This window comes from Excalfactoria chinensis, chromosome 18 (genome assembly GCF_039878825.1).
Source record: "Excalfactoria chinensis isolate bCotChi1 chromosome 18, bCotChi1.hap2, whole genome shotgun sequence".
Taxonomy (NCBI): Eukaryota; Metazoa; Chordata; class Aves; order Galliformes; family Phasianidae; genus Excalfactoria; species Excalfactoria chinensis.
This window is the reverse complement of record NC_092842.1, coordinates 4,607,867-4,850,857: the sequence shown is the minus strand read 5'-3', so window position 1 is coordinate 4,850,857 and position 242,991 is coordinate 4,607,867. Positions and strand designations below refer to the sequence as shown.

General features: G+C 50.1%; 11 protein-coding genes across 22 annotated transcripts; 3 read left to right on the top strand and 8 right to left on the bottom strand.

Moving 5' to 3' along the window:
* Window positions 1-9,795: 9,795 nt before the first annotated feature.
* Window positions 9,796-19,257, bottom strand: PLPP7 (phospholipid phosphatase 7 (inactive)). Its single transcript, XM_072352826.1, has 2 exons — window positions 18,604-19,257; window positions 9,796-10,646 (listed from the first exon to the last, which is right to left on the bottom strand). Exons 1-2 carry the CDS (start codon window positions 19,052-19,054, stop codon window positions 10,282-10,284), a joined length of 816 nt encoding a protein of 271 aa, XP_072208927.1. The 5' UTR covers window positions 19,055-19,257; the 3' UTR covers window positions 9,796-10,281.
* A 3,531-nt stretch (window positions 19,258-22,788) lies between these two features.
* On the top strand, window positions 22,789-31,969 carry FAM78A (family with sequence similarity 78 member A). 2 transcript variants are annotated; one of them, XM_072353026.1, is made up of 3 exons: window positions 22,789-22,925; window positions 23,335-24,136; window positions 28,284-31,969. In XM_072353026.1, exons 2-3 carry the CDS (start codon window positions 23,874-23,876, stop codon window positions 28,810-28,812), a joined length of 792 nt encoding a protein of 263 aa, XP_072209127.1. In that variant the 5' UTR covers window positions 22,789-22,925; window positions 23,335-23,873; the 3' UTR covers window positions 28,813-31,969. The 2 variants fall into 2 exon arrangements, with proteins under 2 accessions (XP_072209127.1, XP_072209126.1); XM_072353025.1 differs by having other exon boundaries at window positions 22,789-24,136.
* Window positions 31,970-34,373: 2,404 nt separating this feature from the next.
* On the bottom strand, window positions 34,374-70,754 carry NUP214 (nucleoporin 214). 2 transcript variants are annotated; one of them, XM_072352801.1, is made up of 37 exons: window positions 70,576-70,754; window positions 69,135-69,330; window positions 68,410-68,561; window positions 67,734-67,938; window positions 67,054-67,124; window positions 66,664-66,727; window positions 66,270-66,373; window positions 65,968-66,074; window positions 65,496-65,562; window positions 64,761-64,884; window positions 63,213-63,374; window positions 62,143-62,279; window positions 61,832-62,019; window positions 60,269-60,444; window positions 59,491-59,582; window positions 58,845-58,934; window positions 58,357-58,506; window positions 57,979-58,137; window positions 57,722-57,825; window positions 56,978-57,160; window positions 56,405-56,490; window positions 56,232-56,315; window positions 55,648-55,893; window positions 54,788-54,949; window positions 54,520-54,628; window positions 51,867-51,942; window positions 51,295-51,403; window positions 50,648-50,750; window positions 48,930-49,003; window positions 45,693-47,429; window positions 44,218-44,288; window positions 43,554-43,707; window positions 41,824-41,973; window positions 40,141-40,312; window positions 36,977-37,119; window positions 36,383-36,407; window positions 34,374-35,676 (listed from the first exon to the last, which is right to left on the bottom strand). In XM_072352801.1, exons 1-37 carry the CDS (start codon window positions 70,615-70,617, stop codon window positions 35,643-35,645), a joined length of 6,108 nt encoding a protein of 2,035 aa, XP_072208902.1. In that variant the 5' UTR covers window positions 70,618-70,754; the 3' UTR covers window positions 34,374-35,642. The 2 variants fall into 2 exon arrangements, with proteins under 2 accessions (XP_072208902.1, XP_072208901.1); XM_072352800.1 differs by having other exon boundaries at window positions 61,832-62,279.
* Window positions 70,755-71,542: 788 nt separating this feature from the next.
* On the bottom strand, window positions 71,543-83,382 carry AIF1L (allograft inflammatory factor 1 like). Of its 2 annotated transcripts, XM_072352950.1 has the most exons (5): window positions 83,171-83,382; window positions 79,189-79,255; window positions 76,010-76,051; window positions 74,905-75,067; window positions 71,543-73,524 (listed from the first exon to the last, which is right to left on the bottom strand). In XM_072352950.1, exons 1-5 carry the CDS (start codon window positions 83,246-83,248, stop codon window positions 73,437-73,439), a joined length of 438 nt encoding a protein of 145 aa, XP_072209051.1. In that variant the 5' UTR covers window positions 83,249-83,382; the 3' UTR covers window positions 71,543-73,436. The 2 variants fall into 2 exon arrangements, with proteins under 2 accessions (XP_072209051.1, XP_072209050.1); XM_072352949.1 differs by lacking the exon at window positions 79,189-79,255 and having other exon boundaries at window positions 83,171-83,280.
* A 521-nt stretch (window positions 83,383-83,903) lies between these two features.
* On the bottom strand, window positions 83,904-98,721 carry LAMC3 (laminin subunit gamma 3). Of its 3 annotated transcripts, none has more exons than XM_072352391.1 (29): window positions 98,222-98,721; window positions 95,605-95,738; window positions 95,174-95,344; window positions 94,662-94,792; window positions 94,009-94,175; window positions 93,662-93,850; window positions 93,311-93,428; window positions 93,135-93,233; window positions 92,868-93,004; window positions 91,626-91,739; window positions 91,302-91,500; window positions 91,031-91,143; window positions 90,667-90,885; window positions 89,497-89,685; window positions 89,183-89,428; window positions 88,835-88,988; window positions 88,614-88,756; window positions 88,363-88,541; window positions 88,145-88,283; window positions 87,628-87,833; window positions 87,460-87,536; window positions 87,168-87,302; window positions 86,815-86,959; window positions 86,544-86,705; window positions 86,274-86,376; window positions 85,994-86,193; window positions 85,763-85,909; window positions 85,503-85,602; window positions 83,904-85,022 (listed from the first exon to the last, which is right to left on the bottom strand). In XM_072352391.1, exons 1-29 carry the CDS (start codon window positions 98,583-98,585, stop codon window positions 84,778-84,780), a joined length of 4,725 nt encoding a protein of 1,574 aa, XP_072208492.1. In that variant the 5' UTR covers window positions 98,586-98,721; the 3' UTR covers window positions 83,904-84,777. The 3 variants fall into 3 exon arrangements, with proteins under 3 accessions (XP_072208492.1, XP_072208493.1, XP_072208494.1); XM_072352392.1 differs by having other exon boundaries at window positions 83,909-85,022; window positions 86,544-86,702; XM_072352393.1 differs by having other exon boundaries at window positions 83,909-85,022; window positions 87,460-87,533.
* An 8,405-nt stretch (window positions 98,722-107,126) lies between these two features.
* FIBCD1 (fibrinogen C domain containing 1) lies at window positions 107,127-119,756 on the top strand. Its single transcript, XM_072352914.1, has 7 exons — window positions 107,127-107,344; window positions 111,334-111,810; window positions 112,574-112,733; window positions 113,409-113,545; window positions 116,651-116,747; window positions 117,183-117,362; window positions 117,547-119,756. The coding sequence occupies exons 1-7, from the start codon at window positions 107,273-107,275 to the stop codon at window positions 117,804-117,806; spliced, it is 1,383 nt and encodes a 460-aa protein (XP_072209015.1). The 5' UTR covers window positions 107,127-107,272; the 3' UTR covers window positions 117,807-119,756.
* A 1,561-nt stretch (window positions 119,757-121,317) lies between these two features.
* Window positions 121,318-121,680, top strand: QRFP (pyroglutamylated RFamide peptide). Its single transcript, XM_072353154.1, has one exon. It carries the CDS (start codon window positions 121,318-121,320, stop codon window positions 121,678-121,680), a length of 363 nt encoding a protein of 120 aa, XP_072209255.1.
* A 2,605-nt stretch (window positions 121,681-124,285) lies between these two features.
* On the bottom strand, window positions 124,286-184,810 carry ABL1 (ABL proto-oncogene 1, non-receptor tyrosine kinase). 2 transcript variants are annotated; one of them, XM_072352394.1, is made up of 11 exons: window positions 183,735-184,810; window positions 146,437-146,610; window positions 145,437-145,732; window positions 140,659-140,931; window positions 136,809-136,893; window positions 136,267-136,444; window positions 133,760-133,944; window positions 131,584-131,736; window positions 130,907-130,996; window positions 130,503-130,667; window positions 124,286-127,983 (listed from the first exon to the last, which is right to left on the bottom strand). In XM_072352394.1, exons 1-11 carry the CDS (start codon window positions 183,868-183,870, stop codon window positions 126,284-126,286), a joined length of 3,435 nt encoding a protein of 1,144 aa, XP_072208495.1. In that variant the 5' UTR covers window positions 183,871-184,810; the 3' UTR covers window positions 124,286-126,283. The 2 variants fall into 2 exon arrangements, with proteins under 2 accessions (XP_072208495.1, XP_072208497.1); XM_072352396.1 differs by lacking the exon at window positions 183,735-184,810 and adding an exon at window positions 152,826-153,180.
* A 2,516-nt stretch (window positions 184,811-187,326) lies between these two features.
* Window positions 187,327-191,456, bottom strand: EXOSC2 (exosome component 2). Its single transcript, XM_072352984.1, has 9 exons — window positions 191,215-191,456; window positions 191,038-191,139; window positions 190,842-190,887; window positions 190,440-190,529; window positions 190,159-190,224; window positions 189,944-190,012; window positions 188,810-188,986; window positions 188,494-188,622; window positions 187,327-188,102 (listed from the first exon to the last, which is right to left on the bottom strand). Exons 1-9 carry the CDS (start codon window positions 191,337-191,339, stop codon window positions 188,022-188,024), a joined length of 885 nt encoding a protein of 294 aa, XP_072209085.1. The 5' UTR covers window positions 191,340-191,456; the 3' UTR covers window positions 187,327-188,021.
* A 134-nt stretch (window positions 191,457-191,590) lies between these two features.
* On the bottom strand, window positions 191,591-197,593 carry PRDM12 (PR/SET domain 12). Its single transcript, XM_072352983.1, has 5 exons — window positions 197,222-197,593; window positions 196,339-196,529; window positions 195,650-195,805; window positions 193,473-193,584; window positions 191,591-192,952 (listed from the first exon to the last, which is right to left on the bottom strand). The coding sequence occupies exons 1-5, from the start codon at window positions 197,433-197,435 to the stop codon at window positions 192,570-192,572; spliced, it is 1,056 nt and encodes a 351-aa protein (XP_072209084.1). The 5' UTR covers window positions 197,436-197,593; the 3' UTR covers window positions 191,591-192,569.
* Window positions 197,594-204,943: 7,350 nt separating this feature from the next.
* FUBP3 (far upstream element binding protein 3) lies at window positions 204,944-241,091 on the bottom strand. 6 transcript variants are annotated; one of them, XM_072352741.1, is made up of 19 exons: window positions 240,921-241,091; window positions 234,644-234,749; window positions 229,071-229,121; window positions 228,547-228,580; window positions 227,247-227,296; window positions 225,448-225,519; window positions 224,572-224,629; window positions 221,888-222,050; window positions 220,922-221,020; window positions 218,857-218,961; window positions 218,369-218,471; window positions 217,618-217,718; window positions 216,244-216,385; window positions 212,153-212,313; window positions 211,534-211,607; window positions 211,020-211,096; window positions 207,439-207,510; window positions 206,829-206,956; window positions 204,944-206,426 (listed from the first exon to the last, which is right to left on the bottom strand). In XM_072352741.1, exons 1-19 carry the CDS (start codon window positions 241,005-241,007, stop codon window positions 206,418-206,420), a joined length of 1,692 nt encoding a protein of 563 aa, XP_072208842.1. In that variant the 5' UTR covers window positions 241,008-241,091; the 3' UTR covers window positions 204,944-206,417. The 6 variants fall into 6 exon arrangements, with proteins under 6 accessions (XP_072208842.1, XP_072208843.1, XP_072208846.1 ...); XM_072352742.1 differs by having other exon boundaries at window positions 228,547-228,577; XM_072352745.1 differs by lacking the exon at window positions 207,439-207,510.
* Between the last annotated feature and the right edge of the window lie 1,900 nt (window positions 241,092-242,991).

Below are 242,991 nucleotides of genomic sequence, written 5' to 3'. Positions count from 1 at the left end.
TCTGGTATAGGGTTTGTATCTGCAGAAATGTCTTGTGCTCTAAGGCTTCCTAGAGTTAATTGAATTACTATTATATTATGCTTTTTCTTCAGACGTTTGCTCTACGTCTATAAATCCTCAGCCATGGCTTGCATCATTCAGGCTGGTTTACAGCAAAGCAGACCAAAGGCTAAATGCTCTCATGCCATTCTGCTGTCACTTTGCTCAGCTGTAAATGGCAGCTTGCAGCACAAAACAGGCCTTTACTCTCCTCACGGTCTGTATGGGAAACTGGTAATCACAGCCTGAACCTCTGATTAATCAGCTGAGTCAAGTGTCGGATCAGCTCGCTGCCAGAGAAGGATGGACTCACCGACTCCTGTCCCAGTGAGGCCGAGGCTCTCAGCCCATCTGATCTGCTGTTTTATTTCCTAGCTCTCCCAGGCAGGAGCAGATCCAAGCAGCTGTTGCTCCTCCTAGCTGCTGGATCCGATAAGGCTGTTCCTTTTCTTTATTCCTTTGTGGCCCCTGGGAATGGCAGGTTCTGTATACAAACAAGATGCCATTAAAATGTTTCCATTTGCCAGACTGTTGCTTGTCTTTTTAAAGTCTGCAGACTTACACCATCCTTACTGAGCAAATGCTGGCTGCCCAAAGGACAAACCCAAATGACCACTGAAGGCACTAAAAAAGGAAATCATTTAAAACAAGGCTGATTAAAAGGAAGAAACCATTTTTCCAAGGAGAAGTGGATTGCTTTCAGCTGCCTTTAGTGCTGAGCATTGCCTGCAATGAGCACCAAACACCAGTTGCCTGATACTGCACATATTTTGGAGGCTCTTCATCAGCCATCACTTCAGCTTCTCCCTGGATGTGACTGCAAAACAAAGCTAGGGCTTCTACTGCTCCTGGCTGGGTGATTTTTCCCTTCAGCTGTGCTGTTCAAGTGAATAAGGCTGTTCTTCATCCAGACCTAAAAGCTGAAACTCCTTTTTACTACATCCATTGGGAAGCCTTTCCACAGCTGTGGCTGCATAAACAATATCTGCCAAATCTCCCTTTGTTAAAGGGTCTGGAGAAAGGAGGAGATATCAGAACCCAATTATTTGGCATAGGATCCTAGTGAGCACATCTCAAAGTGCAGAAATATTTCTGAGACACTGTGTGACTGTTAAACCAACTTGTCGGACTTCCATAGCAATCCATAAGCAGGCCTCTGGATTAGGTAAACATATGGGCTTTATTTTGCTCTAAATTGAAGATTAGCAATTGTTCCAGGCAACTCAAGAGCCAGACCTCTGGAGAACCAATGCGGATGCTTTGACAACAAAACCCTTCTCTTTAGAAAATGCTGTTTCATTCACTTCAGTCATGAAAACCACAACCAACTTCAGGGACAAACAACCCAATATTTCAGGCTGGAAATATGAGTCACCAGATCTACGTGGACATGTTCAAACCTCCCAGAAACTGAGTACATGGACATGAAAATCCAGTTACCCCAAATTTATCATAGGTATTTGGAGGAGTTGGATTTGACAACCCATATGGTTCCCTTCCAACTTGGGATATTCTACTTTTTGCAATGCCTGATACTCAATTGAGACTTAGACTCGCACATAATCTTGTTACCTACCTTCAAACCCTACAAATGACTACAGATGTGTCAGGGATGCAAGTTCAGGGAGGTGTTTGGGTTCACAGCTCCAACTTTCTATCACAGCCATCCAATCCCCCCCCCCCCCCCCCCCGCTCCATGTGCTGCAAGACAGCTGTTCTTTCACAGCTCAAAAATATCTCGCTTCCCGCTGCCAAAGGGAACTAGCAGCTGCCTCTGAACGTGATGAAGCTAATGAGAATGAGTGATTTTGTTAGAAATGCTGTAAGCAAGCAGGCTCTGAAAGCACAGCTCTGATCTGCGATGGGATCAGCGCAGCCTGGCCAGTGCGTGCATCCGGCACAAGCAGAGGCTGAAGTGATAACCTGTGATTAACAGAGGCTGAAATGAGAACTTGTGATTAACAGAGGCTGTGGGATTCACCTCCAGAGCCCCCAGGAAAAGGTCATCGTTTGGAACACCACCAGAGCTGCACCATTCCTTTTTTTTCCATGGAGGATTTATGAAATGCCACTATACCTTAGCGAACCATTTTCCTCCTGACTACATTTGCCCCTTCTGCCTCATGAGAGCTCACAAAGTCCCCTGAGAGTTCACTCTGTCCTTTAATTATTAACGTGCTTCCTAAATATTTCAGCGGGAGCTGAGCATCTCTGCCAGGGAAGAGGCAACTCAACCTGAGAAGATCTAACCCGGAGAGACTGCGACCTCTCGATGGGGAATCCTTTGGGATTCCTGCATGGAACGTGGGGTGTTACGCCTGTGGGGGCACAACCGAGCGTGGGGTTGACCCACCCGCGGGGCCTTTCCCCCGTCCCCGCAGCCCGGCGACATCCTGCCGCGTCCCCACTAGGGGGAGCGACAAACCCGTCCCCTGTGAGCCCACGGCTCGTACTTGGGGAGAGGGGATACGGGGCTGAGGAAGCTGGAAGGGATGGGGAAGGAGAGGGAGAGACCCGGGAGGGCGGAAATCATACAACGGCTCGGGTTGGATGGGATCTTAAAGATCAAATGAAATGAGGGAGGGATGAAGGAACAGCAGGGAAAGGTCTGGTGGGGAAATTTGTGCTGTCCCCTTCTCCAGTTCTGGTCCACATCAAGGACAGGGACTAGTTTGTACTCTGGACTTAGGGGAGCAAAGGAGAAGGGTCAGGGATAGGGGGGAGAGATGAGGCCAGGAGGAGGATAAGCCACGGATGGAGCTTCTCCTCCCAGTGGGGCTGAGAGCTCCTCTAGGGCTCAACAAAGATTCCAGCTCTACCACGAGCCATTGGACCAGGAAGGACACAGCCAGAGCAGGGGGAGAGATCAGAGCAGTTTGGGATGCTGTTCCTAGTACCTGGAATAGTATCCCGCAAAAACCTGAGGGATTCCATCGGAGCGTTACGGAGCAAAATCCCAGCAGCTGCAATGGTTCAGGAGCAGAGCAGAAGAGAAAAAAGAAAGGAAGTGATGCTCCAGCTGCATCCAGGGCTGCTCCGTGCCTGAAGACAGCAATTGGCTAATTAAAACCTGCCCAGGGAGTGCTAATTAATCTGGCTAATGAGCACCTGGCATGGGAATCACTGCCTGGCTCACTTTCCAGCTGAAATAGCCCAAACTCAGGCTGTATCATCACTGGGGTATTGCTGTGCCATTCTTTCCTCTGGGGTCTCATATCTACCTGTAGGGCCCCTAAGGGCCCCTGTGCTTCTTATGCTTCATTCTCACAGCCCTGCCAAGTGTGGGCAAAGGAAGACCAAAGCAGTCCAGCAGAGGTGCAGACTGCAGTGCACCCAATTGGCCATAGGGGTCAAGTGCAACTGGAATCTGCAGTAGCGTGGGAACCCCAGTGTACCCCAGCCCTGGATGGGCAAGCAGGATGATCTGGTCCAAGAAACCCAATTCACCTCCCCCACAGCCTGCACTGGACTGGTTTAGGTAAAAGGAAACAGAGGTCCTGGGGCAGAGGTGCAATGAGGTTCATTTCAGCAGCACCAGGATCTTCTCCTGTACTAGCAGGAGGCGTGAGTGGCCTCAGGGGCTGCCCAGAGCCCTCACATGCCTTCTGCCCAGCCCTGTGGGTGGGGATGGGGTGGGAAGGAGCCCCCTGACCTTGCCCAGGGCACACATCTTGCCTGGCCAAGGAGCAGATGGGCAGTGCCAGGACTGGCAGACACTGCAGCAGGAGCGTGGCCAGGGGGTTATTAATAACCTGCTGAGTCAGGGGGGGCTCTTGGGTTTCAGGATCACAAGATACAGGCACCAAGCGGCTCAGATGCATTCCCCCCCAATTCCTACTTTCTACATTGACAGGGACAACTGGGAAGCCAGGTGGGGGCTGATGTCGGAGCTGGGTGCCCTCAGGCATCGTGCTGCCTGCAGGGCTGCCCAGTCCAATCCTGGTGGTCCAAGACACTCCAATAGAGAGACACAGCTGCTGGGATGTGTTTGGATCACCAGCTCATTCATTGCTCAGCCCCATGAACTACAGCAGGAAGTGGCAACTGGAGCCCTACTGCCTATCAACATAACTGAATCACACTGCAGGGAGACAAATGAGTACCATGGCCCTTGCCTGTAGCCCTGCTTCCCTGTAGGGTCCTCTCTTCAGCCCCCAAATAGACTGTGATGGGGTTGCTGTCTTGCTTCCATCCAAAGGGATGGAGCCAGGGACATTACTAAGCACAAGGAGAACATGGAAGATCTTGCAGACACACACATTGTTCTAATTGCAAGAGTTTTGTGGGTGTTAAAAGCTGCAGGTTAGGGGTCAGACATCCCAGAAAGCACCTTGTCTCATCCTGGCTGCCACAATGTCACCTGTGCTTCTGCTGAAGCCCTCAGCCCTGCAGTGTGGGCAGGCTGAGCTCTGCTCTGGGATAGCAATTCCTTCTGCTTCACAGTGGAAAAGCAGTCAGTGATGTGGAACTGATTAACTTTCTGATGCAGCAGCCTGTGGCAGCTATGTGCATTGCCAAGGTGCAGTTTCTCTAGAGGCTGCTGTGTGCCTGGAGCAGCAGGAGAGACCTGAGCCCAAGACCTGCCCCAGCAGTGCTCCTGGCACCCAGCATCACCGTCTCTATTTCTACTCAGGACAGGACCAAAATACCCCATCACACCCCTCCGCAGCAGCTGTTGGGGACATCACACTGACAGCATGGGCTTTCCCTGTCCCCTCTGCTGTCACAGTGCTCAGCCCCTGGCGCCTGCAATTGCTATTGCTGTCACTGCCACTTGCAGTGGCTGAAAGAAGTGAAGTGCTGAGGCTCTGCTGCGTTCTGCACCCCCAGAGAGCTCTCATTCCATCGTATTGGGCTGTTTGAGCAGCTAAGCCCAGCTCATTCCAATTAGCCCGATAGCTCTCCAGTCTATCTACCTTTATGGACATGTTAGCATCTTACAGCTTCCCGTGCTGAGCCTGGATGGAGGGGCAAGCAGGAGCGGTGTGGTGCTATGCAGATATGGCATTAACCCTCACCATGCCCCTCGCTCAGTGCTGAGCAGACAAACACAGATAATCCATATCGGAGGGACAATGCAACCACATGCAGCTGGGAGCAGCCCACTGTGTCACACTTTGCCACAGGCTGGCAAGGAGCTCATAGCTTTGGTTTTAAACAAATGTTTTGCACTTTAGGAGATGTCTTTAGATAGTTTAAAAATGGAAAAGCCCTGAAATCTTGTAGCCTTGTGGGTCTCCTTCCTAAATGGGTGCTGCGTCCCAGCAGGGCCTGACTGTAGGTCCATGTACCTCACTTGGATTGTAACAATCATTTACCATTGCGACGCATTCCAGCACTTAAGTAAGCTCCTTGAGAGGGAGAGATAAGGTATCAGCTTTCCTGTTCATCTTGCCAGTCTGTCTGCAGCAGATAAGCAGGTTGGGCAGCAGGAAAAAGGTTATCTAGAAAGGAAACGGAGCAACGGCCACTGTTATTACAGGAGGCTTTGAATAAAGGAATGCCACCAGGAATCCTGCAGCCCAACAAGCCCTTCCCGGCGGGATGTGATTGATGGTCGGAGCCCAGCTGCCTTCCTTCCAGCTACAGGCATCCTCCCATCGACCCTGTGCTCCCATGGGCAGAGTGCCCCAAACCTGCTGTTTTCTTTTGTTCCCTCCTGTCCTGCACCTGCTACAAAGCTTGGGGTTGCTGTAGCATCCCTCATGTCCTTGGGAACCTCTCTTCCACCTCACAGAGCGGTAGGAGAGAGAAGGGATTCTGGACAGCCCCCATCCTTTCTGAACCTGTGTATCTGTTTGGGACAGGGCAGCTAAGCTACACTGGGGGGTTTCATTTAATTTTGCCAGCTCCCTCTTGTCTGCCTCCCAAGTCATTCCCTCCACTTGCTCCCCTATTTCACCTACTCCCATGAATCTGTTTTCTACTTAACCCCTGGAGTGTGCTGACCACAAAGGCTATGCATTGCCGTGCTACTAATACACATCTTTAGGTTTAGGTTTTAAAGCAAATCAAACCATCTTGCAGCCCAGGGAAGCAAACCGTGACAAACCAGCACTGGCAGCTTGGAGGTGCAAATCCCAACGGGGACAGAGCATCCTCACAGGGCACCTGCACCCAGATGGCAGCAGCAGGTTCCTTTACACCATGCGTGTAACTATTGCACAGCTCTTCAGCTGGAGAAAAACACCACCGAATGCCTGGAGGGTGTTGATCTTTGGGCAAGTGTTTCACTAGCATCCATCACTGCAGCTCTCAGCTCCAACTTCATTGCTCTTATTTTAATTAATCTCTGCAGGTCTGGCTTTTCAGCTCTGCAGAAGCCTGCTGGTCCTGTGAGGAGCTGAGAAAGCAGACAGGGCCCTGGAGATGATACTGGGGAGAAGGGGATTCAACGAGGACAAAGTGGTTTTAGGGGAGAGAAATCCAGAAATTTGGCTAGAAATAAAAGCTAGAAATGTGACTGTTAGAAATACTTAAACCAGTTGAGATCCCAGTGCCCAGATCTCCAGATCCATTCCTATCCACCCAGCAGCTCAGAGTAACCGCAGTGCAGGACACAACTACACCCCCAGCACTGAGGTGCGATCTCACTCACCCAGTGCCCACTGAGCCAATTTGTTTCTCTGCTGCAATTAGCACTTCATCACGGCCAAGCTCTAATTCCTCCCAGCCAGAGATGCTTCCCCTGCTCAGCACCAGGGCTGTCCCTTGCTTTGGAGGAGCATCTCCTCTCATGGCTGCTCAGGCTACAAGAGGTTAAGGATTTTATACAACTCCTACGATTAACTTTCCCTAAATCTGCAATTCTTCCCTGCCATCTATTTTTATAAAAAGAAAAGGGGGAATAAGGGAGGGAGGGGGGTATTTACAAGGGATTTCACTCAAATAATGAAATAAATGTGATCAGCTGAGGGATTCTTAATCCGCTTTGACTCTTGCATCCATGAGGAATGACCGCGGGGGGGATCTTTGCTGACATGGATCCCAGCGAGGCAGGGAGCAAAGCACCCTTTGTGCCTGCCCAGCCCTGGATGGAGCATGAGGTTGGGAAGCACTGAGTTCTCCCTTACCTGGAGGACATTGCCTTGGGTTGATGCTGGAGAAAAACAAACCCTCTGGTCATCAGCTCACCCACAGCCTCTGGCCGTGTCTCTGTTTCAGGTTCCCTGGCTCTGTAGTATGTACCTGTGGGAAAGGAAGGAGCCCTCCCGTGCCTTTAGGCTTTGCCCAGTATATTCCATTTGTAACCTGGGAATGACACAGTTATCACTTCAATGTAAAAAGCTGACAGTCAGTCATGCTGCTGATCTCCCTGACTGGGGGGAGAGGTCTCCGAGCAGGAGATTCTTCAGAGTCTGCAGCTGCTGGGGCTGTGCTGGAGGAGCTGGTTAAGCCTGTGGGTCCCTTTGTCACCCCAGAGAGAATAAAAGGGATGAACTAGAGCCAGAACTCCGCTATCACAGGAGATCTTGTGCAATAGCCTTCCTAATGCTCCTGAGCCCTCAAATCCACAAACCCTCTCCCAGCTCCCAGCTCCCTCTGCCAACCATTGCCTGCACTTCCCTGCCTATCACAGCCTTGCCCAAGGGGCTGTCACTCTGGGGCTGCACAGAGGAGCCCCCAGCAGCACTGGGCAGCCCTGCTGTGGGAAGGATGTGTGCCACCACAATCCCACTGATCACAGAGGTCACCAATGCACAAAGTGTTCAAATAAATCTCATGCTTCAGCTGGGGAGCGGGAGCTGGGCAACCCAGCTGTGATTCCCACATATGCCCACAGATATAATCCAGATTTGCTACTTTCCCAGGCACCTCGTACATCTTTTTTTTTCCTAATTGTAATCCCTTTTTGCTGCTGAGCACCATCAGCATTAGGGTGTGGGGAGGAGCTGCCCATGAATGCAATTGCTGCAGCTCTCCGCTGCCTGAGTGCACGCTATGCTGGCAGCAGCCCCCCCCGAGCCCCTGTTTCCCCACATGAGGCTTTTTCCTTATTCATCTATTAAGTGAACTGAAAGCAGAAGATGCCCAGAGCCACCTGGCTGCCCCCCAGGAAGAATCGCTCCTTCCCAAATCTCTTATGGCTGAATTTGGGGGCATGAGGGCTCAGGGAAAGCACTCAGATTCCTGAAGATGCTGCAATCATTGGATGCATCTCCTTCCCTAACACCTCCAAGGAGGGAGAAGCAGTCCTGGGGCTGGAGCCTGGCTTAAGGGACAGCTGCATTGCTCTCCTTGGGACAGGCAGGAGCCCAGGGCTGGGAGGCAGAAATGACATCTACAAAGCTCAAAACAGGGAGTTTTCCCTTCTTTTTCTGCTGTCATACCCTCCATGCTGCCAAACACTCAGGATCCATCCCTGTGGGTGCAGCACAGGGCACTGGATCCCTCCCAGCTCCCAGCACAGCCCACAGCAGGGTGGATGAGCGGTATTCCCAGCCTGAAAGCCACTCTGCCTGAGCTCTGGGGACACATAAGGACACGGCGGGGGGGGGGGCAGCCCCATGGCAGTTCCCCGCCATCCCTCACCGTTGCCATAGTGACAGAAGCTGGATTTCACTGCAGCAATGCTGGTACCCTGAACACAGCAGGGAGAAGCACACCAGGCAGGCTCAGCATCAGCCATGCCTGTGCCTCCCCAGCACCTCCATGCTGTGAGCATCAGGGTCTTAGGGCACTTTGAACTGGACCCTTCCTCTGGATCAGCAGGATGCCAAACCTTAAAGGACGTGGAGCAATTCCCACTCATGGGCTCCAGCCCCAGTGCAGGGCTCTGTACTGATCTCCCAGCTGGAGACACCTACCAGGGATAGATTTTTCCATTTATCATCTCTTTGTATTAATTATCAAAGAGCAACAAATGTTAGCAACATACAACAGTCATTATCTGCATGCTGCCTCCTTCTCATCAGCCTGCCCTGGAGCAATAAGGCTCCACAGGGTGCTGGGATTGGTGGGAGCTCAGGATGGGATTGCTGCCTGGCATTGCAAGCCAGGGGGTTCCTGTTCAGCTGGGACAGCCAGGAGGACAGGCACATTTGCACAAACATCCAGCCAGGAAAATGCTGTGTCCAGCAGTGCCTTCTGACACCTACCTAACAACAAACTCTCCTCTAAAGGGAGGGAAACTACCAACAGTGGGAAGATTATGTGCAAAACAGGTTTTCTTAGCCATGGGCTGTGACCTGGGAAGGGAACAGCTGGTTTTCAAGGAGGAAAGCAGCAGCAATAATAGAAAGCAACAGCACCGTGTTGGTGCATCACACTCCACGTTCAGCCCATCAGAATGCTTCACAGATATCAATTGGCTCCACCTTGCAGTTGAGGAAGGTCAGGAGTGCCCTCCTTGTTTCACATCAGGTGAGAGACAGGTGCATTCAGGATTTTCCTCTGCAAGCAGGTTAGGGCTGAGCCAGCAGCCTGGTCCTGGCCTCCTGCCACCCTGTTGGGTGCACCAGAAAGCATCCAGGGCTGCAGGGGACTTACCTTGGGCTATAGCATTGTTTGGCATGAGTATAAGCTCATAGCTGCAAAGAGGTAAAAAAAATAACAATAAAGCAGTGCATCTAGAAGTGCTTTGTGAGCTCAGCATGATCCAACGCAATGCCCCCTGCCGGGGTGAAAATGGGCAGCAGTATTTGCCACTTAGCTGGTAAAAAAACTCCAACCTACACACCCCATGGTGAGCACAAACCTCAGAGCCACCCCGAGCTGCCCTCTGTCCCTTCCCGCAGTGGAAGAACCAAGCTGGGCAGGATTTTCACCATTCTTTATTATCTGTGAAATGCCAGCAGGGTCCTGACTGTGCACGAGACGCAGCCGCTTGGCTTGCGAAAAGAAAAAGCACTATGGCCAAAATCCTTTAGCCTCCAGAAAGGTAACAGATGAGCCCTCAGGATGCTCTTAGGCGCTGCCCATGCTGAGGATAAACCCAGGTGAAAGGTGAACCATCCCAACGAGGCAGACGGAGCTCATTTCTCTCACCTGTGAAGCTTAATTTGTTTGCTGTCCAAATACAGTTTGAGAACGTGGCCAACAACGTGGATATGGCCATTGGGTGCTAAAACTCAATCCATTGCAAGAAACTTTCTTTTCCAGGCAAGGAAGCAACATTAAAAAACGCCACTACTCATGGAAGTTACAACTGTTTCCAACAAACAATAGGTAAAAAAAAATACCAGGAGGGGGGACTCAAAGTATCTGCTGGTTTTGGGTGGAAAGGCACCGAGTCCCCCGCGTTCACCAGATGGATATCAACATCTGACACGTGTTGGAAGACATCCATATCAACTCCACCAGCCTGAACTGCAGGTAGCCGAACACAAACCCGGAGAGCACATCCGTGATGTGGTGCCGACCGATCATGACACGGGAAAAGCCAACGCAGAAGGCCCAAATGACCAGCAGGATGCGGAGTGGGATGGCCAGGACCAGGTGGTTGAGTAGGAACTTGGACAGCATGGCAGCACGGCTGGCGTGCCCGGCTGGGAACGCGTAGGTGTCCATGGTCAGGTAGTCCAAGAGCCCAGGGCTGATGTCGTACGGACCCTTGCGCTTGGCCAACTTCTGCAGCCCAGCCACGATCATGATGTCCAACAGCAGGGCTGCAAAATGAGACAGAGGCAGAAGTCAAGGGCGGTTTGCAATGCTGAGCACACAAAGGTCATCATTGCCCTTAAAGCAAGGCTCAGGTTCAGTTCTAGCCCATCAGCTGCAGGTCACCCAGCTGGCAGCTGACCTCTCAGCTGAGCACCGTTAGCACCACCGCTCAGTGTAGAAACCCAAACCACAGAGCGCTCAGCACCAAATGACTTTCAAACTGCTCCGGAGCAAAACCCATCTGTACTTCATCCTCTTTCCCTTCATCCCACTGCTCCTGGCATTTCCACTTCCCAACCAAACTCCTGCTTTTTCTTCCTAGACAAAAGTGATAGAAGGGCAGCCCAGGAAGGCAGATGTGCACACAGAGGTGGTCGGAGCAGAGATGCTTCAATAATCCTTTCATTCAAGGGATGAATAAAATGGACCTTCAGGACTTCTAGGTTAGACATTCATCAGTGACCAGAAAGCAGAAAGCCTCATTCACTTGTGTTTCTTGAACTAAAGGCATGCTAGCATCAGAACTGGGGGGTTAATTTGCTGTTACAAGTAAAAGAAGAAGAAAAAGAACCAAACCCAAGTGTGCTCCATTGGGTGTTTTTCTGTACTTCCCCCTACACTTTCTGTTCCTTCATGATGAGGAAGCAGACTCAGCAGCCTGCCCAGCCCCAGCTGGGAGTGCAACCAGCACCCATCCATCTGCAACACACACACACACTGGTTGAGCAGACAGACAGACACTTGGGGCTGTTGGTTGTGCAGTAAAGAGGGCAGAGAGGTTAGATTAAAGGAGCAAACACCATAGTTTTAAGCCTCTTCCATCATGCATGTACAGGCAGCATTGAGCTGAAAGCAGCAAAGACACCAAAGGAAGGGTTTGATCTTGCCCATTACTTCTTCCATGCTTCCCCCCTCCACCCCTAAGATCCAGAATTTTCCCTTTAGCCTGTTTTAAGAGAAGAACTTCAAGCCCATCCGATCACAGAAAGCACTGTTAGCATCCAAAACTTCCTTACAGCACTGTATGGGAGATTGGTAATCACAGCCTGAACCTCTGATTAATCAGCTGAGGCAAGTGTGGGAGCACAGGTGAGAGTGATGGAGCTGTGCTCCCGGGAGGGGTGGAGCTCGACTCCATCCCCTCTGAGACCTCATTTAAGGGCTGACTCCCACTGAAGCAGCATCTCTTGGAGATCCCTCAGCAGTGAGGACTGCCCCAGCTTCTTCAGCCAAGGCACCACCACCGGTGAGTTTTTCTTTACTTATACTTTATGTACATTTGCTACTGTCTGTATATTAATAACTAATACACAGCACAAACCCAACAAGCGAGCCCTGCCCATCTGTGACAATTCCAGCATCAGAGATCACCTTGGTAAAGTAAATAGCCAACATCTGGCATCAGATGCACAGTAATGAGCTAAAAGGAAGCCCCCTGGGCAGACATTTTATATCTATTAATAAGAGAAGGAAAACAATTATCTGCCTCACTCCTACCACCGCACGTTAGGAGCCCATTAGGAGCAGAGAGGCAAAACCTGAGCAGGAAGAGCACAAGGAGAAACCCACAGCACTGCCTTAGCAAAACCAAGTCAACCTCAGCCCTCTCCCCAGAGGGAAGCTGAGGCAGCTGATGTCCTGGCTCTGCCAGATCCTCTGTCCCAGCCCAAGCTGCGATGACAGCAGGGTGAAGGGCTGTTCTTGCTGCCCATGGGCATCACCTGCCCATGCTGGAGCCAGGCAGCATCTCCTGGGGACCGAGAGGGCTCCAGCTGAGATGTTTACAGAGATGTTTACATAAATATCAAAACCACAGCTGAAAACTAGCCTGGGTGCAGTGCTGGGGGGTAGAAAAACAGGAGGAAACAGAAAAAGCCTTTGGCTTCATCTGTTCCCACAGCCCTGATCCACATGACATGGTGCACGTGCAGCTGATTGCTGTGCCCAGGCACGTGGCAGAGGAAAAAGGGGGTTCAGTGGGAGCGGTGTGCCCATCCCTGCCCATTTCAAGGCAAGCCAGGCAGCAGCTCAGTGCCCAGAGCTCCTTAAGCCAGCAGAACTTTGACCCCTGCCTCACTGTGCCAGAAGCCACATGTAGGGCCCAGGCTGGCTCTGCTGGTGCTTTGTTCCCCAGATGAGCCAACTTCAGGCACACGGGATCATAGAATTGCTCGGGTTGGAAAAGACCTTCAAGATCACCAAGTCCAACCCCAGCCTAACCATGCTCCCCTAACTCTCACAGCCCACACATCACCCTCACTAGGAAACAGTTCCTTTTGATCCACAATTAGAATTCCCCCAACATTTGCTTTGAACTGGAGCTGTTCAGTTATTACATACAAGCCTTATCCTACTGCTTCTGCAAGGAGCTTCCCAAACCTCCTGCAGGCATGAGGCTCCCTGACCTGGAAAATGAGTCATTTGCAGCCTTGGCGAGTTGACACTAATGAAAGATGCAGGTTTCAGAGCATTGTCACCCTCACTCCAGAGGAGCCAGATGAGCTCCTCTCCTCTGGAAGTGAACTCCTCTCCTTCATTTTCTTCCCCAAACGTGGCACCATTAGGTGCAGGGACTGACAAAAGGCACAGATGGCACAACACAGCCACTGAATCAGACACTGGGGTGTTTTGGGGAAGGTTATGTTTTGGCTGAACAAGCAGCAGAGGGTTCTGGCCTTGTGGTGAAAGGCACGCTGGGCTAAGTGGCCACGGGGAAGCGAAAGAATGGCAGAAATCAGCATTGTGCAATTAATTAAAAAATCCAGTGACTGCTGCCATCCCCATTCTGCACCCAGGCTGGCCTGGGCCCTGCTGCCCATCCAGCTTCCCTGCTCCTGCTGCTCACCCGCTGCACCTCCACTGCTTCTTCTCCTTCTAAGGAGCTGGGGACAAAGCTTCTCACCCATCCTAAGGATGCCTCATGGGGCAGAGCCCTGCTCAGCCCTCTGCAGCAGCCAGCAGCTCGTGTCCCTGCCCAGCGGGGCAATGGGAAGCTGCTTGGGAGTGACAGACACGAGCATGACTCATTTCCCTTGTTTATTCCTCCTCTTCCCATTCAGCAACCCTCGCACTTCTTTTCTCTTTCAATCTGCATTCAGACTGGGGAATATTTTGCCTGCTTGGTTTTAAGCTTCCTGCAATTCCCCGAAGGCTTCACACAGAGATTCAGGGCTTGCACCATCTCCAGCACCAAACAGCCAGGACCTGAGCTCAGTGCTGACCACAGGGGCTGCTCAGCCCTGGATCTCAATGAGACCTTGCACTGATCCATGGAAATATCCCCCGTGTCTGCTGCAGCCACAGCAAGATGGGCCCCAGCCTGTCACCAACTGTCCTCTACAAGCAGGGACACTGCAGGCTGCACGTCTGCCCTGCAGTGAACAGAATGCACTTGTCATAAAGCACGCAGGAGAGGAAGGGAAGGGGGAAGGGAGCTGGGCACTGTTTGCTGTCCGAAGCTGCCTGAGCTCACCCAGGGATATGGGGTAAGGATGGCACCTACCAAAGGACCAAGGGCAGGAAAGTGATGGGCAGATTAGCAGCCAGACGTGACAAGAGGAGCATTTAATATCAGGCTGGACCCGTGTCTAGATGGAAGCAGGGAGTGGACGGGGGCTGGGAACGCTCCTGAGCAGGGAACACACACAGGGTGCCAGCCCTTGGGCTGCTCTCTCATCTGCTGAAATGCTATCTGCCCTGTCTAGCTCAGAAAATCCCCAGCCTCACAGCGGGAAAATGAAAGGGAAAAAATAGACACATCTGGCCCCAAACCATCTCTGGGGCTCTCAGCTTAGCAAGCTCTGCTGCGTCCGGACTGATCCATCTGCCAGCGCAGCTCCCTGTCCTCTCTGCTGGGTCTGGGCTGCTGAGCCCTGAGGCTCAGCGGGATGAGTTTGTCTGTACTGCCTGGGCATTTAATCTGCTCGGTGACCTTTAGCAGCAGCGGGCTGTACGCTCTGAATTTTCACTGCACAGATTCCAAAGGAAAGCAACTCCATGCACAAAGTCCCTCTTACAGCTAGAGTAGGGTCAGCAGGGTCTTGAGGGACCCAGGGAAGGCATTTCTTTCTCCATTTCCCCCCTAACTTACCACTTTCCTGTCAGTTTGCTCTTGTGTGGAGGCTGCATGACAGACTTCAGAGTTCTCTCTGTCTATATTTATCAATTCATATATATAGGGCTCATGATAAAGTCGCCGTTCTGCAGGGCACTGTGCCTCAGAGTGTTATGGCTTCATTCCCAATTGGACTAATGCTAGGTCTGCATCCATGGGGAGAGCATGGACTGAATTCTTGCTGACCTCTAGGCCTGGAGAAATGGCTCTGGTCTCCTCTCCTTTCCTCCCTCTGAGGCAAGCAATCCATGCTCAGCCCGCTGTGCTGCTTCCCACAGTGTGCTCACAGCACCGCTTTCCCTGATGGTAATAAATGCTTGCTGACAGCACCAAAGAGCAGCAGGATGAGGAGCCAGCTGGTGATGGGTGAGGGCTATGGCCTGTGTCACTGTGACCAGAGTAAACACCAGGCTCGGCTCTTCCTCTTTCCAGCACGCCAAGACATTCAAACCCCTATTTCACAAAGCTACGACCAGAGCAGAACCAGGTATTTCAAATCAAGCACTATCTTATGCAAGCGTTCACCAACCAGATCTCCTCCTGCAGCCAGGGCACGCAGCTGGACCACAGCTAACCACACAACATGCCACTTCTGCTCTAAACACAAGAGGTGGACCTCACCAAAAGCACCACTTTGGGTAGATCACCGTATTCCATCCCCCCTTTGCTCTAAGATGGTGCCCAGATCTGGAAAGACCATCAGTCTAACGAGATCGGTCTGTTTAGCTTAATGAATAGGAGGTGAAGAGGTGACTTGAGCACTATCCAAAATATTGAAAGGCAGAAGGGATGTTGGATAAAAGAGCTATTCAGCTGAAGAGACAATGGTGTGCAGAGGCAACGGAGGGCAGGGAACAGTCAAACTAAGAGCAGTGCACTTGTGAGAACACCTACTCCTGCAGTGATACAGAAATGGTTCTGACACGCTCAGCGCCACTCCAAACCTTACCTCTGATGGAGTGTTTGGGTTTTTTCCCTTAGCAAATTGAACAGGAATAAATTAAGGGATGTGCTACCGCCTGTATTTTGCCGTGGGTTAGATCAATGATCCAAATGTTCTTTGCTGGCTTCGCAGCCAATGAATCACTACATCCGGATCCACACTCTCACCAGATGGATCAGAACCAGAAACCAAGGCATTGCTTTCCCTCAAGAGCTTAACAGAGCTTCAACCTGGTTCTAGGGGAGCTGCAGTGATTTCAGTGGGAGCCTCATATCTGTTTTCCCTCTGAAACCCCACTAGCGAGGTTCAAATGGTTTTCTAAGCATTTCAGTTTCCATGAGATCCTTGTGGCTGCAGAGAACAGCCTGACTGGCCCTGAAATTCCAACAGAGGCACACAAATAAAGCGAGCTTTAACTGGGAGCTTTCCCAAGCTCTGGTTTTTCTGATGTGGCAGAGGGGGAGCAGACTTTCCTCCTGACTCTTTCACAGCCAGGGCTGGCAGTACCAAGGCAGCCTTCCTGAAAGCACATTCTGGCAGAGGGATTTTGACAGTGGGCACAGACAGCTGATTTCTTCCATCTTTTCAGTAACAGGCTGAGATCGTGCTTCTCTGTTTGGCATTTGCTGGGAGAAAAAAAAAAGATTACGATGAGGAGGAGAATCAATAAATTCCATCACAGATGACAACCGTGGAGGGAAAACATCGCTGGGGGTTGCTAATCAACATCAGCAGCCGGGATGGATGGTGTGTCCCAGGGAGAGAGGTCAGAACCCCTCACCCTAAATGCTCCCACACTTCTTGGCACAGATCCTACCAAGATCCTCCAGTGCAGTTCCCCCCCTCCTTCCATCTGCAGTGGTGCTCCTGCCAGGTTCCCGGTCCCATTTCAGCAGTCTCCTGTCTCCTCGCCTTGAAAGCCTGATTGCAAATCCTAAACAAGTGCTCTATGATGGGCTGGCTCCCTGCCCAGAGACTGCATCAGAAATTCTGCTTGATGTATCAAACCCTGAGCAAGCCAGGGGGAAGGGTGGAGAGCCAAGGGAGGTAAAGGCAGGGTGCTGCAGACAACCCCAGCCTCCCTGCTTCCAGGAGCCCAGGAAAGCACCAGCAAGTTTTCCTTCTCCCTTTGACCCGTCCCCACTGACCTGCTGGATTTCAACCCTAGGAAAACAACAGCAAGAGAGAGCCAGGATGCCAGATGCAGCAACACCATCGCACCCCTCCTGTTCCTCCTGTCCTCTGGGTGGTGTGGGTCTGAGCCACAAGCTCCCCTGCTGAACTCCTTCATCCACCAGCAATGCAGGTTATTACAGCAGTAGCTGCTGTGCTATTAGGAGCTCCTGACTGCAATCTCAGATATCAATCCAAGGCCACGCTCGCAGAGATCCTGTTCTGCACAGCAACACGAGTCCTGCTGGGAGAGCTCTGCTGAGAGGCTGCAGGCACCTTGGTCAGCGCTCCAAGCCTCAGAGCAGCCTGAAACTGCCTTTGCATTTGGCCTCCAAGTGGAAGAGCAAGAAGGTTTTCCTTGGTTTTAAGCCAAAATCGGCGTTAACTCTTCTTAAAGATCTCAGATGCTTTGGACACAAAGAGGTGGGTTTTCAGGCTTCAGAACTGTCTGAGCCTCTCAGGTCAAGAGACCTCTGGAAACTGTGCCGGCTGATGTTGGCTGCCTCCTATTTCATCCTCGTGCCCTTTCAGACGGAGCTTCTTTTCTCAGCGAGGGTTTGACCCGGAGCACTGAGCAGCCTGGGGAAGAAGTGCTGACGTTGGCAGGCCCTGCATCACGCCGATGCTATTCTGGCTTCCTCCTCGCCATGGCGTCCCTTCATTGGATGTCACAGCACGAGGACAGCCTCTTCAAAGGCAGAGGGGAGAACAGGGAAACTACAGCTGTGCTTTTCAAACTGGTTCAGCACAAGCTTTGCCCTCCTTGAAGGATGAACTTATGGAAAAAGAGCTTGAGCTGTGCTGCAGCACCCATACAGCATCCGCTACTGAGATAAAGCCTTGCTATGACCCCTCATAGTGCTCCCTGAGAAACAAAGGCCTAAATCTAACGCCTTCAACCCCTGTGCTGACCGAAAGCAGGAGCTCTGCATGACTCTTTTTGGAGAGGGTGAAGAGCTTGGGGTGAGCACAGCCACTGTCACAGGGCTGCAGGCCAAAGGCAGCAGGGAGGAAAGAGGAGGAACTTGGGGGAGATAGGAAGGGTGGGCTGGGGTCTGGATGTGGGGCCTGGTGATGGCTGGGACGTTGGCTGCTCTAACATGAGTGATCACAAGTAAAGGACCAGCAGGAGAGCCAGAGAGATCAGGGCTGTCCAGGTGAAATGAGCGCACAGAAAAGGGGACAGCAGCAAGAAAGGCCCTCCTGGGATGAAGGATGTGAGATCAAATCACATTAAGGAAGGAGACAGGATTCCATCAGGCAGCTGCCGAGCTGTGGAGCCAGGGTCTGCTCAAGAAGGAGCAGAGGGGATGGAAATGTTTGTTGTTGTTTTTCCCAAGGCTCTGATCCACATATCAAATTTACAATATTCATGTTTTCCCCAACCCAACAAACAACCAGGGCTGATGGCCATAAATCAACACCGTGACCTCTGGCATCCACCTGCACTCACAGACACTTTCTTGGCCCAGCTGGACCAACCCAAGCCTCGTGCAGGGCTGCTCTATGGCTATGGCCGGCCACCAGGATCCCTGCACCCCTACTGACAACATCCATCACCCCCAGAACCCAGGACCAGCACGAAGCTGCCAAGGCAGCCGATAAGCACAGCGTTCCCCCAAAAGGTCACCGAGCACATCACGGTGGGAGCAGCCAGAGGAGGAGCCCCAGTGCCACTATCCCTTGTGACTGGGGCTGGGCAGTCCCGTTGGGATGGAGCTTTGCCACTCACCAAGCAGTAGGTTCATGAGGACCTCCTGGCCTGCCAGAGTGCTGCTCTTCACCAGGCAGATGAGGGTGCCTGCGATCCAGGGGATGCCGTGCCCTGTTATCCCCAGCAGGTTGATCATGGAGCGGGCACCCCCCCAGGACGAGGCTCTGTTGGCGCACACCCCCAGCCTCTTGGACATGCAGATATCGATGGCCAGCAGGGAATTGAAGGCGATTCCCTTGAAGGAGGGGTTGAGCTGCATGCAGTCCTCTTCAGGCAGCTGCTGCGATTGCCTCCGCTCCTTGGGGTTGCTGTTCTGGGTGCCGGCCGCCGCTGTTTGGCCGCTCTGCTTCCTGCCCGAGCTCCTGCTCTCCTGGGTCCCTTTTGGGGGCTGGTTCAAGGAGAGGAACTCAGCCCTGTTGAGGACATTGTTCCTGTCTCGCGCTCTGGACCGCGTCTGGGATGCTGGCATTGCAGTCTCTCTCTAATTGAACTGCTTTGCAAATACCGGGAAGGAGAGAAATCCCTCTTCTCCCTGCAGAAATCTTCCCCACGCCCACCCTCACAAAGCTGTGAATTTGGGAAGCTACGAAGGTTCCCCTCTGTTGCAGTTGCCCCCAGCACAGTCTGCAGCTGTTAAATATAGAGTAAGGAATGCACATGGCTGTTTACTTCATGGGCCTAGCAAGCTTGGAAGGAAAATTAATGCCAGGCTTGGCAGCCACTCCAGTGCCAGGGAAAAAGGTTAAACAGCCAATAGATTGGAAGCAGAGGAGGGAAATGCTTCGTGCCAAAGGTTGGTTGCTTCTGGCCTGGTCTATTTAAATCTTCCAATAGTTTATTTCCCAGAGCTGCAAAGGAAACTGGGAAATGTAGTTTGGGGTGGTTTTTTTTCTTTTTTTTTTTCTTGGTAGTGTAATTCACGTTTTCATATCAGAGCATCATCACTGGAAGAGAGCATCGGTGCTGGGGGTGCTCACAGTGCTCCTGCGGCAGTCAGTGCAGCCTCCAAACTGGGCATCACTCGGGGACTTCCCTGCAAAGGGCACAACCTGGATCCCTCCTGACCTTCTCTGTTCAGCCTCCTCCCCACTGGGGCACCCTCAACAACGTTTCCCCCTCCCTGATGTGAAAACCTTACAAACCAGCCCCATCCCATCCCCCGGCTCAGCACACATCCCTGCATGGCATCCATTGCTGCCCTGCCTCCGGCCGCAGCCGAGCAGCACCTGCCTTCTGATTAAAAGAGACACTGCGCCGTTAATGAATTCCCATCCCCCTGCCCCCGGCGCTCAGCCTGCCCTAAATACCGCATGTGTTTCTGCCATGTCATCCCGCATCGCAGACCCCGCAATGAGAGCAGGTGACAGCAGTGCCCATCCCTGAGCCGCACGCTGCAGTGGTGGCATCAGCACCAGCATGGCAGCACTGCAGCCCTGGGGGTCCCATAGAGGGAGGTGGGGAAGGTGAGCGTGGCACCAAGCGGCACAGCGGGAGCATCTCTTGGATCCGGTGCTACTTACCCATAGGAAGGAGAAGTTATAAAGGTCAACGTTAGCACAGGTAACACTATGAAACAGCACCCATGTCTCTTTAAAAGCCTTATCCAAAATGCATGGGAGAGCCTGAGTGCTTAATGAAAGGTGGTCCTTGGCTTTCTGAGGCAGCAAGCAGAACTTGGTGTTGTTGCCTGCGGTTCTCTGAGCTGCACACCCGGTCTGTGCCCATCTGACACCCACATTGCTGTGCTGGGCCAGCAAATCCGTGCTGCAGTCCTCATGCTCTCTTGGGTTTTGCTTATGAATCAAAGGAAAATAACACACATCAACTTATTTCTGAACCACATCCTCCAGGAGCCTGTCTCGAGCATGTGACAGTGCCCGTGGGCTGCAGGAAGAACTCTTCCCCTCCTTCCCAACCCATCAGTGCAGCTCCTTCCAGATCACGGAGTGAATTTCTATTGGGGGCTGAGGCAGCCCATGAGCACGCCCTGACGCCACCCGCTCACTGCAGGGCTGCTGTGGTTCAAGGCTCCTTGCAAGCATCTGTGCATAAAGAGTTAATGTGATGGTGGCCAGGAACCTGAAGAAATAGAGCAGCTTGGCTCATCACCTCTTGTCCCCTCCCCTGCTGGGGATGCTGAGCTGTTACTGAGCACGTTCCTCGGGAGATGTCACTGGGAACAAATACCCTGCAAGCAACGGGAGCTGTTTTCATCTGCTGCCTGTCTGTCCTCTGACACGTTTGTGGACGTGGGGGTTTGCTCTGCATGGCACAGCCCATGGCCAGCAGTGTGGCAGGGATGAAGGAAGCACACACTGCTCATGTGATGAGAGCAGAGCAGGAGGAGAGCAGCGCTGTCCCACTGGTGGGGCTGCTCTGTTTCATGGGGAAGAGGAGACTCTGCTCTATGGGAAAGTACATAGTCGACCAGAACACTGGAGAATGCCAAGTTGAAGCAAAGCATGGGTGAAACTTGAGAGGAGCTGGGATCTCAGAATGTGCAGCTTCACCAAATCTATAATGCTCTGTGAAACTGTGACAAGCTTGTTTGAAAGGTGTGAAAGAGTCTTGGAAAATGGCAAAGTATTTCAGCACCTTCTGGAGGTTGCTGAAGAAACTGGAGTTTTCATTGGGAGATGCTCATTTCATTCTTTCCTGTACCTCTGGGGCTCATTCTTAGTTTTCCCCTCAGCTTTCAGGGCTGGTAACAGCGCCCTTCATTGAGATCTTGAGATGTTTCAAGCAGGTAAATATTTAGCCAACGTTTTGAGAAACGTAGGAAGCAAACCATAAGGATACACTGCAGAGCTCCCACTCCCTGCCACGCCATTGGCACAAAGGTCTCTGCTGCACACCCTACCCACACCCTGCTGGGAAGGGCAGCACCCGGCTGCAAGGTGCATGGGGATGGAATGGAGCTCCCAGGACTTCAGAGCCAGCAGGAGCAACGAGAAGGAAGGAACTTATACCATTCCCTCTTCAGGTGCACCCCATGGCTCCCATCTTTGCTGAAGGGCAGACAAGAAGTGCATGGATGTTGGAAAATGCTGTTTGCTGTTGCAACATGCTGAGTTTGCAGTGAGTGTGGGGGCACAAAGGACTAACAGAAGTTTCCTCAGCTCCCAGCAGCTGTGCTGCACTGCGAGTGGCACCACCAAAATAGTTCCTACCTCTCAGTGCAAAATAGTTCCTACCTCTCACCTTAAGGAGAGCATCAAGGTGGGTGTGCAATGATCAGCACGCAGCAGCTATAGCCCCAACACACACTTGGTGCTGGGTGGCACTGACCCCTCAAGTTATCAATACCCAGCACACTGCAGCCTCTGAGTCTCCCCACTGCTTGTTCCAGCTGCTGCTCAGAGAGCTTTGTGTTTCCATTGCTTGAACCAGGGCTGCGGGTTTGACAAGTGAGAGCATCCCTTTGGTGAATGGACCAACGGAGAGAAAAACCTTCACCTGCAAGACTGAGAGAAAATAGACTGCATCTAAGTTGAGGGGGAAAAAGGAAGGAAGAGAGGGAGGATGGAAGGTAGGAGGGAAGGAAGGAGGGTGGAAGGTAGGAGGGAAGGCAGATGAAAAAGGGGGGGGGGGGGGAGAAGGAAAAAGCCCCTACCCTTAATTGCTAAAAACCAAACTACATTACCCACAATTCACGGCCACGTGGGAGGAAATGCTGTTTCTGCAAAGGAGGTTTAGCTTCAACAGCTGCAGTTTAAAAGCGAAATGCAGGGGGAGGGATGGGGCTGAGCGCTGCAGGGCGGGCGGTGCGGGGCAGGGAGAGGCGCTGCGCTGAGCTCCGGAGCGCGATGGCTGCGGTGGGAGCCGTGCGGGGACGCGGAAGGTGGCGGCGCTCGGGCCACTTTGCCGCAAAGTTTGACCCGGCCGCACCGCTGCGGCTGCTGCAGGTGCCCCCCCCCGAGCTGAAAGGCTGAAACCCAGCGCGAAAGAGGAGGGGGGGGGGACGGAGGGGTGGAACAAGCGGCGTCCCCGTATGCATGAATTGCGAGAGAGGAAGCTTGCGGCAGCCGAGAGGCGGAGGCACCGATTCTGCTTCTCTCACCTCCCCGGGCGCACAGCGGGGAAGAAGCGAAGGAATCAAATAAATAAATAAAAATCTCACACCGAGCGCACGGCAGCGCGCAGGAGCCTCCATCCCCCACCAGCCCCCCCCCCAACAACCCCCCCTCTCCGCCGCCGCCGCCGCCACCGCCGCTCTGCGCCCCCGCGCAGCGCTCGGCGCACGGCCGCGGCCCGGAGCTGCTCCCCGCGGCACACACGCGTGTGCGGGGCGGCCCCATGAGCGCCGCCGGCTGAGAGCGAGAAGGAGGAGCGGGAGGAAGGTCGGACGGCTGCGGACAGCGCTCGCTCCGAGGAGGAGGAGGAGGAGGAGGAGGAAGGGGGACCGCGGGGTTCCCCCCAACCCGCCCCGCCGCCGCCGCCGGGGATGTGACGGGCGGCGATTGTGCGGTGCTGAGCGGCCCCGGGGGGGGGGGTGGGGGGGGTGTTGAGTTGTGCCGCTGCCCTCCGCGCAGCCCCCCGGCACGGAGCGCTCCGGCTATTTCTAACGGGGGAAAAAAAGAACCAGCCAACCAGACGGCGAAGGAAGCTCCAAAACGCACTTTGTAGCTTTTCTCCACTCGTCGGGTTTGGGGTTTGGTGCCGGGTTATTTATTTATTTTTATTATTATTATTATTATTTTCTTTCTGTTATTATTGTAAATTTTTATTATTTTTTTTTTTGTGCGAAAGGAAGTTGTGAACAACTGCGAGTCAGGAAGTGGAAATCCACACCGGTTGTGACAAGCTGGGGCTCCAAACTCTTTCATTATTTATATAGATGTGTCTATCAACATTCTGCTTTTCATCCAAAGAATAAAGGGAAATGCCGGCCGGCCCCACGCTTGACGGGGAATGACGGACCTCATCTGAGCAAAGGAAGGACTAAATATATCAGCTAACAGCAGCACCGGCATTTATTGAACTCCACAGGCTTTTTCCCCCCCCCCCCTTAACCTAAAGACCGAGGGAGAGATTTAAAGGGTCGTTAAAAGGGGAACAATTTGAAAGGCCCCTTTTGGCTTCTGGAGCTCAGCGAACCTCCGGGCAGGAGCGACGTTTGTAGGACGGGCGGCACATCAAGGCTCTGCGCGATGAATCTTCTATCCTATGGATACCACTTATGGGCTTAAGCACCGAGAAGATCCGTAATCGATCATTTCAATGCCTAATATTGCCCAGGATTGCTGGAGTACCCCAAGAGCTGCGTCGGACTGTATTCGGGTTATGCCATGGGCTGTATTCAGAGCATTAGCTGCAAATCCAAAGTTTTCCGGGAAAGTATTTCGGTGATTGAAGTCAAAGCTTCCATCGATCCCATCCCCACCAGCATCGACGAGTCCTCCAGCGTGGTCCTACGTTACCGCACCCCTCACTTCCGCGCCTCCGCTCAGGTGTTGGTGCCCCCCATCCCCAAGAAGGAGACGTGGATCGTGGGCTGGATCCAGGCGTGCAGCCACATGGAATTCTACAATCACTACGGGGACCAGGGAATGTAAGTGGTTCCAGAGCGCGTGCGTGTGTGTTTGTGTGGGCATCGGTGAGGTGGGAAGGAAGAGCAGGGAGCGACGGCCTGGCTGGGATGAGCCAACAGCGCGGTTGGGTTGATGCTAGAAGCTGGTTTCTGTGAAACTTAGCAGGACTTTCTCCTGTGCTTTGCGAGCTGTGCCTGCGCCTTTTAAAGCAGCGGGTGTCCTTGTCCTTCTGATGGGAACGTGCTGCTGGCAAACCAGGAGCAGCACCAGAGAGCCAAGCCCCAAAGCCAGCCCTCCTGCAAAGGGCACCCCTCTGCATCCCCCCCCCCATCACACACTGCGCATTGAGGGCACCCCGGGGCAACCCCAATGCTGACACTTGTGGCTGCTCCCAGCCCCTGTTGTGCTGCATTGTGCCACCAGTGCAGCGGGGACATGGGGATGGCAGGGGGGGGGAACCTGCTCCCAGCTGCAGGCAGCCCTGAGGTGGGATTAGCCAGGGGTAACGCTGTGCATCATCTTGGGGCAGGATGGAAAACAAACAGACATTGGCTTCATTTGGGATATCTATAAGAGTGGGAATAGGCATAGATATATATATGTGAGGTAGGAGGAATGTAGGGGCTGTTTGCTCTCCAAAAGCCCCGTGTTCCCGGTCAGACAGTCATAGTGAGACAAGAATGAGTCAAATGGAAATGTCACCTCCCCGCTGAGCAGCCAGCCTCCCCCCGCAGCCCTCCGCCGGCGCTCTGCTCGCCCAGCACTGTTGCAGGCTTTGGCCCACAGTGCAGTCAGCAGCAGCGCTGCGTGTCTGCATGGAGCTGCAATTCTGCAACTCATGGTGCCGGCAGCGCAACCCTGCAGTGCCTGAGCTCAGAGAGCATAGCTGGATGCAGTGGGGGCTGTGGGCGCTGCTCGGCTCTGGGGGCACAGAGGGAGGATGGAGGGGTGGGAGCTGCTGCCCCTCTGCTCATCCTCGGGGGTTGGGGGGGATGCTGGCTCAGCCCCGTGTGGATTAAAGCGTGAGTGGATGGGGAGGGCTGAGGGAGAGGATGGGGAGGTAGGGCTGGAGAGGAGAAATTCGGACAGAGCGCAGTGCCCTCCTGGAGGCCTGAGCATCCTCTGTGCGTGCGCAGCTCTCCATCCCTGCCCAGCTGCAGGCACAGGTTGGGTAGCTCAGACATGAGCAAATACATGCAGGGAGATGCAGAGCACGGGGAAGGGCGCCCCAAGGAGCAGCCCTAAGGGACAAGCTGCTGTCCTCACGTCCTCTCTGCTCACACAGAAAGCACCTGGAGGTGCAAACTGCAGCACCTGGCCAACACCAGCAGCAGGAAGGGAGCAGCTGAGCTTATCTTGATTGTAGAAGTACTTACAGCAGGCCTGAAAGCTGTGGGCTTTTTGGCTCCAAACCCATCGAGCAAGGACAAATTTGTTGCTCAGACATCCCCAGTTCCAGGCTGTGGGGATTCACAGGTGTAACTCACACATAGGAACACATAGCTGCGGGGGGACATGGGGATGTCCCCAGATGTCAGTACAGCTCACATCCACCACAGCAGGAGGAGCAGGCAGGGAACCAGCACGCCTCTGCTGCTGTGGGCTCACCCCACACCCCACCTGTGCTGTTTGCTTTCTCTGCCCCCGAGTTCCCCCACTTGTAAAGCAGGATGTGGTGCAGCCTCCCCGTACCGTGTTGCTTTGAGAGCTGCAGGCAAAAGTTTGCTGTGAGCTCTGTGAGCAGGCAGGCAGAATGAAGCGCTGCAGGTGTGTGGGAGAGTCATTATCCAGAAAGCCAGGGAAGCAGAGGGATGTTTCCCTGGGAGGCTCATTGGGCTGATACAGATGAGCCATACAGATGGAACCAGGATGGCGTGCCACCATCTGACAGCCCTAAATAAGGGCTGCAAGGCTGCTTCATGCCATTGGAATGCACTCTGGAAGACCTCTGTGCAGGTGGTGCCCACCCTGTGGCTGTCAGCCGTCGTAACGCCTCAACCTGCATTGTTTTGTGCAACAGAAGACTCCAAATGAACGCCATGGGTTGAGCCATGCAGTGCTTCCAGCAGCCCCCAGTGCTGGGACGGAGCAGTGAGGAGCAGCCGAGCAGATGGAGCTGTGCAGCAGGCTCACGCATGGAGGTTAGATGCAGAGTTGCATCAGTTTGGACACGTGCATTTAAAGTGGAAACGGTGATTTTTTGACCAGATAGAGCCCTCTTAGGCGTATGGAGAGAGGAAAAACTAAAGCTCCAACCACGTGTAAATGCTGGGGTTACTTTGCTTGTGGCTCAACACCCCGGGCAGGAGGAAATGGAAGCACTCTGTCACCTCTTTGCATGCAGAACTGGGGAAAACCCCCTTCATCCCAGTGCTGCTGTCAGCAGGGCTCACCCCAAGCACCAGGGCAGGATGCTGCTGTGCCACGTGGCATCGTCACTGCTGGGCTGTGGGGTTCTGACCTGCAGGACCCAGCTCCAGTGGGACCAGCATCACCCAGTCCTGCTTCTTCATCTCCATGGAGACGTGCAAGGAGCAGCGCAGATGGTGCTATGCAAAACAGAGCGAGAAATAATGCAGCTTGAATGGGATCAGATGCAAATCTCAAAGAGCTGCAGGTAGATTTCCTGCCCTGAGAGTCACTTGGACAGCTGGGCAGTGCTGTGCCATCACTGCATGTTAGTGGGCACCTCTCTCTTGCTGAGCTATCACAGCTGCCTCTGCAGGGCTGGAGGAAAAGCCTTTGGTGCTCTTACAGAACACCATGGCTGATTTATAAGGGTTATCCCAGGGCTGCCGCTGGGCAGAGTGCCTGCTCCTGGTAGCACGAGGATGTTTGTTATGAGGGGTTTGGTCTCTGGTGATGCTCATTCTGATTGAAGGTTCGGGAGCAGCGGGAGCGGCAGAATTACAGCCCAGAACCTCCTGGTGTTGGAGCTGATCAGCCACATCAGGCCTGTGTAACCAGAGAGGATGATGGTGCCTTTCCTGCTGTTGTCAGCAAAGTGTTTACTGGGCACTTTCTGGCCTTCCCTTGGCTCCACACCGTCACAGAAAGGTGCTGATGCAGCTGAAGATCGTTCCATTGCATTCTTTCCAGCACCACTGCCGCATTACTGAGCGCAGATACAAGGTGTGCTGGCAGCAGGGCAGCCACCCCCAGCAGCCACCAGCAGCAGCCACTGCAGCTTCTGATCTTCACAGCCCAGCATGGCACCTTCCCACCCACGCAGCCTCCACCTCTGCACCTTCATGTCACATCTCAGCCCTGAGCTGCAGTCACGCTGAGAACCAGGAATGTGGACAAGAACCTTAAAACAACTGCTGAAAGGGAGAGCCTGAATTCAGCCTCCTGCATGGCTGCATGGAGCAGCCTGTCCTCCGGTGTGCATCCCTTGGGATGGCTCTGGGTTGGAGAGAAAACGAGTGAGCATCCCTGGCTGTAGCAGGGCTGCTGGGGGACTCCTGGCTGCTGCAGGTTCACGTTGTCTTCCAGGGAAAGGACTCCCTCTGCCTGCTGGCTGCAGGGAGCAGAAGGCTGCAGTAGCCGATGCCGCATCCCATATCCGCACATCCATAGCCACGCACCCCAGCGCTGTGGTGCTGATCCCAGATCCTGCCCTGCACCTGCAGATTAGTGCAGGTAGCCATGAAAACGATCGATTAATTGATCCCTCGCTCCCCAAGTACCCCAGGAGCTCCTCTGTGCCGGCGCTGTGGGATGGCAGAGGGCTGCTCTCCCTTCTTGGCTGACCTTTCCATCAGGCTGGCTCACGGTGCGTGGTGTCACCGGTGCTGGGATGGGGCAGCGTTACCACCTCGTTGACCTCTGTTTCTCTGATTACTGTAACATCATCCCAGCCTTTGAACCGGGTCCTTCCTGGGCTGCAGAGGGATGGGTTACACTTCCAGCGCCGCGCAGCCAGCAAGGAGGGACCGCAGGTTGGCCAGAAAGAAAGGGCACATCTGCGAGTGTGGGCACAGCATCAGAGCAGCGAGGGGAAATGGGAGCCTGGGGGGCAGTATGATGATTCTTGCATGAGAGGGATAAGGCCCAATAAAATACAAACAGGAGCGCGTTCCCAGCTCATTCCTCTCCTTCCCTGAAGTCCTGCATGTTTCTAAAGGAATTAATTAATGTGTTACCTGTCATTCGTTGGTTTTGCAGGTCGAGTTGGGAGCTCCCAGATCTACTGGAGGGTAAAATCCAGGCCATCAGCGATTCAGATGGAGTGAACTATCCCTGGTACGGAAACACGACAGAAACCTGCACCATCGTGGGTCCCACAAAGAAGGAGTCCAAGTTCAACATCAGCATGAACGACAACTTCTACCCGAGCGTGACGTGGGCAGTGCCCGTCAGTGAGAGCAACGTGGCCAAGCTGACGAGCATCCACCGGGATCAGAGCTTCACCACCTGGCTGGTGGCCACCAACATGGCCACCAACGAGATGGTGACCTTGCAGACTATCAAGTGGCGGATGAGGCTGGGCATAGAGGTGAACCCCAGCAGACCCCTGGGGCAGCGTGCCAAGCTGCAGGAGCCCTCGGCTCAGGAGCAGCCCCAGGTCCTCAGTAAGAATGAGCCAATACCACCCAGTGCCCTTGTCAAACCCAATGCCAACGATGCTCAGGTACTCATGTGGAGGCCAAAGGATGGACCACCGCTCGTGGTGATACCTCCCAAGCACCGATAGTAAAACACCTGGCGTCCCGGCACCGAAAGGGAGAAAACAAAACTGGAAACGAGGCAAAACAATCTCTTAGGTATTAGAATAAACACGTGTAATCTGAGCGAAAGCGAAATGCACTTTTTTAGTCATTCAACAAATGCAACCATTCTACCTTCTCCCATTGGGACGGATTTCACTGTGCTAAAGCTAAAAGAGGAGACCTCAGGGCGGGGTCTGTCTCACCACTGGATTCCTAAGGGAAGAAACGAACACTGATGTCTACCAGTATTGCTTTTTTTGTTCTCTTCCCTCTTTCGGTTCCTGTTTGAACTTCAGTCTCATTAGCTTGCCCAGACTGCCCACAACGATAAGAGCATTTGATTTGGGATTTTAAGAGTCTTTTCTTTCCCCCCCCCCCCCACTTTCTTTTTTGGTTGAGGACAGAAGTTCCTGGGGCAGCAAGTCAACTCTTTAAGATATGGACTTTGTTTTTTTTTAAGCTGTAAGGTTCTGAGTTGCAAATCCAAGTCATGCGGCCTTATGTAGACTTTGCTTTGCATTGCCAAACTTTTGCCTTAAAGCTACGTCTGAAAACAACAACAACAACAAAAAATACCACCGGGCAGAATGTCCTTTCTACAGAGCTTGTGGGAAAAGAGCTTCGGAGCGAGGAGAGGATCATCAGTGTGTCACAGGCAATGAAAAGGGCATGAAAATGGAACAAGCGCCATCAAAAGACAAACCTTCCTGGTTTTAAAACGAGGGAAGCTCGGAAAATCATCTCAGTTTCAAAGCAATGCAAATAAACTGCTGTAGGATGGAGCTCCGCGGCCATGCATCTCCCTACTCGGCAGGACGAATTGAGCTCAGCCCATTTGCACTTCTCAGCGTTGTAACACGGGATGATCTGACGTGCAGAGCCAGCAGCTGCAGCCACAGCTCCGGGGTCACCACACCTGTGCTGTGTGCGGAGGCATTGAGACACGTGGGTGTAAGCGAGGGCAGATCCATCCGCCACATCTACCCAGCAATATCCACAATTCAGGAACGGCCGAGAGCAGCGGGCGCCATTCCTAGCAAACACTAGAAACAAAAGCTACGAAAGAACTCTTCTTCCTACAGTAACGAATCACGTTGGGGTTCATAGGTAGTTTTCTTCCCAATGACCTCATGATCTACACAACTTCCAGGACCGGGGTGCAGACAGGACCCCAGGTGAGACCGTACCCATTTGGTTATGTAGCCAAGGATCCTGCACGGGGTGGTAAGCAGGGAAGGCCCACATCTTGTGTGTAGATCCTCCAGTCAAGAAAGAGCATTTGGAGCAGGAGCCTGAACCCGAGTTTCAGCAAGGGCCTCATCCAGATGGCTTCAGAGATAGCAGATGCGTTTCTGCAGAGGAAGGAGGTGCAGGAAGGTTGCTCAAAAGGAGGGGGGTGTCTGTGGCAGTGCTTTCCATGAGATAACGTTTCTTCCTCTTATTCACAACACGCCTCCAGAGCTGGGGCTGAGCAGAGCCCAGCTGTAGATGCTCCCAGCTGGTCCGAGCAGGTCTCGGTCCCGCGCTGGCTGCTCAGAAGGCTCTCCCATGGGGGAGCACCATTCGCTGCTATTGCCGCCTCCTCCTCCCACACAACAAGGATTTCTCCTTCCTCGCCTCTCCAAAGCCACGCCAACTATTATGGCAACAGGTTCAGCATCTCCCCTGGGTGGGGAAAGCACGCCCAGAAGATACATCCCCCCCGAACCGCCTCAAACCAGCAAACATGGACGTGGGGTCCCTGCAGCGTGCCTCCCCAGGCAGGGTGCCCTCCTACCTGCGCTGCAGAGCTGCTCTCCCCCTCCAATGGGAGACCCTACAGGTAGGCAGTCTGGCATCACAAGCAGCTTGCAAACAACTGGACCGGATCAACCCCAAATCCATCAGCCAAAGGTTGCCTACATCCAGGCTTTGGGATGATAAAGGACGAAGCTGGGGAGGCTTTGACTTGCACAGTCACTCTACTGAACTTCATTTTCTTACATGGATTCAGATCCCAACTACAGCTCTACTGGCACAGCCCTCAGGACTTGGCTGTATTTTCTCCTAGGCAATACATGCAGAAGAGGACAAAATGGGAGCTGTGGGTGATTGCTGGTAACACTTACACGCACCTTTACTGCTGCTCCGGGCAGGCAGGCGGGTGGGAGTAGAAGGGGTATTTATGTCTGGTATTCACTTTGTCTCCAGGTGCTGAGTACTTACAGTTCTCACTGATGTCAGCATGGGTCGAACAAACGGGGCCCAGTTGTCTTAATTAGCTGCACAAAGGAATTCCAAGGAAAAGATTTATTCTCAGTCACCAAAAAATCACATTCAGGGAACACCCATGTCCTTTTCCACTTCGCTTCGTGTTGGACTCGGTCTCTCCCAGCACATCAAGTACATCCATTTCCTTCTCCCTGTAGCTGGTGGACTGGATGCATCCATGCAATTCCATACCGACCTCCTGGCTAAGTTGTCCCATTGCACTGAACAGACCCAGCCGAGCAGTAAATAAATCCAACCTTCACTTTGGGTCAGCTTTGCATGGACCTTCCCCTCCCCAAAGAATGCCTTTATCCCGTGCCTAGTTTCAGACCACTTCCCCCCTTCCTCCACCTCCATCCACACCACCACACCCAGCATAGAAAGTGCTGCTGCCTCTGGTGAGATCCCATGCTTCATGGTTACAAGTGATGTTTTTCCAATGCTGCTTCATTGCAAAACTGTATCTGAAAGGAAAGGTGGCTGGAAGGGGTGGGTGCTGCCGGCACCGCTGGGTGACAGCTGGGATGGGGGTGACCCAGGGCATCCAGGAGAGCAAAACAAGGATGTGCTGGGAAGGGGATGAAGCACCGAGCTGCCCCACCACTCTGCCAGCAGCACTGGGGTCAGGAGCCCAGCAGGGCAGACCCAAACCCTGAGCAGTGTTGGGGGGGGGTTGGCCTATTCATTCTGCACAGCCCTGGGAAGGTGAGGGGTGAGGAGGTGGGGGCAGCCCCAGCCCCGCTTCTCGGCACAGCAATAAGACTCGTCCTTGGTCTTGCAGAGATACTGTGAAAACAAACCCACGATGTACCAAGTCTGGACACTCATGGCGATGTGAAAAACAAAACCCTGCTTTTATAACAGACGGGAAAAATAAAGTGAAGTTTTCAAACCCGCCTGCCTGGAGTGGTTCAGGTGTTAGCTGGTTGCAATAGAGCACTTCCCAACCTCGGCTGCAACGCGCTTCATGGTGAGCAAAGGGAGCTTTTTCTCCCCATTGCAGCTCTGACGCCGCAGCAGACAGAGCGGGGAGGTTTCTGGTTAAAAATACCAGCCAGCATCCTGCATTTTTCATTAGCAGGCCGTGTGATGGGAGGACAGAGCAGCGATGGGAGCACGCAGGCAGCCCAACTGCTGCAGCTCTGCTCCCTGATGCTGTTTGCTTGGTTAGCAAAAGGCTGCGAGCATAAATACTGCAAGCATAAATACTGCAGCTGGGGGGAACCTTCCTAAAGCAGTAGGCAACCTTTGCACAGCCTTTTCCATGCTGTTGTTGGGTCCCTGCTCCCACCGCCCCAAACTGTGTGCAGGCATGCAATGCAAACAGCATCGTGCTCTGCTCAGGGAGATGCAGCAGCGCACAGCAGTGCAGCGGGTGGGAACACGGCAGGGGAGGGAGAGCACGGAGTGCACGGGGGAAGGAATTCGCATGGATGGGGAGGACAGGTTCAGAATGGGATTCATTTCCACAGTGGAAACACTCCAGCCTCATCTGTTGATAGCAGGCTAAATTTAGACACCCTAGTCTGGGAGGGAGGAGGGGGAGAGGGGACAGCAGGCAGTGCTGGGCTATGGGGGGGGTGACAGCCTGGGAGCACCAGGTCACACTAACAGTGCATAATGGCAGCACCTCGTCTGGGCTGAGCCCACAGACCAGGCTTTGCCTTGCCCAGGTTCTCCCACTCGGCTTCAAGATGTTCTGCCCTCACTTTGAAGCAGAAGGCAGCAGCAGCTCCTCGCTTTGTAGCAATATCCTGCTCACCTTAACCCTGCTTGGGGCCTTTGCAGGGGATTTCCCTTTGCTGATACAAATCAGGTCTCCTTTCCTCTCTCTCTTCTATCTCACACCTCTGTAAGCTGCTCAGATGCACAGATTCGGGGCTGTGAGGCTTCCAAGGGCTGCAGAGGACTCCTGAATACAGCCCGTACCCTGCAGCAAAGTACAGGAGAGAACTGAGCATGGGGGAACACGGCACAAACCAGTGGCACCTGTGTTGAAGGATTGCATCCCTGCAGGAGCCCAGCCCATTTTGCTCCTGGAAGAAAGAAACAAATAAGGGCTCCAGGCCCACATTTGGTCCTTGGTTTCCTCACCAGCCCTGCCAAGCTGGGAGCTGATTTGTCATGGCTTTGTTCTTTGGTGGACATCTGTCCACATGCTGGACAGAGGCCACACGCTCCCAGGGCACCCAGCACAGCTGACAGCCTGCAGCAGCTCCTGGCAGCCACCAGCCGAGCAGGGCGCAGCTCACCAAACTCTCGAGTCATCTGGTAAAAATGCAGGCTTGGAGAAGTTGACTTTGCTACGTTTTGTGCATGTTCCTGTAGGCTCACGGTCACGATCAGCCTCCCAGCACCGCTCAGCTCCTCCAGCAGCTGCTATGGAAACCAGGAGCAGCACCCATTCCCCAAGGGCAGGAGGTTCAGGGGTTGGTTTGTTTCAGCTACGATTTTGGAAGCGTTGCAAGAGAGCAACTCAATGCTCAAGCAGCATCTGCAGTCATTAGCAGAGCCTCTCTCACATAAAGGGAAGAAGAGTTTAACAGTCAGCAAGCAGCACAGCAGGGACAACCTCCAACTGGTCCCATCATTCCAAAAACGAAGCTTGCAATGGCTCACTGTGCCAACATCACATTCTTACCCAGCCGGTCTTCTCCATTGCCAGCAGACCTCTTGCTATCTGGGGGAGCACAGCTGATAGGGCCCTGTGAGGAGGTGTTGCATGCCACAGCCGTGCGAGATTAACGCCAAGAATTTAAGGTCAGTCATTTGGGCCAGCTGCTATTTATAAAGAGGAAGGAAAACAGAAGAGCACTATCACCTCCAGGCCTTAGGAAACGTGCGGTCGAGGAGGACACATGGGAAGGGCACACTTGGAGCTCTCCTGCTTTTCCTTCCATTCTCCAAACCAGCACCTTTCAGAAAACGTTCTCAGTTCTGGCTCTGTGACCCCAGGGCTGCTGATGCCCACATTAGTAGCAAGGGTTACAAACAAAACCATCCCAGCAGCACTGCCTCTCATACAACACACAGCATGCCCATGTTCAGAAATCCAGGCTACTCATGAAAGCCTGACAGCCTACAGGCTTGCAGAGCCTCTCCTCATCTAAAGATAAGCCCTCCCTGTGCACGATATTCACCATGTTTCAGTAGTCTCCCTTTTAAAGGGAACCCAACTCCTGTCATCCCCGGCTGCAGACGAAGGACACTTTGCACAGCCAGGACAGGAATCAGGCTGAACGTGAATGTTTTAAGGCGACTTGAGAAAGAATGACTTCTTCAGGAGCTGCTGACAGGTGTAAGCATTTGGTTTATAATATTGGATGTGAAAACAAGCAATTACCAACTATTTACAAGCACAAAAAAAGCACCGCGTGCCCTCTTGCCAACCAGACCCCAAAGTGACACCCGCCATCATACTGTGCTATTCAGAAAATGAAAGCTCAGAACGTTTCTGCTGAAAACAGAAAGAGCAGAAGTACCCCAAAACGTCCTATTAGGACCAACGAGATCAACCCATCCCACCTGCATGTATCTCCCTCTCATACATAAGCCATTCTTTCAAACGTGTTTTTCACAGTGCAACAAAAACCCATTCCATCATTGAGAGGTTTTGTGGAGGTCAGATGCATCAAATAGAAAAAGCATTTGTCCAGAGTGCCTGCAGGGCATTCTTTGTAGCATTTGCTCGTTGTGTCAGAGTACAAACATATGAGAATCTCACAAACGTTACAGACTGAATCCGAGAGTTACAGGGGGAGCAGCACAAACTCACAGGTTAGAAAACAACAACACGGAGCTGAAGGTGGAAACCAGCAGTCAAAGCCACGAGCTGCAGCATCACCGACGCCTCTGGATGGAGGTCATGCTTCTCCTTCAAGGTCTGCAAGTGTTCCCTATAAACCCGAGTTCCTGAGCTCTGTCAAATTTAGAGGGAGGTAAAAATAAGAAAGCTTTTACTTCCCACCTCTTTGCTGAACGTTACTGCCATGGGAACGTGCTCTGCACGCTGCCAGTTTCTTCCCAGATAATTTCCTATTTCTCTGCTAAGCCTCTGGCTCACACATGACTCAGATTTAGCACTTTGGTGAGATAAGCATGCGCCCCATCCTATACTTAAAATTAGCAGGGCAAGCTTCGGCTCCTTCTTAAGAACCAAGGAGAATCAATCATTTACTTCAATGAAAAACGCGCTGGTTTGTATCAGAAACCAACTTGAGCTGCTTACTGCCTTGTCTGTGCATAGGGAAGGACAATGAAAAGCAAAGCTAACAGTAAGCTATGAGCACAGGGCTGGCAATCACACCTTACGTGTGCTTGTTTCTTCACGATCCAGGGAGATAAGCCCTTCCAACACAAGTAGTATAAAGACAGATAAAATTGTTTAATATAGAACAAGGACAGTTGCTGCATAAAAATAAGGATATTTAAGGAGGGGTGGGGAGGGAAAAAAAAAAGTCTGACATTTTGTATTTAAACGAGAAGCTGTTTGGATATTGATCACACAGGTGACTCATGAACGTAGGAGCTACAGCACAGTTCTCCAGGAGAGCTCAGGATGTTCTTAACTTCTCCAGCCGCTAAACCCAGAGGAAGATCTGTGGTGCAGAAAGAGAAAACAAAGCAGAACACAGCAGTGAGTGCTGGAATTTCCCTCAGGCAGAATTAATTTAGCAGATCTGATCTCAAAGAGACTTCCAGAATCCTGAGCATCAGAAGCTTATTATGGGAATGCACTGATATTTCCAGCATCTTTTACTTGACACTGCATCAGTATGTAAAGCTAGATGTGATTGTGCTCACTTGAAAGCTTACTATCTGGAGAGAGAAATGTTCTACTTGGTAATGAAACAAAGTTTAAGGGTCTTGCTAAAAGTAATCCATCAAATCAATGGCAGAGTGGATCCCAGTGTTAAACCTCCGTTCTCAGTTCAGTTCTGCAGCTGTAAATCACCATCTCAATTCAGCCAGAAAGGAACTGATTTATTTCACACCCTCTTTCAACCTGACAAACGGAGGAGATGCCAGATTCACACGCACAGCTTGAGCGCACACATCGTGCACTCGAGAGGCGGGGGATGAGTGTGACCTAACTGAAAACCCTCCCCTCTACGAACCATTTCCCTCAGTGGAAAGCACACACTCAGAGCACAGACTATTAGCCCTGCACAGTGACATTCAAAAGGAAATCGGAACTTGTAGGTTACTGCTGCTTTCAAGACTTGTTCTCATACACCACTCAACTGTTTCACTCTGGTTCTGTTTGCACTCTTAATGAAGAATTAGACATGAGACGGTACTTACGTGTTAGTTGATCCAAAACCAAACCCTGAAAGAAATGCAAAAGTAGAAAAAAATCATGGTTAGAGGTGAATGTTGAAGATACACAGCGACGTGCTCCCTCCCACACGCCAATACAGAAACATTTCTTTCCTGCCTTAGGCCAGGGAAAGTGATGCCCAAACAATGGAAGTCAAATCTCCATCTAGAAGAAAAGTGACTTGGCTTGGCTCCTGGGAGGGCTGTGCTTTCACTGCTAATCCGTTAGCTTCATTCATTAGCAACAACTGCATACAATGAGCCTGCTTCGTTCACCTCCCCACAAAAATAAGAGGGCTGCTTTCCGAGGATGGAGCCTGTGCTTAATGCAAGCCAGTGGCAGCAGGACACCAATGAATGTATGAGTGTTCTCTCAAAGGCTCTGTTCTCTGCCCTGTGTGAACTGCTGCAGCTTTACCAGGTAAAAAACCTGGCTGTTGGTGCTCTAGCTTAATTAAACTCCACAAAAAGGGGTGAAAAGCAATAACCAGGGGGAGCATAAAGAAGAGCAGCAATTTATTCACATGCAAAGCAGGAAGTGATGGAATCATGAGATTAAGTCAGATTAATCTCTCCTACCTCCTCCGCTTGTCCCAAAAGCAGAGAATCCACTGCTCTGTGTGCCAAAACCAGTCCCCTGCTGTGACAGCGATCCAAACGTTGGGGTATTCTGATTTGCTAGCGTGCCAAATGATGCTGTGTTGTTACTGGTACCACCAAACCTGCAGTTAAAAAAGAGACAATTTGTGGTTGCAAGCTCATTCTCATTCATAGCAAAAGTTTGTCCCCAAACAAAAACAGTGCATTCCTTAAACAAGGACACATCAGTAGAGCGAGACCACTGGGTACAAATAATTGCTCATTCTGGAAATGGATTGCCTTGATTTGGGAAGGACTGCTGCGTGTAGGAATGTCTGCTCAGCCCCCATCCCTAACGTCCACCTGGCAGAGGGGCAAATATCTTCATACTTACACAAAGAACATTTTCAAGTGCTTGGCAATGCCAACAGCAGGCACTGAGCGGAAGACCTTAACTCACACTCTGAGTAACATTCACCCTTAAAGCTCAAAAAGTACAGCCCTGTTGTATTTCACCAGCAGGGCAGCAAACAGCTATTTACTATGGAATGCTCATGGCCAAGGCATAAAGCAAAGCCCAAGTGCACAACTCAGACTCCCAGCTTTCAGACAGTTCCTTCCCCACTGCCACGCAAACACCCTGCAGACTTCCCAGATCCTTTCTCTCCCCAGCCCATTTGGAAGCTCTTCTGCTACCCTGAGGATCTGCACCTACCTGACACTTCCCCACCACACCTTTGGATTATTTCCCTAACTGCTTTTGGAAACTGAAATAAGAAATACATTTTTATATATGGAAATTGATCTCCTTTCTCCACCCACTCCATCCAACCAAGTATTGTAGAGCTATCATCGTGACACGCTAACGAGACCATGATATGCATTATGGTTCTCTACCCCCCCACATAGACTTCTCCCAAACCTGAATGCTAGAGGAGTGCTCAAAGAGAAGCTTCGGGCGTTTCTCTCTTAAAGCAGGCAAAACACAGACACAAAATACTCAGATGACAAGCGCTGCTACGAATCTGCAAGCACAGAGTGCTGCTAACACCAACCCAGCACCAGCCCTCCCCTGAGCAGGCTGCCAGCCACGTTGAGTAACGTTCCAGCTTTGCAAGGCTGTGCTTCAAATGCACTCTTGTCATTTCTGACTTAGAATACGAAGCGACAGCGCATTAACCCACCTCTCCATCCATCCAGATCTAGCAGAGAATTAAAAAAAAAAAAGAAAAGCAACAGAAATATCAAAACATATCTCTCCAGATAAAGGACAGCCCTTGCAGCAGCGTGACAAGCAATTCACCTGCTAAAGGACAACACCTCTCCCAGCCTACACAGTCGACTGTGCACACTGCCCCACACGCTGCATTACAACAGGGCAGTTCAATGACTTTGCAGCTTTGGCCTCATTTACCAGTCCTGGGCTGGCTCCTGGCTCACCTAACATGCAGGCAGCATCAGTTCAGAACCAGAGATGTGGATTTCCCAGCAAAGACAGAACAGGTTTTGTTGTTCTTTTAGAAGAGGAGCGAGGTGAGGACATGCAATGCAGAACAAGAGGTATTTACAGTGCTCTGTCTCCTCAGGACTATGCCATTAAACACACAAATCATGTCTGACAGGAAGCGGTGGTGAAAACAGCGACAAGGAAGCGTGGTTCAAAGTGCTTCTTCCAGCTGCAACCACAAGAGCAAGCCTGTTGAAAAAGGCTGAGCACCGTGCAAGGAGGAAAACAGCTTAAGCTGTGGAGAGATTGTGTTTGTTTATTTAGAAGACATGAGATCCAGTCACTGCCTTGGGAACAACTGAAGCAGACCCATCTCGCCCAGATGTTCAGGTCTTTTGTGAAGCTCTGACATAAAACAGGATTGAGAGGCACTTGAGGTTGGTTTATGAAAGCAAAACCTTATTTGCTCACAAACAGTCGGAATTTCAGACTGTTTAAAGAAGTGTAGTGGTTTCTATTTTTGATAACCAAGTCATTCACCAAGTGATGCAGATCCTTCAGAATTGGAGGAACAATGAGTCATGTAGTTAAGTTAGAAGGCAGCGGCAAGTAACTGCACTGGAATTGATTTTTAAACTCTCTCCTAAAGAGGAAGGAGGAAAGGAAGTCCTGCACAGGACTAAATCAGCACTCTGAGCTATCACTTTGTGGCAGGACTTGTAAAGTTGCCTGGGGATTTTGAGTGCATTCAGTTTGAGCAGCATAGCACAGAGAGATGCAAGTGAAGAAGGTATCACTTGATTTAAGTGCTGACATCTCTACAAGCACATCCTTCTTTGTGGGGATCTAATCGAGCTGTTTTTACCCTTTCCAAAGGGACTCTCTAGCTGAGGCCTCCCACAGCTCAAGGGTGCCCTGGCAGATGGGTATCTAACCAACCTGATGGGGGAATTCACAAGTACACTGCAGGATGTTCTACATAAAGGCAGCTCATCCTGAAACCAAAGACAAACACTTGTGAAATGTGTAAGCACTAAGACTGGGAAGATGACCAGTTTGCTTCTTTCACTGCAAGTTTCTCTAATTGGGTCAAATAAATCTGGATATAACTACAGGGCATGCAGGTGAGTTGCTTGCAGGTGGCACTGTGCTGAAGAGGTGGATTTGCTGCCTATCGCAGAAATAACTTTGCAAGGTTTGAACTTCTTTATTTGCTGAGCTAAAGAAGGAACCAAGTGCTACCTGCTCTGGTGCCAAGCACAAGCTTAAGAGGGAAAGAAACACACAAAAAAAACCCCACTCAGTGTGAGATAAACACAACTCACCCTGAGAGCACAGGCTGTTACAGGTATCTTCTCCCACCCTCCAAAGGTGAGAGGAGGGACTGAATTCTCATGAGTATCTCTAGTCCAAATCTCACAGGTGGATAAAGTGGCTCAACAGCGTCACAGACAGTATTTGTTACTTTCCTTGCTTGGCATAAGCCGTAGGTCTCCAACTGAACACATTAAGTGTGCACACAGAAAATACTCCTGTCTTCACTTACACACACATGCAAGAGCACTCACATTCCCCATCATACCTTATTTCCTCTGGGGCAAAGGCTTTTGCTTTATGCCAATTAGATCCTTTAACCCTCTGGAGAGGTAACTAAGCACAGGAGGAGCTGTAATACAAGGATATTACTTTCCCAAACCCTGGCCCCACGTTGGCTTACCCAAATCCTCCGGCGCTGGCTGCTGCTGTACCCTCGCCGAACACTTTGCCTCCCGTCGAGCCCAGAGGGCTTGAAAAGGTTGGGGCTGAACCGAATGCTGGCACCCCTCCAAACCCAGGGGATCCCCCAAAAGTGGGAGGGCTGCCAAACACTGGAGCAGCACCGAAGCCACCTGAGCAAAACAGAGGCAAAAAAAAAAGAGGGACAAGAATATCAAGTAAACAACAGTGAAGAAAGAAATAAAGAAGAAAACTACATTTCTAAGTAGACAGTCTCTACAATGGAGCGTTCATCTTGTTCATCATCTAAATAAACAAAACGCACTGCTCCAGAGCTTCCAGACTGCAAGATAATTTGTTACAAAAGAAGTGGATATGAAAAGTGTCTGAATACATGTAAAAACCACAACACAAATTAAGAGACTACCCATATTCTGGGCCACTTGAACATGCAAACATGAAATCAACCTCCAGGGCTGGCAATATATCCAGGGTGGTAATATATCATTCATGCTCGCATAGTGAGGCAGGATCTCTACCTGCTTTATGTATAAAGACCAGAATCTTAATTGAGAGAGCAAGCATGCACAGTAACTAAGTTTCAGTAATCATACATACAACAGGGAACAGAGATGCTTTCATTGTTATTAAAAAGATACTGCCTTCTAGAGCTCTGAACAGACTTCTCCACTACTCTATGTTCATCTACTGATATTCTTGGCCTGTTTCTAATTGAGACTGTGGAATGCAAAGGACACCTGCTCTTTTGTTTGAGTAGGGCCGAGGACTGGGATAGCACCACACACTTTAATACCCTGGGTGAAATTCTAGTCCACGTTGAGGTAATGGATACTGTTTGGCTGTAAACACAAAAGGTCTGGAAAAAATAAACGCTAGCTGATCTATGTTTAAATAATTCAGGCCTATCTTATTACCCCCCTAGCTCTAGGAAGTTAAAGAGTTTTTGCTGGAGGGGCTGAAGCTTTGCTAGGGATACACTTTCTTATGCAATTCATGTTAATAAATAGTGGAGAAAGAAAAGTGAAACATGCAGGTATTGAGTGCAGAACAAGATCTGAGGGGGGAATCAGATCATTAATCAAATATAGGGAATTTCACTAAGTTAATTCAATCAATAGAACCAACAGCTCATTTCCCAAGAGAGGGAGCTGAAGCATGTCTGATATCCTGATATGGAGGAAGCTATCCCACAGTAGAAACCTGTGCATTCACTCAGATGAAGAAATGGGAACAAAAAGGGTTACAAAACCCAGACTGGAGTTTGGAATATAATTTTCCAAGGAAGCATCTGCAAGAGGAAAAATCTGTTCAGTTCTACAGCTTGTGTTTTTCACTGTGTGCTGAATAAGACCAGCACCAATTCACACAGCTCTCTGCCTTTAAACCACAATGGGAATTTCTGGAATGAACCACTGAAAATGCAGTTTACTTGATGTTTTTCTGCGCAGTAGATTGTAGATCTGCCTTGGATCCACCAGCTAAAATACACTACGTTGTTACTGCTTAAAAAGAAATGCCAGTAACATGTACTGATTAAATGTCCACAGACATTTCCTGCACACATAGCAAGCACGGATTTGGTATAGACATACAAACAGCAGAATGCTCCACCAAACAGCTCACACAAACACGAGTGTTCATAGAGAGTGGGTTAACAAAGTACCTGCTTTGGTTGGACTAGAGAACCCAAAGCCTTGAGATGCCACGCTGCCACCGCCAGAGCTGAAAGTGCCTGTAGGTTTCTGGTCTCCAAAAGATGAGTTGCCAAATCCAAAGGCCTTGGCTCCACTGTTCCCAAACAAGCTAGAAGAATCTGGAGAGATGAAGGTTACTTGTGAAGCTCACAACACACAACATGACAGACGATTTGTTTTGTTGCAGCCCACACTGCAGTCAGTAGAAGTCAGTCACTCCAGTGAGAAATCAGAGCAGCCCCATCAGCCTTTTCTTGATAACACAAATATCCATCCACCACAACTACAGACTCTCTTCTTATGGCAGTGGCCAGTATTTCTTAACATGATTATCTGACAGAATCACAGGGCCTTAGAGCATGAGCCACACTTTGCCAGCCTCACAGAGGTGACCCAAGTTTTTGTCTTTCCACGAGGCTACAGAGAAATCTTGTGGGCCAATGGAGAACAGCTGAAACCTTTTCCCTGGTGAACCATGCATTTTATTTCATCACAAAACCCAATACCGCAATAAACGAGGACTAAGTTAACAAGGACTGACCTCAACCATTAATCTCAGTGGCTCATTAGAGAGGCAATAAAAGAAATAGATCTGCTCTCACAATGCTTTAAATGCTACTTTTAGCCACACAGAACGAAGCTTTCCTTTGTTCCTCTACTTTTATGCCTTAGCCACTGCTTCCCCACTTCATGCTTTCTAGCTGCTGAGCTCCACCCCTTCTGCTTTTCCCCCCTTCTGTCAAATCCAATTCGCAAGTGATGAAACAAAAAAGCTGGGCAGTCTCTATGAAACAAAAGCCACAGCTAAGAAACAGTTATAAGCAGCTTCTGTGGCATACAGATAGAGATAAGGGAAGTAGATCTGCAAAAGCTGTGCACAGAAGGTTTGAGTGAGCCTCAAACTAATTGCACGGAATAGCATATATGCACCTCAGCACAAATCTTAGGGTATTACCAAGACCTATCAGCCTGGTAATCTAATGTGTTTTTAATCCAAGTCCAGCAATAAAAATAAATCTCTACACAAGCGGGCAGTGATCGATCCTTGCATTAACAGCTAATTGTTTAGAGCTTCTAAGAAAGGATTCCTAATAGACCTTTTACAGTCCTTCTTGCAAAGGAGCCTGGGGTTACCTTGTTGTCTTCTTAATACTTCCCCTGCTTCCTTTTGTGAGGTTGCTTGGCTGGGCAAGAAGCAACATGTGGGAGGGTTGGTTTGGCACCTCAGTTTAACTACAACACCCACATGAAGTGATGCCTGCTAGCTGGCAGCAAGGGCAAAAGCAAGGCCAAGTGCTGAGCTCCTTCTCTTAAAGGAAACTTTGAGACAATTTCTCTATGAGCATCACAAAATCTGGGCAGCCACCCACCTGGATGGGAGAAACCCACCCTGCTTACCAAATCTGGATAAGAACTGATACAAGAATCTACAGCTCTACTTCCTTAGCAAAAGGGACTACATCCCCAAAACAATTACTGAGAGTATTTCATTGCAATTGCTGCCCTACTTATTTTCCATAAACCTAGAAGGAAAGCTACAGAAGAGCACATCATGCATATTGTCTGCCTCTGTTATCCCTACAAACCTTTCATGTCAATGCAGAATTTACTCAAAGACAAAGAGCAGCAGAAAAGCAGATGGGATCGCAAAGCAGATGGGAATCAGAGCACATTTTGTATTCTTGTTTTCTTCACTTACTCTGGGAAGCTGCCGATCCAAAACCTCCACTGGAGGAACCAAAAGGATTCTTATTGGCTGCATCCTGACTTGGCTTTCCTCCCAAACCAGTGAAGAAGCCTCCACTTCTCCCACCACTTCCAGATCCAAACAGGCCTCCAGTGGAAGACGACGACTGCAAGGACACAAGAAGGGCAAGAATGGGGATTTAAACAAAGTCAAAGCATGACTTGCCCCCAGGGATGATTTTCCCAACCCTCTGAGCATACCAAGAGCTGAAGAACCAGTGAGCAGACTCACCAAACACACAACACAATGAAACCTGACTTAAATCTCACATCTCATCTACTGAACAAAGTATGCCTTTGAAAAATGCTCTATATTGTCCAAGTGAGTAAAAAAAGAATACTCCCCTTTCCACTTAGCAGGGAATAAAGGCAGGTTTATACTCCATCCCTACCTTAGTTTCCCCATGATTAGAGATGCTTGTCTCTGCACACCCCTTGGAAAACATGCAGGTGCAGTTTTGGTGCCTCCTAGATTAGCTCTAACTTCACTAGAGCCTGGAACAACTTCAGCTGACCACATCAAATTCCACCTTTGCTACTAGAAGCAGGTAGAGCACCCTGAACAAATCCGCTGTATGTAACAGTCCCTTATTTCTGCAAACGCAATAAATACTTGCCTGCCCAAAGACAAAGCCTCCTGTATTTGCTGCTTGCCCAAACACAGAACCAGTGTTGCTAGAACCAAATCCTGCCAAGAAAAGAAAGGAAAATAAATCACCAGAACTATTGCTGGGATAGAAGACAAATCAGGGAGGCAACACTAGTCCAGAACACGGAAGGACAGATCTCCTATGCCAAAACACCAGGATACAAATGATATTCCCAAAAGTATCTAGGTTGGTAAAATGTAAAATGTGCCAACAGATAATAAATTCAATTGACAATGTAGTTGAAAGCCAGTTCAAAAATAAACACAAGGCCTTTTGACTTGCGAGATGGTTGCTACCAATATGAGAGAACTGAATTTCTCTTAACGTTGCTATAATAATGCTGCAAGTCGTGAACAAGCACTGTAGCATTTTGATTTCCCCTGTGTAGAGAGGATCTGTGCTTCGCTACCTAAAGATTCCTTTTATAGATAATGAAATGTTTTGATTAAAAGAAGAACTCCCCATTCCATTTCCCAGTTCACTTAAATGTGCATTTTGTAATAAAACTTGCAGCTTCTATAATTAGGAATACCTTTCTCAAGTTCATTTCCCCCAGTCTAACTGTTCTCTGTTACTGTAGTTAAAATGAACAAGCAGTTTTGCCTACAGTGCCATCATTTTTAATTAAATGAGCCTAATTAGGTTTTCTTCCTTGGAAATACATGCTCTCTAATATTACTACGTATGTTTCACTTCACCCTGGAAGCTCTCTGAAGACTGGACAGAAAAAGCTGTGGAAAAACAACACCCTGATATATTACAGCAACGTGAACAACCACAGGAGACTGACAAAGAGGGTTTGGACTGGGCAAGTGTCCAATTTAATTGTACAGACCAGGTAGCTGATGGTCATGTTACTGCTATATTTAATTTGAGATGCTCCTAAACACAAAAGTGGATTTAACAGATTAGTTCCTCACTAACCCATAATTTTGAGGGCTTAACACATTTTTTGCCATGACAGATCATGGTATAATAATAGACCCAGCTATACAGTCGCTGTGGCACGGATACATTGCAGAACCAAGCACTGCATCTGCATTCAATCCCCTGATTATAGCCTCAGAGCTACCTTGGTGCTTCAGTGTAACAATTTACAACATAATAGTTTGAGATCTTACAGGCTGTGCTGAATCCCACCCAATTCTTTTGCAACAGACAGCACACCATGCAGTTCAAAATAAAGGCAATGTAGACTTGGAAGTTGAGATGAAAGCAAGATTGCAAAGCCTATATTCAGTGACATTTAAAGGAGATCAAGGCTGAGCAAAAGCTTCTTTGGTCTCCAACATTAACTTCCCATCCACATGCACTGCAGCTCCTGTTCTTACTAATTGAAAAAAAATGAGGTGCTAGAGGGGAAAAAAGCATTCAAAGAAGCCTGACTTTTCCCAGTGATAGACGCTGCCAGAATGCTGCACAACTCCACAGTTTGCTCTTACCTGAGGCTTGGCAGAAGCTGAACCCAGCAGATGATGTAGTGGTAGTAACAGCAGCGGTGTTACCAAAGACAGATCCCCCTTGCCCAAAGCTGCTGCTTTGCCCGAACCCCAGAGTGCTGCTTTGTCCAAACATCCCACTCCCAGTGCTGGCAGATGGCTGGCCAAAGGAGAAGGAGCTTGCACTGTTGGTGCTAGAAGATGCTCCAAATACATTGCCGCTGCTTGAGGCTGCGGTGGAAGCCGCTGGCTGCCCAAAGGCAGGCACTGTCCCAAATCCAGACTGGTTGAAGGTAAAACCACTTGAAGAACTGCTCGCTGGCTGCCCAAAGGTCGGTGCTTGGCCAAAGGCTGGCTGCCCAAAGCCCCCAGTTGTGGTGGTGCCAAATGCAGAAGTACCAAACCCTGCGCCAGCTGCTGGTGTGGTCACGGTGGCAGTGCTGGGTTGTCCAAATGGAGCTGATGCTGTGGTACCTGCCGGCAGCTGGCCAAAAACAGACGGTGTGGAAGGAGCGGCAGTCGTATCAACAGCAGGCTGGCTAAATGCTGAGCCAGAAGAGCTGGAACTTGGAGGCTGAGAGAACCCTGAGGAGCCTGCAGTGGTGGGGGCAAACACCAAGGCACCAACAGCTGGACTCTGAACACATGTAGGAACATCAGCAGCAGTCAGTGAGCTCGCTGCTTCTGCAGGAGAGGCAATGGTTGTTGCAGAGGCTGTCACTGAGATGCTCTGATCCTGTGGGACAGTAGCTGAGGCAGGCACTGGTGCCTTCAGCTCACTTGTGGAGGCAGGAGTAGCAATGGCATCAGGAGGAGATGCTACTGATGCAGTACTGGAGCCCATGGTGCTGGTGTCCCCAGCTGCTGTCTGGGACACAGGAGGTTCTTTAACAGGCTCTGAAAGCTGTATCTGAGGCTGTGGAACCTGCGTTGTTGGAGGTGAAGACTCAGATGCTTCACTTTCAGATGTTTTTTCTGAAGCAGGCAGCAGTTTGGCATCTCCTCCACCCTTGTTAGAAGTTGCAGCTGGGGCAGCAGTTTGTGACGGACTCAAGAAATTCCCAAACGAAAGAGATGTTGAAGTAGGGAGAGTAGAAGGGACAGAAGTGGATGTGCTCATGCTGCTCGCTTGCTGAATACCAAAAGAAAAGTTGAGTTTGTTTCCGCTAGAGCCTCCAAGATTAAATGCCCCAGAAGACCCTGCGTTGGTTATCTGAACATTGCCAAAGAGACTGCCTGTGGTACTGGTGCTGACAGAGGTGGGTGCTGTGCCAGCTGATGTGACTGACGTTGAAGTAGCTTCTCCAGCTTTTCCTAATGCCATGGGGGCACCAAATACAAACCCAGAAGGTGATGTAGATGCTTTAGTTGATTGTGCTCCTGCGGCACTGGTAGATGGTGTTTTAGAGGTGGCTTTGGCATTATCATCTGCTTGACCAACACGCAGACCTGAGAAGCTCCCCAGAGTTTCCCCAGATAGATTGTTCAGAAACAAGGCTTCCCCTGGCTTAGTTGGAGGGGTATCTAATTTGCCAGAGGCTGCGGAGGGTGCAGAAGACGTTGTTGCAGCAGGTTTGTTTGACTGAGTGCCATCTGCTGAAGAGCTGCTTGCTACTGCTGCTCCTGGAGCACTTGCTGGCTTGAGGGAGCCAAAAGCAAAGGAGCTCTCAGGGACTGCTCCAAATTTGGAACCCCCAGCAAGTGAAAATGAATCAGGTTGAGTGGACTCCTTAGCAGGGGCTGTAAATAGAAGACAGAAGTTACAAACTGAGTTATAATGTACTAAGCTCTATTTATTTTTTCTTTTTAAAGCAACAGTGGCGTGATTTAGTGCTGTGCCGATTGCAAGAGAGTGCATTTGCCTAAAATCTGTACAGCCTAACTATTACAAAACTGGTGCTCCCATGTACATTTAGGGCACTATAAAGTGACACTTCCTGAAGCCTTTATGGACAGGTCTACAGTGACAAACGCTGTCACATATATACGCCTATATACCTATACGTATATCTTTCTTTACAGATTAAATCATTTATAGAACACTGAATATTGGTTTTATGCAGAAGTTTTCAGCTTTGAAAGACTGGAGAAAAGCTCTTAAGCAATTGCAAAGCAGCTCCAACAGTGTGAAACCGCTGAAGTTTTAAGGGGAGACTGAGCCAACTCTGATGAGCTGCCAGTTCATTTCAGAGCACCACTGAAATTCTGACTAGATGACACTGGGTTGTTTGGACTGTTAATCAATTCGGACAAAGTATGGGAATCTACATGAGGATCAAGTAACTAAGCAAAAGATTCTCAGCACAACTAAGGCGTTATCCTTGTTTTTTACCCAGTACTAATAGCTGACAATGAAAAATGCATCTTTCGTTTTCTCCAGGAACACTAAAATTCCTTCTGTTCTTTTTCCATTATCATCTAACAAGCAAAAGTGCTGCCATTCCATGGAGCAATGCAAGGTAACTGCCCTTGCTAAGGCTGTGCCTTACAATTCTGTTTCCAGCACCTCTCACTCCTGCTTTAATCTGTGTTATTTACCTAAACTTTTACATTAACTGCATCTTCAAGTTTTAAGGTAAGTTAGTTGTTTCTGGTTAAGGTCAACAGAACACTGGCAGTATTTCTGTGGCAGTAATAAATAAGCTAAGAGGTGTTATCCTGTATCAGAACAACTGATAATGCTGGAAGGGAGAGAGGAGGACGGAGACTTCTGAGCATGCAATCTGTTTTTCAAGGCTAGAACTAGAGTCAGTTCAGTTCTAGACAATTATAAAGCTTCAGGCCCCTCTTCCCACACCAAGTGAATATGATCTACCTACAAAATGGAAAGGCAGCCTATATATTGATACTGTCAAGTTTTATAAGCAACACAAAGCTGCTCCAGTCATTAAACGTTCACTCCACATAACGCCAGCTTACCATGCCAGGCTACTTTGGCAACTTAAAAATCTACTGATTAACAACAAAGGAAATGACTGCAGATATATTACCCTTCTCATAAATTAGAACCCCTTGAACATCCATAGCAGCAAATATTTTGTTTCCTCTTAATTGAAAGGCAGGTGGCCTACATTCTCCTACACTATAGGACACAATCCAGCATACGTATACAATGTTATTGCAGCTACTGCAATTTTAATTATAGAAGTGCAACTTAAAACAAAGAACCACATGAATTAGGAAGAGTAAGCATTCTCTTAGCAGAGGACAGATGCGGTTTGTACAATCTACCAAGCTAACCTTGCGAGGCAGCGAGGCTGGGCAGAGTCGGTGATGAAGCAGCTGATGTGACGACACCAAAATTAAACCCAGGCCTAGGAGGAAAGAAGAGAAAGGGAAAGAATGACTTTGAGCTCAGAGCGCTGAAATTTCCAACCCCATGATCAACACAACCTTGAGACTCAGATTTCCTGTGCAAGTCTCTATTAGGCCAGACACACAGGCATACACACACAAGAAGTTTCTCCAACTAGACATTTGTTTTGGCCCTGACAAATTTCCTACGAGGGCTGAAGAAATTCAAACCCCTTTCAAGTGTCCCTCATCCTCCCATATTCTTTTGTTCCTGCTGTATGTTCCTTCCCCACTCAGCTCAGCAGCTAAACACCATGCACCAAACCATTACACCTCCTGGGAGACCAGCAACATTGGGGGCTATGGCAACGACCAGAGCTTATTGAAAATTAAAAGATCAGAATGGCAAGAGAGTGCATGTACAGAAGGGAGTAACTGGACACTGCCATCCCTTGAAAAGCAGATCACTCACAGCAAGACAGAAATTAAAGCTTCCATGATTGCTGAACACTAAAAAATTGTGTCTTGCAAAAACGCTGTGATCTTTCAAAATGAGCAATGGGGTGCTCCAGAGACCTGCATCCCCTGAGGCTTTTTAAGCTTTCTCACTGCCTTGTCCTCTGATTCTCAAGGACCAGCTGCTGATCTAGTAGTCAGACATCACAGACAACAGCGCTGTATTTAGCACATGGTTTATAGACAAGCACTGCAGCTTGGGACAAAGGCAGGGTTTGTCTGCTTTTTGAATCTGAATTTCAGTGTTTCAAGAAGACCATTTTAGCCTTTTGAAGAGTGCTGCAAGGCATTTAGACAACATCCACTTGACAACCAACAAAGAAATGTTTAAGACTGAATGAAAACAGTTGTTTGAAAGTATGAGTGTGTTCTTAAATTGTTACCTGCTTCATAAAGAGAAACTCACTTCAGTATTAGATACTTAAATACGGAGGAATTCAAACAACTATTTGTGAGGAGCCATTCTTCTTCCTTAAAAAACACAATATGACCAAAGAAATACTTTTTTCCATCCCTGAAAAACACTCCATCAGGGAGGTTTTAGAATAACTATGTGTTCATACCATGTGCCTTGCTTTGCACTACTGCTACATGACAGAAACCACCAGATGGCATGGTGACTCTTTAGTCACTTTCACGAACAGAGTACTTTTCAAGCCACAGCATAGAATTTGTTCTGTTGTTTCAAACTAAAGTAATCCAGCAAGTTTGACCATCAGCACAGATGTCAAGCCCTAATTGGAAACTCCAGCACTTCTTTATCTCAGACTCCTACTGGCACTGGAAACCTGCATGGGTATGTCCAGGCTAGAAAGGCACTACATTATTCTCTTTGAAATCAATCCTCAGAAGGATTATTAGAATGATCATTATTCAGATTCTTCCCCATCTTTCCCTGGAATTGGAAGCTTCCAAAGTTCAGCCTCTCCACTTGCCATCGTAAAGTCAAAATTTACTCTCACATGTCCCTGTGCAACTTACTAGGGATGATCTTCTGTGATTTCTCTTTTTCCCCCTAAATAACAAACGGAGTTTAAAACTATCTGTGGTGTCATTTCACAGTACTCTGCAGCTTGTAGGTAACGTCTGCTGTAACAAATGATATATTCACACAAACATCAAAGAAATGATAAACTGATAAAACATACCCCACAGAAGAAAATGAGAAAGCCTTGTTAGGCTGTGCAGACGTTGCTGGTACTGATGTCACTGTAGAGGTCACAGCTGTAACAGTTTTTGCTGCCCCTTGTCCTGTAAGTCATACAAAGAAGCATTACAAAAAAAGAAGACCGTTCACATCATCCAACTACCAAAAAACAACAGAAGAGTTTGTGGGCACAGCCTACAGTTTTTCTCAGTTGGAAACAAAGGATTTCTTGCCAGTTAAATTAGTCTGATATTTGTACATAGAAACATTCCTGCTGTTGTTACATCATCACAAAGTATGTGAATTAAAGATGGAAGGCAACAACATATCTGATTAGAGGAAAAACAGGTGTCTCCATCTTCAGATGCTTTTTCAATGCTTGCTGTTACAGGTTACACATTCTGAGTCCACTCTGAAAGAGGAATCACTAAATCCTAGATGGAGGCACACAGGCAGAATAGAGGGTTGTACACAACACTGCACTCCTGTTCCTCTGCACTTTTATCTGTTCAAATTCCTGCCTTGAGACAAACACAGCAGCCTCCCAGGGAGGCAGATCTCTTTTCCTCAGGTTCTTCATTCTCTAAACTGTCACCCTGACAGGTGACATCCAAGGCTTTATTTCTGTCTCCACCACAGACTTCTTACCTGAAATTTTGTTGCCAGATGATGCAGGGCCAGGTGTAGATGCAACAGGACAAGGTGTAGATACAGAAGAAGGTGAAGCCTGTCCCTTAAGTGAGCTTGTCTGAGGAGTCTAAAAAACACAAATTATGCTTTAAGCCAACACAATCTGCACACTGACAAAGATTCTTCTGATCTTGGTCTGATATTACGAGAGTCAAGCATAACAAATTAGAGGAAGATGGTCAAAGTACTTGGCAGCACCCTTCAATTTCAGGCCCTCTTGACATTTAAATGCTGCTTAGTTCAAGTTCTTCATCAAGTCTGTTACAGAGGCCAGCAAACCTCCATGTGCAACAGTTCAGTGACTCCAGGGGAAAGAGACCATTGGATGGCCTCTTTGTAGACCATTGCTGCATAAAACACAGCAAGACAAAAATAAACCTAGGTCACAGATAAATAAACGGTCTGCCAAGAGCACAGGGCAGAATGTGAAAAGAGACTGTTAGATGACCTGTTCTCCAACAACTAAACCCTGAACTGTATTTAACGTGTCTGGGCATGGTACACCATAGGGAAGTTCTGTATCAAGATACCTGCTTAGCCTGATTTGTAGCAACAGTTGCCAGAACTTGGTGGACTGCCTGGGCTGCAGAGTGAGGAACTGATGACCTGAAGAAGAAACATTAAAACATTAAATTAGTAAGTCTAAAAGTAGATTTGCTTGTCCCTCAGAATGCACAGCTCCCAGAAGACTTGAATAACTTCCATTATTAAAGATTCCAAGCACAACTCCAAACGGACAAATCTGATTAGGGAATAAACCTCTTAAATGAATCATCCACACTTAACAAAGGAAGTCTGCAAATGCGTTTAAAGCTCTAGACTTAAATGATCAAGTCTTCTTCACACACTCTTGTCTCCAAACAGAGTCCAGCTTTTCTACTTTACAAGGAGCTGGTAAAAAAAATCAGCAGGTAAGGGGATTACAATTTTATGCCTAGTGGATAACAAAAGTAAGAAGCTTCCTATATAGTGCAGAGCCCAGACAAGTACTTGTAAGTACATGCAGCCCTTAGAAATGCTGAGTAAGGAGTCAAAGCTATGGAAAGAGAAAAAAAATAATAATAAAAAATAAGGTGCTCCATGTCTTTGAAGTGTAGTATAAGAATTAATGTAGTCATGACAAGAAGCAAGATAAGGCTAATCTGTATTCTCCAAAATAGGTTTGGAATTTTGACCATGAAATCAACTGCACATAGAGCCTACAGACAACTACTTCCAAGGTGAAGCATCCTATGTGCTGTAAGCCATAAATACACCTAATCACTATAGCTTGAGAACAGACATCTAGTTTTAGCATCTCAAGTAAGTGGCTCACCAGCTTTAACAGTTAGTACCAGAAGCCTTCAGCAGCATAACAAATTCAACACTTAATTGCATCTTCTTAAGTCTCACCCTAGTGGAGTCTTCCCATCTCAACACAGGCCAGGTATTCCCTAACACAATAAGCCATCTTCATAGTACAGAAAGGGCCAATGCTGCAAACTCCAGTCAGCAAGAGAATCTGAGCATCAGATGCTAAGTTTCCTACTAGACATGGCAAAGGCAGAGGGCACACTCATGCAACATCGTATTTCAAGTTCACACAAACCCTGGACAAAGAAGGAAATGCAAAGTCTGTGATATTCAAGATCTGGTGAGCTCTTTTTCCAAGAAAGGTCTCTATCTATCCTGCCAATCTAAAACTATTTCAATGTAAAATGTGTCTTTAGCTACAGTCCATGTGAACATCAGTCTCAGATATGTATCGCTCACTTGTGTCTTGGTCTACATACTGCCACTACTCTTTGCTGTTTTCATTACTGACTTGATGCAGATGGGAAATCTCCTTAAACCAATTTTACAGACAGCACACTTATAGCAGGTGAGGAACTCCATCCTGACAACACTGCTTTTAGCAGCATTTCCCAAGCAGAGTTGTTGGTTTTAACACACTTAGAAGAAAACACATTAGCAAAAAGCTCCCAAACTCTTTCCTAATTAAAATGCTGAAGAATTCCTGGGTTAGCTTTCAGTGATGCTGAGCTCCATCAGCATAAGACTGCTCCCTTTTTGATAAGCTACACCGAAGGAATTTTACTTTCTTCTTTGACAATGAAGAGCATACACACAAGTATGAAAATCAGAAATAATGTAACAAAAATTGTCCCAAGAGCTGCACATGTAGTCCACGCTTATCTGGATAAAGAACATGCAGCTCCACGAGGACTTCTAATCAGACGTACATGGTGATTTATCGTGTTTTTAATGCCTTGGCACCATGACAAATGCAGTAGCCTCAACTTTGCTCAGACTTTTCAGTAATGCCCTTGCCTCCCCACCCCAGAAACGGCCATACATTATCTTGGTCTTATGCATTCATAGGAACATCAAGCAAATATAGTTTCAAGGTCGTTACCAGCAGAGGGAAAGGGACAAGTTCTGCAGCTGGTGACAGAGCCTGGTGATAAGACAGAAATCTCTGGAATGAGCTGAGCTGGCTGTTGTCTCCAAGCAGCAGAGAGTTACAGCTAACTCAGAAGAAATTTTCAATTCAAGGTTAAATACCAGAAGCCAGCCTTCGTAGTTTCCTTATGCGGATGACAGCTTTACAGCTCTGTATTCTTCCAAAGTGATCAACACTCAGCCCTTCAGTCAAAAGTCTGATGTCAAGAAATTTAAGACAAGTTTTCAGAGAACCAAGAGTGCTGTTCGACCTCTCCCAGAGGGTGAGTCAGGGAACAGATGGGAGAGGCATGACCCCAGAGTACATAATGTCTGTAATTGACAAGGAAGTAGAAAGAACAGCATCTAGACAGCTTGAGTCCACAGACCACAAGCAGCAACAGAGGTGCACTTCCATTGCAGAAGGAGACCTAACAGTATCAGTGACTGGAAATCTCAGATCCAGAGTGTGCGTTCACAATAAAACCCCACTAGATTTCTGCAGGAGAGAATGAATTAAAGCGCATTTCACAAACAAATGAAGAATGATAATATTGGTGTTGTTTGTTCATTCAAGGATTTACTAACAGCTTATCCTGATCTGGAAAGAAAATATTTTCTCTATTCATCTCACAAACTCAAGACTCATTTCTAAACACACTCACCACTTCACACTAAGTCAGACTACTGCTCTACACTGGTAGATGTGCTCTATTGCAAGCACTAGTGAAGGCTACCATAAAAAAAGGTGATCCCACTCACCCTATTACTGTAGAGACAGCTGGAGTCAAAGCACCAGTCTTGAGTTCTCGTACATTCACCACCTGGGGAACATTCTTCAGAGTTGATTCAGTCAAGGAGGTGCTCACAGCTTTCAGAAAATAAATAAATAAAAGAAATGTGGTAAATGCCTTCCCCATATTAAACACTGCAATCAATATGGTGTCTCTGAGTAACTCCAGAAGAAATACATGTATAAGTTTCTATCTGCCCAGTCAAGGGTGACTTGAGCAATCAGCCATCCTTTTACCTGGGGACTGGGTAGCCATCTGCCTCCTCAGAGCTGCTGCAGCAGCTGCCTGTGGTGCTGGAACAGTGACGGTGGGAGCAGGGGCCCCATGTTTCACAGTCTTTGTTGCAAGCATTGTGCTGTCTGCCCCTTGTGGGATGATTCTGTTTGAAGATGTAGGCACTAAACAGGAAGCAAAAAAAATATTACAGTTCACTGTATCTGTTCAAATCAGGAAAACTTGAAAGCCTTTGCAAACTACAGTTTCTGTGATTTCACAGCTTCCATCTGATAAGAGAGCTGACACTTTTCTAGCACAGGCAATATGAATAACTCAATGAATTCAGCACGTACACTGCAGTAGTTGTCATTTCAGTGCACCAGATGACTTCCAGTTTGTTGCTGTAGTCACTTCTACTGACAGCTTATTTTTCATTTTAGGGTTCAAGTTCTGACTGCAGACAAGGAAATCTGAGTATATGCACATTTAGATCTTATTGTTTTGGAGCTCAGGAGTCCTAATCTTGTGCACACTCACCAAATGCAGAAGTAATTCAGCCTTCTGTTTTGGGGGGCAGCATTTTAAGAAATAAGGCAAATTACTAAAGGAAGACAGTGCCATCTATGGTCAGTATGATCTATAAGTCACAAGCAGTCAAAATGCAGACAGTGAGTCAAGGTTCTTTAGTGCATTTAGGTACTTTAGTATGTTCCCAAGCTTACAGTGCCACTCTGCTAACTGCTTCTGGGAATCTGGCAGTGTAAATCTCCCTGCTGCAAACTCATTTCTCTAGGATTTGAAGCACTGGCAACTGATATAGTGGTTAAAGACAATGACAGGAACACATGCAGAACAACAGAAACACTGCAAAATAACTCACATAGAGTACCCAAGGAGGGGTGTTGTTTCCCAAAGGATGGAGGCTGAGCCACCAAACCAGGCTGGATAGATGGAGTGCGGACCACAGGGGCATGACGAGGAACTTGGACAGGAGCAGCCTCCTCTTCCTGGTCTGCTGCCTGCAGATCCTCATTCTCCAGGGACTGGGAAACTGAGGATGTTGAACTAACTTCATCCAAGTCTTCATAGTATCTTGTGGACAAGAAGGCAGATCGGGACAAATTTGCTACAACAACAGAAACAAAAGACATGTGTATACTAAGGTGAGAGAGCCATCCATCCTAACAGCTAAGACATACATCCTATTTTAGGATGCTCTTCTAACTGGCTTGCTTTAATCCAACATTGCTGGGATACAACTTCTTAAATGCAAGCAAAAGCAACTTTTGCTAAGATTGTAACTGAAGTAAATTCTTACTGAGGGCAGATGAGAGAGCAGCAAGAGTGAAGTAAGGGCAGAGGCTACGAGAAGCTGCCCTAAGCTAATTTCAGCATTGGTTCCCACAGGAGGTAACTCACCCTCCTACAAAGCATTCTGGACTTTTAACATAGCTAAAGGTTTACCTGGAGCCATAGACCTAACTGGTGGAGTCTTCCTCTTGGATAGAAAATTCCTCAACTGTGTCAGCTTCACAGGGGACAATTTAGCTGGAAAACAGAAGAGAGTTATTAAGTCTATACCAACATTAACAACGTTAACGTTTATATGTGAACACCAGGAAGAAAGAATACATTACCAGGTGCTTTAGGTGGGGGTTTGACACGTGATTCCAAGGTAGTTTTCATCAAGGCATTGCGCAGGCTTTCAAGGTCACTGTCAAAACTGTGACACAGCAAAACAATTAAACAGGATCAGCAAAAAGAAATCAATCAAATTAAGAACAAAAAGAGGCCAAAATGAATCACTAGAACTACTAACTTATCTAGAGGAGCCAGCTGTTCTTCCAGATACCATGCTATTTATATGTACGTATCTTGATTTACTTTGGAAATCACTAAGTTATTCACTCCTTCCCCTGAATTCAGACAGAAACAGCAGTACCTCTGTCCAGAGGTTCAATTATCCTGATTATGCTATTATAAAAATATAACATTCAAGGGAGAATTTGTGATGAGTGTCAAACAGTGTGTCACACAAATACAAGTGAGCTTCTGCATTACATGGGCATGGTTTTATATCATTTCTAAGATGTACTGTTCTCACACACCACATCCTCAAAACATCATTCCTCGGAGGACACACACCTGAATACTGCTCAGGGCAAAAAAAAGCAGTGGCAACACCACTCAGGAACTTGCATTTCACATACCTTTGAGCATTGCTAAGGGAGGATGTATCACTGGGAACACTCCACTGAGATGTCTGATTATACAGTCGGAGCTGCTGTAGGCTATTCACCAACTGATGCAGTCTCTTCTTCTGCTGAATGATTATTTCCCGGTTATTAGCAAGGGTGTTAAACAAAGTCTCTCGTTCAGGAACAATCAGACGCCTTGAGACATAAGACCAAGAAAACACAGATCAAAACAGTTCTATGTATCTGTCTACAAGCAGGCATGCATATACAAAGTGGTTTGGTGGATCCCGCCAGTTCTACCCCATGATGTCAAACACAGATTGGTTTAAACACAAAAGGCAACTCTGCTTGTCTCAAATGCACGTTTCTCCTTTGGGCATGCTATAAATTTGTTTAGCTCACTTACTGGAAGACCTTTTATTTATTAGGAAGGTTTCATTGACTCCCACCAATGGATGCATTTAGTCCCTACACACCTTCTTTTACAAGTTCTTCTATCACAAGCAGTATTTTACCAGGCAAGGAGATGTAGCTAGATGTAACAAACTTCCATAGCCGAGTAATCTGAACCTACAGCTCTCTTCTTACATGTCTTAGTTAAACTTTATTCATAAACCCCACCAAAAAAAACAAAAACAAACAAACAAACAAAAACGTACTGTTAAACAGCAAAGGGGCTTTGTCTATTGATGAGAGGCAGTGACTGATTCGTTGATAAGATCCTCACAGTTTTGTATTCCACTTTCAGTTACTTACTTCTGCTTTCTCTCCTGTTCCAGGTGCCGATCCCATTCCAAATCCAGAACGTCATTCACATCCTGAACAGCAAATTTTACATACTGGTGCAAGCGTCGAATCTCCTGCCATGCAAAAAAAATCAAATTCTAATTCACTTCAGAACCCACCATTTCAGTAGAAGATGATGAAGACCCTTTGGGTTCAAGCAGTCCAAGCCACATGACACTTATTGTATTTAAAGCTCTAGATTTTAAGCTGGTTACCATGCTTCATACCTGAAGTTGTGCTTCACTCTTGGGATCCAAAGGTTTCTTATAAAGTAAGTGCAAATATCCCAAGCTATGGTTCCGCTCATTCTGCTCTCTAGCCTCTTCTACCCCTGCAAATCCTTCCAGCAAGGTTGTCTTCAGACTACTAATATCTCCATGCAGCGACTGCAAATAGAACAGAGAGGATAAGGGTCAAAGCAATACTTTTCCACTGCCATCTCTTAACAGAAAAGGCTTCTGCAAATGTTCACCTGAAAGAGCAAATGCAAACGTTGCATACTTAAGAGGTTCAATCTACATTTGTTCAACATTAGCAGGTTAAGTGGAAACATCAGGTGACATGAGGAGTTACACAGTTTGAAGATACTGGGTCACACTCCTCACCTCGGTTGTTTCTTTAATTTCCAAGAGGAAGGTGTGGAGATCATCTGACTCAGTTCGCAACATTTTCATTTCCTCTGGAGTACCCACTTGGAAACAGGCTTTGGAAGTCTTGGCCTTCAACTCTTCCATTTCCTTTTGAAAATGTGCAATCTGCAAATAAAGAAGTAAATGCAGCCACTAACACATAGCACGGTCTGGAACAAAACTCACAGATGTTTCTACGGAACCACCAACATGTGTCACTTTATAATGAAAGCAAGAAATTCTTCTTGCAAAGTAATAGGAAAGAATACCCAACTTTTCCAGCACAGGGACTGAAATTAAAGATGACTGAACAGGACATACAAATAGCATTATCACTTTCTGAAAATCTTCCATTCTGGTTCCTGAACTACTGGAAGACATCATCAAAATGCTCTCAAATTGAAAATAAATGCCTTCAGCTTCTAAAATGAAGAAAATTGCTTGGAAAAGAAAGATAATCTCACCTCCTCTCTGATTCCTGCTATGACAGGGTCTGAATCCTTCCACTGGTGGGCAGGTTTGTCTAAAGCAGTGCTGGAGAGGGCTGATTTGCCCTGGAGGAATAAACAAACAACCCCACACACAATATTAAGTATGTAATACTAGCACAAAGGAGCTTGAATACTAGGAAGTCTGCTGTTAGAACTCCAGACGCTGGTCACCAGGAAGACAGCTGCCATGTAAACATTTGTTCCATACTAATATAAAGGCACGTACGTGTTCAAAGTAGTACTTCAGACACGTGGCTAAAGCTTTGTGAAAGCAAAGGAAATCTTTATGTGCTGCTTTGTATCACATTTTGATTTTGTTATCTAGAATTGGTGTCTCAAGATATCATCAGAGCAACTCTTTGGCTGCTGATCAGCTGGGAAAGCTGTTAAATGCTCATTTCTGTAACAAGCGAAAGAATTAGTTTCCACAATTCTGATCATGGCAATATACTACAAAGCTTTGTTTTTCAAAGTCATGCAAGGAACACAGCTGTGGTCACGTCTAAAGCAGGCCAGTTCTTCGACCTAAGATTATTCCATTAGTCCAAGGAATTCAAAGCAATTCAAGGGCTATGAAAGCATTCACCCACTAGGAAAAATCCACTCAAGTTCTCATTACCGGAGTAGGGCCTGGTTTTGCTGCAGAAGGGGTGATTTTGGCTGTCTTCTGTAGTAAAGAAGCTGCAGGCATGTTTTGAGCAGGACGTGCCACTGGAATTTAAGAACAGAGGAACAATAATTTATACTGAGCACGAGAAAACAGGTTGTGATTAGACAACTAGAATCACCAACATCAAATCCAACAGCAGTGGTGTTATGGGCCCCTCTCAAAAAAAACAAAAACCAACCATCTTCAGGTGCAATTTTACTGCCATTCAATTTCTCTGTTAATGGCAACAGCTCTACTCTCCATTATCTGGCTGTTTCATCCCTGGAGGATCCCAAGACCCCCAGTCACACAGTCATTCCAGAGGTGGATTATTATTCTGTTAACAAATGAACATCATCTAATTTAAATTCACTTCTGAGCATCTTGAACTCTGGACACTCCATTCACAAGACAGAGTAAAGATCTGCATGACTGCCCAGAAATACTTTGTAATCATAGCAGTATCACAGAGTTCTGAAAGCATCAGAACTTCTGTATGAGCTTAAAAAAAACCTGAATATGTTATTTCAGTGTGGAGAGCTGTCTCTGTGAGGAACAAACTACACAAATGGAAAAACTTCACAGCTTCAGTATTAAATCCATGACAGCATTACAGCGTGCAGATCACAACGACTGCTGCATTAGTCAAAGCAACAGGAAAAATAAAAATGGACGGATGTAGTGATCTGGTTTCTAACATTTTTAGAACGTGGTTTGTAATGCGTTATGCATCAGTGGTGCAACCTACTTGCAGCAGGTGCAGGAGTTGAAGTCTTCAGTGGTGTGGTAGGAGGGGCTGAGAGAGTCATGGGCTGACCCAGAGGACCTCCAGAAACAGTTTTTGAAGTGGTTGAGAATGAAAACATAGTGGAACTGGTAGGACCACTACTGGTAGTCGGAGACGAGGTGTCTACAGCAGTGAACCTGCAGAAGAAAGCAAAGCAATTTTCAGCTCTGAACTGGTCCAAGCTGCTTCACTCCATCTAAAACAAACCATTAAGCTCTAACAAATGAGCAAACTCTGGTATCAGCAATGACTTTAGCTCCAGACCCAACATTTCAAGTGTAGTCTTTGGAAATGGTGGAGAGGCACTATCAGGGATATTTTGGACTGTCTGGAATGGTAAATTCTGCTACCATAGACCATCAGAGCTGGTCTATGATGAAAAACCAAATACCAGCAAGAAGTCCTTCCCTGTTTCAAAACAGACCCTCTTCATTTTGCACAAAAGCACCAACTGTAGCAAATCTGAGCCACCCTTCAGTACCAGCCTTACAACAAAGCTCAAAGAGAAACTGCAAGAAAATATGAACTTCCATTCATCTTCAAACTTGGGCCCTCAAGGCAACATAGTTGAATATTCAGCCAATTCACAAGCGTATCATTTGCTTTATACACAAAATATGAAATTTAAAAAGCCTTAAGAGCTACCATCAGATCTCAGTGTAGCAAAGATTATTCTAATTAAAAAATAATCATTCGAATGATCAGAAATCTCTTAAAAAACATTGACACAAAAATTGCTCTCTGTGGAAAGCAACTCCAATTAACATAGCTCTGTTTCAAACTGCTCTTTCTGAAAATGGGAGCAAGTCTCAGGAGTTGGAGGGCAGAACAAGCACATGAAATCCAAGAACATGCATCACTCAAATCTATTTTGCCAATTTTATACGCAGTATCAGCTCTCCTTCAGTTGCCTTTAATGGCTCAGCATGAACAAGCTTTAAAGATTTCAGGTCCTACATCCACTGAGCAAGCATCCAGTTAAGAACCATGTTAGATGGCATCCCCTCTGTCCAACACAGTGGAAAAGAAGTCTGTCACCTATGGATAGCAGCTTCCTCCAGCTCTGCAAATTACTCTCCAGGTTGGAGATAAGGGACCTTCACAGTGAAAGAAATTTGTGCTACCACCACTACACTAAAACAGCTACAAGAGTTTTCAAGTCCCACTGTTTCCCAAGAGTCTTTAATTATGACTTATCTCAAACCAAAACATGGAATTATTATTTCCTATCACGCCTATGAAGTAAAGACCCAAAGAAAGTAGGACTCCAGCATCTTCCCCAACTAATAATCTGCCCATGAACACCATCTCTAGCATGAGAAGCGCTGAGGGTTTTCAAAGCCAAGACAGATGTGTCTTAGATAAGGAGGAGCTTCCTCAGAGCTTTTTTGGGAGTATGGAGAGCAGTTGTCAGGGCAAGAGGCCAAAAAACATTGTGTGATGTTCAGAACTACCACACATTGTCCACACCTAGACTGATTTAACAACTATCCAGCCACTGCACTACAGCATATTTATACTTACTTCTCATTGAGATTCACTTTAACTGAAGAAGCCGAAGGGGCAAAAGATGACTTCTGTGCAGCAGGAGCTGTGGAGTGTGGCAGCCCAGGCGAACTTTCTGCAGGTGGTTTCAAATTCATGGATCCAAAGGAGAAGGAGGTGGCTGTGGCTGCAGTGGTGCCCGCAGAAGGAGCAGGTGTTATGGATGCCTTAGGAGAAGCAGAGGAGAAAGAGAATGTTGACGCTCCTGTAAGACTTGGAGCCAAGACTTGCTTGGAGGTATCAGTGGCAAAGGGGTAAGGTGGAAGTTCACTGCCTGTAGAGCCAGGCACCTTTGCAGTTGAAGGTGTAAAGGAAAAAGCAGCTGCTCCATCTCCTGCAGAAGGCTGACTTGGGGCAGAAGCAGCAGCTGGTACCGCATCAGGCTTTAAGGAAGTTGGCGGAGTGGTTGGAGCTGCGACAGTACTTCCTGCAGAAACACAAATAGGTAAAGACTCATTTGGTTGCACTGACTAATGGAAGAAGGTACTGCGATGCCAAATACCATTTGATGGGACAGTTAGGTACAACCCCACTCACTAGGCAGACTATACAGTGAAGGAAAGTAAGGAGGGAAGAGGGCTTCCAGTCCTCACATCTGGCAAATGAGTGCACAAAGTCCATGCTGTGATCAATACTGCAGTTTACTTGCGTCTAAATACATTAACATTGCCTGGAATTCACAGTGAAAAGGTTTCACATTTCTCCACTGCTTTTGATGAGGTTCCTGCCATCTCACATAAAAAAGACTGTCAGCACACAAGTCAGCCAGCACTGCAGAGAGGCAGGCTGCCAAACAGATGCATTCTGTTTGGAGAAACAAATGCAGGCTCAGGGAAGAAAATGGTGGGCTTGCAATTATTACTGCATGCATGCAGAGAAGCAGAACAACCAACTGACCTGTCTATCCGAGAATAAGAAACTGTCTACTTTACATTGTATATGGTACCGAACATACAGTCAGATAAAACTATTGCTTTTCACCTCCTGACACTGTTTTCATGGTGATGAAGAAAGCTGTAACTTAAGTAAGCTCTTTCTGCAGTCAAACACATTACTTTTGCCACGGGAGGCCATGATAAGAACAGAGAAGGAAACCATCACACAGAGGGGTTTAAACACACTCTGAAAACTGCCTGAGATCCCCTAGGATGAACAAGACTATATTATTTCATCTAGATGTACAAGAGATGGAGAACTGACTGGTGAGCACAAAACATCCAAGAGCCGCTCCCATTACCATTATAAGTAAAAACAAACAACCTTTTCTGTGACTGCATGTCTATCTGAATATCAAGCTCACAGATGAAGATGACAAAGATCCACAAATGCAGGTCTTTCCTTAACCCACTGCAGCACTCACCTGGTGATTTTGGTGCTCTCTCCCCTGCTGCTGGCAATGGCTCTGGGGTCACAAGAAGTGATCTGACCCCTGGATTTTGATTGATCATGTAAAATGGGCAGAGCACACCATCCGTAGACAGCAAGATGAGTACTGGTGCTGGAGGAAGGGTCTTCTCATCACCTGCCAGAAATCATATGCATAAGCTCAGTCACCAAGGTTACCAGTCCTGATCTTACTCTCATCGACACCATCTTGAGCTACATCTGCTTCAGTTCAAGTGTTCTCAACACAGTTAAAGGCCCCAAACTAGTCCAGATATTCCTAAAGCATCTTCTATAAAGATTAAACTCTACTTAATATAAGAAAAAGACCAAATCTAGAATGAAGAAAAATTCTGCTATTATCATTTAAATATTAGCATTTCTTTCATTAGTTGGTGCAATGAAGGGCCACATTGCTCTAATACTGGCTCCTGTTGGGGAAGGGAAAACTCCACATGGAAGTGTGCTCCAGCACAAATATAGTTTCTTTTCAGTCCAAACTTGTTGCAAACTGTAAAGTTAAATAACGTGTGCTCAAAAAGGAACTGACTACACTCAGTTGGAACACAGTTATCAAAAAGCTTCTCCAAAAACCTTTCTAAAAACTCCGAGGCAGCACAATCTGGGCTTAATGAGGCTGCTCGGACAGCTTCCTCAAGCCAATAAATGTATAGGTTAACAGAGAAAATTCTTCAAATTCAATTTTGCATTAAAGTTTGACCTCAATTCCCAACTGAAGGTTGTCACTCAGGTAAAGGCTGCTGCAGTTCCCAGTTAATCGGCACCCTCCTGTGCTCTTCAGGAACACAACTGCACTACCTTTCACTCTGCCTGAAGGCATCTCTATCTTAATGTCTCCTGGTTGCAAGAGAGAGCTTTCAGAATTCACTGAGGTACAGCACAATAGCTCAGATGTATCTTCCGCTTCAGCCTTTGACAATGTGCTTTGAACAGCCTTCAGGCAGCACAGGAGGTACACCAGTAACGTAACCAGGTAGATACAAAGCACAGCAGGGTTCAGTCAGTACAAGCCCTGTGCTATAAAGCAGAATTGAAACCTACACATTCACCTCAACGATCCTTGTTCTTCCTGGCTTTGTAACCAACCCTTTATTTCCCCTTTAGACCACTGCAAACACACTTAATAAAAAGTTCTGCAAAATGACAGAAGCTACAAGCAGCATGAAAACCACACAGGCAGAGTGAAATCCCTAATAGAATATTGCTCTTTTAAACTCATAATTACCCCAGTTCTGTGAAACACAAACCTGAGGTGCCTTCCACTCTACGTCTGTTACTGCAGCATCCTAATCTGCTGCAAACTTTCAGAAACAAAGAACTGTATCTAATATCTGAATCCTTACAGAGATGTAGTTGTGCATGTGCTGCAGGCTGCCTATAGAAATGCAGGACTGATAATGTGTCAGTCCCACTTTCAGAATAATCCTAAAGCACTGGACTGCTTCTCAAGAATATCTCATATATTGCTACTATGGGGCTATTTCACAAGACTGACACGACTTACTGATCGGGATAGGCATGTTATTGGTGTAGTCTACAGCAACACCAACAGGCAAAGTATCATCACTTTTATCTGTCACAGGAAGTTCTGCCCTGCTGGAGTCCTCCAAAATCCATGATTCCCAGTTCTGCAAAATAATAATAATTATAATAGATATTACTCTGATTACTGTTTTCCTGTGCTGAACCTTCTTCAATACATTAGTCTACTACGACTGAAGAATGAGACGGCAAGAAGTCTGGAGAGCATCCACCTAAACTAGACAGATAAATAAACAACAGAAGTACCAGAGTCTCACAGAATTGGCTGTCGCTTCTTCCACAGCACTGCATGCCAGATTTGAAGTCAGACTCAAGAACAGGTATTCTTCATGTTCTACTTCAACTGACAACCTCGTATGAGTCACTTTTTACTACAGTGAATACCACATTTTTTAGACTTCTAAGTAAATAATGAAAAGCAGACTTGTGGAACTCGGTTCACAACATATAGTCTTTCTGTTTATCCTTTGTGTAACTCAGATCTTATGTTCTTCTAAGGTTTACATTTACCTTAATATTCTGCACAACCTGAATGTTTTGGATTTTACACACTTGGTTTTGGTGTTTATCTTTTTGCTTTGCTTTTTAAAAGCTTACCATGTTGTCATGTTGCAGGTCTTACAAAAGTTTTACTTGCTTAGGCTTTCAAGAAAAAGGAGGTATGTATATATAAATGCAGCAGGTAGAAAAGCATTACCTGATCACCTTGCCTGGCAAGAATGCTGACTTCTGTGGAAGCGGCTGAAGCTGCCAGAATTAGATCCCTGTAAAGATGGACACCGGTAGGTTACAAGATGCATAACAATCCAGGCAAGGTCTCTAGCTCTGCAAATCATTATCACTTATCCAAATTCATAAATAACAAAAGAGATACAACAGTATGAAGCAGACTATTCCTCCCAGGATGAAGGAAACACAATTGGCTCTGCCTCTGTAGAATGCTTGCCTTTTTTTTTTCCTTTAAAATTAGTCATCGGAGCGTATGTTGTCATGAAAATAAAGGAGAAATTACACATACTTTCATAAAACGTTTTCAAAGTGGCAATTACATTTGGCTCACATTCAGGTCTTACATAGCTTACAGAAGGGAGAAACACAACAAGGAGAAACACAGACTATTCAGACGTGCACAACAAGGGAAAAGCTTTGTCATGATTCTCACAACCCACCATTCCTCAACATAGTTGAGGTAGTAATGATGTTGTCTTTCAGCACAGCTTCCATAACAAGGCTCCATGAAATTCACAAACTTCTCCGGTCGTTTCTCTTCCTTTTTCTGAAAGACCAGCATTAATAATTTACCACCCAATGTAGAAATTAAGTAACATCCCATAAATATGACTTCACCAAGGTACAGTAAACTCAAATTCCAAATGATGCCAATATATATAATAAAAGCAGGCTGCCATTGTCACAAACAGAAAGAACAAGCAAGAAACTTCTCTGTAGCTGTGACCTGTTAGAAACTTACAGGCAATACTGCTACGACCACCTCAGGAGGTGTTTCCAGCGTCCCATCAGCAGCAGCATATACAATAGCAAAGACATAAGTGCCAATCCACAGCACATCCAAAACTGAAAGAGAAGGAACCAAACACCTCAGTCAGATACACACCAAAACACTTCCTTGTAGAGTGATTTTAACTGTGAACAGAATGCAAAAGTACAACAACATTGCTAGCAGATAAGGAATCACTAACTGCTAAACTACAAAGATGAAGAATCATTCAACTAGCATCAGTCATACTAGGAGGAATTATGTAACCAGGGTACTATGAATGTGATCTAACAAACAATAACAGTGGATGAATGAGTAAAAGTATTTTAAAGGAGGAAACAAGTTAAAAATAAACAAAAAGATGTACCTTTAACAGGATTGTCTGCCTGATAAAAGGGAGGATAAGGGATTACTTTCTTCTCTTGCAGATTCTGCAAATAAAAACACTCTTAAGTACTAAGAAAAAAGCCCCCAAACCAACTAAACTGTAAGTTTCAGAGGAATTCCAAAGAATTGTTTCATAGTGACTCACTCCTTCATTAACACTCATCATGTGCCATGGTGAACTCACTACATTTAAGTGGCAGGTGCACACCTTAAACTAAACCAAGCACTGGTCTAAAACACTTTAATATTACTGAAGTGCTTGCGCATGGCTCACAAGACACTCCACCCAACTCAAATTCTCTACACCGAGATGCAAAAAAATTAAAGCATATTGCAAACTAGTGAGTGCCTTAGTGACAACAACACTTACAGGCAGATACTGTACCACAGTGCCATTTTGCCTCCCTACAGCCAGCTGTTTTCCCTTCGGGCTCCAACACACTAAAGAAAAAAAGAGAACTTCATCAGCATTAAGGAAATGTAGAGTTACGAGGTCCCTTAAAGCAGGGCCCATAAATTAAAGCTGCATTTTTTTCCTCTGCAAAACCCTATGGATAGGAATACAATTCCCGTGAATATTATGGTCTTGCCTTTTAGATTACAAAGTGAAAGAAGAGCTAAAATTCTTAAACCTCATACTAATTAAGCTGCAAACAAGTTTCAACTTCACTCCCGTGTGCCTCTGTACAGCTTTATATTGCCCTATAGTGGAATATATCCAGTCACATTTCAAGCATACACTTCAGTTGACAAAAGTATATCTGGACGAGTTAAAACTATAGACAGAGGCCTAAGAATTATATTAGAGTTGTCACAAAGATGCACCAATTGTGTTAAATGTGGGAGACAGGAATACAGTCAGTGGCAACTATCAGTGTGACCGTATTAGCAGTTTCTTTCAGTCTTAAGGAGTATAAATCCTGATCATGATCTATTTCAATTTTTAAGAAACTTCTTCCTGCGACAAAAAGCTTGTCTTCTTACAACTGCCTTTCCACTTTTATTCTTAAGCATCCAACATCCTGTATCTTACCCAAGGCTCAAACTCACCAGAGGTAACAGCTACCGAGGGAGGCAATGTGGCATACACTTTCACAGAGTCTGTGACCTGCAGGACAGAGATGCTGCCATCGGACAGACAAACAGCCACCATGGTAGGACTAGCAGGGTTCCACTTCAGGTCATTGACCATTGCTGTACTTCCCGAGTCCTTGGCCAGCTTGTGATAAGCAAACATACGCTTCTGCTGTTTCGACTTTTAGGAAAGAAAAATGTTTGAGCTCAAAAAACATTTATCATAAAGTCATAATCCAAAACAGCTTTGGCCTACCTATATATTAACAGCTAACAGAAATAAGTGAGATAATGACTTTAAACCAAAGAGGGTAGATTTGGATCAGATATTAAGAGGAAATGATTTACCTAAAGGGTGGCAAGGTACTGGAACAGGCTGACAAGAGAAGTGTTGGACACACCTTGAAGTATTCAAGGCCAAATTGGATGGGGCCCTGAGAAGCCTGGTCTAATATAAGGTTGGAGCTAGATAATTTTTAAGATCTCCTCCAACCCAAACCATTCTACGATGCTAAGAAGCAGATTTTGAGTTTAATAACCAACTTCTTTACAAGATACCTCCCCACAGGGGCAGAAAACGCCTCTCAAGGCATGACAATGCCCCAGATGTAGTCAGGGGGAAGTAAAACAAAAGACAGTGTGTACGGTTTACCTGATTAAAGAACGTGCGGACATCAAAAAAGCCAATGAAGGAACCAATGTCACTGGACATCATACAGACAGACAGTGTGAGATTATCACAGCTTAGTGCCAAGTGCTGCACTGGAAACTTCACAGGAACTGAGGTACCCTGGACGTTCTCCACTTAAAAAGATGAGGAGGAGGAGAATGAAGTGAATGGATTTAAACAGCAAGAATTTTTAAAACAATAGTTAAAAACTTATGCAAAAGTCACTAAACATACAGTATTATAAACAGTAGCTGTCAGAATTGATGCAGAAAAATTCACTGAGCGAAAGCAAACCCCTTCATTTCTAGCAATACAGTCTTAGAAGTCTCAAATTCCTTAGAAAAGGAAATGACACTTTCATTCCTCAGTAACCTGGAGGATAATGAAGTGGACGCTTTCCAGGTTTTACTCGTGGTACATACACAGGGATACTTCAACTAGTACAGTCACCAATGACAATGTGAGAATGAAAACCAAGCTGTTCTTACTGCCACTGAGCTTTTATAGCATTAAATGCACTTAGGTAGTGAGGTGGCAGAACAGCCATCGCCTCCTCTCTTGTAGGATAGTCCAAGTACAAGCTTATTTGGGGTTAGAACCCTGCCCTCTCTTCTATCACAAACATCTCTGATATACACATACATTTGTGGTTAGAGACTGGTTACTAACAGCATGTGCAAAGAGCATGACACATAAACGCATCATACCAATGTTATTGGGATCTTCTCCAAGCTGATTCTGCATGAGAAGATCTCTAGTGTGAAAGATCTGCAGGCTGGTTCCTCCACCAGCAAAGACCAGGCCGTATTTGTTAGACACCACAAGGAGACTGGACCGCTCTTTGGGAAGATCATCAGGAGGATCAAAGATGCGGACCTTCTTCAGAGCCCTGAACTGAAAGTCCTGTTGGAAGAGAGTTCAAACGTAGCTTTATGTATGTTGGTGAACATAAATGGTTTTTACTTCACTTTCTCTTGAGATCAAGCTGAAAAGCCTCTCCATGAGAGCTGCAGAGCACCCACACTCATGCTATCACAGGACAACCTATCACATCTTGTTTTGCCTAGAAAAGACTGAGATCACAGTTCTGCTGTTATTGGAAGCACTGATTGAAGCTCTCTTGTCTACAGCAGCCTGCTTTCATGAACCTTGTAGGAGCTGAATCGTCTCAGACGTTTAACTCCTCCCAGAAACACACCTGAAACTGAAACTAGCCAATGGATAGGGGAGAAGAAAGAGAAAGAAAAAGCTCATTGCCTAAAAGCTACAAGGCACACAACTACTCAGCTGTATCTTCGCTGGTTACTGCGGCCTATCATACACAAAACAGATACAGTTATTCCTCCCACCCACCATCAGCAATTGCTCAGTGCAGACTTACTTTGTGCATTCACTTATCTTGTAACTTACACCGCTGTTATGTAAAAGGAGAAAAAGAAAAGCGAGGCGAGAGATACAACTGCAAAAACCAATTAAGAAACAGCAGCTGCACTATTACTATGCCAAACTGTGTTCACATCAGGAACGAGCATCTCTTCCCCAACCACTGACCACAGCACCATATTTAACAGCACTCACTCAAACCAAGCAGCTGATTCTTAGTGCAGGGCTTCCCCCCGACTCCCCCAACGCCACGATCCACACACATACGCACACATACATATATATACACACACATACACACACATACACACACATACACACACATACACACACATACACACACATATACACACACATACATATATATACACACACATGCATATACACACACACACATGCATATACACACACACACATGCATATACACACACACACATGCATATACACACACACATGCATATACACACACACACATGCATATACACACACACACATGCATATACACACACACACATGCATATACACACACACACATGCATATACACACACACACATGCATATACACACACACACACACACACACCCCTCCCCAACCCGTTAGGCCCCAGACATCAAAGCCTCACCCACCCCATCTTACCACACCAAACCGCCAGCACCCCTAAGGGCCCTCACAGCGCTCCGTAACCCTCCTCACGTCCGGAGCCCGAGCCCACCGACCCACCACCCCCCTTAAGCCCCCCCAGCCCCTCTCAGAGCCGAACCCACCTTCATCTCCCGCTCGGGGACCAGGTCCCCATCCTCCCCCATGGCGGCGGGAGCCCCGGGCCCACCCTCACAACAGCGCACAATCACGGAACTCCGCGCACAACCGCGAAGCTCCGCGCGACACCGCGCTCACTTCTACTTCCGCTTCCGCCGGGGCCGCTCTAGGCACCGCCTCTCTATGGTCGGTGGTGGCCGGAAGTACCGGCAGTCCTCCGGCGTTATATTAGAGCTGAGCCCACCCTCGCTGTTTAATAAAGCCTTGATTCCTTGCATTACGCAGCTGCGGAGCGCTGCAGCTGCTTCTCTTGGCATTACCGAGGTCCCAGTGCAACCACTCAGGGTGGGCACAATCCAGGCTCTGCCATCAGGTGGTTGGAAGCACGTGGGTTTCCACGGATGCAAAAGCAACAACCTGAACACAGCCAAAAACACCCCCCCTCCCTCCCTGTTTTACGCTTAGGACCAAACAACAGTGCTCATTCCTAGCCCTGTAAAGCAGGTGCATTCCCAGAGGCAGCAGACAGTGCTGTGATCTAATGGCAGCTGTTCCTTTTGCATGCATACATCACAGCCGGCTGTTCCCCAGCAAAGAACCGGTCCCCGTTTTGATGACACAACAGGTGACCTCAGGCTTCAAGAGCAGAGAGGATGAAAATGGGATCAGGAAAGAGCTGCACGCGTCTGCTCTCCATAAACACCCATTAGAACAAGCACCGCCACCTGTTTGCTTTATAGAAAGTCAGGCTGGCTTTCAGGAGGCACCCTCTGTATTTCATAGCATGAACTCGGAGGCACCGGGTCAGTTCTGACTGATAACAATCAGATCAAGGCAGTCCAAACCTATCTCCAGGATCTGATGGAAGGGGTTTATATTAACCAACTTGGAAAACAGCTCAGCTAATCTGCAACCGATCTTCTGGACCAAACTTCAGAGAAACAGAACTAAACACACGGACACAGCCTGGCTTCAGGAGGTTTATTTTCAGTCTTTAAAGCAGGCTGGTGCTGCTCTTACAGTTTGTCTCTCCGTTACAGTTTTGGTTTTCACGCGGACAGCAGTGAGAATGTTTTTCTTCTTTAAAAGTGCAGCCTTTGGCAGGAACAATAAGCCTAGTCAAGTTAATCATCTGCGTTTTCCTTTAAAAAACCTATTAAACTGATTTTAAGAAGTTGAAAGCTGCCAAGAACGTTTAAGAATAACGGGGAAAGGGCAAAGAGCAAACATCTGGATTCCAGAAGTTGTGCATAGATTCACTGCAGTAACCGGAGGGTGGGCAGCACAGCCCCTGTGCTTAGTCCACACTCACAGCCATCCTTCGTTGGTAAGCTTTAGGGTTTATACAACAGGGAAGTATTTCTGGTAGTCCCCACAGGATCAAGCTGAAACACATGCAGAGAGGTCTGCAAAGTCAAAGAGAGCAGCTGCGTGAAGGAAGATCCTCATCCACAACTGGTTTGGAAAAGCTCACAGGGCTCAGTTTGGTCACCTTGCTTCCTTCTAACTGAAGCTCCAACCTCCCCCTCAAAGCCTTCCTGAGGGGCTGCAAAGGCATAACAACAGTGGGCTTGTTTCTACACTTGGACAGACAGACAACCTGTTCAGCAATGATGCTCCTGGTCTGATCCAAGTCGTTTTATCAGAAAGGGGATCCCACAGTAGCTTTAATCATCCCCACTTGCTGGTGTAGCTTGCCCCTTTACAGATCAACTCTCACTTTCTACTTGCCTCTTTTGCTATGGCTGATGAACAAGTCTCATAGGCCAAGAAAAGCAGAACGAACCCAAACCAGGAAGAGGTAGAGGGAAGGGCCTAAAGCTAAAAACAGCAATGTGCCAGTGGCTTTTCCTTAGATGGAAACAGACTTTGCAGAACTTATTCCTGTAGTCGCGGCTCAGTTGGATTTATGCATCAGGGCTGCAGAGTCACCCCTGAGTTTGTCTGCATTTGGGTCACAGCATCCCATGGAGGGTTCTTGTCTTTGCCTTGTAGCCAGCAATTAATACAATGGACACAATTTCTAATCTTATTTCTAGTAGGAGCTAGCAGGACGCTGTCTGCATGGTTACTTACAGAGCATGTTCCTGCTGACAGGTTAGCTCTGATCCTGTCCTAAGGCAAACTACAAAGGAAGGGCACAGAAAACTGGCCTGAGAACAGAAGAGCACAGTGGCTCTACTGCCTTTCAGGGAGGTGGGGACTTCAGGCAGTGACTTTTGCGAATCTAAACACCTTTGATAAGCACTTGGTTCAAGGTGAAGCCCAATGAATGTCCTTTAGCTGCTAAATTCAGTGAGAAGTGTTCCCTTACGACATCCCAACCTCAGCAGCTGACAAAGGTCTTCCAGAAGTAGAGGACCCAGGCACATCAGAGACATCCCATGCTGATTGTGTAGAACTTGCTCCTGGGGCTGATGAGGACACGGATCCAGGACTAGGATCTAGACTCCAGTCAGGAAGCATAGGACAGAACAGAAGGCACTTATTTGCACCCATGAAGCCGCTATCTGATAGCAAGGCTCTTCAGGAACCTGTTATGACAAGCACAGCTCTGAATCCATCAGCTGGGTGGAAAGCTCCTTCTTAGCTGAGAAATGTAAGAAGGGCACAGGAAAGAGTTAAGATCACTGGATTTCTTTTTTTTTTTTTGTCTCACATTATACTACAGCTTCTGTCTAGAAAATCAAGTTAGCTAAGGGATGCTGCAGAAAGATGCAAGCTGGGGTTACCAGCTTCCCTTGCTGTTCCTCTAAGGCAGGTTAGTTGAAAACTAGGACTGTTCACAGTGGAGAGTAACAAAGCACAGGTAACCTCTGTTACAGACCAGCAAAGCAAACAGTGCCAATTTTCCAGCCTGTCTTCTTCAAGGGAGGCTGGCTATATCTCTCTCCGGAGGTGGACCGGAAGGTTTTGGGTTGCTTTCATTGGCTTTTCCTTCAAACATCATGACCCTGCAAAACAATAGATAACACATATTAAAAAAGCAGGTGCATCTTTACTCATCACTGAGAGTGGGATTATCATACCTTCAATGCTATGGCCATCTGATAATTACAGAGGACAGAAGCCAACAGAGGGCAGTACTGCCAGCTCAGCTTTGCTTTTCCAGTAGCTTCAGGGAGCGCGTTCCCAAAGCCTCTGCTGGTTTTCCTCTCAGAGCCCAGAGGATTAGCATGTTTTATTTAGACAGCCACTTCCGAAATCCCCCAGGTGCACACTGCGTGCTCCTGATGGATAACAAGAACCATTCCTGGCCCACCTTGTGCATCCAGCAGAACGTTCAAAAGCTAAATGAAGCAACAGCAATTACAGCCAGGAAAGAGGGCCCGATACAAGGAGCAAGGCAGTAGCTAGAAGAATCCCAAGCATTTTGCAACAGCCAGTGCTGTCTTCCTCCCAAAGGACTGCAGCTACGCTGGGAATGCCAGCTGCCAAACTGGATCAAAGGAGTGCACTGCTCTTGGGACGAGTTTTACATTTCTGCTCCTGCTCTAAACACTGCTCAGCACACAATGGGGCATCTGTTTGTTAGCAAAAGAAGGGACCCATCTGTGAAAGCTGCTGCAGTTGGGAGAAAGAATAGACGATGTGGGGCCGGCTGCAGGCTCAGCCTGCTTCAATACAGAGAGGAGCAAAGTTGTCAGAAGAGTGCACGCTTGGAAAAGGGGCATCCCAACATGCAGACACACACAGGGTACTGAGTGGGAGGGAAGAGATTGCCAAAAGAACGTAGCAGCTCAGAGAGAACACGCTCCAACATCTTCCTCCCAACCTGCCCAGAAAGCTGGCTGCCTTTTTAAAGCTGCTTTCAGAAAGGGGCAAGGGGACATGGAGAGAAGCGGCTCCTATTCATGGTGCTTGTAGACAAAAGCAGGATCAGCCTCTGTGGCTGAGAAAGGAAGAGGCAGGCTTCAATGGGGCAGAGATGGAGCCAAGAGAACCCACTCTGCTACCAGAAGGAGCCAAGTAAGCAGTGGGAAGCCATTTGTTACAGCAAGACTTTGAGAGCCCTGTTGAGAGGGCAGAGGAGGCCGTGGGAGGCGAGTGCTGACAGCTGGTAGCAGAGCAAACCTCCCCCAGCACAAGCCAGCTGTCCCAAGCTGGTGTCTTCTATCCACCTACAGCCCAAGTTGCAAAAAAATCAGGCAGGGAGGGACCATCCTGTGGGTTATAGGAGTCACATAGACCATCTTTTACTGCTCATGGCCTCCCTCCTCATGCACAAGGTCCTCCTCTCCCACTGCACCCACCCAATAGGCGCAGCTCCAGCTCTGCCAGACAGCAGAGATGCTGCTTTCCATCTCCCCCATCTCCTCCTGGATGGCACTCACAGTTTAAGTACAGCAGAGCGTTTGCCAAGCATCACATTAACGAAGTCCTGGTAGGAGATGGTCTCGCTAACCCCTCCGGTCACCTCAGAGATCATCTTCTTCAGCTCTAGGTGGGTCTTCGGAACACCCATCTTCTCCATCATCCTTTTGACAGACATCAGATCTGCAAAAGTGAGGCATCAGTGCTATTGAAAGATAAGGACATTGCACCCGGACCAACCTGGAGCTCCCAGCTCACCTCCTTGCTAGGGCTGATGGCATGAAGTTATCAGCTGAAGCAGAGGGAAGCCCTCAGTGCAGCCCCATTGCTGTATGGGCAGCAAGGAACAGCACGTCCTATTCATGCAGCTCGAGAATAAAAGAAAAACATACTGTTGCAGAAGAACAGTGCTCAAGAGGCATGTAGGGACACCACTACTGAGCTCAGAAAGCAGTGCCAAGAATCACAAGGATACAGAGGGGAGAAAGCAACACTGAGGTTAAAGCTGGAGACAGAGAGGCTCTGGGAACAAGTGCTCCTGCCCAGCACTGCAGGTCGTTTCCTTCCATTGCTCTCACCAGACCAGAGACTTGCAGCCCCTTCCCTGCCGGAAGGGTAGCACAGCAGGGCCAAGCTCCTCCAGCTCCCCAGGGTGATTTCAAGGCTTGGTGGAGGAAGGGAGCCAGGCAGGAGCCTCCTGCAAGGGCTAAATGCAAGCGCTTGCCTTCAGGTGCCTGCTCCAGGCCTGGAGATACCTGCATCTTTACTTCTGCTTTCCAGCTCTAAAACAGGGTCCTCCCTGCCAAGCCACACATCCACTTCCCTTTCTTCCCTCCACTTCCCTTTCTTCCCTCCACTTCCCTCCCAGCAAACAAGTGCTTCTCCACACCACAAATGCTCGTGGTTTGACACAGCTTCCTCCTCCAGCCAGGCAAAGCCCAGGAGAACCCACACCCTGCATCTTCCTTACTCTGGAGATGGCTGAGTATTGCTCCTCCCAAGAGCAGCCCATGATTTTCCTCCCCAGTATCACAATTACAAAGGGGAGCAGCAGCCAGCAGCAGACAACCCTCTCAGTGGGCTGCTGCTCTTCCAGCCCCGTAACAATGTCCTTGTGTCACTCACCAATCTCGCCTTGGTTGTTCAGGTCAAACTCCATGTACTTCTCTGGAAGAGATACAAAAGCAAGTTAATGGGTCAGAGTTGCTCTGGCAGGGAGACCTAGAGCAGGGGACAACAAGGCTTTGGAGCACTGCCTGTTTAGAGCAGTAAAACAGGAGGTTTGGGCACAGACTGATGCAGTTCAGAGAGGGAGATGATCTCAAGACCTGGTTTTAGCACCCTTATCTCAAGTCCAGAGACTCGTTAAGCATTCTTTAATTGTGGCTGCTTTTGTTTGAGCTGGAAGAAAACACTGGCATGAGAACAAGGTATCAGCTAGCCATGGGTAGCCTTAAAAGGCTTCCAGCCAGAAAAAACAAAGCTCCAGGACAACCTCCCAGAGGAGCTGCAAGAAAAGCAAAACCCTGAGCACACCCAAGACAAATCTTGATCGGATTAGGAGGGGATTAAGTGACGTGTTTCCTGCAACAGCAAGGGACAAACTGCACGGCCCTCCCAATCATGCTGTGCTCCTGAGCAGCACCTGCCAGCAGAGATGCTCAAGGACCACATGAAGAGGGCAACTGCTGCTTGCCCTCCCAGCCTGGTATCAAACCTCTCCACACCAGGCAGCTCCAGCATCCTCAGAGAAACGCGGAGCCTGCAGACAGCAGCCTAGACAGCTCTGCAGGAGGAAAGCTGGCATGCCACCATGATAGAGCACTCAACTAAGCCAGTAAAGCAGGATTTCAGTCCTGTGCTGCTTCTGATCTTTGCAGAGGCACACCTACATTTCCCACCCTCCCCTTTCCCTTGCTAGCTGTTCCCCATTTAGACTGCAAGCTTTTCAGGCAAGGATTTGTCTATCTTTCAGACCTTACGGCTCCTTGCACCGCAGGGCTCCTTGCCTCCATCACCTCAATTCTGCTAAATAAAAAAGCAAGATGCCTGCTGCCATCATCCATCCACGCACAGCTGGAGAGATCTCCACTTGCCCTGCAGTAAGCTAAGCACTCAGCCCCCAGAAGAGCCTCTAAGGACTCAAATTAGTTGAGAGCTCCCAGGCTGCTCCACTCCCCAAAGGGGAGAATCCTTTTGCCTCGGTTCCAGGGACACCAGCAAGCAGAATAGCGTGAACTGAGAAGTGGCAGGCTAATTTAAGGAGCTGAAGGCAAGCAGGGATATTTCACACATTGGAGCTCACCCCAGGACTTGTGCTGGGTGAACCAGGCTGGTGTGCAGCCCCAGGCAGGAGGCAGAGGAGCTGCTTGGCATAGCTTCACGTGGTGGACTGCTGTCCTGGGCTCAACAGAACGGGCTATAGGAATGGCACTAAGCAAAGCAGCGTGTGCTTCAGACAGGGACAAGCGCCTCTCTCAAAGTACTAAGCAACTCATTCCAGATGAAACTGGGGCTGTCACACACGTGCTCAGGGGCCAAAGCAATGCTTGATATCCTCCCTGCACTGCAATGACCTTGTGCAAATGAACTGCCACCTCTCCAGGCAGGGGTCAGTGCTTGGGTACACAACCCCAGCTCTGCCGTTTCTGTGCCCAGCACATGCTTTCCTTTCTCCTCAGCTGACACCGAGCCAAAGGCATGGAGAACAGAGGAGCTTTACATCACCACGTGTTAAGCCTCAGCTCACACATTTGTTTTTCCCTCCCATCCCAGCTGCAAGGATTTGGTGGGGCAAAGCTGTGCTGCAGTCCCTCCCCCTCGACTGCATTCACACAAACACCAAGTGCAACTACACTTACAGAGTGCAGAGGGGCTACCAGGAGGGAGGGGAGCAGAAGGACTGGCAGAGAAATGCTCTCCCCTCACACAATGAGCCATTGTTGGACAGGATGGAGGCGGTGTTGCAGAGCAGGACAGCCACAGAGGAAAACTCAGGAGGCAGCACAAAGAGATGCCAAGGGTTCTTGTTACAGGGAATTCTGTGCTCATGACCTATGGCTGTAATGCCTGAAGAGCCCCAGTTGTGCAGGACTGCAGAGCTGGGTTGGGTTTGCATGGCAAGGCTTTGGTAGCAGAGGGGCCACATCCACCTGAGGATGTACCAGCTCCATAAAGGACACATTGCTGGGCCAGAGCTAAGCCACAAGTAATGCTGGTTGCACTCCAAGAATATTTAAGAAAGAGAAAAAGCTCTGCAACAGCAGCTGGGAGAGCCCACAATGGAGCAGGCAGCCCCCCCTGCATCCCACATAGAGCAGATCTCTGTGTGCAGCCCACAGAGGACCCCACAGTACAGCAGGTGAATGTGTTCTGAAGCCATCTCAGAGCAAAGAGTGAAAGCCAGAGGGCAACAGAAAGGATGGAGAGTGCAGAAGGCTCCAGCAGGGCAAAACCCCAGCCAGTTTTCTCCACACTAGAATTTCTAGCCAAAATTCACAAGGAAACAGCAGACAACGCCTGAAATGGAAGCAAGGTCAGGTTTGGTTTGGCTGGAACCAGGCTGAGGACAAACCTGCAGGACATTGACATAGAAGGCATGTTTTCCCAGAGGCCATGGGGGAAACAACTACATTCAACCACTGCTTGGGAATAAACCGGCTGCACTCAGAACAGCCAGATTTTGTCCTTGAAGTATTCTGGGGGACAAACTCCAGAGGATACTCTGCAGAACCAGGCTTTGGAGCTGTTCTTCCAGCCCCCAGCCCAGCAGATACCCAAACCTAAGCCACACACTTGCTGAAGGCAGAGCTGGACACGCTTTGGGCAGGACTGGAGACATTGGTGCTGTTGATTCCGATACCGAAGCCTTGGAAAGAACTAAAGCAGGTTGAAGAAACTTTGAGGGAGAAAAACGCTCATTCAGGATGCAGGGAAGAAGTCCTCCCACCAGCTACTGCCTCGTCCATGACAGCAACCAGCTTGACTCAATATTGAGACAGCAGCTTTCCTCTGGGGGCTCTCCCACGCCGCAGGTTCTGCAGCAGCCGCCGCCTGCAGGCAGGATGTCTGCATGGTGACATGTCCCTGCCCTGAGAGAGCAAGTGGGGGAAGCACAAGGACTCGGGTGGGAACAGCACCTCCAAGGAGCTTCATTGCATCCCAGTGATAAGGGGGAGGTTTCCATCTCAGCTCAGTCCCTTCTGTTATTCAATTCAGCAGAGAAATCTCCGGCTGGTAAGAGAGGAGTGCTGAGGAAATGAATCTGTAGAGAGCAAATGGGAGACAAGACGACCAGTTCTCACCTTTGAACACTGCCAGCTTCTCCTCCAGATCTTCCTCATCACTGAACTTTGGGTCACAGAGAAACTCCTGAAACAGTTAATTAAGTATCCCTAAGGTTAGTGAAAGGAAAATAGCCTTGAGGGTGTGCATGCACACAGCACTGCCCAGGAGACCTACACAGCTCCCAGACAGCCACATCTGAGCAACAGTGCCAAGAGGGTTAAAAAATGAGTCCAACCCATCCATACCTTGCCATTAACTGCCTCCAGTGCACAACATCCCTCATAATGCTTCATCCGAGGTTTCAGCTCCCGGCATCTCTGCTCAAAGCACGCACAGCACATTCTATTCTGAACAAGGACTCCTGTTCCTGGCTAAGAGCACTCATCTCAGGTTTTAAACTCCTGGGTCAACACTGAGGGCTAGCAGATGGTACATGCAAAGTCTGCAGACTACCATGCACTTGAGAGGGCAGGAACAGGGCTCCATTTATCTGTCTACTCATTTTTCCCTGTTATGTTGCTCAGAATTGGAGAGCAAATCCCAGGTCAGCTCTGGTTGCTTGTCCCAACCCAGTCTCTGAAAGCTCCAGGTGCATGAGAGCACAGAGCAGAGCATGCCCTGCCAGCCTCACCGCTGTGCCCCATCAGCATCGTGGTCCTGCTCCTGCCCTCCCACACCACCCCACTCCAGCAACTTAATGACTCGATCTGTGTTCAGAAACAACACTGCATTCTTCAGAGCAGAAGTCATTAACATCTGCACAGCTCATGCACTGCTCGTCCAGCATAGAGCTCCTCCAGAGGCCCGAGTGGAGAGAGCTGAGGCTGTTCCCTGCTCTGTGCATGTTGCTCACCAGTTAGTTATCCATGCTCATGAAGGCAGGATGGGGTCCCTATGAGACAACAGGTAGCACAGTACTGGCACAGCATCACTTGTGATTAATGTCACCATCCCAACCCCTTCCTTCAGACACGTTTTTATGTGCAGCCAAAGGTTTCCCAGGAAGCCCACCCGGACCAATGTGTCTGCTACCTTACAGACTCCCATAGGCACACCAGCAACCCTGGTAACTAAAGCCGTGAGACACAGGCTCTCTCCCACACCATGGGCATCAGCTCAAGCTGAATGCTGTGGGGAATAGCAGTGTTCCCAGTTCCTTCTTTCATTCTCTTCAGCCAACTTGCTTTTATTGATTTCAGCTATTTCTACCCAGGGATATCATGTGCCAGCCCAGCACAAAGGGACAATTGGGCTCTGAGACCTGAGTTCAGCCCAATGAAGTCACCGGAGAGCAGAGTCGTGTTACTCACTGAACAGCCTCTGTAAGAGAGGATTGCCAAACCTCCCTGAGAACCAAAATCAAGCCAGAGCATCACCAGGTCACAGCTCCCTCCCACCCTATTGGAGCTGTGCACATGGATAGGACAGGGGATAAGAGAGGAGAGCAGGGGATAGCAGAAGGACAGCTGCATCTCCATGGGGTGGCTGAAGGAAGAGTGCCCAGGGTTTCACAGCAGGGTACAAAGCAGGCTGGGGGTCAGCAGGTACACCTGGCACTCAGACTCCATGCATTTCACTCACAGGGGAGCTTCAGCTGTTCCAGACTGAAGGGAGCAGTATAGTTCAAAGGCATTCTAGCCAGCACATTGTATGCAAGCTGCCCCACGACAGTGATAAGGCCAGAGCTCACAATAGTGCACAGGAATTCAGTCCCCAGGGCTAGTGACTCAATCACAGCCCAAGAGGCCGAAGTTCCTCCCAGAGCCCTTTGCTAACATTCCCATTTTAAGGGGCTTGTTCTATTAATAAGAACTGCTTAAAAATAAGCCCAGCCACTCCCCAGCTCCTGCTCTTTCATGGAGAAAGAGACATATCCAGGCAAGGAAATCCAGCCACACAAACCTCAGCTACTTGCCAAAAAGAAAACAACACCTGAGCAATGCCAGATCCTTCCTCACTCCCCAGAAAGGCTCCAACCAGGAAGCCAGACTCCCCTATGGCTGTATCCCTGCCTGCAGAAGCTGGGAAGAGGCCAAGGGATGCTCATGCTTGTCCTGGACATGAGCAGCAAGCACCTGTTCCCCACCAGGCTGAGCTCCCCGCAGCCTGGCGCATTAGGAGGTGAAACCAGGTTGACACTAATCTGTGCTGGATTAGGCTTGCCACCTTCATGCACGAGGCAGAATAATGTGATTGCCATTCCCAGAAAGATGGGAACAGCCAGGAGGAGATCCCAGAGGAGCTCTTGAGGCTGGAAGGAAGAGTCCAACGCCAGGCTCAGCTGGCTTTCAGCAGCATGTCTGCACTCCAGACCCTTAACCGAGTGAGAGCTCTGGGGCAGAAATCAGCCAGGAAAACAGGGCTGGGCAAAAGCTATCTGTTGTGATGAGACAATTAGATGACGCCCGATAGGAACGTGGAAGTCATTCTTATGAGGAGCAGCTCTCTTGGTCTGCAGCCCTGGGATGGGTCAAAGCTTGGGAAGCCCCCTCCCTGACTCCAGATACAGTCAGCCAACTATAGCTGGGTGGGAGAAAGGAGCTGCTCCCCCTGCATGGCTTCTCACAGCAGCACCCACCACCAGCATGCAGAACGAGCACAGTGCATCACCATGGGGTTCATCACCCAGAGCTGCTATGCTGCAATGACTGCTTGGGGTCTGAGGGCAGCTGCTCTGAAGCTCTAACTGCTCCAACCCCCTTTCCCAGCACCAAGAAAACACACAGGACAGCAAGGACACAAATAAGTAGCTCCCATCTAAAAGAGCAGGGAAGTTATGTAGCTTGCTTCATTTTTTTGTCATCCAGACCTTTCCCAGAGGAAAAGCCTGCCAGAACCAATGGCTGCTTTGAGAGAACTAGAAGCTTATGCCCTACATGAGAGGAAGAGGAGACTCAAGGCACAGCACTGGGCATTATTCTGCAGTGTACACAGCACTGCAGCTCAGCCCCACAGCAGGGTCTCATACCCAGCCCACGCCAGGCTGCAGAACAGCCCTGAAGCAACAGAACTGCAGTGATGGGTGCAGCAGCCTTCTTCCCAATCCAAGTGAACAGCATTCTCTGTGGGAATGCTTGAAGACCACCAGCCCCCTTGGAAAAACACCTCACCTACTTCAGCCTGTTTCAAAGGCTCTATTTTAGCCAAGTGTTCCTATTACCCTGCAGCACCTCCTGGGTTGTAATCACCTAATTCCCTCCCCAGTGACCTACATAACCTCCACTTCAGCTCTCAGCCCTGCCGGGAGGAACACACTGGCACTTCTCCTTGCCCAGTTAATACAAGGACAAAGGAAAGCAAGCCCACTGCCTCCTCTGGGCTCCCAGCTGGTGTAGCTCCAGTTTCCCCACCACCAATACAAAGAGGCCACTGCCTGCATCAGCAAGGCATTGACAGCCTCACTTAAAAGTGACCCAAAAGTGACCCTAAGTGATCTTGTTTCAAGGTTAAAACCTTCTTTTCACCCTCAGAATGGCTCTCAACCAAGAAGGACACCATAAGCCAGGCCAAGGCTGGAATGGGGCAAATCCCAAACACAGGGAAGGGACCCCACCAGAGCCCACTACCCAGAGCATGCAGCTCAGCACACTTTGCTCCAATCCAGGAGCTGTGCTCCCACCGCCCACAGCTTGCAGGTCACCCAGCAACTCCACGTTCCCCTCGTTGTGATTAAAGAGTTAAGAGCCGAGAAGCAAAAGCCAAGAGAGGAACTAAAAGCACTTTACACAGAGAGGGGAGATTGAGGAACAACAGCTCCTATGGCTGCTCAGGTGCTTTTCCAAAGGGAACTCCACAGCACGAAGCGCAGAGCACCCATGGGATGGGGAAGAGCCGGCTCGGAGGACAACCCCATAGACAGAGGGGATGGAGAACCACCGCACGCAGCGCTCCCACCCCGCTCCGTCCATCTCCTCCGAGGAGACACCTGCCGCAAGTTCAGGGTAGCTCTGGCAGCTCCATCCACCTACTCCCGACCCTCCCGCAGCCCCCCGCCCGCACCTTATTGATCTCCTCCAGCCGCCCGTCCTGCGGGGCTCTCCGCAGTCCCCCTCCGCTCGGCCGTCGCGGAGCCGCCATCGCGCGAAGCCGCCCCGTTCCCCTCCGCCGCCTTAAGTAGGGGCGGGCCGGGCCGGGCTGTAGGGCCCCCGCCCCCGCTGTTAACCCCTTCCCCGCTCCGAGGAGAACGCGAGCCCGGTGTCCGCGGGATGGAAATCCGCTGGGAAGTACAGATTTCAGGAAGGAAAAAGTGAAAAAACAGCAGAGCGGCACCCACTCTGCTCACGGTATTCCCCGACGGGGGGGACGTGGCCGAAGAGGGTCGAGAAGAGGACGGGGGGGGGGGGAGGACGGCATGGGAACGAGAAGGGGACGGTCTCCCCCTAGCGCACAGCCCGGGGGTGCCGGGGGCCGCAGCGCTCCCAGTTGCTATCTGGGATCAGCTGGTGCAAAGCACGTCGGTGCGTGTTGCACCTCGCACGGGAGCGCATCCATGTGCGTCCCGGCCGGGATCTAAGGCAGGAGGCGGCCTTCAGCCCCTCGCATCCCCGGCATTCTCAGTGAGACATCATTTTTCCAACAGCTGTATTAAAGCGTTCTTATAAGTAGGGGGTGGCAAGCAGTGCCCCGCACCGCCCCACAGCTGCGTTAAACCCCAGGGTACCCCTGCAAAAAGCAGAAGCATGTGCTGTGTGTGCCCGTCCTGCTGCCTTGCAACCGGGGTGGACGGGCAGCTCCGTGTGATGTGAAGAACTTTTAATGGATACAGCTGTAGGCAAGTGTCACCGGCTGAAAAACAGAGTGCCAGGGAGAGCAGGAGGGAGGGTGAGCCACATCTCCAGCCATGCACACGAGGCAGGAGCTCGATTATTCTGTCTCAACAGCAAGCTGGTGGGCTGAGCAGAGGCATGTAATTGTCTTCTCAGGGAGACAGAAGTGCCTGTGACTTCCTGCCTCTCAGCCCAGTCACGTCACACTGTGCTTTTGCTGCTGCATGGCTTTGCTTTTGCTCAGCGTGGAGCACTTACCATTATGCTGCTTGGGCAGAGGGGGGAGATGGGTTTGCTCAGGGCTGCGCCCTTTGCAGACCTTTGGACCAGCAGAAGATGAAGCTGGGGGAATCTAAGGTCTGTGGCAACAGTTTTACAAATAGCAACACATTAGACTTCAGCAAAGCTGAGTTCCAGCATTGTGAGAAGAGGAGCGCAGGTAAAGCAGGTTAATGAGCGGACTGGGCTCCAGCCTGTAGAAGACCTCTGTGCTGCAGTGGGGAAGGAGGGATGGAGGGCTGTGTCTAGTGTGGAGGAGACTGGTGACAGTTCTTTGTTCTCTGCCTGGTGAAAGCAATGCCGTGACAGCTCTGTCCACACCTCATCCATCCCTTGTGGCTGCTTCGTCTCCTGGCCTGAGGGATGGAGCTGGTGGCTGAAGCTACGCACGGGGCACTTGGGATGCTAAGTCAGAACCAGTGTGGGTAAGAACCTGAGTGCAATACTGTATGTAAAGAGCAGCAGGAGGGGTGATGCTGATGGAGTGGGTGTCCTTCACTCTGCTGGTCACTGTTGAGGGTGATGGGAGGTGTCGGGGCAGCAGCCAGGGACCCATTGCTGTCACTTGGAGCAGCCTTCAGGGAGGCTCCGCAAAATGTCCTCCAGGTTCTGCTTGTCGGCCCGGATCTCCACCAAGTCACTCTCAAATGCCCGGATCCTATCCTGCTGCAGCTCTGCCTCCTGCTGCAGCTGCCCGAGCTGCGTGTCCAGGGCTCCTGGAGCACCGAGCCGCAATCGCAGCCGCTCCAGCTGCAGCTGCCCGGCCCCCAGCACCACCTCCGCCTGCATGCCCGGCTCCAAGCCGCCTGGGTGAGATGAGAGAGTGAAAGTGAGAGACAGGAGCAGGGCAGGATGCTGAGAGGGAGAGAGTGGGTGCAGCGGGGCACAGAGGCAGAGCAGCGATCACAGATAAGCAAATGGAACTGTGGCTCCAGGCATGGCCTGGGCACATCTTTCTCTTACGTATGGATGATGATTTCTAGCCCTTACCTTAGTCTGTTCCTCTTGGAGGTGACAAGGAAAAGCACTGTCCACACACCAGGCATGAGCACATGCTCTGCACACCCCAATTCATTCTACACAACAGCTTTCCCTGACAGCCCCACTAGAAGCTTTGCTGGGACTCAGAGCCACCTCTGGTGCAGGGCATCCAGCTGAGCCTGGACAGGTGGGACCTCCCATCCCCAACCCCATAACCCACTGGCACACCCCTGACCCCACACCCCCCAGCATACCCAAAGCCCCATAACCAGGGTCACAGCCCTGGCCTTGCTCCCAGCCCTCACCCAGACTGTGCAGCAGATCATTCAGGGTCTCGATGTCTGCCATCAGTGAGCCCCGGGCTTCCCGCAGGCTTTTTGCCATCTCGCTCACCTCCGTCCCCACCTTGCAACACAGACAGACACCTGGATCAGGGATACCGGTGACCCTTGGCTGGATCAGGCAAGGAACAGCCCCAAGGCATTCCCTGTTCTGTGCTGCTCCTGATGCTTGGTGCTGCAAAGCTCCTGGACAGGATACAGCCACATGAGGGGACCTGACTCACCTGCTCTGCCTCCTCCAGGCTCTCCCTGAGCTCCTCAGCCATGTGCTGCTGTTGGGACAGTTCCTGCTGGGTCTTGTTGACAGCCGTGGTGAGCATCCTGGTGTGCTTGCGAGCCTGCTTGCTGCCCTGCAGTATAGCCTGGACCCTCTGCCAATGACAGAGGTGGGGACAGTCACCCCAGGGGACAACAGTGAGGGTCCTCCTCCCTCACCCCCATCCCTCTGTTCAGACCTTACTGCTCTCCTCAGCAGCATGCTTAGCCTCCCCTGCCTTCCTCCTGGCTGCACTGGAGACAGACAAGGAGTTTCCTAGCATTTTCTCTGCCTGTTTAACCTTCTTCTGGGCCTCCACCATCGTTCTGTCCCGCACTTGAGCCATTCTCCTTCTTAGGGCAGCACGACCCTTCCGATGACCCAAAGCCTTCCTCATGCCTGCAGGGACACCCAACCTTTGGGCACCCACTGTGGGCACCCAGGCTGTGAGCAGAAATGTTCTCCCCAGAGCCTTTTACCTTCCAAGCTGCCCAGGAGGGATCCTGCACTGGAGAGCACTGCTTTCCCCTGCGAGACTGCTGAGGTGGACAGATCATGAGCAGAGCCAGCCCGGTCCCGGAGCTGGGGATGGGAAGGCAGGAGTGAGGCTGGGGAGAGGGCAAAGAGCTGCTAGAGCTCCAGCCCTGTGCCTTAGTTGGGATGCAAGAGGAAGATGCACCCAATATACCCACAGCTCCAGCTGGCACAGGGCTTCCCCATCATTTATTTCATGGCTGAGCAGTGATTACCTGTACAAAGCTTTGAGTGCCCTGCAGGTCCTGGTGCAGCCCAGCTGCCATGCTGAGGGATGCTGAGATGCTCTGCCAAGCTGCTGGCTCCTGTGCCTGTACTGTCTGCTCCAGTGCTGCCACCTCCTGTGCTAGGGCCCCAGCTTGCACCAGCAGCACCTGCTGTGGGTATAGAGCTACCAACAACTCCAGGAGGGCATCTCCCAGCACAAGAGGGAGCAACACTGATGGGTACAGAATGGGATGCAAACAGGAGCTGGATGTTGCTCACCTGCCCTGGAGCAGCCACCTGCTGAAGCTTCTCAGCCATACCCATGTTTGCCTCCTGGATGGCTGTGAGAGCTCTCCTGGCTTCCACTGCCACCTCTTCTATGCCAGCACTCAGCTCCTTCCATGCCCGCTGGATTTCCTCATACCTATACAGACAGGGCCAAGCAGTGCTTCAAAGCACAAGTGGCAGCTTGGGACACGGGGAAGGAGTCTGAAACACCCCCAGCATGGAGCACCCTGGCTCTCCACTTTGCAATGCTGCGGTGCAATGAGTTTGCTGGGACTCGGTGATATCCCCAGGCCAAGGGGGAGGGAATCTATTGCCCTGCCCCTCCACCACTGCCAGCTCCTCACCCAGCCTCCAGCTCCCGCTCTGCCTCCTGTGCCTCTCTCCCCTCCAGCAGTGTCCTCAGGAGCTCATGGCTGGCATTGGAAGCACCCAGCGCCCTCCTCACTGCTGCCTCCACCTGTGCTGCAGTATCTCCATGCCTGCAGGGACAAGGGGACATGGGGAGGTGTCACGGTCTCTGTATGCTGACAACAGACAGGGTCAGGCTCTGGGCTTCCCTGTTTCCACCACCACCAACCATGAGTGTGTGCCAGGAAGGTCCCAGCACAACAGCTGTCACTGTGGTGCCCAACATACCTCTCTGCCAGCTCCCATGCCTCCATTGCCCGGTGACTCCAGTTGGCGGGCAGCAGGGGGATCTCCTGAGGAATCTCCTTGCAATACAAACAACACCAGTGAGACCCCAGTGCCTTACCCACATGGATCTGCTGCCCCAAGACAGCCGCTGCCATCAGGAGCCCGCACCGTGGCAACCAGAGTGTCGGCAGCGCGCAGGATCTCCCCCTGCGCTGACTGCAGCACGGCCCTGATCTCTGACAGCAGCGTGCAGGTCTTGGAGGGTCCATGGCTGGAGCAGCCAGTAGCCCCGATAGCATTGCTGAGATGGCCCTGTGCAGTGCTCAGCATCCCTGACAGCCTTCCCGCCTGTGCCGAGAGCATGGCTTGGGCACCTGTGGACATATAAACAGCTGCTTAGTGCAACTCCTGGCTGTGCTGCCCCCATGTGTGCTTGGGGCTGCCCCAAAACAGCTGTGGGGTTCATCCCTGCCCACCAAAAGGCACCAATCTGCACCTGGCATTGGCTTGCAGCACCCTGCAGTGCTCTGTGCCATTGCCCTCCAGGGCTGTCCTCCCCATCTTAGTCATCCCATTGCTAACACAGGACCCCCTTGCACCCATCCATCATGTCACAGCACCCAGCATCCCTGCAGGGGTGACACGAGGCTTTCCTCTCCCCAGCCCAAGTGGGGCTGCCTCATACCTTGCAGGAGGTGTTGTGTGCTCAGCCCATCTCCCCGGCTTGCATCTCCCATCGCAGGGGGCTGCCCCAGGCGGAGCTCACAGCCCGGGTCCTGCAGCCAATGCTCCGCCTCCTGCAGCTTCACCCTGAGCCGCTCCACCTGCAGGTGAGACATGGGGGCATGGCAGTGCAGCATAGGGCTGGAGCTTCACACCACCTCGGCAGGGCATGGGGCATACCTCATCCTTCACCAGCCCATAGCAGGTTGGACACGGCCGACAGCTGGAGCTCAGTGGGTCAGGGAAGAAGTTGGCCTGGCAGCGGTCACACTTGTAGCCCACAAAGCCGGGGTGGCAGAGGCAGGTGCTGTTCTCATGGCACTGCGCACTGGTGGAGCCCAGTGGGGAGCAATTGCATGCTACAACAGTGGCAAGATGTCACACCACAGCTGCCAGCCCCACGCTTAGGGCTGAGCTGCCCTCCCCAGTACCTCGGCAGCCCCTGGCTGAGAAGCCAAAGAAGCCGTGCTCGCATCTGTCGCAGCGCAGCCCTGTGACACCCGGCTGGCAGGAGCACTGCCCCGTCACTGCATGGCACCCACTGTCCTGGGAACCCACTGGGTGGCACTCACAGCTGTGCACCAAGGAGCAGAGAGAGCAATGAGCAGACACTAAGGAGCAAGGCACAGGGTGCCCATTGTGCCCCACTCACCTCTTGCAGCCCACGGCAGGCTGCAGCCCATAGTAGCCATGCTGGCACTGCCCACAGGTTCTGCCCAACACGTGTGGGAGGCAGAGGCACTGCCCCGTGCCTGGATCGCAGCCCTCCAGCCCCAGGGCTGAGCCATCAGGGTTGCAGTTGCACGCTATGGAGACAAAATGCTGCTTGCATCCCAACATGGAGCAGTGCAGAAAGGGGACAGAAGCCCACTGCTGAGCTTTCATGGCTAACACAGCCCATTGCCCAAACCCTAAACCCAGTGGGTATCCCTTCTGCCCACCCCATTGGGAGGGTCTGGGCTGGGGTGGAGGCAGCAGGGCCAGCCCCAGCCATACGTACGTGCACACTTCCCAGCAGGGCTGGGGGCCAATGCATCCCCATAGAACCCTGGCCGACACTGCTGGCACTGCTCTCCTGTTGTGTTGTGCAGGCAGCGCAGGCAGCGCCCGGACACGGAGTCACAGTTCCCCACGGCACTGAGGTCCACATTCCCATGACACTGGCAGGGGATGCAGGGACGCACGGGACCCCTCTGCCCCAAGGGGTCCCCAAAAAATCCATCATCACACAGCTCACAGCGCTTCCCTGCAAAGCAAAAAGTGTGCCAGGGGATCCAGCTGCACCGTAGCCCCCTCCTTATACCCCATCCTTACCTCTCTGCCCCGGAGGGCAGTGGGTGCACACCACCTCCCCACTGCTGGGCAGCTGGATGCAGGGTGAGTGGCCTGGACACGGGCACGGCTTGCAGTCATCGGGGTGTCCATTGAAGGGGTTGCCATAAAACCCGGGGCTGCAGCGCTCACAGGAGGAACCCTCCGTGTTGTGCAAGCAGTGGCAGTGCCCTGTGAGATGAGAAATGGAGATGTGGTGCCAGGAGGGACATGCAGCTCCAACCAAGGAGCCACCCTGTTTGTGTGCAGTCACACTTCTCCCCCCTCCTCCCCGCCCCTTCCTTGCCCAGCTCTTCTTTGAAGGAGGAGGACGTTGTGCAGGCGTGAGGTGGGTGCTGGCAGCCCCAGCATCGCGCCCCAAGTCTGCCGGCGCCTGCAGTAATGGACAACACATTTCCCAGCGCCGGGCTGCCGTGCTCTCAGCCTGGGATGGAAAACAAGCGGGCGGCCGTGACCCAGCGGGGAGCGAGCGTCTCCTCGAGCCGAACTGGTGAGTCACAACCGTCCGCAGGGAGCTGGAGGAGGACGAGGAAGGATGCTCAAGGACCCCCGCCTCCACACAGATGCTTTGCTGAATGGAGGGGGAGGAGGAGGGGGCCAGGTGATAGCAGGCAGGTTTTGCAGGAGGGAATGGGCGTGTTTCCATTTTCCCCACGTTTAGGCAGAGATGGGCAATGGCAAGCAAAGGAAAAGCAGGTGGCAGAAAGGAGGGGAAAAAACAGCACAAGGAATGAGCGTATGGGCCAGGACATCTAAGCTCCGTCCCAGATCCCAAGGCTCGGCAGTGAGATGCAGGCTGTCTGCAGCCTGGTGTCGTGTGTTGCTGGCAGAGCAGGGGCACACACTGAACAAACTGTTTCTTCCAGCCCTTCCCATCCTGCCCACAAAGTTCTGTTGCTCCTCTCCATGTGCCCGGGCCAGTGTCTCCATCTGGGTACTGCACGCATCACCTCATCTCCATCTCTTCCCAGCACTGGTCTGTGCTGTTGCTTGCTGTAGGGACGCACAGGGAGCCAGGCAGCATCTCTGAGCCTCTGCTCTGTGTTTCCCTGACCTTCAGGATGGCTTCCAGCATTCCTCAGAACAAGCAAAGACACAGATGTGCTCCCCATGCACACTGTGATCCAGCAAGCAGAGGGACCGGGTGCGCACCTGAGAGCGGCTCGCAGTCCCCATGCTGGTTGCAGGTGCAGGGCACACAGGTGACAAAGGGGCCACCAAAGGGGATGTCCCGCTTGAAGCCAGGTGCACAGGATTCACAGAAGGACCCAATGTAGCCGAGGGGACACGTGCACTCCTCCACCCATCCTGCCCGTGTGCCTGCACCGTGACGAGCTGACGTGAGCTGCACCTGGCTCAGCCACAGCCTTCCTGCAATGGGGGAGAGCAGCATGGGGATGGGGCATGGACAATGCTCCCAGCTCCCCATCCTGCCTGGAAATGCTCCATAAAGCCACAGGTTTAACTGCTGCTCCCCTGTTCCCAGCTCTATGGGACACTGCCCACAGCCACCCACCTGGCCAGGGGCCATGGCTCACACGGAGGCGAAGGGCGGTGAGGTTGGAGAGCAGGCGCTGGAAGCTGAAGGCTGACAACAAAGGCTCTGTGTCCTCCTCTGCCTCATGCAGCCTGTTGGAGGAGGAGCGTGGGAAGAAGGCTTCAGCTCAGCTACCCAACAGTTCAGCTCTCAAACAGCAACCCGGGCACACAGAGCAACCCACGGTATCTCAACCCCCACCACAGAGCTTCAGTGTCCCAAAGTCACCCCAAAGAGCACCACGGCACACCTGAAGGTGACAGCTTGCTTTCCATCCTGTGCCCGGCTTTCACTGCTGGACATGGTGACCTCCAGCCCTTCACCCTCCAGCACCAGCTGGACCCCATGCAAGAACACCCCGCTCTCTGCCCTGGTTCCATTCCTCTCTGCTCTCAGCAGCAGGGTCAGGGGCTGCCCGTAGCTCAGACGCTGGTTCTGCAGGAACTTCTCTGTGGGAAGAAAGGGGAAGAAAATCTGAAGGATGTGGATGTATCTCTCTTTTGGGACCTCTGGTCCCAGTTTGGCAATGGGATGACACAGAAAGCAGAGCAGACCCCAGGAGTCCAGCACATACCTGGTGCACGGAGGTCCAGCGGCTCCTCCTCAACCCACTCAGCACCAATCTCCCCATCAGCCCAGTGCAGAGGCACTGCCACAGCCCCCGCAGCTGCAGCCCAGCCTTCTGGCCCTATGGGACAGCACAAAGGAGAGCAGAGAGTCCCCCCTCCCCATATACCCCCAGAACCCCCAGTGCTGCTTTTGGGGCTCCATCCCTTCCCATGAACCAGCACTTTGCAGCACCCTGCTTCACCCAGGCTCTGTGCTCTCACAGTGGCCTTGGCTGCCCCCATCCCCCCATCCTCCTCTGTTTATTTGCTTAGAGTTGGAGGAAATTGTTATCTTTAAACTTTTGCCCCCCTGCCTGTGCTGCGGCACCGTGGGCTGGAATGTGCAGGAAGCACAGCGAGGGACGGGGTGTAATTGCATTATGGTGGTTTCCTTTGGAAATCAGTGAAACTCTCCCCCGCTCTCAACAGTTATTTATTTCTTCCAGCCCTGCCGTGCCCTCCCTAAAGGAGAAGTCCCAGATTGGCGAGACCACAGGAAGGAAGGGGGAAAGACACCGCATGAAGCCTGGTTTCCTTTCCAGGCTGCACAAGACAGGACAGCAATTGGCAGAGGGGTTTAAATGCCAGCAGGATAAATGCTGGCTGTGTGCATTCAGCTCTGTCTGCACTTCAGGGTGCAGGCAATACAGAGCTGGACATGGGTACCCCACATGGGTACGTGTGTCTGTACCCACAGTGAGTGCCCGTACTGTGCCCCTGCTGCACGGCAGATGGCATGCTTTCCCTGAGCATCTCACATCCACACACATCCCTGGATGCCAATGGGGAGATCCCTTAGCCCACCTCCTGCCCTGCCCTAGCCTGGCCACAGGTGGGGAGAGGAGGGAACAAGGGGGAGAATTTCCCTCCATCCCTTTTGTTTGTGACATTCTGACCCTTTTTTAGTGCTCTGGCAGTCCTTGGTGTGCCCAGCCCTGCAGTGCTCCCCTAAGCCACGGACAGAATATGGAGGGATGCCCTGAGGGAGAGTCTGCCCCTTGTAGAGCTGGGGGCAAAAACAGAGATTTGACAGCAAAATAGAGAAAAGGCAGATAAATTTTCCTCCCAACCATCAACACCAGTGACTTCCAGAGCAGGGTACCCAGCCCCAAAGAGGAAGGATGCTCAGCCCCAGCCTTTCCTAACACCCCAGGTTTCCTGGCCCAAGCCCATATCTTCCACCTCACCCATGTCCAGGAATTCCATACCTTCCCTGAAGTCAGAGTGGATGTGGGTCACCTCGTAGCCATCTGCTGCCACACAGACGGCGGAGTGGCCATAGCAAAAACAGCTGGTGCAGCCAGTGGGGTTGTAGGGCTGTAAGTTGAACCATCCGGGCTGGCATCTGGTATGGGCATGAACCAAGAGCACATGGCACGGGGCAGGTAGAGCCACAGGGAACCACAGTGGCATCCCAGGGGTTGATCCCAGGCCAGAAAGGAGCCACGGCCCCATCCTCATCCCACAGTGCTTACCTGTTGCACAGGTGCCCCTCAACCCTCTCCTTGCAGGTGCAGTGCCCAGTGTTGGGGTCACAGACGCCCACGCTGCCCGCAGGGTCACAGGCACAAGGTCTGGCCAGGCCAAGATGTGGGGATAGGATGAGCCCTGGTCCCATCCCATATCCCACCACGGCCAGGCCACCCCTCACCTGCAGCCACCCTCACTCAGGCTGTGGTAGCCATCCTTGCAGCGCTCACACTTCCAGCCTGTTACATTGGCTTTGCAGGTGCAGGTCCCTGAGCTGTCACACTGGAGCTGCAGCGAACCTGCAGGGACACAGCCAACCTGAGCTGCCCACAGGCGGGCAGGCGACAGGGTGACCCTGTGCCACGGCAAGGAGCCCACCCCAAGCAGGGCAAACCCAACCCCTTGTGTGAGCCTCTTCCCAAATCCCAACAGTTGAGCTTGCCAAAACGCAGCGGTGCAGCAGCCCAATGGCACAACCCAAGGTTGGAGAGCATGGGAGCGTGCCCTCCCTTCCCATCCACACCCCACACACCTGCGGGGTGGCAGTGGCAGGGCTGGCAGGCGGCCTGCTGCTCCCAGCGGTAGTGGTTCTGCCGGCACCGCTCGCAGTGGGGCCCGGCCGTGTTGTCGCGGCAGTTGCGGCAGTGCCCCCCGTGCCCGGTGCGGCGGAACAGCTCCGCGTCGTAGAAGCATTCCTCCGAGCGACCGCTGCAGTTGCAAGCTAGGAGAAGCCAGGAGGGCTGGTTGGGGCCGTGGGGCTCGCATGAGGGTCCTTGGGGTGATGCTGTGGATGGGGACCCTGTGGTTCTCCCCAACCAGAGCAGCCTTGCTGGATGCGCTCCTCACCACCACCACGTGCCCAACGCGGGTGCTACTCACGGAGGCATTCATTGGCAGCCTCAGCCGTGCCGCGAGCCCAGGGCCGGTCCTGGTAGAAGGGCTGGCAGCTCTGGCAGTCGGTGCCGGCCGTGTTGTGCTGACACACACACACCAGCCGTCCCTCCTCATCCGGTGCGCACTCGCTGGCGTGACCATTGCATTTACACCTGCAGGAAACCCGAGTTGCTCTGAGCGCTGCTGAATGGGGATTGTGCTCGCTCTGCTATGCTGGGGTGGCCGTGTCCCCGAGGCAATCCCAGCTGGGAGGTCACACGCTGAGGGTGGCCCATGCAAGAGTCTAAGCAGCTCCAGCTGCTCCAGCCCAGGGGGCTCAGACAACAAATGGGGCTCCCAGAGCCCACCCAGCCCTTGTGCCCAGAGGCAGGCAGCTCTCAGTGGGGTGGAGTGTGATGTCTTGTGGCTGGTTTCCCACCTCCTTGCTTGGAGAAGGGCACAGCACAACCCCAGAGCAGCACTGCTGATATCTTTACCCCACAGTGGCTCCCAACCCCACTGTAGGCTGCAGCTGTGTCAACCCCTCCAGCAGCATTTGTGTCCCATCTGAGTGGTTTGCCCCTCAAAATGCATTTCAAGCCCTTGAGCTGCCCCAAGCAGTCTCAGGATCCACCCTACAGCCCCATCCCAGCCCTCACCTGCCACCAACAGAGAAGTCGGAGATGGCATAGTAGTATGACTGCAGCACCTTGGGGTCCTTGAAGATGTCATCCCCAAAGGTATTGAGGCGGTTCAGAGAGATGAGCAGGTCGGTGACAGTCACCCACTCCTGCAGGGGACATGGGGAAGGTGATGTGAGAAGGGCCTGGGCCACCAGTACCAACCCCAACCAGGGCACTTCCCACTCCCTTCCTGTCTGCAGGGCAGCATGGGGGCCTTTCATAGGATCCTAGAGTCATTAAGGTCAGAAAAGACCTCTCAGATCCCCAAGCCCAAGCCCAACCCACCCCAACGTGCCCACTGATGCATCCCTCAGTGCCACATCTCCATGGTTCTGGAACACCTCCAGGGATGGTGACTCCACCATTCCCTGGGCAGCTGTGCCAGTTCCTGACCACTCTTTTGGAGATGATTTTTTTCCTAATATCCCAACTATTTCACCCCGGTACCAGGTCTCCATGTTGTCACCCTTCTCCCACCCCGCTGGCACCTGTAGTGTGGGGCTCCCATCAAAATTGTAGGCACTGGGACGGCCCTCAAGGGTGGAGAAAGCCACGTTGCCACCACTCAGTGGGGAGATGTCACTGAACTCGTCGGTGCAGAAGGCCACGTGCTCGTTCTCACCCGGCCGCAGGTACTGCCTCTGCTGCTTCCCGTAGGTCTTAGAATCATAGAGTCATAGAATCACTGAGGTTGGAGAAGACCTCTGAGCTCCTCAAGCCCAACCCCAACCCATCCCACCGTGCCCACCTGGCACATCCCTGTGCCACATCGCCAACGCTCTGGAACAGCCCCATGGGAGGTGAGTCCACCACTCCCCGGGCAGCCCATACCAATACCTGACCAGCCCATACCAATACCTGACCAGCCCATACCAATACCTGACCTCTCCTTCAAAGAAGGAATTTCCTAATATCCAACCTTCTCACAGGACGCGCTGTAGAACTGGAAGGGCACCCAGGGGCCGTCGGCGTGGCTGCGCTTGTAAATGGCAAAGCTCTCGGGACGGCTGGTGTGGAACTTCAGGCGCACATAGGTGATCTCGTAGGACTTTCCTGGGGACACAGCCACCATCATGGTCTTCCTTTCCCATCTCAGTTGGGATGGTGGCCAACAATAGCAGGGCCGAAGTCATCCCAGGGCTACATCCCATGTGGCTGCTGGCATTTTCCCCAGGGTGGGCAGAATTTGCCATCTATATATCTGGATGCCCCCTAACCCTGCCCAGCCCCAAATCAGTTCTTGACTCCACTGCGACCTTTGGGTCATTGCATGAAGGCAACAAGTGGGTGGTGTGGGCCAGGAGCTGGTGCAAAGCCAGGGGCTGAGCAGCAGCTGGGAACAATCAGGTCTTGGTGCTCATCAGCATCCCCCATGCAACGGGGAGAGGGTCAAGAGCAGTCCATTTCCAGGGAGCCACATGCCAAGACCCGGCCTTGCTGCTGCCTTTGTTGGGCTGAAGACAAGCAGAGGACATCGATCCCTGGGGTGGCCAACACAGCTCTGAAATATCTTGAAAGAACTGCTAAAAAAAATAGGGAGGGAAACTACACCAAAGTGAACATCAGAACCACCTAATTGCCACAGATGAAGGACCAGCTCAAAGAGCGGATTGCTCCATCACAGCCCCGCTCCTGACTGAGCAAAACAATTAGCTGCGAGGTTTTGGCTTTATTTGAAAAGATAATGAGTTGGGAATGTTTGAGGGGTTATTCCGGGACTAGGAAAACAAGCCTTTAATTGGGCCCATATGAATACTGTCGCATATGTGCCGCGACTTTGCTGCAGGGGAGCTGAGCCCAGCCTGGCTACCGGTACTGGGGAAAGCATCTGGGACATGGAACATGGGCCACCCGCCCTGAGGTGAGCATGGATGGGAAGATGCAGTGACAGCATGGCTGGGCTGCTCCAGGATTACCTCTCCCCAAAGCCCACGGGACTTGGCTGCACCAATGCTGGTGGGATGTCCTTGTCCCAGACCTGCAGGCTCCCATTCCCAGACAACACAGCCCCACGGGACCCTTGGCCAAGCAGAGGGGTCGGAAGAGGGCTGGAGCTGGGAGCTGTATCAATAAACAGCCCCTGCCCCAAGGGACTCTGCTGCAAGGAGGAGGTCAGGGGGCCCACGTGGGGGCTGCAGCTCAGGCAGAGAAAGCGCACTGTGGTTATCCCAAATGATGAATGCTTTTTCCAGACAGTCCCTTTTGTCAGCCAAATTGAGTCCACTTCCTCCAAAGAAACACAGAGTGCAGCCCATGATGTCTCCCTGGCAGGGTGCAGGGCTGGCACACTGTGGGGTGGGGACACCACAGGACAGGGGTGTGGGTGGCAATGGGAAGGGATGGTGACCAAATACATATGTTGGGTTCCTCCCTGATGCCAAGGCAAACCCAACAGTGCTCAGGGTTAGTGATCCAGTCTGAGTCCCACAGACTGTAGTGCACAGCTGAAGACTTGTTGAGAAGTGAGATTCAAGGGAGGATAATCTAATTAATGCCAGTCAACAGCATACAGGTAAACACAGGGCTTGTCCAGCTCACCCTACACCCTATTCAATAAGCTCCCCATCACTACAGGCATGGGTGCAAGGACTCATTTGGGGCCGTGTCCTGGGGGAGCAGGGTTGGATTCAGCACCAACATTTGAATTTTTCCTCTGTAACCCACATGTAAGCATTAAAACATTAAAAATTGCCTGCAATTAGGGCCCAGAGGCGATGGAAAAGGTCAGGCAGCGATGTGCTAGGCACTATTTAGTGTAGCAAGATATATGGGGCACATAGGAACCAGGAGCCCAAGTACACATGAAAAGGGAAATGTTGGCTCAGAAAGAGATGCAGAGAGCTCTGTGCCATATCACAGCCTTGAATGGGACTGCTCCAGCATCACCTCTCATGTGCAGGGGAGCCCAGAGCAGACATCTGCCTGCTTGCAGGGGGCTGGGAACGCAGTGACCCCACAGGGCACACACCGACCCGCTGCCTGTCTGTACCACAGCCCTTCACTGCAGCACACCAATGGCAGAAGAACCAAGGTTTTATAGTGCTGGCCAATAGCCAAGATAGTTTAGATGGCAGCAAAATGCAGGAAAAAAGATCCTTTTTAACATGCTAGACACGATCCCATAGGCTGTACACACCCTGCAAGCACAGTATTTAAAACAGAGGGTCAGCTCTCAGCTGGGGAACCCTGCCAGAGCTGCATGGCATTTACAAGGCTATGGTCCCCTAAAATATACATGGCATCCCCGGTGCTGTGTGGGGATGAATGGGCACGGGGCTTCTGCTACCACTGCCTGCAGGGCTCCTGCTCGCCTCCCTCTCTATGAACCCACACCAGCCTTGCAAAGAGGAACTGGGGAGCACACAGCACACATGCATGGGCACTGCTGTCCTCTCCTTGCAGCAGACCAGGAGATGCACTTAGCAATGAGCTCTCAGCAAAGAGCACCTCCCCCCTTGCACCCCACAACCTGCACTGGAGCATGGGGCACCCCCACTTTGAACCCAGCGCCCCTCGCTCCCCTCACCCGCACCTACCCAGGTGGAGCGTGATGTTGACAGAGTTGGGATGCTGGATGCCAAAGGCCATGGACTGGCTCTGCCACCAGGTGCTCTCCTCCTGGCTGTGGAAGTCGGTGAGGAAAGAGGCGTTGTGGTGCAGCAGGGGGTCGGCGGCATCGCAGCGCTGGCACAGCTGGCTGGCATCGCGCGCTCCCATCTGCAGGCAGTAATCCTCGGGCGGTGAGCCGCACGTGTTGGTAACCAGCGGGACGCGGCCGAAAGCGGCGTTCTCGAAGACGGGCATACAGCGGCGGGGCTGCCCCCGGGGGTCGTAGCAGGGGGACGAGCCCGCAGTGGCCAGCGCTATAACCAGCAGGGCCAGCGCCCTGAGCCGGGCCATGGCGGGGCTCGTCTCGCTGCGCACTGAGCTTCCTCCGGCTGGCACGACACGGTGGGATGGGTTGGGATGCGATGCGATGGGATGGGACAGGCCCCCAGCCCGGCACCTCCTCTCGCTCCGAGGTCCATCTACTGGATGCTGCTGGGAACGTCAAATGCTCCGTGCGCGGTGCCCGTAGTGGGGCTGGAGCTCCCCCCGAGGCCACTCTGAGCCCCACAGGTGGGGCTGAGCAGGCTGCAACCTTCCCAGCTGGTCCATCACTTTAGAGATGGGCGGGTTTGAGTCCTTGGTCTCTGAGTATCTCCATTGCTCAGCCCATAGCAATTCCCTCACCTGTACATTTTCCCCTCAGATTCATAGGGGTTGCCAATTCTTCTCCCATCCTGAGAAGTGAGGGGAAAGTGTGAAGGGCTCTGAAGCATCACTCCAGTGCCCTTTTCTCCTCCCACCTCACTGACCCTACTGCTCTCCACTCATCAACCTGCCTGGGACACGGTTCTATGAACCTCCACACCAGCACCCACGTGGGGGGGGGGGGGGGTCCCAACCCAATGTCTGCCATGGTGACAGCCCAGTCCCCTAAGCAAAATATATCCCCATGGGTGGGGAAATCAGACACCCATAAGGCCCTCAGTGCCCTTCAGAAGGGGATGCTTATTACACACAGTCTATGCCAGCACTGTGGCACCCTCCAAACTGTGCGTGTTGGACCCATGCAGATAGGAGAGCAACTGCAAAGGGACCCATGCAGGCAGGGATGGTGCCATGCCTCACCCCTCCCACCAGCCCCACTCTGTAGTGTTGGTTTTGTAGTATTTGGTTGCATGGAGGAGTCCCACTTCTCCCCACGCTCTGCTAAACTACGGTGCCTCAGAAACCCAGGAAACTTAGCCCTCATCTATAATTTAAGCTCCCTTCCTTTCCCTTCCCCTCTTATTTATTTTATTCTCCTCTGTGCACAGTGCAGGGAGAAAGCACCGGAGGGAAGCTGTGAATCAGAGGTCCTCAGCAGCAGCTCCCGCAGCAGCGCCGCTTCAAAGCCCCATTACCATATATTGACCCAGTGCTGACAGCCTGATCAGCTCCACTGGGAACGGCCAATTTCCCACTGCCGAGAGCTGAGCTCCATCTGCCTGAGAGCCAACAGCCGGTGGCAAAGGTTTGGGGTTTCCAGCTCAATATTCACCCCTAGGGTCCCCTAGGGACAGTTTCAAGGTGGGATCTACATCTTGTGTGTATGAGGCTTGTTGAGTGTTTTGCTGCCTTGCTCAAACAGTTTGGCCACCTCCAAGGGGACCCTCAGGCACTGAATGCACCCAGGAGATGATTTTCCCACCCATTCATCCCCTCCTGTGGGGGGGGGTTGGGATGGAGTGGTGATGCTGTGCAGCCAAGGCTGGGGGCAGCTCCAGGGATGTGTGAATTCGAGCAGTGTGCAGGAGCATGCAGACCCATGGCAGTCTGTAAGGCTGTCACCCAGATATCGCTTTCCTGAGTCCATGTATGTCCAAATATATCCAAGTATTTCCTGCATCCAGCCTCAAATCACTCCCTTTTCTTTGAGAATGAGATGCTGGAGGCATCTTCCCTTCCAGCTCCGGGCAGTAACTTCACATGAGGGCTCTCATGTCACCTTGCCATGGGCAAGCAAACCTTGCCAAGAAGAATAGCTAAAATTCATTATGGGAATCCCTCATTCTTCAGGCCATGGAAGAGCTGGAACAAGGGAATCCAAGGGAGCCATCAGAGCTTGGGTTTGTCCCAGTCTTCCCAGTGCAGCAGGACCCAATCTCTGCACACAGAGCTGTGGTTTGGGCATGGTGGGGACATGGGGACCATGTACTTGCCCCAGTGCCACTGCCCCAACATCACTGCCCCACAGCAACCTGGCACCTTGCAAGGGTTAAGAGCGGTGGAGGCGGTGAGGAGCCAACGTTCTTCTGATTTGCTTAATGAACGTTAATTAAGAAGACAGAAGATAGCAGATTCCTTCAGGGGAGAGATGAAAGGCCCCGTTAATTAAATCCAGAGAGTGCGCACAGGGCCGAGTGATCCAGCTTCTGATCAGAGCTGACAACACAGCACCGGGGCAGCAGAGAGGTGTGTGAGAGCCAGGGGTCCAACCCTCCCACGGCCCCACACAAAGGCAGGGATACAGGGACACAGCAGTGGGAGCACAGCGTGGGGACCTGGGCACAGGGATGGTTCAGTGTCCCCATCCCACAAGGCTGGGATCCCATCCTCAGTGAAGACATTGCCAGCAGCACAGCTTAAATAGCTATGGAGCGTTTATTCACTGTGCCAGCTTATTTTGTAAACCTGAACTTTGCAAAATGTCACAAAAACAGAGAAATGGGAGGCCTGGGATGAGTAAATCGCTGTTAGGAGTTCCCCAGGATGGTGGAAGTCGTGTTCCTGCTCAGTGATGGCACACAGCGGCCCCAACTCAGAGAGTCTCAGAGAGTGGGGTCACGCATGGCACTGATTGCAGAGAGTATTTAATTAGCGTGGCCGTAAATACAGCCCGAGCGATGCCAACCAGGATGCTGCAGTGTCACAGGCAGCTTTGCCAAGGCAGCAGATGAGGGAGGACAGAGGCAAAGCACAGCACTCAGTTCTGCTTTGCTTCCACCTCGCCATGCGTTTGGCTGTGGAACAGCCTGGAAGTACCTTTCTGGAGGTAACCGTGCCCAAATTCTCTCCCTGCTCATTACACAGCAAGCAGGAACATCCCAGCTCCCTCACACATAAGCTCACCACATCTTGCATATGTTGAGGGACACCTGACCTGGGGACATGGGGTGACACCAAGCTGTGGCTGCCCCAGGACACACCTCACCCATCTCACAGCCCCAGATGAGCCCAGCAAATACAGGACCAGCCCCTTCCAGGCACAGCCAAAAAAGCCCTTTCCCTGCCTGAGCTCATCAGTATCTTAATGACACCAGTAGAGAAGCTTCAGAGTCCCTAATCGCTCATCACATTACGGCTGCTCACAAGTGAGGCCAACCGCTACAAACCTCCTCTCAGCCTTTCTAATTAACGAGCAGGAGCTTAGGCTCTCCCAGCCCAAAAGCAGCATCTCAGATAAAGTCAGCAGCCTCCCTTGATAAACCCCATTAATGGGCTTGTTAGCATCACCTGAAACCGCCTCATTTGCCAGAGAGGCTCAGCTGTCTGTCCTGCCCTGCCTCCTTTTCCTAGCCATCCATCTGTCTGTCCATTCATCCATCTGTCCATTCATTCACTCACCGGTACAGGAGGTTGGGAAGTCCCCATCCCCAGAGGTGTTCCAGAGCCATGGAGATGAGGCACTGAGGATGTGTCCATGGGCATGGTGGGATGGGTGGAGGTTGGGCCTGGGGATCTGAGAGGACTTTTCCAGCCTTAATGACTCTATGATTCCATGATCCATCTGTCTGTCCACCCATCTATATATCCATCCATACATACAACCCCGCACCCATTCATCTGTCTGTTCACCCATCCTGCTATGGCAGGAGCCATGGATGTGCCCAGCACAGCTGCCCCTATCCCTGTGCCTTGGTACCCTGTCCTGTGTGTCCCCTCTTGGGGGGACCAGTGACAGCTGAGTAGCAGCAGATGCCACCAGATGGTCTCCCCAACCAGAGACCCTGCTAAACCGATAACCAGGGCAAGGCACCAAAGCCCCTTCATTTGCTAATTGAACCCCCAGACACCATGCTGGTCCCATGAGGGGGCAGGAGTGTGCTGGGGTCAGTAAAGCCCCCTGTGTGCCATTGCTGTGATGAGCTGCATGATCTCAGTGCTTGGCTGGTGATGCCCCCCCCCCCCCCCCCCAAGCTTGCCATCAACAGGAGCTGGACCACGGTGCTCTGTGACAAATCAGGAGCTGCTGTGATACCTCTGACTTTAAAGCAGGAGAAATAACCCCCATAATGCGATTCACCGTGTCTTTATATCCCAAACTGTGCCACCCAGGCTGGGGCAGGGGCTCCCGTTTAATATTCTGATGGAAAACAGTGCCCTGATCCAATTACCACAGGGATTTGGGATCACTCGGCAGCTGAGATGCTGCAGCCCCGGTGCGGAGCAGAAACAAACCCAGGGCTCAGGCTGGGGCTGTTCTGATGGCGATTCACCCCAACAGCAGCTGGGCTGTACTGGGAAGCACTGGTAGGAACTGGGAGCTCCGGGCAGACAGAGCATCGCTCCGAGCTGAGCTCTATGCCAACATCCCTACAGCTTCCCCGTGAGGGCAGGGATCCCACACCAGCCCTGCGGTGCTCGCTGTAATCCCACATCACCCATTCCCATCGGCGGCCACAAGAAAGCGCCCTCAGACGGCAACGTCAGCGTGGCCGGTGGATGAGATGCTGCTTTCATTTACCCATCGCTGTGCGCTGAGCAAACAGGAGCAGCGCAAACCCTCCACCCCCCACCCGCCTTCCCCTTTTATAATTGCAGTACGGTCATTTTTACCACCGTATTTTAGATCAAGCACAACAAAGCCCATTCCAGTGCCAGGAGTGATTTATCCCTTTCAGCTCTCCAGGACCTGTGGACATATTTCCCAGCCTGCAAAACAAGTCAGGCATTCCTTAACCACCAAAACAAAGCAAAACAAAACCCTGTTGTATGATTTTCTCCTGATCAGATGTTATTTTTCAGCCAACAAGAATGTTGTTTTCCCACCTTTGCTTCCAGGCTGAGCTCCCAGGGGGTGGAATCCCATCCCCAGTGGCACATCCCATTGCTAACAGCTGGGGTTTGCCTGGAGGTTTTCCTGCATTCCCCAAGCGCCGGCTGCCGGGAGGACAAAACGCTCCCAAACCCATTCAGGAACCAAAGCTCTGCCCTTCAAATCCTGAACGCAGGGAATCACAGAGAGGCAGTGCGGGGAAGTTGCTAGGAGATGGGGGGTTTGGGATGCTGGATGCCATGAGCACGCAGCCCTGAGCACCCCAAGTGGGACCCGTGCCGGATCTATCCCCCCCCCCCCAGGGGCTTCAGCTTCCCACAGAAAGGGCGGATTATGGAGACTCAGCTGTGATCGATCCTCTGCGGCGGCGGAGAAAAAAGAAAGGAACAAAAAGAGATTTCTCACTTGTGGAGGATTTGGGAGTTTTTTTTCTTGTGTTTGGAGGGGGGAAGGAAGGCTGAGGGAGGGCTGTGCACAATGGGATGGCACCGGGAGCACATCCGGTGATGCTGCACACTGTGGGGTGTATGAGCACAGCCCAGTGGGATCCAAAGTGTGTGCAGGGGGTATGGGGTGGGTATAGAGTGGGTATGATATGGGTATGGGTGGGCAGGGGGTGGGTATGGGGTGGGCATGGGGTATGAGGCGGGTATGAGGTGGGTATGGGGTGAGTGTGGACTGGGTATGATATGGGTAGGGGTAGACATGGGATGAGTGTGGAGTGGGTATGGGTGATTATGGGGTGGGTATGGAGTGGGTATAGAGTGGGTATGCTGTGGGTATAGGTGGCTATGCAGTGGGCATGAGGTGGGCATGGAGTGAGCATGAGGTGAGCATGGGTTGAGTATGGAGTGGGTATGGGTGGCTATGGTTTGGGCATGGGGTGGGCATGGGATAAGCACGCTCTGCACCCAGCACAGAGGTTTGGCTTCTTCCTTCTGAGGTCATGGCTCCTGGTACAGAGCAGAGGGGCAGAGATGCACAGCCCATGGTCCAGTGGTGCCAAGACCCCCACAAAGCACCCAGATTCAGGAGCAAACATGGGGCATTAGAAAAAAGGATGTTTGAAGCCCAGAAGTCTTGCAGGGCACTGAGCTATGGGGACAGACTGGGATGCTGTAGGGTCAACCCATGGCCCCATAGGCCGTCTCAATCCCCATTTGCAGCACAGCTCAGCTCACCTCTCTGCCCTCTGAGAGATGCTCAGTTTGCCCATTCCTTAATGTGCCCACATTCAGAGTGAGCAGTGTGCCCTGTGCCCTGCCAAAGAGGAGAACCACAGAATCATCCAGCCACCAGACAGGGGATGTGAGATGGGGACCCCACAGCCAAACGTGTGGAGCACCCTGGGGCTCCCTGGGTGTTTTTGTGTCCCAGATTGGCATCACCCCATGGCTGCTTAGGATGAGGCTCACGCAGCTCCTTTGCATTCCGCGCTCACCAGCCGCGCAGCGCAGGGGCGAAGATCTTTGAAGGCTCTGCCCTTTCATTATTAATATTATGATGATGTCTGACGCCGCCTGTGTGCAGCGATGGCTCCTGATGGCACACATCCAAGCACAGCACTTGGCTCCTGGCAGCCAACCCCGGCCCCCAGCCCAGCTCAGCAATGGGGGAATCACTGCAAGATGGGGATTTCTGCCCCTCCAGCCCTGATCCAATGGCTGGAAACGTGTGGGCTCTGAGCCCACAAGCACCCATCCCCTGTTCTGTGGTGTTCTGGGGGTGCAGACCCCAGCCCCAACCCCAGCCCCATCTGAGGGTGTCCCGCTGCCTGCAGGTCTGTCCCCATTTGCAAAGCATGGGGCTGACAGGAGCCCAGCTGTAATGCATTCAGCTCTTCTTGCTGCCTCCAATCGCAGCACAGAAGACAGCATCCAAACACAACACTGAAATGCCATATTTCAGCACACAGCTCTAATCCCAAGTTGCTTTAGTCATTTTTTGCCCCAGGCCCAGCCCGGCACCCTCAAGCAATGAGGGCAGAGCTTGTTCAGGGCAGGCAGAGCTGCAGCTCCCAACAGGATCCGCAGCCTCACATCAAACATTTCTCCAGTTTTTGCCCTCAGGCCACAGCCTGAGACATGAATCATGCCATACTTGTGGGATCGATTTGTGTTGGGCTGCTGGGAGGATCCCCCTCCCCATCCCACTACCCTCCCAGCCCTGGGGTGCTCCCTGGGTACCTGATCCCACCTGGTACAGCTCTGGGCTCATGGGCCAGTGTCACCACACCCTGCACAAGCCAAGCGTGGGAGTGATGTTGCCAGCAGGGTTCAGCCACCTGGGGGTGCCCCCTCCTGTGTCTTCATGGTGGGTGACATGAGGCAACACAGCATGGCGTGAGTCAGCAATGAGCCCAAGCAATGTGCATGGGGAGGGTTTGCCCTGAGCATCACTCAGGACCTCCAAAGCATGGAGAGCCACCGGTCCTGCACCCACACCACAAAGGACACCCTATTGGGGTGCACCCTGCGCACAGTGGGGGCTGCATGGCATCGTCCCAGTGTGGTCTCATCCCATTCTACGGCAGCACCCGTGATGATGCTGAGGGTTATGTCAAGGTATGTTGGATTGCAAATTAAACCGCGCGGTCCTGGCTCCATCTGCAGAAAATGAGTTGCTGGACTTGGAGAGTGTCCAGTTGCTCAGCTCGGCGTGCCTAACACCGAGGGCTGACAAGCCACTGAATCACTCCTCCCTGTGCTGCCAGGCCGTGTGAAGCCAAGATACATTTCTTTTTAATGATAAGTTTTTATTGTTTGGAGTTCAGCTCAAGCAGCCCCCTGGCGCCTGGGGCCTCGTGCTGCCAGAACGGCACAGACTGCCACGTGTGCAGCGAGTTGGATGGTCTCATCCATGGGGAAGGAGCTGGGCTGCTGGCCATCAGCATCACCCCGTACATCCACATGGCATCACCAGAGCCAAAGCTGGGAGGTGCACCTGGCCAGCAGACAGCCAGTGTTTGGTACCATGCACACACTGTGAGCTGCTCACAGAGCTCCGCTCCCCCATAACGTTATCCTCCTGGAGGGTTCTCCAGGGGTTTCTTGGCAGAGGGAGAGCTGCCATCCTCCCCCCACTGCTGCTCTCAGGATGCTCTCTGAACCTCTCAGCAGATCCTGCCTGCAGGTCAGACATGCGGCGGATGAAAGATTGAAGGGACGTGCCACAAAGGGATGGGAAAAAAACCCACATCCCCACTCAGAGCAGTGGTGGTAAATCAGGCGGGCGCTGCTCCTTTGGGCTGGAAATGGTGGGATTTGGGCAAAATGCTTCACTCGGTGCCAATGGTGGCAGACCCACATGGTGGATGTCCTGATGGTGCCCCCCGGGGACAGCGCTATGGGTTTTACTACCAATTGCTTTGGCTAACCCTTAGCACTGAGGCCTGGGGTGATGATCCCATATATTTTCCATTTGGGGGGGTGATCCCAGTGTCCCCTGGCCCTGCCCAGACCCCTCCTCCCACTAAGGGCAAACCCACCCGTGGGGCACAGTGGTGCTGAGCCCCATGAACACGGAATGTGGCCCCCAGGATTGTGGCCATGGAGAGGGGGTGAGCAGCCACGACATACCCCCAGAACAGCCCCATCACACGCTCCAAACCACCTTACCTGCTGCGGCTCCTCCAGCTGTGCCGGCACATCTGGATCTGGAGTGGATCCGGAGTGAAACCTGAGCAAAACCGGAATGATTCCGGAGTGAATCCGGAGCGGATGGAGCTGCCGACGGGGGGGAGCCGACGAGGGTTTCGGGGGGAGTTTGGGGGCGATACTCCGCTCTCCCCCTGCCCGCGGCCGGAGGGGGGGGAGCGGGGCGGGCGGGGCTGCCGGGGAGGGAGGGCCCACCCCCGCGTCCGTGCCCGTGTCCTCCTCCTCCTCCTCTCCCTCCTTTCCCTCCGCCGCCGCAGCCGCCCGTTCCTCCCTCCCGGCGAGGAGTGCGGGGCGCGGGACGCGTCGGGGCGGGGGCTCGGGGACTTCGGGCCGAAGTTGGCGGCGTGATGGGGAACGAGCGCTGGAAAACCATGGGAGGAGCCTCGCAACTTGAGGACGGGCAGCAGGAGAAACCGCAGGTACGGGCCGGGGGGCGAGCCGGGCCGGGGGTCCCACGCGTGTCCCCCCCCCACCCCACGGTAACTTCCACCCGGGTGCGAGCGGCTCCCCCGGCACCGGCAGCATCCCTCGGGCACCGCTCCGAGCCCCCCACCCGCTGCCTCCCGCATCCCCCGGCTCCGTGTTGCTTCCCGCATCCCCCTCCGGCTCAGGGGCTGAGCGCTGGGCAGGCAGCGGGCGAACGCTCACACCCTGCTCGGATTGACTGCCGCACATTTTAACTGCTTAAATCACCTCTTAGAGGGGATTGCGAGTCCTGGCCGCGAGCTGCAGCCTCAGCCAGCTGCCTTCCTTATCTCCTCTGCTACCCAACCTGCCCACCCCCTGCCACAGCCAAACGCCGGCTGGGTTTTGGCCAGAGGCCGGCGTCGCGGTGGGGCAGCGGTGCGTGTGCCGGAGGCTATTTGCAGGGCGGCTGCACGTGTGCCATCTCCTCCAGCCGGAGCCATTGGGGTGCGGGCGGCATCCGAACGTGGATCCGCAGCGCGCAGGCGGCAGGTAGGGGAGCGTGGCTGGGGCGTGGGGCTGCCTCGCACCTGGTGAGGGGGACAGGCATGGAGAGGGGGTGAGAGACGTGGGAACAGTGGAAGAAAGAGAAGGAGCTGGTCCAGAGCAAGCCTGAGAGCTGAGGGATAGGATCTCCCTTCTCTCAGCTCCGTCTTCTGGCTTCCATCTGCACCCCGCTGCTAGGGGCGGGGGATCCCCAGCAGGGACACGCTCATTCCTGCGTCCATCGTTTCGTTTTCCCTCTTCCCCTTGATGAAGGAGGTGCATTCGGGGCTGAGCGTCGCAGCACGGAGCTGCTTGTTCCTGCACGTTGCAGAGGGAGCAGAGTTTGCTTCCAGCTCCCGGAGGCTCCAGTGGAAGCCTGTCCCCGTGTGCGCTCAGCGCCGCACCTCGCTGTGCTGTGCTGCGCTGTAGGAGCACGGGGGAGAGCAGGCAGAGGGATGCAGCTCGGCTGTACCGCGTCCGTGCCTGGAAACGAGCAGAGAGGCTGGGATGGTCGGGGTGCAGAGCTGGGCAAGAGAGCAGGTGGAGAGGGGCTGGAGCAGAGCTGCATCAGCCCAGTGGAGAAGGGGCAGAGCAGTTGGGATGCACAGTGAGATGCTTAAGCAAGACGTGAGATGAACTGGCCCTTGCAGTCTTCCGGCCGGGCTCCTCCGGAGCCAGATGAACCTGGTAGGAGGGGGGGATGGCTGCTCTGCAGGGAGCACAACCGAGGTCCTGCTTCATCCCTGGCTGGAACACAGCTCATGGGGAGAGCCCTGGGGCTGCCCCATCCCGTGGCACGGATCTGTCCCAGTGGCCCTGCTGGGTTACAGAGAGAAGCGCCTTTGGCTGGAATAAAGGGGCACCTCCTCCTTGAAGAGCATTCCCTCCGCACAGCACAGCCTCTCCCACCACCACTCTCCATTCTTGGCTCCAGCTTTGCTCCACCTGCCCAGGGACAAGCAGCCTTCCTTCCTCTGGCTCTGCTCTGGCTCTCCATGCTGGAGTTGCTGCTTCTGCACCTACATGGCTGCTCACGTGTCTGGGGGCCAAGGAGGAGGGGATGTATAGTGGGGTGATGATGGCACCCCAGCCCCAGGATGCACACAGCCTGTGGGCAGCTCACACACCACACAGCTCAGGTCCCCTGTGTGTAGGGACAGCGAGTAGGAGCAGTACCCTTGGTTCTAGCTCTGTCTCTGTGCTCTATGTACACACAGAGAGCTGGGCTTGGCCTCAGCAATAGGCAGCAGTTCTGCTCCCCAACCTGGCACTGCTGCCAGCAGATGTCAGATTGGAGGCCACCAGAATTCCTGGCATCCTGCACCCAGTCAGGACCTGTGCTAGGTTTTGCACTGCCGCATCCCTCCCAGCCCCAACACCCTGAGCAGCTTTGCAGGGAAAGCTCTGCTCACCACTTGGGAAGAAGCAATGTGGGGACACTGGCCTGCTGGCAAGAACAGCAGGGCCTGTCAGCAGAGGGATGACCTATGGCTGCTCAAGAGCAAGAAGATCAGTGAGCTCAAGGCTGTGCAATGGGCAGCAGAAAGCCCCAGAGCTCCGAGGAACGCAGTGCTGGCAGGGCTCCATGCTGGGTGCTGGGCACAGTGCTGCTGAGCAGGGGGCACTGAGAGACCCCAACCCCAGCTCAGAGTGCTCCAGGTGCTGCCGGAGGAGTTTCCCTCCTCTCCCACCGCAGGTTGCCAGGTAACACAACCTGCCAGCACAGCGCTGGGGGACGGGGAAGGCTGTCACCACTCAGCATCTCACGGCTGCAGGCAGAGGTACATGTTGGGAGGGGGGTTGTCCCCTCACTCCTGCACCCGGTGATGGCAGGAAGGTGACAGTGTTGGGGCTGGAAGGCTGGAAACCAGCAGTGTTCCCTTCTTGGATCCCCAATAACTCAACCTTCCCCTCTTCCCAGCAGCCGTCCTGTCCTTCTTCTGCGCTCACGGGGTCCCAATTGTCCCCATAGGGCTGTCAGTGATGTGCATCCCTGCTTCCTTCTCCCACTGCCCCATTCTATGGGGAGAACTGCCCTGGGGCTGAGCCCAGCATGAAAACACCCAGAGCAGCCCTGTGGCTGTGTGGGGCAGCTGTGCCCCCCCCACCTCCCTGGCTGCCGCAGCCGTGGTCACCTTAATGCAAATGGTTGCAGGAGCGTGAATGAAGGGTGCTTGAAGGAAGGTGTCACTCCAGATAGATGTGCACGGGAGGGGACAGGGCTTGGGAAATCTTTGCAGATGCAGCAATTTTCTCCTCATTCCTGGAGAAAGTAGTCTTTGTCTCTCCAAATAGGCAGCTTTCTGGCAGCACTGCAATTCCCTGTGACAGCTGCACTGGGGTCAGGGGAAAATGACCACCCGTGTCCTGCAGGTGTAATGAAAAGGGGCTGGAGCTGACGGTTGGGTGGCAGCTCACACCCTTCGTGCTGATGGCTTTGCAAGAATGGGCTCTCAATGCACCCTGAGCAGCTCCTGCAGGCTGAGCCCAGGAGCAGTCGCTCTTCCATTGGGTCACAATGGGATAGGATCACTCCAGAGCAGGGAGAACCTCCATTTGAGCAATCCCCATTGCTGCTCAGTGAGGCTCCAGCCTCCCCACACCACCAGGAACACCCCATGTTCCCCTCTCTCCCTTTGCTTTCCCCACTATCCCCACTGCAGGGCACAGTGCAGCGGTTCTCCCTTTCCCTCTCTGCTTTCCCACACTCTCAGGGCAGTGGGGAGCCCACGTGCACCTCCTGGGGCTGGGGCTGCTTCCACTGAGCTTTATGCCTTCAATAAAACATACACACGGCCGCACACTGCTCTGCTCACCCTCTTTATTATTTCATACCCATGGCTCCCAGGTGGCTTCAGCAGCTTTGCTGGCCGAGCTCACCCATACCCTGCTGGAACTGCAGGGTTCCCTGCTGTCCCCATGTCCCCTCCTGCAGCACTACGCCAGGGTGCAGTGTGACCTCCCTCATAGCCAGAGCAGAGGAGTAGATCTAACCCATGCATAATGTTACCCCCAAAGCCTCACATCCTGACCTCTCCAATGTCCCTGGGGCACAAGGTTTGTTTTATGGAGTTGGTTTTTGGATCCACCCCAAATGAGGGCATGAAGACAAAACCACCCTCCAGGCTCTACACAGGGACTAAAGCACTTTGCTTTTGTGATGGGCATCTCTGCTTCCTCCTCCCATTGCTCCATCCTGTGGGCAGAAGTCCTGGGGGGATGGGGTTCATTTCTCTGTCCCATCACCATCACTGATCCCAGTCCTCATGAGGGTCCGAACCCATCTCGTGGTGGAAGGGCACTGGGATGGGTCTGTCTGGATGCATCCTAATGACCCCTCATGGTGATGGGTCCATCTAGATAAGTCCCAACAGCACCTTGAATGGGTTCTGATGTCCCCCTGTGGTGATGGGTCTGTTTGGATAGGTCCCGACGTCCCCTCTCTCTGTATCCCCAGAGGATGAGCTGTGGCTACGTGCTGTGCACCGTCCTGCTCTCGGTGGCCGTCCTCTTGGCAGTGACAGTGACAGGAGCCATCCTCTTCATGAACCACTACCACACACCCGTCACCGAGCCGCCCCCCGTCATCAGCACCAACCCAGAGGAGGCCAATGCGTTGGTGACCATCGAGAAAGCCGACAGCTCCCGCATCAACATCTTCATTGACCCCAACTGTCCCGACCCAGCAGGCAGCGTCGGGCGCCTGGAGGGGTTGCAGGGCTCCCTGCTGCGTGCCCTTGCTGAGCACGATGCTGAGGCCAAGGCCACCAAGGGCCAGCAGAAGTCCCTGCTTGTTGGTGTGGCCGATGAGGTGGCCAAGTTGGTGACGCACGCCACACAACTGCGAGCTGACTGCGATGGCCTCAAGAAGGGGCACAGTGCTATAGGGCAGGAGCTCAGCGCCCTGCAGAGCGAGCAGGGCAGGCTCATCCAGGTGGGTGTCCCCAAGGCATGAATCCTGCTCTTTATGCAGGGAAAAGCTGTGGTTGGGGGTTGGTGGGGTTTGGAGCTAGCACAAGTTCAGCTCCATGCCCAAGAGCTGTGGGGTTTGTAGCCATTTGGGGTCTCCACGCTCTGGACCGCCTTTGGGGGTTGTCCCCTCCCTGATCACTCTGGAATCCTGCTCACAAATAACCCCTCTGCCTCATTCACCACGCCAAACCCACCAAAAGCCTTACCAGGGTAAGCTGGGGGGGTTCTGTTGGGCATCAGTGAGGTCCAGAGAATGGCTGGTTGCTGAACTCCGCGCCGTCCCTTCTTCACTCCTCTCCCAGCACCGCTGCTCTGCACCCGCCTGCCCTCACCTCACAGAGCTCTCCCAGCCAGGTCACCTCAGGGGAAGGCAGAGCCTCAGGACACAGCTCCTCCCAAAGTCCCTGTGTCCCAGCTGCTCCTTGTCCCCAGCTGCCCGCAGGCTGAGCTCAGGAGCTCTCACTTCCAATGCACTGATGCATTGGACATCATCTGGGAGCAGACCTGGGGGGAAAACATCACCCAAAATATCATGTGGGATCTACCGTGGTTCTGTGTCCCCACCTTGTAGCCTGGCTGGGAATGTTGCTCCTACAGATGTTAGATAATTGTGGGAGCAGGCAGAGCATGCATTGGGATGGATTTGCCACTGCCTTGGAGGCAGAAGGGTCTGAAGTTCCATTTAATCCCAACCCATGACCCCATCACATGTCCCCCACCTGCAGCTCCTCTCTGAGAGCCAAACCAACATGGCCCGGCTGGTGAGCTCAGTCAGTGATGTGCTGGACACGCTGCAGAAGGAGCGAGGCAGCGTCCGGCCCCGGCTCAAGGCTGACCTGCAGCGAGCTCCGGCACGGGGAGCACGGCCCCGGGGCTGCTCCAATGGTGAGAGGTGAACCCCCAACCCTGGGGAGGGATGCACCATGGGGAGGGATGCGCCATGGGGCATCTCCCAGCTCTCTACCTGCCAAGAGTGGAGGGAGAAGGCAGTTGGGATGGGGAAAACAGCCTGGAAAGACAACAGATATGGTGGTGGGAGAAGAGGCAGGAGGGAGACGTGCCCACAAAGGAGCTCTCTCACCACTCAGCCCTCAGCCCTCCTTAAAACTGACCATGCAGCCACCACAAAATCCACTTTACTTCTGCCTGCTCCTCACATCCATGAAGGAGGAGCAAAGCCAGAACTGACCCTTCTCCTCTATTTGGGTGCAAGCACTGCAGGCACACTGCACAGCCCTGGGAACAGTCACATTCATCATTGCTGCACTGAGATGGGGCTGAGTAAGCTGCCCTGGAGCTGCCAGCACTGTGCCCATGGCCACCCCCAGCCAGCAGCCCCCTGCCCCCTGCTGGGGACCATCCTGCCCCAACCACCCCATGGGAACATGGGGACGGTCCCTGCATCCCTCCCAGCACCACTCAACTCAATCCCTGGAAGGAAAGGGAGAGAAAGAGCAAAGAAGCGAGGTTGGGAGCCTGAAGAAATGGCAAGCCTTGAAATTAGATCATTAATTAACCAGCCTTCCCCTCTTCCCACCCCATCCCTGTGTCATGCTGCAGGCTCCCGGCCCCGGGACTGCTTTGACATCTATGTGAGCGGACAGCAAGAGGATGGGATTTACTCCATCTTCCCCACACATTACCCCTCAGGCTTCCAGGTCTACTGCGACATGACGACCGATGGGGGCGGCTGGACGGTGAGTGATGCCCCCAGGCCTGGATATGGGGGCTGTGGGTGGGAGATGTCACTCGGATATGTCATAGGGATGGGGCTTGGCTGCAAGCAGGGACCTGGCGAGGGTTCAGCAAGCTGGAGCTTGGGGTTGGGCTGTTGGGTGCTGCTGGGATTGGGCTGTTGGGTGGTGCCACAGTTGGAGCTCGTATTTCATGGCAATGGGGACATAGGGATCCCTAAACCACAGGGCCAGGTGCTGGTCTGGGGACAACTGACACCCCCTGCCCTCCATCACATCCAGCATGGCCCAGCCCCAACACAGAGGGCACCATTGGGCAGTGACCATCTCTTTCCTAAGCCCCGTGCCCTCACCCCCTCCCTCCCTCCCCCCCTCATAGCATCACCCACTCCCGCTCATTTGTGCACCACTAACAAAGGGGTGCCTGGGGGCACCTCTGCTGCAGTGCTGATTAACTCGCCCTGTCCGATTCGCTTTGTGCCACGGCTGCGACAGCCCCATAATCACAGTAATGCAGCAGTGGGCGACAGGGAGACGTGGCCAACCCCACCCCCCGTGTTCCATTGGGTGCCCCCAGCCCGGGGGATGTTGAGCACAAAGCAGAGACCCCAGGGTGGTGAGCAGGGGTGACAGGCGGCCTCTCCATGAGGACATGGCCCAGCACCCTTCCAGCTGGGCGCTCTAGGAAATAAATCCCCACGATCTGCTTCCCTTAAGCAGCTTTGAGTGGTGCCAGGAGGCAGCTTAGCCCCCCCATATTGCCTTCCAGGGGTTGATGAGCCTTCAGTCTCCCTCCACTCAGAGCCCACCCAAGCAGACCCGTACACTGGGCTCATATTGGGGAAACTGAGGTACAGCACAGCGAGCCCACATCCTGGGGTTCAGAGAGGGCACAGCAGAGGGAGCACTACAGTCCCCAGGGCATAGAGGGTCCATGCAAATCCCATGCACAGCCTCCCCCAGCCACACACTCAAGAGCTGCCTGAAGAGCAGCCCAAGGTGATTAGCCAGACACTCAGAGGTTTATTTAAAGCTGCTGCAGCTGGGAAGGCTCCAGCGGGGCCAGGAGGGTGCAAAGGAAGTGATTGCACATCATGAGCCCCAGCCTTGATGGGGGACAAAGGGCCAAAGCCTGTGCTGCATCCCAGCACTGTGGGTCAGAGCATCTGGAGCTCTCCCATCCCCCCGCCCCATGGCACAGCCCAGCCCTGCTCCCAGATGTCCCCATGGGCTATGGGGGGCTCACCCATCCGTGGTGCTGGGTCACATCGGGGCTCCAGGTAAGGATGCTGTTGTACAGAGCCTGGTAAATTTCCCTCCCCTCCTCCTCTGGAGCTCTACTCCTGACATTTGGGCTTATTTGCATGTGGGTGGGTGGGTGGAAGCAGCTGAATCCATTTGGGTTCGGGAGCTGCTGAGCTAAGCCTTCAGCTGCAAGAGCTGTGGCAGAGGAAGATGGGGTGCCCGGCACATCCCCAGCTGCAGGGACACCCATTCTCAGCCACGTGCCCAGCTCTGCTCCCAGCACACGGGAGCATCTGCACTGCCTCTGCGCTGCCGTTAATTGCAGCTCGCCCTGGGCTGACCACCTCGCAGCACGGGGCAGCACGCTGATATTTCCCCCTCGACCCTCCGCTCCTGGCTCTTTATTAAAGCAATAACGGTGTGACTGAGGGCGGCAGCACGGCCTTCCCATCGCCTGAGGACTCTGCTTCGTGTGCCGGGCTCTTTGCAAACGCTTTGCAGTCTCATCATTGCCGGGCTGCACCTCAGCATCTCCGCCCCGCGAGCAGCGGTGCTCTCCTGGCGGTGCCCGTGGGGACGCTGACCGCAAAGGAAGGTGGCATTCCTCCTTTCCTTCTTGATTTTGCCCACTTTCCCGGCTCTCTGCCTTCCCAGAGCCTGCCCCGCTCTGCTGAGCAGCCAGGCAGCGAGCCGGGACGATGAATATTTCAACCTAAGCTTTAAAGCGGGGAAGGAAATCCTTTTTGCTTAAGAGGGGGCGATGCATATTTCATGAGGAGGGAAGGAACAGGCAGCCCGTGCTGCGAGCACAGCCGGCCCCGCTCCCCAGCTCCCCTCACCTGCAGCCCTGGCCCCACGTCTCCTTGTGCGCCCCTCTGCAGACCCCCAGAGCCCACCAAGCCCCATCACTTCCCTTCTCCGTCCCCTATGGGATGCACGAGGAGGGACCTCACACCAACTCGGGTTGCGCCTTTCCGAGTGCTGTGTGAGGTGTTATGGGACTCCTGCAGCCAAATATGGGGACCGTGGGGCTCTCGGGGTCCCTGCGGTGCCGGTCCCAGCCCTGAGCTGCCGACAGCTCGGTAATCACCGCGCCGCGCCGGGGCTCAGCTAATGAAGATGTGTCCCGTGCGCTTTCCAGAGCAATTGGCCTATTTACAACCTCGGGTCAAAGCCGATTAAATGAGAGCATCAGCATCACCGCCGCTGCCTTCCCTGCTCGGCACGGCGTGGGGAGATCAGCTCGGGGCTCCCAGCCAGCCCCGCCGCCCCCTCACCCACCGAAAGCCCCTTTAAATGGGTTTAGCAGCAGCTTCTCAAGCGCTCAGTGCAGGGATTAAAATTAAGGCTCTAATTCTAGAAGGTAAGTACAGCAGGATCGGCGCTGGATCCGCGCCCAGCCCCATCACACCCGGCCCCAAAGCAGCCGGGCGCTGGGTGTCCCATGGGTGGGCAATGGGTGCTAAGGGGGAAAAGACAGATCTGGGCTGTTCCAAGGGCAGGGGCAGCCCGGGGAGGTGGCACAGCGCACAGCGCTGCCTCTGCCGGCTCTGAGCATCGCGGCCGTGGGAGCGCAGAGCTCCGGGGCCATCTCGCCGGCTCCGTTCCCCTGCAGGCAGGGCTGGAGCGGCCAAGTTTAATGCAATTAATCCAGGGCTGGAGGCTTAATTACGTTCGAATGGTCAGGCGGGGAGCAGCGTTTTCTGGATCGTTGTCAATAAATCAAACTCGAAACTAAAGATAAAAGAGGACAAAACACACGCAAGGCATGAGATGCTGACGAACAGAGACGGGGGGGAAAGGGGAGGAGAGAACAGCTGGGCTGAGCCCGGAGCTGCCCTGCCTTCCCCTGTGTCTCCCCAGGTATTTCAGCGACGGGAGGACGGCTCTGTGAACTTCTTCCGTGGCTGGGAAGCGTACCGGGATGGCTTTGGGAAGCTGACAGGAGAGCACTGGTTAGGTGCGTGGGGTGTCCTTTGCAAACAACTGAACCCATGCACTCCGGTGGCCAAACCAATGCACCCAATGGCTGAGCCAGCACGCCCAGATAGCTAAATCAATGCACCCTGATGGCCAAGCCAATGCACACAATGGCCAAAACAGTGCACCCAATGGCTGAGCCAGCATACCCAAATAGTTAAATCAATGCACCCAGTGGCCTAAACAGTGACTGACACAATGCACCCCAATGGCTGAGCTAGTACATGTGTCCTGCATGCCATGGCCAGGCAGCCACAAGGAGTGCAGGGCAATGGTCAGCAATAGGCAGGTGAGCGGTGCTGCCGTTTGCCCATGGGCTGCACACATATCCTTGGCCAGGGCAGTGGGGGCTGGAAATGGGGATCAGTGCATCCCAAGGACCCCCCCTCTGCCCTGCTCACCCCACTCCATGTAGGGCTGAAGCGGATCCACGTGCTGACGGTGCAGGGCAGCTACGAGCTGCGCATTGACCTGGAGGACTTCGACAACGGCACGGCCTTCGCACATTATGGCAGCTTCGGTGTGGGGCTCTTCTCTGTTGACCCCGAGGAGGATGGGTACCCCATCTCCATCGCTGACTACTCGGGGACAGCAGGTAGGGCTCCACAGGGGACCAAATCCCATCCACTGAGAGCTGGAAGCTGGAGGGTGGCTGTGGCTGAATGGTGAGCCCGAGTGCCCCATACGGCACCAAGAAGCTCTATTGGAGTGCACGGGGCTTTGGGAGGGCAGGGAGAGGGGTGGGGAGGGCCCTTCACGGCTCCTTTTACCTGCGGCAGGAGATTCCTTCCTGAAGCACAACGGGATGAAGTTCACCACCAAGGACCTGGACAACGACCACTCAGAGAACAACTGTGCGGCGTTCTACCACGGCGCATGGTGGTACCGCAACTGCCACACGTCCAACCTCAACGGGCAGTACCTCAAGGGTCACCACAGCTCCTACGCCGACGGCATCGAGTGGTCCTCCTGGACCGGCTGGCAATACTCCCTCAAGTTCACTGAGATGAAGATCCGACCCGTCCGGGAGGAGAATTAGCAGATGGACCGACCCCCTCCCTGACCCCTGCCCTTCCCACTGCCCCATGGTTCCCCTCCTCCTGGTGCACCCCATGCCATCGTCCTGCCCTGAGGTCCTGTGGGAGCATCCCCCCACTGGGGACAATGGCTTTGTCCTGACCCCTCTGCTTCCCACCAGGATGGGTGTCCCCTCCCTGGGTCACTCTCAATGCTTGTGGTGTGGTGGGGATCTGGGGAGCGATGCACAGGGAGGGGAGGGGGCTGAGGGGGCTGGAGGCCATTTCTGGGGCATTGAGCCCCCACGGTGCTACTGAGGACAGGGAGGGCTCTGCTGGGTTGGTGCTCACACGAGTGCCAGTGGTTCCTTCTCTGCCTGCAAACATTCTCCTCTCCTCCCTTGGAAAGGGGAAGGGACACCTACAGACCTCACTGCCCCTGCTCATGGAGCTGCACAGCAAATGGGCACAGCGCTGCAGGGATGGATGCCCACAGCCAAGCACGGCACAGAGCTGTGTGGTGGCATCAGGGAAGCAGAGAGCAGGAGGAAGAAGAGGAAGCAAGGAAGGCTCAACCCCCAGTACGGCTCTGCCTTCCCTGCACAGCTCCTGCCCCGGACACACGATGGGTTTTCACCATCCAGAATCTGTGACCTTGCCCTCTGTTTCAGCAGCACCCCCACAGAGTCCCCCACCCGGCAACTCGCATTCATTTCCATCCCCGATGAGCCACGCTCCAGCTCTGGCTCTGCACCTGCAGATATTCAAAGCCTTTCGTTTCTTCCAATCCCATTAAGGTTTTGCAAAAAAGCAGCCCTGAGTGGGGCTTAGCATCTGCAGGGCGCTGATAACGGGGCTGCATCCTCAGCCCACCAGGCACCGTGCTGCTGAGGGGTGCAGCAGCCCCCGACCCCATAGGAATGGGAAAGGTTCCCACAAGGACTCCAATGGGGGCTTTTGTCCAAAAGAAAAAACCCCAAAAAAAGCTGGTGTGGGGGGAGGGGAAGCCAGGACTCCCTGCACCTTTGCATCATTTCCCACAGCACTGAGGATACGGCCCCACAACAGACCCCAACCCCATGGAGAGCTGCTGGAGCGCCCCAAGGAGGGGAAGGCGACCCCAGTGCTGTGCTGCAAAGGAACCCAAAGCACAGTGAGATCAAAGGTTCATTCCTGCAGCCGCAGCTCTGCACTTCCCGACGTGCTCCTTTCCTTAAGCCGTCCCCTGCTCTCATTCCACACCAGATGAGAGTTTTCTCCTGCGGGTGATTCTCCATCCTTCTGCCCTGTGGGGTCTGGGGACACACAATGTGCTGGGGCCACCCTGAGCCAGAGACATTGCACTGCTCACATCCAACCAAATCCACCCCTCGCAGGGCAGCAGCCCTCCAGCTGCACCCAAGGGGCTGTGGGGTCATGCCCACCTTTGCTGTTAGCTTGTTGATTTTGGTGGGTCAGACGTAGCTGGTTTGTACAGCATTTGCCTTCGGGAGGAAGGACCCGGAGCCCGTGTGTGGGGTCCTTGTGGTCCTGAGCTCTGAAGGGTCAGGAATGGGGTGTTGTAGTGTGTTGGTAGCACTTCCCTGTGTCCTGCCCATCCCACCCAGGACTCCCAGATGAGTTTGTTTCGCATTGCACGAGAGGTAATTCCATACAACCCGAGATGATGGATTTTCCAGGATGAGTGCTGGGAGTGCACATGGCACCCAGTAAGTAACCCCAGGCTGGGATGGACCCACTCCCAGTGCCACCTCCCCCGGGTGGCCATGGGGACATCAGGGGACGGCACAGCTGCAGTCTGGTGCTGGGGACAGAAGGGGCACTGTGTGGCTCCGGGGCTGGAGCACAGCCGTGTCCCTCCCCACAGCCGTCATGTCGTGTTGCTGTGCCGTGAGGTCTCCATTGTGTGTGAGTGGTGTCCAGCTCTGTCCACGTGGACTTTCTGAACTCCTTAATAAAAGGAACTCATCGTTACCGGTGTGCTCTCCTCTATGGTCACGGCACAGGGCCACCAGCAGAAGGACAGTGGTACCTGGCAGCTGTTTGGGAACACCACGGGGAACCCAAACCTATGGGAAAGCCACAGTGTGCGGATGGGCACAGCAATGAGTGGGGTCACAGCAATGAGTGGGGTCAGATCCCTTCACCCACTGCTCACCTCTATCCCAGGGTGTGGGAGGGAACAGCCAAGTTCCAGGGTTGGGAACCAGCTGGTGGCTGTGAGCATTGGCCAAGCAGAGTGGGAACAAAGGGGCTTCTCCATGAGGGAATGGGTCCCGAGTGGGTTTAGGAGTGCAGGAGTGTCTGCAGGGTCTGCACCCCCATCCAACCTGCAGTGACGGGCTCACATCGAGCTGCAGGTGGGAGTGCTCGTGTCCCCAACCAGCGTCACTGCCACTGGCTCCAAGCCAGGAGCACAGCTCCTGCTCAGCCTCTCCTCATAACGAAGCCACAAATTAAGGCGGCTCATTAACCCCGTTGTAGTGGCTTGGCCAGTCCCATCTCCTCTGTCCCCCCACCTCCCCGCAGCAGCCCAGCCTCCGGCACGAGGCAATTAGCACCCGCAGCTATTTAATGTCCAGCTCAGCCCGGATGCACGCAGGGCAGCGCGGAGCAGGGCCAGGTGCTGGGCATCACCCAAGGCTGAGAGGTGAGTGATGGGGACAGCAGAGACACAACCCTGGGCTGCAGGAGTGGGAACAGCCCAGGATGGGATGGGGCTGGTGCAGGGTAAGGCGCTTTGTGCTGGGAGTGCCCAGGTTGGGAGCAAGGTGGGGTGGAGGAACAGAGTGCCCCAAAGCAAAGCCCAAAGCAGGAGGGGAGCTGGGATCCACAGCGCTTCGGGCTTAGCGGGGTCTGAGTGATTTCTAAGGCAGCATCTCCTGAAAATGAAAGGAAAAAACTCCATTCTCCCTCTCTGAAGTTTTGCAGAGCTGCCCAAGGTCACCCGGGCACCGCTCAGCCCCATAAAGCAGAGCGATGGCTGCGAGCTCCTTCCCCTGCACGCATTAGAGGGGCGCTGCAGGTGGGACCTGCACACTCAGAGCTGAGCGCTGCTCAGGTGAACGCACTTAAGTCCTCCCCGCAGTGCTGCTAAGAGGAGCACGCGGCTGCAGCTCCCATCAGCTGCTCCCATCAGCCTGCCCCGTTAACAGCCCCGTGCAGCCAGCCTGAACCGTGCCGGGCCTGGCAGCAGACCAGGGGAGGGACTGCAGGGCTGCAGGCAGCGAGCACGGAGTGTAGAGAGGAAGGGAGAGGTCAGGAGGATAAAGCTGCAGAGAGAGCAGCTCAGTGAGGGGTTGTATGGGGGAGGTTTCTGGCTGCTTTAAGGGTGCTGCAGCACATATATGGGTGTCTACCCCATAGCAGTGCTGGTACATGGAGGGGATGCTCCGTAGCGGGGATGCTCCATAGAGGGGAGGCTGCCTGGCTCAGATGCTCCATGGATAGGACGCTGCATTGAAGGAAGCCCTTGATACCCCTAAGGATGCTGAGCACTTCACCACCTCTCTCCCTCCCTGTGCTCCCCCCCAGATGAGAGCATCCTATTCGCTGTCCTGCCTCATCCTGCTGAGCCTGGCGGCCTCCTGCCCACCCCACGAGCACCACCAGCCCCGACACCCTGAGGATGTGCTGGAGCCACACTGGAGAGGAGCCGTGGCTGTGGGTCCCTGTGGGTGGGCAGCCCCGATGCGGCGGCAAAGCGAGGAGCTGGGCACACTGCTGGGCATCGCCAGGGTGCTGCGGGGCTACGGGCAGCAGCACAGTGGGGGCCCACGGGGACGGCAGGAGGGCTCGGAGAAGCGAGGAGGTGGCGGAACGCTGGGGGACCTGGCTGAGGAGCTCAATGGCTACAGCAGGAAGAAAGGTGGCTTCGCCTTCCGCTTTGGGAGGTGAGGGCTGCGGGGTGAGCTGCATCCCCACCATTCCTGACGACTCGCCGTGGTGCAAAAGATGCTGCAGGGCGGCTGCTGGGGTGCCCTGGGGAAGGGAGGCACCCTGTTTGCTTCGCACTCAGCCCTGCCCCACATCTCCCAGCCTCAGAGATGGAAGAAGAGGAGGGAGCCCCGCATCCCTTCCTTCTGTGTTGGCTGGGTCCCAGAGCTGTGCATGCCACACTGGGACTGCAGTTGGATACCCGGGGAGGTGCACTGCAGGGCTGCAGCGGGGTGATGCTGCAGTGACAGTCCCCACGGGGACAGCCCAAGCACGGCCGTGGGTGTGGAGCAGCGCTCTGCGCTCTCCTTCCTATTAACGAGAAGCCCCTCCGGCAGCAAATTCTGCTTAGTGTCACACTGCCACTTGCATGAGTGAGCTCCTGCGTGCCAACCCAGACATGGCAGCAGGGCTGGAGAACATCTCACCCCTGAGACATCCCCCTGCGAGCACGCAAACCTGCCCCACACCGACCTGATGCAGCTGTCCCCAGTGGGTGGCACAGCGGTGACTGACCTCCAGCATCCTTGTCCCCTCCTGCCCTCACCTACAGCCTCCCATCCAGCCCAGCACTGCAGGAAAACCCGGTGCAGAGAGGCTGGAACAGCCCTGGATGCCACAGTCCTGTGCTCCAGTGCCAAAGGGGCAGCAGTTTAGGGAAGAGCCCCCCCCCCCTCCACCCCAAGCAGCTCCACACCAATTTTGCCTTCTCCTTTGGGCAGATCCAGCACTGCCAATGCCAACACTGCCCTTTGCTCCTGGCAATGCCGAGGTGTTGGCAATCCCAGCTCCAGCTGCCTCACTCAGGGCAAGTTCAGCACCAAACGATGCTCCTGTCTCATGGCAGGCACACAGAAGTGCAGCAGGACAGTTATTTGCAAGCGCTAAATTGCACCCTCCAAACCACAGGCTGTGCCAGGACTCTGCTGGGGAAATAATAATAATAATAATAAATAAATACTTAAAGAAAGAAAATGTGCCTCCAAGAGATGCATTGCAACATCCATCAAGCAGACAGAGCACTCAGGGCAACTGGGCTGTTGTGAGCAGAGGGGACTGAGTTTGGCATGGGGGGGGGGGCTGAGCATGAGCCCCCAATTCTGAGCTCTCCTCTGCTCCCCACAAGCCACCCCAAGGGGCACAAGGGGGTGGGCGCACCGTTCTCCCCCAGTGCTGGGGATGGGAGGCTGCATCGATGTTTCTATGGCAACGTTTCTTTCTTCCTCCTTTCTTTCAAGTGTTCATAACATCAATAAATATGCAGTGATCAATTTCACCCTGTGCTGGAACGGGAGGGAGGGGAGGAGGAGAGGATGGGGACAGTTTGAGAGCAGGCTCATCATCCCAAAGAGGAATGGGGTCAGAACGGTGTGACAAAGCCACGTGCCCAGCCAGACTCTGACTGAGGCACAGTAACCTTTCTCTGTGCTGTTTCAAAGCAAACACCAACACTTCCTGCAGTGCTCACCTGAGGCAGAGCCTTACCAGTGTCCATAGTCCTCCTCTGAGATGGCTCGGATCGAAGTACAGCCAAAGGACTCCTACAAGGAGCTATTGAGTCACTGCAGGCTCACCCAGCACAGATGGGACCTTTAGCAGAGGTGGAAGGATCAGTGCACAGCCAAGGGCAAGGCAGGGAGCTGCCCCCCATCAGACGTGGGGCGAGCTGAGCTTCCACACATCTCCAGCACCAGCCCAGCTGCAATCGTGGGGAAAAAGTTATGCACAAATCATTGACCACGTTTCCCATCTTATGACAAGCAACTGCTCAAGGAACAAGGCAGGGTGACATTAAAGGGAAACTTAAAAGAGCCAACGTTGTAATTTCCAAAGACACAAAAAGCAAAACAAAAACACAAACACAGCTATTTTTCCCCTAGAGCACTCTCACTTTCAAGCTCAATAGCCTTGAAAATTGGAGCAATCAAACTGTTAAATGCATCGATCTGTTAAATCAACTCCTACTGTACTTGGCTAAATTTAGCCTTTAATCCCTCTTTCACTCCCAACATTGCAGATCCCAGGGCTTTCCCCAGCTGGGTCAACTGACCTCTGCCTTCCCACGCCAGCAGAGCATCCCAGTAAAGAGGGATGGACCTCCCCTATTCGTGGGCAGGCTGAGATGGAGAAGCTCCGTCTACAGGTACTCACCATCCTCAAGCCTTGATCCAGCCCCACACCACCACAGCCACAGCTCCTGCTGGGCTCTCATGCCCTGTGCTGGGGCTCAGAGTGCACCAGGGGTTGTTAAGAGGGTCGGAAATGGGGCAACATGGGACAGAACCCAAAACCGCCACCGCGCAACTGCAGGGCCTCAGGTGCAGTGCTCTCTTCCTTCCCATCCGGCTTTGTTCTTTGGCACCATGGGCTGATGTTTGGACCTGATGATCTTCGTGGTCTTTGCAGCCTTAGCCATCCTATGATCTTCGTTAATTAAGGCAGAGCATCTCATTTCAGACACAGCTTGGCACTCAATACTGACCCCTCAGCCTGGACACCCCTGTCCAACGCGTGCCCTTCAGCAGAGGCAGCTGGCCATGCAGACACGTGTTAGCAGACAAACACGGGCTTTCCTCAACACTGATTTATTTTTAAATATACTACGCAAGAGAGGCCAGAATAAAAAACAAAGGAATGAATCAAAACGAAACAGAAAGCAGAGAAAAGAGAGGAGGCAGAACCGCGTACAGCAACAACCTGTACTGAACCGAATGGAAGAGGAAACAACCCCCTGAAGAATCGCAGAGATGAAGGACAGAGCTATTTACACACCGTAACAAAAACGAGTCTACAAAAGGGTGTAATAACGAGATACAAATGTATAATATAGTGGCACAATATGTTATCAAAGTAAAAACAGTACCTCCAGGAGAGAGACAGTCCGACGTGGTTTGTTTTCCTCTTACGGGTTTTTAAAGGCAGCCTGTGGCAGAAGTGTGTGGTTTCTTTGTTAAACGTTTGCCGTTGGGTTTTTAAAGTCGGGGCTGTTTGTGAGGGCGAGGAATGGCGTGAACACACAGAGCCAACTGCTGGAAATGATATACGGAAACGTCAGCTCCGAGGAGAACAGCATAAAATACAATTGAAGGCAATCAGTGTTTAAGATACACAAGAGGGGCCACAAGAGTTACGGGGGAACGGGACGTAGAAAATGTCGGGTTTTCTTTTTCCTCTCGTTTGGAACTGTTAAGGAGGAGTTAAATTGCACTGTTAATAGCCCTAAACCTTGCTTGCTTTCTCACTATTGTCACAGTTAGTCCCCAGTCGTGTTGCATCAGTTGGGAAGGTTACAGGGCCGTGGGCAGGAAGCCCAGCCGCCCCGCTGTCAGCATTTTGGGGCCATTTCCTTGGGAGACCCATTCAAAGAGAGGTGGCTGCCATCTTCACACAACCTCACACGACGGGTGCAGCCACGCAGCCATGAAGGCAATGGCAGCTCCAACCCCAAAGTACCGGCATCCGAGCTCTCCACAGGGAGCTGGCACTGGCACGGCAAGGGTAGGGCAGCGCTCTCAACAGGAGCACAGGAACCAGGCCCACAGAACAGAAAAGGCTGCAAATACAACTAGAAAAACAGCAGTTCTTGCCCATCTGCGACGGACAAGCTCAACTTAAGACACTGCTGCAGGCACAGTGGTATCTTTGAAGGCGGCCCAAGCTATCCCCTCCTGTCACCCACGGAGCGATGCTTTGCTCAGCACAGCTTGCTGTTGCTCCCACACCTCCTCTGCCACCCCTGCCCCGAGCACCAGCCTGAATAACAGCAGCAGCGTCCTCCTGCAGCCCTCTGCCAGCCCTCAAGTGCTACCGTGGGGGATCTGCAAATGCTGCTGCATCGGTGGGTGCTGCCTGGAAGGGTTTGAACCCAGGCGGCTCAACTGGGCCCCAACAGCATCAAGGAAACGCTGAAAACATTGATACAAAGGGCAGCAGGTGGGATCATAGGAAGGATGTGAGCAAACACCACTCGTAGCATTCTATCGTTTTTCAAAGTTACATTAACAGCTTCCCCCCCTCCTTCCTCTCTCAGGCTCCAAATCTGTTCCATTACTGCTGGGTTAAATGTCAGACTCGGGCCAGGGATGCACGCTGCAGCTCTCCCAAGAAATGCAATAGCTAATATTGCTATTCAGACACTCAGCCTTGTGTACAGTGGGGCAGAGGGGCAGAACGCAGTAGGAAGTCCTCCTGAGGAGGATGGCATCTCAGTGTCCATCAGTCCAGCTTCAGCCTTAACGTTTAGTCCAGAACAATAAAATATTAATAAAAAGGCATGACGTGACATCAGCACTTAAGACTTGTAGTCCACAAGGCAGGAACTCCACAGATAAGACGATTACAAGTATATGAAACACAGGGAATCTGGGCTAAGAGGGTGGAAAAGTGCCTCTTGAACACAGCCCTGCTCTTTGGAGCTGGGGCATCCATCAACAGTCTGTGCGCCTTTGGCACAGCCCAAACCCAAACGCCCCAGTCCTTGGTCAGTCCACACATGCTGTTCAATCTCTCCACAGTTGACTTTGGCCCACTGTGACTTCTTATGCTTTTTCCAACCTGGTTTCTGCTACCTCTGAACGATGTCGCTGATTTCCTTCACGGAACTGAGCAGTTTGCTAAAGTCCTGCGTGGCCGCAGAGCCGCTGCCAGCCGTCGCCGGGCAGATCTGAAGCTCCCGCAGGTTATTCTCCAGCTTATTGATGGCCTCCCGAAAGGCAAATTTGTTCCTCATCTGCTGAATGGAGTCCACGTAGCTCACGCAGAAGGTGTAGAGGTTCTTGCCGGCCTCCAAGACAGTGCTGTGGCTCGCCATTTGTTCCGAGTTCTTGCTAATGGCAAGCCGTAGAGCCTCGGTGCTTTCCAGCACCACCCCCTTCGTGATGGTGCCGCTGGCAATCCTCTCCGGGGGCTGACGGGTCTTCCGCAGAGAGACCCTGGTGGATATGAGAGGGATGAAGGCTGTAGATGATGGCGGGTCCCCCCCTGGGGCAGAGGGTACAGATGAGGAAGAGGCAGCTGAGGTTGCTGTGCTGATCAGCAGCTTTGTAGAGGACTGCGGCTTTGGTACAGAAGGGATCCCTAGCTTTTTCACACCTTCCCCCGATTGGTTTGGCTTGACAGCTTCACTGCTCACAGCATCTGCAACCTGAGTCAACTGTTTGGATTTAGGACCAGACACCACATCTGTTGCTGCTTCATGGCTGGGACTGTGAGATACTTTTCCAGGCTTGCCAACGGAGGATGAAGACAGTGGAACTGGAGGGGCTGGCTTCAGCTTCGATAACTTCCCTTTGTCCTTCCCTGCCAACTCAGAGGTCTGCTTGAGCCTCCTGAGTCGTGGCTCCTCGACAGAAGCTTTGCTGGCACCTGCAAATGCAGCAGAGTTGGGTTTGGCAGCAGAACCTTGGTCCATTGTCGCAGTGGTACCTAAGGCACTGGATTTGACTCCATCGTCCTTGTGCAGCACGCTGGAGGAGGGGGGGACGGCGGGTTGCCTACGGCCAAGTTTTGGAGTCAGAGTGGGTGGGCTGGAGCCAGGACTTGACTCCGCATCTTTGAACACATCATCAGTGGTCTCTTCGTTTTTCTTAAGCAGCCGTGGAGGGGGGGTCACTGTCCCCCTGACCGCAATGTCAGTCTTGGTCTCATTTGCCCGCTTTCGAGGCAGTGCTGGCTTTTCACTTTTGTGACCCCCAAAAGTAGAGGAATCAAACTGGCGTCCTGTGGACTGCAGATCCCGGGGCAGAGTCACAGATTTCCACTCCGTGTCCTTTGCACCGTGGGGCACACAGGAGGCTGAGCAGGACCTTAAGAAACGCTTGCTGGAGTTGGAACTGCTCTCCTCCTCCCCAGACACCCCCCGGCTGCTGCTCATTGTGCTGGACTTCTTCCGTAAGTGGGGAGACAAAAACCCAGAGTTCCCAGCAACAACCCCGTTGGTGACACCGGCCCCATTGCTTGGGGTTTGAAACTTAGAGGGGTCGGCTGCTTCTGTGGGAGGAGCAACGAAAGCTCCATTGCCAGCATCCCTGCATTCCTCCTCCCCACCCACCCTGCGGTCCGAGTGGCCGTCCATCTCTCGGAAGGAGCTGCTCCGCTTTGGAGGGGTAGGGGCAGTCTTCTTCTTCTTCTTGATAAGGGCACTGAAGAGGTTGGGCTTTTTGTCTTTTGGAAGCAGCCTCTCATCTTCATTCAAACTGCTCTCCAGGGCCACTCTCTCCTTCCGTGGCAGCAAAGGAGAAATTGCAGGTTCGTGATCCAGAGGGTCTGCAAGGGAAAGAGAAGACACTCCTGAGCTTTGCTTCAGTACCCAGGACAAGCTGCTTTCTTCCACAATCTAAACCATTTCTGCACCTCCAAAAAGGTGCAGGTTCTGAAAAGAAAACCACCTCTCAGACCAGGAATAATGCAAGTACAGCTACACAGAAGCCCAGACTGAATGTGATCCCTAATCCTCCACACGCTCACCTGTGAGGTGGCCAAACTTGGCTGCCAGACTACGTTCCCTGTAGGCTTCTGATTTAAACAGCAATATACAAACACAAACTGTTTATGTTCAGATTCCCATCCTTGCACCTAGAGACTTGTCTAAACTTCATACTGAGAAGAAGATAAATACAGTGAAGCTTCTTCTTTCAGTCCCTGTGAGGTTGCTGCCTTTAGAACGGCTGACCCTCTGAATTAATAAGAAATCTATGTAATCCACCCTTGTTCTTTTAGCTTCTGATACTCCTAACCTCCTTCCCTGATGTCACTCTTCATAGGGGATGGAAATAACTCTTTCACAAGCAGAACCAAGACATCCCTTGGCAGCTGAATGCCTCAGGTCACATCATCACGAAGATCACCAGCTTAGTACAGTAGTGAAGGGAAGTGGGAATAACAGCCTCCTTCAGCAGGATTGCTCCAGAAGTAAACAGTGGGGTGACCCTTTCTCCACTTACAAGAGGTATTTAAAAATGTATAGTGGTTTATAATAAATTTATACCAGGTCCTGCGTGTCTCTGTATTTGACTGACTGGGGGTCTCATTCCAGGCCAGGCACTCAGATGGCATGCTAATTCAAGAGAGCAATGCCTTTAGGGCAGCATATACATTTAGAGCTGGAGTAGGTAGTAAGAAGGGAGATGAAGCAGACACATAGATCAAAAGAAGGCTGCTTCTCAGCCACATACTGGTGATCATCGTGCTGAGGGTAGGATTGTGGTTGAGGAGGGAGAGTTAGAAGAAAAACAGTTCGGTACTTTGGGAAAAGAATATGATTCCAAAGGACCAAGTGCCATTGAACCATTCATATGTAAACTGAGGCAGACCTCAACAAACAGAAGAGCTCCTACAGCACTTCAGACAGTGCTGTTCAGACATAGTGGAGCTGTGGAGACCCAGGGAAAACCAGCAGCTTTCATTAAGGACCAGCTTCCAGCCACTGGACTATGAAAACACTGACAACTGAACAGGAAATTGCAATGAAACATCTATAGGAAAAAATGTGTTTTTCCACAATAAAGACTGAAATAATACCCAGCATAATGTTAAAATCATATTGTTCCTGCTGCACTTGAATCTCTCAAAGTCCTTAAGAATTTAAATGAAGTTATTTTACTTCAAAGCTTACAAAAACTAGGCAATTATACCTCTTGTATATGGCAGGCTGGATTTGCCACCGGTCTTTAACACTAGGTTGCATTAATTAAGTTATAACAAAAATAGTGAGCTCACCATTCAAATCTTTTTCCAAAAGAAACAGAAGGCTCTTTGTTATTTTCATTAGCAAACAAGTCAATTCAGAAATCAGTACATTCTGTGAATAACTTTCTTTCCTGTTTCAGTCACCGTCATTTTTCCAGCATTTTACGCTCCCTTTTGTGTTTGTTTTTTCCCCCTTCTTTGTCAAGATGTACATTTGCTACTGAAACATGTACCATTAGGTGAGCCTGTCGTCATCCAGAAAAGGTCACTCACAGGAATAATCAGACGGGGCATGTTTATCATGCACTGTATTTTGTTTTTATCTTGCTGTTTTTCAAGCAAACTGGATCCAAATCTACTGTATAAATTCAGTGCCTTACCACTGCGTTCATTACCTCAAAATGGAAGAGAAATGCTTGGAGAAACTGACTGAATAGAGTTTAATTTCATGGAAGATTCTGTAAATACCTCTTTGTCCCTTGCTGCAATTATATTTGGTACCTGCCAAGAGTAATACTCTTCAGTGCTCCAAGCACAAAACTGGTACGATGGAACAGTGAAGAAACCTCCCTTATGGGGCTTGCTAAACCTGAGCAATCGTGATGCTCTAAATTATGCAGCGTGGTAGTGTAAAGAGGCTTGAACACAGCAGATTACCCAGAGCTCAGATGTAGTGGGAGATCCCACTGATAGCTCCTACCAGGGAATGGGAAGAGAATGTGACCAGAGAGCTGTGCTCAGGCTCTGGTCTATAGGGAGCTGTAGGCAATTGCCATTAAGTTAAAAGAACTCCAAGGAATTCTCTAAGCAACGGCAGGTATAGCGCCAACTGCTCAGCCAGCTATGGATTCACACTCCCAGATGCTCTATGTTTGTATCTGGTCCCAAGATTAACAGCCTGCCTTTCTGTAATAAATGATGAAGGGAGTTCTGAAAGCAGGAAGGCAAACCTAGCAGTCTGTCACCCAGAAATACAATGCTGATACACAAAGATGGCACCTGTTTTCAGACATGGCTTTTCCTAAGCGAAGACCTGAGCACGCCTTTTGTTTTTCCTATTATTTCCTGAAGGAATAATGACTTTAATTAAAACCTACCACATTCCCCCTGGCCTCGAGCATGTGCAGTCTCCAAGCTCTCATTCGCATCTTTGCTTTCAGCGGCTCTCCTCGACGTTCGTGTCTTGGTTGGTAACTCTGGGGCCTGAAGGAAATTGCTCACTACACTCCTCATGCCCTTCTTTCCCAATTCCTTCTCCACCTCTGCAATGCACACAAGAAAAAAAGATCACTGTAATACAAGGAATATAAAAAACCAGAGCACTGCTCCGAGTTAATTGCACAAAACAAATGAAACAGCACAAAGAGGGAGATCCTGAGGGCTGGTCAGCCATTTGGCTCTTTATAGTTAGACACGTGCCCCTGTTGTGCTACGTGCAGAGTTCAGGACACAGGTATCCCCTGTCCCTGGAACTGCCAGCCCCAGAGGGACCCAGACCTACCATCTGAGATGCTGGATTCCTGAAACATGGTCTCAAATGCCTGATGGATCTCAGCAAAGGAAGGCCTGTCGGAGGGGCTCCACTGCCAGCCTGCAAAAACACCAGCACTGAGAACTTCCTACCAGCATTACACAGCCGTCACAGTACACTAGGAGGTGCCAACTATCACAGAACCCTTTTTATAAAATGGCCAGGAGAAAACACCAGCATGGAAACTTGGTGTGAATGGTGATGGGCATCTGCAACCATCACTGAGCCAAAGTAAGGGCAGGTGTGGAACACCTCAGGAAGGAAAAAAATACCACATTACAAGTCACGTACCAAGAAGCCACAATGGAAAAGCAACACCTACTCCCTTAAGAAGCCTACCAACCTCCTGCCTCACCTCTGCAGCACAAGTTTTTCTGTAAGCAGTCAGGGAAAAGGAGAAAAAAAACAGCAAATCCCTCCCCAAGGCCTACGAGCTCCCAGCAGGGAAGAATGGCTGGTTTCATAGTGCTTCCATCCTCTGGGGAAAGCAGCTTTAACCAAGTACCTGCACACAGCACTGCAACTTCACTAGAACCAACAGAGAGTTTCTCATGTCTGGCTGGATGTGACCAGATCTGGCCATGTTCATTGCATTGCTGAAGAGCTACAAAGCAGTAATTGCATTTGCAAGGCTGAAGAACACTTACATGCTCTCATGAGCTCATACACTTTCTCAGGGCAGCCTTCAGGGCGCTCCATCCGGTAGTCCTTCTCCAGCAGCTCATAGACTTGAGACAGATCGATCCCAGGGTAAGGGGACATGCCATAGGTTGCAATTTCCCATAGCAGAACACCAAAGGCTGCAGTGGGTAGGAAAGAAGAACAAACAAACAAAATAAAAATCAACAAACTTTGTTTTCATCTTAAATTTGAGAAGACTTTTAGTGGGAGCAGTCACTAAACAGTGCTGCACACTTAAACCAGCTCTGAGTGGCCCAGACTCTGTGCTCAGTGTTAGCTTCAATGTTAAAGCAGTGGAACAAGCCCCTTCGTCAGCACAGACAAGTCTCCTGCGATATGACAGAATAGAATTAGACTAATTTTGAATGTATCAGTTGTCTCAAACCTGAACGCCTTGAGATCCTTCAAGTCCTATTAAAGGCACAATTAAGAGACTTCACAGTGGATTAGCTGAAACTGTTTCACTGCAGCACTGCAGTCTCTCTCCCAGTTTGACAGCTCCTCTCATCTGCAGTCTCTCCCTAGAGGACTCGCAGTGTTTTAATAGCTCAGTGTTTTTTGGGGTGCCCTTGTTTAGCTGCAGACTGAAAGGGAAAAGGGGGCCTTGCTTTGTGAGAGATATTCAGTAGTTGCTACCAACGAGACCAAGTCTGCGTGAGACATTTTGGTCATGGGGAAAGCTGAGCAGAAAAGGGGAGAGCACAAAAAGGTTCTTTAAACAGGGGAGGCATTCAAGTCCCCGGACTCAGCGGGGATGCAGGTCAGCACCGGGGTCAGGCAGCTAACCCAGGAGTCAGCCATGCAGAATAGACTCAACACCAGTTCAACAACCTGCATGTAATTGGTTCAGTCACCCTATTCTGGTCTTAAACTGAAGAGAAAGCGATTACAATTCTGCATAAGTAAGGAAATCACATCACATTACATGGTAACACCACCAAGGGCAATTTACATTAGACATTTCTGTGCACAATTTTCTTTGATTTCTGTCTGGAGGCAGCGAGGTGAAAAGCATCTAAACCCTGGCATGGCCAGCAGCAGCCGTGACCTCTGGGGACAGCCAGCTTGCTCTGATCAGATCCCCAAGTCCACCGTCTGTCACTCTGCAAGGTCACACCAACCCTAATTAAAGATACCCAATATCCCTTTCAGATCTTTCCTCCCAGAGCACTCTACTATTGAAGTACAACAAGGGCTCCCTGCAGCCACCCGGCGCGGCCAGCAGCGTCACACAGCAGCTCGGAGCAGGAGAAAAGCTTAGCTCAGCTCCCTCATCTCTAAAGCATTTTGGATCAGTTGTGCCCTACGATTTCCTTCAAAATAAAGCCTCTCTCTGCACCGTTTCCTCAAAACTCCAGAGAACTTCACTGCTGCTCCACCACTGTCTGATCTTTTAAACACATAGGAGATGCTCGGGGTAATGTCTTCAATGTACCCCTGGGATGAAGTCTTGCAAACTTCTATCGTGTGTCACCGGGCACTTCTGAGGATCTGACCAATAGCTACGGAAGAGATAGAAAACCCAAAGAAAGGCTGATAAAAAAAAAGAAGTAGAATGAGATTTTTCTGCAGTCAGATTTCATAGAATTTAGCTCCATTTAGCTAAGCCTAGTCTTATCACCAGCACCTCAGGGCTCTTCAATAACCATTTGTCATCAAATTTTCTCTCTGTTTCTGCTCATCTCATTCCAAAGATTATTCTTTTAAAATGCAGAAAGACGAGCTCGGAGCTATCACCAGACAGACAGATACACACATAATTTTTTAACATAAAATGAACCAGATCCTCACTTTTCTCCTTAAAGTAGTTTGAAAGTTCCTGGAGATAAAGCAATATATTGCTTTACAGTTCTGTGCCAGAGCTCCATCAAGTCAGCAGCACGGCTGCCCTCCAGCCCCATTTCATACAACTCTATAAACACCACGGTGTCCTTTGTTTTCATACTTGTCAATGACTCAAACATGGAAAGCCAGGTCTGCATCCTCACTTCTCCACTCCAAGACAGACTTGGCAGAGATTAATTCCTGCACTCTGATACAACACAGCTCAGAACATTTCACAGCGTCCTCCTTTCACAGCCCTGGAAACAAAGGTTGTACAAGACCGTACATCTGAATTAATTTGTTCATGCAAATTCTTACCCCAGACATCAGACTTAATGGAGAACTTGTTGTAGGCCAGGCTCTCTGGTGCCGTCCATTTGATAGGGAATTTGGCCCCAGCGTGGGCAGTGTACGTGTCACCTGTCATCAGCCTGCTCAGGCCAAAGTCTGCCACCTTCACCAAGTGGTTCTCCCCTACCAGGCAGTTTCTGGCAGCGAGGTCCCTAAAAGCAAAAACAAAACCAAGCAATGAGAAGTCTATCCTCTCACTCCTAGCAAAAGCAATGAAATTTGCAGTTCCCAAAGAAGCCTGGGCCGGAATGTGATTATTCTGATCAGGGTATTACACAGAAATGATGCAGCTCTGCACACACATGGAAGAGGGAAAGTTCTTTTCCATTCCGGCTTTGTAAGACTGTCAGCCCAACTTCTTCTTCTTTTTTTTTTCTTAAATGCAAAATGAAAGCTCCAAGAACCCCCTCACTTTCAATAAAAGCTGCCACCCTCAGGATAAAAATAATGTAAAGAAATGTCAGTGCTCAAGTTATCAATAGCTGAGGATGAGCGCTGAATTCAAGACGTCGCAGTGCCTCCCCTTCTTGCCCACCTTTCTAACACTTCCATCGACCCAAACACCACCGTTCACCCTTCAGAACTCCTCTCCCAGTCCCTGCTCAGTGCCAGCTTTAACTCCCAGCTGTGCCCTCCTCCCTCCCAAGTATCACATATCTTACAGCATCATGTTTTCTACCACCCTCCCCCATAAAAAAAAGGCATCGGTGACCATACGGGCAACTCAGTGACAGCACCCATAAAAGCAGCAACCCCAGCTGCCTAGTGAGGAGGCAGAACAAAGCCTGTGTGGGCAGCTGCAGGACAGCAGTTTCTTCTTACCCTTTCAGCCCTAATCTTCAAACAGGAGAGGTTTTGCCCTTCTCAAACTACCCCGGCCTCTGCTATCAGTACTTCTGTTTTCAGAAGACTGGATCATCAGCAGACAGAGCCTTTCCTCCGTGTTTTTTCACCTTGGCAGGTGAGAGATGCACACATTGCATTTGCCACCACCACCCCCCCCCCAGCTCAAACATGCTGCCAGCAATACTGCATAGCAATGTAAAGCACAGAAATACATTTCTCCTAATACCAGGTTTCATTAAAAGCACTTTTTCAGATTATGTTACATTGAACTAAAAATTGATTCTACCAGAAAAGGTGAGATCTTCTTTAGATACAAGGCAGAGACTGCTATTTCTTTGCCTTGTTCTGCTCAATGGGAATGAATTAGGGGGAAAAAAAGTACACCTTACTAGATGCCCATTATATTTTCACAATGTTTTTGAATGTATCTTCTTATCAATTCTGATTACTACAATGTACGCCTAAATAAAAGCTCCTCTTCATAATCAAATTCCTCCTCCTTCCTGATTCATTAAATGAGGTCACAGCCGAGCATTTGAATCCACGGATGTGAATGGTGGCAACACTCTTAAAATAATTGGGTAGGTGGGTATGGGGGTGGCTGATAAGGAAAAACGCTACTATTTATTTTAGAGAAATGGGTCATCAGAAATGAGATGAATTGAAACGAACGGGAGAGCAGACAAACGGGATTCATACAAGGCAGATTTTAAAGCTCGCTTCCTACAGGCTGAAGGGATGGAATACTTTCAACAGAGCAATTCAAAGGGTGGAAATTTTAATTGCAGCATCACCGCTTGCTTCAGTGACTGACAGAAGCATTTAAACAGCTCTTTCAGGCAGCAAAAACAAGGCATGTCTGAGGAACACCTAGAACTTTACACGCGATCTTCATATTTGCCTCTATAAAAAACACGTGCTAATTCTATATTCTAGCTAATTGGGCAGGAAAGGTCACACTGTGGCACAGAGAACATCTTGTATTGAACTCAGCAGCTCTCATCCCTCGCACAGGATGTGTCATTATATTGCTAGGAGGTCGCTCCTACAGACAAAGAATGCAAAGCTCCGGTCATAATTGCAGCACACTTAAAGGTCAGAGTCTTTGGGACTTTAGGACTGCAAAGATACTTATTAAAGTCAAATAATCTGGACAACGGTGGACAATAATCTCTGCAGAGGAGGAAAAGAGTGAGATAAACAAGAATGGACACAGGGTGAGATGGCACTAAGAGGGTGGCTTTGCTGTGAGCACCTGCACACACCCAGCAGTGTCACCCATCTGCAGCAGCCTTTAATGGCTGTTGAAATCAACAAAGGAGAAGAGGTTTATGTGAGCCACTAAGAACCTGTTACTTGAGGAAGCATTTATATTTAAGGTGTTTGTTCAAGCTGTAAAAGCACTGATATATCTTTAACCTACGTCTGCTTCAAAAAAGGGAAAAAAAATGGAGAAAAATCATTAGATGACCATCCTACAGACAGGTCAACATACTGCATAGAATACAGCAGATAGGGGGTTAAACACAGGACATGGGCTGCAGCTGAAGGGAAGGTCGTGACAACCTCAAAATACATTGGGTGGTGTTTTGTGCTTGAGATCCAGGAGCACTCGGTGCCCTTCGTACCTGTGGATGAAGTTTTTCTTCTCCAGGTACTCCATGGCCGAAGAGATCTGGGTTGCCATGTACAGCAGCACCACTGCATTGACCTCCTGCCTGTTGCACTCACGCAGATAATCCAGCAGGTTCCCATATGTCATGAACTCCGTAATGATGTAGAAAGGAGGTTCCCGTGTGCACACCCCTATGGAGCAAGATAAAGTTTGCTATGAACATTTGAGAGTATCAGTGACTCTTCAAGACTGTCATCCTAGGCAACATATATCTCTAATGGCTGCAAATAGAGGAGATTGTACAGAGAATGAGTTTTGCTTGGAACTGGTTAATAGAGGATTTTAATTTCCTGCTTCAGGCTCTGGCAACTTAAAACGTTAGGGAGACGAGATCATTAAAAATCATGTATTACCGGTACAAATTGTGAATTCTGCCAGACAATAAGTGCCTGTATTTAAAGCCTTGGTATGGTAAGCAGCTTATCTGCTCCTTAACATCCATATCACTGCACAAGGGTTTAGTTCAAATCCCCCTGCTTGGTATTTATCACTTACCTAATAATTGCACCAAGTTCGGATGCTTGATCTCCTTCATTACTGCAGCTTCTTTCAAGAACTCTTCCACCTCCATGGTATCCTCCTGCAGAACAATAGCAAAGCTTTGGCAAGGACAGCGTGCACAGAGGAGGACACAAAAAGAGCTGCAAAGTGACAGCATCAGCCACAGTTCTTTCAAGGCAGTTTTTCCCTGTAGCCACATCACAAAGCCAGGGAGCGAGGAACATTTTTTGTTTTGTTGGGGTTCTTTTTGTAGGGTTTTTAAAAACACATTTTTATCATTCTTATTGTAAGGGAGCTTTTTTTTGGGGGAGTGAGAAAATCCATATCCCTTTTGTGAAGGGCCTCTCACAGGACCACTCAGGAGTTGAAAAGGAAAAAGCTCAGAGCGCCTGTTCCTAAGAAGAAAAAAGAAACCCCACACGAAATCAACAGCACGGAAAGAAATGAAACAAGAAGAGAATCAAAAGGAAGGCTACAACCGAGCAAAGGTCTGAGCAACTGCTGAGATGCAAACTCCATATTTCAGTGGGTCTGAGCAAGGAAACCCCACTGCAGAGAGAAGCACGGCCGACGGTGGGGGGGGATTGAGAGCCTGAGGTTTCACAGATTTCATCCCTGGCATTTAGAGCCTGACCCATGACGCAATGGGCCTGGGCAGATGTGTCACTACCTATTTGTTGAGCACCCATAAAGTTGCTTGGCACGACAGAAAGCTGAGGAAGATACGATCTTGCTCAGAAGATAGAGATTCTGAAGCAAATATACCCTCACGGCCCGAAGGTCATTTCAAAGTGGTGCAAAAATACAGATCCATTCCTAAAGCAATGTTTCTTTCTAAATCCATATTTTTTTTTCCATTGGTGGATTAATGTTGACAGCCTACATGGACGAAGTGTTTTAAGGAAGGATTGGAAAGGATTTACTGCTGCTGGTGCGAATGATAACAGTGGGCTGCTGCTGTAAGATCCAGCTAGCACTCCGCTCTGCAGTTAGCGATGAGAGCCTCTTTCAAACAGCTTCAATCCATCATTCACTATTCGTTGCCAATTAGCTTGATTGGCAGCTGTGTTTTTCTGAACACGCTCTGTCAAAACGAATCACCCAAAGGTCCTGAGGAACAGAACTGTAAACCATTTTCTTTGGCAAAGGAAACCGGGTTAATAATCCAGGTTGCAAAATGACCCTAAACACGCACTTATCTTATATATGCTATGCAGACTTGCACAAGGCTGTTTCTCTGCATTGCTGCTCCGTGGTTTTAAATCTATTGCCTCTCACTGACCAAATTAATAGGAAGGATGCATGCGGAGAATTACAGTAACAATGATTTCCCTGAAAATCTGATGGCACAATTTTTTACCAGTTTCCATCTTCTGCTGTACAAAACCACAGGATAAATAAAACACTTGCAGCAATACGGTATTTTCCCAGCCAAACAGGACAATGCCTCAACCTGGACTTGCACAAACATCACTAAGGGACAGCAGGGCTCCGTAACGCCCCATCTGCTGGGGTCAAAAATGAACATTAAAATAAGCTGGGCAGCTCCCAGTGGTTCAACCACTGAACAGCCCTCCCAAGGAACTGAGTTGGGGGCACAGGCACAGCGGGCTGCAGAACAAGCACAGGCACTGAGACAGGGCATGATGCTCCAGCCCAGTCCCTGCAGCCCTCCTACCCCTTTCCAACAGGATCGGGAGCGAAAAAGCAAACAGAACATGCCATGTCATGGCAGCAGACCCTCTGAAATCCTGCTGCATCCTGTGCAGCTTGCTGGGTTTCCAATGGAACATTCCAATGGGAACCATCTACGCCCCAACACGTTGCCTTGCACTTGCCAGTTACATGAGACTGAAAAACAGCGCAAGCTGCATTTGTCTTCTGGTGCGATCCAGGCTCTGTGCTAGCTGTGAGCTACATTTGGACACGACAGAAAACTGAACAACAAATGGGTGCTCCTGAGCGCTGCTCCACAACACCAACTGCATGGATTTTCAGTGCCTTCAACCCTCCCTTCCATCCTTCTTCTGGAGCAGACAGGGAAGGAACAAGGAGAACTGTATAAGGTTGTGAAAAACATTCCCTGGCAGAAAATGAAGCGAGTCACTTGAATGTTGGTGCAGAAGCTGCTGAGGGCTTGTTTTCCCATGTAGAACCAGAATACAAATGTGATTGTTAAATATTTCCCAAAACTTTGAAGGGAGCTATAACCCCACCTGTCAGGCAGCAGACTGATGGATTAAAAGAAGGTGCAGTATAAATTTGCTTTTAAGGATGGTTTTAGTGCGCATAATTGCAGACTGAAGTGTTTCTTAACTCTCTTTTTGGTTATTCCTGCATTCCCCAGTGGCACACGCTGTTCCATATTACATTATGAACCACTTTCAGTCATGTTTCATTAAATATTTATTGGATGTATTCGCAACAGTCATGGTCTGTATTGAGGTTTCTCCGATGCACAAACAGAGATTTGATGGCACAATGCGTCATTTGCCTTTCTTGATGGGTTTTACAGAGATGGTACAGGAATGCAACAATGATACCCTGGTACGGATGAGGGACAGGAGACATCAGGGATCCTCACTTCACAGCCAGAAAGCAGAAAGAAGATGCTGCAGCAAACTGAATGTTCCGGGAAGCAATTTGTCTTTCTCGTGTATGGTGTGGACTCTTTGCTTGCCCTGCTCACAGCCCGGTCCCATTGCACAGTGCTCAGAGCAGCCCCGCAGTCCCCATGCGGTGGCCCTAACACTAGGTGTCACCCGCTGCCTGTGTAAGCTGCTGCTTCTGCTCTTCTCCACTGGAGAGCCCGAACGGGAATCACCACCATACACAGAAGGCCAAAATGGAAATACTTTCTGCGGCCATAGCAACCCAGAACTACTGAGGTTGCCGCTGTTCAGACAGTAAGGAAGAAATATTCTCCCCAAATCAAGGCAGTTTTCTCCCCTTGACACTATACCTCCATACAGCTCTCACCACTTCAAAAGTTCCTTCGTAGAAAAGCAACAAAACCCAAGAAGAAACAAACAAAAAACCCTCCTCTGTTTGTTTCTGCAAGACCAAACCACGTCCTCATGCGAGGAGAGAAAACATGGTGTCAAGTTAGCATAAAACTCCTATTAAGCAATCAAATGCAATGCGCGTGGATGGTGCCAGAAGATCTCAAGACACATTTATAAACATAAATGAATTAAGCAATGACCTTCTGAACTCAGAGCATTATTTGCATTTCAAGAGGCAAGGAGACCAAGACTCAGAAATAAGGGAGCAGAGCCAGAAGCAGAACTGATTATCCAGTCCCTCATTAAGCCCTCTTACGAATTTTAATACACTTTAGCTTGGATACACTTTTTCCTCCTCTTGTATCATCTGATAATAAACAGCTGTGAACAATTGCCTAAGACTACTGGGTACACAGGGAGCTTGTCTTTTGGGAAAGAAGCCACATGAGACAGATAATCAAAGCATTAAGAGTTTCCCTGAAATGCAGCCTTTGAATTTTATGTTGGCTGAGTCACAGACCACAACCCTCCTTAAGGCATCAACTTGCATTAGCACGTTCGCCTATGATCAACACACCTTTGCCACCTCCCGAATGCAAGGGATGCCACAGCAGTACTTACTTCTGTTAGATATCACCTGCTCTAAAGCAAAAATTGCACTGTTAACATCCTCCTTTGCTTAGTCTCATCAAGTTACCTATAATTCTAGGCCAAAGTACAGAAAGGCACAGCCATCACCAACCCCAAATGTAACATGGGGCTGGAGGAAGGCAGCCAGCTTGAACTCAATTCCTGCTGCAAATGAGACAAACAGGACTGCTCAGAGATGCAGGTCCTACCTTTAGGGTCTTCACAGCCACCGTGAGGCTGTACTTCTTCCAGACTCCTTCATACACCTCTCCATACTGCCCGCCGCCAAGCTTGTGCTTCATGGTGATGTCAGTTCTCTCTATCTCCCACTTGTCGTAGTTCGGAGACACCCCATAAATAGTGGGCTTGTTGCGTTTGGGCGCCGGGTAGTGCAAAGTGGTGATGAGCCCATCTGCTACCGTTGAATGATGATGGACCAACTCCGCCAAGGTGTTGAAGCGGCTCTCTGAAGAGACATACAGCTAAGGGAACAAGGAGGAAAAAAAAGCTCAGTCACATCACTCACACTGGAACATTCACATGGAGAAAGGACGTTGTAAAGTCACAATAGAGAAGCATCATATCACTTCTACTTGAACTGCAACACTGTGAGCTCTGCAGAGGACCAGAGCTGAGAAATATCAACATTTGCATGGGAAATGCACAGATTCTGAAGAAAACACACACGCTTTGCTGAAATAGCATGGAAGGAATGGCTGCAAATAGCACTACACCAGCATGCTGTTGCTTGAAATGGGTTTTCTTTTTAAAAGGCTGGTCAGTGAGGGTTGTGGGATGTTTCTGAACAGCAGGGATTTCCTACCTAGGTATCTCAATCACATTACTATTATTTCAATTATGATGTTTTACCTTCCTAACTTCTTCAAGTTGCAGCAGCAAACTGGTAGCTTCTCTGCCATTGGCCTAAGATAGCTGGTCTGCTGCAGATGGGCACAGATCAATAACAGAAACACAATTATTATTGCTGAGTAGGAATCTGTTGAGAGGCACGGGAACCCATGTTGTTACCTTTTAACAACCAAAGAGAAGCTCCATTTTGAGCCTAAAAGCTTACTGAAGGCAATGGGCAAGTGATTCCCTGCTACAATTTAGTACTTCCAATTTCACACTCAAGATCAATATTCTGCTGCAGAAGGTGACAAAAGCCACAAATACAGTAAGAACGAAGTGGTGCTGGTAGCACTTGATGGAGAGGGAGAAACTTTCTGACTCACTGGATACGCACTCAACAGCTCGGGCTGTGCATGTGCAGTATCCATCTGCCTCATTTCACAAAGCAGAGAAGCTGACAGGGATGCCAATCATCCCCAAATCCCAGACCTGTGGCCAAGTATTACTTCCTCCCCCCCAGACAGAAAGCTTGGATAGAAAAAGAAAAACACATCTGTGAAGCTCCAGCAATAAGTGAATGTGTCTAACAGAAAATGGAGATGCATTTGCAGAGGGGAAAAACAGGTTTGCAGGGAAGGAAGAAAAAAGGTCAAACTTGAGGAGTCTTTGAACTGCAGCCTGCCAGATTCTGTATGGATGCTCCTTTGCAAGCACCTATTTACTATAAAAATGAGAATAAGAGGCACTGGAGAAGAACAAATGTTCTGAAGGTTACAAGAGCACTACGAATAAATAAAGAAAATGAAAAGGTGAGTGAAAATAGCAGCTGTATCATCCAGGGCACTCAGAGTGACAGAAGTGGCTTCTCAGCATCCTGCTTCCCCAACTCCCTACTTCAGTGTCTGAAAATTAGGCAAAGGCTTAAGGATGGCTGATGACAGAACTGGCAGCAATTGCTAAACTACATTATGTCACAGATGCTTTAAAAAGAACTGCAGAAGGTAAAACGCTCAGCTCAGACACACGGCATAACCCCAGGAAGACAAAACGTGAGTAAGCGGATTAAAGCTCAACACTTGTCATGGCCAGGGGTGAAATCACCTTAAAAACATGTGTTCTGAGAACAGAAGGGTGCCAACTTAACGGAGGGTCTTACAGCTGTGTGGCAAGAAGCAAACAGTTCTTCAGACCACCAAGCATAGCCAGCACAACCGGAATGCAAACCAACATCAATCTGGGAAGAGCTTGCAGTGTGAGCAGTAGTACAAGCTGTTCCCATGTTACACCGAGGACTGAAATGCACACAAAAGTGAGGACAGAAGCGTAAAATCATGCTGAACTGTTGGATCACTTGGAATTATTAAGGAACCACAGAGAAGGAAGTTGTCCTTGCTTTTCTGATGCCTGCATCTCATGATCTCCAAAACTCACATAAACGAGAAATATTCCCATTTCTGTGACAGATTATATGATCCTGGAGAAGGAAGTTAAACAGATGGCCAAGGTTTTCACAGCAAACCTGTAGCAGGCTGGGGAGCAGCAATCAGGATCACCATGCCCAGGCCATGGGACAGCACTCCATGCCTTCACATACACAAAGTTTACTGTTTCAATGAAGAAAGGACCACCTGCCCACCACACACACTCATCATGGAGGTAGTTTTTTCTCCCCTCTCTCTGTGACTGTGACTAACTCTTAGCACTGACACCCAAAGTCAGTTTATCCACAGCTTCTCCCATCAGACCATGTTCTTTCAGACTGGAGGTAGGGGTGCTGATCCGTGTTAACCACATCTTTAACACAAGGGCATTCCCCACCCTGCCATCAGCCAACAATCTGAAAGGGCTACACTAAAAAACTGCTTGAGATCCACAGTAAAGGAGCTAACCTGCGCACACTTAAGCCACTGGAAGCTCCAAGAGAAGCAAGACACATCCAATGCCCCATAATGCTGAGGACAGCAGGATTTCATAAGCTGGCTGGGCAATGCTGTTTACTCAGTTTGGTTACTCAATAAAAGGCTTTGCCTCAAGTCCTACCAAGTGAGGAAAACCAAGCGCTCTGCTCCACGGAAGTGGTTTACCAAATGACTAACTGCACCATGCCAGCCAAATCAAGAAAGGTCATTTGGAATGTCTTCCTTAAAACAAAAAACATTACGAGGTGGTCCGGAAGAATAAATCCCATTAAAATGGGAAATGAAGAAGTTCCCTGAGGAACCGATGCTGAATCTCAGTGCATTCTGCACAAACAATGCTAAAGCTAAGATGTACACATCTCCCATGTCGTTCCTTCTTCTTACAGCAAAAAGGCAGCACAGGGCTCTGCGATACACAGCACACCCCCATGCCAAGCAGTTGTTACGCACATTTCTGTAGAGGCTCCGTGCTCTCACAGTTGCAGGACACAATCCACCAAAGCCACTCACCCTTCCTGCAGCACTTGCTGACACTAAACTCCTCAGACAGGCTGACTAACGATACAGCAGGCTGTAGCAGCCCCAGGTGCTCAGGGAGTTGGAGGTAGCAGCTTTCCTTCTGCAGAGCCACGCTGTGCTGCAACACGGGTAATGGAGCATGACAGCAGCAGCTCTGAGATTCAGCAGCCTCCATTTCACAAGGGGAAAGCTGAGATATTGGCTGTCTGTACTCCTCACCCCTAAACTCTGGCAGGTGAAAGGAAGAGCATGGTGCCCACAGCACAGGCTGGAGGTGGGCAGCAGAGGCAGCACGCTGCTGCCCAGTTTTGTTAACACAAATGGAAACAAATGTGACTTAAGGTGCCAGGCTGCTAATTGCAGCATGGCACAACGCAATTCCCTCAGCACACAGCCGCCTCCTCCCAAAGCTCTCACCCCATTGCTGCTTCTCCATTCTGCATTTCCAACCAGCACCGACTGCAGGTCTGTTCTGAGTGCATTGTGCTGACCTGCACATTTTTATCAAAAAAAACACCAATTCAAGCAACTCTGTGGAAAATGAACAGTTGACCTGGTCAATACAGACCTGAACAAATTATTGCTTTGGGGGGGGATAAAAACAGCTCTGCCGGGATGAAAGCCTTCATATGCCAAAAACTCCTGCAGTTAAAATGAAGAACGTGCTATGGCATGAGGGACACAAGCTTATTTACACCAGCTGAAGGAGGCCAGGGTTCAGAATGTTCACATGTGCACGCTGCTCATCTGCCAGCATCAATGTGAGTCAAAGGGACATCAACTACAGGGACAGGAGGAGGAAGGATATTGCAGGTCACCATGCACACCCCTGAGTATGCAGCACATCAGCAACTCACAGAGCTGATTTTCACCACAAAGCATCTACAAAGGAGGAAAAGGGAAGAACCAAAGCACCATAACTTGGATAGACACCACTTTCAATAACTATCAACTACTGGCAGAGCCTCAGCAGTCATGCTCCAGATCCATGCTGCAACTACTGCAGAGGATCTAAAGAGATACTGCTTACAATAGATTCATTAAACAAGCATTTCTGAAATACAATGCCAGCAGAAATGTTTCCATGAAATTCCAACATAGAAAAATCTGTGAAAAACCTCATTCTTATGTTAACATTTCCCTGCAGCATCCACAAAACGCAGCACTGCTGTAGCACATAAAGATCGAAAAGAAAGAAGATGACACTAGAAAAGGGGTTCATACAAATCAGAAGGTGCCTACCCATTTTCAGTGGTCACATGGAAATACTGTGGAGAAATCAAAATAGTAGTTTAAAATGAGGCTGAATAAGGGTTCAAAAGGTATTCTGTTCCGAAACGTACAGGGCTATTAGCAACAGGCACAGACTTCTCTGATTTGGCAATCCTAGCGGTTCTTTTGAACATATGTAATGAAAATCCATTGCTAGATAACATCGTATTGATGGTATCTACTGCACTCAGCTCTGATGTAGCTCTAGGATGGTGTTTCGCTACTGAGCTGTGTTATATCTCAGCAGCTGGCTAAAGGAATAAGCGTGTTTCATCACAGCCTGGTCAGAATCTCACAGTTCATTATAACTACAGATGCTGAACAATGCGATCAGGGGCTCAGAATTGCATGTTTCAATTATTACTCCCCAACCTTGAACACTCGGTGCACAAAGCACTCCAGCAAGGCTTTCTCTTGCAGCCTACCTTTCCATCGGACGCAGTGTTTATTCTGTAGTGGTACACCCTTCCTTCGTAGCGCAGTGAAATCGATCTCTGTCCTGGACTGCTCTCACTCTCTCGCACGAGAAAGCTGCCATTGATGCCACTGCTCAGGAGGTACTCAGCAGCGTTACGTGACACTGGTCCGTGGTACCAGGAATGTTTCTCCAAGCTATTCACCGGGGTGATGTAGTTGCTGGGTACCCAACCTTGTCCATTCTTTGTCTGAGCCTCACACCATTCACCATTATGATTGTAGCCCAGGACACGGAGCTTTTCACCTAAGCACAACCAGAGAACATATTTAGATATAACAAATCTGGGAGTAGAGTAAAAAGATGGATTATTTCTGGCTTATAGATCATTAGAATGGGTAACTGACTGAGCAGAGACCATGTGCGTTTCTTTAAGCTTGAGTGGGCCACTGAAGCCAAATTAAATGACATGCATGCTCCAAGGGTCTGTGAAATCCTCATGCAGTTCTGATGCTGTCTGAGCTTAATAAAAGATTCCAACACATTTTGAGCTCAGTTGGCTTGATGGGGCTAGACCAGGAGTGGATAAATGACAAAAATCTATTGTGATTAGCAAGTAAGCAGACTTGAAGTGCACATAAGGAATGGGAGGATCAAGTAAGAAAACACTGCATCTGCACAGTCATTTTTCATAGGAGGATTGCATTCTGGAGAACAATGAAAGTGAGAAAGACCCACATCTGAAATCAGCTTAGTACAATTTTACAGCTCAAACTCCTGTTCTTAGTGGAGACCTTCCTCTGACACAGTCTTGTCCAATGCAAAAAACCTCAAATAGTTTGAACCTTTTTAAAGGTTATGGCTTCAAGAAATATTTAGATTTGGTCAAGAAGAATTCCCACAGTTAAAAAAATTCCATAGTGTTTAGTGTATAACTCAGCCATCCCACTGCAGCTTTTCTTTCCGTGCTTCTTGCTGGTTCCTGATACCATCCTGCACGTTTCTCTTACCTTTAGTTATGCTGAGAGTGTTGTCCCCACTCGCCACAAAATCGTACAGTGCAACAAAGAGGTGGGGGTCATTTTCACTGGGACAGGACAGGAGGTTCTCCTTGGAGTTCCAGCGAGCGGCTTCACTCAGCCCCTGGGGCTCAAAATCTGACACGACTGGCCTCTGGAGGGCTTCTGCAGGAAAAGAAGGGGAGAAAAGCAGGTTCATTGTTGCTGATAAAAGCCATCCGCTTAGCCCACGTGCTACGATTTCCCTCATTTTCTCAACATCTGCACTCCTCACGTATCAGAGGACAAACCCAGATCCACTTCCAGCAGACCTTCTGCCACATGCACACCACTCTGTGCCTGCAGAGCCCCATCCCAACACACGAACTGCCTGCCTTGGCCATGGAGCAGAAGGAAACCCTCTGCCTGCAGGCAGTGCTGCTCACATCCTGGCTCTCCATAAATCCTTCGGTCTTGCCTAAGTGCTGCGACAGGTTAGACCCGAAAGCAGCAAAGACCTCTAAAATGCAAATCCCTTAATTACCCTATAAATGAAATCACCGGAACTTGAAACACTGAAAGTCGGGCAGGATGAGATTTATAAGATGCGCTGCATATGGAGTTAGATACCTATTTTTGTAGTCCGCACTATTTTTAACCATCTCTCCTCTTATTTGAGTAAAAGCTGGGTTGTTTTTGTTACCTCTCTGCCACTTCCCAAAGGAGTACACAGCGAGCGTATGCTGCACCGTGCACTTGCAGGAGCCTTAGAGGCCTTGAGAAAAACCAGTTCCCAAAAACTGAGCTTCGAACGTGCACAGTGAGGCACATCAGGTGTGAAATGCTCAGTCAATATTAGGCACATCCAAGTAAGCTTGGGGAATTCAGTTCCACTGCTTCCTGCCAATTCTTCCCTCCGAACCATGGGGAAGGCTGTTGGGATGTCACCAGGATGCTGGGGCTGCTCAGAGCAGTGCCCCTTGTGCCAATGTGTCTGCACTACAATGCACATCCATGCTTTGGGGATGGGGCTGTCAGAGGCAGGAGATCCCCATTCAGAAAACGAAGCTATCAGCGTTTTACCACTCAAACATGGCCGGCGAGCAGCAATGCTGCCCAACACAGCACAGAGCAGGCCCTGCGCCTTATGGGCCGGCCATAACCTCAGCAAGGAAGGAAAACGCCTGCCCCGTGGGGCCTGATTCAACAGGAAGGCCGGAAATCCAAGGCGGGCTCCCCTCCAGCCTCCAGCACAGCCAGGCCCATGCGCAGCCCAGAGTGGGATGCGGGGGGAGAAGCTTGATGGACTGTAACAACACGTGCTGCTAAAGGTCTGGGCCCCTAGAGGAGGCTATTAGCAGATTCAGGATACAGATCCATGATGCAAGAGAACCAGAAAGGACAGGTCTGTCTGGCTGCCCTGTACAGTCAGCCGTCAGCAGCATTCATCTCTGAGTTATCTGCTGCTAAATCTGCCCAGACATGATAGTGCTTCAGAGCAGCAGACAGTGCAGCTCATTCACACTGCTGCTCAGAGAGGTGGTGGTGCCCCAGCCCTGCAGACACCCGAGGTCAGGGGATGGCTCTGAGCACCTATGGAGCTGTGGGTGTCCCCATCCTACACTGTACTTATCTACAGCTTCACAGCACCACGGAGCCCCTCAATAGAGGGCCCCTGGATGAATGAGACCAGCTGCTGTGCCACAGGACACTGTCCTCAACTGGTGATGGGGCAGGAAGCAAGCCCAGCTCCATTGGTTATCACCATGCTGAAATTCCCTCCAGGCAGCCACAAAGCTTGCTGCTGCAGCTCTGTGAAACCACAACTTCATGCTTCCATCACACCAGGCTCAGGTGGCACCTGGATGCCTGGGAGGAGTCCCAGGGCAGAAGTGTAATTCAGCTCCACACTCACACCAGCTAAATACAACTCTCCATTGCCAGACTAGGAAATGAGAGAGCAAGAGCTTTTATTTGGAGGCATCAGCCATATGGATGCCTCCTTTTCCCCCAAATTAAGTTTGCACCAGGAGATATTTATGTTCATACACCAAAAGATTTCATAAGCATAGCTATCCCCTGCTAATTACTGTTTATGCGAAGCCATGAATCACTGCTAGGGACCGTGTAAGAAGTTCTCTGATGTGAACAATGTTGGTCCAGACCAACACAAGCAAATTCCCTTAAAGAATGTAAGTGAAGGGCTGGAAAAGAGGCAGAAGAACAGCATGACAAGCAGCTCCTCCACAGCTGACTGCAAGGCAGTCCCGGGGGAAGGAGGAGACCTCCTGTCTCCCTGCAAAACAAACATCCTGTGCTCTTACAAACTGCTGGCGTTTTTTCCACAGGGTTTCCAAAGCAAAGGAGAACAGAATACACTCAGTAATCTCTTTGGAGTCAAAGCACATGCTGTCTAAAGCTTTTCCTCTCCTTACCTTCCCCCTTCCTTTCTTTTCCCCTAAAATGAAATTAGGGTAAGTGGCACTGTGCTCTGTGCCTCTTTGTCACACTGATTTCCTTACTGGTCACTGTCAGATTCCCTATCCCTGATGGAACAGGGTTATCTTCAAGGTGAAAGGACCAGCATCCTCAGACAGAAGGTACCTCTGGCCTGCTTCACTGCCTGTGGAAGAGGGCCCACAGTCAAACGCATTGCTTCGTCTTACCAATGCTAAGTACCCCCAATGGCATGGCTTCACCCACTCACTCTGAGAGACCATTCTGTTAACTTCCATCTTTTCATTTCTTCTTGGAGAGTTCACTCTCCTATGAGCCTGCAGGTTCCACTACAGCTCATCCACTGGGTATTTTCCATTTGTAACCCTTTAACAACACAGTAAATACCATCTTCCAACCTGCGAGATGATCACAATTGTGTCTCATCTTAGATTAAAATGTCTGAGAGAAGAAGGGGAAAGAGGAGCCAGATCCAACTGAATTATAAATGACACCTCTGTATTTCTGAACACTTCAGCAGTGAAGCTTTTGGTTTGGTTGCTTTACTCTGCAGAAGTAGTGAGGTTTGCCCACTTCAGAGCCCTGGGGAGGGACAGCACTGAATAAGAGCCACAGAGATTTACAGCTATAGTGCCCCATATTCTTTAGCAGCTCAGGACTGAGAAGGGAAGATGAACGTGGGCCTGTGATGATCAGCTTTAGGTCTGAAGACAGCTCTAGTTGTATGAACTGGTAACACAATCCATGGGAGATGGTAACAAGCATCAGCAGCCAGACTTATTTTAATAAGGATGGGACAGGCAAGAACCACCACAGCAAGCACACAACCAGCAAGCCACTACAGAGCCAGAATGCTTGTTTAAAAGCAAAAACTCTACTGAGCGATGGCAGATGTGAGGCCAAGAGGTGAAGAGCAGAAAGCAGAAGGGGGACACAAACAGAAGGCTCTTCCCTGGGAGGCCATGGCTACGGGCTGCTCCTCCCCGAGCTCCTCCGCTCTGACTGTAACAAGATACACTGGAAAAGAAAGGATATATGGGCAACCTGACAGCTGGCAGGGCAGAAACTGTTTCGGTTTGAAAACAAAGGGCTTGAGTAGTGCCTCTCCACCAGTTCTCAGCTTTAAAGAGGATGCTGACAGGTTTTAAACAAGGTTTCTGCTTTTCAGTGGTAGAGCAAGCCCAAAAAGGCAGCGAGACTATTTCAGCCCCTATTTGGGACATGGACACGTTCTGCTTTCCAGATCAGATTGGCAGCAGTGCTTGCTGTGCCTCGTCCCTTCTACTCTTTACCCTTTCTTGGTGTGAAGCGAGGGTGGAATTATTCAGTTTGGCACAGGCAAAAAGGAGGAAGCAGATGACAGAAGTTCAGATATCTCACATTTAGAAATAATATTTACTAGGGGGAATAAAACTGAGAGCAAAAAAATGGCCAGCTAAAATCATCATCAGCGTGGAAGCTCAGTAGTCATACAACCAGTTAAAACATACTTTCGATCAAGTTCAGGTTCAGCCAAATGCTAACACACAGCATGCAGGGCTGTCTGCCCACACCCTGCCACAGCATATAGAGACACTGAGCTTGGAAAAGCCCTTTCACATCAACAGTCCCAACCCCAGCCCACCCCACTGTGCCCACTGACACGTCCCTCACATCCCCATGTAACCAATGGTCCACTCAGCCTCTAAGCAGCTCTCTCCACAGTTTTTCAGCTTCCAAAGCAACTCAGCTTCCCCCTCGTGCCTTCAGCAGCTTCCCATGCGACAAAGACAAGAGCAGAGTTAAATCCTCCAGTGATATCACCATCATCTTCTTAATCCCCCCAGAAGCTCCAGTGAGACGCAGGCTGTGCAGGGAGCAGCCTGGCCATGTCACACAGCTCCCAGGGATGTGCCTGGTGGCCTCAGCACAAACTTATCCCCTCCTGAGGATCTGCCAGTCTGCCCTTTGTAGGCCTGCAAGCTTTAGTGGTTTCCACCCAAATGAGCCCCACCTGTAAGAACCTGTTATCTGTAGCGTACTGCAGGCAAATGGCTTTCACTTTTGCCCTGGCACAAGCTCCCCCTGCTCTTCTGCTCGGCCCTCTCAGCAGGGCTTTCAACCTCACCACAGCCTAAACACAAAAGCTGTGTGGGGCCCCTTTAGCTGTGGAAGAACAGAAAGCTCTCCTTTGTTTTCCTTTCATTTTTGCTTTGCTTTCCAAGAGGTCCACCACCACCAGAGCATCACGGTGGGTCCTGCACTATCCATATCCTAACAGCTGTGCAGGGGAGATGCATTAAGATCTCGGTTGTGGAGCTGTAACACACCAGTGGGTGCTGGCTGCAGTCCTGTGCTGTGCTGAGAGTAGAGGCTTCGACAGGAGAGTGTTTTAAAGTTCTTCCAATGCTCGTTTCCCATCCCTTAGTAAATGAATACATACACAGCCAAGGTCTCAGAGAAGCTGAAGGTGAAAATACCGCAGTATTTACTGTGCCTGATCATGTTGTTAACTCGATACTGCCTACATGGAGCAAGTCAAACTGCGCTCTAATCCTATTATGCAACTGCATTGCAAAGTGGGGAGGGGGAGTGGCTGTAGAATATACAAAAGAGAAAACCCACACAAACAGCCCGGGTAGAACCGGGTCACATCAGCCCTGGTTCTAACAGACCCAGAGGCCCCCAGCAGCCTTGCCCACGCTCCATGGGCATCCAAAGGCTCCGATGCAGAGCAGGGGGCCCAGTGCCAGTGCAACAGCAGCAAAGTGCCACAAACAGAGGTGAAAAAGCTCAGTGAACCGTTTGGTCGCTTAGGAAAGATCCACGCTATTCACACATCAACCCCCTGCTATGTCTGTGAAACTTTTCAGAAGGATTTGCAAAAGATGAGAGAACCGAAAGGGAGAAAAGAACAGCCCCCTGACAACAGAAAGTTATTCAGAGCCGCTGCACGCATCCGATGAGCGCAGCCTCCCGCTATGAGATCCCTTCGTCTCGCTCCGTCGCCAGCAGCCATTTGTAGTTTTTGAGATTCCTGAACTATGAATTTGAGGAACATTTCTCCGCTGAATATTCGAGAGTTGAGCAAGAGCCGGCGGCCATAGGCTGCGCGCGGTCAGGTGGCTGCATTTCTTCCCTCTGATTTGATGAGTTAGCAAAGTACTCCTGGCACGCAGCTTATTTTTACCGAAGTTCCATCCAGCGACACAAAAGAAGCCGAGGAATGTATCGGCCCAACACAGCACGGCGGGCTGCAGCCTCCTGGGGCCCGGCCAAAGCCCTGGCAGTGCACAGAGCAAGGCCACGGCCGAGGGGACGCAGCTACAGGGTCGTGCTGTGCCCAATGGGGCCAGGCTGGGCTGCCCTGCACATCGTCTCCAGCCCAGGGCACCCAGCTCCGGCCCTCCCTGAGTGTTCATTCACGTTTCAATTCCGACACTCACAGGAATGGCTCAAATTCAGTTTTTCAAAGCAATCGCCCAAGTAAATTCAGCTGTGTGGCCGCCTGGGAAATGCCAACAGAGAGGGACAGCCAAAAGGAACCAACAGACCGCGAGTAACACACACAGAAAGTACTTTGCTGTATTCAGCAAGTTGATTTGCATCTAGATTCTCCTCCTTAGCCCAGAGTAACTTTAGTCCTTCCAGCCCCAAGAGAAGGGAGCTCCTTCTCCGCGCACACCCGAAGCCCAGGCCCATGGAGACGGCTTTGTTTGTTGGATCGGCCATGGGATCACTTGACATTTCACAACCATAAATGGTAGAGCCGGGCTCCCTTTGTACGCTGCGCTTAATGAAAATCACCTGGTCCCAAAGTCATGCACACACAGCCCCGCGGCTCCCGGCTCCCCCAAAAGCCTCCCCATATCCCCAGAAAGTGTTTCCATGCCCCCCTGAGGGCCTCCCCACGTCCCTAAAAGGGCCTCCCCACATCCCCAAAAGGGGCCTCCCATCCCGCTCACCTTCCAAGTAGCAGCTGGAGGAAGAAGAGAGCCCCTTCTTCGACTTGCAGCCCACCAATTTCAAGCAAATCTCCAACATTTTCATTTGTTAGAGTTTGGCCTCAGCTGTGCGGTCTCCTTTCTTCCCTTCAGCTCTTCTCACTCAAAGTTACCCGGTAAGAAGCGCTCCCCGTACCACTTAAAATGGTGATCCCAAGAGGCACAGAGCCTCTGGGACCCAGCTGTCCCCCGGCCCCAACAGGACTGCAGCCATCCCCATGCAGCAGGAGGGCAGGGCGCTGGGTGCCGAGTGCTGCCAACAAAGGGCCCCCTTCAGCCTCCGCGCCTCAGCTCCGAGCCGGCCTCCTGACGGCAGGCAGCAAGCTACGCCCTCGCTCCTTAACCCTGCTGCTGCCGGACGGGGAGGTACACACGTTCAGCATCTGTTTGTTCCATATCAGCGTATATTCGAGGTAAGCAGCTGTTGATAAAGGAGACCGGACTGGTTGTGCATACAGCTGTGGGGTTTTACAAGATCCCCGTTCTGTTCCCAAAGCTCGGGCTGCTCAGAGCACGAGGTGCCCCCCGAGCAGAAAGGCCCAAGGTGAGGTTGCTGGCTGCCTCTTGCTCCTCTGCCTTCCAGCACTCGTGGACCCTGCCATTGAAACAGCCAGCTTCCATCACCCAGCAGATGACATTGCTTCAGGCCTTCTCTTCCTCCCTCTGCTTCCAGAGAGGGGTCTCCATCCCATGGAAGCAAAAGAGGCTCAAAGGAAACTGATGCCCCTCCACTTGCTCCCTGCCCACCCAGCTTCAGAAGGCACTGCGACAAAGAGCTGGTACAGAACAGGGAGGAATAAAAGAGGAGCTGAAAGCTGAGTTGACCATCTCATGCTGAGGCCCATGTCATGCTCAGGGAACCAGGGTGAAGCAACATTTGAAGAGCAGACCCTGCATCGTGCACGCAATGTCTGCATGTGACGAGCATCCCCATCCTGCCTCGAGTTCAGCCGCAGCTGTAGGAGCATGGAATTCCCATAAAATTCCCCTGGAGGTACGGAGGCAGCAGCACCCAGCCAACACAATTAGGGTTCCTACAGCAGCAGAATGAAGGCAGATTACACTCCTGGTGAACTCCTGGGGTTGGTGTTCCAGAATGCCTCGTTTCAAATTCAATTAACCCACTTGCAGAAGAAGCTTGCTGTTGGAGCAGTGCTTCCACTCAGGGAGCTGAGCACAAAGAGCTATCCTGGGATAACTCCCTCTGTAGATAAAGCCTAAAATTAATTCCCTTTATTGTTCCACGCACCCAAGCTTGTGTGATCCCTACAAACTTCATCCTTCTGCGCTTCCTCATTTGTGTCACAGCAAGCCAGACCGTAAATGCTTCAGAGCAAGAGCTCTCTGCACTTACTGCATGCCATGAAATTAGCTAGCGATACAGAAATAAAAGCCACATTGGCAGTGTCACACTAAACGCTGCTACTCTTAGTGCTAACATCCATTAATCCCTTTAATGTTTGTTGTATTTGCATCTTAAGAGTAAAATCTGTCATGAAAAGCATGCAGACTTCTGGACTATGGAGTGACTGATGCAATCTTCAGCTCTTGTCTCTCTGCTGCAGAATGGCAGAACAGTTTTGCTTTGCCATTCAGAGCACAATGCCTTCCCTTTCCTCTCCTTTCAGTCCCCTTTGGCACAGGCAGCTCAGCCCCAAGCATCACCTGTCCCCAGGCAGCCCCAACCTGCACTGCTTTGACATCTCCTTGTATAAGGAGGCAACTGAACGCAGCCCTCCAGATGTGGCTTTGCCAGCTCCAGAGACAGAAATAACCACTCCTTTTGACCTGCTGGCTATGTTCTTGCTAATGCAACCCAGTACGCCATCAGCCCTTATTGTTTATGCTCATACAAGAGCGTAAGCCTCTTTAGCCAACTGCTTTAATGTCTGAGCTTCTTCTAAGAGGCTATTTTATTCACCCTGTTCTTAAAGCTATGCAACATTTGAGGACAGCCTTATCCAAATGAGTGATCACATCCACATACAAGACAGCAGCAGTGAAAGGACTGGGCTCCATGAGCAGAAAGTGAGTTCTGGCGTAGTCCCACCCCACTAACAGCTGGAGCCAATTTTCTTGTGATACCATGAAAAACAGCTTGAGTGCTCGTCACCCATTTAAAAGCAAAGCTTCATTTTAAAACCCTCTTCTGAAACACAGAAAGATGATGGAGCTGAAAGGCCCAAATGCTGGGGATTTTTTCCATAGGTTCATTCAACTTGAAGTCGCGTGAATCAGAAGGAGCTCAAAACAGTGAGCAAAGGAAAGGAGCAAAGGAGAGTACCAGGAAAAGAGCAATCCTTCCCATTATGGATTACCTGTGCCTTATCTAGCTCTTCTGTAAATGCAGCTGGGAACTTCCCCACAGGTGTAAAGGAACTGAACACAAGCTGTAAAGCACTTTGCTGTCTGTGGATGCATAGAGCAACAACAAATTGATTCACATCACTTGTAAGATGCATTATTCTTACCCAGCATGAAAGTTATTTGTAATTTTGAGCATTCATGGGTCACTCTATTCTGATGAAGTCCTTCCCACAGCCACATGACACATTGTAACACCATTACCTGGTATATGACTATATGGAAATGATTGATCATAAACCTATGTTGAAATGTATGAATGACACTGTGTGTGCTACAGACCCAGCCAGGCCCTGGCACCAGCAGTGGATACATCAGGACATGCTCAGGCTGCTTTTTGCTCTGAGCCATGAACCTTTGTGCCTTCAGTGGTCTGACTCCTCCCGGCATTGCCCTGCTGCAGTCCCACTGCCCAGATGATGCTGCTGTTCTGTTTTGTGCCGACATCTCTGCCTTTCTTTCTTCAGTCCCTGCTTGGAATGCTTATGGAGGCCATTACTCCACCTCCATTTAAAGCTCTTCTCAAAGCTCAGCTGGCATGTTTACAAGAGCATCTATCACTGCTAGTTAAAACAGCGCATTAAAACCAAAACCCACTCACTATGATCTCTCTAGAGCAGGTATTCCCTCTCCTACCCCCCCAGCTGCCCTCCATCACAAACCTACCGATCAAAGGCTGCTCAAAGTGCAAAGAATCTTCCCTCCTTCAGAACCCACTCAAGCCAGCTGAGAACCAAGAGCCCAAAGCTCTCTGCCTGTACAGTGAGACATCATTGCCTCTGGCAGCTGGAAAGAAATAAACCCAGCAGGTTGCAAGGAGCACAGTGCACACCCCAACAAGACAACAAAAGGTTTTGCAGTGCAGCATGTGCATTTGTTGGTTTTGCTCCCTGATTTAACAGATGTTTGTTATCTGCAATCTTCAGGACGGAGGACTCACTGAGAAGTGGTGGGATTAGAGAAACGTGCAGCTATTTGAAATTCCTTGCAAGCAGCAGGGCAGAATCCTCCTTTTTAAGGTAGCAACAAGGCAGAGGGTACGGCTGAATTCCTGCAGAGCTGGCTGTCTTTGGGAGACCATGCAAGGACTGTGAACTCCCCAGAAAGCTGCCTGTGTCATTGGCATTTGAAGCCTGAGAGGTTAAACCAGGTCCAAAGGAGCTCTTTGAAAGTTTTTGGTCTCTCCCATTAAAAGCTTTTTGAAACATCTGCAGGCAATGAAAGAGAAGGAGGCACCTTGCAGCTCTCAGAGCTGAAAAAAAACAGAGGCTTACCTGAGGGACAGCAAACACCACAAAGCACCTTATTGTGACTGCTGAACTTTCATCACCTGGTTGGCTCATTGTAAGGGTGGGAGAGGGAATGGGCAGGGAGAGCTGCTGTGCTGGGCAGAGGACAGCAGCTGAGCAGCATGACCACGTTCAGCATCTTCTGCCAGCCTAGAGCAGAAGGCTTAAAGCCAGCACAGAGCCAGAAAAGATGCACGCTTGCAAAACATCAGAAAACAATATTCTTTTTTGCAAAGCTTCTTTGCCAAATCCTGACTCAGAATTTGAGTGGGAGCATTTCCTTTTTTATTTTTTTTTTTTTTAATTTATTTAAAGAAAATACATGGAAATGCAAAGAAAAAGATAAAAGCAGAGGTTGAACCAAGGTGTTCAAAGTTGCTGACTTCACGGGTACCTTGTGCAACCCCAACACATGGCCCAGAGCAGCCAGGAGGACCAGCACAGCCTGCTCTGCTGTGACAGCACCTAAGCAGTTAATTCCTTCCACTCAAGAGCTGAAAAATCTGCCAAGGCAGAAGACCAGGCCTTGGAGATCAAGTTACACATGAGGAGGGGGTGGAAGGGGAGAGGGAGAAAAGAAAACAAGTTCTCTGAGCACTGCACTGCGTTAGGCCAGGCAGGCCCAGGAGGGTGGGGAGGAGGCAATATTTATTCCCCCTGTGCTGTCTTGAGGCAGTGAGAGGCACCACGGACACACGTGTGCTGTTGTGACTCCAAACCTGCTATTCAAACAGCAGGAACCAGCCTGCACCGAACACATTAGCTCTGGCCAACATCAGGGACCTATTCCTAGAACCAGAGGTGTAGGTTGGGAAGGACAGGACTGAATGGGCTCTACTGGAGCCAGTGAAGCACCTCTCCTCTCACCGCACCCAACCACACCATCGTGCTGCACAGAGCTCAGGGCACAGCTCATGTAGGGACGTATCCATCAGTCCCAGCATCAATCCCACTCCATTGCTCTGAATGTCAATGCCGGTTCATCCACAGGATATATTTGTGAAGGAAACTGAAGTGCTTAAAAAGAAAACAAAACAGAAGAACCGCCTCCATCTACATTGACTTCAATGAGTGCTTATCCACTTCTAGCTACCCTCAACCTTCCTTAGGCTTATAGGTGAAATGCCCAGTGCTCCACAGCACTAATTATTCCCAGTGTAAGAAATTAAATATACACTACCAAGAAGGAAAAAGCTTCCAGTTAATTAGCAGTGATCCCCAACCAGCCCAGCGCTGTGCTGTCAGGACACAACATAAGGAGCTGGAAGAGCTGTGCTGGGACCGTGACGTAAAGGCAGGAGCGTTCTGTTCCCTGGTGAATGTGGGGGCCAACAGGCTCAGGCTCCAGCCAGAACTGAGCTATCTCACCATGGAGAAAAGCAAACTCAGACATGTACACACCTCCCTCTCCAGCTGCAGGAAGAGAAGCATCCATTTGCAGGCACTGCGGTGTGCAATGGGGTGCGGTGCAGCACGAGGCCTGCTGCTGAATCTTCACAACTGTCTGATGTGCTCTTGTTAATTCCCAGCATTCAAAAAACAACATTCAAAGAAGCATTTTAATTTGAGGGTGGTTGGTTTTGTTGTTTTTACTCGTATTTACATTCAGAGTTAGAAAATGGCATGAGATTCTGGAATGCCTCTCCATTTTCTGCTTTTCCAGGTACAAGAGTTATGCAAGAAAGCAATGAAAGATGGCCTAAAAAATGAGATCTGTGCTCCTGATCAGCCATCACCCCAAATTCTGCCTTATCCACACGGTCTGAGCCAGGCAAAATTCCTTTCTGTTCACTCCCTCCTTCCCCTACCTGTCTGTCTCTATCAGAGCCATTCACAGAGCAGACGCATCTTGTGTGGGCTGAGGTTTACAGCTGCTGGCATGAAGAAAGGCTGTAGATGCTTTCTGCCCAAATACCAGATAGGAAATAAAAGTGCACAAATCCAATTGAATAGCAAGTTGCCATGCTGTCAGCTTCCAACCTGCTCCATGCCAAGGGAGGGTTCGGGTTGGATATTAGGTAAATGTTCTTCTCAGAGTGATAACAGCTGCCCAGGGAGTGCTGGGGTCACCGTCCCTGGAGGTGTCCCATAGCTGTGGGGCTGTGGCACTGAGGGATGTATCAGTGGGCACGGTGGGCTGGGGTTGGACTTGGGGGATCTGAGAGGTCTTTTCCAACCTTAATGACTCCACAGTTCTGGGAACAGGGATGCTATGCCTGAGCCAACCAGAGGTGGGAAGGAGGAGAGCAGGCCAGCTGGGCTCTGGTGGGCCACACGTCCCCAATTCCTCCCCACTCGGTTCAGCTCAGCCTGAGTCCTGCTCCTGGAACACAGTCTGGGGATTTGCAGATGGTGAAAGAGCTGCAGTGTTCCCTAATCCTCTGGCGATGTGCATGTTAGTTAGGGTGCCAGCAGAGCCTCACAAACTTAATCTCAAAGCAGGAGGAGGTTTGGGCAAAGAAACAGATGAGAAATCTGCGACAGCTCTGGAGTTGAGAGGGGACGAAGGCAATGCATCGCCCATAACATGTGCGTGAGGCACAATATACTGCACAGGGAGTGCTCAGCTGTGCAGTGCTGCAGTTATCAGATCCAGAAACACAGAGAGGAAAAGCCCCCCAGATTATGTGAGCTCTCATCTTGTAATTACACCTGGAGCTCCGGATAAAGGATGTCACCACGTTGCTGGGAGGATTAGCAGGTTATCATTTTGCAAAGAGCTGATAATAGCTTGGTTCGCTTTTGCTTCGTGTCAAACCCTCACATTTGATCTGGCTTTTAAGATGAAAAATGTTTTAGGAAAAAAAAAAAAATTAAGGGGAAATTATCCATTCAGCTTAAACATCCACTCATGGAGTAGATGCAGCACAGCTGTATTCCCACAGACTTCCCTGTAACTGCAGGCAAAGCTATTATCCTGCTTGTGCCTCCACTTTCTATGAGGGTCAAAGGTCCTGGTGCCACCTGCCTTCAGGACAAACCACCCAGCACACAGCAGGGCCCAGCCCCCAGACGGGCTTCCCCAAACTCACAAAGGAATGTTTCATTGGCATCCAGGAGAAAGGTTTCCTATGTCAGAACACCCAGGAGCCATCACACCCAGCTGCACCACATCAAGGTGCTGGGGCTCCCCCAGGTCTCCAGCGGAGCAGAACAAGTGAAATTCAGTGAGCTCTGCAGCACAACGTGCCCCAAACCACCTCAGTGAGAAACCTGCACCAAGACCTGCAACTGGACCAGGCTAAAGCTTCTGGCAGTGCCCATTAGCAGCAACTGTGTTTTCTGGAGGTGCCTCCCTCCAGCCTCTTGTAGCATCGCAAGAAAAAGCAAACATGAACAGCACTGAGGAACAGCCCATTCTGAAACCACTTCCAGGAACAGGGATTGTTTGAACAAAATCCATTAAGTGAAACCATCTGTATTAAGGGTCAAACGCCATCTGAGGCTGACTGTACAAAACTAGCCATTTTACAGCATTCGGGCTATTATCTCTTCATGGTTTTTTCTTGAACACGATCGATCAGTGGCACGGGGGTGTTATTGGGGGGTAGGAATTAACCCCGCAGCTCCAGAGCCCTGAGTGCTATAAGGGAAGGCTGCAGTCAGAGCTGTGCCCCAAGGAGGCTCCATGGCACAGGGCTGCGGGTGGCTCCTCCCCAGCTGCGTCACTCAGAGCCAGCCAGGCGGACGCACTGCATCCCAAGGGATGCTTCTTCCACGCTGCTTGCTGGCAGGAGGGAGGTGATAGAAAAGGGTTGAGGAAGGGAAAAGGACGATTGGAAGTGGTAATGGTGATAAAAGCCTGTTTTAACCTGTTTCACCGGGGGAGTTTAGTGATGGAATACAAGAGGACTCAAAGATGGTGGCCGCTGCTAGTGATAATAAACAAGAACACGGGTGCAACCAGCTCATGGCAAGAGGATGTAACTGGATGATCTTCCAGGTCCCTTCCAACCAGAGCCACTCTGTGGTTCCGTGGTGCAAAGCTCCAATGTTCCACATTTACACCAAGTCTGCAAACAGCCACCTGGCGCCGTTTCAAACACACGCTGATCCCCTCCCACCCCAAAGGATTCGCGCAGCCCTCATCCAGCTTATCTAAAGCCTGCTTGAATTGGAGCAAAAGGAATGGCAGGAGATCCTGGGTACTGAGCTGCTCCAGCACTTGGTCAGACATGAACCACGAGCTGGTACCAATGTACAAGGAGGGCAGTGTGCCACACAGGGGAACCTGCCCACGGCAACACAACCCCATCTGAGTACAACCTCGGTCACTGATAAAACCGGGTCTGATAAAACTCCAATCAACTGCACAAGTATTTCCGAATGTATCACTGGTGAAGTCAGACTGTAATCACACACTGCAGCTGCAAAGGCAAAAATAAATAAATAAATCAATAAATCATTAACCTTTTTTTCTTTTTTTTCCCTCTAGAAACCAAGCAGATGGTGACGATGGAAAGGAAAACTGCAATCCTTTTGTTTTCAACAGAACTGCCAGCAAAAAGGCCCAAAAAACAGCTTTTTTTTCTCTTTAAACATATATATATATATATTTTTGAGCATCTACATGCCAACGTGCTTCATGGCTGGCAGCTTTTTAAGCAGACAAATATTCAATGGAGTCAACATAAATGCAAATAGCAGCTACCGAAAGTCAAATTGCCCAGCTATGATGTAATGAAATAGCTTTGCTTTATGGGAATGAGGTCACGGGTCTGAAATATGCCTTAGGAGTCAAGAAAAAAAACCACCTCTTTCACCAGTTGCAAAATGGTAATGCAATTACTCGCCTAACTCAAAGATTTTATAGATATTTAAATTCAACTCCGAAGATATGAGTCATTAATTTGCATAAGCTTTGCTGAGAAGCAGACTGTTCTTCAATCACAATGAACTAACGGAGCTCTCGTGGCCTGAATATTAGCTAAAGCTAAACCGTAACACTCAAGTGTGAGTACATCACAGTCACAAAACGCTTCTATATTCCTGATGGTGAAGTGTCAAAACAGCCCACAGACACAGAGGAATGCACTGATCAATAAGACCACAGTGGAAGCAAAGCCAAGGGATGGGCATTCCAAGGGTAAGGCAGCAGGTGGAGGGGATGTGGCTGCTGGGTGAGGAACCCCCTCATAGACATTACCAGGGTTTGCATCACCCAGCCATGGGCAAGTACTGAGAGCAGGATGAGCTGTCATTTAGTTATGCAGAGCAGAACATGCCCAGTCCATAGAGGGCATTTCTTCAAGCTTTTGCTTGTATTTTCTACTAGCTTTACCAGGAAGCATGGTCTCACTTTGCTCCATACAGGAGGATGTTTTGTAAATATATATTAGGGATCCAACAGAGAGTTTATGAAGCCCAAAACCTTATCTTAACTTCACTGTGCTGTCCCTCTGCGGAGCTTTTTTTTCCCCTCCAGAAATACAAACTCATCTGTGGTTTGGAGGCCCCCGAATAGCACAGTGGTTGGCATCACAAAGTTTTCAACTCAAACCACCACAACACCAACAGCATCACAACAGATCTGTGTTATTTCACCTGCGAGAAGAACAGAAAACGTTTCAAGGGCAGAATCACTGAATCACTGAGGTTGGAAATGACCTCTATGATCATCACCTCTCATCCTATTGCTGCTTCTGGGGAGCAGAGGCCAACCCCACCTCACCACAACCTGTCAGGGATTGTAGGGAGCAGGAAGATCTTCCCTGGGCCTCTTCTCCATGCAGAGCATGCATGCAGCTCCATTGCTCTTCTTTGTGCTCTAGGGCCTCAGTGTCCTTCTTGCAGTGAGGGGCCCAAGCAGCAAAACCTCCATTGCTGATGGCACTGGGAGCAGTGAGAGCTCCCACCACCTGCACCTTGCAACCCCCCCACAGCGGGGTTCCTTCCTGGGATGGGCTCCTCTCAGGTATACAGCACAGCTCTGAACTGCAGGACCCCCCACACAAGGATGTGTGCAGTGTCTGTGCCAGGGGCTGCCCTCTCCATTCCTTCCTGCCCCTCCCAATAAGTTATTCGTTAACGTACCAAAACATGCACAGCAATGAGGAATTCATGGAGATTCCCTAAATACCAAAATTCTGAGTATAATGGCAAGCAGAGTTAGCTGAACGCCCTCCTCCAGCTCCACACCCTGCCCCGGGTGGATCACTGCTATAAAGCTTCACTTGTATTTACAGCAGCAAAGCCCTCCACAAACCCCTTCACCACCAGCGCCTTCCATGCGCTCAGAACATCCCCGAACCAAGCAGCAGCCACCAATGCTGCAACTTTAAATCTATCCCCGTTTCCTCTTCCAAGTTTCTGTTTGAGCCGTTACAGCTCCCTCAGGACCCCACTGACTCACTGCATTTTCAGGATGACGCAAGCATGCTCTTCTGCACAGCTTCAAAACAGGCTCCAAGGGTTTCCACTCACAAAATGACCACTAAAGATCCCTATAAATCAGGTGTTCTCACTGTGCAGCCATCATTCCTGCGATGCAGGGAGCAAGCTTCAGTTTCTTTTCTGATTGGAAATGTATTAATCACCAGTACTGTCATTCCTAGGCAATACTTCTAGGAATGCTCAAGTTTCCACCCTGAGATCCAGTGGAAAATAGTTCCCTGCTGACTGCACACCCAGCAGGGCTGGCCCGCCTCTCCTGCAGCCCAGCCAGCTCAGCACTGCCTGTATCACCTTGCTGTCCCCACGTGCCACTGGGTATCCATCTCCACCTCTTGAAGAACCCTGCCAACACAACATCTGTCCCAGCTTCCCCATATTGGTTCCCAGTTCCTTGGTTCTACCTGCAGCAAACCTGGGAAGTTAAAGAGATGTTCTGGGCGCAGTCGTGCCAACAGGTAGATACTACACAAAGACCTGAGCAGTCACAGAGTGGAAAGGTGCATGTGGAAACACGAGACTGGGAAGGTTTCTTCCATGTCTAGAGATCAAATTCCCAGTTCCTCCTGAATCCCTTCATTCAGCTTTTCTTGCTTCTCTGATGGCTGCACACAAGACAGACCCTGTACTGCACTAGCATCAGTATCTAATACTGTATACTGTATCATCAGTATACTGCTCTGTATCTGTGCTCCTTACAAAGATGGTAACAACAGCAAAACAAACCCTGGGCTCCTGACTTGGCATTGCTGTCTCGTAGCAAAGGCAGCTGAAACATTCTTTCTGCTTGCAGCTTCCCACATCTGTCTGCTCTGTGAGATGTCACTGCAACAAGACAGCTGGGAGTGACAAGAAGATGTAAAACTGAACGGCGAAGTGGAAGACAAAAAGAATCAGAGAAGGATGAAGAATGCCTGGTTTAGTCAGCAGCACTAACGCTGCTAATCAAAACTTCCAGCTGAACGTGTCCTTCCTACACAGCCTTCTTGCCCCTCTTCAAGCCAGGTCAAGCAAGAAGAATGTCTGACACAAACCTGCTTGTACTTCACTCCTTACAGCAAGCAACAGAGGAAGGCTTTGCTGGTTTGTGGACCAAGAGGTCACAGTGATGACTGTGGGGTTATCTGCAAAATGAGCTTTAATCCTTATTGTCAGTCGTACAGAAAAAGTAAAAAGCCTATAACAGCACATCATTAGCATCCCCTGTATGGACACTGGGACTTTCATACCAAACGTAACATTAACAAATGCACCTAGAGGGTAAGAATATTCCATGTGGATTATGCATGACTATTATCTTATTATCCATGAATACATATAACCATTCCTATATATAACCATTTCTTAATGGTTATTTGCAGGATCTTGGAATGATGGAATTGAGAAGCCAATCCATGATAAAAAGAGCAGATTTTCTTCAAGGATTCAAACAGTTTTAAACTGTGAGCTGAATCCCATACACATGGCATGCCTTTCCTCCCCAGTGAAACACAGGGTACATACCCTATTTCTGCAGCTCATCACTTCTAAAGTGACAGAGAAAATAAGCAAGGGGACATGAAGATACAACCCCTGCAGCGGGATAAATGCATTGCTGTAGGAAAGCAGCCAGTTTTGGGACTGCTTGCAAGCATGCTCCTTCCCATTGGAATGGATTTGCAGCCCAGGAAGCAAGGAGGCAGGGAGAACAGCCATTAGCAAAGTGTCAGGAATTATGAGTCAAGGAGGTGAGTCACCACCACATCCCCCCGGGGGTGGGATTTGGGATGAGTGCATCCAACTGCACACATTACACAACCCCAATGGAAAAGCCCTCTCAGATCCCCAGGCCCAACCCCAGCCCACCCCACTGCCATGTCCCCCAGTGCCACATCCCTGTGGTTCCAGAACTCCTTTTGGGATGGGGATTCCTCCACATCTCTAGTCAGAAGCATTGGTTATTTTACAGCCGTACAGCAGCCAATCTTTACCTTCACATTCAAAGCATGGCAGTGGCCTTCTTCATTCTACTCTTCCCATGTCACACACGACCTTGACAGCTGCCCAACAGCTTCATCTTCAGCAGAAGCTTGTCTCATGCTCAGCCTTCCCACCTGGCTAAAAACCTGTGATGCTTGTGGAAAGTATAATTGAGCCATAAGAAACCCCAGTACGATGTGCTTTTATTATTATTTTATCTAAGGCCAATCAGTGCGGCTCTGGCACTGCTGCCCAGAGAAGCAGTGGGTGCCCCATCCCTGGAGATGTCCAAGGGCAGGCTGGATGGGACCCTGAGCAGCCTGGTCTGCCAGGGGTGGTTGGAACTGAGTGATTTTTAAGGTCCCTTCCGACCCATGATTCCATAAAGAAAGGAAGAGAAATTCTGCAATCCAGATCTGAAGACAGTCAATGGCTTTTTTGCTCCAGTAGAAGCTGTGGAATTTGGCCTGCAGTGCTTTACCCAAGAAGCCATCGGATCTCATGACTCAGTGCATGCAAAGCGATGGGGGCGGTGGGAGGAAGACGCAGGGGGACGGAGCTCTCATAGTAAACATCTGAGCTGTCTGCAATAAGGGCTGTGCCATTAAAAAGAAGCTGCTGCCGGTTTTCCAGTATCTCTTCCTCTGTTTATTTCAGTTGCCATGGCTCTCACTTGAATCATCTGAACAAATTACATACACATGTCTCAGGCCACATTGTTTCCACTCCCTCCACAACTGCAGCTCGACATCCACTCACCTGGCAGCTGTTCGTGCCAGGCAACATCAGCAACACGGCCACATACAAGCAGCTTCCCTGCCATGGCTAACTGAGACCTGCACAGCAGGCCCATCGGTGTCTCAGGAAATGCAACAAAAAAGAAGAATGCAAAAAAAAAAAATGGCATCCTGCTATCCTTCCCCATGGGGGCTCAGAAGACCAGCCAGCATCATATCTGTACTTTAAGTCTTGCATGAGCAGGTGCTAAATCAGCATCTGTTGTCTCCAACAGATCTGTTCAACTGGCTGATTCCAGAGGAAGCTCAGTTCTTTGCTTGGTATCCTTCTTGTCGTCCCTACAGCCCTGGGATACTGCTGCATATCATAAAAACAAAAAGCAGCAGTGTTTTGCCTTCATCACGCGCTGCAATGAATTGAACATAACGCAAATTATCACGCCGTTTGCAGCTCACAAGACTTCACAACACCAGCAGATTGATCCCGAATTCTTCAGATTGCCGATTTGCTCCAGGACTGCATCTCCCACAAAGGGTCTCCTGGTACCAGCAGCACAAAATCAACTAGAATAACTCAATACAAGACGGGTTCATAAATGTTTCAAAAGCCAGCGTGTTGCTGTGCAGGAGCACAAAAAAGAACAAGCTGCTCGGTTTTTGTTTCTTCTGCTCTGACATTCTGGGATGAATTTTCCTGGTGTTGAGTGAAAATGGAAGATAAAAATACAGTGGAATTAAAGGATTAAACGTGCAATAAACAGAAGCCATGTTGAAGATTAAATGCATACAGTTTTGGTGGTCAAAATAAATCCCAGCACAAACATGGCAGTGGTCATCCTCTTCTCCAAATGCAAGTTGCCCAAGGCGACGGATGCATTGCGAGATGCAGCTTTTGAGAGCACAGAGCAATTCATTCAGACATTAGCATCAGCTTCCCTTGATCACAGTGGGTAGATGGAAAAGAAGGACTACAAAGTGGGACTGCAGCACCTCCGCAACTCAGACAGAAATCAGTCTTTGACAGAGTAATTGTACTTGCTGTACATGTTTGAAACCCAGATAACGGCCAGCATAGCGTTTCAAAGATACAGAGTTCTCATCCTTTTTTGTTCTTTTAACTTTAGATAGAGAATGCAGAGAATATCAGCTCTGCACTGTGCCAGGAAACTGAAATCAGGCTGTGAACAGAAAGCTCTGAAGTACCAGCAAGAGCTGTATGAGTGGCTGGGGAGGGCAGGAAAGGAGATATAAGGTGGGAGATGGGAGAGCCACAGAGCCCAGCAGCAGGCAGGCAGGCATAGTCCAAGCCCAGCTCCTGTGCCAGCACAAGAAACTGGGGTGCTAACTGCTGCTGCTTCTCACATGTCATTGGGTACAGAGCAGCTGCCTGATGGACAGAGAGGTGGCCCACAGGAAACCTGCTTAAAATGAATTTTCTTCATTTGGAAAACAGTCAGCTGATGAGCTCGCTGCCATAACAGGATCAGTGACAGCCTCCCTGACACCTGGAGTGCCTTTGTGCACATCTCTGCAGGGAGCAGGGAATGGCACAGGAGCAGCCTGTGGGTGGCTGAGAATCTGTGGGAAGGTGTCCCCCCAGGTGACAGCCCCTCTGAGCAACGCTCCAGCAGCAGGAAGCTGTCAGCAAGCTCCTTTTGTTACTCCACAAAGCAGATCACCAGCACCTGATGTCCCAGGCGGTGATTTACGGGGAGCTGACGATGTGACACTCAGAGCAAGCTGGCAAAAAGAACTGCCTATTTACAGCTGTAAGGCAGAAACGAAGTGCTTAGAAACAACTCCCTGCCTACAGAGAGGTTTGCAGAGGAGAGCACAGTGCAGGCAGTGAGCCCAAGCCCTCCTGCCAGCAGTGGTTTACTTGCTAAGGCTGTCACCACGCGGCAGTGCTATGAACAGCCGCTGTATCTGAAATGCAGCAGAACTGAGTGAAGGAAAACATTCCTTGAGGAGGAAACTTCAGCTCCTGGGAGAGCTGTTCTTTCAGCATATAAACTGATAAATTCAGTTTCTGATCCTTTCCTTAGAAGCAGAAGAATTGCTGACAACAAAGTCTGAAGGTAGTGTTTCCTATGAAACAACAGCCAGAGGCGTGCAGGAGGAGCAAAGAGAGGATGCAGCTTATTGCAAGGAGTCACAGCCTCCTGCTTTAATGTATAGCACGAATCAAAACACAGTGTTTTCCATCCAAAACCATGTGTTGCGTTTGTTTGTTTTTAAACTATTAAACTTACTGTTTTCCCAAAGCACTAAAAAAAAACATCATCTCTTGGAACACGTATCTACAGAAAACATCTTCTGCTGCTCTATCTATCCAGCAGGCTCTGCCCCTCAGCACACAGAGCTGACAGCAGAGGCACCAGCATCCCCTCCAGGTTCCCCAGCTGCTGTGGGAACACAGATGTGTGGGTTACATCTCATACCTGGAAACTGCCATCTGCAATGCAACAACAGAGCTCATGCTCCAGTTTCTCTCTTTGATTCCTTATAGACTTAATATATTTGACACTGTTGATTTCTCTGTGTGTAACTGAAGGGGAGGGATATTTCAAGGAGTCGATAGGATCGATGGCAGTCACAGCCAACCCGTGTGGGTCAGGGCTGCTGCTGACCAGATGGAACTTTTAGGAGTCAATTGGAAATAGTGACTTTCTTACCTGCCTCCCAGACCACAGCCGGTGTTTATTTAGCTCTATAAGGTTCTCTCCTCAATCAGCAAAACTGCCAGCCTTTGAGAAGCTGCACACCACGATGGGAAGAGCTCCATCAGTGCCCCCAAAGGACATCACCTATGGCAGCTCCCACAGTGCCTCCCAAGGACATGGTAGTGACCACAAAGGACATCAACTATGGGGATGCCCACAGTGCCCCCAGGGGGTATCCTTTGCAGCAGTGCCCTCAGAGAAGCAGGATCCCTGTGCATATTTGCCCCAAGCAAGCACACAGGGCACATCCCAGACTGTCAAAGCCCAGGCTGCAGGCAGCTGTGTGTGCTGGGAACCTCCTCTTGTTCCGCACAGACCATGGAACATGGGAATAATTTCACTTACTAATTGCTCTGCTCTAGATTACAATAGCAACGCGAAGGAAACAGCTGCCAGCCACTCCTGAAATAACCAATCATTTCCACCAGCCTCCTCATCTCTCTCTCTCTCAAAAAAAAATCCCTTTGCCATAGCAAACAGAGCTGGAAGCTTTACAGCTCCTGGAGGAAATCTTGTGTCGCGCCCAGAGACCTTTAGAAAAGCTCTGGCAGCAAAATAAATTATTTACGGCACTATTTCTGACAATACAATCTCCATAAATGATACAAGATTGAAGGGTTTAAAAATGAGTGCTTGTGGCATGGGGCCCGAGCGCGTGTCTAATAGAAATATTGATTAACTCCATTTCCACAGGCTCCGTAAGCAGGCTGACAGAAAGGAAAACTGCGGGTACATCTATTTTTTTCCTCTTTGCTGTAGGGTAGGACGGCACAAATCACTTCACCCCATTCAAACTCAGCCCCTTTAACGCAGTTTGGGATATTTAAGGAGAAAATAATTCCACAAAACAATCCGTGCGCTCTCCTCCCTGATGCTAATTCACAGTTGACTTTGTTTCCCCATTCCCCACAATAACTCAGTGGCTGCAGGCTCCTGGCTCCCAGCAAGGCTTCTGCTGCTGCCTCGGGTTTCCCAGTTGGGCTGAGTGATGTGCAGAGGTCTAAGGACTCACTGGGGTCACCCAGAGAGGAATCTCATTGCCAGCACACAGCTCCACATGTCTGCAGCCCCCAGGACTCCACTCCAAGCACCATCCATGGATACCAAACCTGTTCTCAGCTCTTCAAACATGCCCCACGTGCTTGGCAAGAGGCACTTCTTCCATTCAGAGTTTGAAGTAATTCTGCTTCGCACACACAAACTGCTGCTCACCATTAGGAAATATAGTGGAAACCCTTAACATGCAGTTTTCCACTTTCCAGCAGCAGAATTTTCAAACATATTTCAGCACGCAATTCAAAAGAAAGGAAGCTCCAGGGATGGTTTCAATAGAGTCTGCCCCACATATTTTGTTTAAGGAAGTATTTCCCTTTTGGCTAGATTCTGATGGGTAAAACATGGCAGGCAATCCACAATGACTTTCCATCCTTAATGCCTCTATGACCACCAGCCTCCAGTTAGCCCCAGTATGGACTTCCCATGCAGCCAAGGACAAGGCGCTGCACTTCTCAATGCTTCGGCTCCAGCAAAGCCACAGGGAAGATAAGGGATGGAGCACTGAGCATTCCCCTTCAGTTCCAGCAGGAAAAACAGAGCTCAGAAGAGCCTTTGGACTGGTTGGAGGGGGCCCTGATCTGTGGGGTTTTGCTGTTTTGCTCTCACCAAGCAGAACACAACAACTGAAAGAGCAATTTACCTCCCCTGAGCCACCACAAACATGCTCGACATAAAGCCCCATGGAACTCCGACATGACAAAAGCAAAGGCTGTAAACACAGCATTGACACTTAGAAATGAACAACGACACTCTGGAGAAAAGGAATTTTGCTGTAATCCAGCACTCACTGACACTTGTAGGGGGCATGAGTGCTAACACACATCCTCCAAGCACCTCTCACTGACACACCACTGCTCCCCTCAGCCCAGCACACCTCCTGCCATCTGCACTTACACCTCTGCCATGTCAAAACCTCTCCCTTTGGCTTCCTGGCTTCCCATATTCATGCCCTGATGTTCCTCAGCTCCTCTCCTTTCCTGTCCTAGAGGAATTCATGCTGCTGTACTCCCAAGTTCCAACCCCCTAAGCCCACCCTCTCTCAATGCCCTGTGGTTCCAAAGCACATCCTCAGCCATCCTGCTCCTGCCTCACACCCACATCACCTCAGCTGCCATTTCTTCTTCTTTAAATTCTCCTATTCAAAACTTTCTCCCGGTGTCCTAACCTCCTAATGGACATCCCCAATTAAACTTTAATTACGCCTCGCACAAACAGCTGTTCTCAGACCGATCATCACCCTGCAAGACAACCCACGGCAAGAGGTCTGACCCGTTCAGCATTTCACTGCAACCCCAAGATCACACGGAGACGCAGAACCCATTATCTGACGCTTAACTCCAGCATTATTGATTTCTTTTTCTCTTTAGCTTAAATTACTTTGGAAGAGGTTGCCGTACCCTCACAAGGACAAACACCTTCACACAGTGAGGTTACACCAACCCAAAGCCTGCATGCAGCAGCAGCCAGGCCAGGGGCGGTGGACAGCCGAGCTATGCCAGGAATGAGCCCAGGAACGCGCCGGGGTCATGGTGCAGCTCCAGCACCACCATGTGCAGCTCATTGCAGCCCTCAGTGCCTGCACCAGGGCTCTCCCCGGGCCTGGGAACCGCGCCGTGGGCGATGACCTGCACCCACTGCTTCTCCATCCTGCTTAGCATACGCCAAGCACAATGAGATGCATTAAGGAGAGTCTGTGCTGTGCCCAGTGCATGATGTGATTGGCAGAACTACTTTTCCTCTCATTCTGCTGATAGCATGCAATTCTGTTCATCCTTTTAGCCTTAGCCAAATATTTATGTCAAGCTGGGAAAAAATGCCAGGCGCAGACCAGTGGGCAGAGGGAAGGGAATCTAAAGGAGGCTGTAAACCAGTGTCAATGCACAACTCACTTCTGCCCATTCACATTCAGATTAACAACAAGGTCACGGCATCACCCATTCCTTTTTTTAATTAATCTCCAGCAGGTACAACAGCAGAGGACCAAGCTATTAACTAATCAATAAAGCCAGGCACTAATTCCATGCCCACAACACAAACGTTGATGGGGTTATATAGAATCCCAACTACCTGGTAGCAGGGGGCAGATGGACCCTCCAGCATTAATGAGGCCAGGGCCTGAGCACCGCATTTGATTTTCAGTCACATCACTGCTCCCAGGCAGGAATCTAGCACGTACATCACTGTACCACTTACCTAGCTCTGCCTGAATGGGGAAATTCATTATTCACTTAAAATTAAGTAACAGCCACAGGGCCCAGCGAGCAGCAGAGTGCCCCAGCACTGAAGACAGAGCCGACGCAGATGAGGAACAGCTTCTGCCTTATGCCGACGTCTCAATATCATAACTCTTAGGTTAAGAATATACCATCATTTTCTGAAGGGATTTGAAAGCAGAAACAAAGACATAAATCATTTTCTAATTGCTCAGCGGTGAACAAAGGCAGAAACCGACCTGCTGCACCTCAACTTCTCCAAAGGGACACGTGGATAAATGGGACTGCTGGAGGCCTAATGCTGGCAACCCATCCCAGGGAGCACAGAGGGATGTGTGCCTGTATGCTGCCTTTCTGCAGGGCTGTAAGCAATGAAAAGGACACGTATGATAAGAAAGATTCCTGGTGGTTCTGGCACAGCGATTATTTGCTCTATGAGATGCTGTGGGAAAAGTCTGGATACATTTGAATGTGGCATATTGCTGGCACCAGCTCAAAGAGAGGCAAATATCAAATGGCTCTAATTCAAACAGTAGACAAGGCCCACAAGCAGTTACTAAGCCACATGTTACGGACGTATGGGAAAAAGAATGACATTTCTTTACATTTCTTGCACTATACATGAAGATATGTAATGGAAGCCCACAGAGACATCTAGAACTACCCTGTCCTCAGGCCGGGGGTATAATTGTTACAGCTGAAAAACTCAACTGGCTGTTGTCAGGAACCAAACAAAAAAGCACAGAGAACCCCAGCTGGGATGAGCTGGGCACTGTCACATGGCACCTCCCAGCCCAGCTATCTTGTGATGAATCTCACACTGGAGGCCTTTGGAAGCAATCTGCTGGCCATGCTGGATTTGGGGAAGTCGTGCTGGCATTTTCTGAAGCAACCAGAGAAAGAAAGATTGTGAGAATAGGAAAACTGAGCACAACGAGAATCCTGGTAAGAGCAAGTGATGAGCAGCAAGATAAAAAGGCCTTCTCCTTTCTAAGGCGAGATGAAGAGATTGCCTAAAAGCTTCTTACAACGACAGGAGCATGCCTTCCAGTCCCACCAAATGGCAGCATCTGCTGAGTAAACACTGCTCTTCTCATGAGAAGATGAGCCCCATAAATATTGCTGCTGAAAAGATACTGAGCTCAGACGGATCCTCCATTGCGCATTGGCACTCCCTAGAGGCAACTGCCTGCATGGAGATGACTCAACCTCAATACCATTTATCTGTGCAACAGAAAGACAGCACAGTTTATGCATGCAGGCTTTGGGTTTAATGCAAGTTAATACTGTTTATCTGAACAACGCCAACAGAGGTAGCTGTGGAATATAATGAGACCGTGATGGAAAGAAAGGCACAGCCTGAACTTTTCAGCCACACCAGCCTAGCGCTGTGTGCTTGGACAGTGTCTCTCTGCTCACAGGTTCCTTGCCCTCCTTGCACACCTCCACTTTGTGGTCAGGAGCTCCTTTCCCATCCACTCGCTGCATTTAGGAATGACCCACTCCTGAGCTTGGTGGAGATGTTCCCTGAGCATTAACCAGCTCTCAGGAGCTCCCCCTCCCTCTGGAGCATTACGCCACAGGACATTTCCATGCACATCCTTGGAAACTCCAGACCTACAGGCTCCGTCACCCCATCATTACTGCAGCCAGGGCTTCCTCCAACTTTCCCATTTCCAACAAGCTCCTCAGTACAGCTATGAGGTCCAGCAGAACACCTCTCTTTGTTGGCTCCTCTATCACACAGAAAAGGAAGTTATCACCAATGCAACCCAGGAACCTCCTGGATCCCTTATGCCCTGCTGTGCTGTCCCTCCAACAGCTATCAGGGTTCTTGAAGTCTTTCCCCTGAAATCCCCTCACGTTCAGGAGTGCAACTACGGAGGGAGCTGCAACACAGCCCCTCTCATTAGTCATGCTGACAAATCAGAAACAACTCAAGACACCTTAATTGCAAAGCCTGAAATTCACTTTCACAGCTCACAGCATCCTGGGGATGAGGTTAATTCATCAAAGGAATGCAAGAGCTGGATAAAGTTGTTAGGGACGGTGATCAGGGTGCAAATGCCATTATCAAGTAAAGAGAAAACATTTTAACCAACTGTCCTTAATTTACTGTCAAGATGTTTGTTAACCTACAACAACTGCAACAAAAAATGATCCTGGATTTTCCCATTAGCATCCCCAAGTCCTGCGACAGGCATCCCAAACCCATAAAAAACCCATTACTTAACTAACAGTTGTGGGACATTAACAGATCCTTGCATAACAACTCCATGTTACCCTGACATGTAGAGGTGTGGCACAAAAGGGGCTTTTGCATGGGAGGCAGCCACCCTGCTCCCAAACACACGCTCTGTGCCCTACACCAGCAGCCATAAAACAGCAGCAGCATTCAAGGGAAAGCAGTGTTAGCAAGCAGGGATTCCACACCAGCCACCTAAGACAGACCTAATATAAGCCGTAAAACCAATTTCAGCCTCAAATTGGGAGGCTGCTTCTTTATACCTCTCTCTAATTGAGCAGGATAGCAAGCCATCGGGACAGCAAAGGAAATCTGCTTTTCTACTCTCCTGGAGAAACGTAATAACATGAGGGCAAAGTGTTTTTTATCAGTTCCCCAGACTGCATGAGCCGACTGCACCATTCATCAAGATGGGAATGGACCAGGAGAACAATCAGAAATCCATTAGCAAGCTGCTGCTCGCCTCCACGCTGCCGCAGCTCCAGATCAAATGTCAGCATGCTGAATGGCTTACATTACTGGGGAGGAGGAAAGGGCCAGGGAATTGTTTCAAACCAATAAAGATATTATTACAATTTTTAGCTTTTATTAGCATGAGGGCAAGCATTTGCAATTTACATCGTCCCCTGGACCGAGTGTCTCAAACGTGGGACAAAAGCTTCCAGCATAACTGAAGTGGAGCAAAACCAACTCCAGTACTTCCAGCTCGAGCCACAGTGAAAATTACGGGGCAAATAAAAAGGGAAATGCTGAAGCAAGGCTGTTCTTTATTTGGTTTTAATATCCCTTTTATTAAAAATGCAGCTTTTATTGCTTGCATTCGGAAGCTCGGGCCCACCCACAAAATACTGCAGGCAGGCAAGAAAACAGCATGAACTGCCAACACTGCTACTTACTAGCAGGGGAGAGACCCCAAATAATACCTTAGCTCACCACCAGCAGTTCAGCCCCGCTCTGCTATGCTGCAGGCTGCTGCTCTAATAACACTTCATTGCCCACAACATCAGACAGATCCCAAACCCATCAGCTCAAGCAACGTCCTCCCCCTCCCAGTCCTTCTTCCCTCAGTGAAAGGGGATTCAGGCCATTTAAAAAGCAATGCAAACATCCACACTTGTACACACATTTGTTCATTACAAACAAACATCCATACCAATGCTTTCGTGTTATTTGCAATGCACCTGAAAGCTATTAACTGAATTCATACCTGGCACAGGGACCAGGATAAGACATTCAGGGTGTGTTAGCAGCGCATCAGATTGGTGCAGATTAGCTCTTTTCACTTACTGTTGATTCTTTAAATATAATGAATAATTTACAATAGGAAGCCTATGTAGGCAGCGAACAAATTGAGGAAGCTGATTCTCATTATCTTTCACCTGCCAGAAACAAATTAAAATATCAATCAGTGATCCAGGTAAAACTGTTCAACTGCATCTTCGGTTCAATACCAGCAATTATTGTCATTGTCCTCAACTCGCTGAGCTCCTCCAGTGAGAGCAGAAATGACTGCAGCAAAAATGAAGTGAAAACAACCATAAGATCTCAACCAAAACCTGCCACCTGCAGCACCTGGGTGGCTTCTAAACAGAGGCATTTTCACCTCTGCAACAGGGGATGGTGGAATGGCATTAACACTGGCAGTATTTCCTTTACTAAACAGCAGCCATAAACACTGCTATGTAGTTTCCAGACTTGCTGTTTACTATAATCTGTTTTTCAACTGCTGATCAAGCCTGAGGCTGAGAATCAAGCAGTGTGCTCAGACCCTGCAGTGCCACCAGGTCCTTGAGCCCTGAAGGTTACTGAGCAAGGCTGACTGCACTTACCCTCATATGGGAAATCCCACCTGTGCACACTGAGCGTTCTTTGAAGCTCACCTGCCCAGTTGCCTCAGCTCACCTTTACAAATGGAACAGTGAAACAGCAGCTGGTATCACCATAAGCCTCCACTTGTTCTCCACCAGGACACGAGGAATGGCACCGCCTGCCACCAGGAGCCACCAGCAGACACAGAAGAGGACAGGACACTCCAAAATGCCCTTTCTCACCCTAAAAAAGCCTCCCAGAGACCCCACAGCCAAGGCACGCTGTCAGTGCCCACAGAGCTCAGCACTGGGGACCATCTCCAAGTGGCACTTGTAAAAATGCTCTGTTCATGTAAATAAGTCTTTTTTTTTTCTCCTTTAAGAACAAATTAGCTGAGCGTTTGCTGTAGAGTTATTTCATTTGTTTTCACTCCCATTCATTTATTCCGATCTGCTGCACCTTTCCTCGGAGAGGTTATTAAATGCTCTGCTAATGGCCGCCAGCACTCATTTAATTCTTCTTAATGAACGTATGAGCAAGTAGAGGAAGCCATTATGTAGGGCTTAATACAGGGAGGGAAGGAATTTCCTAAAATTTATTGCCACAGGCTGCTGCTTGAAGATAAAATAAATGGTAATTGGTTGGAACGGGAAAGAGGAGGATGAGAAAACGTCCCCTGACATGAGGGAAAAAGATACCAAAATCTCAAAGCCTGAAGGATGGCAGAAGCAAAGATGGCCTCCGTGCAGCTCTCAGCTCATTGCCATCCTGCAGCCGCTTCCTCTGAGCACCAACAGCGAGCGATGGATCAGCTCAGCACACCAGCATGGCGTGTTCATACACAGAAAAAGGTAGATGGAGGTGATTCAGAGAGCAGCTCATGATGGTGTTACAGGATACAGACAATGTGGATATGAATGGCTGCTGGGGTCAGAGTATTCAGCAGGTACTCAAACCTGTGTGCTGAACTGCAGCAGCAGCAATGAGAGGCAGCAGCAGTGCTGCCCGGATGCTGGCACAGCTCAGGACCCAGTGGGAACATCCCTGTACCCATGGACTGACCGGCCTGCTGGGCACAGCTGTCCCCAAATGTCACCTTCCCAAAGGAGGAGGGAACAACAGGGTGCAAAACGAGGGTAAGAAGTTGTCAAAACAGCGGGCAAGACATCTCCTTCCTTGTACAGTAGGAGGCAGAGAGAAGGAAATACTATTTTCAAGAGCAAGCTAATGGAGCCCAGAGCTTAAAAGGTGACCTGAGAAGAAAAACAGGATTAGGCTTGCTCTTTTTTGCTACTTAGGGCAGACAAAACCCCTCTTAGAAAACTACCATTCTTCATGCCAGCTTTGACCATCTTAAAAACAGAAAGAAAAAAAAAATAAAGAGGATAAAATCCAATTTCTCTTTTCTAAATCTTTGGCAGCTCACCCGCAAGCTCAGGCCAACAGCTTTCCTAGCAGGCAGCTCCACATGACTATTTGCTTTTCTAAACAACAATTTCAGTTCCTTCAGCTCAACAGCAGGATTTCCATAGTCTGATAGAACACAAAGCGACCAGCCAAGCTGCGGAGAGCAACTAACAGAGCAAGGAGATGCAACTTCATTGAATCACAGAATCATTTGAGTTGGAAGAGGCCTTTAAAAGCCACCTGGTCCAACTCGTGCAAGGAACAGGGGCACCCACAGCTCCATTAGGTGCTCACAGTCCAGCTTGTGTCTCCATTTATTTAGTTGCACAATGAGATGCACACGGGAGGTTTTTCAGCATCCCAGGGGCTGTGGTGCAGGCTGGTGCGAGCTGCCCACACAGCAGGAAACAGCACAAGAACCTTCAGCTCCTCTCCTGCCTTATCTGCTTTTATTGCCTTGCAACCCCAACAAGCTCCTGGCTGAATGGAGCCTGCTCACAAGCACTTCAGGGCTGACCCCAGGCTAGAAGTCACCCTCACATGAAAGCAGCAGGCCTGGATGTTGGGCTGCTGGCTCACCCCTGCAAACAGGACTTGGTTAGGTGCTGCAGCGTGCAAGGAATGATGCAGGCAGGGCTTTGCTGCACATCCACACAGCAAGGAAGCATCCAGGCCCAGGTGCACCCACTGCTCACACACAGCCGCCCCAGGGCTTTCTTATTCCCTGCAGCACTTTGCTTGAAGTAACACACTGAAAGATTTGGTTGTTACTTTTTCTGCCTTATCAGGAAAGTGTTGGAGGAAAAGAAGCAGGGGGCAGCATCCAACCTACTCTCTGTAATCTTGCAGTACTTGAAAGAAATCCACTTGTTCAGCTTCGTATCCACCATTAACAATTATTGTGACATTGCTGCATGTCTGTATTCACATTAAATAAATCAGAATCTCCTTATATGCCAGGAATTGCTCAACACCTCCCATAACACACCTTGCTGTCGGCTCAGTCCTCTCCAAAGGACACTGCAGGGACCCGGCAGCACTGCTGGGAGCCGGGCACAGCACACAGCAGGGAAGGGAGGAGGAGGAGCTGAGCCCAAGTGTGACTGTGTGAGGCTGTGCCCAGCGGTCTGAAGGCAGGAGGGCGCACTGTTACTTGTGCTGGGTCACTTTTACTCCTACATTTTTTAGTGGTAGTGCATTTTTAAAAGCCAGCTGCTAGCAATTCCAATTTGAGAACCGTAAAACATACTGTATTAATAATGGAAACATAAAATGCCTGTCTGATTCGCTCCAGCCCTCAGCCTCCTTCCCTAAAGGACCTGATTTGCCTTAGGGGAGCATTTCGCAAGCAGCACATCAGCACAGCTTCAGCAGATGGAGCCTCAGCCACATCTGAGCTGCTGTCCTTCTAAATCTGGAACCTAAAAACACTGACACCCATGATGCTACTTAAGCTAAGGGCAGAATGATCAAGATATTCCCTCCAGCCACACCTCCCTTATCAGCTGACCCAGCACCATGGGGTGACAGCACTCCCTGCCCTGCATGACTCAACCCAGCACGGTGCATCCTACCAGGGGCTGCAGATCCCTGCATGCTGAAGCCCACCGCTTCCTCATTTGGAAATCTCGTGGGTGGCAGCGATGTCTGAGCTGGGAAGAATCTGCTCTGCTTGTATCTGTGCCTTTCACCTTGACCTGGGTGTTATTCATGTCCCTGTAGCGCTGACTTTGAGAGGAGGAAGGGTAACATGAGTCATAGAATTGGACCAAAAGAACCCCACGTACCTCACTGGATTCATGTTGCTGATTTTAATAAGTGGAATGCAAATGATATCAAACACAAAGGGTTGAGAAATACACGCGTTCTTGTGTGACTACCTTGCAGTAATCACTGATACCTGAACGGTGGCAGCCAAGGCATGGGGTCACTGCTCAGATGTGACAGACAAAGCACAGAACCCAATGGAAGTGCAGCTTTGGCACTGAATGACAGGCATGGCTTTGCTTTCCCTCTGGTTGGCTTCCAGTAAAGGACAATTATTTTTCATTCAATAACTCAAAGTTTGGAGAAAATACACATAGCAAACATATTTAGTGGAACCCATCAGCCTTACAAACAGTAAAGGTTAGATGGTAAGTAATTTTAAATGCATTTCTAATCCATCAAATTGAACGTATATAAGAAGGAACAACAGCTCAGCATTAACTCAATGCCTCTCATTCAAGCTTTCCAGACCTATTTGCAAACAGGAGGTGCAACCAAACAACAGCAGCTCTAAGAGCTATTGCAGTAATTCTGCCTAAATGAGGACGTACCTTTTAAACCAACGTTAGCTGCTGTCAGATTCACAGAGGATACAGAGACAGCTTAGAGCTAATAAAAATAATCAACTATTTGAGTACAGATATTTATAGCTGAAACCATTCTGCTTGACGCTTTAAATCTTCTGAATTGTAATAAAATTCTCCCATCCAAAAGTGATTAGAGTAAAACAGAGCATTGCTAGATTACAGCTCCTCATTGGTTAGCACTGTTATGGCTTCATGAAAGTTTAACTCCACAATGAGTTTGGTGATAGCACTTCTGGCACTGGGAAACAACTGTGTAAATAGCTACAGCTACAGCACTGCTCTCTGCCATTCCCTGCAGCCACTGCCAAGGGAAGCTCTCCCATCCAGAAATGATGGACACAACGCAGTGAGAGGATTTATGGCATTAATTCCTGTACTGAGAGGACCACAGCGTTTCATGTAAGAGAATAAAAATACGTGTACAAGTAGAAGGGGTCTGTGCAGTGTAGCTATAGGGGTGGGGGAAATCAGATCCCATGCGGAAGGCAACAGTAAGTGAAAGGGAAGACAGCACTAAAAACTATTCTCTGTTGTTTTAGAAGATGAAGAATGAGCCACAACGGGCCTCGAGGTGATGAGGGAGCAGGATTTTCATATTAAGTGCAAAAGCAAACATCACCTGCTGGCCCTGTTCCACCAGAAAGTGAGCTCAGGGAGATTACAGCTCTCAAAGTAACTAAAGAGATCTGACAGGCACCATTTCCCAAACTCACAGCCATCCCTTTGGCCCCCAGTGCTGGCTTCCCAGACACTCCTTACTGCAGGGGATGCTCTAACCAGAGTACGTTATGAAAAAGATTCACAACAGACACCTAGTGGCCAGCACACCCTATGGCAGCTCAGTTATCCCAAAAATCCAAGTAGAAAGACTTGGGGGTCACTGCACAGGAGCCCAATGTGGTCACATCAAGAACTGAGACCGTGGGCAGCTGATCAGATCATTGGGTCACCACCACAAGCTGACAGCACAGAGAGAACTCAACATAAACCCACTGCCCATGGAAGGATGGCAGCCTGGCTCCAAGATGTGACCCATCACATCCCCACACACAGCTGCTCCCAGGGCTGCCCTCACAGTCTGCCCCACAGTGCAGGGCAGGTTGCACACAGCACTAGGAATACAGCTCCCAGCTCTCCCCCATGGGACTCTGCCAAGCCCTCACTTTCAAGTTTAAATCTTAAACTCTTCCATTTAAAACCCCGCATGTTTGTTGGTAAATGTCAAAGTGCGTGGAATGAGAGGATGGTTCACAGCCCCCATCTCTGCTTTAGTACCCCGCAGCTTCCTCCTGCCTTCATCTCCTCACACCTCCTTTCTACTAACACTTGCAAACAACAAAACGCAGAACCAGCACAATCTCTTAATGGAGCTCTAGCATATGAGCAACAACACTTATTCATCACAAAGGAGATGAGCTGCTTACACACAGCAAGGCCTCAGAGATCAGCACACAGAGCAGGGCTGCTCTGCCCAGGCACAGGATTAGCCTTTCTGCTGCCTCATCTTCCACCTCGGTGCGTGGAAAGCAGTTTAGCAAGTCTTAGGCCTCTCTCCTAACACATCTCAAGCCCAGATCAAGTTCTGCACAGGGACTTCTTAGTGGAACTTGCCCGTGTTTGGTAATTGAACAGGAATTACAGTGAGAGCTTTGTACGATGGAAGGGGATGCAGGCAGAAGCAGTACACAAATCTGCATTCCACGTGGCGCAATGTCAGCATTAACCAGATTAATACTGAATCACATCAAAGGATGGATACATAGCAATGATCTCTACAGCTGGGGATAATTCCCTCCGAATACAGATGGAAATTAAAGCTTGGGTGCAAACAAATCTCTAAGCTAACAATGAAAAAAGTTTGGTCAGTTTGAAACACCGACTCGGATACTGAAGGGAAGGCTTCCAAAGGGGCTTCCATTAGACTGATGTTAATGATGCAGCTTCAAGGGGAAAGCCCAAAGCAGGGAGCAGTAGAGCAGTCCCCTTCCTGTCCCAGGGTTTGCAGTAGAGGTCATTCACCCACAGAAACAATGCATGAGGGCAAGGCCTGGAACCACCTGCATGCTAAAGAACAGAGATCTAGCACAGAAGGAATCCCATTTAAACAACTTCCACGTACAGGCAATTGGCTACCTAATGAGTTTATACTGCCTATGAAGGAAACGCATTGTGCTCACTCATAAGATAAAGGGTAATAAAAACAAAGTCGTATTACTGCTTGATCACAGCAGGTCCTCCTGGAGCAGCAGGTTGGCAAAAGTATGTTCCAAAGTCTTCAAGCTATCAAAAACAGCTCATATATGTGGGTTGGTCATTGAATCCATAGGAAGGAGCCAAAGCTTTTCATTTGTTTTCACAATCAAGACAGTTGAAACGTCAAATTTAACAGCGTCAAAGAAATTCACTTCAATCTGAAGTCTCTTCCAAGAGGTTTCTTAAGGCACAATACAGACCCAATAGCAAGCTCCTCCTCTTTGTATATCTGGATATGAAGTTCGTACAAGCTCTGACATGTTCTGCAATACAATATGAACGATTTTTCACACTGAATTTCACATTGAAACCACCAAACCAAGGTTCTGAGCTGCTCTACCAAAAGCTACTTCCATAACAGGAAAGCTACACTATGAAATACTGTTCTGTCCATTAACTATAAAGGGTCAGAAGGTCGGTGTGTCAGACTGTACAGGCATTTCAAAACCAGGCTACAAGGAGGTCCAGACAGACAACACAGAACCCGTGGTGCAGCCTTCTCCTGCCTGTGTGATGAAGAACCACTTCACATACTCAAAGGAGGAAACTCTTCCTCGTGCAGCTAAGTGAGATTGATCTTTTGCAGCTCTCCTAACAGATGTATTGACCTCGATGTTCCCTTTCAAGTTGATTTCTAAATCAAGGCATCTCACGGACATATGGTACGTGGACACTGGAGATGCTATCTCTCTTCGCAAATGTGCTGGGATTTTCTGACCTCAGGTCATACCAGCAAAAAGGTACCATCTGCATAGTCCTGTCAGATGATCAAAAAGGAGCATTTCTGGTTCTTTTGCTACATCAAAGCACCAAAGACTGTGAGAATATCGTACCGCTTGCACTTTGTGCTCACTGTATCTCCCCTGACCTTGAAACTCTGTCCAAAGCAGTACAAGCAGTGACCAAACTGAGGCCAGAGGAGGGGTATATCACAGCACTGAGAGCATGGCTTGGAAAAACCCTGCAGCAACTCATCACCAAAGGGTTAAATGAGCCCTCGTATACCCTAACCTCACATTCATTCATCTCAATTTCCAAACAACCTCAGCTCACAAACACTGTGCACAAGTCACACTGCAAATACTTCCATTCTCAGTTATATGAAGATGACAGCTCCAGTTTTGTCTCGTTCACAAATAAACTTGCTTGTGAGGTCAAAGCTATTGAAGAAACCTGATGAAGATCCCATTTCTCCAGCCTGACGCAGCACATCCCCTCAAGGAACACCAGAAAGTGCCACGCAAATCCAAGCATTACTCCGAGAAGGGTCACTGAAACGACACATTTCTACCTGTGCCTTTTGAAAGAGATGCCTTCAGTTTGAAATCTCATTAAAAAAAAAAGAAGAAAGTGAAAAGGCACTTGAAGTCATCGCGGACTTCCACTGAGCTTCTGATTTGCTGTATTTCCTGAGATTCTCTGCCTCCTCTTATTCCGGGGCAGAGAGGTGAGAGGGTTGCTGTACCCCTAACCCAGCTGCTTGTAGCCGCCCACACTTACCCCCGTTCCAGCACAAGCTGCATGTTTAACTGGCCATGAGAAACCACAAACCAACAGTGCTGTAAGCACACGAAGCAAATGAACAAGAAACTACTTCGCTCCAACCAGTTCTTACAACAGCAGCACCCACCAACTTCCCAAAAGCAGTCCAGTTTTGTTCCCAAGGAGCTGAGCCCCTTTTGTAGAGATAATTAAGAACACTCGTCACTCACAAGAGCATCACCCTCAGCTGGCTTTGGTCTACACCTATAACAAACAACTCAAAGAGGATCAAACACTTCTCCAGGCCTTAACCCAGAACACATTCAAGGCAGAAATACGAAGTTTATATGATGTTAAAGAATTATTTCCTTGCATTTCACATTTACCTCTGCCATAACCTCTCATAATCCGACATAAGCGAAGTATCAACAAAAACAACAATTTCACCTTAAGAAACAAGGGAGAGAAAACAGCTTCCAAGAAGCACAGCGTGTTTGCATCTTACACTACGCTCTTTAGGAGACCCACATCACATCCAACTCAGCAAATCAAAATCAAACCAAAAGTGAAACCAACTGAAATCTCTCACCGTGTTCCACGAAGACATTGCAGTGCGGGCCCCCATGCCTCGATGACTCCTTCTTCCCTGCTCCTTTGATGAAGTGCAGGGCAGGCAGACTCGGCCTCCTTTGGTCCCCAAGGACTTTTCCAGGCTGCTGCCCCATAAAGCAACTCTGGGCAGCCTCTCCCAGGACAAGAAACTTCTGCAGAAGTCTTTGATTCCCGATTTTCCAGGCTGGAGGAGAACGTTTGGGTGGGATGATCTCCAGATCCCCTTCCAGCCCTACAGTTCGGTGCTCCAGTGCCAGGTGGGCGCAGTGCAGTCAATGCAGAGCACCAGATGAGCACGGATTCTGCAGACGGCAGCACGGCTTTACGAACAAAACATAAACGAGTTAAAAGTTCCAACCACGCGTTAATGAGCAACTATGAAGTTTCACCTCCCCGGACGCGGTGTGTCTTCCACCAAGGAGAACCGGTCCACCTCACAGACACAAAACCACGTTCAGGCTCACCCGGGGCAAGAAACACTCTATTCCTACCGCAACCAGCATCAAGGCTTCTTCTTCTTCTTCTTCTTTTTCTTTTTTTTTTTCCTCTTTCTCCTTTTCTTTTGCATAGCATTGGGTTAGCGAAGGCCAAAGCACCGCAGGTCTGGCTTCACGTCCGGCCGGAGCCTCCCAGCACCACCATCCCGGCTCCAAACAGCGGAGCGGCGGTAGCTCCCGGAGCTGACCCGAGGCCCTCCCGCAGCTCGCCGTCCCCTCGGCCCCGCCCGCCGCTACCTCTCCCAGGGCCGGGCCGGGCCCGAGCAAGCGGGTGGGCCGCGGGGGGCCATGGCGGCGTCGAACAGCGCTGGGCCCGAGCAGGTGGCGGCCGCCTCAGAAGGGCCCGGGGGCCGCCGGGCGCGAGGCGCGAGGCCGTCCGTGGAGAAAGAGCCCGCACCGCGTCCGCCGGAGGTGGGGCTGGGAAGGGCAGGCCGGCATCCCCGCGGGCAGGGCGGGACGGAGGAAGGGGGACAAAGGGCCGCGGGGGGCGGCGGAGCGCTCGGGGAGATCCCGGAACCCGCGGCGCAGCCCCGTCCCCGGCCGGCGGGGCGGGCGGGCAAACCCCTTCCGGCCACTCCTCCGCCGCCGCCGCCTCCTCCTCCTCCGGCCCGGCAGCGGTAACGCGGCGGCCTTGCGCTGCGTGCTGCCCTTGAGGGGCGGTGAGGGCACCCGGACGGCCATCGTCACCTCATAGGGGCAGCCCTCCTCCCCGCACAAAGGCCTGGCGTTCCCTGCGGTGCTGTCAGTGCGCAGCTTGACACCCACCCCATCCACAGAGGCGATAAGAAATAGGATGCTATTCACACAAACCAAAACGGAGTTAAACCCCCACATTACACAGCCTGCTGCGCCCTGCCCGTGAGGTACGTGTTCCCTGCCCCGCGGAGCAGGAAGATGCTGTTTTTAATACGTTCTTTAGTTCACCTTGAGAACAGAAACCAACGGAGGCAGCAGTTTGAGGTCAGGGCGTCTCGGCCAAAGGTCTGCCGTTGGTCTCATTCACAATAGGAAAACACACGAATGCAGTTCTGCCTGCTGCTCAAGGTGGCCATCTGGACGTGGACTGCCTCGTTTATATCAGCTCCTCCCTTGTGACAAATGCAAACATCCTCCACAGCTCCAACACCGTGCTCAAGGTCCCTGGCAGACACGCTTTCTTATCCTCCTCCAACAGCATCTTTGCATTGATACCGTTCGTGTGAGCAGCAAAAAACTGCACGCAGATGATACAGAAGTAACATAATAGCAGCAGTAACTGGATTAACAATCCATTAGCTCAAATCCGAAATCCCAGTGGTTATTAACTGGGAGTGAAAGGAGGGGTTGCCATTCTCCATATTAGCACATGAATAAAACACTGGCACCAAGAAACGTTTATTTCAATTCAATTCAAACGATTTTGTGCTGGAGTTTCTGCAGACAACATTCACCAGTGCTTACATATATGTGAACCTGCCATGCAGAGAAGGGCCCTGGCTTCCCCACCCTCCTCACTCATCTCTGATGGTCAATATGGAAAAGCCATTTGCTATACTGTGGGCCACGACTAATACTTAAAGCCTCTATGGAAACTGCGAGCCTCAGCAGCACATCCAGTTGCCTGTGAAGTGGATGAGCACCGGTAGCTCTCACCGTTTATATGAGAGAAAAACCCACAGGGCTTCAAATGAACTGTAAATGGCTGGTGGGCACGTACTTCTCTTAGATACCCCAGGAAGTTCCTCCCTCCCGTCTCTTGTTACCCGCTGGTTTGCAAAGCTGCGCTAGATGGAGCTGCAGGAACGGTCAGCAATGCCTTCTCCTTGATTTAGCTCTGGGCTTGGCACAGCCCTGGCTGAATTTGCAGAGAACAGCAATGACCCCTCGTGGCCATGGAGAAAAGTACCAGGACCGTCACCCATATTGATCAGAAATGATCAACAAGCAAACCTTTCCTGCTGGTGCTCCGGTACTTGGGTCAAAGAGCAAAAGGGCCAGGAAGTGGATGAGTTACATACCCACATCCCCAACGCAATGAGCAGCTGAGGCAATCTAGACCTTGAGCTCGTTGTTTCTCGAGTTGAATCATCTTGAGGATGTGATTGTTTTCACACTTCCAAGGGAATCTTCCCAACACTCAGAAATAATAACAGTTCTGGACCTTGCATGGGACAGCCCACCAACACACCCTCGAGAACTTAAGTGCTATTTTACAGAGGCAGCATGGAGTGAAGTTTGAGTTTTGCAGCAGCAGAATGGATTATCTGTGTCCTTGCTTGTCCTTAGCCACCAAGCTCCACAATGCTCTACTATTTAGGCAGCAGTGTTGGTGGCAGATGCCCAGCCTTTGTTTGTTGGAAGGAAATGAAGCTGCTGGAGATTACTGATCCAAAGGTGCCACCTAGTGCTTACTCTTAAGCACAAGCAAAGCAGCCTGAACCAGATGAGAAGCAAGGAAGGGCACTTCTAGTTTCCAGGAAGACATTGAGCAGTTTCCTTCCCTTAGCCTGAGGCAAGCACAAGAATTTGAAGCACTGTAACTAGATGCAGGGATAATTAGGGCAGACCTTTTGCTTTTTCAGGTTTGCTTTTGTTTTTTAACAACTACAGCACAGTGGTGCATGCAGCTCTAATAAAGAATATACACACACCATATACAAACAGCTCTAATACAGCTAATACCAGAGATCTGAACGGATACTGAAACAAAAACATCACATCCATTCTTAGGAAGGCAAATGGAGTGCAATCATCTAGCCACTGCCCTAAGGATGTGGCCACTTGGCCAGTGTCTGCTGGGCTCCCCTTTTCCACCCTCACAAAAGCTGTATGACACACCTTTCCATGGCATCTTGCAAGGAGACCTTGAGAGAAAGCCACTATGAACAATGCCAGGCAATCTATTGACTTACCCCACATGGAAACTTGGTGAAGAAGGTGAACTGCTTGAAAAGGCTGAAGAACAAGCACTGAGGAGGCAAGGGGACACTTCAACCATTTAAGTCTCCTGGTAGAAGAAAACTTTAAGGCAGCTGTAGTTCTCTAGCTAGATCATATTAATTCAGGAGCAAGAAAAGCCAATGCACGCACCAATGAATGACTACTTAATGTACAAGAATTTTATTTAAGTATAAAGCATTTCATAGAAAACAACACCAGAGCCTCCTCAGATAAAGAGCTCACCACATCACGAATATAAAAGGGACCAGCAGGATACACACAGACTGAGAAGGCACTGCTCACCCATGGCTACCTGGCCCATGTAGACAACCAGGTCCAAACTCAAACCCTTAGGACACAGAAGCCATGAACAGCACAACACAAAACATGGCTCAGAACAGCCTAAGGACTCACACTTGTGAAGCCTCAAATGAAAACCCACCCCAAGTCAAAGGGCAGATCTGTATCGCAATAAAGGAAAATCAAAACCATTTTTAAAGCCTCTGGGGAGAAAGAAACCAATCACAAAACGCATCCCCCTCCTCCCAAACTTCCTAGAAGTTAAGGAGCACTATACAAGTGTCACGAGATATGTCCCAATTGCATCTGTGTCTTCATAAAGGTCAGCTATCCATTTCCCGGGCCGCTGCACCAAAAGGCTATTGTACTTAAGTACTATTTAGTGCTATTGGACTAAAAGGGCTCAGGAGATATTTGAGGAGTTTTAAATGACCAATCGTGGTAGTTTCTGAAGTGTGGAATGGACATTGGTGACTGCAACACTGATTAAAACAAAGTACTGAGAACCAAAAGCTGCCATGGTGGGGATTTTAAAACCTCTTCTGGCTCTATCCCTCCAGATCCAGCAACTTCTGTCGGGTTTCCAGAACAATCTCCTCCATCACCTCTGGTTTGAGAATGTCCTTGATCTGGAATGGGAAGAAAAGTCACATTGGCAGCTACTAGCATTGCACTTGAAGATAACTTTGGGCTAATATCTCTTATTAAGACCATAAGAAATGAAAGGCTAAAGAAACCTTCACTGAAGGCTATTCTGCACTACCTGGAAGGCTCCCCCAGCTGGAGCTCTTGCTGTGTACCTTTTCTCTGTGATTGCCAGGACATCATACACGTCCAAGGCAATTTCTGTCATGCGTGAGAGCAGAAGTTCGTGCTGTCACTACAAGTCTTTTGGGAAGACTAAAGGAAGCCCTACTGCCTAATTGACCCTCCTGCCTATTGACTTCAGCAGCAGCAGACTCAGCCTTCCCAATCCTTTCCCACGCTGTGGAATAAAGCAAACAGCACTGGTTTCTGTACCTGATGAGGAAGGGATGCCTCATAGCAATACAGGATGCTAGTGTCAAAGAGCATCAACTTCTGAGTAACCAGAGCTACGATGCAGTTTCGGAGCCGTGAGATCACCTCCCGGTCAGACAGGGGAACTGGCTGAGGAAGGACAGAGGAACAGAGATGAGTATGTAGGGAAATCATGCAAGTCTCCTGGAAAGGAAATAACACTTTGCCACAAATCTTATACCACTTCTTGAATATCTTAAATGATTCATACGCCTCTCGGATCACAACTAGCAAAACACTGTTGGTAGAACACGGCTCAATTTCCCCATCCCCTCACCTCTAAGTTGGTTGTGAAGCCCCCTGCTTCTTCATCTTTCTGTTCTGGAGTTGGGTAGATCCAGATGAAACCGTTGTTGCCAAGGATCACAGATGCACCACAGGGCAAGTCATGGAAGTGAGTCTTCTGGCGTTTCACAAGGGAGGGCGAGACCTGAACAAGCACACCCTGGCCAAGCTGAAGAGGAGACCATGAGACTCAGCATGAGAGACAACGTGCTGCCACAGGTAATACCCAGTCACCGACATGCACTCCACTCCTGGTCTAGGAACCAGCCAATTTAACATCTTTTCCTGTGAAACAGTGAATATAAAACCTGCTTGCCTCTGGGAGTGCTGAGAGGATTAGCTAATACCCTGTGCAGTCCTTTGAAGATGAAGAATACTCTCGGTGCTTAGCACAAATGTTAATAATATCTTGATTGTAACTAGACATCAACCATCCTGCAGAAAAACGAGGAGCGAGAGGCCCAATTCAGCAGAACACTTTCCCCCTTAATCCAGTCACTGTCCTTCACCCTCTGTGCAAAAAGCACATTTTGCTTTCATCTTTTAAGTGCTAATACCTTTGGTCTAGTAATCCCAACTGCAGCCTACGCTCCAGTGGCCCCTTGGCTTATTTCAATGTGCAAAAACAGAGATAAATGCCAACTGCATAAAGCCTAAAATAGAGCCCTGGAGTGAGAAGCAAGCCATGGGGACAATGAACTGCAGGAGAAGAGTGATAAAGTTTGAGATAGAAGATTTTCCTTCCCAGAGCTCAAGTCCCAAGCAACTGGTGGGAGAAATGGAGTCATGCAGTAACTGTGGAGAGGAACAGCAGCAGTTCAGAGGGTATTCTGTGTGCACTAAGGAACTCTGAGCTCCCACATGGGAGCTAAAATTCTTCCTAACCTACTGACATGGGTTATAATATCCTGCTCTACTCCAGAGCCTTTCATTCCTTAAAGATCTCCCCCCAAAACCCTATCCTGCTGCTATCTCAATATAAATACAAAGAAATTCTACTGACGTGGATAGAATTGCACTGTATTTAACAAATTTAACAATCTGACCTTCTAACAGACTACTGAGCACAAGGGTTGGACACTCATGCAATCCAACCAGCACAAAACGAGACTTTTGAGCAACATACCTTCCCATATTTCAGACTCCTGGTGTGCAGTGATACAGCCCCATCAGAAAACACAGACTGGACCTCTGCCTGGCAGTGCCTCTTAAGGAAACAGACTTCTTCATGCTGCCCTGTACCAACAGCCACCAACTGCCCCAGCACAGAGCTTTCCCTGCCTGGATGAGGTCTGATTGCCCTTTAACTCTTCTATCCAAGTACAAGCAGTGAAAGGATACACTGATGAGGTCCCCTTCCTGCAGATAGTCCCTCATTGCAAGCTCATCTTCTGCTGATCTCCTTCTCTGAAATGGACAATGCAAGGAAAGTTATGGGTCACGTAGGATGAGAAAACACTAATTAACAGCTACACAAAGGGAGGATCATCTCCTTAGGACGCTGTGCAAAATGCATGGGAAATCAAAACTACACGTGTACTAACTGCAGGAGGGGCTCCAGAGCATCCTGCCCTGCAGCAGAAGGCAGCACTTTGGCCCTTCTCTGCACAGACTGCACTCACCAGTTCCCCACCAGGTAAATTCATAGACGACAACAACAGGACTGAATCCAGCCTGGAATTGGTTTCCACTTTCCATCGTTTCTGCTGAACCTGGTGAAGAAAAATGACGTTAATGTGCACTCAAAATGAACAGAACCTCTCCAGCAGAGTGGGAAGTCGTGCAGATGACTGACTCTACAGCAAAGCACCGTGACAGCCATAAGAAATGACCGGCCAATGCAGCAGGGGCTGTCAGAGAAGTAAGGAATCAATTCAGTTGGACCCTTAAAAGCCATCCGGCACAACTCGCAGTGCGGAGCCATGGATGCAGCCCGTGACACCACTTGCTCTCTGTGCTCCAAGATCTCGGGTTATTCTTTGTTGGACCTCACGACGTTCTCCTGGGCCCGCCCGGCTCCTCACCTCCGTGATCCTCCCGACCACGATGTCTCCGACCTCTCCGTTGTACCTGGCGGTGGGACAGAGCACAGCGTTCATTACACAGCATTCATTACACAGCATTCATTACACAGCATTCATTACACAGCATTCATTACACAGCATTCATTACACAGCATTCATTACACAGCCCCCACGGCCAGCCTGGCCCTGCCTTCACCTGCTCTTCAGCGGCGTCACGCACACCAGCTTGTTCACCCTCTCCACAGCACCGGCCACCGAGGCGACCAGCTTCTCCTCGTCCACGTAGGTGCCGTGTCCCCTGCAGACGGAACGGGCGCAATAAGGAGAGCCCAAGAGCGGCCCGCCCCGTCCCCACACCGCTTCCCTTCCCCACCTCATGTATCCCGTGTCCGTAGTGATGGTGTCTCCGGGCACAACCAAGTGCTTCTCTCCGCTCCGCGGCCGGCTCGGCCCCACCGCTTTGCGGATCACCGGCAGCCGCATGGCCACGGCCGCCATCTTGTCTGGGGGGCGGAGCTGCGCTTGCGCTCTGCCTTTACACGTGCCTTCCGGCCGCCATCTTGAATGAGGGCCGCAACGAGAGACACACGTGGGTTGGGTGCGGGGCGGCCATTTTGGTTCCTGGCAGGGAGGGATGGGGGGGGGGCACCGAGGTGAAGGACGGGGTTGTACCCACAGCCCCCCCGTCCCGCCTCCCCCACACGGAGCAGATCGGAGCCCCCACAGCCCCCCTTTAAACAACGACCGGCCCCGAGTCGCTTTTTATTTCGAGTACAAGAGAGAGGTACAAACGTATTTACACCGAGTGCATATACAGTCCCGTAATACAGCATATCAAAGGCTTGTAAATAACGTTTTACATCAATATTTACAAAGTTAAAGTGACGGGTATATTATATATATATATATTTTTTTTTTCTTTCTTGTGTTTTTTTTTCCTTTTCTGGCAGTAAAACGCAGTTTTTTATGAGAGCTTTTATACACCTTGGAATGAACAGCACGGCACCTTCCAAGCGCTCATTATACGGAGCTGCTCCGAGCTGCGCGGTCCGCAGAGGGCAGCACAAGTCCCGGCTGAGCGCTCCCTTAGGGCCGCACGGAGCGGTGCTGATAGTGCAGCGCTGCCCCTTCAGCTGCTGGGCCGTCATTGCACCGTTTAAGTTGGAAGGGACCCCCCCCTTCCCCTCCTAAAGGCCGCCTGGTCCGACTCCCTGCAGCGAACGGGGGCACCCACAGCTCCGGCAGCGCTCAGAGCCAGCCTGACCTCGGGTGTCTCACAGCCTCCCTTCCCTTGGTGGCACCTGCAGACAAACCCCAGGGCACAGCTGGGGGCAGAGGGAGGAAAACCCAACCTGGCTGAACCGGGACGGAACAGACAAAGCTGATGGTCCCGGCGGGGCTGTGCCAGCTCTCCTTGCTGGGCGCTCACTGGCAAAGAGCAGAAAGGACTAAAAGCAATTTTTCCTCCTATCAAATTATCCATAAAACCCAACCGTGGCTCATCCAGGTGCAGCCGCAGCTCCAAATGCACCAGCAAATCCACACGGGACGTCCAGCCGTGCCCTCCCACTCTCCCTTTCCCACCAAACCCTATGGAAACGGTGATGCTCCCAAGGCAAACTCAGAGCAGTGGCTCTGCCATGGACACCCAGTTCCTCACGCATCTCAATGCCAGTCTTTGCAAGCGGGCAGCGGCCATCCAGAAGCGTGCTGCTGCCCTTCCAGAGCTCACAGCACCATGGTGGGGATGTGATGGGCCAAGGAAGCGGGATGGGGTACGGGTAAGGCAGGCGAATGAGCCTGCAGGGAGGCATTGGGGGGTCGATGACGGGCGCTTTTCTGGTGCGCCCGTAACCCGGCGAGCTGCGAATAGGCACTTTGACACACCTGGCACTTATAGGGCCGCTCGCCGGTGTGCAAACGGACGTGGTTACGGAGGGTGGAGGATTGGCTGAAGCGACGGTTGCAGAAGCGACACACGAAGGGCTTGTCCAAGGTGTGGATGCGCATGTGGGAGCGCAGGTTGCTGCGGGAGTTGAAGCCGCGGTGGCAGATGACGCAGCGCATGCGGCCCGTGGTGCTGGCTCCTGCCTCCACTGCATGGAAGTCCTCTGGGAGCAACACCGGGGGGGTGGACATTCAGGTTGTGCCCTGCTCACATCCCTTTCCCATGCCATAAATAACCGCCCCAGCCGCACACTGCACCCACAGCAGCGTTGTGACACAGGAAGGTGAGCAGGAGCTCCCAGCGGGGATCTGTGGCTGTAACAAACCTGCTCCAGTCCCAGCTTCTCCCCCAGCCCTGCTGGGCTCTGCTTTGGGGCTCGCTCACAGCATGCAGCACTATGGGAAGGGGGGTTGAATGGGACAGGACACAGCTCAGAGCACAGCGTTCCCAAAGAGGCTCTGTTTTGGGGGAGGTGGGCTCTGTCTTACAGGTGAGGCTGATTGGCTCCTCTCTATAGGATCATGGGGATATGGAAGGCTGTGTGCCCAGCATAGGATATGCTGTGCTGCTTAGAGCTCCGTCTGCTTGCCCTCAGAGAACATGCCCACCCTGCCCCGTGCCCACCCTCAGAGCTGGGGGTGGGGTGTGAGGGGAATGACATGGCTTTTTCTGCTGTTACCTACCATGTTTGTTCTTCTTCTGCTCCTCTTCCAGCCCCGGGACACCTGGGATGCCCAGGAAGGTGTTGTGCGAGTTCCCATACCAGACCAGCAGCTCTTGATCCGGAGGAATCATCTAGAGAAGGACACAGACATGAGAGTGTTGGGATGGCACAGCAAGCAGCTCTTCCCGCATCCTCAGCCGGTCGTTTCAGACTCCTGCAAGGTCAGCACTGCCATCAGCACTGCTGAATGTCCCCTGTTGTGCGCCCACAGACTGCAGCGAGGTGCAGGGAGCAGTGACGCAGAGATCGGATTTGGTGCCATGCACAGTGCTCTGCGTGGAGCCCTTGGCACTCTGTGCTGCAGGACACAACAGCATCTCCCAGCCCAGCAGGGTTATTCCCCAGCAGTGGAAATGCAGATGCAGCCTTGGGCTCGGCCAGCATAGGGAACCAGCTGAGATCCCAGTGGCCGCTGCAGGAGAGTGTGGTCCAGGCATGAGATGCTGCCTCTTCCAAAGCCCCATTGCCTCCACCAGCCCAAGCAGAGAACAGAAAGGGCTTCTCTATCAGCACTGCTCTTGTTCCTATGGGATGACAGCACTCCTCCCACCCTTGATGTTTGGGTTCTGGTTCTGCACTGCAGTGGGAGCGGCCAGGGACAGCGCCCAGCAGCCTCTGCAGCACAGCCATGGCCAGGGGATGGATGTGCTCACACCGCAGCAACCGCATCAGGCAACACTCATAGCAACATCACCCTACAAAACTCCATGTCTTTCCCCCTTGCAGGTCCCGGGTCATTTACCCCTGGGCACATCATGGCTTTCCAACCCGAGGTCAAACTCACCACCCTCACTGCATTTTCCAACAGCTGCAACTTAGAGTTGGTGAGGAACGGAATGGGAAAAGCAAACTGGGAAGGGTGAGTGAGAATGGGCAAAAGCCACATGAAAATAGGAACACCAAATAGCACGAGAAGCCCCATAAAGGTGATCTGTCACCTTAGAGCTGGTCTGTGCAGCAACACCTTTCGCTCTGCCCCACAATAATCCACTTGTGCAGCTCTAATTTAAGGGATTATTGAGCAGAGTGAGCTACAGAAGGAAAACCAGAACCCCCTCTTGTTGGTGCACAAACAGTTGGAGCCAGCAGCAGCTCTCAGTGGCTCCCATGCCCCGATGGCAGCAGCACAGCAGCACCTCGTGTGCCCACATCCCCTTTGCTGTCTGTGCACAGGGAATTAAACACAGCTGCCCCAGCGCTCAGATCATTATCGTTGTGCAAAGCTTCTGCTCACAGCCTGCAGATAACATTGCCACCCACCCCAGCGGCTGGGCACGGGTCAGGTCTGTGTGGGCTGACAAACGCGGTGTGCTCTGGAATTGTTTTGTTTCTTTGCATGATGTAAGAATCAAAACCAATTAAGCTAATGCAGCTAATGCTACACCAGGCACAGCTGCCCACTGGGGCATCAGAACCTAAAGCTGGGCACAGCGAAAGCCTGCAAAGGGATGTGCAGAGCGGGGAGAGCAGCTCAACTCAGAGCTCCTCTCCACCCTACTGCTCCTACCCCTGTCCCTGTTGGGGTGCTGCCTCAGTGCTGTGTTGCTGCCCATAGAGCAGCTGATTCTCAGGAGCCCCTGCCCATGGGACAGGCTGGTGCCCAGCCAATACAGCCTCCCACAGCAGCGGGCTGAGACAGAGCTGTCCCTTTTCCAACCTCTCTAAGCCCTCACAGCTGCCTGGTGACATCCCTGTGATGCCATCACCCTTCACTGCAGTAGCGGTGGTCCATGGGGATGCATTTACTGCCAGAGCCACGGTGACCTCCAGGTAAAAGCTGCACCTGGATTTTACAGAAGCCTCCAGCTTTGGGTTGGGGTTCTACACTAAATCCTGACTCTCAATACAGCGCGGGGGTTCTGCCCAAAGCTGCAGCAGTGCCAGGATTGCAGGGATTGCTCAGATGTTGTGCTCCAAAGCAAGCAAGCCTGCTCAGCATTTGCTCTCCCTCTGCACAGCACGCACTGGTGTGCCCGCCAAGAGGGAGCAAAGCGAACAGAGCTTTGTTGCCTCCCCAAAGCCCATGCATGGCGTCACCCCGTCGGTCTGGGTGCCAGGGTGCTCCCACAAACAGTCCAGCAGCAGCCCCCAAAACAAGGGAAGGTCAGCAGGGTGAGGTCTCCGCACCCCACGTACCTCAATGGCTTTGTAGAAGATGCTGTTCCCGATCTGCACCACCTCCAGGTTCTGCTCCTGCTCGTTGCGGGCGCATTTGATGTAGGTCATCCAGCTGCGATGGTCCTCCTGGCTGGCATCGATGAAGTACCGCACCGTGCCGTCCTCATTGAAGACCTGGGAGGGCAGCACAGCAGCTGTAGCAATGCTTTCCCACAGCTCCCGTGCCAAGGGATGCTCTAAGATAACATCCCCAAAGCCAGCATGGCCTCAGGGCTGAGACCTCAGCGAGATGCTGCCCTGGGCTGTGGATGCTGGAGCCGCACGGCGCAACTTTGTGGTGCAGGAAGCGATCGTAACAAGCGTGAGTCTGGAGCTCAATCTGAGCAAAACACTCCCTACAGCCACTGTGCTCCGGCTGCTCACATCACCCCAAAGCCCACAGCACCACTGCAGGGCTGGGATAAAGCAGGGGATGGGGCAGAGCCATTGTGTGGTTGGGAATGCGACAGGGAGCGCCCACCCGGGAGCATCAGCTCTGTGGGAAGGGCAGGGCAGGAGGTGACAAAGCAGTGGGGTTCTGGGGACACCCCGAGGGCTGAGAGATGCAGCTCCTGCCCTGGGGGAGACCAGGGGAAACTGAGGCACGGGGAAGGGCTCCCGAAGCACAGGTCAGAGCGCTGTCACCCCGCGTCCTGCGGGATCGTTACCTCCCACATCAGGTTGTTGTTCTTGCACAGATCCACGTGCTCCGGAGAGATCACCCTGCCCGTGAACGGCCCCATCTCGGTGCCGGCCTTGATCCACGTCTTGGAGAAGATGCCGAGCCCTTCCCCGGGGATGGAGCTCTGCGCGATGATCACTTCCGACGGCAGCACCAGGCTGGAGAGCTTCTGCACCTCTGCGGCGACGGGAGCGGGGTCACAACGGGGCCCCCCAGCCCTCCCCGGCCCTCGGAACACCCACAAAGCGCCGCTTTGTGCCCCCAGCCCCGGGCTGAGCCCCATCAACGCCCGACCGCGCCGCTGCAAAGCGATACTCGGATCCCTCCGGGCATTGAGCGGTACCTGGGAACAGCGGCCCGGGCTGGGCAGGGAGCGGAGCTGGGAAAGGGGGTTAAATGGTGTCTATTTCGGCCCATCCAGCAATTTGTCACGCTGTTAAAGTGATCTGCATTCATTAAACTCAACTCGAAAGAAATTGCTAATTCTAAATTCATTAGTCCTTTAGGAATGCTGTAGCGGTACATTGCGGCTGAATGGCGAGAGGGCTTGTTTAAAAGGGCCCAGGAATTCCTCTTACAAAATGGGGAGATGAGATGGTTGACATATCGTGAATGGAAATGGAATTAGCCTTCATGGTAAATTAAGAGAGGAACAGAAATCCGAGAGGGGGAAAAGGGAGCGGGGCCGCGAGAAGGGACATTGTGCGGGGCTGAATGCGGCGGGGACGGAGCCCCGGCCCCCACCCCCGCGGTTTAAGTGGGAACTTTCTCAGGTCAAGCCCAAGTTAACCACATGAATTTAAAGCCCTTCTTTCGCCGTCAGCCGCTGTGACACACCCGGGGGGAGGGGGGGGGGGGCAGCAACTCACCTCCGGAGAAGGACTGCGCCAGCACTTCGGCCGTGAAGGCGGTCTTGGGGCTGCTCTTCTCCTCGAAGAGCTGCTCGCCCAGCACGTTCCTCCAGCGGCCGTAGAGGAAGCTGTGCAGGATGTCGGACGTGATCACCTCGGCCAGGGAGAGCCCCTGCGGCTTCAGCCCGGGCTTCAGCACCAGGGCTTCGGCGGGCAGCACGGAGCCCATCATGGGGGCGAGGCGGGCGGCCGGGCTCCGTGCGGCTCGGCGGCTCCTGCCCGCCTATATATGAGCTTCATTGACCCTCCTAATTGGTTATTAATGACCTCCCTGACGTTGGAGGAGCGACTGGGGCTGCCGGAGCGAGGCGAGCCGTCGGAGCCCCCCTCCTCTCCATCCCTCCCCTCCCCGGGGGTGGGGTGGCTGGAGGGAGGGACACGGCACACACAGCCGCGCACACACATCCACATATACGCACACACACACACACACACACACGCACCGGCTCGGCACCCCCCGCACCCCCTCCCGCCCGCCCCGTCGGGCACCGCTCGCTCCGACCGCTCCGCTTCGCCCCCGGCATCTCCCGGCCGGCCCCGGAGCTCGTTTCGGGGACAAAACGTTGAGTTTTGGGGCCGCGGAGCTCAACAACGAAATCCGCCTCCCCGACGCCGCTACACACCGCTTCTCCAAGCCTTTCGGCTCCCGATAACTCGGGGTAACGGGCAGAGCTCCGGCGGACCGGACCCACGCGGTCCCGGCAGCCCCCAACGGGTTTCTCTCTGGGTACCGGGGAGCGGACTCGGGGGGACGCACGGAGCTCGGTGCCAGCCCGGAACCGGCGGCCGTTCCCTAAACGCGGCCGGCAGCCCCGGATCAGGGTCGGCTCTCCCGGCTGCGACAAGCGGGTCCCAAACCCCGCGGCCCCGCTGCGCTTTGCGAGGCAGTGCGGGCAGAACCCGGGCAGGTGCTGCGGAGCACAACCGCGTCCCCATCTCCGGGACTCTGCCCGCAGTACCCCTACATCGGAACCCAAATTCATTCCCGTCCCCTCCGAGCCTCGGGCACTTCGCAACCACCGCTGTCCCCGGCGGTGGCACATTTGTCCCCACGGAGTGACAGAGCGGTCCCCACAGAAGCAGTTCTCCCCCCCTCTCCCCCGGGGCTCCGTGCCGGCTCAGCAAAGGGTTAACCTTCCCTGGATTTAAACCCGATCCCGCTGTGTCGGAGCTTAGAGCCCCTCTCTGCAGCCCCGTTCTTTTGATTTTCATGTGGACGAAGGGCTGCAAAGGGCCGGGAGGCGGGGGGAGAAGAGGACGGGCCCCCAAATTCACCCAGCAGAGCCGGCTCCGATACTCCGAACCCCGCAAAGAGCCGGGGCCGCCCCCAGACTCACCGGGACCCCGCAGCCCCCGGCGGCTTTGGAGGGGTGAGACCTTCGGGCTGCTCTCTCAGCTCAGGGCGGCACGCAGAGCGCTGCTACAGCCCAGGTGCGACCACTTCTTCCCATTAACCTCATCAAGAAGATGCGCGAATGTCAGAAACCCACCCAAAATGTTGATTACCGAATGCGCTTCCTCAGGGGAAAAAAAGAAAGCAACGCTCCCCTAAAGCAGGAAGGTTCGCAACCTGCCGGGGCTCGGGGCTGGATTTAATGCAGGTGTAAACGAGTTGATTTCGGGTTTCTGGGCTCCGAAGAGAGCGGCAGCTCCGCGCACAGCGCATCAGGTGGAGCCGCAGTCCCCGCAGTCCCCGCACTCCATCCCCGCACCGCGTCGCCCCTCTCCTCGTCCCGCTCCAAAACGATGCGTATCCCGACCCCAAAGCCTCGGCCCCACTCCTCGAGTTGGAGGTTCGCGATTGAGGTGGGGGGGGGGGGAAGGAAAAAGGTGGAAGGAAAAAAAAATCCTCCCGTTTTGTGCTGGGTTTTAAATATCCCCAGCTGTTTCCCAAACCTTTTTCCCCACCGTAGGTACTTTGCCCCCCCCCCGCCACCCCTCAGCCGCCCTCCCCTTCTCGTTTCTCTTTTTTAATATCGCAGCTATCCCTCCTTTTTAACATTTAAGAGGAAACAAGTTTAATATTCATGGCTGTTAATAGAGAAGGGCCATTATCGCCGCCCCATTGTTCCGAGCCCCGCACAATGCCGCTTGTATTTTCATGTGTATATTCCCAAAGTTCCTTCTGAGCGTTTAGTGAGCACTTTAATATTCATGGGTGTTAATAGAGAAGCCCTCAGTATATTGGCATATTGTTGGGAGGTGTACATATTGGTCTGACTTTGAATAGCCACAGTCCTCTTTTCTTTTGCTCTGTTTTGCAGGGTTGATGGGCCAGGAGTAAATGGGCATTTTTCCCCCCCGTCTCCCCCTTACAGAGAGAACATCTTTATTCCAGTCCCAGACTTTCTGGTTTCCCATTCAGGACCCTCAGAAATAATGTCAGGCAGAAGAAAAGTGGAGCAAATCAATCTTTCATGGTCTTTTTGAGACCAATTTGACATCCATGGACTCTTCTTTTCTTTCACAGCCTACAAGGGGATGGTCAGGATCTGGACAAGGTTGGGGTCTGATGAGGGGAGACATGGGATCATAATGCAGCAAAGAGAGAAAAGAAAAGCAAAACAAGAAAAGATTGCAGGGATGGGGTGATGGAGGAAAAATGAGGGTGAATGACAGTGCAAGAAAGGAGATTAGAGCCCAGCAGCTGCTTTTTGGGGGGTGGGGGGGAGCTCTCTCCCCTCATCCAGCCCTCCGCATGAATAGGATTTGAACAGAGCTGAGATTGATTTATAGTTATTGCAGTTGAACATTTATTGCTCTTAAAGAGTGGCGGGGAGAAAAGAGAGAAAAGGGGTTTGAAAAGCTCCTTTCTGTATTAAAGAGGTATCAAATGAAGACTGCTGAGATAATATACAGTGGCCAATGGGAATTTGATTTGCTTTAAAATTTAACTCTTGTGGGGCCGCTGCTGCCGATCGCTCCGGGGCTGGGGGATAAGCGGGGGATCGCGGCCGCTCCCGGCTTTGCCACGGCGTCGGATCCGCGCATCGCTCCGCGGCTGCGAGCGGCAGAAGCGGCCGGACGGACGGCTGCTGCTTCGTAATGACCGCCGTCGCTGTATCTACGTTGATACGAGCGCGTAGATTTGGTTTCGTTTTTATTTTTCAAGGATACAGGGAACGCCGGCGGGATGCGGAGCTACGAAATGAGCGGCGCAGCGCAGAGCCCTTCTCGGAGCGGAGTTTTCCTTGCCCTAAAACCTCCGGTTTCTCTCCCGCACCAGAAACGCGAGCTCAGCTCAGTCCCCCCGGGCACAAAAAGGAGCCCATTGTTCAATGGGGAGAAATACATTTTTAGCGGTGACTGAAAGCTCCCCTCTCGTTTGAACTCTAAGAAGAAAGTCCCTGGCAGCGAAGAGCATCCCCCTCCCTCTGCCCCAACATCTGTTTGGAGCAATCCAAGCTCTAGGGCACAGCTCTGCCCCCTCCCAAAGTCATTAAAAAGATATTAGTTGAGCTGAGAAAAGTCCAGCGCGGCCCCCCAGCCGGTGCTGTGGGGGTGAAAAATCATTAAAGACGATTTTGGATTTACCACCGCTAATACCGGTAGAAGGGACACGGGGGGTCCGAGCTGAAAAGCTCCGCAACGACGAGAACCGGGCGGTGCCCTCCCCGCTGCACGCCGTCCTGGTGCCCCAACCCGGAGTAGCGCAGCCGGTCCGACCCCATCAGCGTCCCCGAGCTGCGGGCAGAGGGCGGCGGGGACGGGGCTGCGAGCGGCTCAGGTGCAGCGGCCGCATCCCCTGCACCATCACCGCTGCAAATACCCCGGAGCCGGGGAATAAGGAAGGAGGGGGGGGACATGAGGGATCATCGCACCCTGCGGGAGCCGGGGCTGGAGGGATCACCGCACCCCTGCGGCTGCCGCAGGAGCCAGGCGCCTCCGAAGTTGCTAAATGTGTCATTTATTAAAGCATTCAGGGGGCTTTTCTTTGGCGTTTGCTTGCAAACTCACAAAGGCCGAGCTGCTGTTTGGGGGTCTTTTCTGATGGAAAAAGGGCTCGGAGACCCCCGGCACAAAAGAAATCCTGGCAGTGCTTTCAATGGCCGGGACTCAATGAGGGGGACCCTGCGCGCAGCGGGCGGGGGCGAGGGGCCGCCCGGTGCTGCCTGAAAGGCAGGCCTGAATGTAATGGGGAGATCGGCGTTTATTTGTTGGGATCACATTTAATTAGCTTAGTACAACCCTTGAAAGACAAAAGGACCTCAATCTGGATCCAATCTGAAGCTCGTTTGGAGAGCGAGGGCTCCTGGAAAAGTCAAAAGAGAGAAAGGAGAAAGAAAAGGGAGGCTGGGAGAGAAAGGGGCCGGGGGCCCAGCCAGGTGACTGGCACGCGTGAAACAAGGGGGCCTTTTGGGCACAAGGCAGGGCTCAAAAGGGAGGGAGGAAAATAGCCTCTTCCTCAGGTTTTACCTACTTCAAACCTCTGAAGGGGCCGGGGCTGAAAAGCCTCAATAGGGGCTAAGGGGGCTGCAAAGCAAACAGCGGCTCTGGAGAGGGGCTGCGGCCCTGCAAGGCAGCAGTTGGCAGCACTTGGTTATGGGAATGCACCCAAATGTTCCCTGTGTGTCCACAGCGCCCAGGGATGGAGATGAGGACAGGAGGGGGACGGGGACACGCAGCCCTTGGTGATGTCCCCGTGGCTGTGAGATGGGGCTGTGTGTGGGGGTGTCTATGGGTTGCATGCCTTGTGCTGGGCAGCCACGTGTGTCCCCCACCTCTCTGCCCCCATAGGGACCTCCAAAGTGGCCGTCCCCAAAGTGCTGCATTGTAGGATGGAGCTGAGCAGCCTCACCGTGCCCACACTCAGCCTCCCCCCCTGAGTGGGTTTGGGGTGTCCCTCAGCAGTGCTGGTGTTGGTTGGGTCCTGTGGGGGCTCAGAGTGCAGAGATCCCCAGCACAGCACCCAGAGCCGGGCTGATTGCACTGCCCCAAGTTGTTCAGGGCATTATTGGCCTTCATTTCACTCTGTGGGAGGCAGCGGAGCTGTGGAGGGAGGTGCTGAGTGCCTCCTTTCTGCTCTTGCTTCATTTCTTGTCTTGTTTTTTTTCTCCTAAGTAGTAACTCCTGGGTTATTTTGGTGAGGTCGTGGTGCACAAAAACAAACAGGGAAGGAACGAGCCCATCTGTGAGCTCCCAGCTCTGTCCCAGTGCTCAGCACAGCCCAGGTGCTGATGAGGGATGATTGTGACACATCATGGGGCTGCTGGGGAGTGGGACCCTGCAGCCAACCCCATCAGAGCTGCCCCAGAACAGGGAGAGTGTATGGTCCCTCTCCCAGGGCTGGGTGCTGGGGGTGCTCCCCATGGATGGATGTTACAGGAAGAAGCAAAGAGGGTTTGGGACTGGAGAAGTGGAGAGACCCCTGCTCGTGTCCTCCCCTCCAGCTGTGAGCTGAGGACAGGGCAGTCGTGTCCCACTGCTGTCTCTCCTGCACACCACAGTGGTCTCACCAGCATTGCAATGCTGGTCATGCATCCCACCACCACCTCTCCATCCCACCACCACGTCCTTCACCCCATCAGCATCTCCTGCACCCCCCCCCCATCCCTCCTTCATCCCATCATGAAGTTCTGCATCTCACCACCCTCTCACCCACCTCCCACCACCACGTGCCCACAATTGGCTGTGAGCAGGGCTGGGCTGCGGGGCCACACGATGCAGGCAGGGCTGGGTGACAACAGCAACAAGAGCTCATCAGCCCCAAAGCCTTTTGTCATCCCCGTTCTTTGCAAAACAGAGTGACGGCCGCTGCTCACCGCAGGACCAACTTCACATTCCCTGTCTAGTGGCCCCAGCACTGGGAGCAGCTCTGGGCACCGAGTGCTGAGTGATGGCTCACACAAAGGGAAGGCACCGCTAATCCCCACCCCGCAGCACCTGCACCCAGCCAGCCGGGATTAGAGGGAGAGCGGAGATCAGAGGCTGCGTTCGAGCGGCCTTGAAATAGGATTTCCTCGAGTGATAAGGGAAAGGGTGGGAAGATGCACCGAGGTCACAGTACCTGCCCCCTGCTCCTCACCGTGAGCCTTTGGGGCACTCAGCCCTCGAGTTGCAGTGGGAAAATTGGCTCTGGGTGCAGGAAAGCGAAGCCAGGAGCAGCCACTGCTCCCAACCCACCTTCCTGCAGGCACAGCGCTGCTCCCATCGATGCCCAGGCAAAAAACAAAGTTCCGTGCCTGCTGTCTGCTTCAATCACCATCTCAGTGCAGCTCCTGATGGCCACGCTGCGGCTCGTTCTCGAATCATGCAAAATTAAAGCAAGTGTTTCAGCCTGCCCTCTGCTCTCAACACAGCCCCATGCCCACCAAGGTGCCCAATATGGAGCAGCACCTGCGTGACTGCAAACCTGCCCAGCATCCACCCCACCATGAGAATCCTATTGGTGCTTAAATGCACTTTATCTGGGGGATCACAGCTGTGCAAAGCCGAGCAGGAGGCCGCTCCTCTCCTGGAGGAGCAATGGAGGCATCACATCCTGGGCTGGCAGGGCTCATCTCGGCCACAGAGCAGCAGGTGCTGCCATGGGAGGGACCTCCATCCCATCCAGGGTGTCCAGGCACATCAGGGAGCCACGATCACATCTGGATTGGCGTCCTCCCATTGCATTGAGGATCTCCCATCACACCCAGGATCATCACACACAGCCCTGGGCCCTCTTGAAGCGATGGGGCTCCCAGCAGCTCCAGCTCTCAGCAGAGCAGAGGTCCGATGGCCGCAGCGGTAATGGAAAACAAACGGCTGCAGTTGGGCACATTTGGAGCACTCGATGCTGCCAGGACAGCAGACTGCTGCTGAAAACCCAGCTTTGCAGGCACCATCTTAATGACAGGCCAAATTTCCAAGCCCTGCAAACTATTTCTTTCTCCGCCCCGCCCCCTCCATAAAAGGTTGCATCAGAAAGAGATATTTCCATAATTTATAGTATGGGTATTTCACTGGGGAGACTCTCTGATCTGTACTTACAGATACATTTAAGAAAATGCATCCTCCCACAATCCTGCGCCATTTACGACTATTGGCACAATCTGTAATACTCAGTCTTCAATTAAGGGACACCTTAGGGTTCATTATCACACAATTGCTCCCTGTGAACCATGCCAAATGCTGTTTTGGCACAGAGCTTGGAAGATGAATTAGAAGGAAGTCTTCTCGGTAATGCCCGCTCCCAATTCCCATCAGCAGCCCCTCGCCCTCCTCCGGCCCTTTTTCCCCCCCCCCCCCCTTATTTTCCCCTCTATCCGAGTGGCTTTTACCATCCCATCGCTCACTGTCTCCCTCGATTCTCTGGAGGTACATTGAGAGACTCGGCCGATCTCTTTTTCTTCCGGCTCTCAGCCCTGCAGCTGGGCTCGTTGCTCCCATCCCCACCCCAGGCAGCGCAGCACAGCACAGCACAGCACAGCACAGAGCACAGCACAGAGCACAGCACAGCACAGCACAGCACAGCACAGCACAGCACAGCACAGCGCAGCACAGCGCAGCACAGCACAGCGCAGCACAGCGCAGCACAGCGCAGCACAGCGCAGCACACGCGGATCCTTCACCCACAAGCTGCCCTTGTGGAGGTTTTATTACATAGAGTGTAAAATGCAACTGTCAGTCAAAGGACAAATAAAATAAGAACAGTTTTGGGGTTGGGTTTTTCTTTTCTTGTGGGTTTTTTTTTTACTTTTTACTTCTCTTTTCCATTTTAAACCCGACGCTCAGCGTTACCCGGCGGCGGCTTCTTTACAGTTAAAACATCTCAAAGCATAAAGGGGGGGGGGGGGGGGGAAAAACAAGGATAGAACCCGAGAACGGCAACGTGGGGGTACATGGCAGAAGGGAACGTCCCGCAGGGAACTCCAAAGGCAAAAAATAGCTTCGATTCCATTCTTCCTTTAAAAAATACAGTTATCTGTACAAGGAACACTACGGCCGGCGGCGCGGATCATAGCATCTCTCTGATTACATCGACATTACAGTGCGGAGGTTAAAGACGAGACTCGTTTCTTTCTCTCTATGCAAACCCTGACAATATTAGATATAGGGCAATATCTTAAAAGGAAAGACGACGACGACGACGACATAAAAAAGAAGCCGAAATAAAAACGAAACCACCTTGGAGTTTAAAAAAACCAAAACCCAACGAGCTACTTCTCCTACCTCTGATGGGGCTTCAGGCCTCCACGGCGCCCGCTACAAGGCGCTGCTGGGAGCGGCTCCAGCTCAGCATTAGCGGGAACCGTATTTGTCTGAGCTTACAGGAAGGGGTGGGTTTTTTCTTTACTCTTTTTCTTTACCAAAGGAGCTCGGAGGTCTCAGCTCTGGGATGGGGAGAAGGCTCCAAAAAACCACCCGTTTCCCTACGGAGCCCTTGGGAGAGGCCAGCAGTGAGAGAAGGGCAGCGCAGCCCTCAGGTCCTTGTTAGGATACACGGCACCGCTCTTCCTTACAGCACAGCAATGCGGCACAAACCAAGGATGCGAGAAGACGAGAAGTAAAACATTTAATGAATTTACATATTTAAGAATATTTAAATACTGTTTAAAATCCTTTTTTTTTCTTCTTTTTTCTTTTTTTCCTTTCCCCTTCCCCCCCCCCCCACCTTCAATTAAGGATTCGTTCCACATTCGTTCCTTAAGACACCCAAAGCCACTCTTTGTGCTGCAATAGGAAAAGGTTCCGAAATGAAATGGAAAAGGGGAAGGGGGGGGAGAAAGAAAAGAAGAAAGAAAGGAAGGAAAAAAAATCCCACCCAGCCAACCCCACGTGGAGAGCAGCGGCCGCACGTTGAAATGTCACAGCTCCAATGTGCACGGGCTGGAGCTGCAGCTCCCCCAGCTCCATCCAAAGGGGATCCCGGAGGGGGTTTGTTATGTGTGTGTTTTTATGGGTTGTTTGTTTTTTTGCTGTTTCATATAAATTTAGACACAAAAATTACCAGCATGTCCGTCAGTTTAGTACGTTACTAATTGCTCCTGATTCTTAGAAAAGTTCAGTACGGATTATCCTACAGCTATAGTGTTTCACAAACCAACAGAAAAAAAGTCTTCATCAAAACGTTGCAAATCTAGAAACCTCTGTTACAAAAAAAGGTTTTTTTTTTGCTTCTGCAATGATTCCGAGGGAGAAACCGAATCGCGACGATGGCCGTGAGGACGTTGTTCTACTGCTCCTGTGGACAGAGGGACAGCAGGACGTCACCCAACACCCCCAGCACCAACCAGCCCCCTGGCACTGACCACACTGTGCTGGGCTGCATCCCACCCCCCCGTGACAGCTGAGCTCCTTTCCATCGCTGCTTGTTGTGCTCTTCCAGCAGCCCCAGCAGCTCAGCTTGTGGAGCATGAGCAAAGCCCCTAAGGAAAGTAAACCAACAACCTCCCAGTTCTCCCCACAGACCCATCCTGCACAGGGATGTCAGTCTGATGCTGAGATAATACAACGGTAGCACTGAGCAACTTCTGACTTCTTCAGCCACAAAACATCCCCGTGCTTCACTGCGTGACTCCAAAGCTCTCCCCACACGCGGACAAGGCCAGCACACCCAGGGGAACAGCAGAGGGTGAATACGCACCTGGCTGTGGGCCTGCGCCTGCCCTAATGTCTGCCCATAGTAGGCAGCCTGCTGTCTGTAATACTCTGCCCAGGCCATCGTGTAGTCCGGCTGGGAGCTTGCCTGAGAAGCAGCGCTGGCAGCATGACCTGGAGAAAAGAGAAGGAAAAAGGGAGAGATGAGGTGCTCGGTAGGACGAAGCCCAGGCTGCCAAATGCAAATCCAGAAGCTGGCACCACACGCCTCTTAACGGAGCGGAGGAAGGCAGGGCCACGACTGTCCACACACCTGTGTGCGGAGCACTCCTACCTTTTAGACAACCCAGCTTCAACTTGCTGGGTTTTGTTTTGCCAGCATCGATTCTCGCTGTACGCAATGCTTTTCCAGCACGGACACGGGCTCTGCTGTGCACTGAAGCTCAGCAGGAGCAGCCCTCCTGAGGCCCAGCAGCAGGCACCACGACAGCTTCCAGTGGAACAACTACCATGCACCATCACCAACTGGAGGGACCAGAGGGAATTGCAGAGGACTGGAAGCTAATGATGGCAGGGGATGGAGACGCAAGTCATCGGATTAGAGTGAACTCTGTAACAAGAGTTTCCTTAATCTCCAACAACCCTGTTTCACTCACTCTGTTTTTTGTAATATTCCTCCCATGCTTTGCTGTAATCGGGATGGCTGTTCTGCTGCTGGCTCTGTTGGCCTGTGCAAAGATGACAATAAGGGGCATGTCAATATGGAACAGGTGACAGTTTCCAGCTAGTGACATCTACCTCTCCACTAGACAGGCCCCAGCTCCACCTCAGCTGCCCAAACTCCGAGCTTCAGCTTCCACATTTCTATAGAGTTGGGCATCCTCCATTTGGGGAACGCCAAGGAAAGGCTCGACTTCCTGACTCTGTCTCACCTGAGTGCTGCTGAAGGGCACAAAGCCAAACTCCACCCCTCCCCTCCACTGTGTCAGGACTTGCTCGAGGCCAAGCGTGCTGTCTGGGAGCTGCTGGGCCTGCACATCAACCACCCAAGGCTGTCAGCCTGCTCACACTGAGTACAGGGACCCAGGGTTCAAACCCTGACAGCAGAGCCCTATCACCTCAACCTCCAGCCACAGAGCTGCCATGGATACAACCATGCCTGCAGTCACCTGCAGTCTGCACCCCCTGCTCTCACAGCAGAACACATCCTAAGGAGTCCTGGTGGCAATGCCTACCCACACAATGTGGCCAGCCCCAGCACCACCCCATGCAGCAGCACCCATAAGCCCTCTGAACAGCTCTGCAGGGCTGGCTCTGGGCTCCTGCACTGCACTAAGAGTCATAGGGACAGACCACAGAGCCCAAAGCCCGCCTGCACCTAGCGCTAATCTCCCTCTTTCAAACCCTAAGATGTACTGAAGCCAGTGTGTCTAAGTGTCGTTGCAAGGGAGAGTCCAACCTGCTGGCTGCAGAGGCTGCGGTTAGAGCAAAGAGCCTCATCCAGACATGCAGCAAACAAAACCAACCAACCAACCCTGGACAGAAAATACAGCAATCAGAAAACTGCAGAGGAAGGCAGGTGTGGTGAAAGCACAAGCTGCTGCACACACAGCAGGCAAGGACAGCACGCACACACAGGAGCTCTCACAGCCCATCCGAGCGCCTCGGCTTCATCTCAGAGGGCTCTGAAGTGGGGGGGAGAGGGGGAACGTAATGCACTGTGAGTGAGTGTGAAGTGGGTGGAGGGAACAGGGCAGCAGTGTCCTGTCCAGGGGCATAAAAGCAGGTTAAAAGACTTGACCAACGCTACAAGTCAGGACCTTTTCTGGCAGAGGTCAAGGCTGCCTCAACTGTCCACCTGCTAATGCCAACAAAGGACCTCCTTCAATGCCTTTTCTTCTCGGAGAATTACAGTCCGCAGCGGGCTGAAAGGACACGCAGCTAAATGCATTTCACGGCAAAACGTTTCTCTGGCCAGTTAATTTATTTAAGATGGGGGAAGTAATTAAAATCTGAATACATGTGTAGGGGTGGGGGCTGCCCCTCCTCCCACAAGGAGGGCACTCTGGGATCTGTCCCTGGGAAGTCAAGGGACGGCTCTGCTGGGGGAAGCAGAGCCACAGAGCAGGGCCCCTTCATCAGACTGTTCTCAAATTATAACAGTGTAAAACCAGGTATTTGCCCGGTTTCTTATTATAATTCTCTCGTGCCTTGGTGAACTCCACATGGCATGACAGGGGACCATAGCAATCTGCAGCAGGAAAAGAAAGCAGCCAGCTCTGTTTAAAGCGCAGCCTTCTCTCATCTGTCCTCTCTTCATACCAAGACTGCCTTCGGTGTGCCTGCCTACAAACAGCAGTACAGAGGACCCTAAGCAGACATGAACCTACTGAACTGACACCCACTGATATTTTCCATCACATTCAACAGCAGAAATTACATATTTTCTCCCCAGATCACATCTTTGTGGTACTAATCCCATGCAGGGGAACGATCACTGGAGCCACCAGAAACCTCACAAATCCATTGCAAAGCAGCTACCAGTGGGACAAGCCACACTGCTGGTACTGAGAAATTCAAGGAGTCTGGACTGCTGACACCACTAAGCTCCAAGACCAAGGGCTATGAGCACAAGATACAGCTCACACACACTACACATAGGGAGATTATTTCCCCAGTGTCTGATGGGGAGGGCGGGAGGACACCTGAGGGAGGCAAGGAAGAAGACAGATTTGTAAGGTGAGTTTCTAAAGGCATCTCTGAAGGCAACTGGAAAAGCAAGTTTCATCAGCATCTATTCAAAGGTTTTACGTGAAGCTGAAAGTCTGGGATGGTTTTGTAGAGCTTTCCCCGCTGCACATCTCCCTGCTCTGCACCTCAGGAAGGTTCAGTGCTTTTGGGAGAGCAGAAGAAAGGATGTGAATGGTGATTTTTCCTCTAAGACAAACTAGTGGGAAAATTCTCCCTTTTCAGCATCGTGCTATTCCATTCCTGTACAAAGAAAGATTCTTCCCAAGCCCGACTATCCTAGAAGCACAACCGCTGCTGCCCGTCTCTAAAGCTCTACAGAAGAGCATAGGAAGCCCTCTTCCAAATACACGTTCTCAGTGTTTAACACAAAGCCCCCAGACCCATGCAGGGTTTCCAGGAGTGCACAGTGTCAAAAACACAGTGTTGAGGACTTCCAGCTTTCAGTTATGCACAATTTCATTTACATTAAACGTGATCTGCGTCACAGGGAATCACAAATGCAGCTGCTGGCATCATTACGCCAATTATCCTTCCATCTCAGGCACCTCAAAGAGAGGGAATTTAAACTGAACTTAACCACCTACTTCGTCGCTGAGCCAGTCAGAGCACTGAAAGGCATCTCAGTCCGTCACATGAGCTTTGAGATTAACAAGTAGACCAGCAATCTGCTCAAAGCATCGTTCAGGTTGTTGAAGACAGGATAACGCCATTACCAACATCACCACTACTTCAGTTACTCTGAAATGGGGGAACCTCTCATTTCAACCTGATGGATTTCGAACAGTTTTGTGAGAAAGCAGACACTTGGAGCCCTGAAGAACAACAGCCAGTTTGATTCACCGTGCCTGTAGCCCAAAGCATTAAGACCAGTAGCAGAAGTGATCTGGGTTCAGCTTCTGAACTCATTACTGCAGATATTTGTGCACTGTCAGTTTTCCCTTAATGCTAATATCTGGCTGGTCATATTCCATGCTTTTAGTGCTGCGGAAGCCAAGCAGTTATCAGCTCCCAAAAGGCAATGAGGACACTACTACAGCCAGCGTGAATGAAGCAGGATAGGAGCCACACTTATCTTCTCCATTTTCTGCATCTATTTCCCAGACTTCTGTCAGTGTGGGAAAGAGAGAAGAGCTCATAAAGAATATGTAGAAAAAAAGATAATCAAGAACTGATGAGTTAAAATGCAGAGATGGGAGGGCTCACCACCAGACACAGTGTGCCTGTCAGGGAGACACTGACAGGGGATAGCAAGTGCTTGTCTGCAGAATCCTCACAAGAGAAAGCTTAAGGCAGACATGTTACCAAGTAGGTTTTGTACACAAAGGGAGCAGAAACAAGCAGTGCACAGAAAGCATTACAGGTTATGTTGGACTTTGGCTTATTCCAAGCTCTAACACCAGCTCAAATGAGTGGTCTCATGGTTCAATCTGCATCCAGTGGCAAAGACAACACCAGCCTTTCTCACACCCAGGCCCTAAACACTTACTTGGGACTTGCTGTCCAGGCTGCTGCCACGTCTGGTAGGTACTGCCCCAACCCTGCGTCATGAACGCCTGAGGACCACTGCAGAGGATAAAAAGGCATGCTGAAGCAGACAACAAAATACTTAACAGGAGATACGCAGGAAATCAGCCAAAGAAACAAAATTATTACTTCTAGTCAGCGACTGCTGAGCAAACAGGTGAACATGGAACAGAAAGAAACACGTGGGTGCAACTGCACACTGCATGGTAATTGTCTGTTTGTGAAGTCAAGGACACGTGGTACTGAACAGCACCCCAGCAAATGAGGCTCCAGCTTCTCTCTGTGCTCTCACTGCACTGGAGACAGAAATCCCTACCCTGTTTGCAATTTCATAGCTGAAATCCCTCCTGTAGTCAGTCTTAAAGGTTTCAGCTCCCTCTTTAAAAGGCTGCATTTGCACACCACCCCCCCAAGGCCCACCACACCTCCCCCAGTCATTCCCTACCACCCATCTGTGACAAGATACAGAAGCTTACTTTTGATGAGGTGTAGTGGGTGCTTGGTTGAACGGACTCTGACCAAATCCTCCAGGTCCACCCATGCTGGTACCCTGTCATGGAATCCAGAGATACTTAATGGCAGCTCTACACAGTTCTACTATTCTCCACTTCAATATTTTTTCTTACTTCCTTTTACCCAAGTTTCCCCCTTCAGTAGTTTTCTAGCCTGACATTATTAAGCTTCAATAGCACAGCACTGCATTAAGCAGAAGATAAACATCATCCTGGATTTACTGGAGCAAGGAGCTCAGTGTTACTTTTAAGGTTACGATGCCAAGATTATGTCATTTTCACACAGTAACGCTATAGTCTTCCCTCCAAAATCCCACTTGGCAGCCTTCTCATGCCTTATTATAGCTGCACACTACACTTGATTATGTCAGCAGTCAGATCCTCCTGGGTCCACAGCAAAAATTATTCCAAAGGATGCTCAAGGGCCAAAGCTCAAGATGGCTGCTAACAGGCAAATGGTTTTGAAGCTAAATAACGTTAAGAGTGCACACTGTGCCACCCCGTTAAGTCTAGGCCTACACGTACCTACTGGTGGAAACACTTCCGAAAGAGACAGATCAAAATCAACAGAGATGGAACTTACACCAACTTTCTCATCTATGAGATGTCTCGCAAGTTCAATTTGCTGGGGAACTCCTCTGATTGTGAATATTCGTACACCGGGGTCTGTGTTTGGAGGTGGGTTTCTCTGGAGCTCCACGTGGGCTCCTGACTGTTGATTTATGCTCTTGATGTTCTCACCACCTGAAGAAAAGAAAATCCAGACAGAGGATATTCAGCATCTCTTTCCATAAGAGCATAACCATCTAGATACAGCAGAGCACTGCAGTGCTTGGAGCAGGATGGTACAGCTCAGCCAACACTGCCTGTTTTCCTGAAGACCTGCTAGGTCCCAGTCTCTTAATGAAATTTGCTTAACAAAAGCTTCAGCCAACACTACAATGGTTCGATTCTTCTTTTGGAAGCTCACACAACTTACAGACCAGCTCCATTCAACTGGAGAAATTAAAGGGTAATGGAAGGAAAGGGCTTTACAACTTTCAAATCACAAACCAAAATCGCCAGCCTGAAGTACACACAGTAAAAGCAGGAAGGAAAGGGAAGTAACCGGAGCTTTTTGTTCGCCTTTAATTAAAAGGAGTCTCTAAAAATCTCCTCCATTTTGCTCACATTTCCATCTCTATACATCCAGCACAACTTCAAAAACAAACTGTGGATGTTGCAGACACTTGTTCGTTTCATTGTAATGGACTCGTGACCTTTTTAACATTTTAAAGCCTTTCTGGGGAAGGGAGGAGGAAAAGTTGCCAAAGGGCAATTAACTCTTTCTAAATGAATTTTAGAAGATGCATTTAACAAAAGGTAGTCATGTCACATCGCTGGGCAGACAACAGGGATTGTACTGTGTAGCCAAAGCAAAGCCACTCGCTTTCAGACAAGAATGAGAAAGGCACAAGATCGAGCCACAAATCCAAGACGTTTCATTTTATGCTTTTGTCAGATGCAGATCCATATCGAGCTCTCACGCCCTTGTTTTTATACATTAAGGCAAAATCTGACTCAGCAGTTACTTCGTCTTCTTAATAAAAACACAGTAGAGTGGCACCCAAACACACTTGAGTGGGACAGCTTTCTTACTCAGGATAGAGGGACAAGCACAGCTTGCTGCTCACACTGCACACTGTTTTTCCTTCCAACAGTGAACTGAAATCCAAAGTGTTCCCATCAGACTGGAAACAAGGAGGACATAGATTTCACATTATTTCTCTGCTCAGCATTCAGCACCAAGCTGGTTGCTGTGGGGCTGTTTCATCAGCTCCCTCCTTGGCCATACAGAAGGATCCTGCAAGTTTGTTCTCCAGGTTTGGTGGCAGACTGCAGGCTCCCACCTCCTGTGCAGGACTCGGTGCCCTTCTTTTCCTCACCCTGCACTCTGCTACATGCATGTCCCCGTCCATCCAAGCTTTCCTAATTTGCAGCAGCGTACAAACAAAGTGACACAGCCAACACGATGCTGCAAGGGCTGCAAGGAGTTCATCTGCTCCCATAAAGCAGCGACCGCTCGGCACATGGTGGCTGTCTGCAGCCGCATTCAGCAGCCCCACTCCATTCTTCTACCTGATGGGGGGCAGAAGTGATCCAAGAGTGGCCCCCCAGCTGGACGTGAAATTGTAAAGCAATTAATCAAACCTGCTAAAAGGCAGAGCTGACAAGAGCCAGGCCAGCCACGTTATCTGTCAATATTGCTGTATTTATCATGGAAATCCAGCGGGGGCCCAGAGAGGCTGCGGTTTGTTTCCATGCACCACCAAACAGAGAAAGCACTTGACATGTGTATGGTGCTCGTCTCCACCCTTCCTCGAGTCTTTCACAGAAGAAAAGCTGCACCTACCCACCCTCTAGAGGAAAAAGCTACATACAGGATTTCCAGGGAGCCAGGAACTCCTTATCAGCTCATAAAGACTCCGACTGCCAAGCAAAGAAGCAATACGCATGGGAAAAGGGCCCTGGATCTTCTGTCACACACACTGCAGAGACCGAGCTACAGCAAACTGCCCCATCTTCTCCCTGATTCTGGAGTGATTACACAGAGCTCCAAGCAAGGCAGCAGTTACCTGGCTACATCTGATACTCTGCATCCCAAGGTAACCTCTGCTCAGGTGCTGACCTCAGAGGCAAAGCTATGTGTGCCCACAGAACCTGGCTGAATTGTACAGAGGGCTAACAGCCAAACAGACACAGTACCAGCTAGAATCTGCTGAGAAACTAAAATAGGGGTGAGCAAAGGTTTTGCAATTGGTGGCTGTTTAAACCCCCAAATTAACATCCCCTCGCCCCTATAATGCCCCACAGACAGTGGGAGAAGAATCAACAAGAATCAGACAACAATATCTTGCTTCAACAAATGGAGATTGCAGAGCATCCATCCCCATCCAGACCCCAAAAAAAGGCAATGCTACAGCCATCACTCACTTGACAGAAAAATGAATGCTGCAACAGTATTTAAGAGCACAGGCACTGTAAGAGCACCGATTGCAAGGTGGTATTACAAAGCTACAAGCATTCAAATCACTATACAACTAGTAATTAGTCACTCCAGAAAGCTTCTGATCTGGCTGGGTAAGAATCCTTGTTTTGCTGTTGTGGAAACAAAGGTAAAAAGCCACCCTTCACCCCCACAGCGAGCTCGTGCCAGGCCTCGCACTTGAATGCTAGGACATCTAACTCCACTACCTGCATTTATCTTTTCAGCACAGTGCTCTCTGTAGTCACAAATGCTCCACTTCAGTGCACTGCTGAACAACAAGTGACCTTTTCTGTTCCTTTATTAAGGATGACTAATGGATACAGCAATAAAGTTTCATTATAATTTGATTTTTCCATATATATAGCTCTCACTTGTGGGCTTAAAATTTGCTTTGCTTGATCTTTGCCCAGCTGGACTATTCACTGAGATAAAGTGCAATCACTCTGCAATATCTGCATAGTGGGGAGAGTCATACTGAAAAAGTTTTCAGGATTGTGAACAGGTTTATAGCAAAGAAAAACATCTGAAATATACCTAACGTGCCTGCATTGCGTACTTGTGCCCCTAGTCATCCAATCAGGCAGCATTCAAGGGTGCCACTGGGGCCAGAAAGGGAACAAGTGAGGTGCAACAGGGCTGTGTGGTAAGGGAAAAGGCTACAACATGTTTCATTGCAAGCTCACTCCTGCCCAACAGGATGGAAAGGAACTAAGTGCCACTGAAACAGGGCACAATGCCCTCACGCCTTTGCCTCCTATACCGTGGCAGCTAATCTGCTCCTATTCTATGCATCTCACCTCCGCTGACACTAAAAGCCAACTGTGATTACTTAAATGCTGGTTTAGGCATATGTCATTCTCCCTGAAATAAGCAGATAGAAAAAATTAAATACAATTCTGTTGATATGTCAGTGTTTTAACTCAAAAGCACTGCAACAATTCAGAGCAACAGAGCTACTCCTGGCTCTGATTTCCTTACTGGCATTCCCTGATGCTCTACAAAACAACTGCTGCAGATGCTCTGGTTTTGAGTGACTTTGCAGCATGCAGATTCTTTAGAGGAAGGCCAGGTGCCTTGCCTGTGTGCTTTGCATGGAGTGATTCAGTGGCTTAGGCAGCAAAATACACTTGTCTGAGCAAGATGAGGTGCACATCGGGCAGAGCACCAGGCTGTTCTGTGCCAGTCCCAGATGTCAGCTGAGACACAGACAAACCTGCTCCTTTGCTTTACTCATCACACAACTCAGGTTCGTGGCTGGAAGCAGCTACAGTCACTACCACATCTTCCATTTTACCACACAGCACTTACAGAAATTCAGCAAGACAAACTGCCTTTTAAATGTGTTCCTTAAAAAAGGATCTGCAAATGAAACTGCCTTTTCTCAGCCAGCTGCTTGTTGTAACAGGCTTGTCTGACAGCTTCACATGAAGAGCCTCTCTTGCACATTGTGAACAAGGGCCTGGAGAGTACAATGATGATTGAGAACACCACAAGGTAAACAACGAAGAGCACACCCAGCTTACCCCTGTGCTGCATTCACTGGCCACTAAATACCTGCACTCATAGAAAACTGCCAGGCAGCAAGAACGTGACCATCCCAAGACTACAAAATTGGAAGCTTGAGTATTTAGTGTCACCAGACCTACCTTTGCCTATAACGAGACCGCACTTGTCAGCTGGCACCGTGTAGGTTATTTCCTGCATGCCCCCAGGTGCTCCAACACTCCAGTCCCCGCGGCCACGACCTCTTCCCCGGGCTACGGCCAAACTTCCAAAGCCATCTCGTTCCTTGGAAGGCAAAGAATTTCTGTCAGTGTTTTTTATTTTGTTGTTATTGTCTGCCTCAATATACATTAGAAACAAAATAAAGCAAGGTAAGTTAAACTGCACTGTAATCAATGGCACTGAATTAAGATATTCTTGGACTTCCACGTTCAAGACTTAGGAGCAATTTAAATGCCAGTGACGTGGGTTATGGCTGCCTTCCTGACTCAGGAAGATAAAAATATTTTTGCCTTTGTATCTGCCGAAATAAACCTATAAACATGCATCAGCTGCTTTTATTCAGTGATGGGGGCTTTGCTTAGAACAACCAATAATAGATCTTGGCACCGACATATGCACAAGTTAGCATCCAAACTCTTTCAAGTGTCACTCTTTAAAGAACTTCAGGAACTACTCAGCTGAAATGCACAGTTTCCAGAAATTCCAAAGGAAGCTTTTAAGTTCAAAGACACTTAAAGGACATACCTGGTTTGGATAACTAATTTCTCCAGAAGTAAAGGCTATAGGAAGCCAAAGGCTACCAGGGCATCTCAAAAACCTTACATAAGTAAGTATTCAAACCAAATCTCAAGGCAAGAAGAGAAATCGAGACCTAACCTTAATGGAGAAATCAGTTCATTCCGGACCTGATAAGTAGTCTTAATCTATTTACCTCCTGATAAAAAGGGAATTTGCAACCTCCTCCACATGAGCTCGCCTTACTATTTCACTCATCTCCACTCTTCTTGCTCCAGGGCAATGCAGTATGTTTGTGTCTAAGAAAACACAGTAACTGCATATGCGAAAGTTTTTGCCTTCCCTTGCCTCCCACAGCCACAAGACCCAAGGACCAGAGATTGGAGAGGTGGTAAAGGAGGTGCTGTGAGCATTGCGAATGCTCTGCTGCCCAGAGTGCTATTCAGTCCTTCTGAGTAGAGCCTCCAGCCTCTGTCTCATTGTAATGCTGGACTACGGTCCATGAGGTCACTGTTTTTAAGTAGCTCTGAAAAACAGCTTAACGTAGAACTACAACAAAGCCTCTTGATACTGCCTCAAAACAGGATACCCTCTCATAGCTCAATCAGCCCTGGTCACATTTTAAAAACAAAACAATATCAAACCCAGCAGCTCTCTCCTCGGCAGCAGCATGCATGGCCTAAGAGAAGAAGAATTTAACACTGATGTTCTTTATCCACACAGCTGCTTGCATGGACATTCATATGAGCATTTTCCCCCCAGGAGCTTCCAGAACCCACCTGTGCTGTAAGAATAAGCTCGCTGATGATGTGTGCTGCATGTTGACACCTATCGGGAAGCCCCATGACCTGTGCGACTCTTTCAGGACTAATCCCATCATCTGTGAAGAGAAGTGGCAAAGACTAAATTAAAAGAAGCAAATATCCACTCACCAACAAAAGCTTCCTTCTAGCACCACACTGCTAGCAGCACTTTCATGTAACACATCTAGCCCAAACTCTCTCTCCCCTCCACCTTCAGCCACGCTTCCACATACTGAAAGGAGACAAAATCTCATTGCAAAGGGGACAGCATTTAAAAGACAACACTTTCAAATGTCAAAAAGTCACGAGAGAGATCGATATAATTTTAAGAGGACAAAGGCAGCTTTGATAGGTGATCAGACAGCCAAGGACCCAGAGAAAGTTACTTAGAATTAGTCAACTCCTGATCCCCAAAGGCTTTCATGTCCTGAAGGAGAACTCCGTAACAGGAAACAGAAGTGTTACTTTGTTTGTCCATACAGTTACCAGTCAAGACATCATTACTGTTGTGACATCTAATGTCTGTAAGTAAGACATACATAATCTTACTTGCTGAAAAACAGAGAGTGCATGAGGAAGAAGTAGGTCCTTAAACAGCTTTCAGAAAGAGACAATGCACCCTTAAATGAGGAAAGCCTAGCTGCTGTAACCTCAGAGTAGAACCACTGCAGCGATCCCAAACTGGAACACTGGTCAGAAAGTAATGGCTCTCCATCCTCACACAAACCTGGTTTAAATTGAATCCTAACTCCAGCATCATTCTGAATCTTTTTGATCATTTCTCCATTTCTTCCTATCACAATTCCAACAGCAAACCTGGGCACAGAGACCTGATGGGAAAGGCAAAGCAGTATGAAAGCTCAGAACTAAACTGAGTTACTCTGATTAAACAAGGAGATGGGCCACGTTAAGCAGCTCCAGGCTACACAAAGATATTCCGTAAGAAAAAAAACCAAACATGTGGCCACAAATTCCTTCCCCACTAAATGAACTCTGCGCTACAAGAATGCAGCTTCAAAAGGCAATTAGCAAAGTGCCATCTGGGAGTCCATGAGAACTCCCCTTTGCAGCCAGACTCACTTTTCTGGCAACAGAAAACAATGCATTTAAAAAAAAAAAAAAATAAAGCTTACAGGTTACACATGAAACTCGAGGACTTCCACCCACTGCCCGTCCCACGGGGAGGTTAGCAGAGTACTTGTGAAGAAAACATACCTCTATGCTGCCTCCTCCCATTCTAGAACTGAAATCATTGCGTACGCCTCGGAAGTCTGCCTGATCTTTCTCTCGGATGATCTCCAGTACCATTTCCCTTGCTTGCTACATGGGGAAAGAAGTTACAGTTAGCTTATAAATACTCTGCTTGCCATCTGGGCGTTAGGGCCTCGATAGTGGCTGATTTACCACTGTCAGAGGAGATCTGCTTTTGTCAGATGTGGAAGATGTCAAAGTCTGCCAGGTGTGCGAGGCTGCAGTTTTTCATGTGCAATCGCATACTCCAGTCTTTCAAAAGGGAGCTTTTGCTTTTAAAACAATCACTTTTCCCTCACTTAAAAAAAAAATAAATTATTATTATTTAATTGAAGGAAGATCCTCTCCTACTGGACAGAGCTGAAACCAACAGTACAGCAGATGCTCTGGCAGCACAGTAGTCAGCATATCCGCTAAGAGACAGAGAGCACGTACACGAAGGCAGGTGAGCAGCGGCGAGCTTACTGACGCTCCAAGTTACACTCAAGTCTGCAGCAATCCAGCAAGGCTTTTATTTACTATTTTTTGGAGAAAATGAATGTTCTTCCTACCTACTCGCAGCTCTCCAGGCCTTTCACAAACTTGCAGATATGCCCAGCTAGTAAAAGCATACCTTGGAAATAAGCCAGCAGTAAGTCACCGTTAAAAAAAAGACTGCCTGTCAAAACCTATACCACTGTTTCTATATATTTCTTGTCCAGGTTTAGATGTTCGGGTTCTATTTGAAAGTTCGAGGGACAGTGGTAAATAAATCTGCCTCCTTTCCTGTTCTTATGTATTTTCCAGGTCCCCGTGGCATTTATTACAGAAGGGGACAACTCAAGACGTTTCAGAGATGCTAAGACAGAAATAAGGGCAACGGAGACCTTTCCTGGCAATACGAGATCGTTAAGAACTCTGCACTTTGCTGCATGCAGAGATTCCCCCCAAAATCAAGGACTCAATGAGCTTCTTCAGTGCCTTCTAAGTGTGCTGAACTTTAAGTGCCTCAAAAGATCTTCCAGTTTATGAAGCCTTCACAATCGCTTGCCATGATTTATGGCACAGAAGATGCGACAACAAATGTTGCGAGGCAGAAGGAACCATCTGGAAAGCATCACCACTCACAGTATGACTCGGCTAAAAGCAGCAAGAATCTCATTAAACTTTCTACATGTTTATGCCTTTGCAATAAGTATAAGAATTGTTGGAAATTAACTCAAACTGGGCTTTCAGATTTAACTAACAAGTGGCTTGAAAAGTGCGACCCAAACACACCTGACCAACATCAGTCGTTATAGCTGTTTATGATTAGGAAGATCCAATGAAACAGAACTATTTTTATTAGAGACAGGAATGCTAAGCTAGATTTAAGCATTTAGCAAGGTATGAAAGGCGCTTGCTGGGAAGTGGAACACGCCACACCTAAACTTTAAATCAAGAGCTCCTATCATGCTGCAGTCTTCCAGCCTCCGGATGATCGTGGGTTTTTGTTATGAAACCGCAGCACGACCGTATCTGCAGAACCCTGACACAAGGAGAATGACACATCAGCATTAAGTAAACCCCTTGGTTTCAGGAGTTGTAGTTTTTACATATTTCTTTTTTCTACTTTTAATGACCTGCGTCAGTTGGCTGTCTGAGATATTGAGCCTTCCACAAAACTTCCTCAGATGTCTGCTTAAGTTGGTCACTGTGAATCCAACTGCTTAAGTAACACGTAGCTATGATTTGTGCCTCAGGACTAGAAAGTTTTTCAACTCTGCCTTCTCCAAACCTTCTTTCTTAGCTCTTCTACCCAGGTCTAATATCTACATGGGGTGAGAACCCCCAGGTCATACTGTAGACAAGCCAATACTTGCTAGTCCTTTGTTCTGACTCGCTCTACTCAAACCTTAACTTCACCGAACAAACAAAACGAGCAGGGATCGTAGCCTTTATGATGGATTTATACAGGATTCCAGTCCATTAGATGTTCACAGATATGTTTCAACTTCCCCCCAACACTCTGGGGCAACTGCTTACATTTTTTTTTTTTTTTTTTACATACCTGTACTTTAAATGCATCTCCAGTAATACGGAGAGGTTTGTCTGCTCCGGTAGGCATGGGACCATCTTGGATCATAATCATTTTCACACCTGTTCGCTCCTGAAGAAAAAGCACAGAGCACTTTGCTAAAGCAGAGTCCCTAAAACCAGGGACTACTTTTGGTTACTAGACATTAGGTAGGTGACGTTAGCAGCTTTGCAGAACACTACCGTAGCTCTTCACAAGTACTTAGAGCACAAATTCAGTAACAGTCCTAGAGTGTAAAGGACTGCCAGAAAGTGTGCTACTCCTGACGATCTTAAATGGCTTAATCTCTTGCAAAAATAGAACTCCTCTACCTTGGCAACTGATTTCTCAAGCCCTTTCCAAAATCTGTAGCTGTTACGTGATCAGCCTTAAAACTACTGGATGACAGAGGGCAACAAAAAACCTGCATTTTTGACCTAGGTTCCTTTCTGGAACCCTCTATCCTTTAAAAACTTGTATAGGATGTCAGCATAAAGAATTTCTAGGAACATGGGTTTATACATAACAAAACACTTAATTAGAAAGGGTGGGATGAGGAAAAAAAGGAAGACAAATGCCAGCTTTATCACAGATCAACAACAAAGGAGAAGCGGAGCACTCTACAACAGCATGGCTGGCATTAAAAACTATTGCAGCAGCAGACTAGAGATAGACTTTTCTTGTCTACAGGGATCCCATCCTGAACAGCACGCGCCAAATGTTATCTAAAGCACATGAGTTTTTTTTTCACAGTTCTGTGAAAATTCCTCTGCATGTGTAGCTGGGGCTAAACTGATTTTGTTTGCAACACAAGGTTGGGTCCAGCTTTCCGAAGGCAGAAGAGTAGTCCCTGCTGTAGAAGGTTAAAGCATTTATAGGCTCTCCATTTCAGCACGCTCTTGTTGATCTAGAGAAGCTGTAGTAGGGAAGAGAGCCCTAAAGTAAATGCATCTTGCGCACCTGCAACTGTTTTATTGTTTCACCTCCTTTGCCGATGACTAGACCCACTTTGGATGCCGGGATCAAAATCTCCTGAATCGTACTGTTGCCATCAACATCGTTGTGAAAACCAGGTCCGTTCCGACAGCGATCTACAATCTGCCCCAGTAGCCGTTTTGCTTGTCTTGGAAAAGAATCGAGGGAAACAACCATTAGACAACATTGTTCCGTGTGACCAAGAGACTTGGAACCATTGGAATGTGAAGCAATCGGGGAGAGAAGTGAAAAGATGAAGGAAACCAGTTAGCACAACTTTATTTCTGGGGGGGGGAGGGCAGCATCCAATTTCCCCTATTGTGATTACTTATAAGCAGCTTGATTTTTTGTAAGGGGAAGAGAGAAGGAAGAGCAGCAGCATGCTCCAACATCTTTGGAAGTTAAGGAGCTGTTACATTTGGGGTGCACAATTTGAATGAAGATGTTCTACATCCTGAACTCCTCTAAACTTATTTCCCCCGTGTATATGCAATATTTGGTAAAAAACAAACTCGAGCTCTGTTCTCCCTGATCAAGACAAAACAGATGGCACTTCAATACTAGCACAGCACACTGCTGAACCACTCTGAACACTCGCTGACAATGCCTTGCTCTTCTCTGCTCGCCCTTACCAGCAGCACCAGAACACTGCTCTAACAGCCTCTGCCCCAAGCAGCAGGTGCTAAAGCTACACCAGGAAGCAAGGCAAGGACACTGTAGCAGCAACCAGTGGAAGATTGGGTTCTTCTACTCCCCATGAAAAGAGGCAGACACGAGAAAGCAAAGATACCTTCTCAAAGCATTTTTAGCACGTCAGAAGTAGTTGACATCTTCCCTTCATCACAAGGACTGCTATTATCAACACACCCTTTTCTTGTCCTTTTTCAACAACACCTCTCTAACAGGTAGAAGAAAGCCACCGGTTCCCTGCTCAATCTAAAGCAGAGTCTTCCCCACTTTATACCCAGGCACATCAGGCACCACACAGGGACAGTCTTCACACTAAAAACTTGAAGAAATGGTATGAAACCATCCATTGCAAGCAGGCAAGACAGCTCAAGGGATAGTGATCTGAGGCTGCACAAAGATCGGAGTGCTGCCCTCTCACAAAACAAGGCAAAAGGTGGAATTTCTGGAAGCCTGATTCAAATGCTCTGAAAGATTCAGAAGGTTTTATTCATTTACCTTGACATTTTGCATAAAGTGTGACAACAGAGATTACAACATTCATTTACACCATGCATATCAGACGAGAAGGGGTCACTGGGAAAGTAGCTCTATTAGTTTGCCTCCAGATATAACTAAAGGAAATGCTCCCCACACAAAACCAATCGAGATATCTCATGTTTTAGAAGTGTCTTCTCGCTTCAGGTAATTTTCCCTGAGTAACCTGAACCTGAAGAAGTCCAAACAACTAACTTGACGACAATTTCAGCACAGAAGCAAACAAAATTTCACCTAGTTCCACAGCCTTAACACTTTGTTCTGCTTCAAAAATTGCATGTTTTCACCTTTCCTTTTATTTCGATTTAAAGACATTTAACTGCATATTTCTGAATAACGAGGTCTTTACTGTACCTCTCCCCCATTCTGCCCCATCCGCATTTCATGGGGCATCCCAGTTTATTAATATTTTGTTCTTGTTCTGAAATATCCTTTAGCAGAAGGAGAAAAAACACTTCAGCATCAGCAAGAATACATCGCCTGCCCTGTAACGTGAGCTTACCAACTGTATTTATTCTTGCTCACCACTTGCATCATTACGGTAGCATAAGAAGCATTAAGTACCCTTAGATCTCTTAGGAATGGAAGAATGATGGTTGTCTTCTCTTTAGAGAGACAGTCTTTGTGCCCATGTATTTTCACTATCAAATGCAACTCAAAGATTTCCAGATGGATTTTAAAAAACCCACCTACCCAAAGGCTGGGGAGAGAAAGAGCAGCTCCATATGTTAAGTGTGTTCCTGTAAGCCTGAGGATCCTGGATCCAGTTCCAGCAGAAGGTCCTCAACTGGTTTGTGAGAGTCTCAAACTCAGCTCCTGGGAAGGGGGAGGGAGGAAACACTGTCCCTAAAGTTTCTATAGGCCTAAAGAGTAGAAAGCCCTGCTGGCTAGCCATGTGTCTGTACCATGCAGGGATCAGAATTCAAGAATTTCTGGTTCAGTCCTTTGCTTCTCTTTGGCAGCAGTGCAGAGGCAAGCACACCCATGGGCCTCGTGCTGCTCTGCAGCAACACCAACACCTCCAGGTAACTCTGGAGTGGCACCGACAGGCTTTGGAGGCCTCATGCAGACCTTCTTCAGCTGCAAGGATGTCAGCTCAATAGGAGGGAAGCGAAGGGGGAAAGACAAGTGCCCTTTAACAGCTTATCTAAATATTTCTGGAAAGCTGCAGTTTGAAAACTGCATTCTAGGTGCCCTAGGAGCAACCTTGCCCTGCGGAGGGGAATTCCATGGACAATTCTGTAGAGGGTTCAAACTGAAACTGGAAAAAAGCCTTTGAGGTGCACAGTTCAAAGCATCAGACCAAGAGGCTCTGTGTTCCAGGACCCTCAAGTTTCTCTAGGCCAACATTTGCTGGTGTGGCTAACCAAGTAGCACCACTGACAGAGCACAGCATTAGGGAGAAGAGAGAAGGAAAAAAGGAGAAGAATAAAATCAGAACTCACTCAATGCTCTCTGGCGTCCCGGTGAGCACACAGGGCCTCTCAGGCATCCCACCACTGTCTACAAAGGAAAGAAGAAGACAACAGGGATCAGATATTTCCCAACACTTAGCACCCAAACTGCCTTCAGTAGCCAGGCAGGCAGAAAAGCACTGACTCTTTGCACAGCTTTGAAGCTAAAAAACATCCTATATTAATATTCAGAACTAAGAAATAGCAGCAGTTTCAGTAACTGTCAAGTACTAATGAAAACACTCCCCTCTGCGCATGGAGCAGGAGACATTCAGGGCCAATATATTTTAAACAATTTGCTGCATATCTGTATTATTTTAAAGCTTTCCCCACCAATTAAAGGGAGGCTTAGAACCTAGATTACATTCATCAGCAATGTCCTGCTCAGCACTTGTAGTACAGCCTTCCCCAAAGCAAACAGGCTGCGGCACTAGCAAAGCAAATGGCACACTCGCATTTTTTCAATGCAAGGTAAATTGTATGAAGAAGTGCTGCCACTCTCCAGAAATGTTTTCTGCCAGGAGCTGGAGAAAAGCAGATTAATCAGAGATAAATTGCATGAGCTGAGCTAAATGGTACTGCCAGGAGAAAACTAAGCAGAAACAATTTCTGCTTTAAAAACGTGGATTGTCCATTTGTACTGTACCCATCTGTTGGTTAAAGATAGTTCCCTAACTATTCAGTTCCATAAACCACCTGACAAACCTGCTTTCTCAGGGAGGCCAGTCCTACAGCGGCCCTCCCAACACGTCAGCCTAGTACATAATGAATTAAAACCATTCACAAACGATGCAAGGCACCTGAAACAACGGACACGACATTCTCCAATACTAAAACCTGCTCACCCACCATAAAAGAGGATCTTACCTGGAGCAATCTGAATTTTGCAGCCAGACTCGATCTGAATCCGTGAGATCTGCTCACCTCCCCTGCCGATTACTGAAATGAGTTCAACAAGCATCAGCACATGCTGCTTATCCTGAAAAACTGCACAGCAACTTCCCCACTTTCACTCTGTTGCAGCTCTCTATAAAGGTACAGTTTGACTACAGGACTGTAGAAGAGGCATCCACAGTATGATAACATCAAAAACCAAACTGAAACAAAACAAGCAAAAAGGAAACCAACAAAAAACCAACCCTGTCTTGCACTGCAATGGAGATGCACAGTATGTAAGAAAGAAGGCAGAAGTCTGAGCACTGCTAGGAGAGTCACTTAGGTGTATTTCAGCCCAAAGAAATAAATCAGTTCTTTGAGAACCTAAAAAAGCTACAAGGCTTTTGCTTTTTTATCTTTAAAATTCATCTTTTACTACCTTTTTTCAAAAGACATGCTATTGCTCCGGTCTGCACTCAAAGCTACACACCAAAACGCTCTATCAAACCTTCATTGAAAACAAATACCCATCTCCTTTAACATTTAGGGTCAGGAAACAGCTGTTTCACAAACAGACACACTGAGGAGAGACAGTGAGCACCTATCACTACTTATATCCTTTGCAGACTGCAAAAGAGCAGAACTGTCAAGTCAAACAGGTATGCCTGGCTCAAGGTGCTCTGGCAGGAGAACCTCCCAGCCCTCCCTGGAGGTGTTCAAGGCCAGGTTGGATGGGGCCCTGGGCAGCCTGGTCCAGTATTAAATGTGGAGGTTGGTGGCCTTGCCTGCGGCAGATGGTTGGAACTTAATGACCCTTGAGGTCCCTTCCAACCTAAGCCATTCTATGTTTCTATGAATCAGATCCCCTCTCTTGCACCTGGCTGCTGCTGAACCAGGACTGTATTTAATACACGGATGATGCACCAATATGCAGGCTCCCATCTCATCCAGTTATAGAACCCTTCTGACCTCCCTTCCTCCATACATGCGGTACCAGGATGGATAAATCAAAAGGGTTGGTGTGAGGACAGATTTCCTTCTCAGGAATTCCAGAGTTACAGTTTTACAGCGTACATTTGGGAAGAGGCTTCACACCACCCTAAGGGGTAATTATCTTGGGCTGTTATTTTCTTTTTTACTCTCTGTATATCAAATTGGGAGAGATGCACAGAGATGTAACAGTAGAAGGGTAAATGCAGTCTCTACAGTCACAACAGCAGGAGGATGGGTGCCACTGAAGGAAAGAGTAATGAACATCAAAAGGAAGAGTGGAATTAAAATAAAGCTTAGAAGAGAACAGCACCAAGAACAGAAGTCTAGGGAAAAAACCTCAGCTGAGCAATGCATACTGGCTGTGTTACCCTGCAGCAAAGGCATGGAAGATTTAAAATTCTGCTTATCTTGCCTTGAGTCAAGTCTTGTTTTAACATTTAAATATTGCTTTCCTCCCTCACCTCCCACAGCTTTGCATACTCAAAAGTAAAATGTTTCAATGAGAGGAAATGAATTCGCTTTTGATATATTTATATAGCATGTTTAAGGAACAGAACAACTAGAGTTCTTGGTAGCCTATACTATGAAGACTTGTTCTCATTACTGCGACACCAAGCTTTTCCATGCCATTTGCACATGGATTTTAAATGCAGATGATGTGGTCCTCACAAAGAGAGCATCAGACAAGGCTCACCCAAAGCTAGCAAGCACAAACACTTGTGATCATATCTTATCCTAGCAGAACATGCAGCATTCCCGCACAGAAGAACCATACCAAAAGCATGCAAGGTACTTACTAAATCCAACCATTTTATCAGGCACTTTGAAATCTTCTGTTATTACAGCCCTGAAAGGAAAGGAGGGGAAAAAAAAAAAATCGAATAGTCATTACAATGAACAGTTTAGAAGATGACAGAAGACGTGCTGTGGAAACAAGGCACAGAATAAGGCTTCTGCACACACAGAAGGAAATACTGCATCACAATTAAAACTGTTTGTTTTGGAAGAGACCTTCAGGCCCTGCTTTATGCCCTGGCTGCAGAGACAACACACCTCATTTCTCCTACACTGAATGTTTCTACCCTACTGTCTTTTATCACCAGTGGAAGAACCTTTTTGTCATCCGTGCTCCAGACAGATTTAAGAGAAAAACAGCAAAGCTCCTTCAATGTTTAGACTTATACCTCCTAAGTTGTAGCCTCTGCCTGCTACTTTCTGATATGCTCTTGCCAGGAGACACTAACCAATGCCAATCTGAACGCCCCTTCTGATATTCAGATTTTTTTTCTTGCCTGCCTGTCCTTACAGTTCTTTCCTTTGGAATTTACAACAGCTGTCTCTGACCATCCTTACCATCTCAAGATTTCCTATCTGCTGCTCTTTGGACTTTTGCAGCCTATCTGTGCCTAAACACATAGCGCTCAAAGCAATTTCCTAAGACCTGACTACAGTGAAGCACAGAGGAAGTTCCTTGTGGGGCTTTTGTTGGTCAATTCTATCTCACATAAAACAACAATACAGAACTTGCAAACTCTGTATGGACAGGGGGGCAGGCAGCAGCAGAGCAGACAACGCTGCCCATGGTTTCTATGCAGCCCTACTGAGAAATCTACTTTTGTATTAGATGCTAAGAGATGCTGCGCAACAACTCTCATTTGCTTTGGTCTCCCCAAACCATCTTTGACAATGAAAGGAGTCAGCCCAGGTCATATTACATTAACAAAACTGTATATTTATATATATAAATAAATCTACCTGCTTGTTAAACAGTTTTAAACTCTGTCGAAGTGCCAGTTTGCCCTTGTTTTTTTTTCCCATCCTTTTCTTCCCCACTGGGCAGGAGAAGGAAAAGGAGAAAATTCATTCTGCTCGGTCCTACAGAGCTACAGGAATCAAATCCAAGTTTTACTTCAACTCTTCTTTCCTCCTAACAACAAATAGCTTTTAAAGGGTTAGCAGAAGCCTCAGCCTGGAGAAAACCCAAGCTGACAGTTTCTCCACATTCCCAACCTCTGACTTCCTAACACTGCTACAGATGGCGGATCAATAAACAATTAGAATTGATCAATAAATAATAAAACATAACCCACTGCTTACCTTTGATGTACCAGGGCCCCTAACTGGTTACCTACTGTGGCAGAGAGAGAAAAAAGGGGAAAAAAAAAAAATAAAATCAAAGCATTAGCACGGATAAACTAACTTCATCCCTATAGAAAAAGAGTTCTTACCATTTCATCAAAAAAGAAAGAAAAGCAAAACAGTAATTTAGGTTCAGCAGCTGAAATGAATGCGTTATGGGGTACAAAACAGGAGGGGATTTCTTGATCAGCACACACCATAACCCAGTGTCCAGCTGAACACAGGATAGGGAATTGATCTGCGTCTCCCATGCTGAGAGTCATGGGAGAAAATCCTGCCTGCCCAAATCCAAATCCCCACAGCTAACCTCCCTCCTTCCCCATTTAAACCCACAGTGAAAAAAAGAGAAAGGGGGAGAGGTGGGACTGCAGGGGGAGAAAAGACACGTCAAGTGATCAGTGTGTTCTACAAACAAACATAAAAGCTGAGCAGATTCGGAGATTTAGTCTAGGCAAAAGGCATTGAAGATTGCTCGCACATACTTCTCTCTGTATCTCTTATCTGTGCTCCATGGAGCCCACTTACACGGAGACCTGTTAAAGGAAGAAGTCTGTTCAGAACCCTCGTGGCACCCAAACTGTACTTTTTTCCCCCAACATGTTGGACTGAACACACACATTCCAGGCATATCTGCGATGTCAGCTGGCAGCCCGTTCCCATTAGCAGTTATCTCCCAGCTGACAGCCCTCAGACAGACTTTTTCCCCCAGCCCCCACAGATTAGATCCTTCTTCCAAACGTTAATGGGGAAAATATCATTAGACCAACTCATGCAAAGTGGGAACACATGCCCTGCTGGGCTTCCTGCAGGACTTTGCCTGCAGCAAACCAGCTAAAAACCAGACCATTTGGTCCTAACAACCAGTTGAAGATTATATTGCATGCCTGGAGGGCACAAGTAGCGAAACAAATAGAACCGGCTAACAACACGTGAGCCGTGATAATAAAGATGCTGTTTCAAACTACCTTACAGCAACCTGCACATTCTTTGACCTGAAATAAATTGGCAATCAGCTGTCAGGGTTAGACAGCGGATGCATCCCAGGCACACAGAATCCGGTAGGAATAAAAAAAAACCCACAAAGTTTGTGGCCAAACACTCCAATAAAACAGACAAAGAGAGTCGATATCATATTTCTGTGCTGTGTCAATATCTCTATAATAGTTCAGGGCCAAAATATCGACAACATATATATTTTATTACTCTCTCCAGCTCAGCGATGAGACAACTGTTGCGTTATTGACGCTGTTAGATTTGCCTTCGCATATTCTCACCCCGAATATAAAAAGCTCCAATTTGATAACTATCAATGCTGTAGCTGGAAAAGGTGGGTGATGTAATGGGGGATATTTGCTCTTGCTGATAAGCTGCTGCTGCAGAGTTGAGCAAACGTGATCAAACAAATCCAGAATCTCACCACCCTGCCCCAAACAGCACTCAGGTCTATTTCTGCCAAAAGCAATAGGTCTGCAGGACAGGACCAGGCCACTCGGCACCCCCAGGTGTGGCAAGAAGCTCTCCTAATGCTCAGCAGTATTTAAACAGCCATTTTGCATTTGGATTCACCTCAGCAGATCTCTTTGCAGTCTCTTACACTGCAGTTGCTGCCCACAAATTATGAGATGGATAGGCATCCTATAATCACATCCCAAAGTTCATGCAAGGAACAGAAGAGCCATCATTTTGTAACACCAGAAGACAGCTTCCTAGAGGAAAAGTGCACGAGCACAAGAAGCTGAATCAGGCAGACAGATAGAACACCTACTTTATATACATTTATTGAAACAATTTGATAAAAGCAATGGAAGCCCCTGTAATTAAAGCAGGAGACCATTCCCTCTGCACACAGATAGCCTCCAGGAGCTGTGAAGCAGAGCAGGTGGAGAAAGCTGGCGCGACTTGCTTTAAGTCAGATACAATTTCTCTCTATTCACAGGGAAAAAAGATTGCTGTGGCTCCTCGTCTCAACGATCTGAGGTTTAATTCCTCCCCTAAAATGCCCATTTTGCTGTGAAAGATGAAGCTAATAGAGAGGCAAAGCTGGGGCAGCACATGCCTGCTGCAGCACCAAAGCTGCCATCCCGTTCCCCCACCTCCCTCCTCTTGCTGGGGAGGGAGCTGAACTCTGACAAGCCACGTCCACGTTTCCCCCTTTTTACATCTATTGAGTACAATTTAACTGTAACTGCAGTCATTTTACTGCAAATAAGGAAAAATACTGAATAAAACAAGCACAATTTCCCGTTAATGGCACCTGCTGGTTGATAACTCTTCACTCTTCCTTAGGCTTCACCTTTAACTGAATTCTACCTAACAGACACTCTAAACAAATGCAGATTTTTTTCCACCCCATAGAACAGAGCAGTGCCTCCCACTAAATTAACGTGCATGATAGGAATATACAATGTCATCGAGGATATCCTCATGGCTAGAACAAAACCAGAGCGCTCCTGGAAAGCAGTGGAATGGGGCCGCACTTCACACTTTGGAACCCAAATGGGATCATCATAAACTTCAGAAAGCTGCAAGAAAGGTAATAATTACTGGTGTTGTTGTTCAGCCTTAAATATTGGCAGGTATTTAATTTAATGGTCCAAACCAGTTTTCCTGCCTGCCTTTCTTGAGAATCTTTATAGAGAATGCTCGCACCTTTAGACTGCCTTATTAAAGGCATGCACAGTTTTGAAGAGAGCTGCCATTTCGTGCTACACACAAAGCCTTTGCCAAGAGGATTTCTGTTACCTGGTCATGCTGCTGATGCATCAAAGAGCATCCCTGCTAACTCGTTAGGAAGACAGCAATAAGATTTCTTCGTGCCCATGAAAAGACGTTGGAGCTATGCAAGTTCTGCATACAACAGGATCATGTGTGTTTGAGCCCCCAGGCTTTAACACAGTCAGGTTCTATTAGAACAAAACCTATCTGGATGTACCGCAGAGGCCTGGGGAAGGCAGGGGGGAGGTGGTGTGGGGCTTCTTCAAGGTCTTGTCTTTGTTTCCCCAGACTCAAAGGGTGCTTCAGCCTTCAGCTACAGCACTGCTGCTGAACCCTAGCTACATCATTGGAAGCATCTTCAAAGCAGTTCACAACAGCGCACACAAAGGCTACTTCTGAGGTTCTGCTATCATTATCTTTCTGGCAGACAAGACCCCTGCTTCATTTGAAGCAAAGAAAGCTGCTTCTTTGAGGTTGGTTTAGCATTAAATAAACTTATTAAATTGTGCTAACTAGTAACTAGATGGACACATTAATTTGGATGGAGGCCAGGAGCTGCTGCTGACCATAGAGAGGAGTGCTGGGATCTATTCTCAGAAGCAAACCACAAGCAAGATGCCACTGGATCTTGGAGGGACCCCATCTCAGTGGTCCTCTTTTCCCCCTCTGGAAACATCCTTCAAAATGCAAGGAAAAAAAAAACCATAATAATTCTCAAACTTTATCTAATACCAGTAGGCCAGGTCACCAGGGTCAGCCCCAGCAGCTATTTGTTTTTGATGAATGTTACATTAAGGGAAATGCAAAAGGAACTCACGCTGTCTGGCCTCCAATACTATGACAAGTCTATTTTTCCTGGAAATGCTCTAAAAGCAGCTGAATTTGTTTTGACCAGCGCACTGTCATCCTGTCTTAAGACCACTTCCTAAGCTGACATCAATCAGCCGCGCCGGCAGCTGTTTACAAAAATGGACAGGCAGAATTAGATATCCCTGAAAGCCAGACAGTTCTCTTGTCACCTTAAATACTCTCATATTCTCTCAATCCATTTTTCCAGCGGTCTGAGGAACAGAAGTAATTTTTTAACAGCTACACAGGGCTAAGGGAGCAGCGAGAGCTGTACGTAGCCATGAGCACACAGCGTACAGAGGTAAACAAACAAGATTTACCACCACATTTGCTTTCAAGCTATCTGGAGTAGCAGAACGTATCCAGTCCCCCACACCGTAACATTTCCAAAGCATGCATAAAGACAGAACCCCTCTCCTCTTGATGACGATGGCCCCAAACCGTAGCAGGAGATGCAGCGAAGTGTGGGCATGCGGTCCTGATTTCCCTTGTTGGCAGTAAAAGATCATCCAAATGGGAAGTGCTTTCCTAATCTGGAAGTTACGGAACCTACAGATGTATGTGAGGAACGCTCAGGAGTCCAGCCACTCTGGGAAGCTTTCCTAAAGCCAATCCCTGCTACGTGGGGCTGCCTATCACAGCACAAGGAACCAGAGGTAAAATGCATTTACAGTGCGGCCCGCGGCGGTATTGACATGGTTTGTGTCAACACAAACAAGGGTCAGCAAGTAATAGTGCTAACTGGTAAAAGTTTAAGTACAAAGTCTAACCTGGGCTGTTATCAGGCACTAAAGCTATTTCATATATTAAAAAAACGCATTTAAGGACACCTTAAGAGGCTGGATTTCTCACGTTCTGTCTGCTGAATCGATGAAAACAAACAGTAGGACTAATGTTCCAAGTAAATGATTCCTTGAGGGCTACATGTATTATTTCTCATATCCAGACACTTATCCAAGCCAATCAGACAGCTCAGCAATCTTCAAATTTACATTGAATATTATTCAAATCAGTGGCAAAATAGAATCTATTCACATCTCCTGCTCCAACAACGTTTCAGGAATGGAAGAAACATCTTAAGATGAAATCCTTTGAAATAATGTCCACGATCAGACGTTTGCTTGAGAACAGCCTTAAGCAGAGCTGAAGCTGAAAACTGCTGGGAAGGAAAAGGCCAGTACATGTTTGCAAACTGTTTCTTTGCAGCTGGTCTAGCCTAGCAATTAGACCCACATTGAACACATCTGTTTGATCACAAAAAAGCCCAGCAGGTTTCACTGCTCACTGCTGGACTGCCCAGCACCTTCCTATGCAGAAACCAGCACATAACCATACAGCGACGCTCCAAGCTCACACCTACCAACCCACACTTTCCCAAAACACTAAACCGAACAAGCAGCAACCTCTTGCTCAAATAGAGACAATGCCAGAGAACAAAGTGTGTTATGGCATATGTTCAGACAACAGCCATGTTTGTAAGCCAAAGGCTCCACATAAAAGCAGCTCCTCCTGTGTTCCAGCACACTTTTCAGCACAAGAAGCAGACAGGCAGTATTTTTAGCCCTTGTCTTACAACAGCTTTTTATCAAACAGAAAAGAAATCTTTTCAAAATGAAGTGCTGAAGCTCTGCATATCTCCTCAGTACTCTTAAGTATATCTATGGAGGAAAGAATCAACCTGCAGGGCTATCTGTAGAAATACTAGGAGAGAAAGAGCCGGCTAACAGCGAGCAATTTGCATCTAAGCAGCAGCAGGTACCACAGTGCAGACATTCTTCTTGTCACAGAGCACGTTAGATTTGTAATAGCAGAAAACATCCATTCTAACATTTCTTCTTCCCAAAGACCAGAAACAGATTGTTTATTTTACACATGTAACAACTCATTATGTTTACCAGAATTACCCAGTAAATTATTCATTGGTTGCAGTCAACATTAAATGCTTCAGAGATTTAAGAAGAATAGTCATGAAAATTACGTTTAATATAGGAAGTTTCCTTCAAACTCAGATCAACTTGCATCAGCACTGTTTTTCCTTAAAATCCACGTGCAAGGCAAAGCAAAGGGAACATGACATCCACTCAGCTGCTGTGCTGTGACTCATGGAAAGAAGCAGCGGGAATACTGCTCCTATACACTGAATGAACTCAGAAAGCAAGGGACATCTTGCAGTGCGTTCCTGGTACTCTGCACACAGACCTCAGCACAATTCCATGGAGTACCCTCCCCAGACGATCATGGAACAAGACTAACCACAAAATCAGTTTGCTGATCTCCAGAGTTGAAGAACTAAGAAAGGAATCGCTTCACGTTACTATTATTAATGCCTACGAACCCAGCGCTATGCAAGACTCAACAGCACAGGGAATCTTGCAAACAAATTCTATACGCAACAAGTTGCATCAATTTCTGGTCTTAAAAAAAGACAGCTGCCACCACAGATGGATTTCAGAAGTAAATTCACAAGATTGATTAATCATACCCAGCTTACCTCCATCATCAAGGGGCCGTTTCTGCACTCCATAACCGTAAACTGATGGGTCCACGAGTGTTGTAGAATTATTCAAGTGAGGAATATCTCCAATTTTAGCAGCAATCTATAAAAATAGATGACAAAAACTCAGCATATTTGCAGTTTCAGCCACCGCAGCTAAACATTCCTTCTTTCAACAAAGCATTTATCCCAGTCCAACAATCTCTTGGCTTCTATTTGCTACATAGATGGCTTTATAAAAGTCCTAGGAAAGCAGTGCTTTATTTGTAAAGTAAACAGGCTTCCACATGGCTTTTGATATTTGTGTAATTAAGATTGCATTCACCCAGCTCCTCTTCCTGGTCATGAGTACGCATTTATTCCCTGTAATATTACATTCAGATTTGTTCATTCATTCAGCAGACCGCCGACAAATTAAAATCGAGTCCCCCAGCTTTGTCCTGGAGAAGCTGCCACCGTCATAGCAGTGTAGGAAGACATACATTTCTGCTGCATTCATGCATATCCAGATACACAGCAATGCATAGCTGCACATCAGTGGGGGGTGAGGGGAGTGGAGGGAGAAGAATGTGCAAATACAAAGCACAAGGACAGGTTTGGGGACTCCTGGTCAAAGGGACTGGATCAGTATGTGTTTACTGTACGAAGAATAAGCCAGTGGGCAAACTATCGGCCCGGAGTAAGTTTCTATTTCCTGCAGTATGAGCACGGCTAAGGCTGCCTGTGCTTCTGCTTCCAGCCCTCGGAGGAGTAACAGCCATTCTGGAGTGAGCTGGGAGGCAAGGAAGACACTTTGAGGGAGGAGACATTCAGGCATCACAGGATGCAAATAAAACAGGAGACACTCTGAGACATCACTTAATACAAGTGAAACATTAAACTTGTCTCTGACATTTGGGAGACAATTATATGGACTGATGAGACAGAGGTGAGCTCTTTGACCTGTTCTCCAGGCTAACCAATGCAAGCCAAGTCTGAGAGCCAACCAGCTTTAGTAGCTCGATTAATACACCCTTCAGGGACGGGCAAACCATGGCCCCACAGCACTCCTTGCCTACTCTTCTATAGTGCAGAATATAGGTGCAGAACAAATATGTTGTGTGTTGTACAGCACTCAATTCCTTTTCCAGCACAAGGATCCTTGCTAGGAGTATGATCTTGCTTTATTACACCTAGCAGATCACCAGAGGAGAAGCAAAAGGAATAGATGAAAAAAGAGCATTTTACAAAGATAGGCTTTAAACGAAGGCAAGGGCAAACAACAAATACAACTGAAGGTGTCTCTAAAATTCAGTTTTACTGCAACAAAAAGGCATCCACAGTAATTCTGGCTGTTGACACTATCAACTGCTGCAGCGGAATAAACAACTGCACAAGATGCAGAACCACAGGGTAGTGAAAAATGCTATATGAAATAACCTTGGAAGATTGAGGGCACTGCTTTTAGAAAGAATAGAAAATATTCTCGATGCCTTGTGTGGATAGGGCTCCAAGTTTTGACCATTTTCTTGTATTCTGACCACTCCTTCCCATTCTCCTTTAGAAACATAACAACTTGATTTTAATCAAGTGCCAGGAGCTGGAGAATAAATCCTTCCTACTTTAATAGGACTTAAAACTTGTTTTGAATGAGCAACTGGAAACGTAACACTGGACCATTAAACCCACAGTGTGGCTGATCTAGACCCCAAAAAGGAAGTGCTGCTCAGCCATAACTGAGCACAGGGACAAGCTACACAGGGCACATTGCACATCAGCATCTCCAAGAACCAACAAGCTCAGAGAAACATACTTTCTGAAGGCATGAACGCAGACAAGCCCTCGTCCACTCTGCACTAGGAAGCATGAGGAGATGCCCTGCTCTTCTGTTGGATGCTGTACTAAATCCATGCTTCCAGCCCCTGACTCACCTGCTTCCCCCTTGTTTGGGATGCAAAGGACTTTAATGAAGGTACAAAGAACACAGATACTTCCTGACAATTTCAATGCTGAAAAGGAGATTAAAGAAAACCACAAGGTTTTACAATAAACCACTGACAGTTTCAACATCATAACTTACAATCCAAACGTACGCCACTGAGATGTAGTCAAGTATAATGCACCCTGGCAGAATTTTTGATTTTATTTTGTGAAATCCCTTAAAAGATACTGAGGAAAAAAACCAAACAGAAACTGCTGATAGTTTGGAACTGAAATCACATGCCACACTTGGGCAGGGAAGAAAAGACTGGTCTACAAACATGAAGCACGTAGGTGTGAACAAGGAGATCCCCATCACCAGCGCTGCCAACTCCAAGAGCAGGAGAGCATTGCAAATCCCTACTTGTGCTTCACACACAGCCATCACCCCAGCTCACGAGCCTCAAACATAGGGCCAAACAGGAGAGTCAAAGCAATTCTCACACTATCAGCTTCTGGGATACGTGTATTTTTTTCCTTCCTTTATTGAAACTCACACCCTTATCTCCAAAGCCTCCCAGCTGCCTGGGATCACACGCAGACAACACACCATCTCAGTACAGTAGAGAAAACATGCTGCAAAATTAAGACTTAAGCTTTTAAAGTAGATATAACAGTTAAAATACATTTTAACTTCTTGTGTTCAACTTAGAATGGGAACCTCCGTTTTTACTACAGCTTCAGCAGCGAGATAAGCACCAAAGTTAGAACATAGCAAAAGTAAGCAGACCTAGCCCTTATCTGCCTAAATGACCTTGAGTAATGTACTGCAAGCTGCTGCTCCACACTGCTTTTGCCCCTCTGCATGTCAGTGGCTTTTTTTTAACCCAGTACATCCATTTTGTTAAGCTCTGAAATACTCTGAAGAAAGCTCCGCCAGCACACAACTGTTTTTACATTGAATACCCCCTAAATAAAGCCCCCTAACAAACTATTTAAAGGGCAGAGCATAGACCTGAGCTGTAAGATTGCAATAGTAAAGCCAAGAAAATCAAAAAAGAGTTGCTTGAGGTGTGCGTGTTTTCCTAATATCTATTTCCTTCCTTCTATAACCTTAACACCCTTTGAAAAAGGTTTAATGTCCAAACACTTTAAGACTCGGCCACCAGGATCTGCAGAATTCAGCTTTCAAAAAATGGCCTGGCTTCCAGGAAAAAACCTCTCCCTGCTGCCCTGCAAAACAGCAGCAACCAATCACATCAGCCATTCTAGAGAGGAGCAGGATATAGAGAAGCTGTGTCACCTGACCCTGCACATAGTTCTAGCACTTCTGCCACTCTTCCCACTCAAACACAACACTTGCATGACAGTCGTACCCCCAAAGCTCTGTAGGAAGCAGCAAAACCATCCACGCTCAGTTAATTTTCAGGTCACAGGTGGTTTTCCTAAATATTTCTGCCCTCTTGCAAAGACGTAAATCTGGCTGAGGAAGATCTGCAAAAGCACCCCAAAAGAAGAGTAAGTCTTACAATCTCTCTCCAAAGGGAATCAGAAGTTGGAGCCTAAGACTAGAAAGGAACGTACACACACAACCCATTGACTCACAGTAAGATTCAGACCACTTCATCCATGTTGAAGGTACCCAAGATCAGCCACTGCAGGCTGCTAAGCCACTGTCTTTCTTCTTCATCACTCCTGGAAACCCAGATTGAGGGTACATATGGCAGGTGACAAGAATTCTACACGTATCTGTACCAAGGGAATCACTAATGCACACCTTGTACAGATAGTGAGACTGCCAAGGAGAGAAGATAAGAATCAAACAAGATGCTGCTCTGTCAGTGAGAACTAAACCCAAGAACAGTCCAACAGAAATCAATTTTTATCTAAAGAAATGGCAGCTGTGCTTTTTTGTGTGTGCGATCCCATTACTGGAGAGGGGAACAAACATCCTTTCCCACTCTCCAACCCCAAAATGTCTCAGAAAAAAAACTACCATACCTGGGAGCAGCTGCCCTCACGTACAGATCAGTTACCACTTACAACCCATAAACTAACCCACTCACTTGAGATGTGGTGTGGAAGATGCAAAATAGACTGTCTCAAAGCTCTAGCATTCACTTGAGAAAGTCTGCTTTGGTATATCTCAAGTATTTAAGTACTACAGATGTCTCATTGCCACATCAGCTCACATCCCAGTGTCTCTGAAGATCACAGTTACCGTGATTGATCAGGAAAGTCTTCTCTGTCCTGAATTATTTAGTTATTACTAACTAAGCACAGTGTACCGCAGCTCAAGTTTACGGTAATGGCCCTCTTGAGAACTGAATTTAGTAGATTTGATTACTAGTCTTAAGTGCAAGCTTAAGCTTTGAAATAACTCAAAGATCAGATCGGAGATGCCAGTCCAAACCAGGAAGCAAGAGCTACAACCCAAATTTTTTCCTCTGCTCCCTCCCTTCTTAGAGCAAAAGTAATACTCTGAAAAGCTACAATACTAGGCAGAAGCAATACAAAAGCTGACATCCACATACTGGGCCATCAGGCAACCTGTTACACTGAACACAGTCAGTGAAAGCTCTGCCATCACCTCCGGAGAAATGTCAGTTGAAACTGCCTCTGCATCACACCTGATTCTCAGCCAGGAAGTGTCACTGCAGAGCTGCCTGCAGAGCACTATGTTTCTCACCCTACAAATACTAACAAAATAAAACAACATTCAACAGGCAGCATACAACACACTGCACAAGCACATAGGCCACTGCGCTCCCAAGAACACAAACAGAGAGCAGTTTTCTCAACAAGCTCATGTCCAGAATGAAAGGTAGCACGAAAGCTGCTGCTCTGCACTGCCTGACCTGAAGTTGACAGCTTTGAGGATTTTAAAGCATTTCAGATCAGAGCAGACTAACTTTGGTTGAATGCTGGGAGAAATCCAAAACATTCAAGTATAATAAACTTAAGATCAGCAAAATCAGAGTAAATAGAGTATCAAAGTATTCTTTATCTTCTCCATGTGTCAACGCAAGGCACCCAGACCTACAAGCATGATAAACAGCAGCCACAGAACACAGAAGTGACTTAGTTTTCAGCTAGCACTGCCTTAGCCTAACACGGCCCAAGATATCCCATCATCACACTTAACCTGTTACTGATTAGGCAGGTGGTATATAACGTGGTACTTCCAACACAGATTGGCAAGTAATTGATGATTTTCTTGTGCGCACACAAGTTATTGATAAGATTATTCAACTGCCAGCAAGCAATTATATCATCAAAACTCAATGGCATCATTGTAAACAAGAGGCCTTCAGTTACAGATGATCAGATCAAGACCAGCACACCTCTCAAATTAACTGCGCCAAGCTGAGGTAATAGGAAAGCTTTCAGATACTGCACACTGTCAAGGCCATGATGCTGCATTAGCCACTGAAAGAAGGGATGCGCTTGGCCTCACCTGGGAGGCAGCTACCACAACCCGCCCACTGAAACACTTTTGTTAAGAAGCAAATGAGCAGATGAAGGGCAAACTGGCTTGGGAGTTCTTCTGGGAAGGTGCAGGGTGTTCCTCTGGAACAGCGAGTGCGTCTGTACGCTTTGCTGCAGACTGTGCAGAACAGGATTTGCTGCCACACTGATTCACAAGTGAGCCGCAAGCGACGGTAAGCCACTCAGGTCCCACCAGAGCAACTGCTTGAAAGGTCCTAGGGTCCGCATTAGTTTCTTCAAAGTTTCTCATTTAAGTGAGAAAAGCAAGTCTGGGAAACAGGAGATACTTGCCACCTGGCCTGCAACATCAGAAAGAGTCAAGTCAGTCTTCCAGCAGCAGGCCTGGCATTTGGTTGTATCACACTTTGTTACAGTGTGCTTACTGTGTGCTTACTGAGTACGGCTCGATCAGAGCTGGGACATCCAACGTGAGGGGAACAGAGCCCAAACCACAGCAAATCCTCAGGACATCCATGCAGCGGAGCTACAGCTACTCATCCCCGAAGCCCCCTTCCACAAAGCGAGACGCAGACAGGCAGCAGGCATCCCGCCTTGGGCACAGAGGTGGTGATGGCTGCGGATCCACAGCTGCTGAGTGAGCCCAGCGATTGCCGGGGGAGCAGCTCCCACCCCCACCCTCCCCATTCCAAGCACAGCTCTTCCACACCGGGGCTGCTGCTGAGCCTCCAGCCTAACGAAGGCCTCACTCGCAGACAGCCCGCAGGCTCCATGCAGCTCCCAGGACCCCGCCGCAGCCCCTGAGCAGCACTATGAGGAACGCTCGGCGGGGCGGCGGCCCGGCCCCTCAGGGCGGCCCCGCGGCCTAGCAGAGCCCCGCGGCCTCCTCCCGCCCCCCCGGCCCGGCCCTGCCCTGCCCGGCGCTCACCTGCCGGACCCGGTGCAGGGCATCGACGAAGCCCTCGGGCTTGATCCCTACGGGAGCCGCGCTCTGCCCCTGCGCCAGCTCCGCCATGACACGCGCCCCGCGCCCGCCCGTTGACGCCGCCGCCGCGCCGTCCCGCCGCTCCGCCCGGGGACCCGCACCCGGAAAGGGAAAGAGCCCCCCACTTCCGCCGGAAGTGGGCCTAGGGGGCGTGGCTCAGGGAGGGCCGGTTGTGGGGGGGGGGCGGTGGCGTGGAGGTGCGGCCGGGCCCGGTGCGGGGTCTGGGGGTGGCGGCGGGTCGGGGCTGCCCGGCTGCGTTACGGAGCGGTCCCACGCGTGCAGCTGAGGAGCGTGGCCCCGTGGGGCCGGGCACAGCGCTGTGCGTGCAGCCCTACTCGGCTTGGGCTGCACAGGGCCCCGTCTGCAGCGTTGGGCACCTCCAGGTCTTGCTGCCCTCTGAGCAAACAATTGCTTCTTTATGTTTAACCTAAAACTCGTTTGTTCGGGTTTTTTTCTTTTTTTTTCTATTTAAAACCATTATTCCTTGTCACGATCCCTGCTGGTCCTTCCCTGTTTACCTGTGGGCACTGGAAGGATGCAGTGAGGTCTGTCCAGAGCCTCCTGCAGCCTGTCCACCCCCAGCTCTATCTATCTATCTCCATACAGAGGTGCTGCAGCCTCTATTGCCCTGCCCTGGACCCACTGCAGGAGAGCCATGCCAAGCTGGATGTGGCTCTGGGCAGCCTGGTCTGATGGTTGGCACCTGTGCCCATAGCAGGGGGGTTAAAATGAGGGGATCATTATGGCCCTTTTATACCCAGGCCATTCTATGATCTGTACCTGTGACCCCCAGAGCTGAATGCTGCTCTAATGGCATCCATCTCATCCCGGAGTTTCCCAAAGCTGCTGGATCAGAGTGTTAAATTCAACAGTCAAACCATCATCCAAATGTTGGAAGTTCTTGCTGCTCTCCTTGGCTGTTATGTGCTCTTTCCAGCACTGCGTGCTGCCTGAATGCCAACATTTCCTCTTCTCCCATCATTGCAGATCTCATCCCTAAGCAAAAAAACTCCACCCTATTTATATGGGGGCTTGATGACGGAAGGATTTACATCAACCAGGTGCATGCATCTGCATCAACAACATCTTTCATCCACGTTCTAGTGGTTGGCAACCCTACCCACAGCAAGGGTTGGAGACCGATGATCTTTAAGGTCCCTTCCAACCTACACCATTCAGTGATTGTATGAAATGATTCAATGATCGAGGCTGTTTCTGCAGCCGTGGCAGAGAGCGCTCAGATCTTCACTTCTCACTGGGATGAGGGATGGTCCGGGTGCCGGCTGCTTGACAAAAGGTGTTTTGGTTGACCCTGGGGAACATGAGCAAGATGTAAATCTCTGCAGGCAGATGGAGGAAGATGGAGCCCAGCAAAGCAAAGTAACAAGACATCAGGCAGCAGCAATTGAAAAGGAGGAAATTACAGGCCTTAAACACTTCCAGAAACAAATTTCTGATGTAAATCTTCCTTTTGAAGAGGAAAAAAAAAAAAAAAAAAAAAAAAGCCAAAGAAAGGAGTGATTCTATGCCTCCATCACCCTTCTCCCCCCAACTGTCCCTGCTCCTGAGACACACACACCTTCACACACACACACACACGCACAGAAATTAGTTGTGACAGCTGAAATTCTCTTCTCGTTGGACGATGTTTGACAGGGTGCTTAAAAAAAGAGAGAGGGGGAAAAAAAAGGAAGAAGAAAAAGGGAAAGTGGTTTGGTGTCGCGTGGGGGAGGTGGAGGGGGGCGATGGAGGGGGGGGGGGGGGATTTCAAGTGATACAAGACGCATAATTCAGGCTTCTTGGATTGCAAAAGCCCCTCTTACCTAAAGGGCCTGCTGCCTTTATTTTTATCCAAATGGCTCAATTACTGCAAAGCCCCACAGAGAAAATTATGGATGTTTGCCTCTATTTTTCTCCCCTTGTCTCGACAACTGGAGATATTTTGTTTTGCTTCTTTCCATCTCTCTTTTTTTTTTTCTTCCTTTATTTTATTTTTTATTTTTTCTTTTTCCCT

Bases quoted from the DNA above. Each gene is read 5' to 3' on its own strand.
- PLPP7 (XM_072352826.1), bottom strand. From the start codon at position 19,054: ATGCCAGCATCCCAGACGCGGTCCAGAGCGCGAGACAGGAACAATGTC. The intron at 10,647-18,603 runs GTGAGTGGCAAA...CTCATTTTGCAG, and splicing joins CCTCATGAACCTACTGCTTG to CCCTGCTGTTGGACATCATG.
- FAM78A (XM_072353026.1), top strand. From the start codon at position 23,874: ATGGGCTGTATTCAGAGCATTAGCTGCAAATCCAAAGTTTTCCGGGAA. The intron at 24,137-28,283 runs GTAAGTGGTTCC...TTGGTTTTGCAG, and splicing joins CACTACGGGGACCAGGGAAT to GTCGAGTTGGGAGCTCCCAG.
- NUP214 (XM_072352800.1), bottom strand. From the start codon at position 70,617: ATGGGGGAGGATGGGGACCTGGTCCCCGAGCGGGAGATGAAG. The intron at 58,935-59,490 runs GTAATGAGAACT...TTATTCCTCCAG, and splicing joins CAAAACCAGGCCCTACTCCG to GGCAAATCAGCCCTCTCCAG. The intron at 51,943-54,519 runs GTGAGTGGGATC...TTTCTTCTTCAG, and splicing joins GCTGTCTCTACAGTAATAGG to GTCATCAGTTCCTCACTCTG.
- AIF1L (XM_072352950.1), bottom strand. From the start codon at position 83,248: ATGGCGGCTCCGCGACGGCCGAGCGGAGGGGGACTGCGGAGAGCCCCG. The intron at 76,052-79,188 runs GTGAGAACTGGT...TATCTCTTCCAG, and splicing joins GAAGCTGGCAGTGTTCAAAG to AGAAGTACATGGAGTTTGAC. The intron at 73,525-74,904 runs GTGAGTGCCATC...ATTGTTTTGCAG, and splicing joins CGCTCTGCTGTACTTAAACT to GGTCATGATGTTTGAAGGAA.
- LAMC3 (XM_072352391.1), bottom strand. From the start codon at position 98,585: ATGGCCCGGCTCAGGGCGCTGGCCCTGCTGGTTATAGCGCTGGCCACT. The intron at 95,345-95,604 runs GTTGGATATTAG...TATGATTCTAAG, and splicing joins ACAGCGCGTCCTGTGAGAAG to ACCTACGGGAAGCAGCAGAG. The intron at 85,023-85,502 runs GTGAGGGCTGGG...CATCTCACCCAG, and splicing joins TGATCTGCTGCACAGTCTGG to GCGGCTTGGAGCCGGGCATG.
- FIBCD1 (XM_072352914.1), top strand. From the start codon at position 107,273: ATGGGGAACGAGCGCTGGAAAACCATGGGAGGAGCCTCGCAACTTGAG. The intron at 112,734-113,408 runs GTGAGAGGTGAA...GTCATGCTGCAG, and splicing joins GCCCCGGGGCTGCTCCAATG to GCTCCCGGCCCCGGGACTGC. The intron at 116,748-117,182 runs GTGCGTGGGGTG...CACTCCATGTAG, and splicing joins GACAGGAGAGCACTGGTTAG to GGCTGAAGCGGATCCACGTG.
- QRFP (XM_072353154.1), top strand. From the start codon at position 121,318: ATGAGAGCATCCTATTCGCTGTCCTGCCTCATCCTGCTGAGCCTGGCG.
- ABL1 (XM_072352394.1), bottom strand. From the start codon at position 183,870: ATGGGGCAGCAGCCTGGAAAAGTCCTTGGGGACCAAAGGAGGCCGAGT. The intron at 140,932-145,436 runs GTAGGCTGCAAG...TTGTTCCCTTAG, and splicing joins ACACTGCGTCCGATGGAAAG to CTGTATGTCTCTTCAGAGAG. The intron at 131,737-133,759 runs GTAAGAATTTGC...TACCCACTGCAG, and splicing joins CATTAAGTCTGATGTCTGGG to CCTTTGGTGTTCTGCTATGG.
- EXOSC2 (XM_072352984.1), bottom strand. From the start codon at position 191,339: ATGGCGGCCGTGGCCATGCGGCTGCCGGTGATCCGCAAAGCGGTGGGG. The intron at 190,225-190,439 runs GTGAGTGCAGTC...TGTCCATTTCAG, and splicing joins ATTTACCTGGTGGGGAACTG to AGAAGGAGATCAGCAGAAGA. The intron at 190,013-190,158 runs GTATCCTTTCAC...AGGCACTGCCAG, and splicing joins AGGAAGGGGACCTCATCAGT to GCAGAGGTCCAGTCTGTGTT.
- PRDM12 (XM_072352983.1), bottom strand. From the start codon at position 197,435: ATGATGGGCTCCGTGCTGCCCGCCGAAGCCCTGGTGCTGAAGCCCGGG. The intron at 195,806-196,338 runs GTAACGATCCCG...CTGCCCTCCCAG, and splicing joins ACAACAACCTGATGTGGGAG to GTCTTCAATGAGGACGGCAC. The intron at 193,585-195,649 runs GTACGTGGGGTG...GTCCTTCTCTAG, and splicing joins TCTTCTACAAAGCCATTGAG to ATGATTCCTCCGGATCAAGA.
- FUBP3 (XM_072352741.1), bottom strand. From the start codon at position 241,007: ATGGCGGAGCTGGCGCAGGGGCAGAGCGCGGCTCCCGTAGGGATCAAG. The intron at 221,021-221,887 runs GTGCGCAAGATG...CTTTTTCTTCAG, and splicing joins AAACAATAAAACAGTTGCAG to GAGCGAACAGGTGTGAAAAT. The intron at 212,314-216,243 runs GTAGGTCTGGTG...TCTTTTCTTCAG, and splicing joins CGGTCTCGTTATAGGCAAAG to GTGGTGAGAACATCAAGAGC.